We start from the raw sequence: 257,660 nt of genomic DNA on the forward strand, positions 1-257,660 counted from the left end.
TTTGTCGGCTAGTTCAGGCTTCAGTTCCTCAAATAGCCTGTCTAAAAATGTTCTCTGTAATGCATGCTCTTCCCACCCTGCCCCACCCAGCCAAAAACACAAATCTGGAAAAGATCTCTGAGTAGGAAAGATTCGGATGTGAATTTAACACAGCTTGTGCCCATCTTAGTGCGTGACCTTGCACCATGTTGAAAGCGATCTTTGCTCCATCCAAAGTATAGGTGCATCACTTTTGCCGAAACACAAGCAAGCACTGGGTCAGAAATTCTCCAACTGGCAGGGATCCTCACCAGGCTGTTCAGCCTCTCTCTGACTCATGCCACCGTTCCCACCTGTGTGAAGGCCTCCACCATCATTCCCATCCCTAAATAGACTGGAATAGACAGCCTCAATGTCTACAGACCTGTAGTCTGTAGACATGAAGTGTTTTAAGCAAATAGTGTCAGCTTAAAACACTTCTCCACCGATCTCTGCCAATCTCATCTGGACCCACATAACCAACGCCCTGGTAAAGAAGGCCCAGCAGTGGCTGCACTTCCTCCGTGTCCTGAGGAAGAATAACCTGGACCAGAAGCTGCCTCTGACCTTCTACCACTCTTCAGTGGAGAGCGTGCCCTCCTACTGCCAAGAAGGCAGTAGGGTAATTAACACTGCTCACTGGTTGTTCTATGTCACCTCTGGAGGCTATTGCCAGCTGTCTCAGGAAAACCAGGGCCATCACAGGTGACCCCTTGCACCCTACCCACTACCTGTTTGACCCCCTGCCCTCTGGTCAGTGCCTCAGGTGAATCAGGTCCCACACCTCCAGACTTACAAACAGCTTCTTCCTATTGGCCATTCTGACTGTTAACAAACACTATTCCTCCACAACCCACCCTTGCCCACTCACCTCACCAATTTGAGCCATGGTCTGAGTAACCTCAATTTCTCAGGCCACTCACACACAGACTCTATTCAGACCAAGTCTTTTTTCTTTGAACTACTTCCAAGCACTTTGCAACTTGTTCTCTATTGTGTGCCTTTCTCTTGCTTTTGTATACATTTCTCTTGATTTGTGTACATATCCCTCCGGTGGGAGAAGCTGAAGCAAGAGGGGCTGGGTTAGCAGATGGATTCACCGTACCTTTAACTGAAGCGAGTTGCTTCATCAACTCATCTTGTTGGGCGGACATGTGGAGCAGCATGGCCTCAAGTTTGTGAAAAGTTTGAGCCCTGACCTATTTGCAGTATTTGTAGCACTGAACTCCCTATAATGACGTCTGCAGACAGGTGGTAGGATGGAAAGAAAGAAAATGAAAAGGACCTACAGCTATCATCACTGACGTGTCCTTGGTTCCTGAGCAGGTTTCTGTCTCCCACAGTCCTCGGGGTGTATTTCTGAATAAGCACGCTGCCTGGGAGCTATGCCTTAATGAAGAAAAATACGGCATTTCCTCCACAGCCAGAGCTAATGGTAAATAATAACAGGACAGCATGTGGCTCATTAATTTCAAGCGTCAACGATGGGTCATCTATGCCTGTAGGGAGCCCAGGGGGCCAGAGCTAATTATAGCCACTGCCCAGGAGGGAGATGAAGAGGAGGTTGTTAAAGCAAGAGAGTGTTTCCATCATGTATCGGCTTTATTATTCCTGAATGTGCAGGTGTACATCAGTGAGTGTGATTGCATGTGTCGTGCGCATTTAGCAAATAAATACATTTTTAGTTTAGTTTGTCTTACTGTGAATAATCTACTGGGTATCATTAACAATACAGTAATTTATTTGGCTTGAAACGGATGACTCTTTGACACACACACACACACACACACACACACACACACACACAGTGAAACAAAAACACAAAAAAACAACTTTTTTTGGATTTAATTGGCACACTCTTGGTGTCAGAAATATTGTGCTGTTTAACAAAAATAGCTTAGAAATTGATTAAATCACTGTTTCATAAAAAATGTATTCGTTTGCAAGATAGTGAATATGTTCTGCCTTGTTTCAAATTTAGTCTTTGACTCAGCCATTACATAACACCCCCATTTTTAAGTCATTTGTTGTGGATATGCTTGTGTGATTATTATCATGTTGAAAGGTCAGCTTTCAATTAAACAGCATTTTAGTACAAATGATCTCACATTGTCTCTAATTTACTAATATGTGTGTGTAAATATTCTTATCCTAAAATAACAAGGACAGGCTAAAAGACTACAAAAAAACCCCAAAACAAACCCCCCCCGCAAAAAAAAAAAAAACAGGCAAAGGACGAGATCTGCCAGCTCAGATGAGATACTCAGTAATGGCAAAAAAAAGAAAAAAAAAAAGACCCAGATTCTTCAGCCTCTATGAGATAGTGTGTGACTGTGTGATCGTGAACAATGATTAGGCTTGGACGTTATAGTATTACTGTATACTAGGGTAATTAGAAAATCTGACAGTGAGATCAAAACCACCAAAAACAAACAAAACTGAAATGGAGATCACAGTTAGCTGACATCACTGAGCTAGGTGATGTCAAGTCCTAGTAAACAAAGGTCAGTAAACTAAAAGCATTTCAAGTTTAGTCCCAGGGATAAAGGTGAGCCAACAGCATGGCTCATCCTTTTTTGTAGTTTGTCACTTTCAGTGGCTCAAAAATAAGTGGTCAAACTAACATAGTTTTAAATATATAAGGATTGTTTTTATTAATAACATTATCAATTTGCACTGTCAAGTGCTGTGTGGTTTCCCAGCATTCGGCTGAATCTGACTATTGAGTACAAGAGTACACGTATACAATTCAAGAAACACTACTGGCTCAGTTCCATTGGCAGCAATATATGTGCCCATACCATAACATTGCTTCTGCCATGTTTGACAGATGATGTGATGTGCTTCCAATTATGAAACATTCCTCTCCTTCTTCATACTTTCTTTTCCAATCATTCTGGTTCAAGTTAATCTTGGTTTCTTTTCTCCAAAATTTTTGTTTTTCAGAACTGCTTTTTTAGTTGTTTTCTGGCTAAATCTAATCTGACCTTCCTGATCAGAAAAGTGTTTTTAAGTCAACTGTTCAATTTCTTTTGAGTGTCTGAAAAAGGGGAACTATGTTGTAAATATCTTTAATTCCAAAGCGTGCACAAAGTTTGGTAAATCCCTTGAATTAAAGTTGAATGTCTATACTTCAATAATATATTAATGTAGTGTGGTGTGCAGAGGCAAAACTGCAAAAATTGTGTCTCATACAAATTATGGAGCTAATTGCCACCGCAGTCATATGCAGTTGTGCATATGATTCTAAGCTGATCCATTTATCCAACACACACTTGAGGGATCACTATGGTCTTTTTCTGCTGTCTGTATGTAAAGAAATGAGTTGCTGTGTTTCTGCTTTCTGCACACTCATATATATGCATTAAAAAAAATTATTTCTTGAAGCAGTTTTCCATTCTGTGGTTTATAAATAGGCAACTCAGATGCCTGTGTGATGCCAGTGGCAGATTTCTCATGCTAATCATGAATTTGATTTACATGCTGATATGACGAGAATACCAGTGAATGATCTGTGACCAGCCTTATCTGAGTATGAATACGTCAGTTTATGTTTGCACTGGTATTATGTTCAGTTCTATTCTGTTCCAAGACTAATTTTCAAAGCCATTTCTATTAAAAAAAAAGTTGCTGATGGTGAGACTTAAAAAGATTATTTCTGTTACTTTAGACACTTCTGCTACTTCACTAAAGATGACATTTTGGGTTCAATTAAAACATATTTTATTCCATACAGGCTCAAGTCATAAATCAAGAATATTTCTGGGTTCCACCTTGAAAAATCCACAACTTAAAAGTTCTCTGTTCAGACTCATTTATTCAAAAATAAAAAAAAATACCTAGTCAAGGAAGACAATTTGAATTATTTATTGTGATGTACACTTTCACTTACATGCACTACCAGTTTGATAATATGATTTAGAGCATTTACCCAGCTGATGGCAGAAACTGGTAGAGAATTTTGCAGAAAATCTATAAGGCAAGATTTCAGGATGTGCTAAAAACTTCCTGAAAAGGCTGCATTGGTCCAAAATGCGGCAGCAAGTGTACTGAGTGACTATAAAGAGAGCGTATTTCTCCTATACTTTTTTTCCCCCATTAGTGTTAAATTAGGTTTAAACCTTTCCTTTTTGACAATGCTTATAGTTAGGGGTGGATCAGGTGACCCTGAAAGCTCTCTTAGTTACATTGCAATAGGTTTATTGAGTGTTTCTTCTTCAGTCACCTTTTTAACTTACTATATGTTGTTAGTACACAACTCTGCATGTAGTCAGTAGTTATTGTTAACGTCTGGCTTCCACAGTGTTTTGTCCTGTCATCCTCCCATCACCCCCAACTGGTCACAGCAGATGGCTTCCCCTGCCTGACTGGAGGTTCCTTTCTGTTAAAAGGGAGTATTTCAAAGTAGTATTTCTAAGGGGTCCAAATTATACCAAGAAAGTGTTCCACACATCTATACATTATCTGCACCAGTCTGAACTGTTAATACAATGCACGAGGCATCCATGTTGTTTATCCCAAGTTCGGACCATACCATCTGAATGTTGCAGCCATTGCCAAAACTCAACAGACCAGGCAATGTTTTATTTCCAGTGTTCTATTGTCCAATTTTTGTGACCCCATGCAAACTGTAGCCTCAGTTTCCTGTTCTTAGCTCACAGCAGTGGGACTCAATGTGGTCTTTTGCTGGTGTAGCCCTTTTGCTTTTTTTCTTTTCTTCTTTTGCAATTTATTTGACTGTTGATATAAAATTCCCACTAAAGCTACTGCCTACTGATATCGCCTTTCTCCCTCTCTCACTGTGCGTGGAGTTTCCTGCACTGTCTGCCAATGGAGAGTTTTCTAAAACTTATGTCCCCACCTCACACATTTACAATGGACTGTTTGTCTTTGTAAACAATAGCCTCTGTTAGAGTGTTCAAAGAGTCAACAAATGAATAGGTTGATGGTAGGTGTTTTATTCTCTGCAATACAGCTTTAATGATTATGTCTGATTGCAAGCTCAAAATAAAATGACTACTACTAGCCTCAAGACAGGCTATATTTATTACAAGCACCATTATTACTAAAGGAAGCCGAGAAGTAACTAAACATCTTAGACACTGAGCAGGAAGGTGCAGAAGGGACAGGTGAAGAGGCCATGCTGCTAGCAAGTTGGCTATGAATTAAGCTAAGCTAGCGAACCCTAAAGACAGTGAATGAATATTGTGAATATTGTATAATATTGTTGATGGTGACCCTAGATTTTGCATATTTGGCACTTGATTATTAACAGTCCACTGGCATAATGTAGCTTGAAATTACAATTGACCCCAGTGGATAGTTTGCCTGAGGCAAGCTAGAGTTTGCCTCAGATTATATTTGGAATGACCTAGTGCAATGGCAAATGTACTGATTCTTATATAATGCTCTTCTACTCTACCTGAGGTTAGTTCATAGACTGCAGACTGTTACACTTGATGGATAGCATTCACAACCCGCTAGCTGCAAATAATCATGTGCAGTTCTGAAAGCGGTCTATGAGCAAACCTCAGCGAACACCAGCTAACAATGTTAGCTCGGTGGCGAGTAGCCTTCAGTAATAGTAAGAAATCACAGGGCAATAGTACATTCATGTAGTTGTAAAAAGCATTACAATATATTAAGTAATCCAATGTATTCAGAATACGTTACTCACAGTGAGTAACTTAACGGAATACGTTACAAACTAAATTTTGGGGAATGTATTCTGTAATATGTAGTGGAATACATTTGAAAAGTAATCTTCCTAACACTGCCTGAGCACTCACCACCAACCCCCCGGTTAGTAGATGGCCTGCTAACCAGTGTTGCCAACTCCTCGGTAAGGAAAATCGCTATTGGCTGTCCTAAAAGTCGCTAGAAGTCGCTAAATGACGTCATCACCTAATTTGCATAATTGGTCATGCTAATATAATTGTAACCTATGTTGTTGGAGAGAGAAATAACATCGTGGAAGAGACATAAAGTGAGTAAAAAACGTCCTAAATGCATTTAGAGTTTATTTAGAACTACAAATTAAATTTCTTTTAGCAATTATTGGTTTTTTAATGTCACAATTCCAACCCTGCTCCTTTACCCGGGCTTGGACCGGCAAAAGTGATCTGAAATAGGCACTCTGGTGGAGTTACTTTGTGTGTGTGTGTTTATAAGTAGTTTTAAACCTTGTGATCCACAAAACAGCATAAGAGTAAAAGAGTAAAAGAAGAACTGACTGTGTTACAGCACCCGCTGCTTGTTGAGAGTAAAAGCGATACGCGCTTTCACGTCTTTTTTTAGCGACTTTTTTAAGAAAAAAAGTCGCTAGGGGGTCTGAAAACTCGCTAAATATAGCGACAAAGTCGCTAAGTTGGCAACACTGCTGCTAACCCTCCTGAGCTACAGCCACCTCAGATAGTTCCAAATAGAAAAGATGGTGAGAGCAGTAAGTTGCAGTTACCGGTTTCAAACCAGCCTCAACTTAACCATTACTGCATCTTGTTATGTTAAGTATGTGGTAGGTTAAAGACAAACTGTAGTTCTTTGTTAAATGAACTGAATGTGAATATCTCAAAGCAGGAAATACAATCTCTAAAGTATGTGTGAGCAGCCGAGCCTGGGAGCAAACGCCTGATCAAACAGGAAATACTAAAACAGAACCTGTATAGAAAATTAGCTGAGCTGTTTCATCTTTAGTATTATCTTCATTGTAGTTCTGTTCTTTCAGTTGGCTGCAAATGCAAGAAATGAGAGACATCCGGGGAAAGTAGAGTCTGGATGCTTCATCACTCAGACTCTGCTTGTTCTTTTTTCCTGCCAGTACATGCAGAAATATTCATTACATGCACGAGGAGTTCTCTCCAGCAGCATGTATTGATTCCCCCTCTCTGATTCCACAGAATGTATTGATCCCACTGACTGTCTTTTTTTGTATTGAGATGCACACTGTGCTGAATTTCCTGCCAGGTTTGTAAGATGTTAAAGGTCAAATCCAGTGTAGATAAAGTTACTGTTTCTTTCCTACTAAAAGATAATAGATTTTTTTTTTTTATCTTATGTGGATCTTGTGGTGTTGGCTGATTTCTCACATTTCCTCTATCGTATATCACATGGAAGTTATTCTCTCTTGTTAATGGAGAACTCTCCTTTACATGACCTTCTTAAATGCCCAGCAGGTGTTGCAGACAGGAACAATTTCAGTGATCTGCATGAGCAACTTCACTTAACTCATATTCAATAGAATGAATGATTTCATACGATCTCTGTGTAAATACTACCAACTGGTCTTTGTTACTAGAAGACAGCATAAATTGATTAAATGGAGATTAGTCAACTTTTTTCTAATGTCTTGTGGAAGCACTACTCTTTTTATCTTTGGGAGTACAACACTGAAACAACAACAAGGCTTCTGTGAGAGGCCCCAGTATCAGTATGGTATAAATATGGACCCAGCTTTAATGTCAGAAAATGTAAATCAGTGCAGTTTTTTAACCCTGACAAAATATCCACTATACTATTACTACCATTAGTAGAGCACTGCATTGCTGGAATATAAATTTAACTAACGAGATGCAGCATTTCCACTATGAAAGATTACGCTAAACCTTAGCAATTGAGCTTGCTAACTGGGGGAATTTTTATCGATTTTAAACACTAGAAAAATATCTGTAACAAATTTTTTGTACAAGACAAATAATGAGCGCATGCAGGCCCACCACCCGCAGGAGGCTTGCTGCCTGCACATTAAAGTTTTTGTCAACAGGGTTGTTTACTTGCGCCTTTGGGCCGCAAACAGGTTGTGACTGTGGTTTACGCTGTAGCCAGCCTTCTCGGAGTCCCTGGCTTTAATGGTCAGGTGGGCAATGGGGCAGTGAGACCTGGAGAGGTGTGATTGTATTTAATTTTGTAAATACAATTTTTTACTGGCTAGCTGCACTGAAAAAAGAGAATCCACCTGTTTGCTGTAATGCCCAGGTTTTTAGAGCACTTTATAAATGAGGTTTGTGTGGAGAAGAATCTGTTTAAGTTGAGAGTCTTGATTTTTCCTTGTTGGGTCAGGTGAACAGACTCAGTGGCACAATCAGCTGGCAGAGCAGATGTCCACAAGATATGGTGAGCACTATTTTATGCAATAAAAGTCTTTTTCCCAAGCACATACAAACACTTTATACATTCAGATTACCATATATGTCACAACACAAACATAACTAAATTTCTTACTGAACCATGTTAGGAATCCTAACATCCATCAGCAGGTCTTTAGGGACAATAGGTTGATGTGTGTGTGACAGACCAAAAAAAAAAAAGAAGCCTCCAGAGAAGAGATGACATACTTTTTGGAGGCCTTATTCACATGCTTGGTTAAGAATTTCTTATCTCACTCTGTCTTACTGAGTGGATTACTTCATAATTAAAGGGAGGAGAATTGAAGCCCAAATGTAAATAAAGGAGACTTTGTAGAGTAGTGTTCCATGTTTCAAATTAACCTTGCATGTCCACTTTAAAGACTTTCTTTTGCTAACAAGTTGCCCCTATTGGTCTTTAGAAAGAGATGTTTAGGACATTAATTGTATTTACTTTTGAATCTACAACCACCTTAATATACACTTATTTTATTCACTAGCATTTCCCTAACACCAGGTTGCATTTTGACATAAGAAATCAACCCGGCTTCTCTATCAAGAACATTAAGAAAATGCATCCCTGAAGCCTTGCACTTAGCCTAGCAGTGTTTCCATAACATAAACTTTTTGTCACTGCGATGACAACGGCAGTTTGAAATAAATGGGAAATCAAAAAGTTGCCACAGCCATTATGAAAGAAAGAGTTTTAATTTTGTTCATTTCTGTCTTTTTCAAACAATGTCTTTTTCAGACTTCCCCCTTCAAATAGAACAAACAATGGCTACGACTTGAGAAACATTCTTTTATTATAAATAGAGGCTTTGTATAAAAAGTGCATGCGTTAGTTAAACCATGGCATTTAAACATATCACAACCAAAACCTGCCAACCAGTTAGTCAAAAACAGTGACAGCATCATCTCAAAATGCACGTCAATGGACACACAACATCAGACAAAATCAGAATTTTCACAACCACTTTTAAGTTGTTTTTGTTGTCAACATACAATTAGCAACAAACACAGTTGGTCCCCACAATGTTTTTCAGAAGATTTTTTAAAAATTTATTTAAACAAAAATTTTGCTTGAGTCTCCAGTTACCATCTTCTCGTTTCCTTAATGGTTTTCGGATGGATTTTACTTCTGATTATCATAGGTTTTTTGCTCCGCTGAGGTCTGTTCCCTGCTGTCTGAAAACAGAAAAAACCAAACAAACAAAAAACCTCCACAGATTTCCTCTGATCTTGAAATTGTTCAGAGTACCTCGTTTCTGTCATAGCCTGTGGTGGTGTCCTTTCCTCAAAATCTGACAAAAAATGTGCATATTAAATGTCCCAAAAGGTCTTTGTGCCAAAGTTGTTATATCTTCACATGGCATGGTTGGTGTAGCTCACATAGGTCGTTTTTGGAGGTGGCACTAACAAAAGGATAGAAAACAGCAGGTTTATGAGTTGAGATATTAGAACAGCAACAGACAACTCTCACTCTTCTCTATTGGTATTTTTTTGTCTCTTATGGTTACATCAGTCTTGTTTAGCCACAGTTCCGCTGTATATACCTATATGGTAAGATTATGATTACAATAATTCTAACATAATTCTTGGATTCTGCTGAAGGAGACCATGAGTTGTGGCTGAAACAAGCAAAAAAATGACTGATTATTATATTCGGTATACCACCTTAATTCTTATTTCTCTTGGAAAAACTGCAAATTGAATGTTTATTACTTCTGCAGGATAAAAGACAACCTCTTTTATGTGTAAGAACATCAGCCTTCTATAAGGCAGAGAAATTAAAAGTGATGTGGAAGCTCCTGCTTGTTAAATAAAGAAGAGCAATTCAGTCAGTACATCTCGAATGAGTAAACAATCTGACGTCTCATGAATTTCTGCTGATGGACTAAGAAGTAGCTTTGAAGTGTAACTCTGAGCTATAAGCAGTTTTGACTTCAAATCCAGTCTCAGGTGACGTCTAAATAAACTCCAGCCACTTCATGTTAAATGCTTATTACTGAAGAGAAGAAAGAAACTCATTCTGCCTCTGACATCACCTCATTAACAAAATATATATTTTCTTGCACATCTGTCCTTTCCATCTGATTCTAACAATAATACTTTTACCATAATTTAAAGGATAATGTTTAGCTTTAACTAGATCATCTTGTTCCCCGTCTCTTCCTGATCTTTTAATGCCAGCTATCCAACATCTCCTGGTCGCACTCACCACTAGCTTCCATACCCTCGCAAAGCTCAGTCTTCACTTCGCCGTTGGGCCGCTCAGCTGCCAGGTGTGACAACTTGCTGGTCATAGTGGCAGCGGTGACAATGGCCTTGAAGCTGCGTTTACGTTTGGGGACGTTCCGCTCGGGGTGGAAGATGATGATGTACACCTTTGGCATATAGAGCATGCCCAGAGAGACAGAAGCACTGAGGCTCAGAGACACTGTCAGTGTGGCCGTCTGGATGTACATCTGTGGATAAGACAGAAGGAATGACTGGTTGAGAATAAGATTCAAAGAGGCAGTAAAATGACCAAGACATCGACCTCCTAATAAAGCTAAACTACGGTGCAAAGAAACTATGAAACATCTGGTGCTTTTAGTGACCTATAATAATTCCAAGGATTTAGCATACAGTCATATAAAATGAAGTTTTCTCTTTTGCAATTCATTTCACTAAAGTAGCTACGTTTAAACAAAGTTTATATTAAAAATGGATGTTTAATTTCAGTGATCTAGTAGCTCATCCAGCTCATAACCATTCAATTCAGAGATTAATGTCATGTGTTAAATACAGAAAGAATTTGATCTGATTTTTTGTTATTTATTGGCTGTATTGCACAAACCAATGAGAAGCCAAGAAGGCACGCAAAAAGTAACATCCAGGACAAATTAATCTAATTCAACACTAGATTAAAGTGTTTGTATTATGTATTATGAGTAAGTAAGTAGTTACTGTAGTAACTGTCATTATTGTCCCCTGTTTCTCTCTGTTCACTGACAAATCAAATTCTTCTGATCCTCACAGTTTTGGCTGTAGAGTCAGGATAGGAGGAAAAGGTGTTAATTGCGCTACCATCCCCTCAAGGACCATTTGAAGAATAAAAGACACCCCAGGAATAAGTTTTTTTAGAAGAGCTAATTGTTCTGGCTGTTATAATAGATATTTTTCCCAAGGCCTTTTCTATACAGCCTCACAGTGCGGCCTGTTATTAGAATAATTTCATAGACCATATTTTCTTATTTATTATATGGGTTAAACTTAAACATGATTTTAACATACCTGATTCTATTCTGATCAGTATTAAACAATATTTAACTATTAGCAAAATTACATATGAATTGTGATTCCGTGTAACCATTAGACTACCATTTCTTTTTTTCAAAATCATGTATAACAATGGATTGGCAACATTTCTTATCTTTTTCACATTTTTATTTTGATTTGTCTTTGATTGAGAATAAAGGGGATTTACTACTAGCAAATAAGGAATAGCACTATTTTAGCACTCTGATCATTTTAACAGATAAGGCTGGATGTTGAAACCTTTCACCACCTCTCAGATGTGATGACAGGGGAAAGTCAGGGGGACTTCAATCTCTCTCTTGCCCACTTCTCTCGACAGTACTTAGTTATTCTCAGGACTGCATTGACTCCTGTGAAAATGTTCTTTTTCACATAATGTATGTTTCATGCTCATATGCAAAAAATAGCCAAAGCGTCCAATGATGATGTCAGTGTATGTAGAAGTATTGCTGAATGACGATGAAGAAACTCACGCTTCAGAGTGGTGTAAATAGTTTTTCTACTTGTTGAACTGTATGATGTCAGTGAAAGGTGATATCTTTAATATAAGACCTCAGTCACACAGGCATAGAGATGGCTGCCAGGGAGACGTGTGTAATCCTTGACTAGTTGAAAAATGAGGTGAAGATGTTAGAGGGTGCTGGCTGTTGCTCTGTGAAATCAGTTGGAACAAGGGCACTCTTTGTGTTTACTTGGTTGCTCACTAGGTTGCTGCATTGACCTGTGTTCTGGCATTAGCTGCACTGAAGCAGTCAACTTTTCTCTAACTAAACACTAACTGGAAGAAACCAGAGGCTGTTCAGCTTCAAACTAAAAGCCTTATTGGTTTAAGTGATAAGGCATACATTTTACTTTGAATGGGAATTCTTCAGTTTCACAACTGCTTAATAATTAGTCGTTGAGTAGTTGCAGACATGTTGTCATCTCCTTGCAAACAACAAGTGACAGTGACCAAGTCAATAGTACGTTTTTTGATGTAGCATCCTTTTTGCAACCAATTCCACCCAGCAACAAACAACCTGAGAGTGGATAAACTGGTTGAAATACATAAGATAAATAAAAATTATTTTGAACTGCTAAGAAGCTTCTCTACTAGCGACAATAAAAACATGGAGCTGAAAATGAAAATTATGAGTGAAGTAAGTAGCATGCAAAGTTAAACATACACAATACTAACTTAAACAAGACTTGTGCTTCTAAAACTTTGGCCAGAAGGGGTGAAAGAAACAAAAACCTATCTGGTTTTATTGTGAAAATGTACAAAATGTACAGAAAATATACAAAAACCAAACAATGAATTATTTTGCACCAGAGAGTACTAATTTTGAGTCAGCTATTGAGAAAAACAGTAACTTCTGTACATTCAGGTGGATTTTATGCAGCAGAGACATGAGCTGTTGCATGAATAAAATAGGGATAGCTGAGCAGGAAAACCAGTGCAAGTGAAACAATGAAGTCACAGATCAGGTGGATATCACTGCAGCAAATATTCTCCAACTGCTTTAACTGAACCAAAATGAAACTTAGCATCATTTAGCATCGGGTTTAAATGGAGAGCATCTTTGTGGTCTCAACTGAAACAGGAAGTTTTAAAGTGTTTGTCTTCTCTGTCAGCTGACAGTTGTGCTGCAGTCTGTTTTGGGATGAAAACCAACTGCCTGATGCAGCAAGGAAATTGTCTACTCAGTTAAGAGAGTGAAAGAGAGAGAGAACAGTTTTCAACCTGACTCAAGCCCACGCACAACACACACACACACACACACACGCACACGTGCGCACACACACACCACACATGCACACACACACACACACACACACACACACACACACACACACACACACACGTGGGGAGCTCAACCAGGCACCAAAAAGCTCATACCTGCCTTGCAACATCTGTCACAGCACACCTTCGCTCATGCTCCCAAAACAGAACGCCACCTGCTGTTACGGACTGTTTTGACACCAACTTCATTACCATGACAACCGCCTCAAGGAAGCACAGCCAGGTTAATGGCCCTTTTAACCGACTGTTAAATTGACAGCTGGATTCCTCAGTGGTGCTCTGCTCAGCCACCAGGAAAGAGAGGAAGTAAAGGGGAGGAAGGAACATTGGCGACAGATGGTGAGTTCCGTATTTAAAAGCCCAAAACAAGTAGGTGGCAGGGATTCCAGTGATGCATTAAGGAATCGTTATGAAAATGCACGACACAATTAAAGTATAGGGAAAAACAAGTTCTTAAGTAATTTATGTGGCTTCTTAGATATAAACTGTTACTATAAAACCAGTGTTTGAAGGTCACAGTAGTCTAATAATAAGTGTTAGGAAACATAGAGAAGAAAGGTAAGCCAGCAGCGTACTCATAGTTACACACTGGTTTTTAAAGGAACATTTTAACGTGAAATGGTATGACAACTATACCCTCAAATATAGTCTTAGTCTACCAAACTTCAGATTTGTGCAAAAAGGATATAGGTTATCCTATAGGTTATCCTATATAACAGAAATAGCCAATTTTCAGGATCAAATGCTCAATGAGTTTTTCAAATCAAACTGAACTTGAGGTGCTGAACGGTAGAAAGGTCTCAAATTCTTTAAAAACTCCAAAAAAAGTGATGAGTGTAGTATTTCTTGTTGTTGATAAGATCAATTGTAGCATTTGGACAAAAGAGGTCTTACAAGTTGAGCAGATTTAGAAGTTAGCAGTAAGCTACATAGTTAACATCCTAAAGACCTTACTGTTTGCAGGTCATCTACTAATAGGAAGGTTAGTTGTTGACTGCTCCAGGCTGCATGCCAAAGTATTCTTAGATATGATACTCAACCCTGTTGTTCTCCAATATGTTCATTGGAAGATGTGTGAATGGGAGAATGAGGCATGTTACATAAGGGTCTTTGAGTTTTCAAACCAGAGTAGAAAAACTCTACATAAGAACCAGTCCATTCACCACTGCTATTACTTTGGATTTTGGAGTATCTGTGAAATCATGCTAGTTCACATGATCTGCCACTCCAATGGCAAACTACAGATACATTCCTAAGCTATTTCCACACTGGAAGTAATTTGCTTGTCGCACATTGCTTTGAAGCTGAAGGCCGGTCACATACAGACAGTCCTGACTCCAGCTACCTGGGTAGCATTGTAATGTACTATACCATACATGCCATACCAACTTCATTTTTAAAGCACTTTGGGCATTTTCTTTGGCCTTCAGACAATAACTCTGATTGCTACAGTGCCGGACAGGACAGGCAAAAAAAAAAGCACTTTAGCAAAAAGTAGAAATTAACACCAATTAAAAAAAACTATAATAAAAACAAAAACAAGCAACTATAAAACAACAAAACAAAATCGAAACAAGTAAGATCAATGTCTCATGCTGGGTTGAAAAGCCAGAGAGTTTTAAGATTAGTTTCAAAATGGACAATGTAGGTGATTGTCTAATGTGCAAAGACAATTTATTCTATAATCTGGGGTCAACAAAAGAAAATACCCTCCAAACCTCTGCTTTTTGTGCACGTATGAGCAGCTGGTCAGATTACTTGACCTTGGACATGTATGTGTGTATGTGTATGAGTAAAGCAGCTCAGAGAGGTACCACAGGGCAAAACTATTTAAGGATTTAAATAATTTAAGGATTTAAAAACAAAAGAACTTGAGGAGGGATTCTAAAGTGCACAGGCAGCCAATGGAGTGTGGCCATAATAGGCTTAAGGTTCACTTCTCTACACCCTGCAGTCAAAAGCGGCATTTTGAACCAACTGGAGATGTGAGAGGGAAAACTGTCTAACTCCAACATAACCTCCTGAGGCCCTGCCTATTCATGTCCTCTGTATGGACATTTGTCTTTGGTCAATATCTTGTGACTTATTTGAGGTATCTTACTAAGTCCTGATGTATTAAATAGAGGACATCTTGGGCTTTCCACTGATATCTCATGTGTTTGAGTAGCCTCTTTTAGCTCCAAAAAGGCAGCAAATCGTAAATAACGTTAAATGGGAATATTCTTTTTTCCTTGGTTTATATAGCACATTACAGTAATCCCACTGAGACATAATGCCACATTACGGGGTCTGGGACCCAGTGTTTTGTGTTTCTTGATTAACTGATATTCTTTGTTTTAGTGTTATTCATGGTTTTGGTTCTCTTTATTGAGCTCTGTGTGTTATAGGTTTTTTTTCTTAGTTTTTCTTTGGACATTGGCTCCTTTTTCACTCATTTTAAATCCAGTCCAGAGGTATGCCTTTTTGTTAGGCCACTTAACTCACTGTCTTTCCATGCTTCAATGAATCATTAAAGCATGAAAGGACAGTGAACAAGTATTGTATTTACACATAGCAGAAAAATTAGAAAACATTTTAATTCTATCTTTAGTTACAGCCTGGTGAATCTAAGAAAATAACAAAGATAACGAATTTATCTTGAAAGACATAAAATAGCATTCTTGCACCAACAAAGAACTATTAGCCAAAACTGGGCATATCTCACTATATTTCCCATTTTTCAACCAAAATATAATTAAATAAAAGGTGACTCATGGTAAAATGGCCTATAATTTCAGATGATGAGGTCAGTAGATATGCAAGCAGATCCTGTAAACCAACAGCAAAAGCTCTAAGCTCTCTGTTTCAAACTGTGTTTTTTTTATGGTGGATTGGAGATATCCTTATGATCATCTCAGGCACAGAACACAGAAGTCACACTTACCTGGTATTCTGTCATTTTGTTTTTAAGTTGAAATAAAGGCAGGTGGAAAAAGAGCTTGTTACATTCAGTGGATGAACTAACAAGTTTTTATCTAAGCTAAGATATATTATGATTTTCTATGAACTTGTCTTGTGTCATTTGTCATTTGCCTACACACAGTATGTGTGAGAGGATATTTAGATGTTGCTGATTTGTTTAGTTTCTATTTGGAAACGCTGTTAGATGGGTAAATATTACATAAATATGAAGGTGAATTATGCTGATGTGCACCCACCCGCTCTGCTGACTGTGCTGTGCCAAAGAAGATAGGGATGAAGGCAAGCCAGATAATACAGGTGGTGTACATTGTAAATCCAATGGGTTTGGCTTCATTGAAGGTCTCTGGCACACTTCGGGTCTTGATAGCATAAACAGTGCATGTGACCATCAAGAGAATGCTATATCCCAAGGAGCAGATAAGTGATAGGTCAGAAATGTCACACTTCAGGACACCCCGTGCATTCTCAGGATCCTGTGTGCGCTGCTCCCCGTAGTCCACAAAGGTATGTGGTGGGTCAGCGGCAAACCACAGGAGGACACCCAGAAGCTGAACTGAGATGAGTGAGAAAGTAATAACTAGCTGCGAGGCTGGCGAGATGAAGCGTGGTGCTGTCACTGCCTTCTTTCCCTGTTCGAAGATGCGGTGGATACGGTTAGTCTTGGTGAGCAGCGCGGCATAACTGAAGCACATTCCAAGGCCCAGGAAAATGCGGCGGAAGGAGCAGACGACAATATCAGGAGCAGCAATCATGGGGAAGGTGATGATATAACACAGGAAAATACCTGTCAGCAGGACATAGCTCACTTCCCGACCTGAGGCACGCACGATGGGTGTGTCATTGTAGCGAATAAAGGTGACGATGATGAAGGTTGTAGCGATAATGCCTAGGACAGAGATGAAGACAGGCACCACTGCCCAGGGTGAGTGCCACTCAAGCTTGATGATGGGGATTGGTTGGCAGCCAGTACGGTTTTGGTTGGGTCTCTTCTCGTAGGAACAGAGCTCGCAGGTGAACTCACTGGCCTGGAAGTGGTATCCCTCGCAGCGCTCACAATGCCAGCAACACGGCACACCCTTTACTACTTTCTTCCTCTCACCAGTGCGGCAGGGCAGGCTGCATACTGAAGCCGGAAGGGACAAGTCCCCAGTTGCCCACTGTAAGGCCTCCATCTAAAGAGAAGGAATAGGAAACTAAGCACTCTGTACCATCATAGTTGGGTCTAAATCAAAGTTGAAATATATTATAGAATTGCACACAGCAACAGGTTTTAGATAGAGCTAAACAGAGCAAAATCAAATAAAATACTGATTCTTCACACTGCCACAGTGTGAAGAATCAAATTGAGAAACACAAAACTGTTTCTTTTCGCTTGACTGGGGAGCATATTTGTTATTTTCATGTTTTATACCCCTTGCAAGTTAGCGGCCCTTACATTTAGATGCAACTGATTGGTCCAGTGCCCGATGACCTTGTACTCTGCCACCGACCTGTTGTTGATCTGATATTGGAAGATGTCATAGCGTCCGGGAGCATCCCCATTCTCATTAAAGATGACCGGAGTCCCTGCACTTCCTGAACAAAGCAACAAAGCAACAAAAAAGAGCAGAACAATCTGTTTTCAGAAATTGATGGAAAAGAAGAAGAAACACAAGATAACGAGTTATCCTAATATGTGGAAGGAGAGGTAAATGTGGAAAGAGAGAGATGTCAGATTAAATTTAAAAAAGGGGTATTGATAAAAAAGTGCTAGAAAATACTCAAGTTTAAAATTAAAACTGTATATTTATTTTATAACTTATATGCATGTTTTAAGGAATTTGGAGTTTAATGTTCTCCAGATGTCCTGATTGATGATTTGCTGATGCTCACAAAGTAATCTATTGTAACAGGAATTCGAATACCACTAATTATTAGCAAAAATTAAACTAAAATCTTAGTAGCCTATTTTTATGTCAAAAGATTTTGTTTAATCAAATGTAATTAATCTAATTCTTGAGTGCAAATCACTGGAGGTCACCGTCTGATGAAGCCAACAGAACAACATCATCAACAAAAAGAAAAAATGCAATCTTGAGAGGACTATACCATTTGGCTATGCCTAGATATTCTATCCATAAAAACTATGAACAGAATCAAAACAAAGAGCAGTCCCCTCTGCCAGACATTCCCAGCACGCCCTCACTATACGTTTGGGTACACCGGGTCTGTCCAGCATCTTGCCTGACCACCTAATCCAACTCACCACCAGGTGGTAATTAGTTGACGGCTCAGCACCTCTCTTCACCTGAGTGTCTAAGACATACAGCTGCAGATCTGCAGAGCTGCCGTCAGTCCTTCAGACAAATGATGTTCTCCGGGGGACCATCAAACTCAGACTTACATTGTACATAGTCCACCGGATTTCCAGACAAAGAAGCGTGATTTGTCACTCTCAAGAGTAAGTCCCCAGTGGTTTAGAGTCTAATGGCATTGTGCTTTACAACACTGCACCACTTTGCATTGTGCTTGGTCATGTAAGGTTTGGATGCAGCTGCTGGGCCATGAAAACCTTTTCCATGAACCTCTTTATACACTGTTTTGGAGCTAATCTGAAGGCTACGTGAAGTTTGGAGGTTTATAGCGACTGACTTTGGAGATTGTACCTCAGCATCCACTGACCCTATTCTGTTATTTTGCAGGCCAATTCATAGCTGAGTTGTTGCCATTCATAGTTGTTTGTAATATGAATATAAAAGTATAAAGAAAAAAAACTGTTTTGACTGGCATATTAAAGCACAATTTGTAAACCCAAATGCTAGATGCCAGTGTTTATACATAAGGAAGAGCATTCAGAGTCTTGGTTAATCTTGCTAAACTCCTAAATGGATTCATTCTATTTTTCTTTCAGCTGCTATATTTACTGTATTGTGGTGTTAGCATACAGTTGAGCTGGATTACTTGCTGTGGGGTAAATAATACCGGGGACTCGAGGCACATTAGTTTAGATGTGGAATAAGGATGGGCAGAAGATAGAAGCTAATTTGCAGAACATCAACAACAAAAGAATTCACATTCATAATAAAGTGAGTGGGTGGCAGTTTGATTCGATGCTGCCCTGATTTCTTTCTTCAGCATGAATAAAAGTAGTCCAAAACACATCACTATGGAGATGAATCAGCACAGCTTGCCTCAAGATGTACAAACTCCCCTCCACCACCTCCTATCTCCTACCCCACTTCACTTCACTTCACTTCACAGACTCTGCATTGATACAGAATTAACATCCTGACTTCACATCACTTCAAAACATGATAATCACAATAACTCACTGGGGACACATGCTGAATCTATGTCATTTAACACAATAAGAAGAAACACACAACAAATAAACATTCTGTGAACAAACAAAAACAACTTGTTCTATTGGTTACAAATCAAATAAGACCGTTTTAATACTAGAATGTTGGGTCCAGATTGGTTTTATATGAGTTTTGGTAAGTTTTTATCAAGTGACAACTAACTAAGGTTTTAGATCTCAGCATTTAGCTATTACTTTGAATCAGGTATACCTGTAATGGCGGAAAGTTCAAAATTGTTGATGTATCAGCTCTATTATACATTCAATAGAAATCAGTCCATCATATCAACACCAAAGTGTTGATGGGCATTGACACATGTAACAAGATTGTTTTTTAATAAATTCATCTCTGGAGAATTTGACCATAAATGTTCATTAAAGAGGTCAGACAGCAACAGACCTGATATTTTATTAACTCTCCTGTTCAACCTGGATCCAACAGGACCACATTTTTTAGTACGCTGCCAGGAAGCACAGTGCAGCAAGGTCTCTGGATTTTATGGAACCGCTACAGCTGAAGCTTGCCAGGTCGTCCATTCATCTGCGTGATAATGACTCTGAACCTACATATTCACTCTGCTCGTATTTCTACATCCTTGCTCTGACTCTAATGTGTACTCGTCTGCAGCTTTCACATTTGTTCTGCTACCTTCACGCGACATCCTGAACCACATCCACTTCAGGGATGCCCATGGCTCAGGTGGTAAAGCAGGATGACCACTAATCACTGATCAGCTTAACCTGTTTTTTCCTGTTAGTCTTTTCAGATGTCATGAGCAAAGCAGAGTATAACGCATTGTATTTTAGCTTATTAAAACTGAAGAGAAGCTGATGTCTGTCTCAACAACGTCTGTTGTTGAGATTAAAAGTCCACTAAAACAGCTGAATTATTTGTTTCCTCCTTATGCCTTGCTTTGCACTTTTTTGTGAAATCACAGCAGGAAATGCACTTGTCACATATTCATCAGTTCACTCACTTAAAACATCTCCTCATCCCTCCCCAATCCAATCTGATAGCTGCTCCACAGGGTCAGTCACACTGCTTTAAAACATCAGAAAGGTCTTACTGATTTTTAACAAGCATCCAATTTCCAAGTAAATCTGAGGGAATCTCCCTGACCTCTCCCTCTTTCTCCCTCACCCACTGCTCTACTTTGTTTAGCTAAGCGTGTTCAAACAGAACATTGGTACAAAGGCCTCATACAGATGGCTACATTGCACTGAGCGCTAACATTAGGACAAGTTTTCCGATTAGCCTTCTGACGCTCCTCTAAAAATAAGCACGATGAGCAGACGGCTGAATTGGCAATTAGCCCTCTGGCTTCTGCCTGGCCACAAAACACCACTTTGTCCTGGATTGTAGCATGGATAGGCAGCACTGCATACATGGAATTATGACTAACCACTCTCCAATATGTTAAGAGATGTGAAGCATGAAGAAAAACATAGAGGGAGATCAAATTTGATTCATGTCAGTTCAGCTGAGTATACTGCTAACAAAATCATACCTGAAAGCCTCAGACATGTGTGACATGAGTGTTTGTGTGTGTCTATACTGCAATAACAAGAAACTCAATGAGGCACAAAGCACACATGGGCCATATACTGGTGAGCCAGGATTAATTGGTGGTGCATAATTGATGCTGCAAAGCTAAGCTGAGTTGATGTTTTCAGAGGCTGCAGATTAATTCACAGTTAACTTATTCAGTTCAACACTTAGGATTGCCAATTTGGGGCTTGACCAACAGCTTAAAGATGCAAAAAGATTTAATTTAGATTTAAAGATTTAACAAATTTTAATTAGATGAAACAGAACAGTACCTTAACCAGATAAAAGTTGGAAATATTTGCTTCATCACTGAACTGACTGGTTTATGTTTAACAGGTTTAGTTAAACTGATATTACCCATGTAAACCTGTCTGAAATGACATCTACAAGTTTTCTGAAGTTTTCTGAGTCCCCTCCTCGATCACCGTCAAGCCATGGAGAAGGCGTGTTCTCGATAGTCTGGGGCACAACCTCAGAAGATCACCGGCACCAGTTCAAGGGGTGCTCGATCGAGGCAAAGGATCACCCCGTCGCCAATGCTCAGAGGGTCAGGGATGCAGCAGCCAGGCGGATGCAGCCAGGCCCTGGGGAGGAGGAAAGGTGGCTGTTGGAGCTTATTGTCTTGAAACAGCTCAGCAGGTAGGTACAGTTGCCAGTGGAAATGAACCAGTGCTGGCCGGAAAAGGCTCCTCAGTCCACCTCCGGTGTCACAGACTGCCACGGAGCCTTACTAACTCATTTTTATCTGTTTCCCCTCCTCAGGTGCTGGTGGCTACAGGCCCTTCGCGCAGTTCATGGGGAGTCACACAGATGCTGGGGCAGGAGTGCTGGAGGTGGGGGTGTCTGGGATATCTCTGCAGGGAGTGCTCACTGATAGAGGTGGGGCAGGTGTTTTACATCTTCAGCATCCCAGCATGTTCCCCCGGTCTGGGAGGGACATGCAATGTTGAACCCGAGAAATTTTTGGAGGTATAGCGTGTGGAGATTCTTTGTGTGCACGGGGATGTTGGGGGCAGTTGTTAAAAGCTGATGGGAACTAATATTCCAGGTGGCTCATAAAAACCCTATGGCTGGAAATACTCTGGAGGAAATAACGGCAACATTTTATGGGTGGGCATCCAGGGAGAGGCTCGCTGATAGTGCACATCCTGCCCAGAATGTCAGCTGGTGGGCCAGCAGCCATTGCGCCTTTGCACTCAACCTTTAGTAAATGTCCATTGTGCATTGGCACCTCAGTGCTGCATCACTGCAAAAGGTGTAGCACAGGTGCTGTTTCAGGTCATCTCTCCAAGTCCTGAAAGAGATACTAACTGACCAGGGCACCTTGTTCATGTGTCGCACATTAAAAGAGCCATATGAATTTCTGGGTGTTAAATCTGTTCGGACCAGCATCTATCACCCTCAGACTGATCATCTTACTAAGACATTAAAATCCATGATTTGTAAGTTCATTACGAATCATGAGGTGGCTGTAGCTCAGGATGTAGGTCAGGTCATCTACAAACTGGAAGGTTGGTGGTTTGATCTGCAAGCCAAATATCCTTCGGCAAGATAAGTTCCGGAAGTTGCTCTTATGAATGTATGTGATTGTTAGACAGAAAGCATTTAGGTAGAAAAAGAAGAGACAAAAGTGCTTGTGGGTGTGAATAGGTGAATGAGGTATTAGTATATTATAGGGCTATATGGTATAAAGAGCTTTGAGTACTCAGAGTAGAAAAGCACTGTTTAAGAACCAGTCCACCCATGAGGAAATGGGACCACTGGTTAGCCCCTATTTTGCTGGCTGTATGAGAGGTGCCCAAGGTGGTCCAGTTGGCCAGGTCTACTATTGGCCAGGTCTCTCTTGGAAATGAGATTTAAATCGCAATGAGACTTTTCACCTGGATAAATAAAGCATGAGTTGAAGCCACCATGTTGTCCTGCTGTTTTGAATACAGTGGCCATGATGGACACCACTGTTCTGGCTAATCAGACTTTATGTACATGGCTAGAGACCAGCCAAATATGTAATATGTAGTAGTATTGTCGCAGTTACTTATTATCAGCAGATTAGACCCTGCTGTGTCCAGACAGCTGACAATAAGTCAGCTAAACAAGTGGATGGATTTTTTGTCATTATTTTTATCACTCAATTAGATATTTCACAGTACTTTTTTGTAGGTCCTAGCACACACATGGATATGTTGTTTGATTGAAAAACATAAGATAGAAAGACAGTAAGCAATTTAAATATCACTTTCCGTTTGAAGAAAAACAGTTTTTCGCTTTAAGAGAACCTCTGTTCACCTAATGGACATAAATTACTTTACCATGAAATGACATAGTACTTAAAATAACTTAAGGTGTATGTAAAATTACTTAGGTCATACTTAAAACTTCTTAGGCTGTACTTAAAATAATGTATGCCACGCTTAAAATTACTTGCAGTACAATTTGTGTCTTCTTCCCTGTAAAATACTTAGATTTAAGAAAGATTAAGTCACCCCATAATACAGCCTCCACCCCAAAAAGTACAGGGTACCTATGATGTAAGATGGAAAAATATTTGTTTTTCTAGTAATTACCATGAATTTAAAATGTTGTTAAAATTACTTAGACAGCACTTAAAATTACTTAAGGCGTGTATCTCTTTTCCTGTAAAATACCTGAAATTTCAAATAAAGTGCCTTGAAATTACGTGAATTACAGGCTAACTATGCCCTTCGTCATGGATCGCATTATAAAGTGTTACCCTAAAATAACTTTAACATAATAATACTTGATGTTCAAAGTGATGAATTGCAAAACATAAGCAAAGGTTTTATGATAAATGTCCTTAAAAGGGAAACACCAAAACTGGTGCTCAAAAAGATATGTAGATGTACACATAAATGCATTATTTCCTGAATATGCTTTATTGTCCTGAATTTCTCCACTGCTAAATTTTTTCTCTGGGTTTTAATCTAAAAGATGATTGATTTATGTTCCTACCATTAACCTGTTTCTGCTTCTGTCCTTATTTGCCCTAATTTACTGAACATCGTAATGAACTGTTTAGCATTTAAAAATGACATGCAGCCTTCAGTTCAGCCTTCACTGAGCTCAGATTCACTGTTTTGGCCCTAAGGGTGAAATTCACGACTGTTTATTTATGTTTAATTTCTTTGCTTCTGCTGTGGAAATAACAGCAGCCTTGCACATTCATCAGACCCAGTACAGAAAAAATGAGTCCCAGTGAGCTTAGCACAGGGGTCCCCAATCTCAGTCCACGAGGGCCGGTGTCCCTGCAGGTTTTAGATGTGTCCTTGATCCATCACAGCTGATTTGAATGGATAAATTACCTTCTCAACATGTCTTGAAGTTCTCCAGAAGCCTGGTAATGAACTAATCATGTGATTCAGGTGTGTTGACCCAGGGTGAGATCTAAAACCTGCAGGGACACCGGCCCTCGTGGACTGAGATTGGGGACCCCTGGCTTAGCACATCAGCCACAGGATCTGCTATGGTTCCTCCTCTCGCTGTTTCAGATTTGCGTCTCAGCTTTGCAGAAAAGGCAGATAGGAAAATTATTCAACTTAAAACCCTCGTCTTCCAGGCGGGGGCTACCAAGAAGGGAAAAGAGCATTAAGAAGATAGGTGCTATGTAAATTTTGCATAAGAGATCAGCTTCTGTCTTAAAATTTAATTTAGAGGCGGATGTAGGGTAAGGAAGAGATACCAAAAAGAGAGAAAATATTTTTGTTTAAATCCATATAGAAATTTATTGAGCGATCTTATTCGGATTCAGTGTTGTAATATCAGAACACTTATCAGAACAATTATCAGCAAATAAAAATTTTAAACAAATATAAATAAACAGCCATGGTTCAATAGCTTGTGAACTGAAGCAATTGAAGTAAATATATTTTGTTTCAATTTCATATCTCTCTTTGTCAGTTGCTCACATTGTTCAGATACATTTTGGCACTCTCTTCTTTACAGTGTTGCTTTAGTTCACCAAGGTTTGTTTATGCACAGCTCTCTTAAGGTCCTACCACAGCATTTTATATGGGTTCAAGTATTGATTTTGCCTCAACGCTACATCATTGTGTCACTCTAATCATAATTTGGTGCAAATACCCTACAAGGATGAATGCTGCCCCTAGATAATCAGCAAATTATTTGATAAATTTAGGTCTTTGTTAAAAAACAAACACAAACACAAACCAACAAACAATTTAAATGAGCGCAGGCCTAGGTCATTTTACTAAATCTGACTGCAGTATTTGACACAGCTGACCACACTATTCTTCTCAACAGATGCTAGCCTAGGAGGAGGGTTACTCAAATTGTGCTCTTCCTAGTTATTTAACAGAATATTCATTCACTTCGGACAACTTTATCTTAACTGCCCCGACAGGGCTCCTTAGATCTATGTTGATTAATTTATATCACTTGCCACTTGACCATATAACCTAATTACAAACACGTCTTACAATTGATATGTTAGTGACTGCCAGTTGTATGTTTTGTTTAGACCAGGAAAACAGAAAAAGTCTAGACTCTCAGCCTCACTGCCATTAAGGATGAATTACTAATCATTTCTTCCAACTGAACTCCAAGTCCTTTTTATTGTTCCTGATCATATTATTGATTGCGTCACTCTCCACCTTGGACAACGATCGACATCTGAAATCTGCAACAATCTGGGGATTATTTTGGATTCATCAAGCATATGAAAGATTAAAAATAAGGTCAGACTGAGTAACATAAGTGAACACCTTCTCCATACCTTCATGTCCTCCCACCTAGATTATTAGAACTCATTGTACACATGCCTAAATGATGCGACTATGTCCCACTTAGGTACATCATTTAGACATGATGTAAAATTAGTATATCTTTGTACTCATTGTACTGCCATTATACTTCCCTTATTTTGTACAAAACCTAGTATAAAACATGGCAGCAAGATTACTGACAAACACTTTGTCAGGGGTGTCATGTGTGGATGCGAAGAAATGAGGACCCAAACGCTGGACTCACAGGTAGGTGAAGGCTGGTGTTTATTATAACGAGCAGATGAGCTGGACATAAGATGACTGGCTGAACTGAACACACGTACGGAGTAGACAACATTAACATTAACAATGACACGACAATGAACTGGATGAAACTGAAGACTTAAATACACCGGCTGAATAATGACTGATTGGAAACTGGTGACTGAACAGCTGAACACAACTGAACTAATACACAGGGAGTGGAAACAGAATAAACCGAACATGAAACAAACTGAAAATGCTGGGTCAATGACCCAGGAACCCTGACACACTTGGCACAATCAAAAACATTACTCCAGTTCTCACAGAATTACACTGGAGTCCATTCACTGCAGAATCCAATTTAAGATTTTACTGATTACTCTAAAATTAGTCCACAGGTTACAACGTCTTATACCACCCCCAAGCCCCTTACATGGGAGAATCGGTTACAGGTTCCTTACAGTTTCCACAGTCCAGAGAACCTTTGGATGTGGTGGAATGATAGATTTGAATTACAGATAGAATTGTTGGATAGTATCATTATAAAATGGACCAAAATATCTGAAAAATGTTTCCAGCACCCCATTGAATCTGTGTCACAAAAAATTAAAGCAAAAGTGGATCCGGCACAGTGCTAGCAAGGTGTGCCTACCATAGTTTCCAGTGTATTTGAGACTTTGTGTCAAGTTAAAGAATATGAAAAAAATCACATTTTTTAAGAAATTTGTGTGCAATTTAGAGAAAGTTTATCTTGTTATTAAGGTTAGGAAAATAAGTCTATATTATGCGCTTGTGTTTTGTATTCAACAGTTACTTTGGAAGATGAAAACTTCACCTTGAAAAAAGAAAATAACTTGTCACATTTAGCTCCAGCTTTCAGCAGGAGGAAGGAAAATAATAATAATAAAAAATATCTGTGTACTCGAATTTTTGTGCTTTTTAAATGAGAGAAATTCTCTTTATCAAATGATAAAAAGCAAGCCAGCCTTGGCAATAAATGTTGGTTTTAGAACTGAGAAAGGAAAAAAGCAGTTCTGTTAAAGTTTCTGTGAAGTGTGTATAAAAGTAATTCAACTAGAGAGAAAGTTTGTCAGGCTTCTCCACTCTCCAGTTATGTATTCTACTGACTTTAATAGAGCTCAAGTATAAAAATATAGAGCTGCAACTAAGCAGAATAGGTCTTTTTTAAAATTCAAAAATTAATATGTAATCACAATAGCAGAACACATTTAATACTGCAGTAAATAAACTGGTGACAGTAGCCTGCAGTTATGATTACAGTCTCACTTCTCAGTTAACAGTGATATTCTTCTCTTTCATTAATGATCTTTCAGTAATTACTACAATGAAACTTTTCCCACACAAGTAACACCAGTCTGACACCACACCTGTGAATATGCAATGGTACTTCTGGGTATCCTCAGCAGTGCTGAGTCATATCCTCAGCAGTGTTGCAAGTGTGGGATTAAACTCTCATTTTATAGGTCTGGGCAGGTTAACCCAGTCTCACCAAAATATAAACAGATCTTCTCCAAATTGTGTGGTGCCTTTCTGTGATTATGTTTATTGCTCCATATTAATGTGAAAATGTTACCAAATCTTGGATATATAATACAATTGATACATAATACAATCTCATTATTAATGTTTGAAACATTAATAATGAGCTGTCCAGGGAGTACCCCGCCTCCCCCCCTATGACAGCTGGGATAGGCTCCAGCGCCCCCCGCGACCCTGAAAAAGGATAAGTGGAAGCGAATGGATGGATGGATGTTTGAAACACTGAAAAAGTAAAAGTCAATCAGCACTTTTTCTAAAATGATTAAAAAACACAACAGTACAAAAATGCATCATTTTCTATATTTTCTGTGACATTGTCATGATCCTGGGTCTATGACCCAGCGTTTTGAGTTTATTGTTATTATTTTCCAGTTTCTGCTGTTTTGTATTTGTTCTTAGGGTTTGAGTTGTGTTTCTATCATCCCTACCTGTGTCTCTCCTCTGTGTTCTGTTCGTGTCCCCAGTTGGTTGTGTAAAACAGTCTGTGTGTTTCCTGTTTTACTTTGTAGGTTTGTGTCTCGTTATGTCCATTAGTTCCAGCTGTTTCCCCTCCTGTGTGCTATTTCCTGATTACCTGATGTGTGTATTTATACTGCGTCTCTGCTTGTGCTCCTCGTCGCGTCGTCTGTGTTTCTCTGTGAATCTCTGTGTACTCCGCATTATCCCGTGTTTCTCCATGTCTCTCTGCTCCTCGCTCCGTGTCCTCCTTTTTGTATTAGTTTTCCCAGTTTAGGTTTATGTTCGGTTCTGCTCCACACCTTGGTTTTGTGCACTGTAAATAAAACCCACTTGCACCTCCGCCACTGTCTGCTATTGGATCCTCCTTTCTCACCTTCATACGACTGCTGCCCCAGTCATGACAGTACGACGCGACCACAAGATGGATCCAGCGGACTCCCCTTTTGCCTCAGAAGGAAAGTACCTCGCACAGCTGTGGGATTATTGCCGGCGCATAATTCACGCCGTGGATAACTACAAGAGGCTTCCAGAGGTAGTGTTTTTTGACAACTTCTTGTCATCCCCTACCTTCACCGTAACCTTTCTGGACATTAAAGGATTAAAACAAGTGGTATCAGCTCTGAGAACCAGTTTGTGTTTTGAACTGTTTGGCATGGGCAGCCCAGAGCAGGAAGATTCAGCTGCCCTTCTGGAGGCACTCGCCGCTTGGTGTTCTCGGCGTCAGCAGCATTTTTCACCAAGGTTTGTGGCCAAATCACTCGACCCACCTTTAAAGATGAAAAGCTACCCTCGCCGTCATCACCCTGCCACACTTCCTCTCACTCCCGTGGTATTGACGGGAGCGGTTGTCTTTTCCACCCCGCAGCAGGAGCGGCCGCAACAGAGTTCTTCCTCCTTTCCATCAGACACCCCTGCTTCCTCTTCCACAAGGAAGCAACAATCGCGCCGTCGGCGCGCCATCCCGCCACCGGAGTTTGGGACTACAGCGCGCCCGGCTGTGGTGAGTGTAAAGGACACTGATCGGGTTGCTTCTGACTTTGTGACTTCGTACTCAGGGGCTGAGTGTTTTGTGATGGGGGACAGTTCTCCTTGTGATTTCCCTACTTCACCTGCTCCACTTCTGTCAGTGCAACCTGTTCAGCCACCAATTCAGTCAGCAACTCAGCTATCCTCACCACTGGAGTCACTACAACCCATATTTCAGTCTATGGCTCAGTCAGTAGCTCAGTTAATGGCTCAGTCACAGTCTTCACTCACCCCTCCGCAAGAGGCTGTGCCTACACCGCCCATTTTGAACTGTTTTCCGAGCGCTCACTCTAAGCAGAGAGACACACCTGTTCCTCAAACGCTAGCAATGTTAGGGACTCGCTCCAGGGCTTCCCCAGAGGCTAGGTTACAACCTGCAGCTAACTCTGGACCCCTGGAGGCCAAGTTGCCAGCTAAGGACTGCACCCGGCTGTCACTGCCTGAGCAGGGTCAGTGCTCTGTGCAGCTGCAGTTCTCCTCATGTGTGCCAGAGGCGCCCGTGCCTACTGGTTTTGGACCTGTTTTCGCTGGGGGGACCGAGGAGCCCGTCCAGCCCTCACTGTCATCAGCAGCTTCAACTGAGGGGTCTCAGGAACCGCTTCAGCCTGCTGCTTTCGCTGGGGGGACCGAGGAGCCCATCCAGCTACCAACACCGCCTGCAGCGGCTCCATCACCGCCTGCAGCAGCGGCTCCATCACCGTCTGCAGCAGCTTCATCACCGCCTGCAGCAGCAGCTGCAGCAGCTGCTGCAGCAGCTCCACCACCTGCGGCTCCCAAGCCGTCGCCTGCAGCGCCTTCGTCTCCGGCTTTCACGCCGCCGCCTGCAGTGCCTTCGTCTCCGGCTTTCACGCCGCCGTCTGCAGCGCCTTCGTCTCTGCCTTCCATGCCACCGTCTGCAGCGCCTTCGTCTCTGCCTTCTTCCATGCCTGCAGCGTCAGCATCAGCCTCACCCACGCCTGCAGCATCAGCTTTATCCTGGCCTGGGCTAGCTTCAGCTTCATTGGCTTCCGCAGCTGCCACGCTGCTACCCGGTCCTGCCTCGCCTGGCCCGGCCTCTGCATCAGCTTCAGCGTTGCCTGGTGCAGCTTCATCATCCTTGCCTGCGGCTGCAGCTTCATCATCCTTACCTGCAGCGGCAGCTTCACTCACGCCTGCAACAGCAGTCTCACCTTCATCGTCATCGTCGCCTGGTCCAGCTTCAGCTTCGTCTTCGCCTTCGTCTGGTCCAGCCTCCGTGTCTGCATCCTCGCCTGGTCCAGCCTCCGTGTCTGCATCCTCGCCTGGTCCAGCCTCCGTGTCTGCATCCTCGTCTGGTCCAGCCTCCGAGTCTTCTTCCTCGCCTGGTCCAGCTTCCGTGTCTTCTTCCTCGCCTGGTCCAGCCTCCGTGTCTTCTTCCTCGCCTGGTCCAGCCTCCGTGTCTTCTTCCTCGCCTGGTCCAGCCTCATCATCAGCTTCGCCCACGCCTGCAGCGTCCTCATCATCATCAGCAGCTTCGCCCACGCCTGGTCCAGCGTCCTCATCATCATCAGCAGCTTCGCCCACGCCTGGTCCAGCGTCCTCATCATCATCAGCAGCTTCGCCCACGCCTGGTCCAGCGTCCTCATCATCATCAGCAGCTTCGCCCACGCCTGGTCCAGCGTCCTCATCATCATCATCATCAGCTTCGCCCACGCCTGCAGTGTCCTCATCATCATCAGCTTCGCCCACGCCTGGTCCAGCGTCCTCATCATCATCAGCAGCTTCGCCCACGCCTGGTCCAGCGTCCTCATCATCATCAGCAGCTTCGCCCACGCCTGGTCCAGCGTCCTCATCATCATCAGCTTCGCCCACGCCTGCAGCGTCAGCATCAGCTTCGTTGGTTTCCGCAGCTGCCACGCTGCCGCCCGGTCCTGCCTCGCCTGGTCCGGCCTCATCATCCGCTTCGGCTCCGTCTGGTCCAGCCTCGGTGTTTGCATCCTCGTCTGCAGCAGCAGCTTCGGCCTCAGATGCGGCTTCAGCCTCATTCTCCTCCTCATCCTCACCTGGTACTGCTGCTGGCATGCCACCATCCGGTCCGCATTGGGCGCCTCAACATCGCTGGCCATTTTCTAGGCCGCTGGCTGGTTATCATCGCCATCGAGGACGCCCTCCTGAACAGGGTTGTTGCCGCCACTGCCTTCCTCGTGGCCGGCCTCCGGACTTCTGTTGCCGCCACTGGCTTCCGCGTGGCCGGCCTCCGGACTTCCGTTGCCGCCACTGCCTTCTTCAAGGCCTTCCACCTGAACTATGTTTTGGACTCTGCTCCCCTATGACTGTTTGGGATCTTTTGTTTGGGACTCTGGGGCCTCCGTGTTGGTCCTGGTTCGGTCCCTCCGTCCTGGGCCTCCCACCGCCCGCCCGGGCTTGGTGGTTCATTTGTGTTTTGGGGCTGTCGGGTGCCAACCCTTGAGGGGGGGGTACTGTCATGATCCTGGGTCTATGACCCAGCGTTTTGAGTTTATTGTTATTATTTTCCAGTTTCTGCTGTTTTGTATTTGTTCTTAGGGTTTGAGTTGTGTTTCTATCATCCCTACCTGTGTCTCTCCTCTGTGTTCTGTTCGTGTCCCCAGTTGGTTGTGTAAAACAGTCTGTGTGTTTCCTGTTTTACTTTGTAGGTTTGTGTCTCGTTATGTCCATTAGTTCCAGCTGTTTCCCCTCCTGTGTGCTATTTCCTGATTACCTGATGTGTGTATTTATACTGCGTCTCTGCTTGTGCTCCTCGTCGCGTCGTCTGTGTTTCTCTGTGAATCTCTGTGTACTCCGCATTATCCCGTGTTTCTCCATGTCTCTCTGCTCCTCGCTCCGTGTCCTCCTTTTTGTATTAGTTTTCCCAGTTTAGGTTTATGTTCGGTTCTGCTCCACACCTTGGTTTTGTGCACTGTAAATAAAACCCACTTGCACCTCCGCCACTGTCTGCTATTGGATCCTCCTTTCTCACCTTCATACGACTGCTGCCCCAGTCATGACAGACATGTAAAATGTATAAGATTAAAACTAAAGCACTCATGCAGAGAAGTGAGTAATTTAATAAGTTTTCTGTTTACTAAATTGTGTAAAAGCAGACAGCAACTCATCACACTGCAGTAACTCCCAGCGAGCTGAAAATAATGAGTCTGGAATCAGGGGGAAGTAAATGCTGTGACCATATTTTGTGTGTAATAATGAGCAAAGGATTCCCAGATGATGGCATCAGCATTCATATCTCCTGCTGTCAAAGGCCTGTAATGATGAGGAAGAGAGAAAATGAAAGATAAAATGAAGTAGAAGGGGAGAATGAATGAAGGGTCACTGAGGGAGTGATGAATTCTCCTGTTGGGTGCTGGGAGCTGGAGATGCCAGTGCATGCCAATATGACCAATGAGAGGTTTTATCACTTTCTCATTTATTAATATTGTCAATCTAACACAGCGTAAAATCATGGGGATACGAATCTCAGAAAGATACAGGAGGAATAATAGATGACAAATGGAGGTTATGGAGACCTCTTATCATGGTCCCTGTGTCTGCCCAGCCGGCTCGAATAGGCTACAGGTATTTGTTATTGTTTTTTCTCCCTTGCTCTGTCTCTCCTGTCTCCTCTTCACCTGCGTGGAGCTCATTGTGGGCCCTCGTTCTTGGCCAACACACATGCGGCTCATTATCCTGCCACTCCCGGCCACCATTTAAGACAGTGGCTCAGTGCTTCTGAACGCTGGAACATTAAACTACTCTCGTTAGTTTTGCCCGGCTCTAAAACCTTCTCTCGTGTTTTCCTTGTGATATTCCTAGTCCTGATCTCTCGTCTTTCTTTGTATATAGCTTCCCTGGTCCCGTCCTCGATTCCTGTTCTTGGCTTTCCTGAATGTGAGTGTGAATCGCAAGTGTGGAGTGGTGTGAAGAGGAGCATGTTGTGTGGCAGGAGCAGAGTGTGTGCGGCATGGCCGAAGAGAAGCATGAGTGAAATTCCCCTCACCAGTCCCCGTGGAGCCCTGGGACCCCTGTCCTTCCCTTACATTCTGTATATAGTCACTTGGTGTTTTGTAAATAAATCTTTTGCACTTTTTCCCAGAGTCTGAGCTTGAGTCCGTTCAGTCCTCCGTGACATCTCTCTTTCAAGAGGTCAAGTGCAATAAGAGAGAGAACTATTCTTTTTCCAGGCTTTCTTGTAAAATAACACTTTTTAACCTCATCAAGACTTTTATTGGTTTAAAAAGCCACAGCCATACCTCATATAAAAAAAGATGGACATATCCTCAAAATCTAAGAAAGGGAAGCCATTGTGGAAGTACTTTAAAGCTCGAACCTGCATTCTTCCCAAAACAATCAGATTGCAAATAAGTTTATGAAGAGCAGATGAACATCAAAGCCAGCAGAATTTAGCACAGGTTTTATATTGAGGACCTAAAGAAAGGGTAGTGGTTTTAATAAGGCATCATCATTTTGAGCCTCTTGCTGTAGCAGCTTCCCTGTGTGCTTGCTCATCATCAAGACAAAAAATATTGTCCCAATGAAGCACGGCTTGAAATTTTAGAGGCATTTTTGAGATCATCAGGTCTCAAGAATGAATTGTGTTTACCTTTGGCTATGGAAATTTGAATCACTTCAAAGTCTCACCATTGAAGTTGACGGCATGGATATGGGTCAGCAGCTCTTTGCCATCAATGTTGGTCATATGAGGGCACAGGCCAAGGTACCCTGGGCAGAGCTCACGATGCATGTGGTGCAGAGCATGGGCCATTGCGTAGACGGCGTCCATCACAAACTGCACCTTCCCCTCTTGTTCATAGATGGAGTCACGGCCAACTTTCTCCAATCCTGAAACAAATACAAACTTGATTGACTTAAAAGACCAAACATATAAAATATATTATAGGCTGAAAGTTCAGTGAACCCACTATGGTCAAATGGGAACTCAGCTGTGGTCTATTTTGGACCTTCTAATGGTTGCTTAAAGTAATATATACACGAATGACTTAATAATTATCATCCAATAATATAATATATAAAAAAGAGAACATTCTGCATAATTAATACTTTGACTTTAGGATACTTAAGGTTTATTTTAATACAAAACCATAAATATGATTAAGCAGAATTATGACTTTCTTAAGTAAGAAGTAAAAAAATAAATTCACCACTTGCAAAATAGTTACGATGTTAAAAAAATGTATAGTGTCACTTTTTCTTTTTTAGAGCACAGAGCTGCACATGAGCCTAAAAACTGTCCAGGGTTTCTCTACTGTGTGCCAGCTGTACATATTTGTGATTAAATGGTTTCCTTGGCAATGTTCTTGGTCTTTTTGGTACCACTCCATTGAAAAAAATCAAGCAAGTTAAAAGTGCCATGGAAAATGCCTTAAAAGGAGTTGTTTACTGAGGACCACAAAGATCACTGTGGGTTTCATTTAGCCAGCAACATTAAAATGACTAAGAAACTAAAGCACTGACATATTCATCTTTAGGCTCCACGGGGGGGGGGGAGACAAAACACTTTGCTAACATAGATCTGAGTCAATCTCTTCCCAGCTCTTTATTTTATCTCTTTTTTTAACCCAAAGGTTACGGCACTCATCCTTTCCGTTAGGCAAGAAGTTACTAACAAAGATCATGGGAATATGAAATGAGCAACATTTCCTCTAATAACCCATTGACATAAAAAGAAGCCGGATCTCATTAGTTGATTTAAAAATAAATTGGAGAAGACATTGTGCAAAGTTTTTTCCAAATTTTCTACAGAATTATTGGTGTTACTAGAGGCACGCTGCACCATGATGTTGGTGCATGCCAAAAAGGAAAAGCGAAAGACAGAAGGGGAAGACTAACTATTGGACTGGACCCTCCATAGACAAGAGACAAGGCTTTGTTGGATTAATAGGAGCTTCAAAAATCCAATTTAATTTTGATGGCAGACAAGAGAGGAGGGATCTGTCCAAATGGAGACATTTGCTCTGACTAATTACAGATAAAGAGTGATTACATATCTATATGGCTGAACCATGGTGAGCAGACAGCATAGGATGTCAAACAACCGAGACTGACAGAATGTAGTACCAATTGTACTCAAGTAGCACTGCATCAACATAGTTTTACTCAAGTAAAACTAAAAAGTAGCCGTCCAAGAAATTGCTCAAGACTAAGAAAGTATTTAGGAAAAAAGGCTATTTGAGTACTGAGTTACTGATCATAATGTCTGATTTAATGTTTAAAAACGAGATAACATGTGATTAACAAGTCAATGAAAATGGCAACAATGAGCATGCTCTTCTAAAGGCTTCATAAAGGCACCTCACAGACCAAAGGTCCATCTTTCAAAGAGTCTATGATTCAACAACAAAACAGTGAAGGCGAGAGTCCAGAACAAAATCTCATGGTTAACTTCTAAGTTGAGTTGATAGTCATAAATATGGTTTTTGACAATAAAGCTGACTATGACAGTAATGAGAAAATCAGCAAATGTCGGTCCAGGGTTGAGATGAGCTCCAGGGCCAGAGCAATAAACGGAGATGCATGAGTGCTAATTCAAGTGATGATTCCACACCAAAAAGTTAAGAATAAATGAAGTCTGCATGTTCTAGCAGTGTGAAGCCAGCACTTTCTTCAGGTGCTGGCTCCATAGCATAACAGACTACCATGTTAAAATAAAAAGAGATAAACATGTTAAAATGTTTAACAGCCTGCTAGAAAACCTCCATTGGCTGGTGTAAATAGTTTCCTCATTTAAACCAACTGCTGGGAGGTAAATTATTTCTTTCTTTGTATATTTCACCTGTTTAAGTTGTATTTAGCTAGAGGTCTGTTAGGCTCTGTTAGTGGATGCCTCACTCGTTTTATGTGTTCATACTTTATGCAGCACTAACAGTATAGCTTAACGTAGTTTATTCTATACTACTAACCTATCCACTTTTCTAATGTTTTATTTGTATGTTTGCACTAATTAGCAGCTCTCTGTGTCAGTTCAGTGTATTCATATAGTTCAGAGATGCACCTTGCTAACTAAGCTTGCTAAAACTACCTTATAACTAAGCACCCCATCCTGTTATCCAAATATTAGTAACATGGCCATAGCCAAGGCTATGAGGTGGCACTTTACAATAAAGTCAGTTTTCATCATCTTTATGCACTGTTGACACTGGCAACTTGTTCACAGTCTACCCACTGTTACATTGTTAAATTTTGACTGAATAGTCTGTTAAGAAAACAGACAGTTTAGTGTCAAGAAAGGTAAATTAAAATAGTTTACCAGTGTCAAAGGTAGCATCAGCAAATTACAAATAATGAATGGTTCAAATATTAAAGGACAAACAAAGACTGAACATAAACACTGGAGGGTTGAGATCACACAGGTCGGAGGAAACATATAGTTTTATTGTTAGATAAAAAATCTATATACGACATACACAAAAAACTAGTCAACAGTCTTTGCTTTGCAGTTCCACATCCCCTCATACCAATATTATCATTGAGAAGCAAGATGAAAGCTTCTCACAACGACATACAGAAGCTGAGACACCGTCACATACTAAGACAAACACACACACATTTTGAAAAGCATTTCTGAGTGGTGCTAAATACTAAACAGCTGCTTTACCCCTTCAGACATTGTTGCTGCTTTCAAACAGAGAAAGGAAAGAGGGAAAGACGCTGAGCCTGTGTCTAGGTACATCAGTTCATCTGGTTATGTCCCTAACCAAGCAAACTGCAGCACAAACAGAAACATGCACACAAGAAAACACAAGGCATTCAAATGCAATCTCTCATCTGTAATTAGCCACAGCTGTGCTTCTGTTCCCTTTCCCGTCGTTACACTGGGTGTATATATTGTTTCAGTCTTCCTTTTGCTCTTGGTCATGTTCTCCCTTCTAGCTGTGTCCTTCTTGTTGTGTATTTTCTAAGAAGAGTTTTTGGTTATATACTTTTGCTTCTGACCTGTTTTGCTTTTCATTGTGTTTTTATAAGGCCTTTGCAATAAAACAATTTTTGAGTTTTATGCCTTGTCCTCCGGGTCCTGTCTGGCTGCCACACAGAAAATCTTGACAGTTTGTCCACTAGGAGTTTTGAACTTTTGTTCGAAAAAACTTTTGTTACTTTAAAATTCAACACATTTTTTTTGGTTTGTTTGTTTTTTTTACCTATCCGATTAACTAGGAACAGTTACACATCTGTAAAGCTATAATTATCGAAAATGATGTTTTTAGTGCCCGAAGTTATCATTTAAGTCTATCAAAGTTGATGAACAGCACTTAATTTAATATTTGCAACTTCAATATAATATGTGTACACTAAGTAAAAGCACAGCAGCAGCTTTTTTATGTTACCCTACAAATGGCCAAAGTGTTGAGTTTGTCCTTAAAAGGTGCATTAGGATAACATTAGGATTCACTCTCTTACTCTGATGTGCATCTCACAACCTGAATGAGAAAACAACATGGTCATTCCCATCATCTAAACAAGCTTCTCTGTCAGCTGCTTCAGCTCGCACACAAAAACAAACAGAATGGTAATTCTAGACTGCAATCAATGACAGGCAGACAGAGAATCCATGCACTGGAGGCTACAGAGATCAGAGACAACTGTGGGGCAGCAAAGGTTCAGCTCTCAACCGTCAGAGAAGAAGACAAGCTCACCTGTGAAAAGCATCTGTCAGGTAATTTGGCTGAAAGCTGCTTTTATCTGAGCATGTGTGTGTGATGTGTTCCTGTTGCAGCACTACACTTCAAACAGAAGCCTTTCATTTTCATTAAACCCCCTAATTTATCCATTAACAAAAGATTATTGATGTATTTTTAATCATATTATAGTGGAGTGGAAAGATTAAAGGAGTTCAATATATGCACATTTTTACTGGATAGCATGCACAGTTTAAGGGCTGTTTAGAATTTTTAACAGAATGAAATTAATGAAATATCATTTCTTCATTTGGACTTTAAAAACTCCCTTCATATTCCTATGGAATTAGACAAATTAACAGATTCATTAATATATACAGGGTTGGTTTAGGTGGTTTAATGGTGTATTTGAAAAAACAAACAAACAAACAAACAAAAACAGTACCTCTGCTAAATCACTGACTATGGCAACTTTATTCAAAGAACAGAAATATTTCATATTTTAAGACACATTATGAATCCACGTAATTTTACAAATATGATTAAAGAACTGAAAAACATGTTCTCCTATTAAATTCCTACCTTACAATGACCCCGTTGTTATTTTTCCTTCAGCTGTAATTAAATTCCATAAAGAAGGTATTTCTTCTTTTTAAGTCATCGCAAAACAGCAATCAGCGCGATTTTCAAATAATTGTTTTATGATATTTTAAACACAATTGTTATCTTCTTAGAATTACATTTACAATTTAAGTATCATTTTTATGAGAAAATCCAGTCAGCAAACTTATCTTAGCTAATTACATACTGAATGGTAAAAAATAATAAAGTGTCATAAATTAGGTTTATTAAAGGTATTTCAAGGATAATTTTTTTTTCCAATATGTAAACTCAAGTAAAAGATGGGATAGAAAGAAGATTCGCCCATCCAATCAGGCTGGGGAAAAGATGCTTTGCTTTTGAATGAGTTTCTTTTTAAGAGCGACACACTTGACCACATGAGTTGAGCTCAGAGGAGGTGGTGACAGACATAACAGATTATTCCTAATTACCCCAGTTAATTACAGTTAATAAGCAAATCCTCTCACAGAACATATCACACGGACACTGAAGTTTTGAACAAACTTCAGGCATGAAAGACATTTCCCCTCAAGTGATCTCATTTAGGATTTCACAAAAATGAAGACCTGGCTAGAGATTACACAGAAATACACATTTACAAGTTGTTACATCAAAACAAAGAGCAAAGCTGTGAGTAAACTTCACTACATATTAGAAAAAGGAATAGAAGTTGAGTCTCCTTTAGTTTGTGCAGTTATTTTGCAGTTAGTCCGGTTGTGAGACAGAAACCAGTTAGTAGCTGTTAACAGAGAAGAATCAATGCATTGAAAGCAGCTGATGGTGAAGTCATTTTTTCTTTCAGTCTCCTGACACAGACGGATTCAACCACAAAGACCATAAAGCTCCTGATTTCAGCTGATTTGCATCCGCAGGATTAATGAGATCAATGTCCACTGAGTGACAACCCCCCAAAAAGGAGTGTTTCTTGGTTTGGATCAGAAACACAGCTTTGCGGAGGGTACGGGAGGATTCCCCCCCTCTGGTCTTCATGTCCCAGGCTCTGTTAACTAGTTTTTATCTTCTGACTTTTAGCAACACATTTGGAAACAGTCTACAGTGTGCACATGAAATCCAATCATAAACTGATTTCACTTTCAGCACAAGCAATCCTGTTACAGAAAAGATCACAGTTCAGGGGAAATTGGAGGCCAAGTCAACAACTCAAACTCATTGCTGTGCTACTAAAACCATTGCTGGAGCATTTTGCTGGAGCTGGTTCAGAAGAAAAATGCTGTGACTGCTATGATCAGGATTGTAAACGAGAATTCAGGAGAGTTATCTCTCTCGCCAGCTTGGCTCTCAGTGTGAGGATGGATTAAATTTTGTTCCGTATTCCAGAATCAAGCAAATGCAATGCCTCACTACCAAAATAGCTTAATACCTATCTATAATCACTAATTACACAAGGCTAAATCATTAAATCACTGCATGATTCAGTGTTGTCCCTCTGGTAAAGCTAAAGTTACTTTTTCCTCTCCTCAAAGTCGGAAATAAAGTCTCTGGTGTCTTTCTCATCAGCCTGTACAAGTGAGAACTGCACCTACGCAGTTCTGCTCTTTCATCTGTGCCACACAGCATGTGTTATAGTGGATAGATAGTGCCAAATTAATGAAGTGCAAAGATGACACCCATCCCCTTGGGCTTTACCACTGTAAGGTAGCAAGGCTTTTTGCATTTTTATTATACATCAATACAGTTCCATCAGTCTTTAGAATAACAAGGTTTGATACTCACATACCACTCAACACTCATGTTGGTACACACAGTCTTTACAGTTTAGTCTTTCAGCACTTTACAGCACTGACAAAGATACTACACACACACACACACACAAATAAGACTGCTGACCTGCCAACTCAGCTGTTTTGTCTGTGTGATGATGCAGCTCCAAAACTCAATCTGGAACTTCTAATAAAATCTTTTGAGATCTGCCCGACAGCAGCAGCCTGATCAAAGCTCAGGTAACATTATCAGGGAAGCAGTTGGAACACTGCAGCTTTTTCTAGAGTGCTGACATTGCCTTCTGCTCTTTTACTTCTATCTCCAGCTGGAGGTACTCTGTTTGTTTGTACTTAGCCAAACACCTCCACAAATGCTGTTTTGCGTATCAGACAAGTTTTTGAAGGATTTAGCCCATGGTGCACCTCTGCTGAGTGTCTCCCTGCTTAGTAAGTCCTGATTCAGGGCTTCTCATGTAACAGACAGCTGCACGAGACATGAAATGAGAACAAAAGCTCATTTCAGATCAGATTCACTGTCAGTTAATGAGTCCAAATTAATTTTATGCAATCATTTTGTTTGTCTTCAGAACCTAAAATAATTTCCCTTATTCTTAATTTTTGGGTGAGAGTTTAGCTCACTGGGTGAGCAGGTACAATATGCCTTAAGGCCAAAGTACAAGTGGCCCAGGCTGAGTCTGGAGCCTTTTGTTGTGTGTATTCCCCTGCTCTCTCTCTCCTCCTCTTTCCTGTCTGCACTCCTGGTTAGGAGTGTTGAGTGCTAATGGCAGTCACAAGCAGATTCCTTCTGTTTGTCTTCTGGGATAAAAAGCAAACTGTTGTCTTTTCCAATGTAAAGTTGTTTTTTTTACTAGTGTTTTCCCAAATCTGGGATTTTGCAGGATTGCAGTGACTTTATTTTTTCATAATTTCTCACATAGTTTTAACGTATGTGTCCCAGTTTGCTTTTTGGATTTTCTGATTCATTTGGATGGTAAGAAAGACCAGTGAAAATGTCATGGTTTTATCTGAGATATTCCTGTTTAGACACTGTCTCAGATTTCAGCTGGTCTGGGCCTTAAAAAGAAAAACGACAATAACAACAACGAGAAAAAAAAACAATCTAGAAAAGTATTTTATGGTGGTTGCTATGACATTTTAGCTTCATATATCAAACTTTTATTCATAATTTTTTAATGTAAATCAGAGAAAATGTCATAAAAAGAAGTGAAATATAAAAATATATTTTTCATAAACTGCCACTTGCTGTATTTTACAAGATTGAGATTTAATTAGTGTGTGCTCAAATATTGGACCTTGTATGGGTGCAAATGTCTGAACATATTTCCTAAAATCAGGGAATGTAACAAGTGGAAAGTACCTGTTCTTTATTTCTTGTTTTAGGCCTCTGAGTAGGCCAGAGTAAATGGACTGATTGTTATACAGCACTTTTCACTCTACCAGAGCTCAAAGCACTTTATACAACTTGTCTCAGTCACCTACGAGCACCTTTTTTCTGTGCTTTTTCTACATAAGTACTTTCTCTCTAACATTCACACTACAGTGGATATATTGGAAAGCAGCTTAGGGTTAGTATCATGGCCAAGGATATTTGGCAGACTGGAGCAGCCAGGGACTGAACCACTAACCTTCCAATTAGTAGTTGACCTGCACTACCTCATGGGCTACAGTCACCCAGAACAGCTTAGTCAAAAAAACAAAGAATTTACATTTAGTTTATTTATATTTACACATTTGTGGTTTATGAGGATTTGACTGCAAGATGAGAGCCGAGTGAGTGCAGGAAAAGATTTCCATGATGTGACTTTAGGCTGCCACTTCAGGGAGAAGATTAAAGTGACTGCATGTGTGCTGGTATGAAGAAACAAGCGTTTATAAGGCACAAATGTGTTTTCTTTAATTTGTGTATTGAGAACATCATAGAGGAAGTAAATTCTTAGTTTTTCTCAGTCAAATTAGCTTTGGCTAAAAATCATACATCAGCTTCAACCTACTTAAGTATTTAAAAAAAGGAAAAGATATGGCTTCAACCCATAGCTGGGTCACAGAGATAAATGAAAATATATGATTAAGAAGGAAAGGAAAGCAAGAAGTGGAGAAAGAAAAGAAAAGCAGCAGATAGAAATGTGTTGATGACTTTTGATTTGTGTATCCTATCTATTAATGTCACACATGTGATGGTGTTCTCATGTAATAGTGTTATGGGCTATTGCTGCACTGGTGTCTTGTGCAAATAACTGTCATCGTAAGGAAAGCACCTAATCTCGTTACATTTCATGCATTTATAATGACAATAAAGATTAAGATACCTGTACATTTCTTGGGGCTGCCAGGTCTCTTGCCATGCATGCCCAGCTTACAGCCAAAGTTTTCCTCCCAGAACTCAGCAAACCATATGTTCCTGCGGTTATTGGACAAAGAGCGACTCTTGAAGTAACGGTCAAATGCTACCAAAAGAAGGAAAACATCATTAAAATCAGAATTTCTTTCAAAACATCCTAAAAATCTGGTCAAGTCAAGGTTGTTTCTGGCCTCACCATCCACAGATGCCCTCTTAGGAAGGATGGTGATGGCGCCTTCAGCTACCCGCTCCTGCTGGACTACCGGAGAGATCTTGGACCCCCAGCTGTCGGAGCCCACCCACAGGAAGTGACCTGTCAGATTGTTGCGTTTTGCTGCATCCAGGATTCTCCTTTTAGCATCACAGGTGACAGATGAGACAGTCAAAGGGGAGAAGAGGGGGTCAATTCTCATTCAATATCTTGTAGCATTAATATGTAGCATAAAGACAACAAGAAAGTATACACATGAGATATACACAACACACGCAGCACAAAACAAGACACTGCAGATCTTTCATGCTTGATGCCTAAAAACTGTCTTCATCTAAACTAAAACTATTCCCTTTATTGGGAAATAAAAGAATTTCCTAGATGAAGCTGTTTGTTCAATAACCACTGTTATTAATGTAATTTACTGTTTTTTTAAATTGTCATTTTACAAAGAAATGAGGAAATAATGTTTGTAGTTGACGATTAACAGAATAATTTAAGTTTATTTATTTTAGTTCTTTGAGTAATAAAATAATTGCTTTATGAATTATTAAATATATGACAGCTGGTAAGTAACAACAATAGTGAGTATTTTTCTCACTCCAAACCCTTTTACCATACTAGATAGCATACATCCTCCATACATCCAATCACTGCTTATTTAGTTCAGATTTGTGCTGGAGTCCAGCCCCCACAGCATCTGGTGTCCCATCTTTCTTAGACTGGTAACTGGTCCATGGTGTACTTTTCATTCCACACTATCACAAGGTAGACAAGCATGGTTATCTACTGTGCAAACTGCAAACCAGCAGCAGCCAATTATGCCCTACAAGGATTTGTGAAGCCTGGCAGCACAACCCAATCTCCTCTGAAAAAGACCAGCATACTCACGCCAGGTAAAAAGGATGCAAATGCTGGCAGGCCTCAGGAAAGACCTGGTCTTTATGAGAAAGGTCTTCACAACCACTCTCTGATCTGATTTCGCCATGTGGTACATAGTGGAGAAGAGGGTCCTGCTCATTGAGCTGACCATCACTTGGGAGGGGGGAGTGACAGCAGCCCATGAAAGGAAACATCTGAAGTACTCCGAGCTGGAAGCGGAGTGCCAAGAGGCTGGCTGTGAAGCCAGCATTTACCCTGTGCAAACTGGGTGCCGGGGCTTCGTGGGCAAGACAGTCTGGATGCTGCAATGTGCAGGAGTAACAGCTCAAGTCTGAGGACGACCACAAAGGCACTGGGAGGAGAATCAGAGAAAGGAAGCTTCTCGATCTGGCTTAAGTTCCAAAAGTGTTTTTCTCTATTCTGTATTCCCAGGTCAGTTATTTCATTAGAGGTTTTAATGCTGCTGAATAGCAACATAGGATTCCTGTTCCATCCATCAGTTTTTGGCGGTATGCCTCTTTCATGCATCATTTCGATAGAGGATACACACGTGCATCCTCAATGATAGCTCTTCCATTAAGCTTTTGTCTCTTTTTATAAGTTTTAGACTCTTCCAGTACTTTTGTTTTTCATGTTTGTCCTGAATCAACTTAAAATTAAACCTGACTTTTTGTTAGTTATTCCTGCTTATCAAAAAGACGAGCTTCAGGCTCTTATTAAGATTTAGATCTGCAATTAGTAAATGGGTTGGACATTTTCATGTCCTACTCATGTTAGTGGAAATGTAAAAATAGTTTATTTTATACTAGTGGCTGCCAGTTATGTGAACACATTCCTACAGTCATATTCAAGTCTTTCATCGTGTATAAGTAAAGAAATTCTTTGAACATTCACAGTATAGTTTTTTCCACTTTGTTGTACTAGTAGTACTTTTTTCTACTTACTCATAATCGACTAGTAAATCATATAATCATAATAAATTACAAATTAAATAGGATCTTGCAATACATGTTAGATGCACAAGAAATAACTTTTTTTTTACCGAATGTCGTCTTCATTGGCGAACATGATGACAGCGCGGGCATTGGGAGTCTCCACTAAACGGAGGATTATCTTATCAAACTCTCCAGGTCTCGGCTCACGAGGAATTTTCAGAGATTGAGCAATGCACACCCCACCTGACAGTGACAGAGGGAGAAAAAATTAATATTTAATAAACAAGACTGAGACTGCTAGGGCTAGCCTCAAGTTCATTTTAACCTTCTGAGGTGGTAATTATTACAAAACAATTCTATTCCAGTCTTAAACTCTACTCATGTATACTCATGTAAGGAAATGATGTTTTTTTTTTCAACTCTGTCCTGTCTGGCAGCTTTTGCAATTAGAATTATGATCTGAATACACTATTGTGTACACTTTGCTTTTCCAGGATGAGCTCAACAAATTCTATAACTCCTCTTGTTCATGTGTTACTTTTATCTGTTTAGTTAATCATTTCTTTTTAGTGTTATTTCATTTATTACATTATATTTGTTGTATCACATTGTGAACAAAATGAAAAAGAAAAGAATAATAATAGGAAGGGGAGAGAAAATAGGGGAAAATATAATAAAACAAAGGAGCACAAACAGAAAAGAATGATGATTCACCAACTATCAAACCTATACAATCCAAATTTATCTTGGTCAAATTTTTACTCTGATACTCACACATAACAGCACATGAATCATCACACTTTTATCTGCTGTCAGTGAAACAAAGGTCAGCTGTGCTCATCGAGCCATTAAGGCATTAAGATAAGATTATTAATAACATCTAATTCACGATAATGCACCAGTGTGATTCTGCATTTCCTTTTATTAATATATCTTTGCTTATTTGTGAATCATTTACAGCCAAAAATATCCCTTGAATCATCCTTAAAATTTGATTAAAGATTTCTTACATTTATTTTCCCTGCATGATTTTTAATTTGTTTTTTAAATCTTCCAGTCTGGATACTGCAGGCGGGAAGACCTGGGTCATGAATAGGTCTTCCCGCATGACAGTGACCCCAAACCCACTGCCAAGGCAACAAAGGAATGGCTATAGAAGAAGCACATTAAGGCCACTGAGTGGCCTAGTCAGTCTCCAGGCCTTAGTCCTATAATAATCTGTGGAGCGAACTGGAGCTTGGAGTTGCTAAGTGGCAGCCAAGAAAACGAAACGATATTTTTGCTAGATTACTCAGTGATTAATTCCAGCTCAGTCGGGGTGCAATGATCAGCTGCATATGTGATACTGTGAGGTTTATCTACAGCCAAGCAAACAAATATGGAGAATAAATAATAAACTCACTTGAATGTATCAGTTCTTTCAAATCAATACTATCTGTACTTTATATTAAATTAAATAGTTGTTTCCCATACCCTCTTAGACAAAGACTTGTTAATCAGTCTCTCTGAAGAGAGAAGAACAGTGTCACCTGTTAAAGCTAAGCTCAGAGGCTGCAGAGAGAAAGGTGGAGATAAAACATTTAAGGCCCTGCTGCCATTATCGTTACCAACAGGTTGAAAAGGATTTACTCTTACTCCCAAGACACTGCTTCAATCAGACTAAAACCTCCATTCTTAACTCAGTTCTGCACTACACAGACCCATCAGCACACCAGATTGGAGCTGCTGCCTCTAATTTAAGGAATTATGTTTTCGAGGGTTTAAAGGTCATGGTACTGAGAGTGTGATTGCAGATGCTCCATCTCACATTTTAGTGAGAGCACATCTTGTCATTCAACTAAAATCTGCTTTTCTTCACACTTGAAGAAAATTGAGGATTTGTCAACAACAGTTGTTTTTGTTTCCAATTTTTCCTTTACATGTAATCTGCTTTCTTCTGCCATGATAACTACAGAAATGACATTTTAAGTTCAAAGAACTATTCAGCATGCTGTTCAGTAAAGTTAACTAGTGCTCATTTGAATGCAAAAAACAAGAGCTGGTATGAGCATGTAATAATGTTCATTACATTGTAAGCTACTAATATTTCAATGTGAAAATTTAGATAAGACACCGATTCTGTTCATAATTTTTATGGACAGGATATCTAGGCGTAGCCAAGTGGCGGAAGGCTTTCGCTTGGGTGGTCTCAGGATCTCATCTCTGCTTTTCGCAGATGATGTGGTTCTGTTGGCTTCATCGGGTGATGGCCTCCAGCTCGCACCGGAATGGTTCGCAGGGGATGAGAATCAACACCTCCAAATCTGAGGATCATGGTCCTCAGCCGGAAAAGGGTGGAGTGCCCACTCCGGGTTGGGGATGAGTTCCTGCCCCAAGTGGAGGAGTTTAAGTATCTAGGGGTTTTGTTCATGAGTGACGGGAGAAGGGAGCGGGAGATCGACAGATTGTTGCTGCGGCCGCAGTGATGCGGACGCTGTACCAGTCTGGTGTGGTGAAGAGAGAGCTGAGCGTAAAAGCGAAGGTCTCAATCTACCAGTCGATCTACGTCTCTACAATCACCTATGGCCACAAGCTTTGAGTAGTTGCCAAAAGAACGAGTTTGCAGATACAAGCAGCAGAAATGAGCTTCCTCCGATGGGTGACTGACTCTCCCTTAGAGATAGGGTGAGAAGTTCGACCATCCGGGAGGGGCTCAGAGTAGAGCCGCTGCTCCTTCACATCGAAAGGAGCCAGTTGAGGTGGTTCGGGGATCTGACAAGGATGCCTCCTGGGTGAGGTGTTCCGACATGCCCCACCGGGAGGAGGCCCCGGGGCAGACCCAAAACACGCTGGAGAGATTATATCTCTCGGCTGGCCTGAGAACGCCTTGGTGTTCCCCCAGACAAGCTGTAGGAGGTGGCTGGGGAGAGGGAGGTCTGGGCCTCTCTGCTTAGGCTGCTGCCCCCACAACCCGGCCACGGATAAGCGGAAGAAGATGGATGGATGGATGGATGGATGGAAAATTGAAGTAGGGCTCCATGCTGTAAATTTACCTTTACACGTTTCATGTCTACTTGAAGTCTCTCAAAAACTCAGTTTTTATTGTCTGTTCTTTACACTTAAGTATTAATATTCTACTTTATGACAGAATAAAAAGGGGCTCTTTAGATTACACAACACTGAGATCATTGCATCATGTATCGTTGTAAACTTTATTGGGGGTGTTAAATGCAACTGAGCTCCCGTTAAAACCCATCAATCATCTGACTGTAAAACAATAATGATCCCCTTTAAAATGTTTATAATAACATATCCAAGCCAACAATGCGTTGCGCTCAGTACTTAACACTCAGGACTTGATGTCTTTACATAGTTTAGATATCTCTACTGAGCTGCACATAAGGCTTTAACACTATATTTTGCCATTTTAGAGCATAATTAGTGTGGTAAATTCAGTTGACTGGATATGATTTGGAAAGTCACACACCAGTTTATATATGTCAGACAGTATGTCAGACCATAAAACAAGCCATGAAATCCAAGAAATTGTCTCTACACCTCTGAGACAGAATTATATCAAGACACAGATCAGGGGAACCGTACAGAAACATTTCTGCAGCACTGAAAGTCTGAAAAGCACAGTTGTCACTATCACCTGTGAATCTGGAAGAAGTTTGGAACCACCAGGACTCTTTCTAATGAATCTGAGCAATTGGGGTAGATTGGGGCATTAGCCAGGGAGATGGCCAAGAACCTGGTGGTCACTCTGACAGAGCTACACTGTTGCTTTGTGGAGAGAAGAGAACCTTCCAGAAGGACAAGCCTTTCTGCAGCACTCTACCAATCAGGCTTGTATGGTTGAGTGGCCAGACAGATGTCACTTGTAAAGGGGACATGACTCCAGCCCACCTGGAGTTTGTCAAAAGGCAACCGAAGGACTCTAAGGCGATGAAAAGGTCTGATGAAACAAAGGCTGAACTTTTTGGCCTGAAAACCAAGTGTCATGTCTGGAGGAAACCAGGCAGTGCTCATCATCTGGCCAATGCCATCCCTACAGTGAAGCATAATGGTGGTGACAGCATCATGCTGTGGGGATGTTTTTGGCAGCAAGAACTGGTCAGTGTCATGGGAATGATGAATGCAGTAATGTACAGAGACATCCTTGACGATAACCTGCTCCAGACTGCTCTGGACCTTGGACTGGGGTGACGGTTCATCTTCCAGCAGGACAATGACCCTGAGCACACAGCTAAGATAATAAACGAGTGGCTTCAGGACCACTCTGGAACATCAGCCTGATGGAGCTTCTGCAAAGAAAATGGGAGCTTCGAGGCTGTAATTGCTGCCAAAGGTGCTTCAACAAAGTAATGAGCAAAGGCTGTGTTTACTTATCTACATGTTATATTTTTATTTTTAATTTTTATTAAATTTGCTAGAATATTAATTTTCATTTCCTGCATAACATGAAGAACTAGTACATTAATTGGGACTACTTTCATTAATCTACAGTTGACGCTGTGAACATTCTTATCAACAATAGCTGCATGGGAGTAAAAAAAACAACAACAGCATGTGTGTTCATGATGAGAAAAAGAGAATTATTTTATTCATGTCTGAGTTTTGAAAATTATAACTTCAGATATCACTTAAATCTTTTTCATTTTTTGCTGCTCCTTGCATTCTAGATACTGAAATATTAATTGTGATATGTGAAAAACAACATGCTAATTGCATCTAATATAAGTAGTCACTTGCAAAGAAAAGCGTCTGGACTTCTTTAAGTTGCTTGAAGACGTTTCACCTCTCATCCGAGAAGCTTCTTCAGTTCTAAGGTCAAATGGTCGAGAGTCCCAGATTTAAACCCAGTGGGAGTATCCCCCCAAGGAGGGAACAAACTCCTTTGACTACGATGACCTGGATGAATGAGAACCTTCACAGACATAAGTAGTCACTGTAAACAGTAATCGCTATTGCCATAGTTTGTCTTTACATTACAGCTACTGTGTGTAATGTAATATGACGTTGTAAGATGCTCATCAGTGTTGGATTTATAAGAATGTGAAGGCATTTCACATTATTCTCTACAGACATCAGTAATGAACAGAGGTGACCTTCACTCTCCTGAATCTTTCAATAAACCTCTGAGCTGATTTTATCTCTCAACACAAGAGAAACCCAAACTCTAACATGAACAGAATATATGTGGCCAGGGCCTTTCATTGCTTCCAGTCTTTTTTATCCGCCTCTTTTCTTTATGAAATGGTGAACGAGCTGCATTCATGTAACACTTCTAGTCTAATTAATTGCTGAAAGTTCTTCATACTACAAAGACAATTCACCCATTTATGTGCGCAATTGCTTTTTCTTTAGGGTCATGCTCTGATGGTGAATTAGGAGCAAGTTTTGGGTTCAGTACCTTTCACAGAATGTGATGCAGCCCTGAATAGTTTAATAATAACAGAAGTTTACAATAGCAGCAAAAACAAAGATGAAATATAACTGACTGTCAACACTTATGCAAAACGCATGTTTTGGATTTATTAGTTATAGTCACACTATCTAACTCTATTACTTAGGATCTTATCACTACTGATAAGAGCACCAGAAATATGTTAATTAGCACTATATTTCTTTTTTAGTATTGTATAGATACAGTAACTACAGCACTATTGAGCTCTTCGTGGTTTACTTAAATGTAAAAAGTTTTCATTTTTAGAAGTGTATATGTGAATACACATATATTGGAAAAAGCTTTTAACCTTTTTCCAATATATCATTCAGGTTATTCGAGGGAGTATGATATTTCAGATTATTTCACAGTCATTAATCATTAGTTAAACTCTGGTTCTCTTCCACAGTGTGTCTTTTGTTGTGGCTTACTCCCGTCAACCCCAACCAGTCATAGCAGATGGCAGCCCGTCCTTGAGCCTGGTTCTACTGGAGTTAATTATTCTGTTAAAAGGAGGTTTTTCCTTCCCACTGTCACCAAGTGCTTACTCGTAGGGCTCATCTGACTGTTGACATTTTCTCTCTATTATTGTATTGTTACAATATAAAGCACTTTGAAGTGACATCTAGATAGAATTAAACTGAATTGTATTGCATGAGTCACAGTGATGTAGAGTTGCTATGTAAGTAGCAGCTGTCTAGTGCAAACTGAGATTTCATGTAGCTGTACACACTTTGAAGCTGTGCTGAGTCCAACAGGCATTCACCGTTACATGAACTCCACTGGGGAGTTAGCTTTCAAAATGAGCATGGTACATTAAAAGCTATGTGACCTGTCATGCTGCAATGAGATGCTAAATTATCTGTTGTGTTGTGTTTAACCCTAACCCTGGCAATTGCCCTAATGTGGTAGCAGATTCAAAGGCAGTTACAGAGTTAATGTGGTTATGCCTCTTTACAGCAGTTGTGTTTTCTGAACAGGCTTGTTCATATGAAAATATAAACAGGCCTTTTACTTTGTGATGTTTGTTATGCGCTAGACGAGTTATTGAGCCAGTGACACTGGAAGTTCTAATTAAGCTTTGGTTAGTTCGCCTGCACACTTGTGTGTATTTTTTTCTTCTTTTTCCCCATTATTGTCTCAGCGAGCAGACAAGATGGTCTGCTCGTTGGATGCTATGATTCACCAGATGCTACACTGTTCCAGGCGAGCTATAGGAACAAATTTAAGGACCCTAATGTTGCATATTATTGAACTGCTAAACATACATACATGAGAGAACCAAAGAACCAATCTGAAATAATGAAACAGGTGGAAGTATTGTACTGGTGCAATGTATGACATTCTTTTGTATAATAATTCGTTGTCTTTCTAAAAACATGTTTTTTTATTCTTAAATCAGTGTTTGTGGTGTTCATTGTGAGCTGAAGGGCTTGATGCTCTTATGATGGAGCAGCTACCACCACACGACTTTTTAAATCTAAGTTATGATGGGACACAGATATTTGGGCCAAATTAAAATTCTTTGTAATCTTTTGTCAATGAAACTGTATGATTCTGGGACTGAATACTGGATAATTTATTATTGGATAATAAAAATATTAAGCGAACTGCCAAAGAGCACAAGTGTTCTTCTTACTGAATAAGAAGAACAGAGTTGTTAGGCAACTGTAGCAGCCTCCTGAGGGGCTGACATACAAACATGATCCTAATCTCAAGAAACAAGCCAAATGATAGAAACACACTTTCACATTATAATCTGCCATGAGAATGTCTGAGTAAAATCTGATGGGTTTACATGCCTGAAGAAGCATGTTGCAGTCTTATCAAATGAGATGTAGCTTCTGTAGAGAATTAATTTCATTGTCTCATCAACTACAGTATACTGAGTCCTCTTACTGTGTGTAACTTAACACCTATCTGTATGAAGGAAAAGGATTCTGGAAAAACTGGGAAGGATTCTGGAGTTCCAGAGGGACCGAGGGACCCACTCAACACAGATGTGAGAATGTGTTGCCCCCCCCCCTTTTTTCTTTGTTGCTTCTAACGGGCAGAGGAGATACCTTAAATTGTGCAGTGAACATTTCTGATGTAAGCTACAATGGGCTAAATGAGCTAATTCCCTGAAAAATAGGGACACACATTTGTATCCACAAAAATAAAATATATAATTTACACCTGGAGATTGTCACTATCTTGATTTAAATTGCCTCATCTTGTTCCTTTATGTACACTTACTGCTGCTTAGATTCAAGTCAATAAATCTGTTGTTGAATTTGTTGAATTATTGCTTCTGAAACAGTGTAGAATGTCTGACTGACTCATTGTTCAACATTCAAAATCCCTGCAAATCTGAATCTGACGACAAACATAACTTTGGAAGCTCAGTTTTCACTCTTCTGTGTCTCGCCATTTTTTATAATTAAGAAAGTGCATTATCTTCAGATGTTATTCAACAGGAACACACTGGTCAAAAAAATAACAATATTGTAGGTAGAAGACTCAGTCCCCCCGGCTGCCCCTTGTCATCACAGCTGAGAGGGGGTCAAAGGTCTTAACATCCAGCTTTATGTGACTGCTAAAAAAGAGCTTTTCTCTATTTACTACTAATAAAGCATTTTTATTCTTAATCAAAGATAAATTACATAATCATATTATAATAACATTATTTTTGATCAATATATAAATGAGAAATGTAGTTTGAGTAAGTAAAATGACTATTCTAATGGCCCTGTTGTGCGTGCGTGCGTGTGTGTGTGTGTGTGTATGTGTGCGTGCGTGCATGCGTGCGTGCGTGCGTGCGTACGTGTGTGTGTGTGTGTGTTTGTGGTGAATGCATAAATGGTGGTTGACAAACACAGAGTTTAAGTATTCCCCTGGATCTGAATTAAAAAGTGAATGTTATGTGCTAAAGATAAAAAGATAAATAAAGATAAATAAATAAATTAAAGTGGAATTACATAAACTGAAACATTAAGTGAATTATATCCATATGTGATTCAGTGCTTAAATGTGATAGAATTTCTGTGTCAACCTCCTAGGACCTGCTGTCCACATATGTGGACATCACATTTTGGGTTATTTAGACCAAAATACTCAATTTTGCTCTACATGGGCCTGATATCCACTTACGAGGACATTATACTGCTACTGTTCTATCAAAATTTTAAATGAATATCCTCATTTGTGGCTCTCATTTTTCTTAAAAACAAAAATAAGGTAAAAAAAAAAAAATCTGGTAATTCTTTGTTTTTACATTCATCAGGCCCCAATATGCCCAAATATCAAAGAGAAATTAAAAATGCATGCTGTGGAAGAGTTCGGGTCTTAGGAGGTTAAGAATGAAAAAAGGAACTTTTAATTAATGGATTAAAGTAGTTTAAAGTTGAAATTTTGTTTTAAATCATGTAAGTCAGATCGATAGAGAGAGCATAATAAAGTGTGAGTGGACATCAGATAATTAGATGTTAATAATGTGATTGGATGTCCCCATGGGTGAAGTTAAAAAGATGTGACAACCAGTGGGAGAGGGAGGAGAACAGGTGAGCAATATAAAAGTGAGGTGACAAAGAGTTTTGCGTTTCTTCTCTTTTGTCGTCTGTGAGACGAGCAGTTCAGAAGATGAGATTTAAGAGGTTCACAGTTTAAAATGACAGAAGAGACGCTAAAGGGATCGACCCAGGCCGACCTGTGAACCTGCAAATTGGTTGTATATCTTTTTAAGAAGAATAAACTTGTTGCTTCGAAAGGAATGTATAGGAAAGTCTCACATATCTTTTCTCAGATTTAGTGTGTGACTAGAAAAATGTATAAAAAGGATCAACAGGATCGCCTAGATGAGCACGTGCATAGACTTTCACTGTGTATGATGTTGCTCCCCTGCAAGTAAATAAACACATTAAACTTGCTGCTCATTAAAGTATCTGCTCTGTGTGTCTCACTCTATAAGAACATTTTTGTGACAGCTATCCTCAACGCTCATTTTTACTATGTTAGATGGTCAATTCAGAAGGATTTTGATTTACTTCCACTGAATGCCCAGGGGATGCTGCTTTCCTGTTGAGTGATTATCATGGACTTGGAACAAGAGGATGAGTGCATCTTTGGATCCAGTCGTGCTCCCACCTCTCCTCATGAAAGATAAGGAAAATGCTCAGCATTAGCTAGATAAGTATAGTTTAAGTGATTTAATTATTGTTTAGTGACTTTTTACTATTTTATTTTCCTTTTGCATTGCTCCTGCTAAATTGCTTTGATAAAATTTCCTGTTCCTTAAAGTCTACATTGCTGACATTCACTTTTTTACTCTTCGAGGAGCAGTTAAGGTAACAGTCTCTTGGGTCTACGGTATGGGCCTCTAAAACCAGTCCAGATTAACAAGTGCCACGACTGAGAGGGAGCTGCCATAACAACTGTGACTGATGCAATGTGACCTGCAAGGCTACACAGGTTTTCTCATATCAGGGCAGGCAGGGAAGACACCTGGACATCAGGCAGTCAGGCTGGGCGAGTCCCTTCACCCACATTGGCTCTGCATTACCTGAGAGGGGGTGGCTGTAGCTCAGGTGGTAGAGCAGAGCCCCATCTGCTCCAATCTGCATGGCAAGATGCTCTGATTCATCACAGTGTGAATGTTAGGTAGAAAGAGAATAGAAAAAAAGTGCTTGTGTTATTTAATCAGCACTGAAAACTGACTTAGTACTGGAAGGTTTCATTTCTGGTGTCATTAGGATTCTTTTGCTTTTTTCAAGTCAAGTGCACCAAAAATAAATATATTCCTCATAAAGGTTTTTTACTGCTGTAATTTTCCAAAATGCTTGCATAAAAAGGCAAATTACACATAATTTTACTGATTGTGAGGAAGTGTTAGTGTGAAAGGAGGACTGCATTTCTCTGATGTACATAAGTATGTATGTCAGGGACTGTGACACTTATGATTAGTCCTCAAGTCTCATGTGCCAGGCTTTTGGGTTTTCATGAATTTATGATTCCTTTTGGGTTCAAAAGTCATTTATAATGGAGTTTTGTTCCTTATTTCTTTTGTAATAAAGGTAAAATAGGTTGTATCATATTTATATATATTGTTTACTATTTCCCCAGTGACCGTTGTATATGCTTAGCCCATTATCTGAGTCTTCTGGATGGAGTTATATGTAAGTCTGGATTCTATATTTTTTCTTAGTTTTTTTTAAAGTTGTTGTTCATTCTTAAGGGTTTATTTATAATCTTGTTATCTGAATCTTCTGGTCTTAGTTTTAGTTGCTCTGTCTTTCAGGTTGTATTTGGCTAGTTTTGCTTCCATTCGGTTCTCGAGTCACATCTGTTTTGCCTTTCAGTGATCGCTTGTGTCAAGTTAATCTTGTTCCCCCATTTAGATGTTTAATTTCCAATTTACTTTATTAGTGGTTTGATATTCTGTATCTTCTCTAGCTTAAGTTCATGTCCCTCCCATTATTGATTCCCTGATTGTCTTTAGCTGTGAATTAATCTCCCTGCACTTCTTCCCTCATTACCACGTGTATATATTGTCTCAGTCTTCCTCTGTCATGTTGTCAAGGGAAGACTTAGCTCTGTTTTCCTAGTTTTATGTTTCTAGCGTTCTCTATATATTCTGGGGCTTCGCTCTCAGTTATTATCTATCTCATGTTCACGATAATCAGCTCATAAGTTAGGTTTTCATGTAACAGAACTAATTAGAAATTCCTTTTAGCCATTTGTTAATATTCAATTCAATTTGATTTATATAGAGCCAATTCACAACAACAGTCACCTCAAGGTGCTTTGTACTCGAAGGTAAAGACCCTGCAATTATAAGCTTACAACGCAGTCTCCCATCCAAGTACCAACCCTCCCCCCCAGTGGGATTAATACAATTTTTAACTGAGGAAGCATACATTTAGCAACAACAACAACAACAACAACAACCACAAGTTACGACTAAACTGAAGTGTCTTAGATGGAAAAATTATTTTGGTATTTTTTAAAAATAAACTGTAAAAAAAAGTTTTTAAAAAGAATATTAAACAGCAACACCAGCAGACTGTAAAATCCAAAACAGTATAGCTCTGTAGTAGAAACTGAATTACTGCTAATAAAGAGAACATAATCAAGATAAGTCAAGAAACGGTACATAATCACATACATACATCACAAGCAAGTAACGTAAAATGTATTTTAAAATACAACACCAACTTGGTTTTTTGATATTTACTTTAAAATGTGTATATAACACATTTCACCATTCAGAAATTCACATCCTGTTTTCTATAAAAACAAGTACGGTTTATATTTGTCAAAGTGTTTTAAGTTCAAGTTAAAACACGAGCAAAACTAAGTCAATCACATAAAAGCAAGCATGCTAGAAAACAGTAACACCAGAGCCAAATGACAGAGAGAGAGAGAGAGCGCGCGAATGGGCGAGAGACAGAGAGTGACACCAAACTTGACATTCATAAACAGACACAACAGACTACACACTGGGGACACAGGGGAGGACACAGCAAGGACAGACTAAGACAGACTGGACACATAAGGAAAGAAAATAAACCAGAACTAAGAACTGCAATCATAACAAAACTCAGCGACTCTCCAAAGTGAACATTAGCATCTCATTAACCCTCAAGAACTGAACAACAGACTAACAAACTCAAAAACCTGGGACAAAGACCCAGGCCCATGAAACTAAACTAATACACCAAGGAGCTAATCATCCCCAGTTCTTAACTTTCAGGGCTGGCAGGTGGACTGCCAGAGCTAAAAATGTTTCTTCAGCCATCTAAAATTTCACTGGTACATGTTTGGCAACAGACTCAGATGTTAAAAAACATATTGGAGATGGGATTTCACAATGGGGCATCCCACTTTATTACTCAGCATGGATCAGATGCAGTCAAACCCAGAAAGTTTGGACCAGAACTTCACATATTTATAAAAGAGAAGACAAAAATGAATTGGTCAAAATTGGGACACTTTCATTTGCAGTATGAAAGGTTTTTTTTAGCCTCACTTTGGGCTTGTTGTTCAGAGAAGCAGAAATTTTGGCACAAGCTTTGGCTCTGTCTCATGTACCCGCATAAACAAAAAAAACAGCTTACAGTGCTATGTATAGCCTCTGAATAAAGTCTAAAGTGGCCTCATCTGCCAAAATTTCATAAAGTGGGCACCATGTCTTTAAAATGCAAAAGAGGATAAAAGAAGAGTGTCTCAGTTGCAGGAATCATTCAAACAGAGCTTGTCTTGCAATGGTTAAGTTTGTGGGGTGTTTCCAGTCACTGCAGTATGTGTAGGAGACAGACAGGGCATCATCAGAAGCCTTTTAGACACCATGTCTTTAGGTTTTGATGCTATTGTTAGGTGCTCAAAAGACCAACAGCATATTTTGCTGATGTGATCAAAATGTTTTGACATGTCAGAAATATCACAGAGAAATCTGTTCTAAGCATTGGTTGGTGAAAATAGAGCATAACTAGGTGGCTTTCAGCGTTCTTTGCATTCAGTTGGCAAATATCAGCAAGCAGCTTGACTCCATCTGCAGATGGTCCTGACTGAAATTAAGTTAACCTTTTCACACCAAATATTCTTGTTGTACAGATATTGACAAAACGTGCTTTGGAATTAATCTGTAATCATTATTATACCAAGACAAATCTAGGAATAGTTCTCACATGACATCATGCAAATTTTGGATTTGTCAAACTGTGTTCATCCCTCAGTTTAACTTTTCTATAGGTTTCAGTTTCACCGAAAAACTTCATCATACTATAACTAGTTTAGCAAATGACGAATATGCTGATAGACCATATGGCTGCCAACTCTGGTTGTGCTTTGCAGTTTGCCTCCATATCTGTCTGCCAACAAAATGAAGGAAATGAATTAATAGGAAAAACCCATTAGACTCTCAGCCTTTTCCTAAAATGAGTATGTGTACCAGGATACTAAAGAAAGTCAGTGAAAAATAACTAAAAAACCACAGTGAGGTGGCTTGCAGAGGTGGCGAGATCCTTTCTTGTGAGGGCAATATGTTCAAAATATGTTTACTGAGGTTTCTGTCTGCTTCAACCAGCTCTGATGATAAGCACAAGAAGCAGCCGTTACTGAATCAAATGGAAACAGACATAGAAAATAAAGGCCGTGGTAATAATAATTTAAAAAAATACCTTGTACCTAGGCTCCTGTAGAGGTAAGGTGAGTAACATAGTCCTGATGACATTAGAGGGATAGAATAAGGTGGGTAATATGCCTGTGAATATGTTAATGTGACTTGTAGCAAAACACTATGAGTGCTCAGTAAGAGGACAAAAATAAAGTCCATAAAGAACACTGTATGAGATCTTTTGCCCAGTTTAAAATTCTTTACATCCACCAGATCACCAGTGAACCTGGGTATGGTTAGGTTGCATTGTAACTACATGCTAAACAACTGTGGTTTCAGAAATTAGGAACTGTTACCTATGAAGTTTCTTATTTGGATTATGGCCTTCACATCATTCTGATTTCTATTTAATTATGCTACAATACTGTGCAAAAGTTTTGAGCCACCCATTAGTTATTTATATTCTGCTACCACAAAGATGCAGCAGTTTCTTGAAACTAGACTATAAAGAGACAGATTCGACATATTTCTCCTATATTGGCTTCCCTTCACTGGCTCTCTGATAAATCCTGAATCAAATTTAAATACTTCTCATCACATACAAGGTCTTGAATCAGGTCCCATCTTGTCTTAAAGACCTTAAAGTACTGTATGGTCTGATGGTTGGGGTTACCAACCATCCTTGTAAGTTCCTTGAGGGGAATCTTGTTGTGATTTGGTGCAATATAAACAAAACTGAACAGCATTGAAACAACAATAAATGGAAAAACAGTAAATACAAAAAGGCAAAAACAGGGTTTGTACAGTTCTAACAAGTTTGAAAGTCAGTATTTGCTGACCACAGTTATTCTTCATCATCATCAGCCTGAATTTTCTTGTGCAGGCTTTCTGGTCATTTCTTTACTTTAGTCTATTCACTTGTTCCATTGTGTGTGTTTTTCTATCCAGGTATGCTTTTTCTGCAATTGTGGTTGGCATCACTGTCATGCTCAAAAATGAAGCTGGCTTTTGTCTATTGGATGTTTTCCAGATGGTATTTCATGGTCAAAATCTATTCGAATTAGAAACGCAGAAAAGTACCATCAGTCTGGGCAATTATCAACACCACTGGCTGAAATGCAGCCCCGAACCACAACAGAGCCTTTATTATGTTACAGGTAGCCGTAGACACCCACTGCTGCTCTCATCGGCCTCTTTTGTACATACTGAAAACAATTTGAACCAAAAACCTCAAGTTTGCATTTGTCACTCCAGAAGACCTACTGCCGCTACTTTTCACTCCAGAAAAATTTAATTTGACATAACTATGCCTTATCTCACTGTGTCCCTTCCTGAAGAATGGCTTTTTTACAACCCGCTTCCACTGAGGCCTTTTCTGATGAGGTTTTGGTAAACAGCAGATGTGTCTTGGTTCAAGCTGGATCTTCTAGGCCGGCCACTGCCAGAAAGCTAGTAATAATAAAGTGACAAAAGTTACAGTTTAAAATTGGTTCTTTGCTAAATTGTCTGTCATGTATAGATGTGATATAGATGTTCACCACTTGAGTTCAGTACATTTTTATGCTTGAGTAATTCATAGATCAGTGGTGAGTGGCTTAAGCAAAACAACAAACAAAAAGAAAATTTTCTCCTTTGAAAATGACTATGGACAAGGGCAAGACTCAAAACCAGCAAAGCCGGCAAGGTGTGCATTTAGTATATTACTTTAGTTCAGTATATAACCCTATACAGTGATAAGGTTTGAGGATTAGTTAGCAGTAGTCTATAAAATGTTGCCAGTTAATGTTACAGATTGCTGCTAGAGCTAACCTATGCTCCGTTGGGTGACATCATTTTATTTTATTTTGTTATGTTTATGCATTCTTCAGTATTGGTGAATAAATTGGCTGCTCTACACCTCACCTCTGTCGCATGTCGTCTACTTTTATCCATTTGCTATTGTTCATCAACATCCTAACAAGAAATAAGCAAAACTCAGTCTTTATCTCAAACAAGTCACTGGTGACCTGCTGTTTGTTGTGACTTTAAAAATGCTTTGATGGTCTTAACCCTGTAAAGCCTGCACCAGTGTCTATTGAAAAACATAATATTTTATTGCTTGTGCAAGTTATTTGGCCTTTTCAAATGAAAAAATTACACTGCTTATGTAGAAGTCTCAATACAAATACTCATGTATCAAATTTGATGCACAAGGCTTTAAGAGGTTGACTGAAACAGAGTCAAAGCCTGAAAGAAAAATCTTTACACAAGGTTTGTACAAAGACTGACAAACAACAGACACTAATAAGCAACTCTAGCTTAAAGCCTAAACCCAGCATTAGCAAAGCCCTTATTTTAAGGCCTACTAGACATGTGCTCAGTCTGCTCATTGGTACTAGATAACATATTTGGAGACATTTTCAAGCTGTCCCTTTCCCAGGCCACTGTGCCCACTTCAATCCCACCACTGTTGTGTCCTTTCTAACACTTTTCACTGTTTGCATTTGTTACTTGTACTTTAGCTGTATTTTTATTATATATTTTTTTTTATTTTATCTCATTTATTTTAATATTGTTAGAAGTTTTATTTCATGTTATTTATTATATTAGTTTGTTTTTATGTGTGCTGTGTGAAGGAACTCCAGTAAAATAAGAATTTCATTATACAGTATAAACTCAAACTCTGCATGTGCATATGACAATAAAACTACCCTTTTTTACTTCTACCAACAAAAGCTTTTTGTACTTCCAGAAAAAAAAGCAACTTGTTATTTCTAACATAGCTCTCCTGGAGATTATCAATGGGCTGGAGGTTTCCAGATGTTAACCAAGGACAGTCAAAAGGCAGCACGTGAACAAGACATTCCATCGCTAAGGACAGATAAACTATTCATAAGATTACTCTAACATCTGATTGTGAAGTCAGTTATATTCAACCAATATAGGCAAACTTAACATTGTAGGAACAGTGGTTACAAACTTGGAAATCATTTTGTGAACACAACTTTAGTGTTTTGTGGTATTCCAGAAACCTGCAGTATGTTTCTGTTGGTGTGATCCTTTGATGGTAGAACTAGAGTCAGGTGATAGTCATGTTTAATTCCTACATAGCTGAGCTCTCATTTTACTTCTAGTGTCTTCCTTTTTCCTTTCAAACACTGCAGCTGCTGACTCAAGCATCACGATGACATTGGTTTGGTCCTTTCAGTGCAAGCATAAGCTGTGATGAAATCTATAGCAACAGTTCATCACTGTGACTCAGTCAGGACCTGTGTGATACCTCTCATGGTTGTTCTATATGTCTGAAAAAGAAGAAAAAACGCTGCTTTATTGAAATGCGAGGACGCTACAAGTTTCTTCTAATCCAATGTCCTTTTTTAAGAAGCACATTCTGGGATTCTTATCTGAGCTGCATCTATGTCCGATATTATACCTCAATATGATAAATGGATTGGTTCTTACATAGTACCTTTCTACACCTGAGCTCGCAAAGCACTTTACACAACTTGTCTCATTCACACAAGCACATTTTTTTCTACTTGGGATTTCCTGAAAATGATGGTGTATTTAGTGAAATTTCTAACATCCTGGACTTGGATGCACAAAGAAAAATGCCTCTGTGGCATTGTGGTTTGTGGCTCAGCTGCAGGGGAGCAGTGGGTTCAGGGTGTGTTGTCTGGAGGCGTGGTGTGGAGTCATGCCTTCCCTACTTCAGTAGGATGCAGGGACCTGACAGGGGTTGTTGTAAGTGGGGTGGTGCAGGGAAGGCCGCTGGAAAGCTGCTCTCATAAAAGCAAAAAAAAAAAAACCCTTAGACTAAAGACCACTCTGCTTGCTGTGTTCTTCAGGTCCTTTGGTTACAGCCACACAATGGGATTCTTGTTTGACTTTCATTGCTTTAAGTTTGTACCACAAGCGGCTGTAATTATTCCAGAAATAGAATTTACTCTTATCAAAACAAAAAACAGACATCACTTTCCCACTTATTTGTTTAATATGCACATTGAAGGACAAAGATTTCCAGTTCACATCACTAAATTTGCTGTTCCTGTTTTTGTTCTTAATTTTTTTTTTCCTTTGGCGTCCTGAAAAATTCTGCTGTAAACAGTCCTGTTATTTCAGCAGCAGCCTCTTACTGAAATCCTGGGACTTAGCTCCCAAATGACACACCCTTCCTTCTTAGTGCAAATGACTTTCACCTCCCCCTCACCTCACTGTGTTCGACTGGTTGCCACTAATGGACTGTTTTATGTGTTGGAGGAAAGGTTAGTTACTAACTGCAGATGCTCTCCTCTCAAGGGAGGAAAGGTGGAGGAATCCCTGCCCATGAAATATTCATCCACTCCTTTGACTGCATGCAGAGCATAAGGATGAATAAAATCTCCTCGTCAGGAAAAAGGGAAAATAAATAAATGAGTGATAACAAGAAAATAGGGAAAAAGTCAGAAACCACATTTCTTCCATGATTGTTCAACAGCAAATGTGAAAACCACATATTTAACAGGGGGACAGTTAACAGAAAGCATGTATGCTGTACAGTAGAATGGGGGAAAAAGAAAAAGTTTAAGGGATAAAGAAATACAGATGAGAAGACAGAAGAAAATGAGGAACTGAGAGAAACATTATCTTCTACAGGATTTTACACTTCAGAAGAAGAAAAACGACAGCAGAGTTTTTCCACAGCTGATCCAACAGAAAGCCAGTGGAAATACAAACAATCAGTTTCTCCAGTTAATCTGCTGCAAACACACAAATACACAGAGGACTGTACTATATCTGACTGAAAACTGAAGGAGGGGGAACTTCTGCAGCTATTCAAAAAACAATATTTTCTTGTAACAGTTTTTCATTATTAAAATGCTAAACTTTCACCCCGAGTCAAGGAACAAACAGCAGATAAATCTGCATCTTTGCTTCCTCGATAGATGACTGAAGCTGCTGGATATTTAGTCATTACATTTACATCATTACACCTAGTGAAAAATTTAGAATACATTACAGAACTCTTGTAAAGGTGTACTCATTTTATAGCGAGATCACCCTGAAGCAAAACCTTTGTCAGTTGTTCAATAAAAATTTGACATCCAAGTGTCAAGATCTGGATCGATTTAGATCTGGTCAATTTGTGGAGAAATTTTTAAGTCTTGAAGGTTTAACAACCACTGATTTTTCTGATTCCAGGTCACAAAAAGCTCAGTTATCATGAAAGGCCCAACTTCAAGATGACAATAAACTGTGAGAGACAAACAATGATGCAAATGAGACATGTTACAACAGACACACACAGCAGAATCTTTTTAAGCCAACATCTGTTTGCAGGTTTTGAACATGAACACATAATTAACAGCTTTTGAGCTGGATGTCATTTTGGAGGCAGTTGGTGTCATCTCAGTCTGATATAAGTTCAAATAGGACTCAGCCTGCTGACAGCTATGATTTCCCACTGAAAGAAAGCAGGAAGATCACACTTCTCCTGGTGGGGAGGCTCCAGGATTAACTGAACGGTGGTGAGACAGTGACAGACTGACAGTGAAAAGCTGTTGTGCTTTCTTCAGTGATCAAAACAGTTCTGTTGTTCTCTCAATATCTTTACTAAATGATGTGGTAATATCCTCAGCAAAATACTGAAATACTGAAAATTACAGCCTTAGCAGAGCATTTATTCTACCATTACACTCAACTGGCTTTTTATAAAATGCAAAAGAACCCACTGATCACTTTCATCACTCTCTAAATCTGGTTCTGACATATGGTATAGAAACTGCACATTTAACGGTATTCCTTAAAAACCCTGTTTTGTCTGATCATTTCCTAATAACATTTAAATTCACAGTAATGGATTACACAGCAATGGGGAATACATTTTATCACAGCAGATGTCTTTTTGAAAGTGCTTTAAATAAGTTTAAGGATTGCTCCACTGTTATCTTCTTCCATGCTATGTGCCAACACAGTGCAGAGCAGCTACCTGAATGCTACTCCCACAGAGGTCGATTATCTTATTAATAGTTTTGCATGTTCACTACGTATAACTCTGGATATTGTGGCTTCTCCGACAAAGAAAGTATTTGACTCCCTGGTATAATTCTCAAATGTGCATCTTAAAGCACAGATAGCAAAGATGGAAGCAAAGATAACTAGTAAGCTGCAGAGGAAATCTCACTAATTTAGTGACCACCTCTAGTCATAGTCATAGGTTATTTGTATTCTGTTTCTTTTAGTTTCCATGTCTGATGTTTAGATACTTCCTGTCTTATTTTTGTCAGTCTCTCATCTTGTGTGCGCTTTGTTTCATTTGCTCCCCTTGTTTTGTCCGCCATGATTAGTTTCAGGTTCAGTGTTCCCCACTTGTTTCCAATATCCGTGTTATCTCTGTGTATTTAAGCCTTTTCCCTGGTTCCTTGTTATGTCATACTGTTTATTCTCTATGCGTTACCAGTGTGTTTTCCCATGCTTTGATTTATGAACTCTGTTTACTGCCACTTCCCATTTGGATTTTTGGACTTTGTTTTCCCCTGTCGCCTTGATTTTGTGTTGCTTCTTTATGCTACTCTATCTTAGAGTCTCTATTTGGGTCCGCATTTGACACATCGTGTGACATCTGTGGGTAGCTTGCTCTGGTGGTGACAATGAGCAGTCAGGCTGCAGCAGCAACAGACAGCTGTCAGGATGCAGAGGTGAAAATTCAGCATTGGGTTGCAGGACGGAGGAAGAAGCACATTCTCAGCTGCCTGTTAGGTTTAGTTCATATTGCAAATTTTTCCTTTGCTGAGAGTTTGTCATTGAAGCTGAGAGAAGTAGAGCCAGACGCCAAGACCTTGATTAAAATGTAATGATCTATAAAAACTAGTTGCTTCAGCCTCTTATATGAATTACAGGATTCCATTACAGAAACATGACAAAGGACAAGGGTCGGCTGTAAACATCTGAACCTTTCCTAGCAAAGCTCCAAAGCAACAATGACTTTTTAGCGAGCTTTACACATCCAGGGATGGAGTATCCAAGACCAGCTTTGTGATTTCCAACCAAACTCCAAAAAAAGAGTAAGCCATTTCTTGGTGGGGAGTTTAACAGTGTTGGGTCGACCTGTTTACACTAAGATGCTCTGAGAAAGAAGAAACATTTGAGAATTTGCCCAACTCCACCGATCAAGGATATTGCGAGACATCAGGAACTTCACTTGAAAAACAAAGCGGACAATAAAATTAAAACTGAGTTCATCTTATTGCTCTGGCCTTCTACAACAGTTCCAGTTTCTCATGTGGCCCCTTGGGAAAATTAGCTGCTTACGCCTGTCTTAGAGTCATGTAATATCATTCATTGAAGTGGAAGCACCTCTCAGCAGCCCAGGAGAGCAGCTGGTGGCCTTACAGAATGGAAGAGTCTCTCTCCATCTGCCAGCTGTCCCACTTTTACAAAGATGAAGAAGATAGAAGGAAATGTTTTAATTTAAAGATTTTCTGTATTTTGAAGGTTTTCATTTTTTTCTAACCATACAATGAAATATGTATTCATTTATTATCTGTGTAAAATTTGCAATATTATCATCAGCTTGCTTTTTTGTTAATTACTTCATGATAAAATTCAAACCAGACACTTGTGATTTTCTTAACATATATTCTGTTGCATTGTCCAACATTCATATCTTCAATTTAGCATACTGAACTAGTGTTAAATAACAGCATAACTGAGTAACTTCCCAGAGGCCTGATCTCAATATCAAGTGCCAAAAACTGCAGTTCTTCTTCAAATGATCACTTTGGGATGGTCCCAAAAGTGAGTAAATCTGAACAGACTGCCACTTTAAAATGCCCAACTTTACAGCAGAAAAGCACGTTTACAGCTTGCTACAAAAAGTATTTTTCTCTCTAACGTTCCCCAAGCTTAAAGTTTACATTTTAAGATCGTTTTATACTGGCTGGCTGGATGCTGACACCGGCAGCTGTAACTGCTAACTGTCTGCTAGGTTTCACTACAAACTTGAGTCACTACTATGGAGCCTATAAGTCCATATAACTTAGCACTTCACCCTCTGATCTAAATATAGTCACTACTGTTGTGTCATAGCAAGAAGGTCCAAGTTTTTAAATGTGGCAAGACCCTTCTGTTTGAAAGTTGCATGTTTTTCCCAAGGCTGTGCAGATTTTCTCTTTCAATAAAGAATTTGGGAGTTTTCTGGTTAGAAGGAAAGTTAAATAATCGAGGCTTGAAAATAGTTCATTGTGGCTAGATTAATCTTTTATAGGTACTGTAGAAAAGACAAAAGACACTGAGATAGCCTAAACCCATATCATTTTTTAATTTTCTGTTTTTGTTAAATAACAATTATTCAAGTATCCTCACTTGATGAGTGTTTGGTAAAGGGATCGACTCAAGGGGGAGATGGGGGTTACATAAATCTGACCCTGAACTGCTCACCACGCTACAGTCAGAGCTGCAGTTGTTGTCATGGAGACAAACTACATAAGGTGGTCGTGGCAGCAATCCTGTGTTATGTTGTAGTTGAGCAGGTCTCTATGGGCCTCAAGTTACCCATATTAGTAACATCTGGCAATATCTCAGAAGTTGGATCATCAAATCACAGAGAAAACCACATTATAGGGTGCAGGGAGTTACCTCGGCGATAAACCTCTTTCCACTTTTATATAACCACTTTTACCACCTTCATTGTCTTTTCTCTTTTTCCTTTCAACAGACACTTCTTTCCTCTCCTCTTTCATAGTGGCTAAGGTGAAAAGGCACGTCGCTCAATACATGAGCAGGGCCCAGAAAGGAATTGGCATAGAAACCAGGGGGCAAAACACCAGCTACTGGTAGATAGAGGAGTCAGTCAACCCTGTAGGACCAGACTGGTCCAAGTTAGCATTGCTTGGATTGACTACAAGAAAGGCTGTGAAATAATGCCTCACACATGGATCTTGGAAAACCTATAACTATACAAGATCAACAAGATAAGAGCCTTCACTAGAGAAATGAACATTTTTATGGTAGTTTAATTTTAATGGACAGACAAAAAATATCAATTAAAAATCCAAAAACCAAACATTTTCATAAAAGTTATAAATTGATCTGCAAGTTATTGAGTAAAATGAGTATAATAATGAGCTATTTTGATTAAGATTAACATTGCTCCCATTAATATCTCAATAACAAGCTGTGTTGTTAAAGCAGCTGGGACCACAGTCACCAAGAACACCATTATTAACACAATACACTGAATGGGTTTAAATCTTGCACTGTCCATCTCCTTTCTCATGAAAGCACACGTACAGACCCATCTTAGGTTTGTAAGTGAACCCCTAAATAATTCAGAGAAAGCTTGGGAGAAACTCCTGAGTTCAAAATTGAGATAAAATCAAAATTGAGCTCTTTGGCACCAACTTGATCCCCCATGATTGGAGGAAACTTTATGCTTTAGCAGAGAAACTTTAGCTGTTTCTCTGCTAAAGGTACAGAACGACTTCACCACATTGACGGGCCGAGGGATGTGACCATGTACTGTAACAATTTGGAAGAGAACCTCCCTCCCTCATCCAGAACACTAAAGATAGGTTGTGTGGGTCTTCCAGCATGACAACAACCCAAAACAGACAACCATGCCAACAAAGGAGTGGAACCACGTTAAGGTCATGGAGTGTCCAACCAAGTCTCCAGACAGTCTTATTGAAAGTCTGTTGAAGGAAGTGAAGCTTCAAGGTGCCAAGTTCCCGCCAAAATACTTAAAGGATTTAGAGAGTTTCTGCTAAGAGCAGTGGGTTCAATTTCCTCCTGAGATGTGTGCAAACCTCATGACAAGAATCGTTTTACCACTGTACTTGCCACCGAGGGTTATTCCACCAATTCATGTTTTGCTTGGGGATCAAATACTTATTTCACTCAATGGCATGCAAATTCATTTCTAAATTTTACTTTCTGGATCTGTGGTTGATATTCTCTCTTCGTTAAAATGAAACTACCATAAAAATTAGAGATTGTTCATTTCTTTGCAAGTGATCAGACTTACAAATTCAGTAGGGGATCAAATAATTGTTTCACCCACGATATAAAACAATTTCCCTCAAAAAGTCCTGTGACTGTTGAAAAGTAGGCTCCTAACAAATACCGTCCCTATTATAATAATTATGCAACAAGATGTAGCAAACATGCAAAGAACTGCATGTTGAGCATTATTCTAGAAGCCTGGAGAACTATTCTAGAACTAAGACTAGTCAAAGAAATTACGAGCAAGCTTTCTTGAAATTTCAGGTTGACCTTAAAACATAAAGGTGGTCATACCAGTTACTGAGATTCAGGCTTGTTACAAACTGTTCTTGTCCTTCTAGTCCTGTATTTCTACTCATGTCTGCACATTTCAATAAACAGCTGCATCCATTTTCTTTTTTCCAAACAAAAAATAAAGAAATCAGGGGAAGCAAGAGACTTTTGCACAGTATTGTAAATACATATTCACTCTGTTAATAAAGCCATTTCCATGTGCAGCATCATGTGTTTGCACAGTGACAACAGCAGCATAGATGACACCTCACTGAGCCCACACAGGAGCCACAGCTGCTCTCTGCACAGTTATTAATCAGATGCTTTTAAAAGCCTCCATCGCAGCCATTTTTCATCATTACTACTGCTGCCGTCATTTGCGCAGAGATTACAGCAGTGTTGCAAAGCCAGGTAAATGTGTCAGCAATAAAGCAACAAGGTGATAAAGCAGAATACATGACAGATGGGAAATGAAAAATGTAATTACACTTAAATTAACTTTTTCTAGTCATAGTTCTTTTTTTTACTGTAAGTCATGCACAGAGAAATAGCCTTTTCTCTTATAATCTGAACTAATTCTGCACTTGTTAGAATATCATATCATCAATATCAGCAAAGTATGTTTGTGACAGTTTGGATATATAATAAATAGAATGGCCTTTCTTACGAGTCTAGGTTTTGCACCCAGTGTTTTCAGTTTTGGACTCTCAGTTTCTGTTTCTGTCAAACAGAAAATGTCAATATTCCCCATGCCCAATCTGTTAGGTCTTCCATATTCATAGTCACTTTTGTCTTTGTTTACTTTGGTCTGTCAAGTTTATGTGTTTTAGTCTCCGTCTCAGTGTTTAGGCTTCCTGTGTTATTTTAATAGCCTCTCATCTCATGTGCATTATGTTCAGTTTTGCTTCCCTTCTTGCTTGTTAATTGATTCTATTCACCTACGCCTTGTTTTCCCCAGCTGTGTCTCTTCCCCTGATTACCTTGTGTGTATATTTAACCCTTAGTTTTCCTTAGTTCTTTGTCATGTTGTACTGTTTGTCTGCCTGCATGATTTCCCACGTTTTACCTGCTTCAGATTACTTTTGAATCCTGTTTGCTTCAGCCACCTGGATCTGCTGCCTGACCTGAATAAAGGTGACTTCTTTTGTTTGTTCAAACCTGTCTTGGAGTCTGCATTTTGGGTGCAAATTCTACATAAACGATGACACCCCTTCCTTCTCAAAATAAGATACAAATAGAACAAAGAAGAACAATATAAGTTCACTGAAGACCCTACAGCTTTGGGTTGAAAACCCTTCAATAAAACAGAGTTGTTACTTTACTGCCAAATAAAAAAGAATATAGTAAAAAAAAAAGTTCTTTTGTTGGTTTTTACCATGTAGATACACTTGAATTAACTATGTGTGTCGTCGCTTTAATCCTCCAGATTTATCATATATGATGAAAAACCCAAGAGTTTTCAACTTAAATTCACTTACACTGCATCTGGAAAATGTTTACAGTGCTTCACGTCTTTCTCATTTTGTCATGTTATAGCCTTATTCCAAAATGCATTAAATTCATTTTTCACTTCGTTTTGCACACAAAAAAATATTACAGAGTGAAAAATGTTTGCTTGAATTTCTTGCAAGACAAAAACAAAAAACAACAACAACAAAAAAAAACGGTTACATAGTTACATAAGTATTCACAGTCTTTGCCATTTCTCTCCTGTGGGCCCACCACCTGCATGATCCACCATAGTGTATATATGAACACATGTACAGTGTGGGTGGGGTATTCTGTGGGAGGTTTTTAGGGAGTATGGAGTGTCTAGTCCATTGGTATTAGCTGTTCAGTCCCTGTATAAACATTGTAGGAGCTCGTTCTGCACTGCCGGCAATAAGTCGGGAACAATTTGTTGTTCCAAGTTGTTCCCAGTACATGCTGAACTCCGGCAGGGCTGCCCTGATTCTGTTCATAGTTGCTATGGACAGAATATCTTGGCGTAGCCATGTGGTGTAAGGCTTCCACTTTGGTGGCTTCAGAATCTCTCTGCTTTTTGAAGATGATATGGTTCTATATGCTTCATCAGATGGTAGCATCCAGCTCAGATTTGAGTGGTGCACAGCCGAATGTGAAGCGGTGGAAATGAGAATCAGTACCTCCAAGTCTGAGTCCTCAACCATGAAGGGGTTGAGTGCCTAATCCAAGTCAAGGATGAGTTGCTGCCAACAGTGGAGGAGTTTAAGTAACTCAGGGTTTTGTTCATGAGTAAGTGGAGAAGGGAGTGGGAGATCGACAGATGGATTCAGGTCATGGCTGCAGAGAAGTGGTTGTTGCATTATTCCATTGTGATAAAAAGAGCATGAAAGCAAAGATTTCAGTTTACTGGTTGATGTATCTCTCTGCTCTCACCTATTATCACAAGCTCTGGGTAGTTGCTAATAGAATCAGACTGTGGATACAAAGTGGCAAGGCCATCCACCCTTTTCTGAAGGGTGGATGGAGATACGGTGAGGAGTTCATCCATCCGGAGGGGCTCAAAGCAGAGCAGCAACTCCCCTACATTGAAAGGAGCAGATTGAGGTGGTTGGGGCATCTGAAAGGATACCTTCTGGGTGCCTCCTGGGTGAGATGTTACAGGAATGTCCCACCAGAAGGAGGCCCCCGTGTAGACTCAGAACATGCTGGAGAGATTACATCTCTCGGCTGGCCTAGGAACACCTCTGTGTTTCCCCGGACAAGCAGGAAGAGGTGGCTAGGAAGAGGAAAGTGCATCCTATTTCCACTAATCATCTGTCATATGTTTCTAGAACTTGATCGGAATCTACCTGTGGTAAATTATGTTTTTCAGTAAATACAGATACAGTTTGAAAAGGCCGACAGTATGTCAGAGCACAAACCAAGCCATGAGGTGCAGGGAATTCTCTCTGTATTTTTGAGACAGGATTGTATCAAGGCACAGATCTGGGAAAGGATACCGAAAAATTTCGTCATTTTCCAATGAGCATAGTGGCCCCATCATTTATCATCCATAAATGGAAGAAGTTTGGAAACACCAAGACCTCCTAAAGCTGGCTGCCCAGCATTGCAAGCTCATCTGTTTAAATCATATCATAACCCATCATCCTTTAAAGTGTGATAGAGCCAGTCCCAGCCTCTGATTAATTTAAGAAACAAAACAGAACAGAATCAATGAAATTGAACTGAACAACTACATACAAACAAAATGCTAATCTCTATCAAACCTGTGGTCACTGATTAATTTCAAACGTCTCTATTAGTTAAGGGCTTAACTCCATGTGATAACATTTTAATCAGTAAGCGACAAACCTGATTACCTCACAGTGACCAGTCAAGGAGAAATGTGTCAACTTCTGGCATAATAAGATCAATAATCAGTTATAAGACATCTTCTGTTCATTCATCAATAGAGTGCAGCACATTTATCAGATCAATAGCTTTTGGTCCCATTTCACTCAATTAGTTTTAAAAGTTCAATATTTAATTAATCTCTCTCAAGTTCCAAAGTATAACAAACTTTTAAATCTCACTTTGACTTGAATTAACTGTATATCTGTTTACAGTTTCCTACCCAACTCTCTGGAGATCTGGACAAAAGCATCAACGCCGCTCTCGCCGTAGTTTCCCTCTGAGGCAAGGGTGGACACGTAGTTCCAGCCCATCGCTGTCACAATGTCTAGCATGGCCTGAGCCTGATAGGAGTCGGGAGGAACCACACGGGAGAAGAAGTCATAGCGTGTGTTGTCACTGAGCTCTGGAGCTGTCGAGGCATAGCTGATCTGAGGAATCTGTGGAGAAACAGCAAGGTTAAAACCACTAGACCAATATAAGTACAGATAATGCAGGCATGTCAGATCACACTGTAAATCAGTCATATTCTGAGTAACTACCACTGATTTAACTGCTGATTGATACTTTTGCAAAGATGTTTCTCTAGTCAACAGCACTGCAACAACATTTAAGCTACAGCAAGGCTGATGTATAAGCCAGTTTTAGGTTATTGCAACTTTCCATCATATCAATAATAATGTCTACTTTATCAATCCCGTAGGAAATTGCTTAGTCCTCTGCATTTAACCCATTCACTCAGTGAAGCAGTGGGCAGCTACCAATCCAGAGCCCAGGGAGCAGTGTGTAGAGATGGTACCTTGCTCAAGGGTACCTCAGGGTAGCCATTCAGTGGAATTGAACCCCTGACATTCTGATCATAGGGCGAACGCTCTACCTACTGACCTATCCAACCATCATGAGACGCTCAAAATTCCACAGCAAAAAGCCAACTAATAAAACAGACAATAACATATCTTATAATTTTAGGATGATGTACAAATCTAATAAATGCAAAACAGTTAAACTTTAACCATAAAATGTGATGCTTAAGCACCTTGATCAAATGAAACAAACAACAATTAGTGGGGTTTTTTTATACATTTTTTTAACCATTTTTCTAATGTGCTTCTCCCAGCTGAAACTATAACAGATCTGATAGAAAAAGATATGCAACATGTTAATTCATTTGCATGTAAAATAAATAAATAAATACACATATATAAATAAAGAATAATAATTAAGATATATAGAAAATATTTTCAGTGCAAAGTCTAAAAAAAGATTTCAGGAAAAGAAGATCCAAACTGACAAACAATCTCAAAACATGCAAAAATTAACCTATCAAAATGATCAAAAGAGTAGTGGTGAAAATATATATATGTATATGAGAGAGTCATATAGATAAATGTATATGACTCTCTCAATCAGGAAAAAAACAGCTCACATGCATTTCCCCTCCTCTTCTTATTATGACTTTGAATAGTGACCAGAAACATTTTTCTAAATTGAATGACTTCTTCATTTTATCATAGCCAAAGAACCAACTGATCTTTTATAAAATGAATTTACAAGCAAAGAAGAGACACCACAATATCTATGAAAAAACAGGTGAAAGTGGTACTGGCAATTTATTTTACTGCTCAAGAATGTAACTTATAGGACTGATTGTAAAAACAGAAGATTGGGTATTCAGGCCAGAGAAATAGTTTGGATGTGTGTTTTTGTTTATTTACTTATTTTTATTGAAGTCATCTGAAGTCATACAAACCAAACTATGAACTAAAAAGATATGGAGGATTAAAGTAGTGATTTTACTCACACTGTTAAATATTGTCCACATTCATTTTCAAACATTTAACAGTTGATTTGTTAAGATTTAAACAAACTTCCAACTCCTGTCAGATTCAAATTAGTGAGCTTTGCGGTGTGAAAAAGAGAAGTGGATCAAGTCATAGATCCTGCTGTAGGCAGGCCAACAGGCCTGCCGGGGCTGGATAATGGTCCTTTAGAGAAAGATTGAAGAGCTGATTGATTTCAACTTCAGTGTGTTGAACAGAGCACCACTGGACACCTCATCAGGATTCACAGAGGGAAAGGAAGAGGGAGGAAGATAGACAGCTGGGGGCCTAACAGCAATACAAATGTCACTCAGCCTGACTTGCTCAGTGACAGTCGACAAATTAAACACTGTACTGTAAATGCAACCCTGTCTGAGAGCTGACACTATCAGAGCACTGCAGGTTTAACACATCAGAGAGAAGCTGAAGTTTATTTCCTACAGAAATACAGATCCTACATTTCCTGCAGAAATGAAGAACATGCCTGAGGTTCTGCTCATATGGAAAAGAAACTGAAAAAAGGAAGGGAGAATCTAAAAAAGAAATGCAGTTACTTTTATTTAAGTTACAACTCTGATAGAAGCCATCCAATATAGTTTATCAGAAATTATAATAGGCATGTTTTAATTGCTGATATGAATCATAAAAAGTACAACACATAAAAAATAAAAAATAAAAAACTTTTTTTGTATTTTCCATATCAGTGATCCTACAGCTGGATTTACATTTTCTCCTCTGGAGTTACTTGTGGAGATCCACATTTTCCATTCAACAAGGAATTAATTAATTTCGGGGGAAATGTCAGCAATTCAGAAACTCAGAAAAACAACCTGTCACGTTAAGGACACAGCGACTCCAAGACATTATTTAAAACATAAATCGTTCCGCATCATGTTTTCCTTCAGACTTTGGGAAATGAAATATTTTCTATGTCGGTACTGCACAAAAATCATACATTTTAAATCAAGACTGACAAATACCAATGCATAAAATAAAACTAATATGCATAAATGTTTCACAGGCCCTACAGTATGTTGCAAAATTCTTAACCAAGTTTTCATTTTGAGGCTCAAACAATGCAGGATTTAAAAGATTCAAGAAAATAGATGTCAAAGAAAGAAACCATTATTAGCTAAAAACAATAACACGCTCCAGAGAGAAGTAAAACATCTTGTAATTGGGGACCAAGAAACAAAGCTGCATAGGAGCCCCTAGTATGTCTAGTCTTTTATGTTTGATTCTACTATTATTAACATCAGCACTAGTTACACTAATACCTGCTTTAAAGGGCCTTTTCACTTTGATTTAAAGTTTCTCTCCTGGTATTGCTTAAATTCCTTAAACTTTCTTGTTTTTATTAAAATGACACAGCACAGAGGCACTAATCATGGCACCATATTAATGAGCTCTAAGCACAAAATCCATAAAGACTGGGGTCTACCACACCAGGCTGTGCCCCTGAGACAATCCAGCACATAACTGCAGTGTCACGATCCTGGGTTCTTTTGACCCAGCGTTTTGAGTTTTCGTTTATTTTGATGTTTATGTTTAAGTTCATTAGGTTATCTAAGTTCATTTGCTTATTAGTTTCCCCTTGTGTTTTCAACCCCTGTTAAGTCTCCCTTGCCCTTCATGTGTTTCATGTCTGTGTGTCTTATGCTGTCAAGTTCATGTTCTCATGTCTGCGTCTCGTTGTGTTTCCTGTTTTGAAGAGGTCTTGTGTTCTGTGTTTTGTTTTACTCTTCCCCTGTGACATCGTTATGTTCATGTGTGTCAGCTGTTTTCCCATGTGTTTCCACTTGACTCATTATCCTCCTGTGTGTATTTAGTCCATGTGTTTTCAGTCATTCTTTGTCAGGTCGTCTGTTATTTCATGTCATGTTTTCAGGTATCCATGCCAGTTCTCCATGTGTGAGGTTTTTCATGTTTTAATTTTAGTTCACCCAGTTTAGGTTATTGTTTAGTTTCACCTACGCCCTTTCTGTATTTATTTTGCCAGCCTTAATAAACGGCTCGCTTTCTCTTAACAGTCAAGTTTTGTCCACGTTCCTTGGTGTCTCCATTTTGGGTCCTCGTTGCAAATTCACACAGTGTGCTGCGGCATACTGTGACATGCAGGGTTCAAGATGTTAGCAGGGAGGGCATACATTGAACGCCAAAATCAAGAGGCTGGCATAGTATACCCAGTAACATCCCAGTATAGTTTGGAAGTCCCAAGATCAAAACAGGATACACCCCCTATAAGTGGGTGGTTGAGAATGACCCTGCTAAGGTCCTGTGGGACTTTCAGATACATACGGAAAAATTGGTCAACCAGACATAGTAGTGGTGGACAAGCAGAGGAAGACAGCCGCAGTGATAGATGTAGCTATACCAAAGGAACTTTAGAAGCTTGCAGCAAAAGATATTGTGCATTGTACCCTCAAGTTCCCAGGCCTCCGGTAGAGGACCTGGGCTTGATAGAAAAAATATACAGTCCCGATCAAAAGTTTAAGACCACTTGAAAAATAGAAAAAAATCATATATGACATGATTGGATCTTAACAAGGTTCCAAGTAGAGTTTCAACATGCAACAAGAAGAAATGGGAGTGAGACAAAACATTTTGTTGAGCATGAAATTCTCACTCCCATTTCTTCTTGTTGCATGTTGAAACTCTACTTGGAACCTTGTTAAGATCCAATCATGTCATATATGATTTTTTTCTATTTTTCAAGTGGTCTTAAACTTTTGATCGGGACTGTATGTACAGAATTAGTCAAAAGTTTTAGAACGCCCCCAAATTTCCAGTTTTGCATTGAAAATTATGCAGTTTAATGTCTCATTGTGCTGTTTAACTGATGCTCATGAAGGTATGGTATCACAGCACTGCTTTTATGCAAATTGAGGGAGTTTTGTAAGTAATGACGAAAAGTTGGAACACCTGTAGGAATTAGTAACACCAGCTCTCAAGGCTTGATCAGCCTCCAATGCTGCAGAACAGCTTTAAACTGTTAACACATTTTGCGTTCCCTGAAAAAGACTTTTTTTTTATAATTCTGAAATGTACAATATTTTTCAGTTTTGGGTAACCTTTTTTTTTAACCTCTGGCCATTCACCACTTACCTTTGTACCATTTCAAGCTATTCATAAGACTTGAACGACTTGAATTGCAATAAATAACTGGAAAAATTGGGGTGTTCTAAATCTTTTGACCGGTAGTGTATATATATTGTGTGTGTGTGTGTGTGTGTGTGTGTGTGTGTGTGTGTGTGTGTGTGTGTGTGTGTGTTTGTTTGTTTGGGGGGTTTTGTGCAGATTGATGAATATAGAATATTAAAGAATATACAAATTGCTCTCTACCAGCAGCTCCTCCTGCTACATTCCCTCTGCACCTGTGTACCCCAATTACTCAAATTTACCTTGTTAGGTGCAGGGTGAGTAGAGCAGTTTCAAAGGAAAACAGGTGGTCCATGAGAGTGTTCTTTCTTGAATGTTTCATGAAAGCATCAAGAAATTCAACTGGCATTGCACATGTAAGCACAGCGTTTTTGCTTTTACAAAAACATAATAACAAGATCTCTACAGGGTGAAAAAAATTGATCAAAATTTGTGGGGAATAAAACTGACTTATAAGAATAATTACAATGATAATAACAATAATAGTAGTAATGATTACTGTGTTATAGTTAGTGAAATAAGAGGCCCCTTCCAAATGTGTATTAAATAATGTGCAGTGACTCACAGAGAAAAAACTCTCTTGTCCTTTTGGTGGCTTTTGGAGGACTCCTTGCTTTGCTGAAGGGCTGTAATTTTAGTTAGTAGCTTATTTGGAAACCCTGCTGGTCAGTTCCAAGCACTCACTGCTCCTTCCACACAGAACTGTAATCATCAGTTTTAACAAAGCATCACAATACTACAGCTGACTTTATTGCATTGGCCCTGGATTGACTTGAAGTCATTAATATCTGATACAACTTCCTGACCTTACTGATATCCAATCCAAATATCTTATCGCTCCATCTATCTATATGATCTTATTTTAAGTTCATGACTTTGATTTTATATAATATTTTAGAATCGTGGTGAATTCTCCCACTAGTTTGATTGATGGCAACAATCATTACCCTCCACACCAGAATATTACTATGGCTGAACAGGAACAGATCCATCTGACACTGAGCTCATATGTTCTTTTTAGGATATCTCTACACATTTTAACCGTATGTGGACATGTTTGCTGTTTTCTGTCATTTCGGGCTGCTTTCTGTCACAGAGACTGATGCTTGTCATTCTGTGACAGCTAAAAGCGTTCTGCTTGACTGAACAATAAAAGAAGGTATCCATCAGTGGTGACAGCTCTCATCCATCATCTTGCATTCTGTGCTCTGATTTTTATGATTTAAGCTGTTTAGTATCAACTGCCTCTGCCCTGGACAAGAAACAGCTTTCCCCTAGAGGTGAAATTCTGCATGGTTCCTGCTGTTGCATGTTTTTCATGTTTAATGTTTCTTTCTAGCAGTGATCAAAATAAATTCAGGGTAGATTCAGAACGACTGACTGTCTCAGAAAATTCTCCCTTCTGGAAAGGCACAAAAAAGTCAATAACTAGAATATTAACTACTGGGTCCTTTCATTTCCAAAGAATTCTCAGAGCTTACTGTCTAAATATACCCAGATCAACCAGTTTGTAGGCTTTGACACTAAGTCAGCCCATCTTCACATGACATTTGGCGTCCTGTTATTTAAAAGTGAGCTTAAATCTATAATCAAACAATCAAAAGAACAGTTTGAGGTTGAACTGAAACAAAGTTAGTAGAAGATAATATTTTGGCATGAAATTCCCTCTGCTCTCACAATGCTGCAGTACACCACATCATAAAATATGAAATTATTAAAAAGGTGTGCTAATTTACTCATTCATTAATTTTTATATTTAAGTGCCTGACCTAATAGTATTTGGGATATTGTGACAATCTTTCTGTCAAACAGAAGTGACATGAGAGAGATTCCCAATCACATGAAAACACTTTGCATTTGTAATCCTTTCAAAAATCTACACAATTTTTGCACAAAAGTCTTTTTCCTAGATTTTGCAGTATAACTAATTTGCAACTTTTTTAAAATATCTATGTTTCATATTCATCTCACAACTGATGGATTTAGACCTGTGTTATTCTCCCAGCTCAGAGGCCACGGTGATGAGAGCATTAGCAGTTTTACTTATATCAGCAGGTGGTGGTAAAGGTGAACTAAATAGTGGAAGAAAAGATTCAAGGATAACTTCTTTGCTGGATTTACAATACTGTACACAAAACGATGTCAAATATATTCCATAATTTGTTCCCTTTGATGAACAATTTTTAGTGGGTCCAAAGTGTAGTTGTTTATACATTCAGCCAAAGATTACTGGTTTGTTTCAAGCTGGAGATACAAACACTCTCAGGGGTCATCAAGGTCATCTGGCATAAAATTCTGCTAAATCAAACTAAAGCTACCTGCTGCGGTGACCCCTTCTAACGAGTGAGCAGCCAAAAGTAGCTTTCATAAGCCCTAAAAAACGCAAGTTGGTTGATCCTTAATTAGTACGGTATAAATATAATTTGTACGGGAGAAGCAGGACCACAAGCTGATCAGAATTTTAATCACAGTAATAAGAATAAACATTTTTCTTCCACTGAATGAAATATTCATATTCCAAGACTTTTAAATGCAAATGTACTGTTTCAGACACATCTTTCCTGAATTGAGCCTGACAGTTTTGGCATCTTTGAAATGCTGAAATTTCCACTAGTATTTCTGTGGGGTTTCTTTCAGTTTGAATAAACAACATAAGTTTGTAAAAATTCAAAACATGTCACATATTTGCTTTTATTGATTATTCTCCAAATTATAAAAATCCCATCTTCTTTATTTGTCTGACACTAACACCAGAACTAATATTCAAATATTGTTTTCTTTTGGGGGTTTTTTTGTTTGTTTTTTGCTCACTGGCATGTTATTCATCTAAGGAACAGAAAACAGCTGACAGCAAGAAATTGATCTGACTGTAAGCTCTATCCAGTCCTACATTTGCTCGTTGTGAAATCCAGCTGTTAAAGGTGGGCAGGCAAGCAGGCAAACGCACGATTACCTCACTTTATGGCCTTACTTGATGTCATTGAAGAGATCTGGAGCCATCACAAAAAAATGTGGTAACTAATATCTCAGCCAGCCAATCACATCAATTTTCCCAACAAGGTAAACAAACAAAAACAAAAGGTTGATGCTGAGAAGTCCTCTTAACTTGATCGCCTTAGCTATCACTTATATTCTCTCAATGTCTCTGTGGAAGATGCGTGTTTATCTCATCTCCACCCTGAGAGTATTTTGTAACATATTCAACTTTAAGGATGGTCCTTCAGCTCAGTTACATACTTGTGTTCAACACACCAGTTCAGTGGAGTGTGACGAGAAGCTGTTACATTATGGACATATAGTCAGATATTTCAGGTATGTATGTAGGTGTTTCTAACCCTCAGACAGTGGAGAGAGGACACGGTCTGAACAAACAGTGTTTAAGTAAAACAGACAGTGAAATACACAATACACAAGAAACTGTTTGCATTTCATGACTTAACAGCTTTTTTGTAGGATTTCACTGTGTTTACATTTTAATTCTGTGTAGATTTTACAAAGGAGATTTTTAGTTCTTCAATGATATAAAAACTATGAGGACAAATTCACCCAGTCCAAAGAGGATCATTTCAGTAGTAGTGTCACAGGGAGGGCCTGGGTCTAGGTCGCAAGGGCAGGAGTCTAATCAGAGGAGCCCAGACCTCCCTCTCCCTATCCACCTCTTCTAGCTCTTCCAAGGAAACACCAAGGAGTTCCCAAGCCAGCTGAGAGATATAATCTCTCCAGCATGTCCTGGGTCTCCCCAGGGCCTCCTCCCAGTTGGACATGTCTGGAAGACCTCACTCAGGAGGCGCCCAAGAGGCATCCTTGTCAGATGCCCGAACCACCTCAACTGGCTCCTTTCATTGTGGAAGAGTAGTGACTCTACTCAGAGCCGCTCCCAGATGGATGAACTCCTCACCCTATCTCTAAGGGAGAGACCAGACACCCTTCAAAGAAAGCTCATTTCTGCCACTTGTATCCGTGATCTCATTCTTTCGTTCACTACCCAGAGGTAGTGATCATAGGTGAGGGTAGGGATGAAGATCGACCAGTAAATTGAGAGATTAACTTTTACATTCAGCTCCAATCCGTCTGTTGAGCTCCTGCTTCCCTCTACCCTAACTCTTAAAGAAGACCCTGAGATACTTAAACTCCTAAACTACTTCCACCATTTGGCTATGCCTAGAAATTCCTACCATAAAAATCATGAACAGAATTGGTGACAAAGGGCAGCCATGGCAGAGTTCAACACCCACTGGGAATGAGTCCAACTTATTTTACACCACTCTGGTCAAGATATGTATGACATTCAAAATATGAAGTATTCAAAGTATGAAGAGTCAATTTACTTCACCCAACAAGCTTTTAGTTGTTTGGACATAGTTTTCATAATCAACCATAAAATGTCTTCTGTTTGGCTTTTCATGTTCAATTATAAACCATGCATTATCGATATTCTCACTGCCAGCATCACAGCCAACATGATACAGGAGTCCAAAGACAATGGATATGGATATGGAATAGTTGCATAACAACTGATGCTCTGTTGTATGTGCAACACCTGAGGTAGGAAATACAGTAACTATAGCCATCGACTGTTCCATGAAACACAAGTCTCTATGAAATTAACTTGTGTCAGTATGTTAAAAAAGAAATGCATTATGAAGATGACACTGAATGTACATAAAAACTTACATAAAAAATTATTATATTAATGAAAAGACATAAATGAAGACAGGAAAGTAAACAGCAGTTGTGTTTTGTAGGGTTACTGAAGTTGGGCTAGCTGGTATATAATGATGTGCTACATGGTGGCTAACAACACGCCTATGGTTGGCATAATATAAACACACTGAAGCTGGAGGATGAACGCTAACTTTTTTCCACTCGATAAAAGTTAACGTGAGGTTCCCGATGGTTAGGGACAAATGCAATTGCATGGCGGGATGCTGTAAATGGACCAAACTTCAGTCAGGAGAACAACTGAGATACAACACAATACGAGGTCATTAATTTACTGCTGCATGGGCTGGGCTGTAGTTACATCGTAAGGTTTTAAAATCTGAAGTTTAAAATGAACAGTTGTAATAAAAACCGAGAGGGCCGACATCTTCTATTCATAATCCTATTTGTTGCCTTTTGATTGCGGCATCAAAAAAGTTATGTGTACATTTGTTTCCATTTGTATCACCTACCGTGGCCTTCCTCTTTGAGATATACAATAATATGGTGTCCCATACAATGTGGTTCATCTTATACTTTTGTAATCTCAGTTGACATTTCCATCAGTGATTCATCCATTAGTCAAGTCCAAAAGTTGTACAAAATCTTCTCTTGTACGTGAACTTTTAAAGTAAAACATGATAATTGTGACAATACAAATAAAATTGTAGCGTTTGCACGTTCTCCCTGTGGCTGCATGGATTCTCTTCAGGTGGTCTGGCTTCATTCTGCAGTCCAAAGACATGCATAACAGGTTAACTGGGAAATTGGAAGTGGCCATAGGTGTGAATGTGAAGGGTTGTCCATTTCTCTGTGTTAGCCCAGTGACAGACTGGCGACCTGTCTGCCTTTTACCCTTTGACAGCTGGGATAGATAGATGGAGTCCTGGGAAAACTCTGCAAGTCTAAGCTATATCTTATTTTAATAATTAACTGAAATATGATTTAAAAGCATTTTGGAAAAGAGAAGGGAACTCTTCTTCTGTAAATTTTTGCCCAATTCTTTACAAATTTGTTTTAAATCATTGAGGGTTGGTGGTTTTGTTTTGTTGCTTTTAAACTCCTCCTGTCCGGCAGTTGTAGCTAGCATAATCATGGTCTAAAGCTTTGTTGTGACAAACACATTGGCTTTCCCAAGAGGAGCACCTTGAGCAACTATAGGCTCATCTTGTTGATGTGTTTGTTGTATTTATTTATTTTATTTTATTATTCGTTTTATTATCTGTGTGGATATTATGCTGGAGTGGGCATGGGTTGAAGGCCAGATTGGCAAAAGATAGAAGAAAGCAAAGGAACAGATAAAGAAAAGGGACAGACATAAAGAGAGAAAAGAATGGGGGGGTAGGATGAGGCTAACAGACATGCTGGGTCTCCAGCTGCTGCATCTGTAACACAGCACACTCAAACAATACAAAGCACCACACAGACAAAACAGAGGGAAGTACACAAACAACTATACAGTTTCGCTGTGTGTGTTTGTGTGCATGTGTCTGTGTGTGTGAAAGACAGAGTCTGTGTATTAGCATTTATCATGAAACATACTTGAAAAATGAGGTTGAGCGACTGCAACAATACCCCCCAGGCCCCAGAACCACTTGACACCTGGCATCTCCATCATGCGACAAAGACGCCCAAGCCACCCTGGACCACAACCCTCAAGGAAGCAGGCCAGCAACCATGCCAAAACCCCCAGTTAAGTACTCCAGAGGCCCTAACCGCCCAAGTTCCAAGGCCGGGGGGAGGCGGCACCGACGACCAGTGGGCAACAAGCCAAGGAGGGCAATCCCCCACCCTTAAAAACAGTTTCCCACAGGGACCAAGGCTTAGCGACCCACAGACCCAGGTCTAGCCACACAGACACAGGTGCCCCCCATAGCAAGCAGCATTCCGACACTACTTCATATTTAAAGAAGATAGGGATGGGTGAAATATGACCGTTCAATGCAAACTCTATTTGCCAGCAACCAAGCTGCTCTCAGCATCAAAAGACAACAACCTAAAGAAACATCTGGAAGTCAGTGCTTTTTAAAAAAGCTAACGTTAGCCTACTGCAACTACCTTGTTTTAGTTGTGGTAGCTACCTGGGTCATGTGCCACTTCAGTATCTTCGATGTACTATTGCTGTGTTATTTATTACTATTACTGAAGGCTACTCGCCACCGAGATAACACTGTTAGCTGGCATTAGCTGAGGTTAGTTCATAGACTGCAGACTGTTACACTTGATGGATAGCATTCACAACCTGCTAGCTCCAAATAATCATGTGCAGTTCTGAAAGCAGTCAATGAACTAACCTTAGCTAACACCAGCAAACAAAGTTAGCTCGGTGGCGAGTAGCCTTCAGTAATAGTAATAAATCACAGGGCAATAGTACATTCATGTAGTTCTAAAAAGCATGATAATATATTAAGTAGCAACTGTGGCCTATGTACCTCATGTTCCCCCCAAGACCCTCCATGTGTGAGTGATGTGTTGTTGGAGGACGTGGGGGGAGAAGAAGGCTAGAGATCATCAAGAACGGGAGATAGAGGACCACCCCCAGAAGGAGAGTCCCAGCAAAGCTTGTTTAGTAAGCACCCAAATTTCCTACATCCCACTGCAGAGTGAGGAAAAGTGGACCTGGGCCCCTTGTCAAACCCAACCCAGGGCAATGCCGCACCAAAGGCCAGCACCCATCATCCCCACTGCAAAGGGTAGACCGGCTGGTCCACTCAGAGGCCCAGCACCAACACCTCACTCACCCAACAATGAAGATGAAAAAGAACAAGACAGATTAGCTAAGATGATAAGATTATCTGATAAGTATGAGACAAGGCAGAGCTCTAGGCGACCCAAACAATCTCAGCTGCTCCCTCTCCTGAAGGTCCCCGCTCTCACCCCCCATAAGGGGCCAACGGGCACTGTAGACTCCCAGTTCCTTTGGCTTACTGCTGTACTGAACCTGTCAATTTCTGGATTAATATGGCGACGCCTCTTTGTTTTGAGTTGTAACAGGCTGAGTACGTGTGAGAGAACTGTGGAGAAGTGAGTGTGTGTGCAGATGTTTTGGACACATGAGTTTCCTGTAGAAAGAATATATGTGTATGTAAGTCATTTAACTAATTAGTCATTTTAAATCTCTTTTACCTGAAACCAACTCCACATACATTTCATGTGACAAACTTTAGTGTGATCATGTTTAAACTAACCAGTCGACTGTTCAATGTTCACTAAAGTGTGTGTGTGTGTGTGTGTGTGTGTGTGCACGAGCGGCTGCCTGTCTGTCTTGTATGTAACTGTATTGTATGTTAGTGTGTGCAGTATGAATATGTGTATGTTTCTGTGCTGTATGTCATAAATTATAAATTGCAGCAGACGCAATGAGTACCGAAAGAGAAAAGAAGAGACGTGAAAAGTGGCAAACCTTCTTAAGACCCCACCACAACATTTGAGTTGGGATCAGTGTGTGTTACATTGGCTCCCCGTTGAATATCGTATCAATTTAAAAATTCTCTTCCTTACCTTTAAAATTTTAAACAATTTGGCTCCCAACAATCTGTGCGAACTCCTCCATTTGTATATCCCTAATAAGGCACTTAGATCTTCCAATCAAATGTTCCTGACGCAACCGAGGTCTCGCCTGAAGTCCAGAGGTGATCAGGCATTTGCTGTCGTAGCTCCCAGCCTCTGGAATAACCTCCCTCCTTATATTTGTTCCTCCGAGTCCATCCAGTCTTTTAAATTGCGTCTTAAAACTTATTATTTTAGTCTGGCTTTTGATTCAAACTAGCATGTTATTTCGTGGCTAGTTATGTTTTTTTTACCCATATTGTTCATATTGTTTCCTGCCCTCCTTTTAACTGTTTCTTTTTTATTCTGTCTTATGCTATTGCTCTGACCGATTGTGAAGCACTTTGGTCAACTTTGTTGTATTATTATGTGCTATAGAAATAAATTTTGATTTGATTTTGATTTGATGAGGTCAGCATTTTTACTTGCCTATTGTGACACCTTGATTCTTTTCATCTTCTATTTTTAGCCCTACTGTTGTACATTTGCTGCTCTGCTTTAGTATTTTTGTTTGACACAGTAACAGCCAAGCTTTAGAAGTAGGAAAAATTGCCTCACATTTGACCCTCGAATAGTCTGATATGCAGTGGAGTTCGTGGCTGACTCAATGACTCAATGTGAGGTGCTCGGGTCTTGAGGTTGCAAAACATGCCGAAATCATCACCCCTCCTCCAACATGTTTAACACTTGGTGTGAGGTGTTTGATATGATGGGTGTGGTTTTCACCAAACATGGCATCATATATCATGTCCAAAAATCTCCATTTTGATCTCATCTCTCCACAGGAGATTGTTTCAGGCTTATAATTTTTGTTCAGACGCAATTTTTTTTGCTTGAAAGTTCTGAACACCACTAGAGTTAAATCTGAAAGAAGCATGGAAGTTGGGGGTTGAGAGAGACAAAGCATCTATCCTGCAGAGTGTAATGACTACAGAGTCAGCATGTAGGAAAAAGCAGCATTCAGATCAATGTGTTGAATTAAAGTTCTAGGAACACGGAACTTCTTACACTGTAAGACAGCTCATCAGAATATAGACTATTGACAGATGAGGACAAAGAAGGCCTCTGACTTTTTGTTTCTTTGTCAGATAAATGTGCCAACTTTCCAAGATCTAATTGAAAAAAAAAGAACAGAGCATAAAACCATATGAAAGGATGAGCTGTCAGTGCTGAGGTAAAACATCAAAACAGTTTAACTGTTTGCAGCAGTGTTCAAGGTTTCCATTCACAGCAAACAGATGTGATTGTGGCACAGCCTAAATGAGATGTTCGCTTTTCTATCAGTTCAGTCTGACATAAGCAGGAATGTTTACAACATTTATCTTTATTGTTGCGATTCATTAGCTCCTATGTTAGTATCCATTAGTATCCACCTTTAATTTATGACTCTGTGAAGCAATAATTATGCTTGTCATTCTCTCACTGTTTTTCTTGAAAACCATCCGTCATTCCCGCTGTGTGAAACCTCACTCTTTCATGTTGGATCATCACTCTATTTTAATGATAACATAATACTGCTTCAGCTCCTATAAGCATGACAGCAGTGGGCAATTTTTAAATCCTTCTTCTTTTGATAAATGTGAGCTGTGCAGAAAAAGTCCTTCGCGATGTGTCTTGCTACTAAAAGGATCATTACAGGCTTTGATTCTGCATATGCACTTTTAATGTTCAATCCCTGAAAAATAGGAATTTTTTCACAGACTACCATTACAGCTAAAGACTGGCACTGCTGCTAGGTCTACCAGTGATTATCATGAATGAATATTTAGACTTTAGGACTAAAAGTAATGCAATCAGATCACTTGCATCCCTTGATAAATGGCACACCCTAATTTTGCATCATCACTGTTAGTTGTTGAGTCTATGATTTTCCTTCCATTGCTTATTTATTAAAGTGTGTGCATTTAAAAGATGTGAAAGAGAGTTTATAGTATTTGGACATTTTTAGTGAGTCTCCCGTTCAACACTGAAATCTGATCCAGAATCATTTCATCTCATTTCTAAAATAAGTAGCCTAGCTACTTCTCAAATACACTTGGCCTGAATAACCATTCACATTCAGTGCTAATTTAAATGTCTTCATTTCAGTCTGTTAGACAGGTCAAGCTGTGATGATTGTCTCTGAGTAAAGCTTTCAATGAAAGCACACATTAGGCCAATAGCTCACCAACTTATTAACAAGGAAGCACTTCAAGTTCAAAACAGTTTCAACAAACTCTCAAACAACTTTTAAAATGAATTTGATGCAAAATTGCAAAATATAAATAAAATAGACAATTATCTTGTCTACCACATAGCTCTACGATAAAGCAGCTGGTATTCTTGACTGTTCTAAATGTTGTTGCAAACGATGATGCTACAACCTCCTCCTCCGATGTACCTTCGCATTCATACCTGTATGCGTGTGTGTGTGTGTGTGTGTGTGTGTGTGTGTGTGCGTGCGTGTGTGTGTGTGCGTGCGTGTTAGGACCATTTTATAACTTTTGTTTGTGTTAAATATCAAGGCGGGGTACAACTGTTATTCTCAAACAATCATAAGGCTACTTTTTGAAGTACCCCACACACAGCTGGACACAGATAGGATTTTGGTTTCTACTGTGTTCAGCGTTATCTTTAGCAATGAGGTAAGTCTCTTTTGGCAGAGGAAACATGCAGTTCCTCTGAGAGCTTGGCTCAACACAGCTAATTACTAACCATTCTTGAAATAACAATAGGCAGACAGATTTAATTGCTGGGTTTTTTAGGGGTGACTGTGGAGGCGAGAGCTGCAGCTCATTACGTATGGGTAAGTGCAGAATTTCAGCAGGTTTGGAGGATTTATAGATGGGGGTGAAGAAGAAAATTACCACCTTTTAGAATGAAGCAAAGAAATGTTAAGTGTAGCTGTTAGGCTTTTTATTTCTTAAAGTGAAGAGGATATACTGAGAAACTTTTACTAAAACACCTATTTACTTTTTTTAAAATTTAAATTAGAGTGTGCTTTTTTTCTCCCAACACACAAAAAAAATTTGTTGTATTGTTTTTCCTACATTTCTAAATCCTCTGATGATACTTCCACCAAGCGAAAAACTATGAGAGGGACATTATGTTCTCACACAACAGATTTAAATTCCAAGTTAGCTTCTAGTCTCACCAGTTTCACACTTTACAAAGTCTCCATGTTTCTGCAGCCAGTCTCCATCTGATCTAAAACACCCCAGTTTAACAGGATTTCTGACATACCTTCTGTCCTGCCAATTGTTATTGGCCAACTTGATATCTTTCTGAAACTGGAGTTTCTGCTCCACAGGGGTCCTTTGAGGTTGGTTCTCTATCTCCCATTACTTTATAAAAATCAGGGAGGATTCAGGGGAAAAAAAAATCAACTGATGCTGTCCTACAGTATATCCAACTAGATGATCAGGTGAAGAAACTTTACCAAGACAAGAATTACAGTTTCTGTGTGTTTAATTATTATTCGCTGTCACTATAGGATTATAACGTATTCATGAATACTCGTGGCCAATTAAATTCTGATGAATAATCAATGAATTTTGAGTTTAATTGAAGGTTATTTTTAGTGAGAAGCATGCTAACACCAGTCAAAACACAAACTAGTACTGTGGTGTGTAGGTAAACTTATGCAGAGGAAAAAAAGAAGAGATACATACATAGATATTAAATCTACATGGCACTTTCTTCTCAAACCCTATATTATGTCGAATCACTTTATTTCTTTAGGAATAATGTTTCACATACCCACTAAGCTGACTCGAGTGACTGCACAATGTTTTAGCTATGAAAAAGGTTTGAATTGAACACGACACAGTGCTTCACACTACTGAAGTCGAATAATTTACAGCTTCCAAATCGCTACAAATACAATGAGTCATAAAAGGTAATTCTTATCAAAGTTCAGAGGTTATATTTAAATACCAGCAAACAGCACATCAACAAAACATTCAACAGCACAATTTTTGAAATATATTTTGGGAGTTTTTAGCCTTTTGGGTTTGTTTTTGTTAGGACAGTGGAGAGAAGACATGAAAGCTGGGGGGAAAGACAGAGCGAGTGGCCTCAGGGCAGATTTAAACACAGGACTCTGTATGAGCCTTGCAGCATAAGATTCATCTGCTCAACCCTGTGAGCTAAACTGGCATGTGAAAGGCACAGGGTGGGTTTTAAACTAGTGTACCAATTTGCTTCATCAACTGAATTCAATATTTGCATTGTTTTTCTGCTTTTTTAAAGAACTGGCTGTGTTTACTAGAAAAAAAAATAGCAGATCATCACAAAGTGCGCATTGTTGTTTTTTGTATTATGCCCAAATCTATCATGATCTATGTAGTATCTTTTTGTTTTTAGTTGTCTTTAGTATTTGGTTTTTGTCTTTGTGTGTTTATCCTTATTTATGGAAGCCCGTTTCCACCACTTTAAAAAAAAAGTAAGAAAGATAACTCAAAATTTAGAGTTATCTTTCTCAAAATTAGTTACTTTGCCAGAGAGAGTTATCTCTGCCAAGTAATCTACATGGAATGCGCACTCAAAACCGGATCGCAACAAATTGGCGCTTTCGAGAGTACGTTTGCTGATAGTAACGCCATGTGATTCAGCTAATAACACAAAGATTTCATCATTTGTGAAGCAACGTGGAAAATAATCAGCAATTTGTGCATTCATGACTGGCTATAACACTGGTAGCTTAGCTGTAGCATTTGTAGGTGAGGGCTTCAGCTTCCGGGTCGAAATTTTGATTACTTTTCTTGAAATTTCAAGTTAATAATTCTAAATTTTGAGAAAATAACTCGAAATGTCGAGAAAGATAACTCAAAATTTCGAGTTATGGATACTTTCTTTTTTCTTTTTTTTTTAGTGGTGGAAACGGGCTTCCATACTTATTAGTGCAGTACAATTAGCCCTGTTTGTTGTTATGTGTCTCCCCTGTCAGTTGTGAGTTTATCTTAGACCCCAGGAAGACAGGGCTAGAAGTCTGTCAATAACCCCCTAACATTGTCAGGGTCAAATGGAAGACGTCAACTTGTCAGCAAACACTTGGCAAATGCTGGCTAAACAGAAATGAAACTGTGAAATGTGTGACAGAAACCCAAAATGATATGAACTATAAAATGGAAACTAAGTAGCTGCCAAGTGGAGTGTTAATCAGTTTCAGCTGCTTTGATGTTAATGAAATTAACAACAGGTGCTCTTGACGAGCAACAATGACACAAACAACAAAACAGGAATAGTTTCAAACGTAGAGGCCAGAGACATTTTTCCCTCCTCATCTTTTCTCTTTTTTCACTAGTTTTGCGTTTGGCTACAGGTCAGAGTCCCTGCTGGTAGCTTGAGGCATACCTAGACCCTACAGAATGGCACATCAACACATGCCATTGCCAGTAGGTTTGCTTTGTATCTCAGCACGATCTTAAATGCATGGAGAAGATTCTAGGAGACAGGCAGTTACTCTAGGAGAGCTGGTCAGGGCCATCTGCTCCTTTGTGCAAGGAGGAACAGGATATGTGCTGTGAGAGCACTACAAAATGACATCCAGGAGGCCACTGAATTTCAGATTGCACATTAATTTAAATATATACACATTACTAAAGATTCCAACTTATCATTAAAGAGTGATGTTAAAAGCACAATTTTAGAGTCTTTCTCTACTCCATGAATCAGAAACAGACTTCTAGAGGGTGGCCTCAGAGGCCAATGCCCTCTAGTGCCATTGAATACCATAACTGGCATCCTTTGGTTTTAAGAGCAGGGTCAGGGAGGCAAGTAGGTTTCACCTGAATAAATGGGAGAGAAGGGAAGGGGTCTGGAAAAGCCACGGAGGATGTTAAGCTGCTTAAAATATTGTTTAACATGACCGGTTTGGTTGTGGGCCATTCATGGGCTAGGGATGCATATCCATGGAAGGATGCACATACCTCTACAGGCAAGGCAACAGCACCCTGAATGCCATTAGGGGTCAGGATGAAATCCTGGACCTATTGTCAGACTCTAAGCTTGTGCAGTGGATCTTCAGTTGCTCCTGGTGTGCAACAATGCCCAACCTCATCCAGTAAGCAGTTTTTGAAGGATAAGGAAATTGTTACCACTGACTGGCCCACATGCTTGCCTGACCTAAATCCAACAGAGCACCTCTAGCACATTATGTTTTGGGCCATCCAACACCACCAGCTAACACGCCAGATTGTCCAGAAGTTCCGATCTGGGAGGAGACTCCTTGTACATAATACAAACTACTGAATACTATTTTGAGTTACTGCTATGAAATTTTGGGAAAATAGACTATTCTGCCCTCATTTTTTCACTTTGATTTTTGAGGTGTTTTTCATTTCAGCCCCGTGTAAGTTGATCACAAGGGCCACTACTGAGAACAGGAAGGCTGCGCAGAGAGTCATTAACACCGACCAAAAAATCATTCGCTGCCCTCTGCCACCCCTGAAGGCTATTACCAGCTCCTCCTGTCTCAGGAAAACCAGGGCCATCACAGGTGACTCCTTGCACCCCGCCTACCACCTGTTTGATCTGCTGCCCTCTGCTCAACACCTCAGGTCAATCAGGTCCCACACCTCCAGACTCACAAACAGCTTCTTTCCCTAGACCATTCGGACTGTTACCAATCATTATCCCCCCACACCCCACCCCTGCCCACTCACCTCACCAATCTGAGCCATGGTCTAAGTAACTGTCGTCACTCAGACCACTCACACATGGACTCAGACAAAATCCTTTTGCACTGCTTCCAAGCACTTGGCGCTCCAATGTGTGCCTTTCTCTTGTTTTATATATATTCCTCTTAACTGTATATATTTCTCCTGTTTGTTATTTATTCCTGCTGTCTTACTAGTTATATTTTATTCCTGCAAAGTTAGTGTGGAGCACCCAAGATTTTGTTGTAAATGTACAATGACAATAAAGGGCTATTCTATTCTATTCTATTCTATTGGGTCTGAAACAAGGTATTTCTGTTTTAGTCATTTATTCAGCAAACTTTTCAATAAATTTATAGAAATCATGTGTTTTGACATATTTCCATGTATTTAAGAATCATCTTATTAACTTATCAAAAATTAATCATTTCAACTGACTCAATTTCAGAGTGTTTCTCTACTCTATGATTTCTTATATACAATACTGTTTTACTTGAGGGAGCTGATGTTGTAATTTGATCTATTTGCTGTCTGGATTAAATTGTTCTACATTGTCTCATGATGTGTATTTTCTTATTCATTGTTTTTTTTCTGACCTGCCAGGGACATTTACATATTCTCATTAATATGCACTGTCCCTTTAAAGTGAATAAGTAAATATCAAGATTTAAGCCAGCTACAGCAATATTTACCTGCTCCATTTGACATTTGACAGGAGCATTGTTTTCTTTTTATCATACCAGCATAATAAAAAAAAACAACAACGCCATGAATGTGAGCTGTTTGTACTTTCAGCTTCTTTCTCCCCTGACAATAACAGTGTGATGACAGGAAGCAGGTTTTCTGCCTATCTGGAGTGAGGCAGGAGGATTTGCCCTGAGGATGGAAAAGGACAGGGTGAGCTGGGGAGTTAGGGTTGGTATACTAATCAGTACTAAGAAGCTGTCAGGACCAATAAGTACTGTATCAGTGCTAAGGGAAAGGCTGCAGAAGATGATGTGACAAATAACAGATCAGGAGTTAATTCTCATCACCAGTGTTTTCATAAAAAGAAGAGATAACAGCTAGCTTGATTGCTACAAGTTCTCACTCCTCACTCTTCACATTCTCGAAAGAAACTTGACAAAGTTTTTTTTGTAAAGACAAATTGACAAGTAAGAAAAGAAAAGCATGTCAGGAAAACTGGGTCTGATTAGTAGAGGAACCCTTTATTATTAGTTATACAGGACATAAGATTTTCATCACTTGCGGGGACCAGTTTCAAGGAGGATTTCAAGGTTATGTAAAGCATGGTCAGTGATTTTTCTTGGCCAACATGACATCAAATTGTTTGTTTTTACCTCCAAACAAAAAATTACTGAGTTTTCTATCCCAGAGAACAAAAAAATAAACTTGAAGATTTTCTGTGTATTTGATTTGGATAAAGGACTTCACAGTTTTTGTTTACTTTACTGCTGACTATTGGTTTCATTTCAAATATGTCTGTCTGACTCCTGAAATTTGATGTTTTGAGATACAAAAAAGCTGCAAACTGTTGTCAAGTGAAAGCAGTAAGCAGTTTTGTCCAGTCATATACTGTAGCTCAGTTTGATGGTTGAACATTGGCTGTGTGTCACCACACACGTGTCAGTAGAGATCACATCCTTTGGCAGGCAGTGAGCACCGCCCTCCCACAGCTTAACCCAAAAACGTCATGGTTACGCTGGGCTGCTGTGGCGAGAGGTGAGGAGATGAATCTGAAGAAACATTTGATGATAATCTGAAACAACAATGTTAGCAACGACATGCTGTGACATCATTATCCTAAGGCTTTGAGAGAACTAATGCAACACATCTTTGTGTTGACCCAGCATCCCATCTGAGGCCTGCAGCTGGAAACATCAGGATGCATGTGTGGAGTAACTTAGTCCATTACACACATAGCTGTGTGACCAGTGACACATTCAGCATTAAACGTAAGCCAGCTTTTTAATTCTACTTCTATAAAAGGAGGTCTAGAAAAATAGAAGAATTGATTGAAAATGTCTTTGTGTTCACATTCAATTATATTTTATTTCAATAACAGTCTGACTGACTGTGCTGCCAACTCACGTCACGCACACATATATATAAAAATTACAAGTTTACACAAATCTGAAAGGAAGATTTAGAGGTACAACAGGAACACAACAAAACTGAGCTTGACAACTAGCTTGAGGAAATCTACTGTTATATATTGTAGCAGTTTTCTTACAGCACCTTCAACTTCAATGCTTTAGACAAATCTCTCTACCCTCTGACCTGTAGGCTCAACAAAAGCACACAAATAAAATAAAAATAAAAGGTCAATAAAAGACCACATATTATTATTACCTTTTCGCTTTCTTGTTTTGTTTTAACTAATGTGATCTCTTTTATAATACTGATGGAACAGCAGAGCTGGTAGGTGCAGATCTGATTAGTCCTTCTGCACAGTCACTGTTGCTGATAAAAAGAGGGAGAGACACAGGATTTTATCCCACATAAAGCATGAAGCAAAAGTAGCACAGTTTTTGCTGGTGGGACAGGACGGATCAATGATAAAAGATTTAGCTTACTATAAATGGTGAACACAAACATATAGATCTAAGTTGAACAACACAATATAAATTGTATTATTAAGGCATGATTTTTCACGATTCTTTTCCTGAATGCAGAACTGTTCAAAAACTGTGTCTTTCATGACTCTTTGAAAATAGATATCAAATAATTTCATTACCCTGAAGAACCATGTTCTTCAAGAACTATCTTTATTATTATAGCATATTATCTTTATGCTCCAAGTATTCCAGCAAAAATGATATTAATGTTTCACATCAATGTAAACATTGAGACATTGTCCAGTTAATCGTCTCGGTGCGAATTATGACTTCTGACATTAAAAACTGGGAGAGATATAGAGAGAGCAATATTAACACGAGGAATGTGAAAATACAATCTGGGGCAAAAAGGGTGAATAAACATAGTGATTAAACCATCACTGATGGATCTGGCTTGGTAATAGCCTTTTCTACACACACAGAGCAAGAGAGAGAGCGAGTGAAAGAGAGAGAGAGCTTTAGCTGAAAGCTAGAAGCACAGTGGGGTGTGTAGTGAATTGTTTGGTTGCTTGAAAAAAATACTGTTAAAGGTTTTGTCTCTGTTGTCAAAGCACATTGTATTTCCTCTCCACAGGCATTTGAAATAAGTCAGAAACTCAGAAAGTGAAATGGCGGGTTGGGGGGGCTTGGGTGGAGGGGGAGGGTGGAGGGGTATCAGTTCAGATTTGGAATTTAACAAACGTGGAATATTTAGTAAAGGCACATAAGTCCTGACGTCCTGTAGCGCAGTTCAAACTTGCAGCTGTTCACTTCAGTTTTAGGTGTTAACACATGCTCACTATTTCTTGAAGCTCCCACACAGGAAGAAGCTCATTTCATCTGAAAGAAAACAGCAGGGACTTGTGCCTCAAATCTGCCACCAGCTAACATCAAGATATGATGGAATGACGAAGAAGGTCAGAATGAATGACCATAAACTGTATTTATGTAGTCAGCATTTTTGTCATAAAAACAGACTGAAGTGATCTGCTACCTGTGGTGCTAAAAAAATGAGCAAATTAATACAACTGAATGTCTACATAGGAGATGAATATGGGAGTAAGCTTGATCACGGGTATACCTTGCAAGTTATCTCAATAACTATTGACACCCTTTTTTATTTTGACTGTTGTGCTGCTGAGAGGATGCAATTGATTTCATTTTCAGTTTTATTTGTACAGCGCCAAATCAAAACAACAGTTGCCTCAACAATAATACAATAATACAAAGAAAACAGAGAAAACCCCAACAATCACATAAACCCCCTATAAGCAAGTGCTTTGGTGACAATGGGAAGGAAAAAAAAACCCTTTTAACAGGGAGAAACCTCCAGCAGAACCAGGCTCAGGGAGGGGGGCATCTGCCACGACTAGGGATGGGTATCGTTTAGGTTTTATCCGATACCGGTGCCAAATCGGTACTTTTGAAACGGTGCCGGTGCTTAAACGGTGCTCGAACGGGTGCTTAAAGAATGGAGAACACAAACTTTGTCCAAAAACCTCTTATGTTTTTATTTTTAGCAGTCTCTTTTTTTCTGCAAAATGATAAGAACCGTACCAACATAAAAACATCATCTGTGCAAAGATTTATGTTTTTAAAGTGAAACAGTGAAAAATTACAGTGCTGTCAATACATGAATATCCAGATGTTGTACAAAAATGTCCAATTTTGGCACACAATTGGACACCACGCCAGTTGAATTTTTTAGGCATTTAAGAGCAGAAATTAATTAATTTTATTAACATGCCTAAAAATGTTTTTTTTTAAATACATTTTTGAAGAATTAACCACACATTTACATGGTAATGGGCCTTTTCTGCGCATGGAGCGCTTAATTGGCCTCTGGCCCTTTAAACTCTGAGGGGCTGTCAATTTGCATGATTGAAACCTCTTTTTAATTGTTTGAGCCAACAGAGTCACAGTAACGATGCCACGTTCACGTTACTTCAACCAATCAGACGTTCCAAGGCCAAACCCCACGTGGGCCCAAAATTACTGCATGTGACGTCTGTCCAGTCACGTGTCTATAGGTGGGTCTAAAATGGAGGTTGTTGACGGAAAACGGCTCTGATGCGGCTAGGTAGGCATGGTAACTGCTGATAATCACGTGGCTACCGGCGAAAATAACGGAGGAAATCTGGACGGTAACCCAATTTCTGTCTTAGCGCATTTGCGGCGCTGTGTTTTTGTGGTCTTCTTTTGCGGCTCATTCAGTGAATTTTGGTCAGAGTGTGGTGAAACTTGGTGTTTGGAATTAGGGATAGCTCTGGAAGATAACCAGCTTTTCTTTAGAGGGTTACATGAAGTCTGGAGAATTTCTTGTTCGGTTTTGTTTGTTTAGCGGACTTGTGCGCATTTACATAACTGCTCGTTTAATCATGGCTTGTTTTCGTTGAGTTTGGTGGTTGTAGAAATGGTTTATATGACATTTTAGCTGAGATTCAGAGGTTTCTGTGGATACCACACATGTCTGGACTTATATTTCTCACCCCTTGTTATAACTGATTAAACGTGATCTTCTCCTTTTTGCTCGCGGTACCGGGGGCGTGGGGCTTAAAGCGCTTGTTGCAGGCTGCTGAGTTTGCATCTTTTGCTTCGCCTTGGGCATTTTTAATCTGTAGCTCTGCTCTAAAAGAATGTACGTACCTGGGCCCGCCTACTACGCTTGCAAAGGTAAAATGACTGGCTAGAATCCAAAGTGTATGACATCTCAGTAAAAAAAAAAACAGCACCGAAATAAAGCACCGAAATGTGCGCTGCTTTTTGATCTGGTTACTACCGTTTATGTCATGGCACCGGATACCGGTACCCATCCCTAGCCACGACCAGTTGGGGTTAGGGAAGGAAGACGGGACAGAGACATAGTGTGGAAAAGAGCCAGAGAGTAATAATAACTAAAATTAAATTCAGAGAGGTGTATAAGCACATAGTGAGTGAAAAAGGTGAGTCGAAACACTCATGGGAATCCCCGAGCAGCCTAGGCCCATTGCAGCATTACTAAGGGAGGATTCAGGGTCACCCAATCCAGCCCTAACTATATGCTTTAGCAAAAAGGAAAGTTTCTAATCATAAAAGTAGAGAGGGTGTCTGTCTCCTGAATCCAAACTGGAAGCTGTTTCCACAGAAACCAGAAAGCTGAAGGCTCTGTCTCCCATTCTACTTTTAAATATTAAATATTTTAAATAAACCACAAGTAAACCCGCAATCTGCAAGCGAAGTTCTCTAATGGGTGATATGGTACTATGTCCATCATTAAGATAAGATGGGGCCTGATTATTCAAGATCTTGTATGTGACGAGCAGGATTTTAAATTCAATTCTGGATTTAACAGGGAGCCAATGAAGAGAAGCCAATATAGGAGAAATATGCTCTCTCTTTCTAGTCCGTGTCAGTACTCTTGCTGCAACAATTTGGCTCAACTATATATATATATATATATATATATATATATATATATATATATATATATATATGTATAATTTAAGATATTCCGCAAATGGAAGAAAGCAGTCCTACATATTTGTTTAATATGTGCATTAATAATAATGGATTGCATTTATATAGCGCTTTTCAAGACCCTCAAAGCACTTTACAATTTCATTGAAGGACATATCCTGGTCAAAAATGACTCCAAGGTTCCTCACAGTGTTACTAGAAACCAAAGTAATGCCATCCATAGTAAGATTACTGGTGTGTGTTACCTGGCTTCATGGACAGTTAAAGCTGGGTGTCATCGGCATAGCAGCAAAAATGTATGCTATGCCTTCTGATGATCATTGATGATCATGATCCGATCATTTAGTTTTACTAGATGATGGCTGTGCTAGTCACCCTCTCCTGACACTGCCCCAAAAGTCAAAAACCACCCTACCACAGTTTATTTTGTCGTCTACCTTTATGTGGTCAGCTAATCAATGTTTGTTCATATCCTTGCAGAGGACATACATATCTCCATGAAAAATACTTCTGATGCTTTAAATACATTATAAAGGGATGTGGGGTACTTCTTTAACCATGTCTCCATACCTGATTTACAAAATTACAGAATTACAGTCATGTTTTATCTTACACTATATTTAAAGTAAATTGTAATTAGGACATTATACCTTAGTGGCTTATTATCTTAGTGGCCCTCTTTAGTGCCTGTGTGGTGCCACATTTGCCTAATTTATGAAAGATCCATTCTTTGGCTTGATTCTAGAAGGAGGCAAAAACTCAAACTCAAGGCGTAACGAGCTAGTGTACTTCTCAAGCACTGGTCCAAAGCTTGGATAAGTGGGATGTTTTTTCCAAGGAGGAGTATCTAACAAAACACCTCTTGAGGTTGTGAAGGCCCAGCAGTGTCTACACCAGGGGTCCCCAATCTCAGTCCACGAGGGCCGGTGTCCCTGCAGGTTTTAGATGTGTCCTTGATCCATCACAGCTGATTTAAATGGATAAATTACCTTCTCAACATGTCTTGAAGTTCTCCAGAGGCCTGGTAATGAGCTAATCATGTGATTCAGGTGTGTTGACCCAGGGTGAGATCTAAAACCTGCAGGGACACCGGCCCTCGTGGACTGAGATTGGGGACCCCTGTTCTAGACAGTCTGAAGTGTTAACCTGGCAGAATTGGACCGACACATAATGAGGTGTTTAACTGGATTAAGGTCAAGTGACCATGGAGTCCAGTCAATGGTATCAAATCATTCATCCTTCAAGAAATGCCTGCATACTCTCATCACGTGAAGTCATGCACTAGGAGAAACCCAGGCTGGTCATGCTGAATGGTGTTACAGGGAGCATCTCATTCTTCAGGGCGTCTCCAGATTAATTCACACCTGTCACATGTGCTCAGGGAAAATTTGTTCTCATCTGTGAAAAGGACAGTGCGCCAGTGTTGTTCTGTTAGTCTATGGCAAATGCAAATCGAGCTTCACTGTCCCAGGCAGTGAGCACAGAGCCTACTAAAGGATGTCAGGCCCTCAGGCAAATTCAACTCAATTCTGTTTTGTTTATATACCGCCAAATCACAACAACATTTGCCTCGAGGCATTTTTTTTATTGCAGTGTAAAGATGCTAAAATAATCCAATCCAAGATTCCTAACAGTGTTACTAAAGGCCAAGTTAATGCCATTCAGATCAAGTATCTGGTTAGACACTGTTTCCAAGATTTTTAGGGCCAAGTACATACCCTCAGTTTAATTTGAGGATAGATAAAACTAAATTCAAGATTAGAGATTAGAGATCATCCAGGTTTTTATGTCTTTAAGACATTCCTGCACTTTAACTAAATGGCGTTTGTTATCTGGCTTCTGCATAGCAAGGAAAATGTAGGCTATGCATTCGAATGATACTGCCCAGGTGAAGCATCTATAATGTAAATTGATCTGGTCCTAGCACAGAAACCTTTCGAACTCCATTATTAATTTTTGTGTGTGAAGCAGACTATTACCTGGATCAGTCATCCAGGTAAGTAAATCCCAAAAGGGTGATTCTGTTCATCTGGATGTAGCATTTTCAGTGGGAGAAACGTTTTGTCACTCATCCACTGATTTACTTGGATAAGTGATGAAACGTTTCTCCCACTAAAAATGCTACATCTAGATGAACAGAATCAACCTTTTGGGGTATGATTTTTGTCATAATGAAAAATGACACAGGGAAAAAGTAATTGAAGACATGAAGAAAAGGAAGTACAAAAAGGCACGGGACATCATGACACAAGCTGAAATCTATCAGTAATTAGAAAGCAATCCTGCCACTTGGTGCAAATTAAAAGAAAACAATAAGTAATGCACTCAAACGCCATGGCCTGTATGCATGCTGACCATATAAGACTCCACAGCTGAAGAGAAAGTATTTTGCATCATGTTTAAAGTTTACAGAACAACATTTAGACAAGCCTTTGAAATACTGGGAGAATATAGTCTGGTCAAATGAGACCAAATTTGAACTCTTTGGATGCCATAAAACACACAATATTTGGAGGTCAAAAGGCACTGCATATCACCCCAAAAACCAATACCAATAGTGAAGTTTGGAGGTAGGAACATCATGATGTGGGGCTGTTTTTCAGCATATGATACTGGCACGTTTCATATAATTGAAGGAAGGATGAATGGAAAATAGATAAATAGAAAAGAGAAATTCTTGACAAAAAATCTGCTAACATCTACTAGGTTGATGAAGATGAATGAGTGCAGTTGTTGACATCTGGTGAGAATTTGATTGTAATACCACCTTTAGAAATACATTTACTTAGAAAACTGGTGACATGTTCAATACTTATTTTAATCCCTGTATGACTGAAACTTGTGTTATGCAGTACCTTTAATACCCAACTGATACTACTTAAAAGGACATTGCTCTGCAAATGATCAGTTAGCTGTTTTACAACCTTCAGAGGCCACCCTCATGAAGTTCGTTTCTGATTGTTTGGTCAGACACATTCACACCAGTAACCTGCTGGAGGTTATTTTGTAGGTTACTTTGTCACACAAAGCTGCAGATACTGGTTCTGCTGAAGAATTAAAGACTTTCTAGAGGTTTCCAGGTCTCCTACAGTAACTCTGTCTGAATCCTGGAATGTCCTCTTGACAGTGGGAGACACAGCAAACCATTTCAATGTGCAAAAAATGTGTGGGTTGACAGACCATTTTTCAAAAAATTATATCTTGAAAAGTTTTCATTTCTTTGATATATGAAGCTCTCATTGAAACACTAATTTTATATGTTCAAAATTTGGACCACATAATTGTAATTCAAATCAGATGGTCAAGCTTATGGGTCATTCCATTTAAGATTGAATGACCCATGAGTCAAAACTTCAAATGACATCACACTTCACTTACACTGGGTTAGATTGTCTCTAAGCAGTAATAAAGTGTTGAGAGAATGATAAAGAGTGGGTCAGTGGTCAACAAACCAGTTGCAGTTGTGACTCACCGTAGGGGGTTTCTCTTCCTTGAGCATGTCTTGATCCAAATCTAAAATAACAATTTGAGGAGACAGAAGAGGAGTCACACTTATTCCTGTTGCGTAAGCAGTTGCCTGTAGGGCTCCCATCCACCAATCAAGAGCTGAGAACTTCCTCTCCATCTTTTAGTAATGCTTCAGTTCACACAGCCAGCTAGGCAGTGATGCAATATTATCACATGATAGGTTCCCAGTTTTTCCCAGTCCTTTCTGAAGCATCCTGTCACATCCTGCCTTTTACCAAAACTGGTTTCTAGCTACAGCATAGACTGATGGTAGGAAACAGGTCTGCATAGAATGACTATTTTATTATGCTGATTTTTCTCCATTATTATTTTTTTCCCCATTAAGAAAAAAATAAAATAAAATAAAATAAAATGTGACTCAGTTATCTGGGACTAGCTGATCATTGTTATTATTATTATTATTATCATTAGTATTATTATTATTATTATTATTATTATTATTAATTGGCTAAATAAAAACAAGAAACCTCTGTCATGAAAAAGAAAGCTCACCCTCTTTTAATTCTAAGATTTTATGTTTGAAGCCATAAGAATAGGGCAGGACGGTGGCACGGTGGTTAGCACTGTTGCCGCACAGCAAGAAGGTCCTGAGTTCAATTCCACCATCAGGCCGGGGTCTTTCTGTGTGGAGTTTGCATGTTCTCCCCGTGTTTGCGTGGGTTCCCTCCGGGTACTCCGGCTTCCTCCCACCGTCCAAAGACTTTTGTGGGGATATTGGATAATCGAAATTGTCACTAGGTGTGAATGGTTGTCTGTCCCTGTGTGTTGGCCCTGCGACAGACTGGCGACCTGTCTAGGGTGTACCCTGCCTCTCGCCCTATGACAGCTGGGATAGGCTCCAGCGCCCCCTGCGACCCTGAAAAGGATAAGCGGAAGCGGATGGATGGATGGATGGACATAAAAATATCTGGTCCTTACTAGGTTCTAAGAGTATATAAATAAAACTGCATATGTACAGTATCACATGATGTAATACACTGGCTTGTAGAGCCACTTTTATCAGCAATAACCAAGTAACTTGAAGCAGTCGTCTTCTGTATGACTTGCGCAGCCTCTCACATCATTGTGGAGGAATTTTGACCCACTTTTCTTTACAATGTTGTTTCATTTCACTAAAGTGTGCTGACATTTATGCACAGCTCTTTTAAGGTCCTGCCACAGCATTTCACTTGGCTTGAGGTCTGGACTTTGACTGTACCACTGAAACACCTTGGCTATTTTCTTATTCAGCCATTCTGTTGTATTATCTTTGGACAGGGGATTTTTGTTTTTATTTTGTCCTGATGAGTACAACTTAAGAAAAAAAAACAGAGGGTGCACGTTGGGTGTGTATACTGTAAATTTTAGTATTTTCTACATCAGTTAGTTTCATTCAAAGCCACAAATGAACAGTGTTGGTCAAGTTACTTGAAAAAAGTAATCAGTTACTAATTACTGATTACTTCCCCCAAAAAGTAATCCCGTTACTTTACTGATTACTTATTTTCAAAAGTAATCAATTACTTAGTTACTTAGTTACTTTTTAAAAACACGATTTACAACCTGAATAGGTGATAAAGCGATAGATCTTTCAGCCCAATTCTACTTTTCCTGCATAATTCATCATACAAAATGTAATCAAATGGAAAAGTCTCTTTTTAAAACTTGTTTTATTAGTTTTAATCTTTTAACTTTATGCATCAAGCAAAAATTAAATTATATGCAACATTCTCTGACTGGAAGAAATTTGTTTAACATTTAAACCTATTTTCTGCACATTCCAGCACATAAAATAAAATATTTTTTTGTGTTTACACTCACTCTTTCAAATAGATGAAAGTAAAACACAGCAGAAAATAAATAAAATCAAAGACTAGCGGTCCTGTTGCTCTATTTTCACCTGTAAAGCAGGACTGGGGTAGGCGGAGGAGGTTTACCCTGGTGCAGGTGTGCCGCAGCGGTCAGTGGAAGAATCCGCGAGTTTCTCTGTGAATTTCACATTACGTCGTAGTACACTCGGTGCTTGCTTGGAAGTTTAGGGGTTTTTTCGCTGTAAAAAGAAGTTTTCTTCCCACGCACAACGGACACTAATGTTTTTGTCACTTTTTATGGAATCAAACTCAAAATAAGGTCAGTACTTCCACGCTTTAAACGCTGCATGCTACACTCTGTCCCGCACTCGATATATTATGATCTGCAGACAGCTGTTGTCACGAACGTCGCACTCGCTTACGTCACTGTCATGAGACGTTCTCGCAAAAAATCACGGTTTTAGTAACGCAGTAACGCAGCGTTCCTACGTGAAAGTAACGGTAATCTAATTACCGTTTTTGCAATAGTAATCCCTTACATTACTCGTTACTTGAAAAAAGTAATCAGATTACAGTAACGCGCCCATCTCTGCAAATGAGTCAATTCAAGTGTACAGCCAGAAAGCATTGCACTTTTCATTAAAGACAATTTCACCATTTTATTTAAATTAAAAAGCTTAACCATAATTTTACTGAACAGGAAGAAACGACTATAAGAAAGAAGTGGCTTACGTGATGCAATGTCCAACTACAAACAGTAGTTTATCTTATTCTGCATCTGTGTTGAAGTTATGTCAATTTACCAAAGAGCCCTCTAAATTGGAGTTTAAGTTTCACACCTACAGGTTGTAATTGTGTGAAGTCAACATGACTTACTAATCTAATTGTTGTGCAACTAAGAGGCCACACTGTTAGATATTCAACGATGTCATTAACAAACAAACCTGCAGTGCCACCTACTCTTGGTTATCAGCCAGTATTCAGTTCAGGTCAAGATGGTTGTGTCACTCCATAAGAATGTTTACCATATAAATGCTCTCACTGGTACTGTATTTGGTACAACTTGCCGAAAAGATTTGGATTCCCTTTGCCTTCAAAGGTGCTTTAATTCTTCATGGTAGGGGCGATCGTGGCTCAAGAGTTGGGAGTTCGCCTTGTAATCGAAAGGTTGCCGGTTCGATCCCCGGCTTGGACAGTCTCGTTCGTTGTGTCCTTGGGCAAGACACTTCACCTGTTGCCTACTGGTGGTGGTCAGAGGGCCTGGTGGCGCCAGTGTCCGGCAGCCTTGCCTCTGTCAGTGCGCCCCAGGGTGGCTGTGGCTACAATGTAGCTTGCCATCACCAGTGTGTGAATGTGTGGATGACAGGTTGTGTAAAGCGCTTTGGGGTCCTTAGGGACTAGAAAGCGCTATACAAATACAGGCCATTTACCATGGTACATATTTCCAATAAAGTCCTGAAAAAATTCCTCATAGATTTTGGTCCATATTGACATGATAGCATCGTGCATCTGCACATCAATGATGCGAATCTCCCATTCTACCATATCACAAAGGTGCTCTATGCAGAGGCCGTGTGAGTACAGTAAACTCATTGTCATATTCAAGAAAACATTTTGAGATGTTTCAAACTCCTTGACATGCCACAATGCCCTTCTCAAAGCAACCAACAGACGATAAAGGGACATACCAGCCCAAAGTCCCAGCAAAACCTGTAGGAGACGTGCCGGCCCACAATGTTCACTTCACATTTTGAAGAGGCAGAGTGTGAAATGAACCCGGAAATGGTCGTTTGGTAAGGGTAGGATAATACCATTTTTTGCGCATCTGTCACACTTTCATATTTTAGCTCATCAAACAAATTAGGTAGTTAAGCTATCAAAACCTACGTCACCTTATGTGAAAACGCAATGTCCTTCCGATTGACAGAGGTGTCAATCTGTAAAGTTACAAGAGCAAGGTCACCAAGTGACTAAGTGACTTCTCTTAACTACTAAAAGAAATCTACTGCTTTTGCTATAAATTCTTCTCTTGTTTGATACAATGTCCTCAACTGGCTTTTAGGTGAACCCTTCTTAAATGCTTTAGTATGCATGCTATTGACCAACAATAGAAAGCAGCAGTAGAAAGTGCCCCATTATTTAAAACGACCTGCATATTGAGTAAATGTATTTTATCTTTGCTAAAGTCACAAGTAAACTGAAGATTGTTCATAAACACATTTAGGACATGTTCAAAAAATGATGTCATGTATATCAGTGAAACTATCAAATTTAACATAACAGGAACCATGACAAAAATCTTGTAGCTCAGGATAAATATCCATACTGTTAAAGCCCAACAATGTATTTCCTATAGTAGTTAGCTTCTGAACCCCACTGGATCCAGATGCGATGAATCTCCTGATAATTACTTTTAGCAGCACTGGAATGGATTTGGTGGTTTGTTTACATTTGATATTACCATGCTGTCGTAGTGCTGGGAGACTGATGGCCACTGAATATCCAGTCATGACACTGGAGGCTCAGATCTTCTTCTTCGTCGGACTGTATAAATAGAAGGACATAAGAAGGTTCCTTCTGTTTTCATTGCTCTTTCTGGTATTTTCTCACCTGAGTCCTTTTTTATTTTGTGTTTTTGGCTAAACCTGCAGCAGATTCAAAACACAGACACCATGGTTGAGTTCCTCCCACGCAGACAGTAGAGATGGAAATATAACGCAGCAGCATGAAGGAATGTAGCAGCAGAGTGTCCTGAACACAAGACTGTGCTCACGCTGTGTGTTACAGTGTGAAAAGGATGTGCAAATATTATGCAAATGGACTTAGAGGATATCACAGTTTCAGATGGAATATCTCACCCCTTATATCCTCAGTGAAGTGTCTGAAGAGGAAGAAAAATGCTTTTATTAAAAGCAAATCTCTTTGCAATCAAGACTGGAAATATTAATATTTTTTACTGATGTCATCAAAAGGTTCATCCTCTGGAGAGAAGGAATGAGATCAGAACATTTCATGACAATCCCATTAACAGCAATTAAGACACTATGGATGACTGATTATTGACATTACTGATTATCACTTACTGCTGTGTATTTTAGTAATATCATATCTTGGAAAATTAAGCCCCAAATTCTTTACCATATAAACACATTATGACCATGACCTGTACAAAGAGGACCACTAATTTTACATAAAAAATAAAGTCACAATAAAGTGTTTCATAGTAGTGTTTCTGTTTGTCCCCAAGTAATCTGTAAAATGATATTACTGATAACAAGACCTTTCTTACACCTGCATTTTTTTCTAATTGCCAAAAAGGTGTGGTTTGAAAAGAATGATGGTTGTACAGGGTCACGTGATGTTTGACTTCAGTAAACAATTTCCATGAGTTTAAGCTGGTGGTTCTGAAGCCATACTGAATACAATTTCAATAAGTTGTATCCCTTTTATAAAGTTGCCACTGTGGATGTATAGTGCATTTTATTATCAAGACTGGTTTCAAAACATCAAGTGGTTGATGGGGAAAAACCCCCACTAAACACAGGGTTTCACAACAGTCATGGAAATTAATTTATATACAGTCCATGATTGTATGGAGAATGTTCATTTTGTGAAATAGCACACTCATTAAAAATATGAGTCAAGTGCTTAAAAACAATTCAACTCTATCTGGATCCAGAATCTGGATATGTGGTTACACTATTTTTAGTTAGTTATTACCAAAAGGGGTATAAGTGGGATGCCTATCATAGTATCTTTACTCAGAGTATCCTCAACTAAAAAGAGCCTTTTCAATAAGCCTTGTTATCTGTCAGTGTTGTGACTATAGCTGAAGGCTGTGACAGCACTGGTGAGGAAACCTCTGCGTCAGCATTATCTGGCTATTCCCATCACCACCACCACCCCCTCTCCCACTGCCCCCGGAGGCATCTCTGGCTAATTTTAGATAAGCGATGTTGTTGGGCCTTTCCGTCCTCATTAAGCTGTTAGGGTTCTAATACACACACACACACACACACACACACACACACACACACATTAAAATCATACAGTTCATGACTAATTTAACGCAGTGGAGTATGTCTGCTGCTGTGCACAGCAACTCGCTGCCTTCAGACACAGTTTGTCTGTGCAGAGAATGAGGCAACAGCTGAGATCAACATTTTGTCAGTGGTAAACACGCCATCTGTATCCAGCTGAGAGAAGAATAAAACTAAAACTACATCCTCAATGGAAGCCATTAGCATTGGAGATCATAGAAAGTCAAGAACATTCAGGAACTTTGAGTGATTATGGGAAAAACAACCAGTGGTGACATGAAGTGGGTGGTATATGGAGTAAAGGTTTTTGAAATTTCAGACCAGCAACTCCAGTGGCTGCCAAAGAGAGAGCAGGATATTATTGACTGGCATATGGTTATGGTTGTAAGGTTACCAATGCAACTACAGTATCCATGAGCAACCAGCTGTCAGCTTTAGAGCAAGGCAATAAGTGCTTGCCGTGTCAAATCTAAAAACAAACAAATTAAAACGTGTTCCTTCATATCAGAACATGCTGTTATAAGCTCCTCGCCTTTTGGAATCAATCCTGTACATTACTGACATCTGGTGGCCGCAGTCAGCTATTGTTGCTGAAAGCGCTGTTTGTTTCATAGTCATAGGAAAACAGGCTAGCTTAGATTAGTCTCCATTTTAAGGGTGTTAACAATGACGGAAACAGGGCAAGCTGGAAAACCCAGAGTTTTTTTTCTGGTGGTTTATGCATGCACACTGTTGATAAACCTCTGATCTTTCATGGCAAACCGATGCAAGACTAGCATACAAGTCAAGCTGTCTCCGACTCCCTTCCACATGATGTATGGAAAACTAATTTGCATTAGCAAGTAAACAATCGTGATTTATCATGGGGACAGACGAGTTTCATCTTGCTAACCACCTTAGCTAACATGTGTAATTTAGAGAAGATGGAATGTAAAAATTTTGTTAATTAGTACAATTAGCAATAACTTATCATTAATGATTTGAGTCCCCCTGTAGATATTGACAGTTAAACATATCATACCACATCACACACAGCTCAGTGTTTTTGATTCAGCTAATTTTTCTTTTGTTATTAATATATTTAATATATTACACTTTAAAACAAACAAACAAAAAAAAAAAAATCAAGATGTAGGCCTGTGTCTCATTAACTTTTTTTATGGGGGTTTTTTGATAGAGATATGTGGTCCAGAATATGTTGCTGGACAGTCAACAGAATGTTAAGTATTTAAAACAAGCTCAAACTTAAACATATGCAGCAGTATTATTAATCCATTTAACAGCGCTTGGGAACATTTTTCTGTAGAATAATTATTCTTTAATACTTTATGTACAATTTTCCAATAATACGGGTATATGTTTAATGAGGGTTTTTTTATGTCGTGATGCATGCTCAATAATCCAGGGAAGGAAATCCCAAAAGGTTGATTCTGTTCATCTAGACGTAATGTTTTCAGTAGGAGAAATGTTTCATCACTCATCCAAGTGACTTCTTCTGTCTCAGCTGACTGCAGGTTTCCCAAACCTTATAAACAGTACATTTGCACAATGACTAAAACTAGCCCCACTGAATGAACAATGGGCTGTGAGGTCAGTTCCCTGATCATTAATATGCAAATTCTCATGACCATTGATCAACAACTACTGATCAAAGACCACTCATCAATGGCCATGAGTACCATTCACAGATAGTTGGGGAATGGAATCACAGCATTGTAAGATGGTGAAAGCATTTGACAGGCATGTCAAATAAAATGTATCTTTGTAAATTGCCAAACAGTAGAGGAAAATGTCTCCTACTTCATTGTCAAGTTAATTTACAAACTTGACTTTCCACCACATACATGTTACACAATGGATCATGACTGAATAGAAGATGATTGCAATATCACAGAATTAAACTGTACTTTGATGTCTTAAATTGAGATTTTTGCAAAGAGAAATCTTTAGTAGATACAGAAGTGTGCAAAAGTTATGACTCCTTTCTTTGCCTTGTTTCTTAATATTTTGGCCCCAAGGAGTCAGATTTTCTTGTGCTTTTCAAACATGATTGGTTGAACAACTCAAAGATGCTTTCTGCATTTACTACACATCACTATGGTTTAGATCCAAGTACAGGCACATCACTAATGTTTATTCATATACTCAGCGCATCGTCTCAAATGAAAATATGTTCACCTTACTTGACTCAAGCAGCTTGGAGATTTTTTGAATCCACAGCTGCTGACAAGTCGATTTTTCTTCACACTGTGAATCTTTTCACACTGCGGAGGTCAACAGAAGATTTAGCCAGGCTGTGAAAACACCCAGTAATCTGCTTCTCACACCGAGTTTAGACCTGTCCCTCTGTTTTGGGTTAAAGATGCTTTTGTCAGCATATTCTAATGTTTTGCAGGATAAACTCCCAGAAGTTTTCCCAAAGATGAAGATGTTGTGATATTATAATATCTGGTTAACAAAAAAAAAAAATAAAAAAGGTGTCTGACAGATAATTTATATACACTGTAAGACCAAAGGCTGTACATAAAAGATCCCATGCTACGTATCTTGTTTTTTCATAGTGGACATGATAAGCAAGTGCTGAATCTTATTATATTAGGAACCATGACACTACAAATGGCAGCAACTCATCAGTCACAGGGCAGCCATCCCCAGTAGCATACCCTGATTAACTGTGGATTTAACTTTAGATGGATTCACAATTTATGAAAATAAATGTCATTATTTGTTAGATAAGACCTGAAGCTAGTGATGGAGGCCATAAACCTATCAAAGTATTTACTGAGATCATAGTGTACAGTGTGTACAACCTGACTTTTGTGTTTTGCAATGTTTACATCTTAAAATACACTTCAAATCGATTGAGACAATAAATCTCGCTACATGTAAATATTTACATACTTTCAACAAGTACATTTAGCATTAAACTGACATACAGAAGATTCTGTATCTCGCTTGTATATACAGATTATTTACTTTATCAACTTAATGGGTATAAATGTTCTTTCAGTTAAAAAGTCATTAGTAAAAATAACGATTCTAAACATTATTTTGAGTTAACAATATTAGCTTTCTAACTATTGGAGTTAGTGACAGTGTATGAAGCTGTTAAATATTAATTAACTGACAGCTGATTATTCATATAAGTATTTATCGACATATATATTTAGAATTTATGGCTTTGGAGACTGGTCCTTACAAGTACTAGGACTACCAAGCATATAGTGAGGTGAGATAAAGTACTCCAACAACCACAAACTTCTGTTGACTGACCCAACCTAACACCAACAACCGATACACAAACCTAACCACTCCTCGAATCACTGCTATAATCAAGCATTATTCTTAAAAACAAACAAAAAAAACTTCTAGGAATCACACAGCATTCTTATACCTTGAACAGTCGCAGGATGTTCGCCACCATGATCGATACAGAGCTGGCCGATGCGCCGATGACTCCCACAACTTTATCTGGCTTCGCAAAGATGGGAGGATCACCATTAGCGCAGCGAACATCAGAGCCATCCCTCTCAATTAGTGCCTGGACAAAAGTAAGGGACTGCTCCAGGGCATAGGTGTCACGTGAACATGTGTCCAAGATTCGTGCCCCAAGTGTCACATTGGGCAGCAGGTCTGGGTCTTTGTTGATGAGGTCGATGGCAAATAGCATGGCCTCCAGTCGATGGATGCCTTTCTCCTTCTTCAGTTCACCACATGGCAACCCCCTCTCACCACGGGCATGCACGGGGAACAACCCACCCAGAATGATGTCGCCATCCAGGCGGATTGAATGGGTATACTCCTGTGAGCCCTGCTGGGAGTCTGCTAACACAGCAGGCTTCTGGGAGGTGGAACCTTGCAGCCAGCAGCTCTTTAGCATCAGCACAGAGAGAAAGCAGTGACTGTAAAGAGTCAGGGGCTTTGACCCCCTCACCATTTTTGCAGTGAGAAGAGGTGTAGAAAAAGTAAGTGTTGATATTATCACACAATCAACAGTCAAAAGACAGTGCAGGCTGTGTGATAACGGAAGTCTGGGCCAGAACATGGAAAATCCCTTCACTTGGGGCAGGGTTGACCATTGCAGGCAGGTCCACTTTGGAGCAGCGAACTTGAAGATTTCCTGTAGTACAGGTTCCTCTGGCAAGAACACCTTTCTTGTCTCTACAGCTCCAGCTTCACATTCTTTCAGAGACCTGCTTGAGAGAAAAATAAATCCAGATAAATTAAAAAAAAACAACCTTTAAACAAGAGATTGCACAAGTTGTTCTGAGCAAAGGCATGCCATGGTGTTTCTTTCTTATTCTGCTTTACAACCTTTACATATTTGTGCTGCCAAATACCAGAACAACTTTTCTGTAACAACAAAGAGTCCTACGGGAGTGGAATTTCTGTCTCAGTGTTTAAAAAGCAAAGATGTGATTACATCCCCATAGCTCTACTCTCAGGGTTTAGAAAATACATATGGGAAACACTGGCCAATTAAAGGTCTTATGAGAGTAAAATGGCATTCCTACTATCTGATTTGTGACTCCAGATGTGAGCACATCTTCCTTCAGAAAACCCTGCTTCAACTCACAAAAGTTGAAGCAGGGCATTGAAAGCATCTGTCTAAGCTGCAACGATGAGCTGAGCGTTATGATATAAATTGTAATTCCACAAAATGTTTGCTCTGAATGCTAGATACCGCATTTGATTATTTTTGTGGATCATGTCAGTCCATTTCTGCGCACCAAAGCTGGTCACAAGTTTTTACTGATGATGATGTCTGCATCAATTATGTTTGCTGAGGCAGTTCTAACAAGAAAAACTACGGTTTCTGTAGTGGTAAAGGCTTTAGTAAAGTTTTTTTTTTTTTTTTTTTTACATTTTTGGCCTTCTAACAGTTGTACAAACAGATCAAGGCACCAACTTACAATACCGGATCTCTGCACAGGTGATTAATCAGCTCAGCATCTCTCAGCATTAATGCAGCACATACCACCCTGAAAGCCAGCGCACGCTCAGGAGGTTTCATCAAACACGTTCCAAGGATACAGTCTTGAGTTTGATAAAGACTGGAAACAGGAGGTTCATTTTATTGCTGAACGGGAGGTCGTTCAACTCATTTGGCTTTAGCTCAGCTAAGTGTGTTTGCTCATGATGTGCATTGCCTTTGAAACCCCTTCAAGAAAAATGGCTTAACAATGATAAACTACAAAATATCCTGGGTAGTGTCAGTGCTTTCCATTTTAAACACCACTGGGCCTGCAAGATTGCAAAACAAAATCTGGCTGCAGTCCCAAAAAGGATGAAAAATTGGTTTAACAAAAAAAAGGCAAAGCCAGGTCGTTCCCATTTCCAGTACTAGTCTGTTGGCACATTACAGCAGCATTTTTGCTTGACGTCTGCTTTCACGTTATTTTCTCGCCACCAACCTGCATGTGATGTGCTGGCATAGCAGCAGATAACAAAATCTGTGATGCTGATGGACCATCTATGGCAATGGTATAGGGCAACTGAAACAATTCTCAGATTCTGACAAAGCTTGACTCAAGTTTTAAACATTTGAGTGGGTCACAGCAAACTGACATGATTAGTCTACATGGGTCTCTGTTCTCTGACATGTAATCCCAAACTCATGTGTTAACATCTGAAGTTGATTTGGCGGTTTCTTACCCCATAAAACAACATCCCTATACAGTGAACTAAGAGAAGCGACTACATTTACAAAAGGAAGACAACTATATGTTGGCACATGGTATTGCAGAATTTAGCTGTAGCTCATGGAGTTCCTCCTGCCTACTAGCCAATTAGTCTTATAGCTTTGGCCATTTTTGTACAGACTATAGGAACAGGAACAGTGTCTCAAAGTCACCCTCTTCCACAATTGGAGGATTGTGTGAACAGTGTTGGCTTGCAGCTTTTGTGATTAAGCTGGACCTCTTAAAAGGCTCTTGGCAGGTGGCACTGACTCCCCAGGCCACAGAAAGATCTCCATTTGTGATGCCAGAAGGTTCTCTACAATACACAGTTATACCCTTTGGAGTCCACAAAGCACCTGCCACATCCTGGTTTTGACTATGGTGCCAGGCTGTGAAACATGTATAGATGATATGGTGATTTATTCGGGTTTGTGGGTTTGAGTATGTTGAACAGCTGAGTAGTGTTTGGGAGGGTGACAGATGCTAACTTGACCATAAACTTGTGCAGTTCGAGTTTTGGTGGTGTACATGGGTAAAATAGTGGGTAGTGGTGAGTGGACAAGGAAACCCATCAAGCTATTGTTATTTTCCCATCGCCTTCATCCAGGTTTGAGTTGCAGCACTTCTTGGGGATGGTGGGTTATTATAGATATTTCCGCAAAAACTTTTCCCCTGTTGCTCCACTCATTTAACGGTTAAGTCCCCCCAAAAAGTTCACCTAGATTGTCATCATGCATTAGAAAATATTAAAACTAGTGGCATTCCGTCAGATTCAGTAAAGGACTAGATGTTACAATCCCGAACAATGCATTGCTTTTAATGGAGAAAATCTTGAAGGATGGCTGTTATGAGAAAAAGCACAAAAACTTTACCAGCAGCACACATCGTTGTGTGCCTCAACTTTCGTTCTTTTACCCAAGCTAACCTGCCATTTTCCCTGGTTAGGTTTAGGGATTAGAGATCTGATCTAAAGGACAAGCAAGGCCAGCAGTGCTTTCCCTGTCATATCTAAAACTATAGATACACTAAAATTTACCAAAGTAAAGCAGTCTCTCTTCTTTCATCACAGACAACACTGGCATAAAGCTACTTGCCTGTTTGTATCTATCCTGTACATTACTGCCATCTTGTGGCCAAAGTTGCAATTGCCACTAAAATTTCTGCTCGTTTTTCTTACTTGTAGCTAACTCTGTTTTATCCACCCATCTCTGGTTAACAATAACTAGACCTGGGCAAGCTGAGAGGCCAGCACATTTCTTTCTGGGGGATAAACCTATAAATAAGACAATAGTGCGTATACAAAGATAAGCACCGGTTTGAGTAGTCTTCATCTTCATTTAGGAGCCCTTGTGACAGTGATGGACACTGTTGTTGTTCTAAGGCCAATAAAGTACACCACCTTCTGAGTATAGAGAAAAGAACAACACCAGTTTGGAAAATCTGACAAATCTGTATTTGAAGAACAACAGATTAAACAATCGTCATATTAGGATTGTCAAAAAATGATTCTCAGATACTAACCACTACTAAAATGTAACAGATATCAGATTAAGTAGATACTTTTAGGTATATACTTTTTCATAACACAATCGATACCAATAGTGCTGTCTTTTCTTACTCCAGGTGAGACAAATGCAACACTGGTGTAGACAGCCAGGAACACAGCACCTCTCGCTAACAGTAGTTGGCATTCACAATCAGAGCTGGACTGGCCATCGGGCATACCGGGCATTTGCCCGGTGGGCCGCTGGCGATTTTTTGTTTTTATGGGCCGATGGATTTTTTTTTATTATTATTTTTTTTTAGGAAGGGTATATATAATGAAAGGTATTGGATTGGCCAATTGGTCATGATCGACTCTGGGCTGGACCAATTACGGCCGAGGAGGCCGGATGCACCCTCCCCCTTGTTTAGCAATCTTATAGACGAACTAAAGAAAATGGAGAACAAAAAAAGGAAAGGAGGTGTTTATGAAAATATCACTAAATCTGTCATTTATTAATTTTAATATTAATTAATGATCATGTCTCACCTCTAGTGTTCTTGGTCTTAATTTAAGGTTTTTCCTATAGCGATTGACAGATCACGTGACTTTCGCGCATTGCATGCCGGGAACTCGAGGCAAAACAATCCAAGTACCGCATCAAATGCAAGCATTTGCAGCACCGCAAAACGTTCATTCTCCGGTTCCAATACCTTCTTGGTTTTTCTTTGCTGCACAAAAAAGGAATGTACAAAACTAAGGAGAACAATGCCGGACCGTACAAAGACAGACTCGACGAAAAGGCAAAGAAAAGATACGAGGAAAAAATCAAAGGAGTGAAAGGGTCAGACCCTTAGAGCACACAGAGTGGACAAAAGACGTTAGCGTGCTGCCCAACTTTCACCACGCTCAGATTTATAATTATACGGTTCTTGGAGTGAGTGCATACACTCATGAAGTTTAGTAACTTCAGGTCACTGCAACAAGCCCGGGTACAGTTTACCGACGGATGGGTACAGGACCTTGAAATACACCGTGTAGAATGAAAGACCATCGTACAAACAAAGGTAAGTTTATCAGTCTCACAAATCGTCGTCATAAATACACATTCGTTAACCGTTTATTAATATAACCTTTGAGCTCAACGGTAATTAATTAGTAGTGGAAATAATTTCTGGTATGCATTACAGAAATGTAGCAGTGACAATAATATTGTATGCTGTAATCGCACTGGACAATTAGTGATACAAAACAACTGTTTTATCCTGTGAATAAAAGTATATGTTTTTGTCAATGTACCGTGGTAATAACAGAAGCGAAACGCAATATTGTGTCGGGACAATTCACTATTTATGCACAATAAATAAAGGAGCATAGCGCGACAATTTCTGTTCAGTGCCAGACTTGCTTGTAACCTATATCACCAATTATGTTAAGAAAAGTGACGTATTAACTACTACAAAACACTGACTTTTGTGGGAATGCTTGGAGCAGACTAACATGTGAGCTGGAGTATTCTGAGACGTTATATTTGGTATATCCAGACCATCCATCGGCTCTTACTTCGGAAACATGGCTTAAAAAATTTCTCTTCAACGAGGTAATCCGATAAAAAAAAACGATCTCTTTACCCGTCGGCTTCCCGTGGCTGTCATGCGACCGGCTATTGCAGTTAATAATACAACAGCTTCTTGCCATTTTTTGGGTTTCTTTTTATCGCTGTGTAACTGAGTTCAATTGAAAGCCTGCGTGCGCTAGTACCTCTTGCCTCAAGTTCCCAGAATCCTTTGCGGTTTTACCCCTGAATGACGTCACATTTTCAATCTCTATCCTGGTGGGCCGGTCTCTAGTCAAAATGCCCGGGCCGATTTTTTGTCCCAGTCCAGCCCTGTTCACAATTATGAACAACACTTTAGAAGGAATTTTGAGAGGTCAGTAAAGCTCCTGTTTCAACAATAAGTGCTTAACACCTTACCTGGCCAGCATACAAATTAATGGTAGCCACTTAACTATTAGAGGTTACCATGTAGCCACAAACTCAGCCCCAGGGATCACAAGCTAATGTACTCCTAATGCCAGTGCCAAGCCCAAATAATTGGGAGGACTGTGTCAGGAAGCCTATCCAGCATAAAATCTTTGCCAAATCAAGCAGTCATGTGCTGTGGCAACCACTATGAAAAAAAATAAATAAAAATAAGATAGCCTTTATTAGTCCAAAAGTGGTTTTTATTTACTTTGTTTTGGTTTGTTTTTTGTTTTGTTTATTGGCACTATAATAAATGAATTTAATATTACATATATATATATATATATATATATATATCTGATATACACACTTTACTGGTATCTTAACATATTTTTGCTCTACACCAGTCACCTTTAAAATAGTGTTGTGACAGATTTATTATTATTATTATTTGTATTGTTCTGAGCTTTATTTTTAAATATGCTTCTTTGCTGTTTTCCCCAGGGATCAACACTGAGCTGGAAATCCTAATATTGCAACAACCCTTCCTCATATACCAAAGTCTGTTCAAGTTCATACATACACATGGCTATAAGTGTATTTAAACAGTGGTTGAAATGTGAGTTTCTACCTGCCTTATGAACTTTGCTGATGATGGCTAATGATGATGATTCAAGGTAAATAGATAAAGTCAGCAATTGGATGCTGCACAATGGAAAAAATATATACACGCATTGTCTCTGTGAGCTGCACTTTGTTTCTGTGCAGCTCCCCGACTTCTTTTTATCCTTTCCTTCAGTTAATTCTTTTCTTGTTTGTTTTGCCCCTTTTTCTACGCCTCTTTGCCATGAAGACACACACTTAGTGAACCTTGCACACGCAAACTCATCATCATCATCCTAAGCAAACTTGGATACGCACACACTGGCCAAAGAGCGTGAACGTACAGTATAGATTCTTAAACTGAGCGCACTCACACGTGCCTGAACATTTTCCCAGTGGGAACATGCAGAACACGCAAGCATTTTTCAGGTATAGGCACGAAGTCACCAGGACGGGTACATAAAAGGGGGGGGGCGTAAAAGCGTGCCAGCACGGTACACTGTGGGCTCATGTGCACGATTGAGTCAATTGTAGAACTAGCTACAGTCACAAAATCTATAAATAAATATAAATAAATAATAAATAAATAAATAAATAAAATAAATAATCTAAAAATTTTGTCAATTACATGCGACGTACTTTGTAGCTACATTTACAGAAAATGTAAATGTAATGTAATTAAAATGTACCTGTTAAATATCACCGGTAAATCTTCAGGAATCTTTTTTTTCCTAGTAAGAAGAGTTTTTCTCGTCAGCTTCGCAAGTCAGCCGGTTGTCTTGTGTCTCCAGCAGTTAGTAACATCACATTAAACATGTTCTGTCAAATTCCTCCACTGTGATTCGATCCAGAATCCACAAACAAAAAAAGTGATGTGAAAATCCACCTTTTCCTCGGTGTCTTTGGTTAGAGATCAGCGCTGGTCATAGTTCTGTCAGAGAAATTGTGATTTCCGTTTAACAGACAGGTTAATGTCAACCCTTATCGCCTGCAGGTGTAGGTTCGACTCACACGGGAAAATCCCAGGACCCTCCCCCTCCAGCCCTGATTGGTCTCATATCAAAGTGTCCGACAATTCAGAGAAAATACCTTATAAGAGCAGCCGGTTGCATCCACAAGAGAGAAGCGCACGCTTTTCTTCGCCTTTCGCAGCTCCCTAAAGTGCAGTGCGATGCGGCTGGCCTACGTCACAGGAAACACCGGCGGCTCTCGTGCGACTCGGGCTCACACGAAGCTGATGAGAGTTTTATATCAAGCTCCCCCGTAACAGAACCAGTGACAGACTTGTGCGGGGACTGCACGATCCTGGACCAAACTTAAATGATGTCAGTCACATCATAGAAGACAAGAAAAGAAGCCCGACTGGTGCTGTCACACATAAGGTTAATAAGCTAAGAGAATACTGCACAGGGAGAGGGATTTCCGAAGTTAAAGCAGCAGAGATGGAGAAAAGACGCCACCTAGCGGATATAAGCCGTAGTTACAACTAGATGCTGGTTCTCCAATATTATAGAATTGATGAGACACATTCCTTTACTGACCTTGCTTTTTTTGTTCTCCAGATTCTTTTAAATGTATGCATCTATGGCTTGATTTTGAATATTAAATCTGTAATTGTATAGTCTTACATTTTTTACATCTTTATTCGGGTATAAAACCCCTTTTATACACAAAGACAGATTTATTTAGTTAAATTACATTCAATTCATTATATGTCTATAATAAATAAAATCACAATAGTCACTTTAAGGTACGTTATACTATAAGGTAAAGAGACGATTAGATCCTATTATTGTGGCAGAACCAGGCTCAGAGAGAGGGAGCCCCGACTGGCTGGGATTGAGTGGAAAGAGAAGAGAAAATGAGTTCATAGGCAGAGAGGACAAAACACAAAATATGGAAATGAAGACAAAGTATACATACAACTTCAAAATAGAAAATGAGTTTTGTTTTTTTTAGTATTGCTATTTCAAAAAACGAAAAAACATTTCATCCATCAGAAACACTTATAAACTTGGCACCTAAAACCTCGTTTTAAAAATGTGTGTCTGCAGGCATAGAAATGCAAAATGCATGCAGACAAAAACATACAAAATCCAATTTTTAATTATTCCATGCAGGACAACATGTGTGTTTATATTTTCTTGTTTGTTTGTTTGTTTTTTGTTTTTTGCTTTTTGTTGTGGGGGAGAGGTGTTTATTTGCTACAAGAATACATACATAATGTCAGCTGTTTGCAAACAAACACACAGATCTCTTGATTTCTTAATGAAATGAAATGCAGTGAGTAAAAAGTAACACTATAACTAAATAACTAAAAAGCCTCTTAGGAAGGTTTTTGTTATGATCACCTGCATCTTGGTTTTTGCGATCATAATGATGTATAGGATTCGGTTGTAATCTACCTGCAACAAAACTAGCTGGACATAAAATATAACTCTGTGTGCCACAATTCATTTTGCCTGTGTTACGGGTCCGAAATTGAGGACGAGAGTAAAACAATGATGGTCCAGAAGAGGTCGGTCAAACAATTGATTTTAATGAATACACGCAGTGTGGGGAGACGTACACTGGAAAACATCAGTTGTAAGTCCCCCTCCAAAAATACACTTCAGATTGCTTTTATAACATCAGGGTATTATAACGCCCCCTCTTGCGTTTACAAGCACATAATTTGCATCTTAAGAACATTATTTGCCTCTTCTACAGATAATGATCAATTTTAAGAGATAAATGCAGAGACAGGAGTTCCCCTTTCTGGCATCCTCTTCCAAACATGATCTCAGGCCTTTGAGGTCCCCATGGACTTGTCCTCCTTCCGTCACCTGTTGCTAGGCAAACTCAAATGCAACAAGAAGCTGAATACATTCAGGCCTTTGCTCAGCTACTATTTTACTGTAACAATATACTCAGCATATAAGCTTTTAAGATTATAGATTTAACTCAACGATTTAAAGTGGTTATAACTGCACCTGTAATACACATGTTAATATGTGATTATGATAACCCCTGTAATACAAATTATAACATAATGCCAGCAACTTCAATAAATGCTTGGATGAAATGATAATTAATGCAATGATAAAGATGATGGTTATGTGAAATAATCCCTGTAATTCTACACCTGCCAGGACAAAAAGCAAGACGTGATGATGCCAATCACTTGTTGAAAACAAGACCAATAGTTTTTGCTCTTGTTTTGCTCCTACAGTGTTGTGAAAAAGTTTTTGCCCCCTTCCTGATTTCCTATTGCTTTGTATGTTTGTCACACTTCAATGTTTCCAATCATGAAACAAATTTAAATATTAGACAAAGATAACACAAGTAAACACAAAATGCAGTTTCTAAATGAAGGTGTTTATCATTATTTGGGAAAAAATCCAAACCTACATGGCCCTGTGTGAAAAAGAGATTGGCCTATAAACATATTAACTGGTTGAGCGAAGCTTACCAGAAATGCAACCAAGCATTTGCAATAACTGCCCATGAGTCTTCTACACCTCTGTGGAGGATTTTTTTGGCCCACTCATCTTTGTAGAATTGTAATTCAGCACAAACCTACATGGCCCTGTGTGAAAAAGTGCTTGTCTCAGTTTTGCCAGAAAACATCTGACTTTTAGGAAAATACTCTGTGGACTGACTAGAAAAAAGTTGAACTTTTTGGAAGGTATGTGTCCTATTACATCTGGTGTAAAAGTAACACAGAATTTCAGAAAAGGAACATCATACCAACTATTTCAGGTCCTCAGTTTGTTCTTTCAGCTCTTCATTGTGTCACTGAAGGCCTGAATTTTTTTGGTGTGCCAATACAGCCAGTTGGTTTTATTGACAGACTTTCTGGCTGTGTCTATATATAGTCACACTCTGGGTGCAGAAGGGCTTGTATTGTTACTGAACAGCCAAGAAGTTATTTCTCACTTCTTCTAGATAGTCAGTGTCTGATTTCTCATTTTCTGACTGTTAAAATGCCCTTTCTGCTTTGCTACATTTCTAAAGTGGAAATTATAACAATACAACAGCTGTTTTAGAATTCTGGTGATTCCGTGTTGTGATATCACCAAAAGATGTTATCCCTGTTCTAGTGATATAATGTCATAACAGGAATTCCATGTCTTAATGCTGGTTTTGTAATGAAGGATAAACAATTTCTCCAACACTGGGAACATGTCCTGGGAATACTTGTACTGCCCAGCAGTCTAGTGTCCTGCAGCTTTTCTTTAATGTGATGGAGCAACGCACCTTCTGATTGGTAGATAACCTACTCTACCACCTGAGCCAAAGCTGCCACAAACATATTGTGGCGAGCTCAGACAAGGAGGAGACAGAGGTGTCGTTTGGTCTTGCTTCCCCCGAGTTAGCCAGGGAGCACAGCCGTTTATTAGCATTCAGCAGCAACAACAACAAAAAAACGGCGCTCTCTCACCCCACACAGAAAAAACACACAGACACAGAGAGAGCGTCACATGGTAACCATGGCAACATAACGCTGCCTCCTGAAACAACAGAACACAGCTGTCAAACAAAACCCAAACAGCCCTGACCCGCTACATAGCCCCCACCTAAGGGGTCAGTCGTCCCCGACAACCCCATTATCCAACACAAAGTCCTGCAAATGTCCAGGTGTGTTCTTTCGGCGCACAGGCAGATCTCGACCGGCTGGGGAAGACTCACTCGGATCAGAACATGGGGTGCCACCAGCATCCCCTGCCCCGGCGACTGCTAGAGCGAGCGGTCGGTACGGTGAGAGTCTGTCCTGATGCAACACCACCATGTGTCCCGGGCCCGGCATGCGGATCCGGTACACCACTTCTGTCAGCCGCTCCACGACCTCCGCTGACCCCTGCCAGTGACTGCACAGCTTGGGGGACACTCCTCTCTTATGAACAGGGCAGTACACCCAAACCTTGTTGCCAGGCACGAAAGCTCGAAAGCTAACCCTCGGCACCTGATGTCGTAGGCTCTTTTCTGTCGTACTCCGGCACTGGCCTGGGCCTGGCGGGTGTAGTCATGAACCACCTGCAGCTGCTCCCTCAGCCTCCTGTAGTAGTCCATCTCTGGCCCACCATCAATCTCCGGCTCAGGGGGGGACCCGACCACCAAATCCACGGGCATCCGGAGCTCCTGCCCTAACATCAATGCGGCAGGCATGCACTGGCTGGACTGGCTCGACCAGAGGACCAGGGGCAGATGTCGGTCCCATTCCCGCTGGTGGCGGCTGGTGAGAATGGCGAGCTTGGTGGCCAACGTGCAGTTAAAGCACTCGACCAAGCTGTTGCTCTGCGGGTGGAGCGGTGTGGTTCTTGTCTTCTCCACCCCCAGCCACCGACAGATCTTCCCGAAGACCTTGGATTTGAAGTTACGCCCCTGGTCACTGTGGAGCTCAGCCGGGACCCCAAAACGGGTGAACATCTCCACCAGTTTCTCCGCCGTCGTGGTCGCACTCTGTTCTGGCACCACGTAGGCCTCCGGCCACTTCGTGAAATAGTCCATGGCCACCAACACATATTGGTTCCCTGACTCGGTGACGGGGAAAGGCCCTAGGACGTCCACTCCCACTCGCTCCATCGGGCCCCCACCAAGTACTGCTGCAGGAGGGCAGTGGAGAGCTGAGTTGGGCCCTTCTGTGCCGTGCAGGTGTCACAGCAGTGCACATGAAGTTCCACATCTTGTCGACAACCAGGCCAGTAGAACCGTCCCCTGAGACGACGGAGAGTTTTGGCATTCCCGTAGTGGCCGGCCCCCACCTAGCCGTGGACAAGCTCGAGCACCTGCAACCAGGGCACCAACAGCTGCAGGTCTTTGCCCTGACCGGGGCCCGCCATCTCCGGTATAGGAGGCCGTCGTGGGTCTCCAGATTGTTGTACTGGGAGTGGCAGGCCTTCACTTCGGGCCCCTGTCCTGACACCCCCGTCCAGTCCGGGCGTGGCGCCGCCTCCAGCCAGGCCCCACCTGAACCAACGTCGCGTCAGCCTCCTGCTCCTGCTTCAGCTGCTGCGTGGTCAACAGGAGCCATCCCCCTCTGCTGGCTGTGACCTGAGCAGTAGCCACGCCCAGTGCCACCTGGGCCCGCTGCTCCTTCCGCCAACAGTAGCGGCACTCGACGGCCATGCAGGGCCGGCTGGAGAGGGCATCAGCGTTGCCATGCTGCCGACCTGCCTGATGCTGGGTCTCGAAGTCGTAGCCCTGAAGAACCTCCAGCCAGCGGGCCACCTGACCTTCTGGGTGTTTGAAGTTCAGGAGCCAAGTGAGAGACGCATGGTCAGTGCGCATGAGGAAATGGCAGCCATGTAGGTATGGCCGGAAGTGCCGCACCGCCAATACTACGGCGAGCAGCTCGCGCCGAGTCACGCAGTAGTTCCTCTCAGCTAAAGTATGCCACCACTCATTCTCCGGCCTCATCCTGCTGAAAAAGGACCGCCCCGACTCCTACATTGCTAGCGTCAGTGTCCACAATTAAAGGTCGCCGAGCATTGGGGTAGGCCAGGACTGGAGCTCTGGTGAGGGCCTCCTTCAGCTGTGCGAAAGCTGCAGCGCAGGCATCACCCCAGCCAAACGGCTGGCCCTTATCAGTCAGGCGGTGGAGAGGGCTGGCTATCGTCGTGAACCCCTTGATGAACCGGCGGTAGTAGGAGGCTAGGCCCAGGAATCTCCGCAGTTCTTTGACATTCGAGGGAGTCGGCCAGTCCCGGACCGCAGCCACCTTCACTGGGTCAGTGGCGATGCCTTGAGCGCTGAGCACATGGCCCAGGAATGTGGTCTCTCTCGCCAACAGCCGGCACTTCGCCGCAGCCCAGCTTCTCGGATGGCACCGAAGACCTCGCTCAGGTGGGACAGTATACTGTCAAAGGCGCTTCCGTGCACCAACAGGTCATCCAGGTACACAACACAGCGGCTGCGAGGGATGTTCACGAGCACTCTCTCCATCAGCCTCTCGAACGTCGCTGGCGCATTACAGAGCCCAAATGGCATGACTCTAGAGCTGGGCGATAAAACGATAACGATATGTATTGCGAAATAACTTTTTCTCGATAGAAAAATTAAACTATTGCGATAGACCTCATCTCTCTTGTCCTCTTAAAAAAAAAAAAAAAAGAACAGAAGTCATGCATCAGCCCCAGATCCTTCACTCGGATCCGCAACGGTTTCTTCCCCCGCATGTCAGTCCTCTCCCCCGTCACCGTCATCAGCTGGGTGTCGATGGGTGACCAACTCATCACAAACGGCCCGGACATTCCGGGAAGTACACCAGGTCATATTAGGGAAATGGTAGACCCCATATCCAACAGGGCAGGGCTGGTCCTCAACACCGCAGCTCAGGGGCAGTTGCGCGCCACGTGGCCAGGCTCATCGCACCGGTAGCAGCGGTCAGTCAGTCGACGAGGATGCCTTCGGAGCACCGAGGGCTGCAGCTGGCATATCTCCGCGACCTCCCCGTCGCAGTCTGCAGCTCTGATTTGGGGGTAGTTTGGGGGGGTCACCTGGTTAGGTTGCGAGGCCAGCACCAGCTCGGCCCTTTCAGCCTCAAGGAGCGCCTCACGGAGAGTTCAAGGCATGGCCAGGCGGACGTGTTGGCGCAGAAGCTCTGGAGAAAGTCCACACAGAAAAGCATGCAGGCTAAGCTCCTCACGGGCTGCTGCTGCTGGGAACTTCGGGTAGCCACGACGAGCATACAGCAACACATCTGCTGCAAAAGTGCCCAAGCTCTCCCCCGCCTGACGGCTCCGGTTGGTCAGCTGCTCCCTGCTCTGATCAGTGGAGTGCCGCTGCCCAAATCGCCTCTCAAGTGCCATAGTGAGGGCCTGGAGCTCATGCTGCTCTGCCAGGGCTAGGTCAAGGAGTACCTGCAGTGCATCTCCTTCCAATGCTAGCGCTAGGTGCGTAGCAGCCTCTTTGTCGCTCCAGCCACTATGCACCACTGCCAGCCGGACTTGTGAGAGGCAGGGCTCTAGCGGGGTTAGCCCGTTGTATTTCGGTATCTTAGCTGCCGTTGTAGGCATTACTGCACCCTGTCGGGGGCTCGGCGTATCTGTCAACAGAGGCAGCCCACGAAGCATTGTCCTAGCGTCTGTCGCTGCTCCCCCCGCTCTCCCGGCTGCGGCGGGCTGATGTCGCCGCAGTGCGCTCGCGCTGTCAGGACCCGTCGGGGGACTTACATGCACTATTAGCACTGGTGAACCAATGTCTGTGTCACTATTTCACTTGAGTAAGAACAGTTGCTTGGTTCCTGTATTTTCAGAGACAGATATTGAGACATACTTTGAGCATGTAGCTATTGTGCTACATTGGCCACGCAATGCACTGAGTATAATGTTACAGTTAAAGTTGACAGGTAAGGCTCAGGAGATTTATTCCGCCCTGTCTGTCTGTTAAATAAAAACTCTCTTATGAATTGCTTATCTTACAAATATATGAATTTGTACCAGAACACTACAGGTAGCATTTCAGGGGTCTTAGAAAAACATCTTGCTAAACTTACTGACTTTGCTAGAGAGATGAGAAATTTTTATTTGGTGATATTAAGCGTCCAAGGTGACTAATTTAGCCACAAACCGAGTGTTTTAGTTTTTATTTAAATGGACTAATGGTATCTACTTTGCAGCAGGCTGACACATTAGGACATGAGTATGTCTTGGCTCACAACACGAATGCTGCAGAGTACATCATGAGCCACACAGGAGATCTGGTGATGCACAGTCACACAACTCTGTCATACCATACCAGCTCAAACATCGCCCGGAATAACAAGGTGGGTGTCAGGTGTTGAGGACCTAAGGCACCCTGATAAGAAGTGAGCTACTGGAACAAGACAGCATCGGTGGGCAAGAGACAAAAATAGGACACTGTTGGAATGCCCCAGCCAAAGGGGTTACATGAATAGGATGAGGGACCTATGGTATCTTCGATACCCAGCATCAACATTGACAGCGAAACAACTAGTAGCTCAGTGTTCCAATATTCAGAAGAAGAGGTTGCTCTCACGGCTAGAGATTGATGAGGTACAAAACATATGCTACGGCAAGGGGGAGCCAGGATGATAGGTCAGAGGGGATATATCATCATCCCAACTCAAAATTGGGTATCAAGCTGCAAGTGCGATGCAAGAAGGAACGTTGAATGCAAGAGGAACTGACCCGAAAGGTAGGATCATGGTGAAGCTTGAAACCTGGATCCTCTGTAGCCGGTTACCAAGATTACATGAAGTACCCTCAGAAGATCTATTAGATGATGTGAATGCAGCACTACGGACAATACCTACCGCCACCATTACTGAGACTAACCAGCTGATCTACACCACTGTTGCAGTGATCAGTGAGATGCTTGGCTATAAGTTGAACAGCCACAAGGACCAATACCCTCCATGGAGAAGTAGACCAGAGGCCAAGATCAAGGTAGCATGGAGGGAGGTTAGCCAACTATTGGAGCTGCAGAAAGGTGAAATGAAGAAGGTGCCTAAGAAGTACAGCAAGCTGTCCATACCTGAGGCCTTGGAAACTGCCAAGAAAAGACTCACAGTCTTGGCCAGCCACTTGAAGACATGGACAAGAGAGATAGAAGGCAGGAGAATAAATTAGCTGTTCTCCACGAAACCAACCAAAGTGTACTCTCAGTGGCAGGGAAACAATATGAGAACAGCACCACCAAGGCTGGAGACTGAGCAATACTGGAAGTCCATCTGGGAGAGGGACGCAACCCATAACGGCAATGCTTAATGGCTAGTGGATCTGAGGGCAGACCACAGCAACCTCCCTGAACAGGGTCCAGTAACCATCACGTGGCAGAGATCCAAGAAAGGGTCTCCAGTATGAAGAGCTGGACAGCATCAGGCCCCGACATGGTTCATGCATGGTTCTGAAAAGGCTGACTGCACTCCACAAGCGTCTGGCAGCACAAATGAACCAGCTGCTAGACGATGAGAGACACTTAGAATGGCTAACCAAAAGTCAAAAAGTTCTGATCCCCAAGGACCCCCAGAAGGGACCGGTCCCTTCCAAATACCGACCAATAACCTGCCTCAGTACCACATGGAAGCTCCTGTCAGGCATCGTAGCATCTAAGATGAATAGAAACATGTGTCAAAGAGCCTTCATCAGGAACTCAATGGAAATGTGGCATACAAAACTAGAGGCCACCTTCAGGACCATAGTACAAGTCACCATCAAGTGCGGGATCTGCTCTGTCCCCACTGCTGTTCTGCATAGGTCTGAACCCCCTCAGTGAGATCATCAACAAGACTGGCTATGGATACCGACTACAGAAATGAGCCACTTCCTGTACACAGATGACATCAAGTTGTATGGCAAGAGGGAACGAGACATCGATTCACTGATCCACACCACCAGGATATACAGCAATGACACTGGAATGTTGTTCAGACTGGAGAAGTGTAGTCGAATGATAACAAAGAGAGGGAAGGTTGGATGATAAAAAAGAGAGGGAAGGTAGTCGGAACTCAGGGAATCAAACTACCAGAAGGCAACATTGGAGATATAGAGGACAGCTACAATTACCTGGGGATCCCACAGGCATCCCACTGGGAACCATGAAGAGGTCGCTAGGAAAGGTGCAACCACCAAGTACCTGCAGAGGGTCAGGCAAGTCCTGAGGAATCAGCTTAATGGTTAAAACAAGATCCGGGCTATCACCACCTATGCCCTGACCGTGATCAGGTACCCTGCTGGGATAATAAGCTGGCCAAAGGAGGAGATAGAAGCTACTGACATTGAGACGAGGAAGCTCCTTGCCATGCATGGAGGGTTTCACCCCAAGTCCAGTACCCTGAGGCTGTATGCTATACGGAAGGAAGGAGGCCGGGGACAGGTGAGTGTCAGTATCACAGTCCAGGATTAGACAACAAATGAATACATCAGGACGACAGCAACAACCAACCACATGCTCAGTGAATACCTCAGATAGCAGAAACTCAAGAAAGAGGAGAAACCATCATGGAAGGATAGGGCCCTGCACGGTATGAACCACCGGCAGATAGAGGAAGTGGCTGACATCCAGAAGTCCCACCAGTGGCTGGACAAAGCTGGACTGAAAGACAGAAGCACTAATCATGGCAGCACAGGAGCAAGCTCTGAGCATAAGATCCATAGAGGCTGGGGTCTATCACACCAGGCAAGACCCCAGGTGCAGGCTGTGTAAAGATGCCCCTGACACAATCCAGCAGATAACGGCAGGATGCAAAATGCTAGCAGGCAGGGCATACATGGAACTCCACAACCAACTGGCAGCATAGCATACAGAAACATCTGTGCTGAGTATGTACCAGAAGTCCCGAGCTCAAAATGGCAGACGCCCCCTAGGGTGGTAGAGAATGACCAAGCTAAGATCCTGTGGGACTTCCAGATGTTTCTTCCACCATACTACTTCCACCACTTTCTAAATGGTTGTGGCTAACCAACCAGACATATCTGTGGTAGAAAAGCAAAAGAACATGGCTGTAGTGATAGACGTAGCGATACTGAACAACAGAAACATCAGGAAGAAGGAACACAAGAAGCTCGAGAAGTACCAAGGGCTCAGACAAAAGCTCGAGAAGATGCTGAGGGTGAAGGCGACAGTGGTCCCAGTGGTAATCAGAGCATAGGTGAAATGACTCCCAAGCTAGGTGAGTGGCTTCAGAAGATCCCAGGAAAAACATTCGAGATCTCTGTTAAGAAGAGTGCAGTCCTAGGAACAGCTAAGATACTGCACAGGACCCCTAAGCTCCCAGGCCTCTGGTAGAGGACCTGAGCTTAAAGGATAGACTGCCCGCAGGGGTGAGAGGGAAATTTTTTTTATGGGCCTTTGGTATTTTACTTTGAACAATGCTGTTTTTATTTTAATTTTTGGTCTTGGTGTTGTAACACAGTAGCACCTCCCTTAAATAACCAGATTTGACAGAAATACAGATATTAGCGTTGAAAGATACTCTTAGTACTCCTAAGTACTGATTTAACTTCTTTACCCAAGTAAAAGTGAAAAAACACTGGCTGTGTGTGTCAAAGTAAAAAGTAGTTTTTTGTGGGACGCTTCTACCAGCTATTTTTGTACAAAGCTAACTGAACCTTGCGCTCTATTAATGTAATAATAAAATAGTATTAATACATGAGATTACAAACTTTTCTTCAGTTTAAATTTTAATTCTAATAAATGCACTTAGCTTGAATCAGGTAAGTAGAATATGAGCAAAGAAAAATAAGGATTTTTTTTTTTTTAAAGCTCTATTTTATGTTGCCTATATTGTAAAGGGTGACTATGCCTTGAAACAGAAAACGAGTACAGACACAGGTTAAAATGGGATACAGAAGGTGGCGGAACTGTAAAATCAGTTGTAGTGGCTCAGTGTGGGGAATAGAATCACAATTCCTCCTGTAGGCTCAGTAGATTTTATTAGTGTAGAGGCTGTGATCAGCTGATTGGCTACTAAGTTTCACTGCTCTTTGTGGATTTACACAACTGAGCAAGATGTAAGCAGGCATTTTATGAGTTGTTCTGTTCCATCCTCTACACGGACAGTACACTGTTTATGCTGTCTTTATACCACACAGTATGAAGGTGGAATTCAGTGAACTAATCTAAGCATCATCAGCTTGACTTCAAATTCATCTTTTTATTGAATTTAGCATAAATCTGACCATGATCACCAAATCCACTGTGCAGCAGTCCCACACAATGCTTTATATTAAATATGTCACATTACTGCAAGCTAACCTGTTTATCTTGCACTAAACTGCAGCGTATTTTCTTGCAACTTTTAAATAACAGTGTACCTCAGTTTGTTTTGCAGCATGTTTTACAATATTAAAAAATATGATGTCACATGTACAGCCGAATATGTGAGTTAAAAACATGATGCCATGGTACTGGGTCTGCGACCCACCAGTTATCGATTATTGTTATTCATGTGTTTTGGTTCCACTTCTTATATATTTAGTCCTTGGATTTTGGTTTCTGGGGGTTTTTTGCCTTTCTCATCTTCCTCATCGTGTCATGTCTTGTCTGCTTGTTCCCTCTGTCTCCCCTGTCAGCCAGGTATATGTTCAGTGTCTAGTCTGTCTTTTTGTGACTGTTGTGTGCTTCCTGTTTTATTTTGATAGTCCTTGTCCTGTGTGCAGTGTGTCAGGTTTTCCTTCCCCTTGTGTCGTTAGCTCTGATTTCTCCCAGCTGTATTTCCCTCCTGTCTCCCATTCCCTGATTGCTCCAGTGTTTATTTAAGCCCTGTGTTTTCCTTGCTCTGTGATGTGTTACCGCCTCATGTCTGTAGGTCTCTCTGTGTTCCACGTTTCTAGTTTCCTTGAGTTTTAGTCCAAGTTTCCCAGTGTTCTTTTACTAGTTTTCAAGTTGAGGATTTTAGTTTGGTTTTTTTGTGGTTATATTTTGGACATTTTCCCCAGCAATAAAGCTGCTGCCTTAAGTTCATCTTTTTGTCTGAGTCCTGCATTTGGGTCTACCTCCTGCCTGCCACAGCCTCACATGACACATGAGGACTTGCTTTAATTCTCCAGTTTATGAAATCCCACTGAGCAGTCCTTACCTTTAAAACTAACCTCTCTTCTTCCTCTACTTTCCTTTCTTTCTTATCTTTCTCCATCTCTAAATAAAGTTAGCTCTCTTTCTTTTCTCTACCTGTTAAAAACAGCAGCTGTATCTTTAGCTAGCAGATGCAGTGCAACAAATTGCACGCAGTTTGCATGATAGAAACACCACATTTGAAAATACCTGCTACTTAAAAAACATTACTTTTTTATGCTTCTCTCACTTCTCTTTTGTAGTGCTATCTAGATGCTGAAGTACAGCAACCGCAAATGGTAAACATCTCCACTCATTCTGGTGTTGTGCCAAAACATAAAACAAAAAAAGACACCAGCCTACTTTGACCCTTAACTATGGCACACTGTTTCACTTCTTTCTCTTTTTTTGCTACATCCTCTGGTGATTAATACATGAATAGGATTGTCTTTCATGTGTTACTGTTTAGACTGAAATTGGTTGGATGTTTGAAGCCTCGAAGGGACATGGAAACAAAAAAAACTTTTACACTCCACATTGATTCATTCGTATTTTAATTCTCTCTGTAGATATTGACAGTTAAACATGTCACACGCTGATCATGCCTTTTAATTCAGCTGGGTTTTTTTTTATTAATAATGTAAAAATTTTAATACACTTTCTAAAAACTAAAGATGTAGGTCTGTGTTTCTAAATTTGATGCTGGACATTAAACTTAAACATCTAAAACACATGCAGCAATAATATTAATCCATTTAACACTGATGCGGAATAGTTATTTATAGTTTTGATACTTTATGCACAATTTTCCAATAATAAAGTTTTATGTGTGTTGATGTGTTTTCAGTATTTTATTGCTTCTTTTCCTAAAGGAATGGTTTAAAAAAATTCCTTCACCACTTGCCATTTTCAGTTAACAGTAACTAATGTTTGGTAATATAATAGATATTTATTTAATTATAGTAGTAAAGACATTTTACAGTTCTTCAGTCAGGAAGGAGTACAGATGGGCAGCACAAATGGTATGGTTTAACCTGATCCAATTTATCCTGTTAAATGGGTATAGTGCAAGAAGATGGGTTTTTTGTGAGTATTTGGTTGGGAAACAATTGTCTCTGCTTGTCTTTCTGTAAAAGTGGTTTCTGATTGAATGACCACATTAAGTGGCAGAAAGCTTCCTACTGCAAAAGCCATTACACCTGTTGGCTATTTCTATTAAAAAGATAACAATTTTTCATTAGTAATCCAACATAATCCAAAGGCCATAATCAATATCTTTATAGCAATGCATTGCATAGTGATTGCCAGAGAGAGCTTCCATTGTCGCCTCACCTAACTATGTCTTAGACAAATATTTTCACCTTGGATTCACTTTGGAACTCACTCATGTTGTCATTTTGATTACAGGTGAGAAAATAAGGTAGGGTTTCTGTCACCATACAGATTCTCCCGGAGAAAAAACAGGATCTTTTTCCAGGCATCCTCCTGAGCTCGAGAATGTTCCACTGTTTGTCCACCCCACAGACACATCACTGCAAAAACAAAACAGACATCAGGACTCGCCACAAAACCGCTGTTCCCAAAACGGGTACCAAAAGAAATTCACTGATAATTTGCATGTGTAGTCCAGTTTTTTTCAGAATCATTTTCTTGCCACAAAATTACTTGAACATCAACTACATATAACAATCAGTTATCAAACCTGCCAAAATGTGGACTGGTCCTCAAAGAACAACTGAGATAGTCTACAACCTTTCAGTGTGAACGTGGACTTGCCTTTTTCAGGCATTCCAGCTGGCCTGAAATTGCTAGATCTGGTATGTGGTGTGTAAGGAGGCTCGATCAGGTGACCTGCGTTTGGGTACGACAGGACAGTGAGCAGATGACTGTTCCCCGCTTGTGCCATCATTTCCTTAATCTGGAAAATATTAATTAAAAATGTTCTTTTTATTTTTGAAATAGTTTCATTGTGTATTTTTTATCTGAAATGCTTTAATTGTCGCATAACTTCCTCTTTATGGAGACAAACGTGAAAATATTTTATTTCAAATAAAATATGCTCATTCTTACTAGCTGGAGAATCAAAAGAAAATTATGGAAATGATAATCTAATGATCTTCAGTAATTCAGTAACTCATTATCTCAAATTGGTTCAGAATCAGAATACTTTATTAATCCTTAAGGAAATTATGTACACTCAGTCTTAAACTGGCCACCCAGGTCAGTGTCCTGGGGGACTCTTGGAGCTGCCCCAGGGTCCCCTGAGGCATCAGCTGTCCTGGGAGGCCCTTGCGGCAGACCCTTGGGTGGTTTCTAATATGATGCAGGGTTATCGTTCATAGTTCCTGTGTTGGCCATCAATGATGGTGTCATCAACTTTTTCAATGGTGACAGTTCCTCAGAACAGGAAATTTCAGGCATTGGAAAGCTCCACTTTTCTGACAAGGAAGGCTGTCAGGGAGATGCCAATCACCAGGCTGGGTCCTACTCATTATTTCCTCATTCACAAGAAGGACTGGAATCTCAGATCACTTTTGGACCTAAGGGGGAACAGCAACTGGTTTGGCACAATTAGCCTGGAGGAGATGCAAACTGTTAGGTGACTCAGGAGAGAAAAGTGGTGTTCTACTCACACGGTGTACATTGGAGGTAGGGTGCTGCTGACTACAACTGAGGATATAGCTGGGCAGTGGAAAGAATACTCCTTAATCCCACTGGCATACCTTCTGTAAAAGAAGCAGACTTTGGGGATGAGGGGGATGACTTGCCCATCACTAGAAAGATGATTGAGTTAGTAAAACAACTCCAACTCCTGGCATGGACCAGGTTCACCCTGACTTGCTAAAGGCTCTGGATGTTGTAGGACTGTCTTGGTTTACATCTCTGCAACATCGCTTGGAAATCTGGGGCAGTGCCTAGAACACCTAGGCCTGCACCTCAACTGGAGGTTGACAGATTACCCCATTCTGTGGTTACTACTCTGTTAGAAGTCCATAATCCATCAACAAGGGCAGAATTCTGCAGAATGTTCCAAGCAATACAGGTAGATTTTCACTTTATCACTCCTTAACAATGATGACTTGTTGTCCCTCCATGGGATTTGATGTGAGGCTGACTGACTTAGGGTTCTTTACCCCAATCTTGCATTCCAGATTACTGTATTTTTCGTAACATAAAGCACACCGAATTATAAGGCGCACTGTCAATGAACAGGTCTGTTTTCATACATAAGGCGCACCAGATTATAAGACGCACTAAGCATAACAAAACAATCAGACAAAACTTTACTCAACTCATTCTTCTTGCTTCCTCCACTTCTGTACCATTGATTCACTAATGTTAAATTCTCTCCCCACTGCTCTATTCCCATGTTGCTGCAGTATATTAATGACTAACCTTGTATTGTGGATAGATTATCTCACTTGTTCTCCTGATTGAAGTTTGGTCCTTTTACAGCAGGGGTGTCCAAAGTCCATTTTTAATTGGCCCTCAAGTAATTTTATAAATAGAATAGAATATGGCCCGCACTTCAACTTTTGCTTGAGTGTATTGCACTTCTTAGTTTTAACACCAGGGGGAGTTACTGTTGATCAAGGCAGTTGGTCTACCAAAAAGGACAATCACAGAAGAAATTTACCCCAAGTTACTAAACATGGCAGAACCAAAGAAGCAAAAGGTAGAAAGTGAGTGCAGAAAATTTCAGACACGGTGGGAGAGTGAATATTTCTTCAAAGAATTCAAGGGGACATGTGTCTGTTTGATCTGCACTGAAACTGTGGCAGTTATGAAAGAGTATAATGTACGACGTCATTATGAAACCAAACATCAGGCCTATGCATCCTACACTGGTGCTGAGCGAGAGCAGAAATTAAAGCAAATGGTAGCTGTCAGCAACAGTATTTTTTCGTGCTCAAATTGTCCAGGAAAAGGCTCCAATCCGGTTGTTCAGTCTGACGTCATGGCCGTGTCTGGGCCTAAACTCCGCTGCAGGTCCATATATCAAACGATCACTGTGGCATTACTGAGAGTTGAAAAACTGTCTAAAGTCTTTCATCTTTAATAAAATGATCAGTGTTCTGCTCTACCAGGTGTAACAATTAAGTTTAACATCCAGGCATCCATGAAAATGGAATTTATGACATTTAACGGCGTGAGAAGTTAGCAGGAAGTTAGCTCGCTAGCTTCTATCTAAATACAATATAGCATGTCCTGACTGCGGGGTTTTGGAAAAAATTCAAACGTACAGCTCTGCTATAACTTCCAACATAAATGAAGACAGAAAACTAAACAGCAGTGACGTTTGTAGGGTTACTGAAGTTTGGCTAGCTGGTATATAATGATGTGCTACGTGACCGCTAGCGACACAGCTATGTTAGCATAACATAAACAAGCTAACTTTTTTTCCACTCGATAAAAGTTAACGTGAGTGTTCTCGGTGGTCAGGAACAAATGTAATCGCATGGCAGGATGCTGTAAAAGGACTAAACTTCAGCCAGGAGAACAAGTGAGATAATGCATCCACAATACGAGGTTAGTCATTCATATACTGCTGCATGGGCTGTGCTGTAGTTACATCGTAAGGTTTTAAAAACTGAGCTTAAATAAATGATTAGCAGTAATAAAAGCCGAGGGAGGTCAACAGTGATCACTGACTGTTTTAGGAGCTTTTTGAGATTAAATAGAAGAAAATACAAAACATTAAACATGTTAACAACACAAAAGCCATATTAAACGCAGACTACTTTAGGCCCGGAAGTAGGATTCGTCACGTCATGACTGAACAACCGGATAGCCAGCTCTGAGGTCGCCCAACTCATCGCAAGACATGGCAAGCCTTTTTCAGATGGAGACCTCGTAAAACACGGCCTCGTTAAAGTCACCGAAATAATGTGCCCGAAAAAAGTGCAGGACTTCAACAACGTCAGCATGTCCAGAAATCCAGTTGTGCGACGCATTGAAGACTCGCCAGCCAACATTAAACTGCAACTGTCTGATAAAGCTGTGCTTTTGATTTTTACTCCATCGCATGCGATGAGAGCACCGATGCCACAGACACCGCACAGCTGCTAATTTTTTTTGCGGGGAGTGGACGAGAGCACGAGTGCTTTAGGTGAGTAAAAATATATTCCACAGTACCCGTGTGTTAATAAGCATGCATGTGCAGGTACACATGCTTCAAATATCAATAATGCGCATCAATTCTGTCACTACCCTGCTTTTGCGCACCACTTTCTTATATGCGTTTTTCTTGTTAACACACAGAGTACACACCGCTGTGCACAGCGCACGCACACGCAAAGTCAGCTGATGAGATGAGAGATGAGATGAGATAGCCTTTATTTGTCAGTTGCAGGTCTTTTGCCCGCAACCGAGATGACAGACCTTGCCGACCATACATACATTACACAACATCACATTGGGGAGACAGGTCAGGCTAGGTAGCGAGGAAAAAAACAACGAAATGTGTAACACAAAAGGATAATACAGGAATGCACAGATATCAACACACCATAGCACAATAAAACACAGACGAGCAACATGGGAAAGAGTTCCAGTGTGTACATATGATCTGGGACCGCTGCAATCTTACGACTGCGCCTCCAGCTGACCCGATGTCCACATCAGAGGGGAGGTAAGCGTTGGAGGTGGCGTTGGATCCGGGGTAGGGAGGGTGATGCGTCGGTGAGTGCTTATCAGTATCAGTATATGTATGTGTGTGCGTGTTCAGAGTTCAGCTGAGACAGTGTCCTTCGCCCTGCCAGGCTAAGTAAACAGTCTTCCAGCCAACCCAGGTGGCCTTGCATGGGATGGGAAGGAACAGTCTCAACATAGTCGTTATCAGGGATTGTTTTGATCGGCTCCAGCCTTGAGCCCGCAGCTGGCGCCGGAGGGGTAGCCACATTATGATAGCAATTGTCTTCCAACCAACTCATGAGAATTTCGAGCTGTTTCTTTTAGCACTCCGACACTGGTCCCTCCATCATCCGTTGGATAGCTGCGAGTTTTTCCATGATGTTATTTACCTTCGAATCCGAGATCTTGTCACTCTTTTGCTCACAGAGCAGATTCTGAGACCTCGCGACCGCAGCCAACTGATCCGTGATGTATTCCAACTTCCGCCCATAGTTGTTGATTTTAGCGGATTCTTCCCTGATGTGTCCCAATATCCGCTCAGAGATGTTATTCTGAGTATTCACTGCAGCCGCAATTGCCTCCAAGCTCTTGACCATGTCCCTGTCTGTGAGCCCTTTCTCAAAACCCGCACCTCGTCCCGTCAATTCAATCTCAGCGGGCAGCTTTGTGGCGGTTTGGACAGCCGGTTCCGCTTTCTTAATTCTCTGATAAGCCAGGGCCAGGCCAGCTCCGATCAGCAAGAACCCTGTTATCATGGTTCCGAATAGGTAGATATCTTCAGCGTCCTCGATCGACAGTCCCGCCAGGCACACGATCCTCCATGTCTGCCACCCGTCCATCGTGTATCCGGCAGGGAAGGTCCCTCCAGGGCACTCGGGCTCTCCCGAGCCCAGACTTCTCGTGGAGAAGAGGGTGTCAATAGCATTCAGAGACCAGTTGATCAAATCCATAGTTCTCTTTAGGTTTTTAGATACAGACTGTGAGAGAGTGTTCCAGGGAGTGAAAGACAAAAAACACAAGACTAGACAAGGACATAAGCAGGGAAGCAGGGAAGATAAGGGAGAGGAGAAAAAGTGCGTCCGCCTCCTCCGAGAGCCAAAGAGCAGAGCTCTGATCTCATCTGATGCAGATTTGCTCCTTGATCAAGTGACATTTGTCCGGATTTTTGGCATGAGTGGCGTACGATCAGCACCGCAGCTGGATGGCCCGATTTACATACCCAGCGCAGCTGATACTCACCAGAATAATTCACTAAATAACAGGAGTGCATATGTTACACCGCTGAAATGATGGGCCAACTCATCTCCCGTGCAACATATTTATTTTTACAGAAAAACTGTAAAAACAGAAAAATGTCTGATTTATCAGTTCTTTCGGTGCGCGGGCCGTACGCTGCCTCTTCACCGCTGACACTTCTTCTAGTGTAGTGTCAGCTACCGATGCGTACAGGACTGAGCGCCCTCTGCTGGTGGAACTTGTACAACAGTAAAACTGACATTGCAGTGGCCTTAACTAAAAGAAAGTGTCTCTGAGCATAAAATAAAATGGGGAGGTACTATTTTCATGTCTCTACCTTTAACATAGTGCCACACTCTCCCCCACAAAATTAAATGTCTCCTGACATTTCTGTCTGCATCATCTATTGAACTATCGCTTTAACACACTCCTACAGCCCATGGTCTCCAGAAGCCATTACAGTCAATCACCTGAGCCGTAGTCACTGAACAGTTCCTCTGAACCAAAGTCGGCTGACCTAAAGTGTCATAGCTCAGTACAGTTGGTTGCTGTCTTTGTCTTTGAGGTCGCTGCCTCACAGAGTCAGTCTCACCACCAGTTGCAGCTAAAATGTCAGTCATAGCATCACCAATCAGTGGCCTGTCATTGTCAGGGTCAGGGCCTTGGATCTGCCCAGACACAGTCTCTTCACTTTGTAGTGGCAAATCCTCTTCGCTCTGTAGTGGCAAATCCTCTTCTTGACAGTGGAGACTCAGATGAGGCTGGAAGGACTCTGCCAAAGGGTTAAGCGGAGTCTGCCTCTGTCGTCTCCCTGGAACTGGCCTGAGGTACCACTGGAAGGTGCCACTGTCGTCATCATCCGATGTGTCGCCATTCCCTGGCTGCTGCTGTCTACGCGGAGGTCTGAACTTCTTCCTTGTCACCGTTGGAGAGTCTTTTTGGGGCTGAACAGTCTGTGTTGATGGCTTCTCAAGTGGTAGGAAGTCACAGGGCAGTAGGAGATTTCTGTGCACCACTTTATCTCTGCCTTGGCCATTTTCAGGGCTGATCACGTACACTGGACTGTCATCTGCTTTCCTCTCCCTCACTTTGTAGACTTGGTTCTCCCAAAAGGACTGGATCTTTGCGGGACCACCTCGAGGAGTGAGATTTCGGAGGAGCACTCTATCCCCAGGCTGAAGATCTCTCCCTTTAACTTTCTTGTCGTAGTACGCTTTGCCTCGAGCAGCTTCCTTGGTAGCAGTTTGAGAAGCCACTGTGTACGCCTCCTGCATTCTCTTTTTCCAGCAGCTAACATAGTCATCATACTCCACATGAGCTTCATCCCTTTTCAGGTCGAAGAGCAAGTCGATGGGCAGGCGTGGGGAATGTCCGAAGATGAGGTAATATGGGGCGTAGCCTGTTGCCTCATTCTTCGTACAGTTGTACGCATGGACGACTTTAGCTAGCGACTCTTTCCAATCATCCTTCTCCTTGTCCTCCAGGGTCCGCAACATGGACAGCAGGGTGCGGTTGAATCTCTCCACCTGTCCATTACCCTGTGGGTGGTAGGGTGTCGTGTGGGAGCCCTGGATACCAGAGTTCTTTCAATCTTGCCATGAGTTTGTTTTCAAACTCCTTGCCCATGTCGTGGTGTAGTCTGGTCGGGAAGCCAAACTTGAGTGCAAAGTCATTGAAGAGCTTGTCAGCGACTGTTTTAGCTGCTTTGTTCTTCGTTGCATAGGCTTGGGCAAACCTCGTGAAGTGATCCATGACAACAAGTATATACTCGTAGCCCTGGTTACACTTTTCCAGGTGAAGGAAGTCTATGGACACCAGCTGGAATGGGTAAGTGGACTGGATCGGGGACAAAGGTGCACGAGTCTGCTTACTCGGTTTCTTCTTCTTAAGACACTCACATTCTTCTGTAACAAAGTGTTCAACCTCTTTCGCCATCTGCGGCCAGTAGAACCTGTCTCGAATCAGGTCGAGCGTCCTTTCCACCCCTAAGTGGCCCATGTCTTGGTGGAGTTCTTTAAAAACCAGGGGACGATAGGCTTTAGGGACCAGTAGCTGCTCTCCACGTGATGTTTGGCGACGCAGGACACCATTCTGGTCGACGTGAAGCTTCAACCACTGCTTGAGTAGTGCAGCTACTGCAGGATGCTCTGACTTCACCTCAGTTCTACTCAGTCTTCTACCCAGCGACTTATACCAGAGCACTCTTGCCAGAACTTCATCTGCTTCCTGGCCTCTGCGTATCTGGTCTGGTGTAAAAGACTGGGTAGTGTCAGAATCTTTGATTAATTTCAGAGCACTAACCTGGATAACTCCAACACCTTGGCAAGGGTCTCTCTCCTCCACTGTTACAGACTCCATTGATGCGCTTATGGCTTCCTGTCCAACTTCAGCTGTACAGCTCTTCATGTAGCTGTCAATGTCCAGCGGCATTCGCGACAGCCCATCAGCATCTGCGTTGGTCTTGCCTGGACGGTAGCGGATGATGAAGTTGTAGCTGGCCAGCTCCGCGACCCATCTGTGACCTGTGGCGTTAAGCTTTGCAGTAGTGAGCACATATGTTAGTGGGTTATTATCAGTGTACACCACGAACGATGGGGCATGGTACAAATAATCCCGGAAACGTTCACAAATCGCCCACTTCATAGCCAAAAACTCTAATTTGCCAGAGTGCAGGTGGTACTTTTTCTCTGCTGGACTCAGAGTGCGGGAGCCATATGCTATGACTCTCATCTTGCCTTGCTGCCGCTGGTACAAAACAGCACCTAGCCCAACCTGTGATGCATCACAATGTAACACAAAAGGCTCTGTGAAGTCGGGGTACCCGAGAATGGGGGGTCTTGTAAGTGCATCTACAAGCTGGTTCAATGTCTCTAGGTGGGAGGTCGTCCACTGAATGGGCGCCCATGATGGTAAGTGGCCTTTACTTTTCTTCACCTCCTTTTTGGACTTGTCGGCTGAGACTGGAGCAGAGTTCTCAGAAGATGGAGGGCTGAGCAGGCTGTAGAGTGGATGGGCTACACGGGAGAAGTTGGGGATGAAAGGCCTGTAATAAGAGAGGAAACCAAGCATCTGACGTACCTCTCCGACGGTTGCAGATGTCTTTTCCTTTAACGCCATCACCGGGGCCAACTCTGCCGGGTCCATTGTGTAGCCTTCACCTGTTACCAGCTTTCCCAGAAACTTGACACTTCGCCTGAACAGTTCACATTTCTTTGGGGTCAGCTTAACACCATGCTCTCTGTAACGATGGAGGACAAGGCGGATATGTTCCAAATGTTCATCAAAGCTGCTGCTGTGCACCAGGTTGTCGTCCAGGTATAGGAGGCAGATAGTGTCTCTGAGGCCTGCCATACAGTGCTCCATGCTTCTCTGGAACTCAGCGGGTGCGGAGCTCAGGCCAAAGGGAATGCGTACCCACTGATAGAGCCCCCAGGGTGTGATGAAGGCGGTTAAGGGGCGGCTTTCTTCATCCAAGAAACCCTGGTGGTACGCCTTACCCTGGTCTAACACGGAAAACCAGGAGCTCCCACCCAGAGCATCAAACATGTCTTGGATCCTTGGGATTGGATGGCGGTCTGGGACTGACTTGCGGTTGAGCTCCCTAAAGTCACAACAAAGGCGGAGGGTGCCGTCTTTCTTGCGGACACACACCACAGGTGATGAGTAGGGGGACCGCGATGGTGTGATCCAGCCTTTGTTAAGCAGGTCTTGCAAATACTCTTTGACTTCGTTGTGCAGGGGTTTTGGAATGGACATGTAAGTCTTTTTCACAGGAGTTGTGTCATGGAGGCTTATATCCCTGCATCCTCAGGGATGGTATGCAGCCAACATCGTCACTGTCATATGCAAACGCCTCACATTCCTCTCGCAACATCTTCCTCGCAGCCACTCGCTGATTTTCATCCAGATGCTGGAGATCCACCGGTGGGTCCCATGACTTTGGTCTCTGTTGGTTCTCTCGTGTCTCTGTGTTACTCGGGTTGTGTGACTTTAACTCTGTACCACTTTTGTTCTCTTGTGTCAGCTCGTTTACTTTAGTCTGGATGCCAGCTGCGTATACAGTCTTTACTGGTTCAAGGTATCCAATCACTTTACGGCTGTCCAGATAAATGGTGTGGTCTGTAGTGTTAGTCACAGGGATGGGCACATATGGTACTTTTCTGTCTGGGATTTTCACCAGTACATCATTGACTATTACGCCCTCTGGTGGTGGGTCAGCCCCATCAGGTAGAAAGAGCATGTCTTGGCCCCGGGCATGTGAACTAACGTGTGCCCGTACATAAACTGTGGTGACTTGGTTTGCTGACAAAGGCACTCTTCTTACACCAGTTCTTACCACACCTGTCTCTGGGCCTTCACTGCTGTTCTGCACAAGCTTGACAACATTATGTGCAGTGCGTACAGTTATTTCAAATGCTTTACTCACATAGTGTGCTAGTTGTTTTCTTCCTCCTTTGATTTTTACTTCTTCCTGGTTCACGATAGCTTCAATGACATTGTAGCCGATGATGGGATCACTGGCCACAGCCGGGTCACTGGATACCAATATTGGAACTTGCAGCTCACTGGTTGGAGACAAATCACTGCCTAGTCTGAAGCTGACTTCTATCCAGCCAATGTAGGGAATGGGTGTGTCATTTGCAGCAAACACTGTGAGCGTCTCATTGTCTAACAGTTCTGAAACGGGTCTGACGACCGTGTGGGGGAGGTGGTTTTGCCGCCAGTTTTCATTTACTATGCTGGACTGTGCCCCTGAATCCCACAACACCTTAGCTGGGCGATTGTCCATAAAACAGTTCACAGTACATCTGTTCCCCACTAGGCTTACTAACCGTGACTTTCGTTGAGGGGGTAGATAGTGAACCTCAGTTACCGCTGATGGGACACTAGCTGCAATTTCTTTGGAGGATATTGGTGGGCTTGGCTGTTCGTTATGGGACCGTGGGCTTTGGACTACTGTTGGTCCCATCTCAGTAGTCCCTCCCCGTTTCCCGATGACAGTCTCGGTGCTCGGCATCCACGGGAGTAGTGGGCCTCTCGCCCACATTTGAAACAGTGCAGGCAGTTCTCTCCTTTCCCCTCTTCTTTGCACTTTTTACAGCCTTTTTCTTGTTGCTTTGGTGCCATGGTGCGGGGACTGGTTTCCATAGCAGCCATAAACATTTGTTTCATCTCTTTACGTAGTTCTTCTATAATCTGCTGCGTGTCTGACTTAGTCTCTTTATTTTTCACTGTTGTCATGGCCACCGTAGCGGGGGATTCTCTGGGTTTGGAGGGGCTCTGAGCAGATGTCAGGGCTGTTTGGCATTCTGTTTGGAGCTCTTGGACCTTGGGAATCTTGGCTGCAGTGGACCTTTTCCATTTCTCAAATCTTTCATTTTCTAGCTTTGAAGCTTCATTGACTTTCTCAATCAGTTCTTCATCTGTTATGGTTATGTCGTTTAGGAGGGACAGTAGCTGATACTTGATAGAGTCACTGAGCAGCCCAGTTTCAATGGAGCGGAGGAATTTGCGCTGGATGGTGGCTCTGCTATACAGTTCATCTGTCTCCTCATTTGCCGCTTTCCATAACAACTTCTCTTTAAGTTCAATGGCACGAAATACAAAGTTTAAGGCAGTTTCTTTGGGCTCTTGGGAGATATTGAGGAGCTGATGGTAGAGCTCAGTGGGGCTGTCTACCCTATAGTGTCCCTTTAATATGGTGAGCAGTTTGCTAAGTGTTAACCCACGTTTAATCTCCAACATGTCTCTTAGGGGCGTTCCTGGACTAATGGCCCTAATTACTGCTTCCACTATTTCAGTCTCCAAGTGCCCTTTTTCACTCCCATTCTCAATCTGGCGAATCAGGCTGAGATAGGATAGCTTATCCTTCTGCCCATGCTCTCCAATCTGCCCACAGATTTTAAACTCCCTCCTCAATGTTACCTCTTGAAGAGTTCGCATCGCCTCTGGTCGGGCTCTGGGTGGAAAATCTGCAATCTGTGTTGGAGTAGCACATGTGGTGTCCTCAAGATCTTTCTTTTGCCCAGACTCTGTGCCATGGAGTTCCCTTTCTAACTGACACTCTCCTTTGCTTAGTCTCTGGATGTATACAGCAATGTCTTTATAAAACTGTTTCACTTGATCCTCTTCCTCATTTTTCTCCACATCATCAAACATGCCCTCTGCCAACCTGATGAGTGTCCTCTTGGTCTTGCTGTGAGACTCTGCGCTGTCCAGGCCGGAACATTTCAGTCGCCTGCAGACGTCCACAAGATGCTCTCTCTCCAACTGCCACAAGGCTGCACTCACTTCGTCACGCAGAGGTTGCAGGGATTCCATTTCTTTTGATTGAAGGTTCGTCTCCTGGGAAAGAAGGTGGGTGGTGATGGTGTTGACTCACTAGCGCCACCTCCTGCCTGGCTCGCCAAAATATGTTACACCGCTGAAATGATGGGCCAACTCATCTCCCATGCAACATATTTATTTTTACAGAAAAACTGTAAAAACAGAAAAATGTCTGATTAATCAGTTCTTTCGGTGCGCGGGCCGTACGCTGCCTCTTCACCGCTGACACTACTTCTTCTAGTGTAGCAAACATTACTTTATACAAGTAACTTATACAGTTCCATATTCATATGCACTACTTGATAAACTGCTTAAATCACAAAAATACATTTCACTGTATGCACAAGCACCATAGTGAACTCTCCTTACAGTCTTATCTTGTTTTTAATTCTGTTTTAATCTATTTATGAACCGGTCTTCTTAACTGTCCCAGATAGCAAGACGACATTGAATCTATGTTGATTTTTCATCCGAACCGTCGTATATGGTCGGGGTTGAAATGCCAATGTTGTAACAACATTGAAATACTGTGGTAAACCGACGGTCTTACTATAGAGATGTTGTAACGATGTTGATTCACCGTTGTTTTTTTGTCATTGATATTTGATCTATTTATAGTCGACCAGGTGACAACAACAACGTCGAGAAAACGTCTATTTATAGTTGACAATCATTCGGCTCCGGTCACCATCAAAAACCATCGATTTGTAGTTGAGCATTAAATTGCATTGCAACTGATCGGGTATAAAGTACCAGAGAAAGTAGATTTATTGTTCATTTGTTATCAATGACTTGGTCTTGTTCACCAGCTTTAAAAAATCGTGTCTACATGCAATTTATGTATAGTTGACCGGGAAATTAAAGCAGCGATCACTTGGACTATTCCGCAGCACCCCTCTCACATTGGTACATCCCCCCAGGTATTCATTGTCTTCTACAGTAGAGCGGGACATTTGATTTACTCTCAGCGGAATTGACCGGAGAAGGCATCAGTTCATGCACTGCACTGGCCTGCACCACGATTAGTATAAGGTAAGAATGAATGATTTTTTTTTCCTACTCGTTATTTCCATGTTTGCATTTGAATAACAGTAAAAAACTCGTTAATGTTGTACATTAACGAGTTTTTTTTACTGTTATTTACGTTGCTCCCACAAAATGTGGGAGCCCGAAATTGTGTCTACTTCTTACAATCCGGCAACAAATAAATTGCACTGCGAACAAAGTATATCAACAAAGAAAACATTTTTGTTTCATAATTTTTTCGTTATATTCCCTTACAAAGCTAGCTTTAACGCTTCGAGGTTTCCTTTGTTCTTGCCGTCGCCTCGGCGCTTGACCCAGACTTTCGCTCTGTAGTTGCTTAGTACTACAAAAAATTCTAAATCTGTGATATATGATTGATAAACATAAAGTTTACTGTATAAACATGTTCAATGACTTTGTTACTTTTGATGATTGGAGAGCACTCGCTTCAATTCGCACACGAAAACTTTAGACTCAGTTTGAATGCTCACGCAGCATGCCCACGTGACTGTACGTTGCACGCTCACCTAACTTTCCGTTGCACGCGTACATGACTTTCCGTTTGTGCCTTGAATAATGAATAAGGCTACATCCACACGTACGTACGCAGCGTATTTTTGAAACCGCTGATTTTTCTATGCGTTTGCACCTTTTGTCCACACGTAATGTATGTCTGGCCGTACATGTCTGTGTTTGTATTTCCAGGCACATTTCACGAAGCAGAACGCAGTCTTCAGAGATATCCACGTGAACGCTGTGATACGTCTGACCTTCAGTCCGAAGAAGAAACCCAGACCAGTCTTAAAAGAAAGCACAAGTAAAACCTTTTTATTCACAAACATATCTTTGATTGTTAAGAATTTATGATCTTGTCTTTTATACATATCTGTGGTGCATGCATAATGCAATATCACCACATAATATAGTCCAAAAAGTGGAAGTTTGTAAACTTTTTAAAAATGCAAAGCCGTGTACACTTGTGCACTTCAAAAATTCATTGTATACTGTACCTTCTTGCACGTCTCTGTTTCCTGTGTGTGTTGTTAGAAATCAAACTAACTTTAGGAAACAATATGCCAAAAGCATATTTACAATTACTTAAGACCGTTTTTAATTTCTTTTCTTTAGACCAAATCCCCTGTACACATATACGGACTCAGAGGATGAGCAGCCTACAAAAAAACGGTTTCCCCAGGCCCCTCGAGTGAAAATACCAGGTAATAAAATACTGTCTAGTGTCTGTGTACATATCTGTGTCTGACACGAGGAAACTTTTTTGACAAGTTGTCTGTATTCTTAAATATTTAAAAAATTATCTTTTTCTAAACAGCCCTCATCACTCCGCAGTCTGCCCCCCGGCCCACTGATAGCAACCATCATAATGCCCCACCCAGCTTCCGGCACCTTTCGCCACTCCGGCACAAACCGACACAGCTTTGCGATCTCGCCAGCATGCAGAGTCTGATGTCTTCCCTATAGATGGTATGCTTTTAAAAAAGCTTTAAAGCTGCATCACAATGTCATTGTACTCTTATCTAAAAAAAAAACCCAATTTATACTCCTGAATGTCATCTTGTTGTGATTTTTTTTTTCTGTAGATTCCAGAGACTCTGTGAGGCCACTATTACAAGGCAAGTTTGAAAATCTTGGAATTTCACAGTTTACATGGTATAACAAATATATGTGACAGGCAAAAACTAGTAAACACTTTTAGCAGTTACAAGAACTAACAAATGAATATCCAACAAAAGGGAATAGAAATACATTGTACTGCCAATACTTTGGTTTATTCTTTGTATGACTTGAAAATCAGGCTTTAAGGAAAACTAAATGACATGTTTCTATCATCAATTACATGAAGTAAACACACAAGCACTTGCATACACATTTAAGACATGAGACACGCTAATTCCATTTCATAAAATGTGTCTATAGGTGAGACGCTTTGCGTTGATTGGTGCTGCTGGACCACACTGGAGGTGCGAGTCCGCCGTGTAATGGTTTATGCCATTACAAAGGAGCTGGCCTCTGTACTCAACTGGGCAGGGGAAAAAAAACCAAGGACCAGACAAAGCAAAAAAGGGCATTTAAAGAGACAGCGCTGTGCAGATGCATATTTGGTAAGTTTTAACATTTATTGTAGTTTTATGAGCCTAAAGTGAACAATAAAGGGATCAATTGATGTGCTGGGTGCGTTTCACATTTCCTATGTCTGTTTTTTGCTATATTACTTTGTCTTTCTTAATAACAAGACTTTCATGTCCGGTTAATCTGGAGATGGAGTCTTTGGTCTTCGGCTTGTTTTGTCCTCGGGTTGTACACTTTGTACAGCCCGAGGACCCCATGTTTTCTTTTTCTTTTTTTTAAAGGATACACGGCACACCACGCTAAGACATATCACATTTTCAGCTTATAGCTCTTTGGGAATCAAATGCGGCAGTTTGCTGATTTCCGCCTGGTGACTTTCATGTTTATCAGCCTAGGAGTTTACATACTTTCTCCCTGCTGAAGACAATTAACAAGAGCTTATTCATGTGCTCTAATTACCTTTTTTTTGTCTTTGTTTTTTTGTGTGTGTGTATATTTTTGTCCTAGATGGCCTGGCACAGCAGGTAGGGGCGAACTCTATGTCTGAGTTGGTCTTTGCTCAAGCAGTCCAGAAATGGCTCAGATATGCTCCAGATCGTACGGGTGGCGCGCAGGACGCACATCATCCATCCCCATCCCGGAGTAAATAATAAAAAGTGACGTGAAACATAGAAATGTAAATAGGAAACTTTGTCTTTTAATACAGTATTTTGCAAATGATACATGTCTATTGACCTTTTTTGTTTTTTTGTTTTTTTCAATAAAAAGCAACTGTGCGAAAGAGGTGGAAAATCAATACCATAGCCCAACAGTGTTTCAATATCAGAATCTGACATTGTTTCAATGTCAACAGTGTTAGAAAATATAACGTCGAATCAATGTCAGGTTTCAACATTGATTCAACATCAAAACCTGACGTTGTTTCAACGTTAAAAATGGGTGCAAGAGTGATGTTGGGTCAACGTCACACTTCAACGTTGCTTCAATGACGTCGCCTGATATTGACTCAACATTGTTTCAATGTTTCCTTGCTATCTGGGGTATTTATTAAACTAGATCTCTTTCAAATAAATGTTTTTCTTAACAATTTTTTTTTTACAACATTCACTCTTCATGAACTAAACATAAATAAATTCACATTTTCTCTTATTGTGCAAAACATATATATTGTGACTTTAACCCAAAAATACCTGCACCGAGCTCACAGAGTTTCGGTACAGTCTAACACTTGGATCGGCACAGGCTAATAACTGGACCAACTTGGAAATTAGCTCTTTAGCTTAACATTCGCCATACACAAGACATTTATCATTAATCACCACTGCTGTCTGTCACTTTTATAACCTCTGTTTCCTATTCTCAACCACCCAGCTTACCTGTAAAAACAGAAAAATGTCTGATTAATCAGTTCTTTCGGTGCGCGGGCCGTACGCTGCCTCTTCACTGCTGACACTACTTCTTCTAGTGTAGCGTCAGCTACCGATGCGTACAGGACTGAGCGCCCTCTGCTGGTGGAACTTGTACAACAGTAAAACTGACATTGCAGTGGCCTTAACTAAAAGAAAGTGTCTCTGAGCATAAAATAAAATGGGGGGTACTATATGTCTCTATCTTTAACATAGTGCCACACATATAATTTAAGTCCAGTTCAGTCTGTTAATGTTGATAATCGTTTCAAACGAACGTTAACAGGTGTGTTGCTAAGCCTAAGAACTTAAATAACAAACTTGAAATGTACCCGTCCCATTTTCCCCTTTATTGTTTTTTCTCTGTGCTGTAAATCTTCTGTCCAAGAGGAAATCTGCTGCTGTTCTGAGAATGAGCTACCAAAGCTTTTTCTGAATAAATTAATAAAGATCCATTTATGGAAAGCTGTCATGAAGGCAGTTTTGTCTTTAATTATATTCAACAATATAACACATTTGACCACTTTTAAATGATTTTTCTAACTTTAATACGCTACAGTTAAGGTTATATACCTAATTTCTAGTAAGTGGCCCAGCCCCTCCTATATTTTTATGTATGTGGCCCTCAGTGAAAAAAGTTTGGACACCCCTGTTTTACAGCATCCTGCCATGCGATTGCATTTGTCCCTAACATTCGGGAACTCTCATGTTAACTTTTATCAAGTGGAAAAAAGTTAGCATTCATCCTCCAGCTTCACTGTGTTTATGTTATGCTAACATAGCTGTGTCGCTAGCGATCACGTAGCACATCATTATATACCAGCTAGTCCAACTTCAGTAACCCTACAAAAGTCACTACTGTTTAGTTTTCTGTCTGCATTTATGTTGGAAGTGATAGCAGAGCTGTACATTTGAATTTTTTCAGAAATCTCTCAGTCAGAACATGGTATATCATGTTTAGGTGGAAACTATCGACCTAACTTCCTGCTAATTTCTAACTCCGTTAAATGTAATAAATTCTGTTTTCATGGATGCCTGGATGTTAAACTTAATTGTTATACCTGGAAAAGCAGAAACGCTGATCATTTTATTAAAGATGAAAGAATTTAGAGAGTTTTTAAACTCTCAGTGATGGTGACTTTGGGACCTTAAACGGAGGGAGTTTTGGACCCAGATTACTCCGCGAGGCTCCTGACTACAGTAGCCGTAATGCTCCGACAATCCATTAAGCGGTGCGGCTTCGTAGCTTACCAAAGTCATACTAAAACATTTTTTTGAACGCTGTGTACCACATAAAATCAGTTTGAGGTCAGTAAGCACAACCAGAATTCATACATAAGGCGCACCGGATTATAAGGCGCACTGTCGATTTTTGTGAAAATGAAAGCATTTTAGGTACAGAAAATACAATGTGTCAGAATTCCATGCCAGCCAGTCTGTCAAGCTGTGTCCCTTTTGCACTCCTCAGAAATTGCAAATGAAGGCTGGTGGGTCAGTATTGTGCCCTGCCAGGTCCTTGAGGGTATATCTTCTTGAGACACAGCCCCACAGAGGAACAGACGAGCTGTTTGTCTTTGTCTATTGCAGAGCTAATTGACTTGTCACTAAGACAAGGCTCTCTTATTGCATAATGAAGACATATGAAAAGGCAGGTAGGCTAGCCTCTGCAGGGGTGCATGCACATTCCACAGAGAATCTTGCAACCTCATGAGCTTTATGCAAGGCGCATCTCCGTCAGAGATCTGTGCAGTGGCCCTTTTGGATTAATCAATCTACTTTTATCAGTTCTACTTCATGAATTGCAGTTCATTTAGTAAACACGTTCTGAGGACAGTTCAGCTGGACATGGTCTGACCATATATGCCTCAGATGGCTTAGAGTGATGCTAGCTTGGCATAATGGTTTGCTAGTTAGGTAGCTTTCAACTCATTAGCAGCTAGCCTTAGTATTTTGCAGGGTCAGCTAGGACTTGGTAGCATATTGTGCCATCTTAGGCCTTGTATTTGTATATAATTATATATAGTTCTTACAATGATGGGCACATTAGTGACCACACATTAGTGACCAATGAACACACTCTGTGTCATGATCTGGAGGTATGACGTGAAAATTCCAACAGGCACCTCCATCCTTGAGCGGAGCCATCATCCCTCCTGCAGTCCTGCACAACTGAAGCCGATTCTGGGTAATCAGGTTGAGGATTTAAGCTCCACAGAGACTCTCTTTCATCACCAGTTACACAGATTCTGCACAAAGATGTAAACACAAAGCGCGGACCTGACGCTTTCGCACCCGACGGCATATACACGGACACGCCGTTGGGGCTGAAAGCCGACAGCTCACTCATTTTGATGCGTCGGCGTGTCCGCACTTTGTGTTTACGTCTTTTTTTACGCTAGATTCTGAAGCTGCAGATTCCATCTTTCTCCAGCCAAAATCGACTGAACCAGCAGCAAAAGTAGGGCCAAACTACGCTTCACATAAACATTGTCGTGAATTCCCTCTTATTTGCTGTTTTGCCTCCACCACGATAAAATCACACTTCATGGACAGCTCTCTCTCTCTCAGTGTACTTCAAGAACAGTTTCCCATTCGCTTGCTTATTACCTACCAGTCTACCGTTGTTTACAGTGCTGTCGGCCACTGTGGGTTTTTTTTTTTTTACTTAAATGACTTCCGACAAGAAAGCCGCATTTCTGGTGTTCAATACTGAAGAAATGTAAACTTTTTAAAATTATGCAAAATTGCACAACGCTTAGCTGTATCCCTAATAAAAACCTCTGTAACTTAGCTCTGCTTCACTTCAGCAGCATCGAGTAATGTTCATATGTTGATTCATGGTTTTCTTCAGTTTTTGTTCTATTGCAGAATATTTTTAAAGTTATCTGCTATAAAAAGCAAGGCCAGGATTATCGCCTTCATGTTTTTCTGTTTTATTCTCAGTTACTTTGACACAAAGACATCTGCTGTGATGCTTACACCTTTGATAAAGTCTCACAAGTGTCAGCTTTCTTTTTATAGATATAAAAATATGGATATGTACTCATAAATGATAAGAAATTTTTGAAATAGAAATTAGAAAATAGAAAATTTTCTAATTAAATTAGAAATTTCTGACTGTCTGAGGCTAAAACAATTGAATCGAATCATCGATCGAATCGATTCGGGACCTTGTGAATCGGAATCGAATTGATTCTAGAAATCAGTGACGATACCCAGCCCTAAAGGGAACACCAAGGCATTCCCAGGCCAGCCTGGGTCTGCCCCAGGGCATCCTCCCGGTGGGACATGCCCAGAACACCTCCCCCAGGAGGCATCCTTGTCAGATGCCCGAAACACCTCAACTGGCTCCTTTCAATGTGGAGGAGCAGCAGCTCTACTCTGAGCCCCTCCCGGATGGCTGAACTTCTCACCCTATCTCTAAGGGAGAGTCCAGCCACCCTTCGGGGGAAGCTCATTTCCGCCTCTTGTATCTTGTTCTTTCAGTCACTACCCACAGGGATCGACAGGGATGTGGATCAACCGATAAATTGAGAGCTTCGCTTTGATGCTCACTTCTCTGTCTTCACCATGACCGCCCGGTGCAGCGTCTGCATCACTGCAGCAGCAGCACCAATCTGTCTGTCAATCTCCTGCTCCCTTCTCCTGTCACTTGTGAACAAGACCCTGAGATACTTAAACTCCTCCACTTGGGGCAGGAACTCGTCCCCGACCCAGAGTGGACATTCCACCCCTTTCCGGCTGAGAAGCATGGCCTCAGATTTGGAAGTGCTGATCCTCATTCCCGCCGCTTCACACTTGGCTGCGAACCGTTCCAGTGCGAGCTGGAGGCCACCATCCGATGAAGCCAACAGAACCACACCATCTGCGAAAAGCAGAGATGAGATTCTAAGACCACCCAAGTGAAAGCCTTCTGCCACTTGGCTACGCCTAGAAATTCTGTCCATAAAAATTATGAACAGAATCGGTGACAAAGGGCAGCCCTGGCAGAGCCCATGACCCACCGGGAACAAGTCCGACTTATTGCCAGCAATGCGGACCAAGCTCTTGCAACAGTTGTATAGGGATCGAATGGTCCGTAGCAATGAGCCAGACACCCCATACTCCCACAACACCTCCCACAGGACGCCGCGAGGGACACGGTCGAGTGCCTTCTCCAAGTCCACAAAACACATGTAGACTGGTTGGGCAAACTCCCACGCGCCCTCAAGTATCCTCGAGAGGATAAAGAGCTGGTCCAGTGTTCTGTGACCAGGATGAAAACCACAGTGTTCCTCCAATATCCCTAACCCAGGTTCGACTAACGGACGGACCCTCCTTTCCAGCACCCTGGCATAGACTTTCCCAGGGAGGCTGAGGAGTGTGATCCCCCTGTAGTTGGAACACACCCTCCGGTCCTCCTTAAAAATGGGGACCACCACCCCAGTCTGTCAGTCCAGGGGTACCGCCCCTGATCTCCAACATTGCAGAGGCCTGTCAAACAGGACAGCCCTACAACATCCAGAGCCTTCAGGAGTATTCCTTCCACCGCCCGACAATTTTCTCAGTTGAAGTCAGCAGCGCTCCATCTGCACTATACACAGTGCAGGTCGAGCAGCGCTTTCCCCTCCCGAGTTGCCTGATGTTTTGCCAGAATCTCTTTGAGGTAGTCCGAAAGTCTTTTGTCATGGCCTCTCCATACTCCTCCCACACCCGAGTTTTTGCTTCAGCCACTGCCCGAGCCGCGTTCCACTTGGCCTGTCGGTATCTATCAGCTGCCTCCGGAGTCCCACAGCCTAACCAAGCCCGATAGGACTCCTTTATCAGCCTGGTGGCTCCCTTCACCTCTGGCGTCCACTGTTTGGTTTGGAGGTTACCACCACAACGGGAACAAACCACCTTGCGGCCGCAGCTCAGTACAGCAGCTTTGGTAATGGAGGAGCTGAACATGGTCCATTCGGACTCAATGTTTGACATGAGGGTGGCTGTGGCTCAGGTGGTAGAGCAGATCAGTTACTGATCGGAAGGTTGGTGGTTCGATCCTAGGCTTCCCCAGTCTGCATGTCAAGTGTCCTTGGGCAAGATACTAACCCCAAATTGCCCTCCGATGCATTCATCGGAGTGTGAATGTGTGTGAATGTAGTTATAGTTTGCACTTGCGTTTAGAAGTGCTTGCATGAGTGGGTGTGAATGGGTGAATGAGGCATGTTGTATGCAGCGCTTTGAGTACTCCGGGAGAGTAGAAAAGCGCTATATAAGAATCAGTCCATTTACCATTTACATGCAGCTCAAAATTGACATGCAGTTGTTCGCACTAAAGGAAACCACCATCATTTCATGCGGCTACCATATCGGCACCAGCTGTGGTCTCAAGGCTGGAGCTGAACTACAAAAAACTCACAGGCGTAATCACAGGCCAAGCCAAGTCTTTTTAATCTCATTTCTAATCTTACTTCAACCACCTTGTTCACATAGGAAGTCATGTCAGGAAACTTACATTGAGTGCTGACTCTTGGGTTGGCCAGTTCTGATCATCCTCACCTACAAGCAGCAACAGAGGACACTGTAGTCGTCCCACCTGAACAGACAAAAACAGTAAAAGTTTTGTTTTTTCACCTTTTTCAGTGATGGCAGTTTCATTAAATTATGCATAGCTTTCTATCATCTCTTGCTGGCATGGTCCTACAGGTTTCTGTTGTTCATTTCTGTTCTCTTGTTATGAGTTTTGAATTCTTGGTTAAAGATTTTAGCTGTGTCATAAGAGACCTTGATCTGTAGGTGAAAGGCAGCGGTCATCACCGCCTTAACTTGGCAGAGCTGGAGTTGGAGTCCCACACTTGAGTCCAACTAAGTAAGGTGCAAGACAGGACACTTTGGTCTTTTGGTCTTTAACACTTTTGCCTCACAGCATGAAGGTCCTGAGTTCAACTGAGGATGTAGTTGGGCAGTGGAAAGAATACTCCTTAATCCCACTGACATGCCTTGTCTAAAGTAAGCAGACTTGGGGATGAGGGGGATGACTTGCCCATCACTGGGAGAAAAATGGTTGAATTAGTTCAACAACTCTTAGTGGCTAAAGGCTCTGGATGTTGTAGGTCCGTCTTAGTTGACACAACTCTGCAACATCGCTTGGAAATCTGGGGCAGTGCCTTGGGATTGGCAGACTGGTGTGATGATTCCCATTTTTAACCCCAAGGTGTGCTCCAACAATAGGGGAATCACACTTCTCAGCCTCCGTGGGAAGGTCTATGCTAGGGTGCTGGAACGGAGAGTTTGTCCCTAGTCAAACTTTGAATACATGAGGAACAATACAGTTTTCATCCTGGTCATGTAACACTGTATCAGCTCTTTATCTGTTCAAGGATATTTGAGGGAATATGGAAGTTTGCTCAACCAGTCTACATGTGCTTTGTGGACTTTCAAGACATACAACTGCACCCTTCGGCATGTCCTGTGGTCCTGGTGTGTGTTGGACTCCACTAGGGGTGCCTTTGTCACCAATTTCTAGGTATAGCCACATGGTAGGTTTCCACTTTGGTCACCTCAATGTTCTACTCTTTGCAGATAGTGTGTGTGGTCCCATTAGCTTCATCGGGTGGTGGCTTCCAGGTCACACTGGAGTGGTTCGCAGCTGAGTGTGTGACGAAAATGAAAATTAGCACCTCCAAATCTGAGACCATGGTCCTCAGTTGGAAAAAGGTGAAGTGCTTACACTTGGTCAAGGACAAGTTGCTGCCCTTAGTGGACAAGTTAAAGTAACTTGGAATCTTGTTCACGAGTAGGGCTGGGTATCGTCACTGGTTTCTAGAATTGATTCGATTCCAATTCACAAGGTTGCGTTCGATTCGATCCATGATGCGATTTGATTTGATTCAATTTTGACAGTCAGAAATATTATTTATCTGATCATTTATTAACAGTGTTGGGCAAATTACTTAAAAAATAATTAATTATAGTTTTAATTACTTCTTCAAAAAGTAACTGAGTTAGTAACTGAGTTACAAGATTCTAAAAGTAATTAATTACTAGGAAAAGTAACTATTGCGTTACATTAAAAAAAAATGTTTAAAGCTCTGGGGTCCAGGGTATAATTGGCCATTTTTGACTACTTCTACATTTCACCTTTAAAAACTATTTACTTTGCCTAGTTTGTAGTGATGTGTCGGTCGCAAACGAAACGGCTCTGTTTTTTTTTCCTTTCTCTCACCCTCTCTCTCGCACTTTTTTTTGCTTCACTCTGCATGTGAGCGTTGTGCTTGCGCTGAGCAGTGGGGGGAGGGGCAGTAGTTACACCAGCAGCAGCACAGGAACAGAGCGGGAGGGAAAGAGAGAGAAAGAGAGCCAGAGACAACAACAAGAAACAACATCGTCACATTAGAAAGGTATAGTAATTATCCACAATTATTTTCAGTTGCGGATAATAAAGGATTCAGAAAGTTTATTCATGCAGTGAATCCTATGTATGCAATTCCAAGCAGGAAAACACTCTCCCAAAAAATCATCCCAGGCCTATATGACAGAGAAAGTGGATCTTCTTTTTGTTTTGCATATTATAATTTATATTTTATTGTGTTGTGGTTTGCAGTGTTTTGTGTTGTTTCAGAGTTTGTACGTGTTTTGGAGTTTGTACGTGCTTTGGAGTTTGCACATGCTTTGGAGTTTGTACGTGTTTTGGAGTTTGTACATGCTTTGTCTCTAGGGGCCACCGTAAATATACTTTTATTTATTCACTCCACATAAAATCTAATAAATAAATTATAAGTTCAAAAACCAACTATTTAAATTTCAACTTTTAACTATTAAAAATTTTCAGCTTATTCCTTTTAAACAAATTTAAAGTGAAAAAATGATAGGGTGGGGCCAGGTTTCACAATGAGCTCACCCGAAACCCTGGCTGATTAGGTCCCACACCCACTTTCACACCTTGGCGCATGTGATTAGAGGATCACCAGGGGGTCCTTTGTCCCTCCTTGGGGGGGATACTCCCACTGGGTTTAAATCTGGGACTCTCGGCCATTTGACCTTAGAACTGAAGAAGCTTCTCGGATGAGAGGTGAAACGTCTTCAAGCAACTCACAGAAGTCCAGACGCTTTTCTTTGCAAACTCCTTTGACTACGATGACCTGGATGACTGAGAACCTTCACAGACATATCTCACAGCTTCTTCTTCTTCTTGGATGGCAACCAATGTTAAGGCGCATTACCGCCCCCTGGCTCACAGCTCAGTGGACATTTAGATGAGAAAACATATTTGACACATTTAAGGAAAATACTAATAAAATAAAAATAAACAAAATAAATGTTCCCTTTAGAAATTTTTTTGCTCTTTTTTGCTCTATAAAATAGTTGTTTTCTTTTAGAATCACTCATCTTAGCAGTAGGATATACATGAAAAGAGAAAAGAAATTAAATTTGATTGAAAATGTACATTTTTTGCGCTCTCTGGTCAACTGACTCAGTGAATCAAATGACTCAAAAAACCCGATTCACTTTGGTGAGTGACTCATTAAAACTCGATTCAGTAAAAAGAATCAAATTTACCATCACTATAACAGAGTAAATTTGCCGTCACCTCAAAATAACTCAACATACAGCCATTACTGTCTAAACCTCAGGCAACAAAAGCAAGTACACCTCTAAGTGAAAATGTCCCCACACTGTCAATATTTTGTGTGGCCACCATTATTTTCCAACACTGCCTTAACTCTGTTGGTCGTGGAGTTCACTAGAGCTTCACAGGGTGCCATTGCAATCCTCTTCCACTCCTCAATGATGACATCATGGAGGTGGTGGATGTTAGAGACCTTGTGCTCCCCCACCTTCCATTTGACGATGCCCCACAGATGCTCAATAAGGTTTAAGTCTGGAGACATGCTTGGCCATTCAAGTAACTTTACCCTCAGTTTATTTGGCAAGTCACTGGTCTTTTTGGAGGTGTTTGGGGTTGTTATCATGTTGGAATACTGTCCTGTTTCCCAGTTCCTGAAGGGATGGGATCATGGTCTGCTTGAGTGTGTCACAATACAAGTTGGCATTCATGGTTCCCTCAATTAACTGTAGCTCCTCAGTGCCAGCAGCACTCATGCAGCCCCAAACAATGACATCCCACCAACATGCTTGACTGTAGGTAAGACACACTTGTCTTTGTACTCCTCACCTGGTTGCCACCACACATCCCTGACACCATCTGAACCAAATAAGCTTATCTTGGTCTCATCAGACCACAGGTAATCCATGCCCTTAGTCTGCTTGTCTTCAACAGACTGTTTGCAGACTTTTGTGTGCACTATGTTTAGAAGAACCTTCCTTCTGGGATGACAGCCATTTGATGCAGTGTGTGGCCTATAGTGTGAGCACTGACAGACTGACCCTCCACGCCTTCAACCTCTGCAGCAATGCTGGCAGCCCTCATACATCTATGTTTAAAAGACAACCTCTGGATATGACGCTGAGCATATGTACTCAACTTCTTTGGTCAACCATGGCGAGGTTTGTTCTGAGTGGAACCTGTCCTGTTAAACTGCTGTTTGGTCTTGGACACCGTGCTGCAGCTCAGTTTCAGGGTGTTGGCAATATTCTTGTAGCCTAGGCCATCTTTATGTAGAGTAACAATTTTTTTTTTCAGATCCTCAGAGAATTCTTTGCTATGATGTGCCATGTTAGACGTTGAGTGACCAGTATGAGAGAGTGTGAGAGCAACAACACCAAATTCAACACACTTGTTCCCAATTTGCACCTAAGACCTTGTAACACTAACGAGTCACATAACACCAGTGAGGGAAAATGGCTAATTGGGCACAATTTGGACATTTTCACTTAGGGGTATACTCAGTTTTGTTGCCAGGGATTTAGGCAATAATGGCTGTGTGTTGAGTTATTTAGAGGTGACAGGCAACTTTACACTGTTATACAAGCAGTACACTACTTAACATTGTATCAAAGTGCCATATCTTCAATGTTGTCCCATGAAACGATATAATAAAATATTAACAAAAGTGGTGTACTCACTTTTGTGAGATACTGTATATCCATCGCATGCACTGCATTTTTGTGGAAAATTCATTCTCCAAATTGGGTGTTGTGAAAGAAATAAAGTCAAGTGATGATGAGTTTTTCTTGATGTTTTTAAAGAACAAAGGGAAGAAACAGAGCTTCTGGCTTCATCCAATTCTCAAGAGAAGGCAGCAGCAGTGAGAATTACGTGGTCGGTGTGAATGGCTAAATTAGGTGTCCAAAAGTGATTTTTAATGCACAAAACATAAGCATGGATTTAAAGGGCCTTAAGACTGAATGTATAAGGGCCTTAAGACTGAGATATGCTTTAGCTGGTGGTACCCACATCGGCTTTGAGTGAAGGGTCGGTGGGGATGGGCAACATCAGATCTCGGCAGATCACCTCGTCTTTTTCACTGAAGCGAGTCTTGCCAGCATTTCTGATGTGACAAAAAATTAAAAGGAATAATTAAGGATTATTCTGACATACTGTATTTCTATATATTAGCTTTCCAATTTGGCTTTAAATAAAAAGTAACTGAAAACGGCTCAACTTACTTGTAAGGGAACCTCAGTATTTCCTCCACGGATCCATCAACTGGCTGCACATGAGTCCCACTGATGCACACTACAGCACTGAGCTGGAAAAAAACAATACACAGATTTTATTAACTGACAAAAAGACCAGATTACACAGCCAGTTACACAGCCAAAACACAGCAGGTGGTGAACCTATGTCTTTATCCAGAGCATGCGTTATAACTGAAAACAGACTGATGCTGATTTTCCAGCTCCAGTGTCACTTTAAAAATGTCATGTCTTACTTTTATAATTTCAGAGTAAATAGCCATCTTGAGGGTGATACTGGTGCCAAAGGAAAGACCTATCATGGCTATCCTGCTCTTGCAGACCTGAGGATGTTGCTGCAGGACTCTGTAGGCTGTCTGTAGGTGGAAAGATATGTCGTACAACAGGTAAAATGCCAAAACCAGGACTCAAACAATTTCTCATGGTTGAACTAACTAACTTTTTTTTGGTCACATTTCTACAAAATACCTGTCATGATATCTTGGCACACCGAACATTAGAAGTGATGTAAAACATAACCTTTATGTTTTACTGTGAGCGCTGAGTACCAAAGTGGTAGCTACCGAAGTGCTGTACATTCATTTAGCTTGAAACACATCTCTCATTTTGTCTACAAAAACATGAAGGTCAAAAAAAGAACTCACAGACAAAAAACAAGTTAGCAGTACCCTCCATGGAGAAGGAGACCAAGATCAAGGTAGCACAGAGGGAGCTTGAAGAGATACACAAGAGAGATAGAAGGCACTATAATAAACCAGCTGTTCTCCACGGAACCAGCCAAAGTGTCCTCTCAGTGGCAGGGGAACAATATGAGAACAGCACCTCCAAGGCTAGAAACAAAGCAATACTGGGAGAGCAGATGGACGCAAGCCACAACAGCAATGCTCAGTGGCTAGTGGATCTGAGACCAGACCACAGCAATCTCCCTGAACAGGGTCCAGTAACCATTACAGTGGCAGACATCCAAGAAAGGGTCTTCAGTATGAAGAATTACACAACACCAGGCCTTGACATGGTTCACGCCTACTGGCTAAAGAAGCTGACTGCACTCCACGGGCATCTGGCAGCACAGATGAACCAGCTGCTAGTCGATGAGAGACACTTAGAATGGCTAACTGAAGGCTGGACAGTTCTGATCCTCAAGGACCCCCTGAAGGGACCAGTCCCATCCAAATACCTACCAATAACCTGCCTGGTTATCAAGTTCAATAGACCCTAAGAACCTTCATCAGGAACTCAATGGGGATGTGGTGTACAACACTAGAGGCCAACTTCAGGCCCATAGTACAAGTCACCATCAAGTGTAAGATCTACCAAGAAGATGCTCTGTCCCTACTGCTGTTCTGCATATGCCTGAACCCCCTCAGTGAGATCATCAACAAGACTGGCTATGGATACCGACTACGGAATGGAGCAATCGTCAGCCACCTCTTGTAAATAGATGACATCAAGTCTTATGCCAAGAGTGAACGAGACATCGATTCATTGATCCACACAGCAGGATATAATCAGAATGTTGAGTCAGCTAAAGGAGGAGGAGGAGTCAGCTAAACGGAAATAACAAGATCCAGGCTACCAACAACTAGGCCCTGCCCATGATCAGGTACACTGCTGGGATAATAAGCTAGCCAAAGGAGGAGATAAAAGCCACTGACATTGAGGCATGGAAGCTCTTTGCCATGCATGGAGGGTTTCACCCCAAGTCCAGTACCCTGAGGCTGTATGCTGTATGGCAGGAAGGAGGCCGGGGACTGGTGAGTGTCAGTATCGTAGTCCAGGATGAGACAACAAATATCCACGAATACATCAGGAAGATGGCCTCAATCTGAAAACCTCAGACAGCAGAAACCCAGAAAGTGGGTGCAGTGACTTGGCCTAGCTTGGGAGTCACTGCACCTTGTGTTCCGGTTATCACTGGGACCACTGTTACCTTCACCCTCTACATTTTCTCCAGCTCTTCTCTGAGCCTTTGATACTTCCCAAGCTTCTTGGGTTCCTTCTTCCTGATGTTTCTGTCATTCGGAACCGCTACATCAATTAGAACAGCCGTCTTCTTCTGTTTGTCTACCACCACTGTGTCGGGTTGGTTAGACACCACCATTTTGCCATTTTGTCCATCTGTATCTGGAAGTCCCACAGGATCTTAGCTCGGTCATATATATATATATATATATATATAGATAGATAGATAGATAGATATAGATATAGATATAAAAATCCCCACTCGCCCCTGCGGGCGGTCTATCCTTCAAGCTCAGGTCCTCTACCAGACCAGAGGCCCGGGAGCTTGGGGATCCTGCGCAGTATCTTTGCTGTTCCTAGGACTGCGCTCTTCTGGACAGAGATCTCCAATGTTGTTCCTGGGATCTGCTGGAGCCACTCGCCTAGTTTGGGAGTCACCACACCTAGTGCTCCAATTACCGCTGGGACCACTGATTACCTTCACCTTTCACATTTTCTTGAGCTCTTCTCTGAGCCCTTGGTATTTCTCTTATTCAGCTGAGTAGCATAGAGGACTGTATGCCTTTGGAGCGGAGGAATCGCAAGTTTGATTCCCGCCTGGGGTGTCTGTATCCAGTAAGGGTTCCAAGGCTAGACCCCCCCATGCTAAGCGAGCCTACTGCAGACATGAGCGAGACAAATAAATATGAAGGCATGCCGGCTCAGACGTCGCTCAGATCCGCGTCAGGTGTTGAGGAACCAGGGCACCCTGACGAGAAGTGGACTACTGGAACAAGAAGGCATAGTTGGGCTATATATGTGTGTATATATATATCTACATATATATACATATATATATATATATATTCTTCAAATCTTTATTCAGCAAAGCATATGCATATGGAGATCACCCACGTCAAACTCTAGGCCGCACAGAGTATGCTCTAAGGATGATCTGAAACATTTACTTTTATACTTTTTTCACTACCCCCCTCCTGCCATTGGGTACCCTTTCATCCTTTTGTTCTTTCTTTTCATCTTCCACTTATGATGCATACTTTCTGACCGTATCCCATAACTTCTCAAGCACCCCTCTTTCATCCATCATTAAATTGGTTCCTTTAGTCATTTAAGAGTTAACTGACAAAGACGGCAGTAAAGAGTTAATCAGTTTGCCAATTTTGTCGGGTGAGCATGCCAGACGTGAACTGCTATCTATGCTAAGTAAGGCTTTTTCTTGCCTTCAGGCGACTGAGGCGAGAACCACAATCTCAGGTGCATGCCCAGCAGGGCCGGGTTTGTTTACCGTATAGGCATTGAAGGGGCTGGACACAATGTGGGACAGTACAGATAAACACAGATGAATGCCGAGAAAGGATCCTATGTGCATACTTCAGCAGTGCCAAGCTGAATTAACCCTATGTTGGACTAGTCACTGTTGGCCATAACACAATTAAAGGTTACTTATTGATCCTAATTATTATGTTTTCAAACAGTATTGATCAGCATGTGTTCATACAACAAGTAGCACAAACGTTTTCATTAATATAATGGTAGATATATTTGACCTAAATATATGGGTCATGTGATTTGAACATGCAGGTTAAAAGCTTAACACAGCGACTCCACAATATAAGACACTTCATTGTAAGTGTGCATAGTATAGATGAGTACATATGGTTACACAGAATTTATGTGAGTAATTATGATTACATATCTAGTGTATACAGGTACATATGTCATAATAAAATCCACTTGTCTCCCTAACCTTTGAGCAACAACACCTAGCTTGCATACAGAATATTTCCCCACTGAACCACCTCCTTTTTTTTTCGTGTTGTTTCCTTGTAACCAAAACATTAAATTCGTTAGATATACCTCAAAATACTGGTTGTCCACCATCTTTCCAGTTTCTATGGTGAATTTAGAAGTCAGGTAGTCGATGGCCATACTAGCGAAGCCATGGGAGGCCAAGAGTGCTGCACGGTACTCCACCAACTGCCCTCCAAGCCCATATCGATCCAGGAGGCCAGGAAAAGGTCCAGGTCCTTAAGACAAGTTAACAAACCCAAAGAAGGTGTGCATTACATTAGTATGATAACATTTTGTGTCTGTGAGCTGTCTGCAACTTTTTAATGTTTCCTCTCTATGGCATTTGTTTGGTTATTTAAACCGTACTAACTAGTTGCAAAAGCATTCACAAGATTTCCTCCTCCCTGCTCACTACCCTGGCTCTCTTCAGCAGCTTATCTCCAGTTCAACACACATGCTGATCTAATTTACACCCACGGGATATCTCACTGTGGACTCTTCAGGTCTTACCCAAGGGCAAAAAAAGGGCTGCGGTGAGTCCACCTTCTGTAACTGGAATCCTGCGCACACCAGGTGCCATATACCAGCGCTCCACCACCACACCAGAGAGTGGCACCAGATCTGCGAAGCCCTCTGTCTGGTGACCCTGGTAAACCGAAATTGTGACCTCCATGGGAGTCTGGATGTTTTTCTTTCGCATCCTGAGGAGTGATGGGAGAATTATCTATGGTGCCAATAATGGATTCTGTATTGGTGTCATCTACACAAAAAGCCTACCTCAGCCCAGGTTTGCTGCCTGGAATTGGTCTGAGGCTCCACAGTAGACCCATCTGTTCGACTCCGGAATATGTCCCACGTATACTGGGATCCTCTGAAACTACAAAAAAATAAAACACAATCTGTTAGATACTTGCGCATATTTCTACATTTTCTTCTCTTATTTTTCTAGGTCTCAGTACTGAACAACATACCATTGATGGTCCCTGTGGTATCGGCAGTGTAGTGACCAAACGCTTCCCAGCTGTGTCCATCTTCACACTGGTGCAAGGCACGGATGGTTAGTTGGGAACCAGGCAGGGCATTCTGGACGAGGACAATGAATTTCTCATCCATGAGCCCTCTGGATGGCTGAACCGACAGCTTCACACAACATTGCTTCCTGTCCATCCTGAATTCACTGTACAAGCATATTATTTGATTTGGATTTAGAAAATCTTGAATTTGGAATTGATTTATTCAAGCATTGTGCGCATTTGTATTTGTAATTAAAGGTCAGAAAATAGAGCAAGTGCAATCATATAAATATCTTCGGACCATAATGAAAAATTGAACTTTGATGTGAACTGTAAATCTGTCTGCAAAAGGGGTCACCAGTGCGTTTACTGCCTTAGGAAACTTGCTCATTTCCACATTGACTGAACTATTTTTACTTTGTTTTATCTTTTTGTTTGGTGGCATGGTTCGGTCAAACCTCTGTCACAGGGAAAAACTTACTGAATTAGATAGTGAGATGGTCCAGTCATCTGATAGGTGGGTCATAGCCCTGTCTAGGTTCCCTGTACTCTAAACAGGTACAGAGGATGGCTTTATCAATTCTTAATAATGGCTTCTCTACAGGCTGAATTTCAGCTTTTTCCCTCTGGATGGAGGTTTCTAGTCCCAAGGTATAGGACAAGGCGTCATAAAAACAGCTTTGTCCCTGCTGCCATCACTGAAGTCAGTACTTGTTGTTGTTGTTACTTGTTTCATCTTGATTTATTTATATATAATATATTATATTATTTAAATTGTATCACTTGTCTAATTATCAAATATGTGTTTGTCAAGTTTAATGGGTGTGTGTGTGTTTTGTGAGGGAATGCCAAATGCTATCATTTATTCTGTAAAGCAAAATTACCTACAGATATAAATAAAGTAACCTTAAACCAGAGGTTCCCAAAGTGTGGGGCCCGCCCCTAGGGGGAGCGCAGAGCCATTGCCGGGGGGGGGGGCGGTATGAAAAGAAAAAAAAAAAGAGCGCTTGGACACTGTGGACAGGTTTTTGACGGGGCTCCCACATAAACGCAAAGCAGGAGATGAAGCATCGCCAAATATGTTTCCAAACCAACTTCCTTCCAAGCCAAAGACAGGAAAATATTGTGAAGCATGTCTTCCCTTTGGCTTCACCTGCACAAGTGCATAGGTAGGTCTCCCCTGCAAAATTAGTTTTCCCTGCGTCGGGAGCACGCGCTGGGCTCTCCAAATCACGGACAAACAGGATCCCACATTCTTGATTTTTAGTTCACAAACACTTCTTGTAATAACTACTCCTGACATTTTGGACATGTTAGCTCTTTATGCAGTAAAGTTACAGTGGGATACAAATAATATCAGGCTGATCCTGCAGTAATTTGTTCCCCCGGTTCAAATCACGGACAAACAGTATCCCACAGCTGTTTTTGTGTTTAAACCCATTTTGCACAGAGAGGCATTTTTCTTTTCTTGTGAAAAAGGGGGGCCTGGCAAAAAAAGTTTGGGAACCACTGCCTTAAACCATTTAATAGTTTGAAATAACATGAAAATGCATTTTTCTACCAAATAAGATAATAGAAATGCATTGTGTTAAATGAAAGCAGGCTGGTACTGTACTAGTTATATGTAGTTAAATATTTTTTTTTAGTATAGTAAAAACATGATGACAGTACAGATATATAAACTTGTGAAGTAGCGAGTCAAATTTGCATATGCATTACACTAGTGATTTTTAATCTGGATAAGAGATCAGCGTTAAGATGCGGTTCGGGGTAGGAATATCTATATGTATCTTTGGCATCAATGTGTATATGTGTAACATCCACTCAGTAACATTAACGGGGGGGGGGTGAAAGTGCAGTGCTGTAGCCCAGTGATGTCAGAGTGACTTTAATAATTAGCCACAGATAGCACAACTTGTACTGTAAAGTTGACAGAATGAGAACTGGCTAATGTCCAGGTAACTTAGCGATTGCTAGAACAGTTTGTTCCTGCAGTGCATATTTAAAAGAAGTGTTGACCAGTGTTTGTCAAACTAGCACACATGAACGTCATGTCTGGCAAAACACTGGTCTTGTGAAGGACCTCACTGTTTGACTGTAGAGGTGAGACAGTGATGACAACAGCATTCGTCCTCCAGAACGTGTGTGCGTATGTGTGTGGTCGTACTTGTTTTCATGACGTTTGGACATTTTTATGATAAGACATCAACAACATGCTCCCAGACCGAAAATCTCGAATGTCCTGACCAGTGTCGGTCAAGTTACTTGAAAAAAGTAATCAGTTACTAATTACTGATTACTTCCCCCAAAAAGTAATCCCGTTACTTTACTGATTACTTATTTTCAAAAGTAATCAATTACTTAGTTACTTAGTTAGTTACTTTTTAAAAACACAATTTACAACCTGAATAGGTAATAAAGCGATAGATCTTTCAGCCCAATTCTACTTTTTCTGCATAATTCATCATACAAAATGTAATCAAATGGAAAAGTCTCTTTTTAAAACTTGTTTTATTAGTTTTAATCTTTTAACTTTATGCATCAAGCAAAAATTAAATTATATGCAACATTCTCTGACTGGAAGAAATTTGTTTAACATTTAAACCTATTTTCTGCACATTCCAGCACATAAAATAAAATATTTTTTTGTGTTTACACTCACTCTTTCAAATAGATGCAAGTAAAACACAGCAGAAAATAAATAAAATCAAAGACTAGCGGTCCTGTTGCTCTATTTTCACCTGTAAAGCAGGAGTGGGTTAGGCGGAGGTTTACCCTGGTGCAGGTGTGCCGCAGCGGTCAGTGGAAGAATCCGCGAGTTTCTCTGTGAATTTCACATTACGTCGTAGTACACTCGGTGCTTGCTTGGAAGTTTAGGGGTTTTTTCGCTGTAAAAAGAAGTTTTCTTCCCACGCACAACGGACACTAATGTTTTTGTCACTTTTTATGGAATCAAACTCAAAATAAGGTCAGTACTTCCACGCTTTAAACGCTGCATGCTATACTCTGTCCCGCACTCGATATATTATGATCTGCAGACAGCTGTTGTCACGAACGTCGCACTCGCTTACGTCACTGTCATGAGACGTTCTCGCAAAAAATCACGGTTTTAGTAACGCAGTAACGCAGCGTTCCTACGTGAAAGTAACGGTAATCTAATTACCGTTTTTGCAATAGTAATCCCTTACATTACTCGTTACTTGAAAAAAGTAATCAGATTACAGTAACGCGTTACTGCCCATCTCTGGTCCTGACACATAACAATTTTAGGAAAAAAAAAAAAAGTGTGCAAGTGTGCTTAGCGTTTTTGCTCACTTTCGGTTTCGCCGCCTAGTGGCCGGTTTTGGAACTTAACACACTGTTAACACACTTTCAGTGACATCACTCTTGTTGGTGTGTCAGACACAATAACATAAATAAACCCCTCAGACCTGAGTTATTGACCTTCAAAAGCATAATCCTGTAGTCTAGAGATTGTGTAACTAAACACGTTTTTGGAATGATACAGAGTAAAATTCAAACAGTTAAGTCTTCACATCAGTGCAATAATGCTGACATCACCTTTAATGAAACAGAAGAAAATTTTATTTATTCACAGACATCATCTGCAATTGAACGGACTGGACCTTTAGCATGTTTGACACCTCTACTGTAGAATGTGGTCGTTAACAAGAACAACTGTTACATTTTTTTTTCTTTTTGCAATTATTCAGTGACCACTCATTACTGTGCTCCACTGATCTACACTGTATACCTTAAAATGCAAAAACTTTGAAATTTTCTCACAAATCATTAAAATACTAGTTTTTGCTGGCTTGAAGCTATATTAATCTTTATTACACATCTATGGGAAGAAATATAATACTGAATGAAGTATAGTGACCTGAATTTAAGTGATATAACAGACTGTGATAGTAGTCTAGCACATCAGTGGAAAAACACATTTGAGTCTCAATGACAGCTGCATAAACACTGTAGCGAATGTGGAAGACTTCTTACCTTTATTTGTTAAATTACGTGAACCACTTTCTGTTAGCAGGAAACCTCTGAGCTGGGGAGTCTGGCAAAGAGTCTGGCTTTAAAAGTTGGGTCACCACAACAGTTAACTCCACAGAGCTTTCACGTAAACTGCTTTAAAACGCTACACGGAACTGCAGTCCTCCCATAGAGATGTGCTCACCACCATGTATACCACCTCTGCTTAGACACAAGATGGCGTCATCAAACAGGGAAACACCATGGTGAGCAGTCATAATCTGGGGCACTCAAGGGAAATCTTAAAAATATTCATCATTCAGAACTTCAAGCTTTATAAACAGTTATACTAAACCATTAATAGTCAGTCTTTATAAAGTGGAAAAATTGCTGTAGTCATTTACTCAAACATCTAAAAACATAAAGGTAAATACAGTATAAGGCAAAAACAGAACTTGTACAAATCTAAGTAGCTTAAAAGTCAATATTTGGTATGGACACACACAGACTATATGTGTATATGTATATAGATATGTGTGTATATATGGTCTAATTACCTGCGCAAAAGCTATCTCAGTATGCCTGCAGGTCCTTAACCCAACAGCAGGACCAATATCAGTTCCTTTATGCAAGGACCTCCAGGAGGCCACTTGTGTGAATGTCTCTGACCAATTATAAATGGACTTTATGAGGCTGGCCTGAGGGCATCGTTGTCCTCTTGTGGGTTCTGTGCTCACTACACTCTCTTGGATACTATTGAATTAATCATGGTAACAACTCAGTGAGGGAAAACAAGCATATTGAGATGAGTTAAGAGGTCAAAGGTCAGCAGAGACTGACATGGTGAAAAATGTCTTCAGCCACACCTCTTTTGTGTCCACAGAAACATGCACACAATGCCTGACAACACAGACTAGTTAAAGAGAGTCAGACAGAAAAGCTCAGCAACTCATACATTTTATATTCACCAGAGTCACAGATTACTTTGCTGACAGGATTGGGTTGGGTTGGGTTGGGTTGGGGAGTCTGAAAACCAAAACCAAATGACACAAAGCAAAAAGGGAATATCTGTGATCATAGGGACTGATTGTTTTCTCTGAAAAGCGAGACAAGACTGAAATTTAAGTGAAGTGCTTTGGAAAAACATATTTATTTTAGATGACTCCTTTTTATATCTTCCATTTCATCAGACTGATTCCCCTTCCTCCTCACAGCCACTGATTTAGTTTCACTTCTACCAGCTTACATAAGCGTTAACTGTTATTATTTTTAACATGTTACCAAATAACTGGCTAGAACTGCCATATATCAAAAGTACAGGCTAGTTGTATAATGACTGTGGAGAGTGTTTCCTTGGTGTTCCATGGGCTCTTTATGACCAGTTCATGATGATCTGAACTCTAAGGTATATCATGATATAGGTATAGTTTTTGATCTAATAGATACTTTTAACATGACAATGCATCATTTTACCAAAGTGAAATCTTCTCAGTCTGGCTTCCAAAACATGACAAATAGTGTCAATGGATTTTAGGTGCTTCCCCAGTCACCAGATCTTATGGAATGGAACATCTTTGGGTTTTAATAGATGTCGTCATATCATGGTGAAATCACAAAGGAAAATTGAGAGCAGAGAGTACTTGCTCATGTCATGTGTCCTTTGAGGGTTTTACAAAGGTTCCTGCTCAAAAATGAGTATTTCTCTGTAATTACAAACTCTGTATAAACAATCTAATAACTAAAGCTAACACTTGTGAAACTTCATCAGAAAATCTTACAGCAGATGCTACTTTGTCAAAGTAACTGAGAAGGGAACACAGAAAAAAAAGACAAACTTTTTCCTCATCTAATTTTTTTTTCTTTTTTGGGGGGTGGGGTATTTTATAGCATATAACCCCTTTCAAAATATGTTGCAGTGGACAGTAAACTCTACAAAACCATGAATCAACATATGGACATTGTCTTTGCAAAGACTGATGCTGCTAAAGTAAAACAGAGCAAGTTACAGAGGTTTTAGTGACGACATAGCCAGGTGTTGTGCAATTTGGCACATTTTGGTACAATCTGTGAGAGTTTATATTTCTTAGGTATTGAACAGCAGAAATGATTTAACTTTATTTACATGCCTAAAAATGCATGTTTTTGAATAAGGCCCATTCTATACACATGCTTAATGGGCCTTGCATGAATATAATTTGCACAGCGAAAATAGTCTTTGGAACTTTAAATTCTGACGGGCAGTAACTTCTGTTAGCCAATTTACATGATTTAACCCTTTTAATTATTTGAGGCCCTCGCACCCCGGCACATCGAGCCACCCGTTCAATGATGATTATAGTCGTCCCACTAGGTGGCGCTCTAACCATTACTGACATATGGCATATCAAATATTTCCGAGCTTGACTCTTGACTCATACCTGCAACGTTTGGGAGAGATTGGACATTGTGTTTCTGAGTGACAGCAGATTACTGCTTTTTGGCGAGTGATTGAAACTCCACGTGCTGGCTGCCGGCAGAGCCCGCGGGCACGTCACTGCAACCCCCTCTGGCCTCTGCTCTGTGGCTGCTGGGTGACCTCTCGTTTGGGGCTCTCCTCAGCTCTTCCCAGGAGGGTGGCACGGTTGCCCCCCGGTGGTCCTCTTTGGGTCCTCGTATTCTGGGGCCTCTGGATGTCTGGGGCCTGGATCTCCTCCATACCTGCTTCATGCCCTGGGGGACGGGGCTATGGCTCCCCACACACCCTAGCAGATCATTACATTGTGAAACCTTTTGAATACAAGCGTGCTGATCCACACAGGTGTGCACACAGGTGTACACATGGGTTTTCACAGACACAAGCTACACCTTTCTTGGCTGCTACCTCAAAGCACATTGTGCGCTGTCGATCTTGCGTACTGCACAATAACATGTAATATTTAGTATCTACTGTTATCTTCTGTTAGCTAGTTTATTGTGATGGTGTTGTATTTATTATGTTGCTCTGTTTTGTTTGTTTTCTCGTCTGTTTTTTCTTATCCCCATACAGGTGATCCAGGTGTTTTGTTTGTTTTTCTTTCTTTTTTTTTCTCTCTTCCCCCCTTTCTCACCATCTCTTCTCCCCTCTATTTTTCTTTCTCTCCCTCTCTTTCTTTCATTTTTTCTCCCTGTCCTATCCCCCAGTCATGTCTGTCCCATCTGTAACAACCGAAAAATCAAATCAAATAAATACATAATTATAATAAAGGTCAATCAAATGGACCAATATGGCAAGGCCATGGTGATCCAATTGGTAAAGTAAATCCGCTTGGCATCTTTCTTGGCCTTCAGACAACAATTCTGATGGCTTAAAGTCCAAACGGGACAGGACAAAAAAAAAAAAAAAGAAACTCCACGTGCTGCCATGACCACCCTGTTTCCCTGAACGTAAAAAGCTTCGTAATTTAACATCACAAAGGTCTTTAGATTCCCTGCACTGGAGATCGAGTCAATCTGTTGAAATCCCTGGGAGGAGTTTGTCAAAGTACGAGATGTGAAAAGAGGGAAAAATGTCACCAAAGCTTTCCAAGCCCCTCAAAAGCCACTTCATCTTTCATGGTGAAACGCCTTGCCACCAGGGTGCGCCGTTCAGTTTAAACTCACAATTTTCTCACAGAAGCATCATGAGGGACTGATGTTAATCTTAACCGCTTTTGAGGTGGATCTGATGAACCTGTAAAATTAAGTATATCAAAGTATAAGACATGACATTTCCTGTTCCCACTAGGTGGCGCGCTGCGTATTCCTGACAATGGGCATATCAATCTGTTCAGGGCGGGTCTGTCATCATGGCTGTAAAGTCTGGTACTGATCAGACTGGATTTCTTTAAGTTATACTAATTTGTTTCTTCATGGCGAGACATCGATGTTTGCCATGCTGCTGGGGTCACACTGTTTTCCAGAAACTCACACTTTTCACTGTAACCCAAGACCAACTCCTTAAGGCTTTCCTGGAGAAGTTTGAGGCTGCACAGGTCACCCACCGCTATACTGTACCCCAAAGTGTAAAACATGACATTTCCTGTTCCCACTAGGTGGCGCTGTCACTGGTGTCAAATATGGCAGTTGAAATGTGTTCAGGGCTGGAGCCTTATCATATGTGTGCTCTTTGGTCCAGATCGGATAATGTATGACAGAATGAGAGCAAATAAGATTTTCATGGCAAATGATCAAAATTTGCCGTGGCTCCAGGGCCACACTGTATCCCAAAAACTCAAAAGCTCCACAATTTAACATGGCCCAGGTGTGTAGTTGACACTGACCAAATATGAAGCTTATACGATCAAATCTCAAGGAGGAGTTCGAAAAAGTACAAGGCCTGGAAATGGAAAAATCAGAGCCAAAATGTCACCTTCAATCCAAAATGGTGGACTTCCTGTTGGGTTTGTGTCAATGGTCCCACTGACTTTTTTGTTTGTCTCAGCATGATACACGTGTGGGCCAAATTTCATTAATGTAGCTCAAACTATGTGTTCGTAGAGTTGCATTTAACAACGCACTCCAGAGCCATTTTCCAATGCTCATATGTAAAACCATTAAAATACGAAATTTTTCACCATACCTGACACGTGCAAAATTTCATGAGTTTTTGAGCATGTTAAAGCCCTCAAAAAGGCACTTGTTTTGCCTGAATAATAATAAGAAGAAACGGAGCAGATACAACAGGGCCTTCACACTCTCAGTGCTCGGGCCCTAATTTCATGGAGAGAAATACACATGATGGAAAATGCACAACACTTGCGTCGTCCAATCAAATCTCTGTAACTGGGAGGAAAATGGCGATTTTTTTTTTTTGACAGGAAATGGGTATGAGGCAATGTAGGAGATGGAGTTTTTCAGTAAAATAAACCACAACCACAATTTTCTAAGTTTTGGGAGAAATAAAGCAAGGTAAAACTCAATTCATGTCACTGTTTTTCAAATATGAATCATAATTTTGGTCTTCTCTTGTGGCTCGTTTATTGAATTTTGGTAGAGTGTGACGAAGTTGCAGTTTTGGAATCTGTGAGATGTCAGCCTCTGTAAACCTTTAATTTATTTTACCAGTCATGTCAGTCAACCTTCCTTCAGCACTAGTGACAGTTGCATCAATTACTACTGTCAAAGTGAAAATCAGGTTCACCCTATTTTGCATCACTAATGGTTATTTTGACTGTCAGAATTTCACTGACCATAGTCTCCTCCTATCACTATGTTATTATGTCTTCCTGCAGTGGTGCTTGTAGGTGGATTTTGTCCTTTTTTAATGTGCAATCATTTTGCCAGTCTAGCTACGACTGTGGGGCAACAAACTAAAATTATTCTTAGATTAACATATGTTTGTTTGTTTTACTCAGACTGTAAATATGGGCGACCGTGGCTCAGGGGGTTGGGAAGCGCACCTGTAACAGATTCGATCCCCGGCCTTTCTGTCCTGGTCGTTGTGTCCTTGGGCAAGACACTTTACCCTACCGCCTACTGGTGTTGGCCAGAGGGCCGATGGCGCGATATGGCAGCCTCGCCTCTGTCAGTCTGCCCCAGGGCAGCTGTGGCTACAACTGTAGCTTGCCTCCACCAGTGTATGAATGTGAGCGTGAATGAATAATGGCATTGTAAAGCGCTTTGGGTGCCTTGAAAAGCGCTATATAAATGCAATCCATTATTATTATTATAAATAGGTTCTTTTGCCAATCATGTATAGACTGAAATCATGAATGCTGTATGCAGACTTGCATATGATGTGAAGACAACACTCACCCTTGGGTGGAAGATAAGTGTATAAATGAATGTTTTTACTTTCAAGACCTTCATCATCTCCAAAGAGACCAACTTCTCTGCAAATATCAAAAATTATTAAATTTGTGTGAAATCTATGATGTCACATTATTATTGCAATATTAAGACACTTATTAAAACATCCATTAAATAAAATACTTATTAATCTTAATTACATAATAAAACAACTTTATTTATCAAAAAATGCATGAACTGTAAATTTGAATATGGATTTCACAAATGACAGAGACCAGGTCAGCAAATGCAAGTAAAATATTTCCAAGCACGACCCCATCATCAAAACATTTCAGAAAAACCACCTATTTTAATCAAAGTATTGTGACTGAGGAAAATATTTGCAGCAAAAATTCAATTTTAAGGTAAATATGTACTGTCGACATAAAATTGGGCTTTTTCTTCACAAGGCAGAATAGTTAAGCATACAGAGGCTTTGTTAATCTTTCTTTCTTAAACACATTGACCACATAATGCAAGTAATGCTGAAAAGCCCATTTGATAGTTACTTCTACCATATGTGGTGCGTGTTACTGCAAAGGTTGCTAACACTCCAATACCAAGTCATTATAAAGCCAGTATCAGACATACAAAGTACGAATACTTAACCTATACACATTTTAATGACCACTAAATGTCTGTGAATTTTAACTTACAACAAAATCCACCTTTCAGAGTTTTGCGTGTTTTTAAATTAATTTTTTTCCCGATTCTTTTTCTGTAAACATGCTTGCCTAAAAAGTAGATGGTAGTGGATTTTGCAAAAAAAGATGGAAATGGCTTTGGTGAACACATAATCTAATTCAGTTCACTTCAGTTTTGTTTATATAATCACAACAGCAGTTGCCTCAAGGTGCTTTATATTGTAAGGTACTGTAACCCCACACAATACAGGAAACCCCAACAATCATATAACCCCCTTTGAACAATCACTTGGTGTCAGTGGGAAGGAAAAACAACCTTTTAACAGTAAGAAACCTTGTGTTTTGAAATTGCATCAAGACGTTCCTTCCCTCAGGCTCAGGGAAGGGCACGCATTTTATTCCTCTGTATTATTTTAGGGTCCTTTACAATATAAAGTGCCTTGAGTCAAGTGTTGTTGTTATTTTGTGCTATATAAATAAAATTTAACTGAATTGAATATGCTGTGACCGGTTGGAGGTTATGCAAGAGTGAAAGGACAAAAATCAAACTGTGAAAGAGAACCAGAGATTTATAATGACTAATGATTAAATGTAGAGTCTTGTGTAAGAATACAGAGAGTGAAGAAGATGAGCTAACAAGAAACTTTAGGAAGAGGAAAGAACATAAGGTAACATAAGAGGAAGGTCAATTGGTGATTCTAAATTGCCCATAGGTGTCCTGGTTTTCGGCACCAACTGTTGGATCTCGACCAGCCACTCTCAATACAGGAAGGTCTGAAAACGGCACTCTGTTTAAAAAGTCAGAATCTCTGATCCTATAAGCATTACCCAGTTGGCAATGCTGGAGAGGAGACCTGCCCAGCTGTCAATCCTGCTTCCTCTGAAGACATGCTTGCCAGGGTGTGTCATGGTCCCCGTGTCTTGCCGACTGGCTCTGTGTTAGGCAACATGTTTTGTTTTTGTTCTCACTCTCTCTCTCTCTGCTCTGCCTGGGCGGAGCTCATCATGGGCTCCTGCCTCTGGCCCACACCTAATCATCACACCTGCCACTGATCTCCTGCTATCCTGAGCACTATTTAAGATGGTGCTTCTGCGCTGTGATTGTTGAGTAATCTACATTAGTCTGCCCAGCAATTTCTGATCTGAATCTGTGTATTTATCTTAGTCTGTCTCTGAGTTCTTTGTGTGAATAGATATTCCTGGACCTGTCCCTATAAACCCAAGTGACCTGTGAGGAAGCGTGAGTGCCTGCAGAAGAGAGTGGAGTGGAATTCTGAAGAGTGTGGCGTGTGGGAGGACCTCTCTCAGCTCAGTAGGTAGAGTGGTTGCCCCATGATTGGAAGGTCGGGGGTTCGACTCTGCTGAACGGCTACCCTGAGCAAGGTACCGTCCCTACACACTGCTCCCCAGGCGCCGCATTGGTGGCTGCCCACTGCTTCACTGGGTGAATGGGTTAAATGCAGAGAAGTAATTTCCCTACAGGGACTAACACACAGTTATTCTATCATCTGGACAGTTGGTTTTTCAGTTGATTGGCTTTTCTCTAGCAGGGCTGATTTTATTTAAAATGTGTCCACATCCAGTCTTGCCTTCCCGTTTATTTCATTTCCAGTGTGCTTGACAGGGAATACCTGCAGTCAACCTCATCTGTTTGTCAGGGTATAAAATGCACAGTCAGTGCAACTATTGTGTTTTGCATTTTGAAAACATGCATTTTTGTTATATGTATATGCTTCTTTTGTATGCATTTATTCTGTATTTTGTAAGTTATCTTCATTATCATTTTTTAAAATCTGTTATTTGATGACACTTTGAAATGTAGAATCCTGGAAGGAAAAGTTTTTTTTTTTTTTTCATGGACATTTTTCCAATTAAACTTTTTTTTTTTTTTTTTTTCATATAGAAGCAGACAATATCTGTCTCAATTCTTTTCACTCAAACCTTTCTCTGTGTGAAGTGTGTGCATATCATCTGCGTGGGTTCCCTCTGGGTACTCGGGCTTCCTCCTACCTTCCAAAGACATGAACTTAGTGGGGTTAGGTTCACTGGTGATTATAAATTGCCCATAGGTGTGCATGTGAATAGTTGTCTGTAGCTTTTTGTTAGCCCTGTGACAGACTGGTGATGTATCCAGAGTGTACCCTGCATCTCATCCTACAGTAGCTGGGGTAGGCTCCAGCGCCTCCCTGCAACGCTCAATTGGATACGTGGAGGAGAATGTGTGGATTATTTGTAGAGCTATTTATTACATCTTTTTATCATTTCTCACTCGAGTTTAAATAGGAATAATATTTATACATCTTGCATGACATATTAAATGTAGAATTTTTTTTTTTTTTAAAGAAACACAAAAATATAAAAATACTCTGAAGTAGAGTCAAAGTCAAATAAAATAAGATCGAAACTAAGGCATAAAAAAATGTATCTTCACTCTTTCTTCCTCAAAGGCTTTGAGTTTTTGTACATGTGCTTCTGCGGGTTTAAGTGTGCAAGTAACGAGTGAGGTTTTTGTCTGTAGGCCTTTAAAGCAGAATGTGGTGGCTGCAATGATGACAAGCGAGCACTCAGAGGATTACCCTGTGCTTTGATACAAAGTTTCTGTGTTACGGTTATGGTGGCGTAGATGTTAATCAATATTAACAATAATTGACTGTCCAACCTAAAATCCCTAAAGTCAGTGGCTCGGTTTTACTGGCCCACGTACATTTTTATTCGCTTGTGGAAAAAGCTTTAATTTTTATATATTTTTTTAATATTAGCGCAATTCAGTTGAGACAGTATTTTATATTATTTCACTTTCGATCTGAAAAATGTTATGAAAACCTTGAAATAAATATGATCTAGTACATACCATGCCCCCCTTTTTGATTCTATGTATAATGGGACAGCTTCCGCCAGCCTTCAGCGAGATGTATAATTTAATAAATGAGAATACGAACTTTACTTCAGTTTAAATTTTAATTCTAATAAATGCATTCAGCTTGAATCAGGTAAGTAAAACATGAGCAGAGAAAAAAGGGGAAAATAACTCGTTTTCTGTTGCCTACATTATAGAAGGTGACTTTGTATCTAAACAGAAAATGAGCACAGACACAGGTTTAAATTGTGATTCAGCAGGTTGGGGAACTCTAAACTCAGTGTCGTGAACAGAATCACAATTCCTCTTGTGGGCTCAGTAGATTGTCTTAATGTACAGGCTTTGTTTATTTGATCTGGACTACTGCTGCTCTGAGTTTTAACTAACTATGTCTTTAGGCAAATATTTTCACTTTGGAACTCATGTCGTCATTTTGATTACAGGTGAGAAAATGAGGTAGGGTTCCTGCCACCATACAGATTCTCCCTGAGAAACACTAGGATCTTCTTCCAGGCATCCTCCTGAGCTCGAGAATGTTCTACCGTTTGTCCACCCCACAGACACATCACTGCAAAAACAAAACAGACATCAGGACTCACCACAAAACTGCTGTTCCCAAAACTGGTACCACAATTATTAGTAGTCCACAGTTTTTTTTTCACAATCATTTTCTTGCCACAAAATTACCTGAACATCAACTACATAACATTCAGTTATCAAACCTGCCAAAATGTGGACTGGTCCTCAAAGAACAACTGAGACTGTCTACAACCTTGCAGTCTGAAAGTGAACCTACCCTTCTCTTGTATTTCAACGGTCTTGAAGGTGCTAGATCTGGCATGCGGTGTGTAGGGGGGTTCGATCAAGTGACCTGCATTTGGGTACGACAGGACAGTGAGCAGATGACTGTTCCCCGCTCGTGCCATCATTTCCTTAATCTGGAAAACATTAAAGTAAAACTTTATCTTATAGTTTTGAAATAGTTTCATTGTGTATTTTTTATGTGAAGCCCTTTAGTTGTCGCATCATTTTTCTTCACAGAGACAAACTTGAAAACATTTTATTTTAAAAAAAATCATGCTGATACTTAATAGTCAGAGAACTCACAAAATTATGCCGAATGATATTCAATAATTTATTACCCATCCCAAATGTAATGCACCAAAAACCTGAGAAATTCTATTAAGATTTGAATTTTATAGTTTTGAGCCCCTGTTTCTCCCTATGGGCTCTATTTTCTGTTTTATTTAGTACAATTTTTAAATATATTGTTTCACTTTTGAGATTTTTGCAAAGTGAAATATTACTCCAATTGGCTGTGGCAGGCCACAACTGACAATCCAGGAACGGGAGGATAACACAGGTGATGTACCAGTGCCGAGTGGCTAAACTGCTGGGGGATGGATCTGAGATGCCATAGAGATGCAGCAGGTCTCCACCTCTCTACTTTTGGTAAAGGTAATGAAGGAGCAGGCAGTGGCAACAAGCAGGCCTATGACCTCCTTCTGGATAGCAAAACACCACCATTATTCTTGTTTCCCATCATGTCAGGGATAACTGCATGCCATTTCAGTACACAAGGAATACTGGCACTGGCAGGTGTGGTACTTGGCCCAAATCTTGCATTTCAGATTATGTAGGAATTTCATGCCAGCCAGTCTCTCAAACTGTGTCCCTTTTGCCTTCCTCAAAATAACAAATGAAAGGCTGGTGGGCCATTATTGTGCCCTGTTAGGTCCTTGAGGGTATATCTTCTTGAGGCCCAGCCGCACAGGGGAACATATCAGCTGTTTGTCTGTTACCGAGCTAATTGACTAGGGATTCCGGCCACTAAGACAAGGCTCTCTTATTAGATAATGAAGGCAATACAAGGGGCACATGAAAAGGTAGGCAGGCTATACTCCACAGGGGTTTATCCACATTCCACCAAGAATCTTGCAAATTCATGAGCTTTATGCAAGTCACTTCTCTGTCAGAGGTCTGTGCAGTGGCCTCTTGGATTACTGACCATACATTTATATCAATAACTTAACAAACACTTAAGTCCAAAAAGCCATTTTGAACACCCACAACTTATTCATTTTTATAAGTAATCACAGGTCAAGCCAACTCTTTTCAATCCCATTTCTTTTTTTTTTTTTTTTTTTTTTTTTTTTTTTTTTTTTAACCTGTCCCGTTTGGTTCTTTTGCCATCAGAATTATTGTCTAAAGGCGAAGAAAGATGCCCAACGGATTTACTTTACCAAATGGACCATCCCAGCCTTGCCGTAATGGTCCATTTGATTCACCTTTTATTGTTTATTTTATTTTCACTTGCTGAATACGGGACAGACTTGACTGGTGGAAAGAAAGGGGAGAAAGAAAGAGGGAAAGAAAAACAGCTGAGAAGAGGGACGGGGGAGAAGGGCAAAAACCAAAAACCAACAGAATAAGCAGACAAAAAATACATATATCGATCACCTGGATCACCTGTTGAGAAAGAAAAAAAGAAAGCAAGCAGAAGAAAACGAGAGTAATAAACAACATCACAATGATATATGGGAATATGACAGTAAATACTAAATATTAAACATTATTGTGCAGCACGTGAGATCGACAGCGCACAGTGTGCTTTGAGGTAGGAGCCAAAAAGGGTGTAGTTTGTGTGTGTGATCACCCGTGTGTGCACCTGTGAGCATGAACGCGCTTGTTTTTAAAAGGTTCCTTCATGTAATGATCTGCTAGAGGGTGTGGGGGGCCACTGCCCCGTCCTCCAGGGCATGAAGCAGGTATGGAGGAGATCAAAACTCCAGACATCCAGAGGCCCCCAGAACACAAGAGACCAAGGAAGACCAACAGAGGGGCAGCCGCGCCACTATCCAGAAAGAGCTGAGGAGAGTCCCAGATGAGGGGTCACTCAGCAGCCGCGGAGCAGAAGCCGGGGGGGTTGCAGTGACGTGCCCGTGAGCTCCGCCGGCAGCCAGCTGTGCCTGAGTGACCGAGCCCCGGGCCGAGAGGCCGAGGGCACCCATCCCCGAAGTGGCCCGAGCGAGCCCCAGGCTCCAGGCCCCGATAAGCAGCCGCCAAGGAGTGAGCCGGTGGGTACCTGGGCGCCCACCCCGGACACAAAGAACCACCAACGCACCGATGTCTGAGGGCGTCTGCCACCGGCAGGGGAAGTGGTGGGGGAGATGGGCCTCCAAACCTTGGAGGGCCTGAGATGTCCCCAGAGAGGTGGCGTCTGATACCCAACCTGACATATAGACACAGACATACAGGCACACACAGATACAAACATCTATTCCCACCCTCATGCTCTCATATACAATTACTCAACACTCACCCAACGTGGAGACGGACATAAAGAGACGCTGTACACACAATCACACTCCCCAAGCGTACTCTAAGCCCCGGGTCTAGGTACCCTTGCCCCTGGAGGGGGAAACTGCGCCCAGACCCAGGTGATGTTACCCTTTTCCCTGCGGTGGGGAGAAGCAGACTGCCCCGACTCCGCAGCAGCAGGGAGGCCCCACATTCCAGACCCCAGTCGGACGGCCAACTCCTCCTCCTAGCCCCCCCCGCTCCAGCAGGCCGCAGAGAACGGGGGTGTAGGAAGACTCCAAACCTCCCTCCACCCGCTCATATGTAGTGTTGATGTATGTGTGTTCTAAGGTGCATTTAAAACCCAGGAGGGCATGGAGCTACCTGCCAGAGCAGCAGGTAGGCGTATAGCCCCTCCTGCTAGCCCTCAATGTCTACGTGTATTTAAAATTGAGAGGTGGGCAACGACGCCAGGGGTGAGGTGTACACCCTGATGGTAATTTGGAATCCGTGTAGCGTGCCCACCCCCAAGATCCTATATGTATGTGTAATGAGAGTGTGAGTAATGTGAATGTCTAAGTTGTGGGATAAAATTGAGGCAGAGGCAGCCAGAAGGGGACAGAGGGGGGGGATGTCTCCTCTGCACCCTGGTGACACACCCCTACCCCAAGGCCCTGCATGTGTGGGTGATTGTGGTGGAGCGGGAAGAGGGAGGCAGCTGGAGATGGGGAGGGAAGGAAGGGAGGGGCAAGTGACCCCCCCTGGGGCCAGCTCCCCGCTGACCCCAGTAGGCACCCCCATACTCTGCAACCCGCCAGGGAAAGGGGGCCCAGGCCCATCCGGACCGGGGCCCAGTGCAGCAGCGCCGCCCGCCCCCACAGAGCCCGGGACAGTCCACCCGACCCCACCACAGAGAAAACTGCACCCACCCCATCATCCACTCATCTTCCAGACTACACAAGACAATAGACGCCCAGGCTGAGATCTTCCTCCACCTCTCCTGTATCTCCCCCTCCTGCAGAGAGAGTTCCTGAAGAGAGGAAATCTCCTTCAATCCCATTTCTAACCTTATTTCAACCACCTTGTTCACATAAGAAGTCGTCCCAGGAAACTTACATCCAGTGCTGACTCTTGGGCTGGCCAGTTCTGATCATCCTCGCCTACAACCAGCAACAGAGGACACTGTAGCCTTCCCACCTGAACAGACAGAAACAGCAGAAGTTTTGTTTTTTTCACCCATGAAATTATGCATAGCTTTCTATCACCTCTTGCTGGTATGATCCAAAGGGTTTCTGTTGTTAGTTTCTGTTCTGTTGTTATGAGTTTTGAATTCTTAGTTATAGATTTCAGCTTTGGATTTTTAGTGAATATTTGTAAGTTTTGCTTTTTTATTGTTGGACAGTGGTAACCACCAGTGGCATGGTTGTTAGCTCTGTTGCCTCACAGCAAGAAGGTCCTTAGTTTGATTCCACCATCTAGCCTGGGCCCTTCTATGAGGAGTTTTCTCTGGGTACTTCAGCTTCCTCCCACGGTCCAAATACATGCAATTAGTTGGGTTAGATTAACTGGTTCAAAATTGCCCATAGGCCTGACGGTGAGTGGAAATGGTTGTCTGTCTGTGTTATCCCTGTGACAGACTGGCGATCTATCTAGAATGTACCCTGCCTCTCATCCTGTAGTAGCTGGGTTAGGCTCCAGCACCCTTGCAACACTTAATTGGATAAGTGGAGGAGAATGGATGGATGGTTTTACTGTTTAGTGTTTGAAGGTAAAGTAGTGAGACTGGGGACTGCCTGTCCCTCCATGGGATCTGAAAGTAGGGCTGATGACCTTGCAGCATAAGCTATTAGAAAGCAATTTTCTTCCATCTATTTTGTACTGCTTGCCTGGATTTGAGTAACAGGGGCAACAGTCTGAGGTGAGTCGGTCAGTCCTGAACTCACCCAGCCACCTCTTCCAGGTCATCTGGAAGACACAATGAGTCATGCCTAAGCCAGCTAAAGGAGATGTGATATTCTGGGTCTGCCTGAAGGCTTCCTCCTTTTAGGACATGCCTGAAATATCTCACCTGCGAGGAGGAGGAGGCATCCTATTTAGATGCCCAAAACACCTCAACTGGTTCCTTTTGATGTGGAGGAGCAGTGGCTCTACTCAGAGTCCCTCTGGAATGACTGAGATCCTCACACTATTTCTAAAGGGAGAGCCCAGCCACCCTTCGAATGAAACTCATTTCTCCTGGACACTCAGATGAAGAGAGGAGCCAAACTGTCAACTGATCACCACCCGGTGGTGAGTTGGATGAGGTGGCAGAAGAGGACGCTGGACAGATCTGGCACACCTACAGGTATAGTGAGGGTATGCTGGGAATGCCTGTCGTGCTGAGTTGCTAAAGGGTATGGATGTTGTAGGGTTATCTTGGTTGACATGCCACAGTAACAATGCTTGGAGATCTGGGGCAGTGCCTCTGGATTGGCAGACTGGGGTGATGGTTTCCACCTATATGTACTTTGTAGACTTTGTAGGCATTCATCTGCACCCCTCGGCATGTCCTGTGGAGAATGCTTCGGGAGTATGGGGTGTCTGGTCTGTTGCAACAAGCCATTCGGTCCCTGTACAACTGTTGCAAAAGCTTGGTCCGCATTGCTGGAAATGGTCGGTCTCATTCCCGGTGGGTGCTGGACTCTGCCAGGGCTGCCCTTTGTCACCGATTTCTAGACCTAGAGACATGGCGGAAGGTTTCCACTCAGAAGCTCATTTCTGCTGTTTGCAAATGATGTGGTCCTAGTGTCTTCATCAGGTGGTGGCTTCCAGGTCACACTGGAGCAGTTCGCAGCTGAGTGTGAAGCGACAACAATGAAAATTAGCACCTCCAAATCAGACGTTGCACCTTTTTCCTCACCTCGAAAAAGGTGGAGTGCTTACGCTGGACAAGTTGCTGCCCCAAGTGGAACGGTTAAAGTAACTTGAGTGAGGAGAGAGGTGAAGGAGAGACTGACAGATGGATTGGGGTGCCCCGGTCCATCATGATGAAGAGCGAGCCAAAAGCGAAGCTGTCCATTTACTGGGCAATCTACCTTCACCTATGATGATCATGAGCTCTGTGATATGTCCAAAAAGTGTCTGACTCCCTCCTTAGAAACATGGTGAAAAGTTTAGTTATTCGAGAGGGGCTCAGAGTAGAGCCGCTACTCTTCCACTTCGAAAGGAACCAGTTGAGGTGGTTTCGGCACCTGATTAAGATGCCTCCAAGGCACCTCCTGGATGACATTTTCCAGGCATGTCCCACCAAAAGAAGGCTCCGGGGCAGACCCAGGACTTGCTAGAGAGATTACATTTCTCAGCTGGCCTGGGAACACGTTGGTGTTCCATTGAATAAGTTATGACCAGGTGGCTGGAGGCCTAGCCATGGGATAACTGGAAGAAAATGGATGGATGGACAGAGGCTATGGGAGAGATTTACTAAGTGGGATAAACTATTGTAATGCTGCAATTGCAGGGTGATCTACTAACAGAAATGATATACAAAGACCCAGCTAGTTTACTTCAGTAATTAACCTGCGCAGTCGTTTCAAAATAACATGACCAATTTAAGCCGACACAGCAACAAGATGCAGTGACCCAGAGTCTCCATTTCAACTTGGGTCGAAAGTACAGACTTCAAACTATATACAAGTTTTTAATTGTGTTGACAGGCCACGTAAAACCAGAGTTATGATAAAAAATTCACGCAATGTTTTTTTTTCTGAGCAAAACAGTGGTGTTAACAGTGGGAAGAAACGGTAAAAACAGTGTTTTCTGTGGACAGTACTAGCAAACACTATCCACTTGTGAGTGAAAAAAAGAAGAAAAAAAAAAAAACACCCCTTCCCCAGTAGTGGAAAAACGTACCATGTTAACCAATCAAAAAATGATATGGCAACATGTGGCATTTGGTTATTTGGGAAAGAGGGAAGTTTTAAGAGTGAGAGAGAGAGAGCGAGAGAGAGTGGAAAAAAGAGAGAGAGCGAGTTTTGATATGTGAGAGATTTGCGAAGTTTGGCATGTTTGGAGTGTGTAGTTAGTGTGTAGTGTAGTCGTTGTTTTTTTTGCGTGTCAGTTATACTGATGAATGTCATAGTTGCTCCAGAAAGCCACCAAAGTCAGACTGCAGTGTAAATGCTGTCTCCAGCTAGAAAACGGGAGGAGTGATACACCTCTTGCTGTCAGACCTGCAGAGTTTAGGCCTGTGGTGTTCTCCTCTGTCATACTGGACAAACTATTTTTTTGAAATGGCGGAAATAATTTGTGTGGCATCTTATTTGATGCAGAACACCTGATTGTTCTGCAGATAGTTTTAAATGGTTATATATAAAAAACGCCTGAGGCCCTGGCTGCATTTTTAGGTAAATAGAAATGTACATTTTCTATTTGCGTTTCAAGTTATGAAAATGATTTGTTAAACATGTTTGTAGTTTTTAGAGTAAAAAATTTAACTTTTCTACTCGGATATTAAGTTATTTATTTATTTATTTACTTATTTAGATCAATTGTGCTAATACAATATGTCAAAATGAAAAAATAACTCCGATTTAAGATATTTGAGGTTGTGCTGAAAAGAATGATACCAAACAAGGCAAGATAAAGCATTATACCCTGGACCCCAGAGGGTTAATAACTAACATTCTACAAAGAGAAATGCAAATTAGCAGGTCAAAATCCAAACAAACCCAATAACGGAGCGTGAGTGAGCAAGTTATCTGGGCTACTATAAAAAATAATACAGTGAATGCTCAGAGTTATGTATGTGTTTCTCTTTTATGTTCTGAATTACAGCAAGGAAATTCAGAACATGTTGTGGTGAAGTTTTATTGACCATCTCCTGTAGTTTTAACATGGCAGACATTCAGAGTCACATTGTTAAGCCCGCAAGGTTGTTCAGATTCAATGTTCAGTTTTCATCAAGGTCAAGGAAAAAGAAAAAGAGATGGGGTATGGTACACTACTAGAGATATCAGTTGGAGAACTCTAGAGTCAGGAGTATTTGCTTCTAAAAAGAAGCAAGATAATAGTATTAGAAGAGAAAAACATGGCTGCTGCAAGTGAGGAGGATAAAGCAAAACTGTAAGGTTACATCTGTTCACAGAGTAAGAAAAACAAATGAAATGTTAGGGAAACACATACATACACACGGAGTTTATTAAGACAACATTGTATGTAATATTTATTTCTGCATAGCACTTGGAAGAGATGACACTAGCAATGAGATTCTTAATAGACTAAGTGATCCATTTTTGAAAGAAATATTCGCTCTTTTGAAAAATATATAGAATGAGGAAACTATCCCTAGTTCATGGCATAGAAGGAAGTAGCGCTGCACGATTATGGCCAAAATTATTTACTTTATTCATGTTGGATTCATGTTTATTCAATTGGAATTTTAGTTGCAAATATTTACCCAATAATCTTATACTACATTGATTAAAACTAGGTACTTTTTCTGAAAAATGTTGATGGCGGGCATTTAGGAAATATATTACTTATACTTACTATCTAGAACCTATTTAAATTATTTCTTGATTCATTAACTCTGGCAGTCATCAGGCCTGGGTATGGCTAGTTAATTCATGATTTACCAAGGTGTGCAATTACCTTTTCACATAGGGCCAGGTAGGTTTGGATAGCCCTTTTGCCTTAATAAATGAAATAACCTTTTAAAAACTACATTTCATATTTTTTCAGGTTATCCATGCTAACATAAAAATTTATTTGATGATCTGAAAAATTAGTGTGACAAATTTACAACATAAATAAAAAATTAAAAAAATAAATACAAGAAACTGGGAAAGGGATAAATAAATACTATTTCACAGCACTGTAGCTTTGTGTCACCCTCGTCTCTTGTGCTGTTTGACTAATGTTGACTTTGGACTTTTGGCTCACTGTTGGTTATTTATTTACACAAATCCAACCTTCCTTTTATCTTCCAACCTCCCTTTTATCTAAAATAAATCTTGAAACAATAGCTGTAAAACAGCTACATGATTATCTGTAACGGAATGGTTTATTGCAGAATCTGAGTCAGGATTTCTCAAAGTACAGAAATAGCATTAGTGAAGGTTATAAATAATTTTGTATGGCCTCTAACAGTGGACTCATCTCTGCAGAATTTGATAATGTTGACCATAAGATTACATGACACAGATCAGTGCATAGTGTAGGTATTAAAACTACTATGCAGCACTGGGTTGAATCACATCTAAGAGACTAAAAGTTGTTCATGTAAATGGGGAGTCTTCCTGACACACTACGGTCACTGCTGGCTCTAGAGGACATGTGTTCATCTGCACTTCAGAGGTTAAGGTGGATATGGAAAGATGTATCTTTGTGCAGTGTGTGTGTTTAGGCCTGGGTCTGAGGCGCTCAGCCCTGCCTACGAGTCGCCTGGCTGGGCGTTTTGGTGTGGTTGCTGGCCTGCTCCCTTGAGGGTTGTGGTCCAGGATGGCTTGTCTTAGCCATGTCTTTCGCCAACCTGGTGTCACCCCTTGTCTGCTCTGGCATAACATCCACTCTGATAATAATATGAATAACAAAATAAAACAAAAAGATTAACAAAAGGAACCTACAGAGAGTCTACAGTGCTCCTCTTTGGAAAGCAAATGTGTTTGGCAAAGCCTTCAGACCACGATTCTGCCAGACAGAACAAGTTAAAAAAAAAACATTCCACAAGGTTCTGCGTTACTTCTGTTTACATTACACATACTTCCCTTAGGCAGTAAGGCATAGCATTCATTTTCAGTTCTATGCAGATGATGTCCAGGTTTATCCATCCATGCATCCAGATGAGATACACCAATTAAGACTTAATTAACCAATAGAGACTAGGAAAAATAAATCACTCCTCGAGATCAAAACAATAATGAGTAACAAGAATCAACAGTTCATAAACACAAAACACTGGGTCAGCGACCCAGAACCATGACAATCTGACTTTAAATGCAGGAAATTAGACTTAATCTAGGTTTTTATGTATTTAAGACATTTCTGCAGTTTACTTAATAATTAATTATAATTAAGAAGACTGGCAAAGTACAAACTTTATACTTTAAACTTTATATACTACTTATAACGCATAATTCCCCCCTATTGGCTTCTCCTTCATTGGCTCCCTGTGAAATCCAGAATCATATTCAAAATTCCTCCCCTCATATACAGCGTCTTTGATATAGTAAGGTCTACAGGTCTTGAAAACCTTATAATAACATATCACCCCAACTGTTGTGATTTGCTGCCATTTGAATTGAATTGAACAAATGTGATTTGTATCAATAAATAATATAATCCATACCACTTGTTAACTCAGGACAGTGGATGCTTTTCATCTTTTAACACTAACAGCTGAGCTGAATTGTGTGCATAGCAAGTCTGGCTTGTGCAGAGTGTGTTGCTATATAGGAAATGTAAATTACAAAAGTAGAATAAAGCAAGCACAACTATACAACATGAAAGTCACTCATAGTCTAGGAGCTCACAACACATCCTATCACAACCACAACCAAAAAGGCACAATATAAATCTGAACACAAACTCCTTTCAAAGATATTAATTGCATGAAACAAAGCATAAACTTTTCTTTTGAATGACATTTAGAAAACTTTTAAAAACTCAAAACTGTAGTAACAAGTACTAAGAGTTAAGGCCTTTACATACCAAGTGCAAAAAAACAACTCCAAATTCTTCTGATCTGAACTTGTCGTGTAGCATAAATACCTACCTACTGAATGCACTGCATTTTTGTGGAAAATTGGGTGTTTAAAGAAATAAGGTCAAGTGATGATGAGTTTATCTTGATGTTTTTAAAGAAGAAAAGAAGGAAACTGGTTTCATCCAATTCTCAAGAGAAGGCAGCAGCAGGAAGACTTATGTGCTTGGTGTGAATGGCTACATTAGGTGAGTCCAAAAATAATTTTTAATGCACAAAATATAAGCATGGATTTATCATCTCTGGTATGTAAGGGCCTTAACGGTGTGTTCACACCGAACGCGATAGACGCGACCAAAAAGCACCAGATGCCCCTAGCCGGTCGCGTGCACATTCGCACCTCGAAGCGCATCCAAAGCGAACTGGTCGCGCTTTAAAATATGCAATTTTCACACACGTGAAGCGGAAATGTGAGAGGAAGTCCTGCCAGATGGTATGTTAAGATGGCAGCTGTCGATCTAGCGTTTGAAGAGAGAGTCTCCCTTCTCTATTCACTGTGGAGAGCAGAGCAGCGGTGAAAAAGACACTTTACACATTAGTCATTACAAAAATTTATTTGAAACAATATTAAGATGCTCAAACAGAAAAACATTAAACATAAATATATAAAATGTAACTATTTACAGAGAGACAGGAATAAAAAGGACCATTAAAGTGGAAGAGCCTCAGGGAGAAGGAGGAGAAAAATAAGAACATTGTTTCTGCCCTGGAGAGCCTACGACTGAACTACTGATTGCTAGAATGAATGGCTTTGGCTGGACCTGCCCCTTTGAACTAGGTCAGAGCATCACGTCACCAGGCTCCTGATTGGTTGTCACAGCGCGACTTGACGCTGGAGTTCAGATTTTTCCAACTCGAGCAGTAGACGCAATAAGCGCGAATGCACAAAATGCACCACACAAACTACAGCGCGTATTTTACTTCACGCTTCAAACGCATCAGTCGCGCTACTTGGTTGCACGAATCAGGTAGAAAAGCGTTTTCGCCACTCAAAACTGCTTCTGAAGTTTCACGCTTCATCGCGCTCCTCCATTGACTTTACATGTAAACCTGAAGCTCTGGTCACGTCTATCGCATTCGGTGTGAACGCATCGTAAGACAGAGAGATGCTTTAGCTGGTGGTACCCACATCGGCTTTGAGTGAAGGGTCGGTGGGGATGGGCAACAGCAGATCTCGCCAGATCGCCTCGTTCTTTTCATTGAAGCGAGTCTTCCCAGCATTTCTGATGTGACAAAAAATTTAAAGCGAAAATTAAAAAGGATTATTCTGACATCTTTCTATATATTAGCTTTCCAATTTGGCTTTAACTAAAAAGTAAATGACAACATGTAAACTTACTTCTGAAAGAATCCCATTATTTCTTCCACAGATCCCTCAACTGGCTGCACATGACTCCCACTGATACAGACTGCAGCACTGAGCTGGAGAAAAACACAAAGTACACAGATGTTATCAACTGACAAAAAGACCTGATTAGGACTAAGATGGGTAGACAAGAATATTCTAAGAAATGATGAAGTAGCAATTTGCCAAAACCAATAACTATAAAAACACAGCCAGTGGTCAACCTATTTCTTCATCTTGAGCATCATTGTTACTGAAAACAGACTGATGCTGATTTTCCAGCTGCAGTTTCACGATAAAAAAATATCATGTCTTACTTTTATAACTTCAGAGTAAATGGCCATCTTGAGGGTCATACTGGTGCCAAAGGAAAGACCTATCATGGCAATCTTGCTGCCGCAGACCTGAGGATGTTGCTGCAGGACTCTGTAGGCTGTCTGCAGGTGGAAAAATATATTGGACAACAGGTAAAACACCAAAACCAGGACTTTCATTTTTGATCTTTAAGGTCAGATAAAAGAATTCTTCAAGAGGATTTTTAGGGCCAGTGTCAAACCCAATTCCTCAAAACATAAAGGTACCAACATAATTACTAAACAAAACACAAAATCTTGTACAAAAGCCAAAAGGTATAAACTCAAACTCAGAAGCACAGAAACCATTGTCCATGGTTTAACATCATCTATATTTTAAAAATCATGCAGGGATCATGCATGCCATAACACCTGAATAACAAATGTAAATTGATTTAAAGGTTTTAAACTAAAACAACTTCAGCATTTCTCAATCTCATTCCTGCTGTCTGATTAAAGACATGAGTGAAGGTGAATGACACTTTGGGCCGATTTTTCATGGGGCTTTGACCTATAAACACACACACACACAGCACAGTGACAGCAGTTTCAAGGGCAGTTTGTATTTCATTATTTGAAATTAAAGAAACTGAAGATCTTTTAAGGCATACATGATCTGAGATGAGAAAACTTTATGTTCCATTTCTTTGTAGCATCTCGTGACATCACCCAAATGTTTTATTCAGGGCGCAAATGCTGTCTTTATCAACCTGACATGAAACATAGTGCATCTAAAAGTCAAGTCATGTGGCTTTTATTGTCATTTCAACCATGTACAGTGGTACAGCACAGAGTGAAATGAGACAGCATTCCTCTGAGACCCTGGTGCTACATATGACATATAACGGATGAACACAGGACTACGTAAAGTGCAAGGTGCAAAAACTTGCAAAAATAAACAACACTAGACAGAACAGGACGATACAGACCCAAGACAGTGCAATGGAAAAGCCCAGAGCTTCGTAGCATTCAAAGTATTGTAAGGAAGGCTGTAAACTGTCTCACTGTCGTTCTAACTTCATCTGGTTTACATTGTACAGAGATTTCTGAGCTGTTTTCACACATCAAAAGGGTTAAGAAAATGAAGCTGGGACATATCCTGAAGTTGCTCTTATTTAAGTAAACATGAAATGTGTTCTTATTAGTGGAAATGCTCAGTTTAGTTTCAGCAAGGATAGTGCTTGGGTAGGAAATGCTGGAGGCAGGAGATTCTATGTTGCTCCATGCATGTAATCAGACTTTGCAGAGACTTTGTTTGAGGAAGGTGGCATTGAAGATCATTTAATATCAGATCCAAAAGCGTATAACTATTTCATTTTCAACATAGACTCTATGAAAACCAATTTTATTCACTGGTGTAAGCAACAATGCCAAGAAGTCTAAGTGCATTAAAACATACCTTGTTTTCCATGATCCATATAGTGATTCCTCTGGTTGCAAAAAGATATGTATGGAAGTCTATGGAATGGACCTGAACTCCTTGAATCTATGACATCAGTAAACATTCTCGTTTGGCTTTTATGGGCTTAATTGCTTGTTTCAAGTCTTTTTGAAGACAATATGATCTTCATTTTGTAAACCACGGTCTTCATTAGAGTCAAAAAGAAGGATAACTCAGGTGGAAGCCCACAGTGGTCAACATTGCTCTAGAGGTGAAAGAGACTAACTGAACTATCTCTTTTTTTCGTGTTGTTTCCTTGTAACCAAAACATTAAATTCGTTAGATCTACCTCAAAATACTGGTTGTCCACCATCTTTCCAGTTTCCATGGTGAATTTAGAGGTCAGGTAGTCGATGGCCATACTAGCGAAGCCATGGGAGGCCAAGAGCGCTGCACGGTACTCCACCAACTGCCCTCCACCCCCCCATAGATCCAGGAGGCCAGGAAAAGGTCCAGGACCTTAAGACAAGTTAACAAACACATGCTGATCTAATTTACACCCACAGGACATCTCACTGTGGACTCTTCAGGTCTTACCCGAGGGCAGAAAAAGGGTTGCGGTGAGTCCACCTTCTGTAACTGGAATCCTGCGCACACCAGGTGCCATATACCAGCGCTCCACCACCACACCAGAGAGTGGCACCAGATCTGCAAAGCCCTCTGTCTGGTGACCCTGGTAAACAGAAATTGTGACCTCCATGGGAGTCTGGATGTTTTTCTTTCGCATCCTGAGGAGTGATGGGAGAATTATCTATGGTGCCAATAATGGATTCTGTATTGGTGTCATCTACACAAAAAGCCTACCTCAGCCCAGGTTTGCTGCCTGGAATTGGTCTGAGGCTCCACAGTAGACCCATCTGTTCGACACCGGAATATGTCCCACGTATACTGGGATCCTCTGAAACTACAAAAAAAATAAAACACAATCTGTTAGATACTTGCGCATCTTTCTACATTTTCTTCTCTGAATTTTCCAGGTCTCAGTACTGAACAACGTACCATCGATGGTCCCTGTGGTATCGGCAGTGTAGTGACCAAACGCTTCCCAGCTGTGTCCATCTTCACACTGATGCAGGGCACGGATGGTTAGTTGGGAACCAGGCAGGGCATTCTGGACGAGGACAATGAATTTCTCATCCATGAGCCCTCTGGATGGCTGAACCGACAGCTTCACACAACACTGCTTCCTGTCCATCCTGAACTCGATATAAAAACATATTACTTGATTTGGATTTGGAACTGAATCACTCAAACATTATATGCATTTCTATTAAATACAGTTCCGATCAAAAGTTTAAGACCACTTGAAAAATGGCAAAAAAAATCATATTTTGAATGGTTGGATCTTAACAAGGTTCCAAGTACAGTTTCAACATACAACAAGAAGAAATGGGAGTGAGACAAAACCTTTTTTGAGCATGCAATTTATTGAAAAGAACGCTTAAACTGAAACAGGCTGTTAAGGGTTTTTTATGGAGGTGTGGTCCTAAACTTTTGATCAGCTACAGCTGATCAAAAGTTTAGGACCACACCTCCATAAAAAACCCTTAACCCCCCCACAAAACAAAAATCTAAATTCCAAACATGAACACAGTAATGAGTAGCTACACCATTATTGTGGATCACTTCAAAAATTTGTTGCAGCATGCTTGATGCAAGAGTTTCTTTGAGATGAGTGGGAACATTTCTCCAAGTGGTGAAGACAGCAGCACGAAGGGCATCTACTGTCTGGAACTGTTGTCCATTTTTTAAACTTCCCTTGCCATCCATCCCCAAAGGTTCTCAGTGGGATTTAGATCAGGGGACCATGCAGGATGGTCCAAAAGAGTGATGTTATTCTCCTGGAAAAAGTCCATTGTCCTGCAGGCATTGTGTACCGTAGCGTTGTCCTGTTGAAAAACCCAGTCGTTACCACACAGACGAGGGCCCTCAGTCATGAGGGATGTTCTCTGCAACATCTGGACATAGCCAGCGGCCATTTAACACCCCTGCATCTACTGAAGGAAAAAGGACCCCAGACCATTATGGTGCCCCCTCTGCTGTGGCGCGTAGAAAACATCTCGGGTGATATCTGCTTGTCATGCTAGTAACATTGGAAACCATCAAGACCAACATCAAGGTTACATTTTTTTTCTCATCAGAGAATAAAACTTTATTCCATCTTTCAATGTCCCATGTTTGGTGCTCTCTTGCAAAGTCCAAATGGTAAATTCTGTGGCGTTCAAGGAGAGGAGGCCTTTGAATACGTTTTTTGTTTTTGAAGCCCTTCAGTCAGATGCCATCTGATAGTTATGGGGCTGCAGCTGGCACCAGTAACAGCCTTAATTTGGGTCGAGGATCGTCCAGTGTCTTGACTAACAGCCAATGGGATCCTCCGGCTCAGTGCTGGTGAAATTTTTGGGGGGTCTTCCACTTGACTTTTTTGTTCCATAACCCTCAGGATCATGTAAGAAATTCCAAATGACTGTCTTCCTGTGTCCCTCAGCAGCAATGGCACGCTGCGAGAGACCCTGCTTATGCAGTTCAACAACCCGACCACGTTCAAAAACTGAACATCTTTTGCCTTTGCCATCAGAACATCATGACAGTGTGACTACCTGACAGAAAATTATGATGAATCCACATTTTGCAAAGATTTGGCCTTTTAAAGGCATGTGGTCCTAAACTTTAGATCAGCTGGAATTTCATTGGCTGTAAATAAATCCATTGAACTTGGATTACGAATGTGCATTTTGAGTCCTTAAAAAAAAAAACCCTCAGACCTGAGTTATTGACCTTCAAAAGCATAAAACTGTAGTCTAGAGATTTTGTAACTAAAAACATTTTTGGAAAGATACAGAGTAAAATTCAAACAGTTAAGTCTCCACATCAGTACAGTAATGCTGACATCACATTTCAAGAAACTGAAGTCCAGCTATCTTCATGCAATTGAACGGACTGGACCTTTAGCATGTTTGACACCTCTACTGTAGAATGTGGTCATTAACAAGAACAACTGTTACATTTTTTTTTTTCTTTTTGCAATTATTCAGTGACCACTCATTACTGTGCTCCACTGATCTACACTGTATACCTTAAAATGCAAAAACATTTGAAACTTTCTGACACGTCATTAAAATACTAGTTTTTGCTGGCGACAACCTGGCTTGAAGCTATATTAATCTTTATTTCACATGTATGGTAAGAAATATAATACTGAATGAAGTATAGTGACCTGAATTTACGTGATATAACAAACCCTGATGGTAGTCTAACACATCAGTGGAAAAACACATTTGAATCTCAATGAAAGCTGCATAAACATTGTAGCGAATGTGGAAGATTTCTTACCTTTATTTGTTAAATCACGTAAACAACTTCCTGTTAGCAGCAGACCTCTGAGCTGGTGTCTTCGGGTTTGTTGCTTCTCCGTCGATTTTTGGTCTGCAAGTTCCCTATAAGGGTCTTAAACTTACCGAAGAATCTAGCTTTAAAAGTTGGGTCAACAAAACTGCAAACTCAAAGCTTCAACACACACTGCGTGAAAGGGAACTACAGTCTCCTCCCACAGGGACGTGCTCACCACCGTGTATACACCGCTGCCTGGACACAAGGTGGCGTCATCAGACAGCGATAAACGGTCATAATCTGGGGCATCCAAGGGAAAACTTAAAAATAGTCATCATTCAGGGTTTCATGTGATCAATAGAGAATTATACTAAAATATTAATAGTCAACCTTTATAAAGTGGAAACACTTCTTTACTGAAACATCTAAAAACAAAGGTTAATGCAGTATAGGGCAAATACACAACTTGTACAATTTAATTGTCTTAAAAGTCACGCACACACAAAATCATCTTGGGCAAGCTTGCTTGAAATTTAAGTTTTTCATCAATAGTTCTCAAGGCTTCTTGAAGGGATTTGCAAAGCTCTTCTTTAGGTGTTTTCACTATTTTACTGCCAAGATGATCCCATGCTGCTTTAAAAACAGTGAAGCCACTGTCATGCTGAAAAATGAAGCCAATGATGTACATTCAAGATGCTGTTGCATAGTGGATAAAAAGCTGACTGCTTTGAAAGATCCCAAAACCACTTCCTTTAATGTAGTTGGCTGTAGATATACTGTTGTACCTCTCCCCTGACTTCCAGTCTACATATTGATCCTTATTTGAAGGCCTGCCATTTCTTCATTTGTCCTCCCCTTGTTGATTTTTTATTTTTATTTTTTTCAAAGAGCACACTACACACCATTGCAAGGTATCCCAAGTTTTCAGCCACTTGCTCTCTGGAAATCACCTTGCTGGTCCAAAAATACTTGTTTGGCTTAAGAACTATGTTATCTTTGGTATTTTTAATTTTGAAACAAAAGAAATGGAAACAAGTGCCTAACGATTCAATCTAAAACAGGTTCTTTTCGCTCACATTGGTCACCTTTTAAAGAGGAGATAGAAATGTTTGTATGTGTACCCTATCTATATGTGTATATGTATATAGATATGTGTGTGCATATATGGTCTAACTACCTGCCCAAAAGCTATCTCAATATGCCTGCAGGTCCTTAACCCAACAGCAGGACCAATATCAGTTGCTTTATGCAAGGACCTCCAGGAGGCCACTGGTGTGAATGTCTCTGAACAATTATAAACTGACTTCATGAGTGTTGCCTGAGGGCATGGCGTCCTCTTGTGGGCCCTGTGCTCATTGCCTGGCACAGTGTAAATCATGATTTACCACAGAATACAAGAATTGGCAGATCCACAACTGGTGTCCTCTGCTTTTCATAGGACACCATTAGGAGTCACCATCATCTCATTAGAAGTATGCCCTGGTCTTATCTTCCTTTATTTTTAGCTGTTTATCAACCTACACTCTCTTGGATGCTATCAAGCTAATCATGGTAACAACTATGTGAGAAAACAAGCATATTGAGACGAGTTAAGAGGTCAAAGGTCAGCAGAGACTGACATGGTGAAAAGTGTCTTCAGCCACGCCTCTTTTCTGTCCACAGAAACATGCACACAATGCCTGACAACACAGACTAGTTAAAGAGAGTCAGACAGAAAAGCTCAGCAACTCATACATTTTATATTCACCAGAGTCACAGATTATTCTGCTGACATGGGTGGGTTGGGTGGGGAGTCTGAAAACCAAAACCAAATGACACAAAGGAGGGAACATCTGTGACCATAGGGACTGATTGTTTTCTCTGAAAAGCGAGATAAGACTGAAATGTAAGTGAAGTGCTTTGGGAAAACATATCATTTATTTTAGATCACAACCACTGATTTTATTTCATTTCTACCAGCTTACATAAGCTTTAACTGCCATTAATATTTGTCATGTTACCAAATAACTGGCTCCAACTGACTTATGTTGAAAATACAGGCTAGTTGTGTAATGATTGTGGAGAGTGTTTTCTTGGTGTTCATTGAGCCCTATATGGCCAGTTCATGATGATCTGAACTCTAAACTATGTCTGAGTCATAATGCTAATGTGTATCCTGATATGGGTATAGTTTTTGATCTAATAGCTACTTTTAGCATGACAATGCATCATTTTACCAAAGTGAAATCATCTGAGTCTGGCTTCCAAAGCATGACAATTAGTGTCAATGGATTTTCGGTGCTTCCCCAGTCACCAGATCTTAATGGAATTGAGCATCCTTGGGTTTTAGGAGATGTTGTTATATCATGGTGAAACCACAAAGGAACATAGAGTCCAGAGAGTAATTGCCCACGTCACGTGTTCCTCATGTCAAAACCTCGTTTTCAGCAAATGTTGGATCTCGACCAGGCACTCTCAATCCATTGCACTGAGTCAATCCATGGAAGGAATCATGGGCAGCATGATGGTGTGGTCCTGGGTTCAACTCCACCATCTGGCCAGGGCTTTTCTGTGGTGTGGAGTTTGCATGTTCTGTCTGTATTTACATGGGTACTCTAGCTTTCTCCCATAGTCCAAAGACATGTTGGGTAACCACCAGTTACCATAGACATGAATCGTTGTTTGTCTTTTTGTGTTAGCCCTGCAACAGCAACCTGTCCAGGCTTTACCATGCCTCTTCCCCTATGTTAGCTGGGAAACGCGGCTTGTTTTCAGTAGCCTTTTATTACCTAAACAAAACAGTTTGTTTTGTTTGTTTAGGTTTGTTGATGTTGTCCTTCACTTAAGTGTGTGTGTCCAAAAACTTGAGATCTGCAGCTTGTATATTAAAGGGTTATTCCCACCTATAAGTAAGTGATATAAGAAGGCGTATTAGGTCAGATCTACTGTGATCTATCATTATTTATTTTATTCTTGGCTTCCACTCATCCACCACGACCCAAGGAATAGTAAGATTTAGTTTTAACATGGTAGGTATATTCTTAAGATTAGGTTTAGTTAATATTCTCTGAGCACTGTGGTTCTCTTTTCATCAAATGAATCAGTTCATAAGTTGGTTAAAAACTGCTGTTACCTGCATAAAAAACTAAATAAGCCGTTATATTTGACCTCAAAGATCAGCTGGAGTATAAAATAGAAATACTAAAGTAAAGAAGACTATCAGTCTTTTTTATTTTGGTCGTTTAGGTTTTGTTTTTCTTGTTTTGTTTTTTTGTTCAAAGTGTCTAGTAGGATTTGTTCATATGTGCTTTTTGAAACTGTGCAGAGAAGCAGAGCAGACAGAGCATGCCCCCAACACTCATAACAAGATTAATGTCTATAGACAGACGTTCATCCATCACCTAGGCTGGGTCCTGGCTTCTGTCCCAGACTAAAGCTGACGGGGGTCACATAGGGCGTCCTCCCTTGTGTGCAGACCAAACATTGGCCTTCCCCTTATTCTTGGTCACATTTACCATTACAGAAGATCTATAAGAAGATGCATCTTATAAGAAGATATAGTATTAGGAACAGTCCCAGGGTTGTATTTGACACAATTAACACTGTTGTTTCTCTCCCACCTCAGCATGCTCTGTTACTCTTTCACATTATTGTTCTCAGTCTTTCTCAAAATAAGGCTGTGTACCTGAGATCCAAAATCAGAATCAGAATACTTTATTAATCCCTAAGGAAATTATGTGGGTTACAGTTGCTCAAAGACAGTAACAGTAACAGACTAAACTACTTAAATAATACAATATGTTACAGAGTTAACAAATTTAAGAAATAGCACTAATATATACAAATCGCTCATTTATACATATCAAGAATATTACAGAGGTGAAATATATATGATTGACATTTACCTCTAACCTGTGAACTTTGTCATTTGCTATTTTACTGTACAAAGGTACTGTGCAAAGGGTGTAACTATTGCAGAGTGTACTGTGCAGTAGATGGAGGAGTTGTACAGGGAGATGGCCACGGGCAGGAATGATTTCCTCTGTCGTTCAGTAGTGCTTTTTGGTCATCTCAGTCTCTCACTGAACGTGCTCCTGTGACTAGCCAGCACGTCATGGTATTATCCAGCATTGAATTTATCTTGGACAACATCTGCCTCCCAGACACTATCCTAAGAGAATCCAGCTCCATCCCCACAACATTACTGGCCTTGCGGATAAGTTAATTTAGTCTGTTGGTATCTGCAATCCTCAACCTGCTGCCCCAGCATGCAGCAGTATAGAGGATGTCACTGGCCACAACAGACTCATAGAAAATCCTGAGCATTGTCAAACAGATGTTGAAGGCCCTCAGCCGCATCAGAAAATAGAGTGGACTCTGGCCCTAGCTGTAGAGTGCAGTGGTGTTTTTAACCCAGTCCAGTTTATTGTCTATGTGTACTCCAAGGTATTTATAGTCCTCCACAATGTCCACATTGACCCCCCGGATTGAAACAAGGGTCAAGGTTTTCCTTCAGTCTCCCCCCTCATTTTTCATCAGACTGGATTCCCTCATATATATTTGATGGGACTTTCTCTGTTAAATCATTGCATTTGTTCCAAGACTCTTGTGCACTGGTAGAAGGCAACGTGCCTTCTACCAGTGCACAAGAGTCTTTTGGACAGGTGTCCATCCTAGTTCAGTGTCAGGCCTGGATAAGTGACTGGTTTTACTCCATGTTTATATTCTGTTTTTCTAAACATATGCATTGATAATAAATAATAAACTAGGAAAATAAATAGCATGTCAGGTATTCTGTGTCCTTTCCCAGTTTGTTATACTTTTATACAGTCTGCTGCTGAGCTGCCCGGGGATGCTGCACTCACTTGGAAATAAGAGTTTACATGTACCATTATCCCATTAACATGAAGAGGAGAAAAATGTTTGGCTGAATTAAGAAAGAAGAAAAAAATAGAAACAATAATCTTAGCTATGGATTAAAAACCAACAACAAATGCATATATATCATATTCAAGCACCACATTTTCATTTTTTTCTTACAAACAAAAGCCACATGAAAATTATACCAGAACCCTAAATACTAAACTGAGAGTATAACCAAGCAATCTGTTACAAGAGAAATGACGTAAAGCTCAAAACACCATACAAAGGAGATGCAACTCAACTAAGGATAAGGTAATCTGAAGCAGTAACAAGAAAGAGCCACAAAAGAATACATGATAGAGAAAACCTAAACAGCAGACAAACTAAGAATTAAACTAAACAAAATAATAATAAATAGAACTAAAAAGGCCAAAAAACACAAAATGCTGGGTTAAAGAGCAAGGACCGTGACATCAGCAGCAAATGCAGATCTTCTGTTTGCTGCTGATGTGTGCGCCCTTCACATTTTAACTTTAGACACTGAACCTAAATTTAATGCATTTGTTCAAAGCCAAAATAGACTAGATTTCTCTCACTGAACAAGAAAAAGCTGAAAAGCTGCACATGAAGTAATTAAACTCAGAATAGCAAGAGCACCTTGTATAAAATTCAAAGTGTTTCAAATTTTGCAAAAACATACACATTTTGTTCAGTTGTTTTGGGTAATACTGATAAAATGTTATAGTTTTTACTATGCTTGTTTCACATTTCCATTTTCTAAACATGTACTCTTACTTTTTTTCTCATAAAGAGAAAAAAAATCACTACTGAGCAAAACTGAATTCAGTTTATTGGTCCACAGTCCCAGTTTCTCTCTCATGTGACCCTTTGGGAAAATTAATTGGCAACCCGTGCCAGTGGCCACTCTTTCAATGATGAGGATGTACACATCCTGGACAGGGAGGAACGCTGGTTTCATTTCTGAAATGAGGAGGGGGCCTAAGGGTACATCTTTCACCATCTTACAGTCCTGTGTTAGCAGCCATTCCCCAACTCTCTGGGAATGATAGTCAACTCCCATCGAACATGGATCATGACAATTTGCGTCTTAACAATGATGAAACTGACCTCAGGGTCTGTTGTTAGTCAGTGGTGCTAGTTTCAGTCATTATGCAAATGTTCTGTTTATAAGGCTGGGGAAAGCTATGGTCAGCTGAGACTGAAAAAGTCACAGATGAAAAGTTTCTCCCAATGAAAACACTACGTCCAGATGAACAGAATCAACTTCCTGGGATTCACTTACCTGGATGATTGAGCATGCATCAAGATATGAATAGTAATATTGCTGTAATAAAAAATATCAAAAAACAACCAAAAACCCATCTCAGTTTAATTTAAATAATACTGATGATCCAAAAAGACAGTGTCACTACTGCAGGCTGAGAGCTTTTGGCAGCTGAAGCAGAAATGTCCACACAGATCCACTTCTTGGGAAACCCTTCATCTGCCGCCTAGGCTTCCAGGTTTTACCTTCCACTATGTATTCTAGAGTCATGCTTCTGTTCAGTGTAAACACAGAGTCCCCTCTTACAACAGCAGTGAATAGTGAACCTCTACTATTGGCGAAGTGTCCAGGCAAGCTTGACCACTGGCCCAAACTCAGATTATAACAGTCTATGAGGCATCTTAGGAAGTCATCAGATGGGCCATTTCTCATGATGAAGAGGTTGTCCCTATGGCCCACCATGCAGTGACCATAGCTTTGGTGCCTGATCAGTGTGGTAACTAGCTGCCACTCATTTTTCCCAGATGCATACTCGTAGATCTCAGTGGTCTCCATTGGCCTCCATAAACACACAAATATCCTGCTCATGGTTTTGGTGCAAGCTGCTCCTGCTGCTGGCCGAGGTAGGTTAGCAGCAAATGACCACTTTCTGTTTTTTACATTGTATATTTCCACAGATGACATTACTGTTCGCTCATACTCCCCTCCTATGGCATATAAATGACCATTGAGACCCATAAGACTAAGATTGTAACGCAGCTGTGCTGGGCTGGGAATCCTGCTCCAGCTGTTGCTTTCAATACTGTAGCAGAAACAAGATTCCACAACTTGTTTATGGATGCCATGAATGCCACCAATTATGAACAGTTTGTTGTCTAAAACAGTCACTCCAGCCATTGAGGTGCTGGCCTCTAGTGGAAGATCTGTTAACACTTTCCAAGTATTGCCAGTTTCATTGAGGTAGCAGATGGTCCTTGAGGCAGCATGTACAGTTTCATCCAAACCACAGGTCACATGGGCTCCTACAGCCATGAAAACATGGGGGGTCAAAGACTCCACATAAGAGATAAGCTCTAATGGTAAGGTTTTCTTGACCTCTACCTCAAGGTCAGTGTACATGTCTCGAATGAACAGTGCTGCTGCATGGTAAAGATCCATAAGTCCAAAGACTGCAGAGGTGTGATACATCAGCAGACAGTTTTCTGCATCAAGAAGGTCAATAAGATGCCTAGTAAGTGTGGATACCTGCAAGAAAGCTGCACATTCGATGGCTTCCACAATGTCGTCCTCATCCAGAATTGGCTTCTCTCCACGTAAAACTGCTAAAGCTAAAAGGAACCCTTGAGCTCGCAGAGACTTGAGGTGGATTTCTTCCTGCTGACATTCCTTCATACCGGAGCGATACAGAGCTTGAAAATAGTCACAGCTCTGCACCAGTAACATTTTCTCCTCAGAGAACTGTCTGTCTCCAACCACGATAGTTAGTTTAGCTGAGACGAGACCAGAGCCAGCACATGGTAGATACCTTTCACAGTCTGCACCACTGAAGCTGCCATTGTCCTCTGATTCTCCATTGTACACTGACATTATAACTTGCTGGCAGTAACAAATATCCTCTGTAAAAATTACACAAGAGGTAAAAGCATTTCCAAAACTCTTGGAGTAGAGCACAAGAGCAGTGACTCACTCTTTAGAGAGGATCAGTTATTGCACAGCCTTTAAAATAGAAGCAGCTAAATATAGCAGAGAACAAATGATCGGGGTCACATTCATGTAGTGGACAGGACTGAAAGGGGTGAATACAGGGTTAGTGGTTGTTGCTGATACAAAATCAAAAGATCAGTTTGCCCCAAAATTACATTTGCTTTTTAATATAAAACAAATACGCCTTGAAAAATCTTTTTTTTAGTACAATACTTTTATAACTTAAAATTGCTAGTTTATGGTCTTCAACAACAACGATCTTGGTGGTCTATACATAACATGGACAATCAATGGTACAAGAAAATAAAATCTTCACATTGACCCAAAAAGTAACATATGGGTAACTGGAGCTTCCAATACCATATCATCTCTTGTACCAGTCTTTAGCGAATGATGTGGGGAAAAAAATGACATCACGTTAACTTTTTCTCATAATGTCCAACCAACCTTATTACCATAAACAATAATATAATTAATTAATTCAAATATTAAAATTATTGCATTTTTACATTATTTATTTATTGTTGGGGGAAGCGCTTTTTCGTCTTTGGTGTGCTGCAGCACTGCACTGGTCACGTAAATAATAAACTAGTCCGTGGGTTTCTCATTGAAACACGACTACATTTTCAAGCAAATTACTTAAAATTTACCGAAAAACTGTACAGTTTGGGGCACCTTTTTTAATTTCAGTGTGTTCGTGTTGTTGTAGTAATGCAGCAGGCTTTGTAGTACAATTTGATGTGTCAGCGGGGGTCAGGCGGAAGGATTCTCTTGTAAATACTGGCAGCGGTGTAGCGAAGAAACCTCGGACTTCTGGGGTTTCGCTCGGTGGAGCACATCCGGAATGGATTTTAGGTTATTATGTTTACCTCTCCCGCGAGAAGAGCCGAGGACTTTGTTTTTTTTTCCTGAGGATATATAGCGCCAATAATTTTCTCGGTGCGGTTGAATTATTCGGGAGAAGTCAGGAGCAGCATGCTGCTCTCTAAACTGGGCACCCTCTCACACATGTCGTTCAGCATGGACCTGCCGGCGAAGCTTCAGCAAGGTAACAGCCTCGACTTTGCAGCTGGGTCCATTTCACGTCACTTTATTTTACCCGCCACGGTCCAAGTCTTAATCAGAAATGGATTTTTCGAAGCCGGAATTTCGAATCGGGTTGGAAAATCTGGGTCATCTGATACAGTGTTACCTACAAAATACTTATTTTTCTGGACTTACTTATTCATTTAACTAACATGTGACTAAATTAAATAAATAAACAATTAAAAAAAAGGAAAGTATTGAAATCAACTCAGGCGGAATGGAGCTAGGAAACCTTGACCCCAATCCGAGGGACTTAAACCAATTAAAGTTTCATATATTCGCTGAATAAATAGCGATCATTGTTAAATTAAGACATTTTCAGGCCAGGGATGGGACCATTTTGACATCTAGGTGTCTTGTATAACGTAAAGTGAGTTTTTGTCTTTACTTTAAACGTTGCAAGTGTATTCAGTGATGTGTACGTTTGTATCGACGATTACACGCAGTTCTAATCGCAGGACGTACTATGTTGGAGTTTATTTGCAAAGTTGTCATGACTTTGATTAGCCTTGACTTTTTTCCCTGTGCTCTGTAGCCAACGCGGAGAAGCAGTCGCTTGAGAAGCAGTACCGGCTGGGTCCGGTTCTCGGCAGTGGGGGATTCGGTACCGTTTACTCGGCTGTTCGCCTCACTGATGGTTTGCCGGTAAGAGCCGAGTAGCGGCTTTGTTTTGGTCGCAGCACATGGCCAACTCTCATTGTCAAGATGCCTTGTAGCAGACAGCTGCGTTCCTCGTTTCCTGTTTGACCATTCAAAATAAAGCCGTACTTGAATGTTCGAGTTTAAAAACAATAACTCACAATTGCACTTAAATACTTTGTATTAGGCTTCAAGGTTGTTGCATTAAAAAGGAAGAGTTAATTATTGTCTAAATGAAAACAATGATCTCAAATAAGATAATTAATATACAGTCAGTCATTTTTCAGTCTTTGTTAGTTTGCTCCAGTCTTTCAACAGCCAGCGTTGTTTTATTTAAGACCAGTGTCTACATGACTTGTAGTCTGCTCTGAACTTAAATCTTTTTGTTTTCTCCAGTAAATGTGTCACATTCATATGAATTCACTTAATTATTTTGGTTTGTTTTTTAATGTTGTTTTCAATTACAGTATCTCCTTAGTCTGTTAAAGTATTGGCTATTGGCTACATTATCATTACAATTTTCCGTAGTACAATTTTCCGGTTCCAGGCTCAGAGAGAGGGAGCCATCTGCCCCGACTGGCTGGGATTGAGTGGAAAGAGAAGAGAAAATGAGTTCATAGGCAGAGAGGACAAAACACAAAATATGGAAATGAAGACAAAGTATGCATACAACTTCAAAATAGAAAATGAGTTTTTTTTTTTTTAGTATTGCTATTTCAAAAAACGAAAAAACATTTCATCCATCAGAAACACTTATAAACTTGGCACCTAAAACCTCGTTTTAAAAATGTGTGTCTGCAGGCATAGAAATGCAAAATGCATGCAGAGAAAAACATACAAAATCCAATTTTTAATTATTCCATGCAGGACAATATGTGTCTTTATATTTTCTTGTTTGTTTGTTTTTTGCTTTTTGTTGTGGGGGAGAGGTGTTTATTTGCTACAAGAATACATACATAATGTCAGCTGTTTGCAAACAAACACACAGATCTCTTGATTTCTTAATGAAATGAAATGCAGTGAGTAAAAAGTAACACTATAACTAAATAACTAAAAAGCCTCTTAGGAAGGTTTTTGTTATGATCACCTGCACCTTGGTTTTTGCGATCATAATGATGTATAGGATTCGGTTGTAATCTACCTGCAACAAAACTAGCTGGACATAAAATATAACTCTGTGTGCCACAATTCATTTTGCCTGCCAGGACAAAAAGCAAGACGTGATGATGCCAATCACTTGTTGAAAACAAGACCAATAGTTTTTGCTCTTGTTTTGCTCCTACAGTGTTGTGAAAAAGTTTTTGCCCCCTTCCTGATTTCCTATTGCTTTGTATGTTTGTCACACTTCAATGTTTCCAATCATGAAACAAATTTAAATATTAGACAAAGATAACACAAGTAAACACAAAATGCAGTTTCTAAATGAAGGTGTTTATCATTATTTGGGAAAAAATCCAAACCTACATGGCCCTGTGTGAAAAAGAGATTGGCCTATAAACATATTAACTGGTTGAGCGAAGCTTACCAGAAATGCAACCAAGCATTTGCAATAACTGCCCATGAGTCTTCTACACCTCTGTGGAGGATTTTTTTGGCCCACTCATCTTTGTAGAATTGTAATTCAGCACAAACCTACATGGCCCTGTGTGAAAAAGTGCTTGTCTCAGTTTTGCCAGAAAACATCTGACTTTTAGGAAAATACTCTGTGGACTGACTAGAAAAAAGTTGAACTTTTTGGAAGGTATGTGTCCTATTACATCTGGTGTAAAAGTAACACAGAATTTCAGAAAAGGAACATCATACCAACTATTTCAGGTCCTCAGTTTGTTCTTTCAGCTCTTCATTGTGTCACTGAAGGCCTGAATTTTTTTGGTGTGCCAATACAGCCAGTTGGTTTTATTGACAGACTTTCTGGCTGTGTCTATATATAGTCACACTCTGGGTGCAGAAGGGCTTGTATTGTTACTGAACAGCCAAGAAGTTATTTCTCACTTCTTCTAGATAGTCAGTGTCTGATTTCTCATTTTCTGACTGTTAAAATGCCCTTTCTGCTTTGCTACATTTCTAAAGTGGAAATTATAACAATACAACAGCTGTTTTAGAATTCTGGTGATTCCGTGTTGTGATATCACCAAAAGATGTTATCCCTGTTCTAGTGATATAATGTCATAACAGGAATTCCATGTCTTAATGCTGGTTTTGTAATGAAGGATAAACAATTTCTCCAACACTGGGAACATGTCCTGGGAATACTTGTACTGCCCAGCAGTCTAGTGTCCTGCAGCTTTTCTTTAATGTGATGGAGCAACGCACCTTCTGATTGGTAGATAACCTACTCTACCACCTGAGCCAAAGCTGCCACAAACATATTGTGGCGAGCTCAGACAAGGAGGAGACAGAGGTGTCGTTTGGTCTTGCTTCCCCCGAGTTAGCCAGGGAGCACAGCCGTTTATTAGCATTCAGCAGCAACAACAACAAAAAAACGGCGCTCTCTCACCCCACACAGAAAAAACACACAGACGCAGAGAGAGCGTCACATGGTAACCATGGCAACATAACGCTGCCTCCTGAAACAACAGAACACAGCTGTCAAACAAAACCCAAACAACCCTGACCCGCTACATAGCCCCCACCTAAGGGGTCAGTCGTCCCCGACAACCCCATTACCCAACACAAAGTCCTGCAAATGTCCAGGTGTCTTCTTTCAGCGCACAGGCAGATCTCGACCGGCTGGGGAAGAGTCACTTGGATCAGAACATGGGGTGCCACCAGCATCCCCTGCCCCGGCGACTGCTAGAGCGAGCGGTCGGTACGGTGAGAGTCTGTCCTGATGCAACACCACCATGTGTCCCGGGCCCGGCATGCGGATCCGGTACACCACTTCTGTCAGCCGCTCCACGACCTCCGCCGACCCCTGCCAGTGACTGCACAGCTTGGGGGACACTCATCTCTTATGAACAGGGCAGTACACCCAAACCTTGTCGCCAGGCACGAAAGCTCGAAAGCTAACCCTCGGCACCTGGTGTCGTAGGCTCTTTTTTGTCGTACTCCGGCGCTGGCCTGGGCCTGGCGGGTGTAGTCATGAACCACCTGCAGCTGCTCCCTCAGCCTCCTGTAGTAGTCCATCTCTGGCCCACCATCAATCTCCGGCTCAGGGGGGGACCCGACCACCAAATCCACGGGCATCCGGAGTAGAGGTCTGCATTCCCGCGGCTGTCCCGCGGGAGCCGCGGGACCCGACCAGATTTCTTGCGGCGCGGGAATAAATTTCCAAATAAAATGCGGTAGCGGTCGGTAACTCTGGTGTAATTTGAACGGGAGCGGGCGGTCTGAAAATATAGCGTGCCCGACATTTTTTCGGAACAGCATATCTGTGATTTCCTCATTCTAATTGAGCACTGGTACAGCCAGTGCTCACGCCTGTTACACGCACTGAGCGCATGGATCAGTGCTTTTTGCACGTGCATTTTACTTGCACAGTCTGTGACTCTGTGCGCGCATCACCTGCATCAGAGCGCGCTTTACCAACATGGCAGAGCAAACTGAAGATGCAATTTCCTTGAAGGACGTTCAGCTGGGATTAGACAACGGTCAGTTTACTTTAAGGAAACCCACATCAGGCAAGTCTGATGTATGGGAGTCTTTTTCATGCGTCATAGACACAAATGGAAAAAAATTACCCTTTGTACAATGCGATAAATGCCTCAAAGTTTTACCCTTTTGCAGTCACAAGACTGGAACCTCAGGTTTAAGGCGGCACTCATGTCCCATCACAAAGGGGCAAACAAAACTGGCATTTACTAAATCTTTGCTGGTGCCAGAGAAGTTTAAAAAAGAAACCAGAGACAAATGTGTTCAGTTTGTTTGCCAAGACATTCGACCGTATGATACCATCTCTGGAAAAGGCTTCACACAGCTGGCCCAACATTTGGTCGACACAGCAGCAAGAATAGGAAAATTCGATGTCTGTGAGATACTACCACACCCCACAACGGTGTCAAGAAATGTTGAAATGAGGGCTCAGAGTCTACGTAAACATGTTGTGGAGGAAATCACTGCAACAATATCGAAGTTTGGATGCGCTGTTACAGCAGACATATGGACAGAAACATATCGAAAAACGTCCTTTTTGTCTGCAACCATCCATTACGTTAATGAGCAATCTGAGCTACATTCAAGAGTGCTTTTTGCTGCCCCTTTTGACCCAAGCACCTCAAAGACAGGTGAAAACATTCGAAGGCACCTGCTGCAGAATCTCAGAGTGTTTGGCATTGATGCGACAGACATGGGCAAAAAGATTATTTTTGTCACAGATCGTGGAGCCAACATGATCAGTGCCTTACGAGAATACACGAGGCTAAACTGCACAGCGCACATACTAAACGTGACTCTCTCCAGTGCGTTTGGTCCTGCCATAATCGAAAAGTCTCCAGAGATCGCTAGCCTTCTGACTGATGTTAAAAAGTTGGTTACATATTTCAAACACTCAGGACAGCAGGGCAAGCTTAAAAAGTCACTGAAACAATCCATAGAGACACGATGGAACTCTAACTTTGACATGTTAAATTCTGTCTTGGAACAGTACGAAGACATTGCATCTGTGCTGACTGAGAGCAATAATTATGACAAGATCGGACGCATTAGCATCAGTACTCTTAAGTTACTAGTATCATTCCTAAAACCCTTCAAAGAGGCAACTGACGACTTGGAAACTGATAACACAGCTCCCAGTGCCTCACTTGTTCTTCCGTGGTCTGTGCGATTAATTGAGCACTGTACATCAGCCACAAAAGACCCTCTGCTCTCTGAAATTGCAACCGTCTGTGTAACACGGCTGAAAGAATTACTGTCAGCAGACAGCACTTCATCCCATTCTGTTCACATGCTTTATAAAATAGCAACCTTTCTGACACCAAATCTGCGAGGTCTGAGAACGTTAGATGAAAGAGGGCGACAGAATGTGATACAGGGAGTCGAGATGATCGAAGATTTAAAGTTTGATCATGCACATGATGAGGATGTTGAACCAACACCTGCCAAAAGGCCTACTGTTCTTCATAAATTTTCAGATTGGGAGGAAGAGGAAGAATCATGTGGATCAAAATCACTAATGTTCAGATTCAGGAGTACAGGACCATGAAACTTGAATTATCAAGTCAACAAAACATTTTGCAGTGGTGGAATTCCAACAGTTCCCAGTTCCCTGCCCTGAGCAACCTTGCAAGATTTGTCCTCTGCATCCCGGCAACGAGTGCACCTTCCGAGAGAGCATTCAGCCTTTGTGGTCGGATTTTGGAGGAGAGACGTTCAGTACTGAAACCCTCATCAGTCAGTGACATTCTTTTCCTGCATGGAAATTTAAAATAATTTGGATTTTTTAAGTAAGTTTCGTTCATTTGATTAATAGTTTATAATTTTGAGATGTCGTTTATTGTTGTATTTATATATGCATATTTTCTTTTATAGGAGAGACCTTGAATTCGACATTGGGACATTTTTTCGTTAAACTGATAGTTTAAACAATCATTTAATTTCGCAGTGGCCAACTATTTTGTTCTTTTGTTTACAATTTTAAGTGACTTTTTTTTTTTCGCGACACTTTCCCTACTGTGTTGACAGAAAAATGTTACGTTTGTATTTTACATAAAAATAACAAATAGGCCACAATGCTGTATTCGTTTTTATTTATTTTATTTTTGCAACACGTTTTCCATGTTAAAAGATAAATGTTGCATCTTGACAGATAAATGCATCTTGTTTAAGAAAATAAATACAATCATTGCACAACCTGCAGTTTTATCTGTTATCTCTATTTTTGGTGGTACCCCATTTAAATGTGAGATTTTGGAAACCAGATCTAAATTTAGCGGGAACGGTCGGGTCAGGTAGAAAATTATTCTAAGCGGGCAGCGGGTGAACAAAGACTGAATATACAGCGGGAGCGGTCGGGTGCGGTACAAAACCTTGCGGGAGCGGGACTAAAAAAACATTCCTGCGCAGACCTCTAATCCGGAGCTCCTGCCCTAACATCAATGCGGCAGGCATGCACTGGCTGGACTGGCTCGACCAGAGGACCAGGGGCAGATGTCGGTCCCATTCCCGCTGGTGGCGGCTGGCGAGAATGGCGAGCTTGGTGGCCAGCGTCCGGTTAAAGCACTCGACCAAGCTGTTGCTCTGCGGGTGGAGCGGTGTGGTTCTCGTCTTCTCCACCCCCAGCCACCGACAGATCTCCCCGAAGACCTTCGATTTGAAGTTACGCCCCTGGTCACTGTGGAGCTCAGCCGGGACCCCAAAACGGGTGAACATCTCCTCCACCAGTTTCTCCGCCGTCGTGGTCGCACTCTGTTCTGGCACCACGTAAGCCTCCGGCCACTTCGTGAAATAGTCCATGGCCACCAACACATATTGGTTCCCTGACTCGGTGACGGGGAAAGGCCCTAGGACGTCCACTCCCACTCGCTCCATCGGGCCCCCACCAAGTACTGCTGCAGGGGGGCAGTGGAGAGCTGAGTTGGGCCCTTCTGTGCCGTGCAGGTGTCACAGCAGTGCACATGAAGTTCCACATCTCGTCGACAACCAGGCCAGTAGAACCGTCCCCTGAGACGACGGAGAGTTTTGGCATTCCCGTAGTGGCCGGCCCCCACCTAGCCGTGGACAAGTTCAAGCACCTGCAACCAGGGCACCAACAGCTGCAGGAGGTCTTTCCCCTGACCAGGGGCCCGCCATCTCCGGTATAGGAGGCCGTCGTGGGTCTCCAGATTGTTGTACTGGGAGTGGCAGGCCTTCACTTCGGGCCCCTGTCCTGACACCCCCGACCAGTCCGGGCGTGGCGCCGCCTCCAGCCAGGCCCCACCTGAACCAACGTCGCGTCAGCCTCCTGCTCCTGCTTCAGCTGCTGCGTGGTCAACAGGAGCCATCCCCCTCTGCTGGCTATGACCTGAGCAGTAGCCACGCCCAGTGCCACCTGGGCCCGCTGCTCCTTCCGCCAACAGTAGCGGCACTCGACGGCCATGCAGGGCCGGCTGGAGAGGGCATCAGCGTTGCCATGCTGCCGACCTGCCTGATGCTGGGTCTCGAAGTCGTAGCCCTGAAGAACCTCCAGCCAGCGGGCCACCTGACCTTCTGGGTGTTTGAAGTTCAGGAGCCAAGTGAGAGACGCATGGTCAGTGCGCATGAGGAAATGGCAGCCATGTAGGTATGGCCGGAAGTGCCGCACCGCCAATACTATGGCGAGCAGCTCGCGCCGAGTCACGCAGTAGTTCCTCTCAGCTAAAGTATGCCACCACTCATTCTCCGGCCTCATCCTGCTGAAAAAGGACCGCCCCGACTCCTACATTGCTAGCGTCAGTGTCCACAATTAAAGGTCGCCGAGCATTGGGGTAGGCCAGGACTGGAGCTCTGGTGAGGGCCTCCTTCAGCTGTGCGAAAGCTGCAGCGCAGGCATCACCCCAGCCAAACGGCTGGCCCTTGTCAGTCAGGCGGTGGAGAGGGCTGGCTATCGTTGTGAACCCCTTGATGAACCGGCGGTAGTAGGAGGCTAGGCCCAGGAATCTCCGCAGTTCTTTGACATTCGAGGGAGTCGGCCAGTCCCGGACCGCAGCCACCTTCACTGGGTCAGTGGCGATGCCTTGAGCGCTGAGCACGTGGCCCAGGAATCTGGTCTCTCTCGCCAACAGCCGGCACTTCGCCGCAGCCCAGCTTCTCGGATGGCACCGAAGACCTCGCTCAGGTGGGACAGTATACTGTCAAAGTCGCCTCCGTGCACCAACAGGTCATCCAGGTACACAACACAGCGGCTGCAAGGGATGTTCACGAGCACTCTCTCCATCAGCCTCTCGAACGTCGCTGGCGCATTGCAGAGCCCAAATGGCATGACTCTGAACTGCCACAACCCCTGTCCGATGGTGAATGCAGTCTTAGGCCGTGCGCCGGGGGCTAGCTCCACCTGCCAGTAACCGCTGTGTAGGTTGAGGGAGCTGAACCAGCTGGAGCCGGCAATGTAATCCAGGGCCTTGTCTATCTGTGGAAGCGGGTACGAGTCCTTCTTGGTGACCACATTGAGACGGCGAAAATCCACGCAGAATCTCAGGCTGCCATCCTTTTTTCCCACCAGGACCACAGGCGCCGCCCGTGGGCTGTCCGATGGCTCGATCACCCCAGCCGCAGCCATCTCGTGGATCTTTTCCTCCGCCACCTGCCGTTTCGAGATGGGCAGCCGGTGTGGGCGCAGATGGATGCGTTGAGCAGAGCCGGTGTCGATGGTGTGCTGAACCAGCCCCGTCTGCCTGCAGTCTTTGTCGCCAGCGGCAAAGATGTCCACGTTCTCGTCCAGGAGGCACCTCAACCGCTGGCGCTGGTCAACGGTGAGACCTACGCTGCTGCGAAGCCACAGGTCATCAACAGCTTGGGTTGTCTCGGTTGAGGGGGATTTATCAGGCCTAGAGGCTGGGGCTGAGGCGAGTAGAGATGATCCAGAGCCACTGGCGCCCGAAGTCTGTTGAGGGGCATCTGCCTGAAGCCCGGCTTGTCTGTCTCTGGTCCCCTCCATTCCCTACTTTTGACTGCACTGGAGGGCCAGAGTCTCTGTACCAAGAGTGATGGCCAGCTTCACGGTGTCAACGCAGGCCCCCTAGCGGGTCAGCAGATCAAGGTCGATGATGCACTGTCTTGGATGTCAGCAAGCCAGAAGTCATGCATCAGCCCCAGACCCTTCACTTGGATCCGCAACGGTTTCTTCCCCCGCATGTCAGTCCTCTCCCCCGTCACCGTCATCAGCTGGGTGTCGGTGGGTGACCAACTCATCACAAGCGGCCCGGACATTCCGGGAAGTACACCAGGTCATATTAGGGAAATGGTAGACCCCATATCCAACAGGGCAGGGCTGGTCCTCAACACAGCAGCTCAGGGGCAGTTGCGCGCCACGTGGCCAGGCTCATCGCACCGGTAGCAGCGGTCAGTCAGTCGACGAGGATGCCTTCGGGGCACTGAGGGCTGCAGCTGGCATATCTCCGCGACCTCCCCGTCGCAGTCTGCAGCTCTGATTTGGGGTAGTTTGGGGGGGGGGGTCACCTGGTTAGGTCGCGAGGCCAGCACCAGCTCGGCCCTTTCAGCCTCAACGAGCGCCTCACGGAGAGTTCAAGGCATGGCCAGGCGGACGTGTTGGCGCAGAAGCTCTGGAGAAAGTCCACACAGAAAAGGATGCAGGCTAAGCTCCTCATGGGCTGCTGCTGCTGGGAACTTCGGGTAGCCACGATGAGCATACAGCAACACATCCGCTGCAAAAGTGCCCAAGCGCTCCCCCGCCTGACGGCTCCGGCTGGTCAGCTGCTCCCTGCTCTGATCAGTGGAGTGCCGCTGCCCAAATCGCCTCTCAAGTGCCATAGTGAGGGCCTGGAGCTCATGCTGCTCTGCCAGGGCTAGGTCAAGGAGTACCTGCAGTGCATCTCCTTCCAATGCTAGCGCTAGGTGCGTAGCAGCCTCTTTGTCGCTCCAGCCACTGTGCACCACTGCCAGCCGGACTTGTGAGAGGTAGGGCTCTAGCGGGGTTAGCCCGTTGTATTTCGGTACCTTAGCTGCTGTTGTAGGCATTACTGCATGCTGTCGGGGGCTCGGCGTATCTGTCAACAGAGGCAGCCCACGAAGCATTGTCCTAGCGTCTGTCGCTGCTCCCCCGCTCTCCCGGCTGCGGCGGGCTGATGTCGCCGCGGTGCGCTCGCGCTGTCAGGACCCGTCGGGGGACTTACATGCACTATTAGCACTGGTGAACCAATGTGTGTGTCACTATTTCACTTGAGTAAGAACAGTTGCTTGGTTTCTGTATTTTCAGAGACAGATATTGAGACATACTTTGAGCATGTAGCTATTGTGCTACATTGGCCACGGAATGCACTGAGTATAATGTTACAGTTAAAGTTGACAGGTAAGGCTCAGGAGATTTATTCCGCCCTGTCTGTCTGTTAAATAAAAACTCTCTTATGAATTGCTTATCTTACAAATATATGAATTTGTACCAGAACACTACAGGTAGCATTTCAGGGGTCTTAGAAAAACATCTTGCTAAACTTACTGACTTTGCTAGAGAGATGAGAAATTTTTATTTGGTGATATTAAGCGTCTAAGGTGACTGATTTAGCCACAAACCGAGTGTTTTAGTTTTTATTTAAATGGACTAATGGTATCTACTTTGCAGCAGGCTGACACATTAGGACATGAGTATGTCTTGGCTCACAACACGAATGCTGCAGAGTACATCATGAGCCACACAGGAGATCTGGTGATGCACAGTCACACAACTCTGTCATACCATACCAGCTCAAACATTGCCCGGAATAACAAGGTGGGTGTCAGGTGTTGAGGACCTAAGGCACCCTGATAAGAAGTGGCCTACTGGAACAAGACAGCATCGGTGGGCAAGAGACAAAAATAGGACACTGTTGGAATGCCCCAGCCAAAGGGGTTACATGAATAGGATGAGGGACCTATGGTATCTTCGATACCCAGCATCAACATTGACAGCGAAACAACTAGTAGCTCAGTGTTCCAATATTCAGAAGAAGAGGTTGCTCTCACGGCTAGAGATTGATGAGGTACAAAACATATGCTACGGCAAGGGGGAGCCAGGATGACAGGTCAGAGGGGATATATCATCATCCCAACTCAAAATTGGGTATCAAGCTGCAAGTGCGATGGAAGAAGGAATGTTGAATGCAAGAGGAACTGACCCGAAAGGTAGGATCATGGTGAAGCTTGAAACCTGGATCCTCTGTAGCCGGTTACCAAGATTACATGAAGTACCCTCAGAAGATCTATTAGATGATGTGAATGCAGCACTACGGACAATACCTACCGCCACCATTACTGAGACTAACCAGCTGATCTACACCACTGTTGCAGTGATCAGTGAGATGCTTGGCTATAAGTTGAACAGCCACAAGGACCAATACCCTCCATGGAGAAGTAGACCAGAGGCCAAGATCAAGGTAGCATGGAGGGAGGTTAGCCAACTATTGGAGCTGCAGAAAGGTGCAATGAAGAAGGTGCCTAAGAAGTACAGCAAGCTGTCCATACCTGAGGCCTTGGAAACTGCCAAGAAAAGACTCACAGTCTTGGCCAGCCACTTGAAGAGATGCACAAGAGAGATAGAAGGCAGGAGAATAAATTAGCTGTTCTCCATGAAACCAACCAAAGTGTACTCTCAGTGGCAGGGAAAGAATATGAGAACGGCACCACCAAGGCTGGAGACTGAGCAATACTGGAAGTGCATCTGGGAGAGGGACGCAACCCATAACGGCAATGCTTAATGGCTAGTGGATCTGAGAGCAGACCACAGCAACCTCCCTGAACAGGGTCCAGTAACCATCACGTGGCAGAGATCCAAGAAAGGGTCTCCAGTATGAAGAGCTGGACAGCATCAGGCCCCGACATGGTTCATGCATGGTTCTGAAAAGGCTGACTGCACTCCACAAGCGTCTGGCAGCACAAATGAACCAGCTGCTAGACGATGAGAGACACTTAGAATGGCTAACCAAAAGTCAAAAAGTTCTGATCCCCAAGGACCCCCAGAAAGGACCGGTCCCTTCCAAATACCAACCAATAACCTGCCTCAGTACCACATGGAAGCTCCTGTCAGGCATCGTAGCATCTAAGATGAATAGAAACATATGTCAAAGAGCCTTCATTAGGAACTCAATGGAGATGTGGCATACAAAACTAGAGGCCACCTTCAGGCCCATAGTACAAGTCACCATCAAGCGCGGGATCTGCTCTGTCCCCACTGCTGTTCTGCATAGGTCTGAACCCCCTCAGTGACATCATCAACAAGACTGGCTATGGATACCGACTACAGAAATGAGCCACTTCCTGTACACAGATGACATCAAGTTGTATGGCAAGAGGGAACGAGACATCGATTCACTGATCCACACCCCCAGGATATACAGCAATGACACTGGAATGTTGTTCAGACTGGAGAAGTGTAGTCGAATGATAACAAAGAGAGGGAAGGTTGGATGATAAAAAAGAGAGGGAAGGTAGTCGGAACTCAGGGAATCAAACTACCAGAAGGCAACATTGGAGATATAGAGGACAGCTACAATTACCTGGGGATCCCACAGGCAAATGGGAACCATGAAGAGGTCGCTAGGAAAGGTGCAACCACCAAGTACCTGCAGAGGGTCAGGCAAGTCCTGAGGAATCAGCTTAATGGTTAAAACAAGATCCGGGCTATCACCACCTATGCCCTGACCGTGATCAGGTACCCTGCTGGGATAATAAGCTGGCCAAAGGAGGAGATAGAAGCTACTGACATTGAGACGAGGAAGCTCCTTGCCATGCATGGAGGGTTTCACCCCAAGTCCAGTACCCTGAGGCTGTATGCTATACGGAAGGAAGGAGGCCGGGGACAGGTGAGTGTCAGTATCACAGTCCAGGATTAGACAACAAACGAATACATCAGGACGATAGCAACAACCAATCACATGCTCAGTGAATACCTCAGATAGCAGAAACTCAAGAAAGAGGAGAAACCATCATGGAAGGATAGGGCCCTGCACGGTATGAACCACCGGCAGATAGAGGAAGTGGCTGACATCCAGAAGTCCCGCCAGTGGCTGGACTGAAAGACAGAAGCACTAATCATGGCAGCACAGGAGCAAGCTCTGAGCACAAGATCCATAGAGGCTGGGGTCTATCACACCAGGCAAGACCCCAGGTGCAGGCGGTGTAAAGATGCCCCTGACACAATCCAGCAGATAACGGCAGGATGCAAAATGCTAGCAGGCAGGGCATACATGGAACTCCACAACCAACTGGCAGCATAGCATACAGAAACATCTGTGCTGAGTATGTACCAGAAGTCCCGAGCTCAAAATGGCAGATGCCCCCTAGGGTGGTAGAGAATGACCAAGCTAAGATCCTGTGGGACTTCCAGATGTTTCTTCCACCATACTACTTCCACCACTTTCTAAATGGTTGTGGCTAACCAACCAGACATATCTGTGGTAGAAAAGCAAAAGAACATGGCTGTAGTGATAGACGTAGCGATACTGAACAACAGAAACATCAGGAAGAAGGAACACAAGAAGCTCGAGAAGTACCAAGGGCTCAGACAAAAGCTCGAGAAGATGCTGAGGGTGAAGGTGACAGTGGTCCCAGTGGTAATCAGAGCATAGGTGAAATGACTCCCAAGCTAGGTGAGTGGCTTCAGAAGATCCCAGGAAAAACATTCGAGATCTCTGTTAAGAAGAGTGCAGTCCTAGGAACAGTTAAGATACTGCACAGGACCCCTAAGCTCCCAGGCCTCTGGTAGAGGACCTGAGCTTAAAGGATAGACTGCCCGCAGGGGTGAGAGGGAAATTTTGTTTATGGGCCTTTGGTATTTTACTTTGAACAATGCTGTTTTTATTTTAATTTTTGGTCTTGGTGTTGTAACACAGTAGCACCTCCCTTAAATAACCAGATTTGACAGAAATACAGATATTAGTGTTGAAAGATACTCTTAGTACTCCTAAGTACTGATTTAACTTCTTTACCCAAGTAAAAGTGAAAAAACACTGGCTGTGTGTGTCAAAGTAAAAAGTAGTTTTTTGTGGGACGCTTCTACCAGCTATTTTTGTACAAAGCTAACTGAACCTTGCGCTCTATTAATGTAATAATAAAATAGTATTAATACATGAGATTACAAACTTTTCTTCAGTTTAAATTTTAATTCTAATAAATGCACTTAGCTTGAATCAGGTAAATAGAATATGAGCAAAGAAAAATAAGGATTTTTTTTTAAAGCTCTATTTTATGTTGCCTATATTGTAAAGGGTGACTATGCCTTGAAACAGAAAACGAGTACAGACACAGGTTAAAATGGGATACAGAAGGTGGCGGAACTGTAAAATCAGTTGTAGTGGCTCAGTGTGGGGAATAGAATCACAATTCCTCCTGTAGGCTCAGTAGATTTTATTAGTGTAGAGGCTGTGATCAGCTGATTGGCTACTAAGTTTCACTGTTCTTTGTGGATTTACACAACTGAGCAAGATGTAAGCAGGCATTTTATGAGTTGTTCTGTTCCATCCTCTACACGGACAGTACACTGTTTATGCTGTCTTTATACCACACAGTATGAAGGTGGAATTCAGTGAACTAATCTAAGCATCATCAGCTTGACTTCAAATTCATCTTTTTATTGAATTTAGCATAAATCTGACCATGATCACCAAATCCACTGTGCAGCAGTCCCACACAATGCTTTATATTAAATATGTCACATTACTGCAAGCTAACCTGTTTATCTTGCACTAAACTGCAGCGTATTTTCTTGCAACTTTTAAATAACAGTGTACCTCAGTTTGTTTTGCAGCATGTTTTACAATATTAAAAAATATGATGTCACATGTACAGCCGAATATGTGAGTTAAAAACATGATGCCATGGTACTGGGTCTGCGACCCACCAGTCATCGATTATTGTTATTCATGTGTTTTGGTTCCACTTCTTATATATTTAGTCCTTGGATTTTGGTTTCTGGGGGGTTTTTGCCTTTCTCATCTTCCTCATCGTGTCATGTCTTGTCTGCTTGTTCCCTCTGTCTCCCCTGTCAGCCAGGTCTCTATGTTCAGTGTCTAGTCTGTGTTTTTGTGACTGTTGTGTGCTTCCTGTTTTATTTTGATAGTCCTTGTCCTGTGTGCAGTGTGTCAGGTTTTCCTTCCCCTTGTGTCGTTAGCTCTGATTTCTCCCAGCTGTGTTTCCCTCCTGTCTCCCATTCCCTGATTGCTCCAGTGTTTATTTAAGCCCTGTGTTTTCCTTGCTCTGTGACGTGTTACCGCCTCATGTGTGTAGGTCTCTCTGTGTTCCACGTTTCTAGTTTCCTTGAGTTTTAGTCCAAGTTTCCCAGTGTTCTTTTACTAGTTTTCAAGTTGAGGATTTTAGTTTGTTTTTTTGTGGTTATATTTTGGACATTTTCCCCAGCAATAAAGCTGCCGCCTTAAGTTCATCTTTTTGTCTGAGTCCTGCATTTGGGTCCACCTCCTGCCTGCCACAGCCTCACATGACACATGAGGACTTGCGTGTAAGCTTTAATTCTCCAGTTTATGAAATCCCACTGAGCAGTCCTTACCTTTAAAACTAACCTCTCTTCTTCCTCTACTTTCCTTTCTTTCTTATCTTTCTCCATCTCTAAGTAAAGTTAGCTCTCTTTCTTTTCTCTACCTGTTAAAAACAGCAGCTGTATCTTTAGCTAGCAGATGCAGTGCAACAAATTGCACGCAGTTTGCATGATAGAAACACCACATTTGAAAATACCTGCTACTTAAAAAACATTACTTTTTTATGCTTCTCTCACTTCTCTTTTGTAGTGCTATCTAGATGCTGAAGTACAGCAACCACAAATGGTAAACATCTCCACTTATTCTGGTGTTGTGCCAAAACATAAAACAAAAAAAACAAAAAAAGACACCAGCCTACTTTGACCCTTAACTATGGCACACTGTTTCACTTCTTTCTCTTTTTTTGCTACATCCTCTGGTGATTAATACATGAATAGGATTGTCTTTCATGTGTTACTGTTTAGACTGAAATTGGTTGGATGTTTGAAGCCTCGAAGGGACATGGAAACAAAAAAAACTTTTACACTCCACATTGATTCATTCATATTTTAATTCTCTCTGTAGATATTGACAGTTAAACATATCACACGCTGATCATGCCTTTTAATTCAGCTGGGTTTTTTTTATTAATAATGTAAAAATTTTAATACACTTTCTAAAAACTAAAGATGTAGGTCTGTGTTTCTAAATTTGATGCTGGACATTAAACTTAAACATCTAAAACACATGCAGCAATAATATTAATCAATTTAACACTGATGCGAAATAGTTATTTATAGTTTTGATACTTTATGCACAATTTTCCAATAATAAAGTTTTATGTGTATTGATGTGTTTTCAGTATTTTATTGCTTCTTTTCCTAAAGGAATGGTTTAAAAAAAATTCCTTCACCACTTGCCATTTTCAGTTAACAGTAAATAATTTTTGGTAATATAATAGATATTTATTTAATTATAGTAGTAAAGACATTTTACAGTTCTTCAGTCAGGAAGGAGTACAGATGGGCAGCACAAATGGTATGGTTTAACCTGATCCAATTTATCCTGTTAAATGGGTATAGTGCAAGAAGATGGGGTTTTTTGTGAGTATTTGGTTGGGAAACAATTGTCTCTGCTTGTCTTTCTGTAAAAGTGGTTTCTGATTGAATGACCACATTAAGTGGCAGAAAGCTTCCTACTGCAAAAGCCATTACACCTGTTGGCTATTTCTATTAAAAAGATAACAATTTTTCATTAGTAATCCAAAGGCCATAATCAATATCTTTATAGCAATGCATTGCATAGTGATTGCCAGAGAGAGCTTCCATTGTCGCCTCACCTAACTATGTCTTAGACAAATATTTTCACCTTGGATTCACTTTGGAACTCAATCATGTTGTCATTTTGATTACAGGTGAGAAAATGAGGTAGGGTTTCTGCCACCATACAGATTCTCCCTGAGAAAAACCAGGATCTTTTTCCAGGCGTCCTCCTGAGCTCGAGAATGTTCCACCGTTTGTCCACCCCACAGACACATCACTGCAAAAACAAAACAGACATCAGGACTCACCACAAAACCGCTGTTCCCAAAACGGGTACCAAAAGAAATTCACTGATAATTTGCATATGTAGTCCAGTTTTTTTCAGAATCATTTTCTTGCCACAAAATTACTTGAACATCAACTACATATAACAATCAGTTATCAAACCTGCCAAAATGTGGACTGGTCCTCAAAGAACAACTGAGATAGTCTACAACCTTCCAGTGTGAACTTGCCTTTTTCAGGCATTCCAGTTGTCCTGAAATTGCTAGATCTGGTATGTGGTGTGTAAGGAGGCTCGATCAGGTGACCTGCGTTTGGGTACGACAGGACAGTGAGCAGATGACTGTTCCCCGCTTGTGCCATCATTTCCTTAATCTGGAAAATATTAATTAAAAATGTTCTTTTTATTTTTGAAATAGTTTCATTGTGTATTTTTTTTATCTGAAACGCTTTAATTGTCGCATAACTTCCTCTTTATGGAGACAAACATGAAAATATTTTATTTCAAATAAAATATGCTCATTCTTACTAGCTGGAGAATCAAAAAATTATGGAAATGATAATCTAATGATCTTCAGTAATTCAGTAACTCATTATCTCAAATTGGTTCAGAATCAGAATACTTTATTAATCCTTAAGGAAATTATGTACACTCAGTCTTAAACTGGCCACCCAGGTCAGTGTCCTGGGGGACTCTTGGAGCTGCCCCAGGGTCCCCTGGGGCATCAGCTGTCCTGGGAGGCCCTTGCGGCAGACCCTTGGATGGTTTCTAATATGATGCAGGGTTATCGTTCATAGTTCCTGCGTTGGCCATCAATGATGGTGTCATCAACTTTTTCAATGGTGACAGATCCTCAGAACAGGAAATTTCAGGCATTGGAAAGCTCCACTTTTCTGACAAGGAAGGCTGTCAGGGAGATGCCAATCACCAGGCTGGGTCCTACTCATTATTTCCTCATTCACAAGAAGGACTGGAATCTCAGATCACTTTTGGACCTAAGGGGGAACAGCAACTGGTTTGGCACAATTAGCCTGGAGGAGATGCAAACCGTTAGGTGACTCAGGAGAGGAAAGTGGTGTTCTACTCACACGGTGTACATTGGAGGTAGGGTGCTGCTGACTACAACTGAGGATATAGCTGGGCAGTGGAAAGAATACTCCTTAATCCCACTGGCATACCTTCTGTAAAAGAAGCAGACTTTGGGGATGAGGGGGATGACTTGCCCATCACTGGAAAGATGATTGAGTTAGTAAAACAACTCCAAATCCTGGCATGGACCAGGTTCACCCTGACTTGCTAAAGGCTCTGGATGTTGTAGGACTGTCTTGGTTTACATTTCTGCAACATCGCTTGGAAATCTGGGGCAGTGCCTAGAACACCTAGGCCTGCACCTCAACTGGAGGTTGACAGATTACCCCATTCTGTGGTTACTACTCTGTTAGAAGTCCATAATCCATCAACAAGGGCAGAATTCTGCAGAATGTTTCAAGCAATACAGGTAGATTTTCATTTTATCACTCCTTAACAATGATGACTTGTTGTCCCTCCATGGGATTTGATGTGAGGCTGACTGACTTAGGGTTCTTTACCCCAATCTTGCATTCCAGATTACTGTATTTTTCGTAACATAAAGCACACCGGATTATAAGGCACACTGTCAATGAACGGGTCTATTTTCATACATAAGGCGCACCAGATTATAAGACGCACTAAGCATAACAAAACAATCAGACAAAACTTAACTCAACTCATTCTTCTTGCTTCCTCCACTTCTGTACCATTGATTCACTAATGTTAAATTCTCTCCCCACTGCTCTATTCCCATGTTGCTGCAGTATATTAATGACTAACCTTGTATTGTGGATAGATTATCTCACTTGTTCTCCTGACTGAAGTTTGGTCCTTTTACAGCATCCTGCCATGCGATTGCATTTGTCCCTAACATTCGGGAACTCTCATGTTAACTTTTATCAAGTGGAAAAAAGTTAGCATTCATCCTCCAGCTTCACTGTGTTTATGTTATGCTAACATAGCTGTGTCGCTAGCGATCACGTAGCACATCATTATATACCAGCTAGTCCAACTTCAATAACCCTACAAAAGTCACTACTGTTTAGTTTTCTGTCTGCATTTATGTTGGAAGTGATAGCAGAGCTGTACATTTGAATTTTTTCAGAAATCTCTCAGTCAGAACATGGTATATCATGTTTAGGTGGAAACTAGCGACCTAACTTCCTGCTAACTTCTAACTCCGTTAAATGTAATAAATTCTGTTTTCATGGATACCTGGATGTTATTTTTTTTTTTTTTTTTTTTTGCCTGTCCCATTTGGTTCTTAAGCCGTCAGAATTGTTGTCTGAAGACCAACAAGGATACCAAATGGATTTATTTTGCCAAATGGATCATCATGGCATTGCCGTATTGGTCCATTTGATCAAACTTTGTTATTTTTATTTATTTTATTTTCAGTTGTTACAGATGGGACAGACATGACTGGGGGATAGGAAAGGGAGAAAGAAAGAGAGGAAGGAAAAGAAAAACAGAAGGGAAAAGGGACAGTGAGAAAGGGCACTTACAAAGACAAAGAGAAAGAAAAAAAAAAAATCTCCTGGATCACCTGTTGAGAGAAAAAGGAGAAGACAAGCAAAAAAAAACAAAAAAAAAAACAAAGCAACATACTAAACACAACACCATCACGTTAATCTAGCTAAGTGTGAACAGCAGTAAATACTAAATATTGAAAGTTGTTGTGCAGCACACAGGACAGACAGCGCACAATGTGCTTTGAAGTAGCAGCTAAGAAAGGTGTAGTTTGTCTACGAACAGTGAACACCCGTGTGTACACCTGTGTGGATCAACGCGCTTGTATACAAAAGGTTTCCCCATGTAACGGTCTGCTAGAGGGTGTGGAGGCCCATAGCCCCGTCCCCCAGGGCATGAAGCAGGCATGGAGGAGATCCAGGCTCCAGACATCCAGAGGCCCCAGAGTGCGAGAGCCCAAGGAGGACCACCGGAGGGGCATCCGTGCCAGCTTCCTGGGAAGGGCTGAGGAGATCCCCAGACGAGGGGGTCACCCAGTAGCCACGGAGCAGAAGCCAGAGGGGGCTGCACCGACGTGCCCGCCGGCCCTGCCGGCAGCCAGCTGTGCCAGAGTGAACCAAGTTGCAGGCCCCGAGGCCGGAGGCCCGAGGGCCCCCTTTGCTCCGGAAGAGGCCTGACCGAGCGACAGGCACCAGGCCCCGCCAATTAGCCGCCGGGAGTGAGCTGGTGCATACCTGAGCGCCCAGCCCCGGACACCAAGAACCACCAATGCACCAACCCCTGAGGGCATCAGTTACCAGCAGGGAGTGTGGTGAGGGGAGATAGGCCTCCACACTTGGAGGGCCTGGGAGTACCTAGGGAGGTGGAGTCTAAGACCCGACCTGACATATAGACACAGACAAACAGGCACACACAGACATAAACATGCTTTCCCACCCTCATGCACACATATACAAACACTCAGCACTCACCCAACGTAGGGACAGACATACATAGACATGTACACACAATCATACTCCCCAAACATACTCTATGCCCCGGGTCCAGGTACCCTCGCCCCCAGAGGGGGAAACGGCACCCAGACCCAAGATATGTGACCCTTTCCCCCGGGGTGGAGGCAAGCAGACCGCCCCAGGCTCCACAGCAGCAGGGAGGCCAATCGGACGGCCAACACCTCCTCCCAGCCCCCTCGCCCCGATGGCTAGTAGAGAACGGATGTTAAACTTAATTGTTATACCTGGAAAAGCAGCAACGCTGATCATTTTATTAAAGATGAAAGAATTTAGAGAGTTTTTAACTCTCAGTGATGGTGACTTTGGGACCTTAAACGGAGGGAGTTTTGGACCCAGATTACTCCACGAGGCTCCTGACTACAGTAGCCGTAATGCTCCGACAATCCATTAAGCGGTGCGGCTTCGTAGCTTACCAAAGTCATACTAAAACATTTTTTTGAACGCTGTGTACCACATAAAATCAGTTCGAGGTCAGTAAGCACAACCAGAATTCATACATAAGGCGCACCGGATTATAAGGCGCACTGTCGATTTTTGTGAAAATGAAAGCATTTTAGGTATAGAAAATACAGTGTGTCTGAATTCCATGCCAGCCAGTCTGTCAAGCTGTGTCCCTTTTGCTCTCCTCAGAAATTGCAAATGAAGGCTGGTGGGTCAGTATTGTGCCCTGCCAGGTCCTTGAGGGTATATCTTCTTGAGACACAGCCCCACAGAGGAACAGACGAGCTGTTTGTCTTTGTCTATTGCAGAGCTAATTGACTTGTCACTAAGACAAGGCTCTCTTATTGCATAATGAAGACATATGAAAAGGCAGGTAGGCTAGCCTCTGCAGGGGTGCATGCACATTCCACAGAGAATCTTGCAACCTCATGAGCTTTATGCAAGGCGCATCTCTGTCAGAGATCTGCGCAGTGGCCCTTTTGGATTAATCGATCCACTTTTATCAGTTCTACTTCATGAATTGCAGTTCATTTAGTAAACACGTTCTGAGGACAGTTCAGCTGGACATGGTCTGACCATATATGCCTCAGATGGCTTAGAGTGATGCTAGCTTGGCATAATGGTTTGCTAGTTAGGTAGCTTTCAACTCATTAGCAGCTAGCCTTAGTATTTTGCAGGGTCAGCTAGGACTTGGCAGTGTTGGGGAGTAACAGAATACATGTACCGCCGTTACGTATTCAGAATACAAAATATGAGTAACTGTATTCCGTTACAGTTACCGTTTAAAAAGGTGGTATTCAGAATACAGTTACTTTGTTGAAATAAATGGATTACACGGCGGTACTTCCCTGTTTCATATTGTCGCGGGTCAGGACTGTTTGGGTTTGTTTGACAGCTACGTTCTGTTGTTCCAGGCGGCAGCGTTACGGTTGCCATGGTTACAGGGTGACGCGCTCTCTCTCTGCGTGTTTCCTGGGTGAGAGAGCGCTTTTTTGTTGTTGTTGTTGTGCTAAGCTAAAAGGCAGAATGCTACAGGCATAGCTCTAAAGCATGTAGCCTGATGGGCAGTGTAGTCCGTGCTGCAGGGAGAATGGACTACCATACCCGTTATGTGTCTGTGAGCGAGGGAGGGAGAGAAAGGAAAAGTCCGAGCTGTCACGGAGCAAAAACGGGAGCTGGAAGCATGTAAATATAATAATAACCACAGCAGCCAAGAAGAGTGCCTGACGAGCCCATTTGTAAGTAAGCTATTAAGACTCAACTGTACACTGTGTTCGTGTTTTCCTCCGGAAAAAATAAGTTCCGTTGGAGAAGCCTTTCAACGCCTCTCTCTGTCTCCCGCAAGCAAAGTTGACCCAGACAACAAAGTAAAGCTAGTTTTCGGCTACCAGCCCGACAGGGAACCGGACGTATTAGCCAGAGGTCCCTTTACTATGTTTCGGAGCCGCGGACCTTCAGTAACAGTAATAAATCACAGCAATAGGACATTCATGTAGTTGTAAACAGCATGATAATATATTAAGTATTCCAAAGTATTCAGAATACGTTACTCTCATTGAGTAACGTAACGGAATACGTTACAGAATACATTTTGGGGCATGTATTCAGTATTCTGTAGTGGAATACATTTTAAAAGTAACCTTCCCAACACTGGGACTTGGTAGCATATTGTGCCATCTTAGGCCTTGTATTTGTATATAACTATATATAGTTCTTACAATGATGGGCACATTAGTGACCACACATTAGTGACCAATGAACACACTCTGTGTCATGGTCTGGAGGTATGACGTGAAAATTCCAACAGGCACCTCCATCCTTGAGCGGAGCCATCATCCCTCCTGCAGTCCTGCACACCTGAAGCCGATTCTGGGTAATCAGGTTGAGGATTTAAGCTCCACAGAGACTCTCTTTCATCACCAGTTACACAGATTCTGCACAAAGACGTAAACACAAAGTGCGGACCTGACGCTTTCGCACCCGACGGCATATACACGGACACGCCATTGGGGCTGAAAGCCGACAGCTCACTCATTTTGATGCGTCGGCGTGTCCACACTTTGTGTTTACGTCTTTTTTTACGCTAGATTCTGAAGCTGCAGATTCCATCTTTCTCCAGCCAAAATCGACTGAACCAGCAGCAAAAGTAGGGCCAAACTACGCTTCACATAAACATCGTCACGAATTCCCTCTTATTTGCTGTTTTGCCTCCACCACGATAAAATCACACTTCATGCACAGCTCTCTCTCTCTCAGTGTACTTCAAGAACAGTTTCCCATTCGCTTGCTTATTACCTACCAGTCTACCGTTGTTTACAGTGCTGTCGGCCACTGTGTTTTTTTTTTCTTTTTTACTTAAATGACTTCCGACAAGAAAGCCGCATTTCTGGTGTTCAATACTGAAGAAATGTAAACTTTTTAAAATTATGCAAAATTGCACAACGCTTAGCTGTATCCCTAATAAAACCTCTGTAACTTAGCTCTGCTTCACTTCAGCAGCATCGAGTAATGTTCATATGTTGATTCATGGTTTTCTTCAGTTTTTGTTCTATTGCAGAATATTTTTAAAGTTATCTGCTATAAAAAGCAAGGCCAGGAATATCGCCTTCATGTTTTTCTGTTTTATTTTCAGTTACTTTGACACAAAGACATCTGCTGTGATGCTTACACCTTTGATAAAGTCTCACAAGTGTCAGCTTTCTTTTTATAGATATAAAAATATGGATATGTACTCATAAATGATAAGAAATATAATATTTCTGACTGTCTGAGGCTAAAACAATTGAATCGAATCGTCGATCGAATCGATTCGGGACCTTGTGAATCGGAATCGAATTGATTCTAGAAATCAGTGACGATACCCAGCCCTAGAGGGAACACCAAGGCATTCCCAGGCCAGCCTGGGTCTGCCCCAGGGCATCCTCCCGGTGGGACATGCCCAGAACACCTCCCCCAGGAGGCATCCTTGTCAGATGCCCAAAACACCTCAACTGGCTCCTTTCAATGTGGAGGAGCAGCAGCTCTACTCTGAGACCCTCCCGGATGGCTGAACTTCTCACCCTATCTCTAAGGGAGAGTCCAGCCACCCTTCGGCGGAAGCTCATTTCCGCCTCTTGTATCTTGTTCTTTCGGTCACTACCCACAGGGATCGACAGGGATGTGGATCAACCGATAAATTGAGAGCTTCGCTTTGATGCTCACTTCTCTGTCTTCACCATGACCGCCCGGTGCAGCGTCCGCATCACCGCAGCAGCAGCACCAATCTGTCTGTCGATCTCCTGCTCCCTTCTCCTGTCACTTGTGAACAAGACCCTGAGATACTTAAACTCCTCCACTTGGGGCAGGAACTCGTCCCCGACCCAGAGTGGACATTCCACCCTTTTCCGGCTGAGAAGCATGGCCTCAGATTTGGAGGTGCTGATCCTCATTCCTGCCGCTGCGAACTGTTTCAGTGCAAGCTGGAGGCCACCACCCGATGAAGCCAACAGAACCACACCATCTGCGAAAAGCAGAGATGAGATTCTAAGACCACCCAAGTGAAAGCCTTCTGCCACTTGGCTACGCCTAGAAATTCTGTCCATAAAAATTATGAACAGAATCAGTGACAAAGGGCAGCCCTGGCAAAGCCCATGACCCACCGGGAACAAGTCCAACTTATTGCCAGCTATGCGGACCAAGCTCTTGCAACAGTTGTATAGGGATCAAATGGTCCGTAGCAATGAGCCAGACACCCCATACTCCCACAACACCTCCCACAGGACGCCGCGAGGGACACGGTCGAGTGCCTTCTCCAAGTCCACAAAACACATGTAGACTGATTGGGCAAACTCCCACGCGCCCTCAAGTATCCTCAAGAGGATAAAGAGCTGGTCCAGTGTTCTGTGACCAGGACGAAAACCACAGTGTTCCTCCAATATCCCTAACCCAGGTTCGACTAACGGACGGACCCTCCTTTCCAGCACCCTGGCATAGACTTTCCCAGGGAGGCTGAGGAGTGTGATCCCCCTGTAGTTGGAACACACCCTCCGGTCCTCCTTAAAAATGGGGACCACCACCCCAGTCTGTCAGTCCAGGGGTACCGCCCCTGATCTCCAACATTGCAGAGGCCTGTCAAACAGGACAGCCCTACAACATCCAGAGCCTTCAGGAGTATTCCTTCCACCGCCCGACAATTTTCTCAGTTGAAGTCAGCAGCGCTCCATGTCCACTATACACAGTGCAGGTCGAGCAGCGCTTTCCCCTCCTGAGTTGCCTGATGTTTTGCCAGAATCTCTTTGAGGTAGTCCGAAAGTCTTTTTCCATGGCCTCTCCAAACTCCTCCCACACCCGAGTTTTTGCTTCAGCCACTTCCCGAGCCGCGTTCCACTTGGCCTGTCGGTATCTATCAGCTGCCTCCAGAGTCCCACAGCCTAACCAAGCCCGATAGGACTCCTTTATCAGCCTGGTGGCTCCCTTCACCTCTAGCGTCCACTGTTTGGTTTGGAGGTTACCACCACAACGGGCACAAACCACCTTGCAGCCGCAGCTCAGTACAGCAGCTTTGGTAATGGAGGAGCTGAACATGGTCCATTCGGACTCAATGTTTGACATGCAGCTCAAAATTGACATGCAGTTGTTCGCACTAAAGGAAACCACCATCATTTCATGCGGCTACCATATTGGCACCAGCTGTGGTCTCAAGGCTAGAGCTGAACTACAAAAAACTCACAGGCGTAATCACAGGCCAAGCCAAGTCTTTTTAATCTCATTTCTAATCTTACTTTAACCACCTTGTTCACATAGGAAGTCATGTCAGGAAACTTACATCGAGTGCTGACTCTTGGGCTGGACAGCTCTGATCATCCTCACCTACAAGCAGCAACAGAGGACACTGTAGTCGTCCCACCTGAACAGACAAAAACAGTAAAAGTTTTGTTTTTTCACCTTTTTCAGTGATGGCAGTTTCATTAAATTATGCATAGCTTTCTATCATCTCTTGCTGGCATGGTCCTACAGGTTTCTGTTGTTCATTTCTGTTCTCTTGTTATGAGTTTTGAATTCTTGGTTAAAGATTTTAGCTGTGTCATAAGAGGCCTTGATCTGTAGGTGAAAGGCAGCGGTCATCACCGCCTTAACTTGGCAGAGCTGGAGTTGGAGTCCCACACTTGAGTCCAACTAAGTAAGTTGCAAGACAGGACACTTTGGTCTTTTGGTCGTTAACACTTTTGCCTCACAGCACGAAGGTCCTGAGTTCAACTGAGGATGTAGTTGGGCAGTGGAAAGAATACTCCTTAATCCCACTGACATGCCTTGTCTAAAGTAAGCAGACTTGGGGATGAGGGGGATGACTTGCCCATCACTGGGAGAAAAATGGTTGAATTAGTTCAACAACTCTTAGTGGCTAAAGGCTCTGGATGTTGTAGGTCCGTCTTAGTTGACACATCTCTGCAACATCGCTTGGAAATCTGGGGCAGTGCCTTGGGATTGGCAGACTGGTGTGATGATTCCCATTTTTAACCCCAAGGTGTGCTCCAACAATAGGGGAATCACACTTCTCAGCCTCCGTGGGAAGGTCTATGCTAGGGTGCTGGAACGGAGAGTTTGTCCCTAGTCAAACTTTGAATACATGAGGAACAATACAGTTTTCATCCTGGTCATGTAACACTGTACCAGCTCTTTATCTGTTCAAGGATATTCGAGGGAATATGGAAGTTTGCTCAACCAGTCTACATGTGCTTTGTGGACTTTCAAGACATACAACTGCACCCTTCAGCATGTCCTGTGGTCCTGGTGTGTGTTGGACTCCACTAGGGGTGCCTTTGTCACCAATTTCTAGGTATAGCCACATGGTAGGTTTGTGTGGTCCCATTAGCTTCATCGGGTGGTGGCTTCCAGGTCACACTGGAGTGGTTCGCAGCTGAGTGTGAAGTGACGAAAATGAAAATTAGCACCTCCAAATCTGAGACCATGGTCCTCAGTTGGAAAAAGGTGAAGTGCTTACACCTGGTCAAGGACAAGTTGCTGCCCTTAGTGGACAAGTTAAAGTAACTTGGAATCTTGTTCACGAGTAGGGCTGGGTATCGTCACTAGTTTCTAGAATTGATTCGATTCCAATTCACAAGGTTGCGTTCGATTCGATCCATGATGCGATTTGATTTGATTCAATTTTGACAGTCAGAAATATTATTTATCTGATCATTTATTAACAGTGTTGGGCAAGTTACTTAAAAAATAATTAATTATAGTTTTAATTACTTCTTCAAAAAATAACTGAGTTAGTAACTGAGTTACAAGATTCTAAAAGTAATTAATTACTAGGAAAAGTAACTATTGCGTTACATTAAAAAAATGTTTAAAGCTCTGGGGTCCAGGCAGTGTTGTCAACTTAGCGACTTTGTCGCTATATTTAGCGAGTTTTCAGACCCCCTAGCGACTTTTTTTCTTAAAAAAGTCGCTAAAAAAAGACGTGAAAGCGCATATCGCTTTTACTCTCAACAAGCAGCGGGTGCTGTAACACAGTCAGTTCTTCTTTTACTCTTTTACTCTTATGCTGTTTTGTGGATCACAAGGTTTAAAACTACTTATAAACACACACACACAAAGTAACTCCACCAGAGTGCCTATTTCGGATCACTTTTGCCGGTCCAAGCCCGGGTAAAGGAGCAGGGTTGGAATTGTGACATTAAAAAAAACAATAATTGCTAAAAGAAATTTAATTTGTAGTTCTAAATAAACTCTAAATGCATTTAGGACGTTTTTTACTCACTTTATGTCTCTTCCACGATGTTATTTCTGTCTTCAACAACATAGGTTACAATTATATTAGCATGACCAATTATGCAAATTAGGTGATGACGTCATTTAGCGACTTTTAGGACAACCAATAGCGATTTTCCTTACTGAGGAGTTGGCAACACTGGGTCCAGGGTATAATTGGCCATTTTTGACTACTTCTACATTTCACCTTTAAAAACTATTTACTTTGCCTAGCTTGTAGTGATGTGTCGGTCGCAAACGAAACGGCTCTGTTTTTGTTTGTTTTTTTACTTTCTCTCACCCTCTCTCTCGCACTTTTTTTTGCTTCCCTCTGCATGTGAGCGTTGTGCTTGCGCTGAGCAGAGGGGGGAGGGGCAGTAGTTACGTTACACTAGCAGTAGCACAGGAACAGAGCGGGAGGGAAAGAGAGAGAAAGAGAGCCAGAGACAACAACAAGAAACAACATCATCACATTAGAAAGGTATAGTAATTATCCACAATTATTTTCAGTTGCGGATGATAAAGGATTCAGAAAGTTTATTCATGCAGTGAATCCTATGTATGCAATTCCAAGCAGGAAAACACTCTCCCAAAAAATCATCCCAGACCTATATGACAGAGAAAGTGGATCTTCTTTTTCTTTTGCATATTATAATTTATATTTTATTGTGTTGTGGTTTGCAGTGTTTTGTGTTGTTTCAGAGTTTGTATGTGTTTTGGAGTTTGTATGTGCTTTGGAGTTTGCACGTGCTTTGGAGTTTGTACGTGTTTTGGAGTTTGTACATGCTTTGTCTCTAGGGGCCACCGTAAATATACTTTTATTTATTCACTCCACATAAAATCTAATAAATAAATTATAAGTTCAAAAACCAACTATTTAAATTTCAACTTTTAACTATTAAAAATTTTCAGCTTTTTCCTTTTAAACAAATTTAAAGTGAAACAACACAAAACACTGCAAACCACAACACAATAAAATATAAATTAAAATATGCAAAATAAAAAGAAGCTGCACGTTCTCTGTCAAATAAGCCTGGGATGATTTACTGCTTGGAATTGCATACATAGGATTCACTGCATAGATAAACTTTCTGAATCTTTTATAACCCGCAACTGAAAATAATTGTGGATGATTACTATACCTTTCTAATGTGACGATGTTGTCTCTTGTTGTTGTCCCTGGCTCTCTTTCTCTCTCTGCTTTGTCTCTAGGGGCCACCGTATATATTTATATATAAACATATATAAATAAAACCACGTCTTTTTTACATTAGTAATTCCTTTTGTGCATAATTTTATATTGTTGTTGATAATAAATTAATTAAAGCAACAAAACAACCTGAAGAGCCGTTTGGGAGCCGAAAGAGCCGGCTCTTTTTAGTGAGCCGAGCCGAGCCGAAAGAGCCGGTTCTCTAAAAAGAGCCAGAATTCCCATCACTACTAGCTTGGTATCATTCTTTTCAGCTCAACTTCTGATGTCTGAATTTACAGTTATGTTTTCATTTTGACATACTGTATTAACACAAGTGATCTAAAATCAGACAAAAAAACATAAACAACACAAAATGCAAATTCTTCTGCTCCAAACTGTTGTATTTAGAGCTGTGTATATGTGTATAATTTATACAGTGTCTTACAAAAGTGAGTACACACCTCACATTTTTGTTAATATTTTAATCTATCTTTTCATGGGACGACATTGAAGATATGACACTTTGACACAATGTAAATTAGTCAATGTACAGCTTTTATAACAGAGTAAATTTGCCGTCACCTCAAAATAACTCAACATACAGCCATTACTGTCTAAACCTCAGGCAACAAAAGCGAGTACACCTCTAAGTGAAAATGTCCCCACACTGTCAATATTTTGTGTGGCCACCATTATTTTCCAACACTGCCTTAACTCTGTTGGTCGTGGAGTTCACTAGAGCTTCACAGGGTGCCATTGCAATCCTCTTCCACTCCTCAATGATGACATCATGGAGGTGGTGGATGTTAGAGACCTTGTGCTCCCCCACCTTCCATTTGACGATGCCCCACAGATGCTCAATAAGGTTTAAGTCTGGAGACATGCTTGGCCATTCAAGTAACTTTACCCTCAGTTTATTTGGCAAGTCACTGGTCTTTTTGGAGGTGTTTGGGGTTGTTATCATGTTGGAATACTGTCCTATTTCCCAGTTCCTGAAGGGATGGGATCATGGTCTGCTTGAGTGTGTCACAATACAAGTTGGCATTCATGGTTCCCTCAATTAACTGTAGCTCCTCAGTGCCAGCAGCACTCATGCAGCCCCAAACAATGACATCCCACCAACATGCTTGACTGTAGGTAAGACACACTTGTCTTTGTACTCCTCACCTGGTTGCCACCACACATCCCTGACACCATCTGAACCAAATAAGCTTATCTTGGTCTCATCAGACCACAGGTAATCCATGCCCTTAGTCTGCTTGTCTTCAACAGACTGTTTGCAGACTTTTGTGTGCACTATGTTTAGAAGAACCTTCCTTCTGGGATGACAGCCATTTGATGCAGTGTGTGGCCTATAGTGTGAGCACTGACAGACTGACCCTCCACGCCTTCAACCTCTGCAGCAATGCTGGCAGCCCTCATACATCTATGTTTAAAAGACAACCTCTGGATATGACGCTGAGCATATGTACTCAACTTCTTTGGTCAACCATGGCGAGGTTTGTTCTGAGTGGAACCTGTCCTGTTAAACTGCTGTTTGGTCTTGGACACCGTGCTGCAGCTCAGTTTCAGGGTGTTGGCAATATTCTTGTAGCCTAGGCCATCTTTATGTAGAGTAACAATTTTTTTTTTTTCAGATCCTCAGAGAATTCTTTGCTATGATGTGCCATGTTAGACTTTGAGTGACCAGTATGAGAGAGTGTGAGAGCAACAACACCAAATTCAACACACTTGTTCCCAATTTGCACCTAAGACCTTGTAACACTAACGAGTCACATAACACCAGTGAGGGAAAATGGCTAATTGGGCACAATTTGGACATTTTCACTTAGGGGTATACTCAGTTTTGTTGCCAGGGATTTAGGCAATAATGACTGTGTGTTGAGTTATTTGGAGGTGACAGGCAACTTTACACTGTTATACAAGCAGTACACTACTTGACATTGTATCAAAGTGCCATATCTTCAATGTTGTCCCATGAAACGATATAATAAAATATTAACAAAAGTGGTGTACTCACTTTTGTGAGATACTGTATATCCATCGCATGCACTGCGTTTTTGTGGAAAATTCATTCTCCAAATTGGGTGTTGTGAAAGAAATAAAGTCAAGTGATGATGAGTTTTTCTTGATGTTTTTAAAGAACAAAGGGAAGAAACAGAGCTTCTGGCTTCATCCAATTCTCAAGAGAAGGCAGCAGCAGTGAGAATTACGTGGTCGGTGTGAATGGCTAAATTAGGTGTCCAAAAGTGATTTTTAATGCACAAAACATAAGCATGGATTTAAAGGGCCTTAAGACTGAATGTGTAAGGGCCTTAAGACTGAGATATGCTTTAGCTGGTGGTACCCACATCGGCTTTGAGTGAAGGGTCGGTGGGGATGGGCAACAACTGATCTCGCCAGATCTTCTCGTCTTTTTCACTGAAGCGAGTCTTCCCAGCATTTCTGATGTGACAAAAAATTAAAAGGAATAATTAAGGATTATTCTGACATACTGTATTTCTATATATTAGCTTTCCAATTTGGCTTTAAATAAAAAGTAACTGAAAACGGCTCAACTTACTTGTAAGGGAACCTCAGTATTTCCTCCACGGATCCATCAACTGGCTGCACATGAGTCCCACTGATGCACACTACAGCACTGAGCTGGAAAAAAACAATACACAGATTTTATTAACTGACAAAAAGACCAGATTACACAGCCAGTTACACAGCCAAAACACAGCCAGTGGTGAACCTATGTCTTCATCCAGAGCATGCGTTATAACTGAAAACAGACTGATGCTGATTTTCCAGCTCCAGTGTCACTTTAAAAATGTCATGTCTTACTTTTATAATTTCAGAGTAAATAGCCATCTTGAGGGTGATACTGGTGCCAAAGGAAAAACCTATCATGGCTATCCTGCTCTTGCAGACCTGAGGATGTTGCTGCAGGACTCTGTAGGCTGTCTGTAGGTGGAAAGATATGTCGTACAACAGGTAAAATGCCAAAACCAGGACTCAAACAATTTCTCATGGTTGAACTAACTAACTTTTTTTTTGTCACATTTCTACAAAATACCTGTCATGATGTCTTGGCACACCGAACATTAGAAGTGATGTAAAACATAACCTTTATGTTTTACTGTGAGCGCTGAGTACCGAAGTGGTAGCTACCGAAGTGCTGTACATTCATTTAGCTTGAAACACATCTCTCATTTTGTCTACAAAAACATGAAGGTCAAAAAAAGAACTCGCAGACAAAAAACAAGTTAGCAGTACCCTCCATGGAGAAGGAGACCAAGATCAAGGTAGCACAGAGGGAGCTTGAAGAGATACACAAGAGAGATAGAAGGCAGGATAATAAACCAGCTGTTCTCCATGGAACCAGCCAAAGTGTCCTCTCAGTGGCAGGGGAACAATATGAGAACAGCACCTCCAAGGCTAGAAACGGAGCAATACTGGGAGAGCATCTGGGAGATGGACGCAAGCCACAATAGCAATGCTCAGTGGCTAGTGGATCTGAGACCAGACCACAGCAATCTCCCTGAACAGGGTCCAGTAACCATTACAGTGGCAGACATCCAAGAAAGGGTCTTCAGTATAAAGAATTACACAACACCAGGCCTTGACATGGTTCACGCCTACTGGCTAAAGAAGCTGACTGCACTCCACGGGCATCTGGCAGCACAGATGAACCAGCTGCTAGTCGATGAGAGACACTTAGAATGGCTAACTGAAGGCTGGACAGTTCTGATCCTCAAGGACCCCCTGAAGGGACCAGTCCATCCAAATACCTACCAATAACCTGCCTGGTTATCAAGTTCAATAGACCCTAAGAACCTTCATCAGGAACTCAATGGGGATGTGGTGTACAACACTAGAGGCCAACTTCAGGCCCATAGTACAAGTCACCATCAAGTGTAAGATCTACCAAGAAGATGCTCTGTCCCTACTGCTGTTCTGCATATGCCTGAACCCCCTCAGTGAGATCATCAACAAGACTGGCTATGGATACCGACTACGGAATGGAGCAATCGTCAGCCACCTCTTGTAAATAGATGACATCAAGTCTTATGCCAAGAGTGAACGAGACATCGATTCATTGATCCACACAGCAGGATATAATCAGAATGTTGAGTCAGCTAAAGGAGGAGGAGGAGTCAGCTAAACGGAAATAACAAGATCCAGGCTACCAACAACTAGGCCCTGCCCATGATCAGGTACACTGCTGGGATAATAAGCTAGCCAAAGGAGGAGATAAAAGCCACTGACATTGAGGCATGGAAGCTCTTTGCCATGCATGGAGGGTTTCACCCCAAGTCCAGTACCCTGAGGCTGTATGCTGTATGGCAGGAAGGAGGCCGGGGACTGGTGAGTGTCAGTATCGTAGTCCAGGATGAGACAACAAATATCCACAAATACATCAGGAAGATGGCCTCAATCTGAAAACCTCAGACAGCAGAAACCCAGAAAGTGGGTGCAGTGACTTGGCCTAGCTTGGGAGTCACTGCACCTTTTGTTCCGGTTATCACTGGGACCACTGTTACCTTCACCCTCTACATCTTCTCCAGCTCTTCTCTGAGTCTTTGATGCTTCCCAAGCTTCTTGGGTTCCTTCTTCCTGATGTTTCTGTCATTCGGAACCGCTACATCAATTAGAACAGCCGTCTTCTTCTGTTTGTCTACCACCACTGTGTCGGGTTGGTTAGACACCACCATTTTGCCATTTTGTCCATCTGTATCTGGAAGTCCCACAGGATCTTAGCTCGGTCATATATATATATCTATATCTATATCTATATAGATATAGATATAGATATAAAAATCCCCACTCGCCCCTGCGGGCGGTCTATCCTTCAAGCTCAGGTCCTCTACCAGACCAGAGGCCTGGGAGCTTGGGGATCCTGCGCAGTATCTTTGCTGTTCCTAGGACTGCGCTCTTCTGGACAGAGATCTCCAATGTTGTTCCTGGGATCTGCTGGAGCCACTCGCCTAGTTTGGGAGTCACCACACCTAGTGCTCCAATTACCACTGGGACCACTGATTACCTTCACCTTCCACATTTTCTTGAGCTCTTCTCTGAGCCCTTGGTATTTCTCTTATTCAGCTGAGTAGCATAGAGGACTGTATGCCTTTGGAGCGGAGGAATCGCAAGTTTGATTCCCGCCTGGGGTGTCTGTATCCAGTAAGGGTTCCAAGGCTAGACCCCCCCCATGCTAAGCGAGCCTACTGCAGACATGAGCGAGACAGATAAATATGAAGGAATGCCGGCTCAGACGTCGCTCAGATCCGCGTCAGGTGTTGAGGAACCAGGGCACCCTGACGAGAAGTGGACTACTGGAACAAGAAGGCATAGTTGGGCTATATATGTGTGTATATATATATCTACATATATATATATATATATATATATATATATATATATTCTTCAAATCTTTATTCAGCAAAGCATATGCATATGGAGATCACCCACGTCAAACTCTAGGCCGCACAGAGTATGCTCTAAGGATGATCTGAAACATTTACTTTTATACTTTTTTCACTACCCCCCTCCTGCCATTGGGTACTCTTTCATCCTTTTGTTCTTTCTTTTCATCTTCCACTTATGATGCATACTTTCTGACCGTATCCCATAACTTCTCAAGCACCCCTCTTTCATCCATCATTAAATTGGTTCCTTTAGTCATTTAAGAGTTAACTGACAAAGACGGCAGTAAAGAGTTAATCAGTTTGCCAATTTTGTCGGGTGAGCATGCCAGACGTGAACTGCTATCTATGCTAAGTAAGGCTTTTTCTTGCCTTCAGGCGACTGAGGCGAGAACCACAATCTCAGGTGCATGCCCAGCAGGGCCGGGTTTGTTTACCGTATAGGCATTGAAGGGGCTGGACACAATGTGGGACAGTACAGATAAACACAGATGAATGCCGAGAAAGGATCCTATGTGCATACTTCAGCAGTGCCAAGCTGAATTAACCCTATGTTGGACTAGTCACTGTTGGCCATAACACAATTAAAGGTTACTTATTGATCCTAATTATTACGTTTTCAAACAGTATTGATCAGCATGTGTTCATACAACAAGTAGCACAAACGTTTTCATTAATATAATGGTAGATATATTTGACCTAAATATATGGGTCATGTGATTTGAACATGCAGGTTAAAAGCTTAACACAGCGACTCCACAATATAAGACACTTCATTGTAAGTGTGCATAGTATAGATGAGTACATATGGTTACACAGAATTTATGTGAGTAATTATGATTACATATCTAGTGTATACAGGTACATATGTCATAATAAAATCCACTTGTCTCCCTAACCTTTGAGCAACAACACCTAGCTTGCATACAGAATATTTCCCCACTGAACCACCTCCTTTTTTTTTTCGTGTTGTTTCCTTGTAACCAAAACATTAAATTCGTTAGATATACCTCAAAATACTGGTTGTCCACCATCTTTCCAGTTTCTATGGTGAATTTAGAATTCACGTAGTCGATGGCCATACTAGCGAAGCCATGGGAGGCCAAGAGTGCTGCACGGTACTCCACCAACTGCCCTCCAAGCCCATATCGATCCAGGAGGCCAGGAAAAGGTCCAGGTCCTTAAGACAAGTTAACAAACCCAAAGAAGGTGTGCATTACATTAGTATGATAACATTTTGTGTCTGTGAGCTGTCTGCAACTTTTTAATGTTTCCTCTCTATGGCATTTGTTTGGTTATTTAAACCGTACTAACTAGTTGCAAAAGCATTCACAAGATTTCCTCCTCCCTGCTCACTACCCTGGCTCTCTTCAGCAGCTTATCTCCAGTTCAACACACATGCTGATCTAATTTACACCCACGGGATATCTCACTGTGGACTCTTCAGGTCTTACCCAAGGGCAAAAAAAGGGCTGCGGTGAGTCCACCTTCTGTAACTGGAATCCTGCGCACACCAGGTGCCATATACCAGCGCTCCACCACCACACCAGAGAGTGGCACCAGATCTGCGAAGCCCTCTGTCTGGTGACCCTGGTAAACCGAAATTGTGACCTCCATGGGAGTCTGGATGTTTTTCTTTCGCATCCTGAGGAGTGATGGGAGAATTATCTATGGTGCCAATAATGGATTCTGTATTGGTGTCATCTACACAAAAAGCCTACCTCAGCCCAGGTTTGCTGCCTGGAATTGGTCTGAGGCTCCACAGTAGACCCATCTGTTCGACTCCGGAATATGTCCCACGTATACTGGGATCCTCTGAAACTACAAAAAAATAAAACACAATCTGTTAGATACTTGCGCATATTTCTACATTTTCTTCTCTTATTTTTCTAGGTCTCAGTACTGAACAACATACCATTGATGGTCCCTGTGGTATCGGCAGTGTAGTGACCAAACGCTTCCCAGCTGTGTCCATCTTCACACTGGTGCAAGGCACGGATGGTTAGTTGGGAACCAGGCAGGGCATTCTGGACGAGGACAATGAATTTCTCATCCATGAGCCCTCTGGATGGCTGAACCGACAGCTTCACACAACATTGCTTCCTGTCCATCCTGAATTCAATGTACAAGCATATTATTTGATTTGGATTTAGAAAATCTTGAATTTGGAATTGATTTATTCAAGCATTGTGCGCATTTGTATTTGTAATTAAAGGTCAGAAAATAGAGCAAGTGCAATCATATAAATATCTTCGGACCATAATGAAAAATTGAACTTTGATGTGAACTGTAAATCTGTCTGCAAAAGGGGTCACCAGTGCGTTTACTGCCTTAGGAAACTTGCTCATTTCCACATTGACTGAACTATTTTTACTTTGTTTTATCTTTTTGTTTGGTGGCATGGTTCGGTCAAACCTCTGTCACAGGGAAAAACTTACTGAATTAGATAGTGAGATGGTCCAGTCATCTGATAGGTGGGTCATAGCCCTGTCTAGGTTCCCTGTACTCTAAACAGGTACAGAGGATGGCTTTATCAATTCTTAATAATGGCTTCTCTACAGGCTGAATTTCAGCTTTTTCCCTCTGGATGGAGGTTTCTAGTCCCAAGGTATAGGACAAGGCGTCATAAAAACAGCTTTGTCCCTGCTGCCATCACTGAAGTCAGTACTTGTTGTTGTTGTTACTTGTTTCATCTTGATTTATTTATATATAATATATTATATTATTTAAATTGTATCACTTGTCTAATTATCAAATATGTGTTTGTCAAGTTTAATGGGTGTGTGTGTGTTTTGTGAGGGAATGCCAAATGCTATCATTTATTCTGTAAAGCAAAATTACCTACAGATATAAATAAAGTAACCTTAAACCAGAGGTTCCCAAAGTGTGGGGCCCGCCCCCTAGGGGGAGCGCAGAGCCATTGCCGGGGGGGGGCGGTATGAAAAGAAAAAAAAAAAGAGCGCTTGGACACTGTGGACAGGTTTTTGACGGGGCTCCCACATAAACGCAAAGCAGGAGATGAAGCATCGCCAAATATGTTTCCAAACCAACTTCCTTCCAAGCCAAAGACAGGAAAATATCGTGAAGCATGTCTTCCCTTTGGCTTCACCTGCACAAGTGCATAGGTAGGTCTCCCCTGCAAAATTAGTTTTCCCTGCGTCGGGAGCACGCGCTGGGCTCTCCAAATCACGGACAAACAGGATCCCACATTCTTGATTTTTAGTTCACAAACACTTCTTGTAATAACTACTCCTGACATTTTGGACATGTTAGCTCTTTATGCAGTAAAGTTACAGTGGGATACAAATAATATCAGGCTGATCCTGCAGTAATTTGTTCCCCCGGTTCAAATCACGGACAAACAGTATCCCACAGCTGTTTTTGTGTTTAAACCCATTTTGCACAGAGAGGCATTTTTCTTTTCTTGTGAAAAAGGGGGGCCTGGCAAAAAAAGTTTGGGAACCACTGCCTTAAACCATTTAATAGTTTGAAATAACATGAAAATGCATTTTTCTACCAAATAAGATAATAGAAATGCATTGTGTTAAATGAAAGCAGGCTGGTACTGTACTAGTTATATGTAGTTAAATATTTTTTTTTTAGTATAGTAAAAACATGATGACAGTACAGATATATAAACTTGTGAAGTAGCGAGGCAAATTTGCATATGCATTACACTAGTGATTTTTAATCTGGATAAGAGATCAGCGTTAAGATGCGGTTCGGGGTAGGAATATCTATATGTATCTTTGGCATCAATGTGTATATGTGTAACATCCACTCAGTAACATTAACGGGGGGGGGGGGGGTGAAAGTGCAGTGCTGTAGCCCAGTGATGTCAGAGTGACTTTAATAATTAGCCACAGATAGCACAACTTGTACTGTAAAGTTGACAGAATAAGAACTGGCTAATGTCCAGGTAGGTCCAGTTTGTTCCTGCAGTGCATATTTAAGAGAAGTGTTGACCAGTGTTTGTCAAACTAGCACACATGAACGTCATGTCTGGCAAAACACTGGTCTTGTGGAGGACCTCACTGTTTGACTGCAGAGGTGAGACAGTGATGACAACAGCATTCGTCCTCCAGAACGTGTGTGCGTATGTGTGTGGTCGTACTTGTTTTCATGACATGTTTGGACATTTTTATGATAACACATCAACAACATGCTCCCAGACCGAAAATCTCGAATGTCCTGACACATAACAATTTTAGGAAAAAAAAGTGTGCAAGTGTGCTTAGCCTTTTTGCTCACTTTCGGTTTCGCCGCCTAGTGGCCGGTTTTGGAACTTAACACACTGTTAACACACTTTCAGTGACATCACTCTTGTTAGTGTGTCAGACACAATAACATAAATAAACCCCTCAGACCTGAGTTATTGACCTTCAAAAGCATAATCCTGTAGTCTAGAGATTGTGTAACTAAACACGTTTTTGGAATGATACAGAGTAAAATTCAAACAGTTAAGTCTTCACATCAGTGCAATACTGCTGACATCACCTTTAATGAAACAGAAGAAAATTTTATTTATTCACAGACATCATCTGCAATTGAACGGACTGGACCTTTAGCATGTTTGACACCTCTACTGTAGAATGTGGTCATTAACAAGAACAACTGTTACATTTTTTTTTCTTTTTGCAATTATTCAGTGACCACTCATTACTGTGCTCCACTGATCTACACTGTATACCTTAAAATGCAAAACCTTTGAAATTTTCTCACAAATCATTAAAATACTAGTTTTTGCTGGCTTGAAGCTATATTAATCTTTATTACACATCTATGGGAAGAAATATAATACTGAATGAAGTATAGTGACCTGAATTTAAGTGATATAACAGACTGTGATAGTAGTCTAACACATCAGTGGAAAAACACATTTGAGTCTCAATGACAGCTGTATAAACACTGTAGCGAATGTGGAAGACTTCTTACCTTTATTTGTTAAATTACGTGAACCACTTTCTGTTAGCAGGAAACCTCTGAGCTGGGGAGTCTGGCAAAGAGTCTGGCTTTAAAAGTTGGGTCACCACAACAGTTAACTCCACAGAGCTTTCACGTAAACTGCTTTAAAACGCTACACGGAACTGCAGTCCTCCCACAGAGATGTGCTTACCACCATGTATACCACCTCTGCTTAGACACAAGATGGCGTCATCAAACAGGGAAACACCATGGTGAGCAGTCATAATCTGGGGCACTCAAGGGAAATCTTAAAAATATTCATCATTCAGAACTTCAAGCTTTATAAACAGTTATACTAAACCATTAATAGTCAGTCTTTATAAAGTGGAAAAATTGCTGTAGTCATTTACTCAAACATCTAAAAACATAAAGGTAAATACAGTATAAGGCAAAAACAGAACTTGTACAAATCTAAGTAGCTTAAAAGTCAATATTTGGTATGAACACACACAGACTATATGTGTATATGTATATAGATATGTGTGTATATATGGTCTAATTACCTGCGCAAAAGCTATCTCAGTATGCCTGCAGGTCCTTAACCCAACAGCAGGACCGATATCAGTTCCTTTATGCAAGGACCTCCAGGAGGCCACTTGTGTGAATGTCTCTGACCAATTATAAATGGACTTTATGAGGCTGGCCTGAGGGCATCGTTGTCCTCTTGTGGGTTCTGTGCTCACTACACTCTCTTGGATACTATTGAATTAATCATGGTAACAATTTTATAGCATATAACCCCTTTCAAAATATGTTGCAGTGGACAGTAAACTCTACAAAACCATGAATCAACATATGGACATTGTCTTTGCAAAGATTGATGCTGCTAAAGTAAAACAGAGCAAGTTACAGAGGTTTTAGTGAAGACATAGCCAGGTGTTGTGCAATTTGGCACATTTTGGTACAATCTGTGAGAGTTTATATTTCTTAGGTATTGAACAGCAGAAATGATTTAACTTTATTTACATGCCTAAAAATGCATGTTTTTGAATAAGGCCCATTGTATACACATGCTTAATGGGCCTTGCATAAATATAATTTGCACAGCGAAAATAGTCTTTGGAACTTTAAATGCTGACGGGCAGTAACTTCTATTAGCCAATTTACATGATTTAACCCTTTTAATTATTTGAGCCAATAGAATATCAATAACATCAAGTTTATCACAAATTAAAGCTCCAAGCAGTGTTAAGAGGGCCCTCGCACCCCGGCACATCGAGCCACCCCCAACACCTACACCCAGCATGTCCGATCTGATGTCACATTGATGGAATTCATGTGTAGAACCACGAGCTACAATTCCGTCCCGTTCAATGATGATTATAGTCGTCCCACTAGGTGGCGCTCTAACCATTACTGACATATGGCATATCAAATATTTCCGAGCTTTTCTTGGCTGCTACCTCAAAGCACATTGTGCGCTGTCGATCTTGCGTACTGCACAATAACATGTAATATTTAGTATCTACTGTTATCTTCTGTTAGCTAGTTTATTGTGATGGTGTTGTATTTATTATGTTGCTCTGTTTTGTTTGTTTTCTCGTCTGTTTTTTCTTATCCCCATACAGGTGATCCAGGTGTTTTGTTTGTTTTTCTTTCTTTTTTTTTCTCTCTTCCCCCCTTTCTCACCATCTCTTCTCCCCTCTATTTTTCTTTCTCTCCCTCTCTTTCTTTCATTTTTTCTCCCTGTCCTATCCCCCAGTCATGTCTGTCCCGTCTGTAACCAGTGTTGGTCAAGTTACTTGAAAAAAGTAATCAGTAACTAATTACTGATTACTTCCCCAAAAAAGTAATCCCATTACTTTACTGATTACTTATTTTCAAAAGTAATTAATTACTTAGTTACTTGGTTACTTAGTTACTTTTTAAAAACACAATTTACAACCTGAATAGGTAATAAAGCGATAGATCTTTCAGCCCAATTCTACTTTTTCTGCATAATCCATCATACACAATGTAATCAAATGGAAATGTCTCTTTTTAAAACTTGTTTTATTAGTTTTAATCTTTTAACTTTATGCATCAAGCAAATTATATGCAACATTCTCTGACTGGAAGAAATTTGTTTAACATTTAAACCTATTTTCTGCACATTCCAGCACATAAAATAAAATATCTTTTTGTGTTTACACTCACTCAAATACATGCAAGTAAAACACAGCAGAAAATAAATAAAGTCAAAGGCTAGTTGCTCTATTTTCACCTGTAAAGCAGGACTGGGGTAGGCGGAGGTTTACCCTGGTGCAGGTGTGCCACAGCGGTCAGTTGAAGACTCCGCGAGTTTCTCTGTGAATTTCCCATTACAGTCGTAGCGCACTCGGCGCTTGCTTGGAAGTTAAGGGGGTTTTTTTCGCTGTAAAAAGAAGTTTTCTTCCCACGCACAACGGACGCTAATGTTTTTGTCACTTTTTATGGAATCAAACTCAAAATAAGGTCAGTACTTCCACGCTTTAAACGCTGCACGCTCATACTCTCTCCCGTACTTGATATATTATCCATTGTTGATCTGCAGACAGCTGTTGTCATGAACGTCGCACTCGCTTACGTCACTATCAAGAGACATTCTCGCAAAAAACTCACGGTTTTAGTAACGCAGTAACGCAGCGTTCCTACGGGAAAGTAACGGTAATCTAATTACCGTTACTGCAATGGTAATCCCTTACATTACTCGTTACTTGAAAAAAGTAATCGGATTACAGTAACGCGTTACAAGTAACGCGTTACTGCCCATCTCTGTCTGTAACAACCGAAAAATCAAATCAAATAAATACATAATTATAATAAAGGTCAATCAAATGGACCAATATGGCAAGGCCATGGTGATCCAATTGGTAAAGTAAATCCGCTTGGCATCTTTCTTGGCCTTCAGACAACAATTCTGATGGCTAAAGATCCAAATGGGGCAGGACAAAAAAAAAAAAAAAAGGAACTCCACGTGCCGCCATGACCACCCTGTTTCCCTGAACGTAAAAAGCTTCGTAATTTAACATCACAAAGGTCTTTAGATTCCCTGCACTGGAGATCGAGTCAATCTGATGAAATCCCTGGGAGGAGTTCGTCAAAGTACGAGACGTGAAAAGAGGGAAAAATGTCACCAAAGCTTTCCAAGCCCCTCAAAAGCCACTTCATCTTTCATGGTGAAACGCCTTGCCACCAGGGTGCGCCGTTCAGTTTAAACTCACAATTTTCTCACAGAAGCATCACGAGGGACTGATGTTAATCTTAACCGCTTTTGAGGTGGATCTGATGAACCTGTAAAATTAAGTATATCAAAGTATAAGACATGACATTTCCTGTTCCCACTAGGTGGCACGCTGCGTATTCCTGACAATGGGCATATCAATCTGTTCAGGGCGGGTCTGTCATCATGGCTGTAACGTCTGGTAAGATAAAGATAAAGATAAGATAAGATGGCCTTTATTAGTCCCACAGGTGGGAAATTTGTTTTGTTACAGCAAAAGTGCAAAGTTATGTAGCAGAAATTAGAAAACACTGGAATGCAATAAAATACAATAAAATAAAATAAAATACTATATACAATAGAATAAAATAGAATAGAATAATATATACAATAGAATAAAATAGAAATACAAATACTATATACAACTGAGTAGGAAAATACAAACACAACTTCGTCAGAAGAAGAATTGCACATATAGCAGTCTTATTGCACATGTGTGGGTTTGTGTGTTTGATCAGCTGCAAAAGTCTTTATTGTAGAGTCTGACAGCAGTGGGGAGGAAAGACCTGCGAAATCTCTCCGTCCCACACCGTGGGTGCCGCAGCCTGCCACTGAAGGAGCTGCTCAGTGCTGTCACAGTCTCATGCATGGGGTGGGAGATGTTGTCCAACAGGGATGACAGCTTAGCCACCATTCTCCTGTCACTCACCACCTCCACTGGGTCCAGAGGGCATCCTAGAACAGAGCTGGCCCTTCGGATCAGTCTGTTCAGTCTCTTCCTGTCCCCAGCAGAGATGCTGCCCCCCCAGCAGACCACACCATAAAAGATGGCTGAGGCCACCACAGAGTCATAGAAGGTCTTCAGGAGTGGGCCCTCCACTCCAAACGACCTGAGTCTCCGAAGCAGGTACAGCCTGCTCTGCCCTTTCCTGTAGAGGGCGTCTGAGTTATGAGTCCAGTCCAGTTTGTTGTTCAGATGAACACCAAGGTACCTGTAGCTGTCCACAGCCTCAATGTCCATACCTTGGATGTTCAGTGGTTGCAGTGGAGGATGTTTGTGCCTGCGGAAGTCTACCACCAGCTCCTTGGTTTTACTGGCGTTGATCTGGAGGTAGTTCAGCTGGCACCAGTCCACAAAGTCTTGAGTCAGTCCTCTGTACTCCTTGTCGTCCCCATCAGTGATGAGGCCGACTATTGCAGAGTCATCAGAGAACTTCTGCAGGAAGCACTGGGTGGAGTTGTGGGAGAAGTCTGCAGTGTAGATGGTGAAGAGGAACGGAGCCAGAACCGTTCCCTGTGGGGCCCCCGTACTGCAGACGACCCTGTCCCTGTACTGATCAGACTGGATTTCTTTAAGTTATACTAATTTGTTTCTTCATGGCGAGACATCGATGTTTGCCATGCTGCTGGGGTCACACTGTTTCCCAAAAACTCACACTTTTCACTGTAACCCAAGACCAACTCCTTAAGGCTTTCCTGGAGAAGTTTGAGGCTGCACAGGTCACCCACCGCTATACTGTACCCCAAAGTGTAAAACATGACATTTCCTGTTCCCACTAGGTGGTGCTGTCACTGGTGTCAAATATGGCAGTTGAAATGTGTTCAGGGCTGGAGCCTTATCATATGTGTGCTCTTTGGTCCAGATCGGATAATGTATGACAGAATGAGAGCAAATAAGATTTTCATGGCAAATGATCAAAATTTGCCGTGGCTCCAGGGCCACACTGTATCCCAAAAACTCAAAAGCTCCACAATTTAACATGGCCCAGGTGTGTAGTTGACACTGACCAAATATGAAGCTTATACGATCAAATCTCAAGGAGGAGTTCGAAAAAGTACAAGGCCTGGAAATGGAAAAATCAGAGCCAAAATGTCACCTTCAATCCAAAATGGTGGACTTCCTGTTGGGTTTGTGTCAATGGTCCCACTGACTTTTTTGTTTGTCTCAGCATGATACACGTGTGGGCCAAATTTCATTAATGTAGCTCAAACTATGTGTTCGTAGAGTTGCATTTAACAACGCGCTCCAGAGCCATTTTCCAATGCTCATATGTAAAACCATTAAAATACGAAATTTTTCACCATACCTGACACGTGCAAAATTTCATGAGTTTTTGAGCATGTTAAAGCCCTCAAAAAGGCACTTGTTTTGCCTGAATAATAATAAGAAGAAACGGAGCAGATACAACAGGGCCTTCACACTCTCAGTGCTCGGGCCCTAATTTCATGGAGAGAAATACACATGATGGAAAATGCACAACACTTGCGTCGTCCAATCAAATCTCTGTAACTGGGAGGAAAATGGCGATTTTTTTTTTTTTGACAGGAAATGGGTATGAGGCAATGTAGGAGATGGAGTTTTTCAGTAAAATAAACCACAACCACAATTTTCTAAGTTTTGGGAGAAATAAAGCAAGGTAAAACTCAATTCATGTCACTGTTTTTCAAATATGAATCATAATTTTGGTCTTCTCTTGTGGCTCGTTTATTGAATTTTGGTAGAGTGTGACGAAGTTGCAGTTTTGGAATCTGTGAGATGTCAGCCTCTGTAAACCTTTAATTTATTTTACCAGTCATGTCAGTCAACCTTCCTTCAGCACTAGTGACAGTTGCATCAATTACTACTGTCAAAGTGAAAATCAGGTTCACCCTATTTTGCATCACTAATGGTTATTTTGACTGTCAGAATTTCACTGACCATAGTCTCCTCCTATCACTATGTTATTATGTCTTCCTGCAGTGGTGCTTGTAGGTGGATTTTGTCCTTTTTTAATGTGCAATCATTTTGCCAGTCTAGCTACGACTGTGGGGCAACAAACTAAAATTATTCTTAGATTAACATATGTTTGTTTGTTTTACTCAGACTGTAAATATGGGCGACCGTGGCTCAGGGGGTTGGGAAGCGCACCTGTAACCGATTCGATCCCCGGCCTTTCTGTCCTGGTCGTTGTGTCCTTGGGCAAGACACTTTACCCTACCGCCTACTGGTGTTGGCCAGAGGGGCCGATGGCGCGATATGGCAGCCTCGCCTCTGTCAGTCTGCCCCAGGGCAGCTGTGGCTACAACTGTAGCTTGCCTCCACCAGTGTATGAATGTGAGCGTGAATGAATAATGGCATTGTAAAGCGCTTTGGGTGCCTTGAAAAGCGCTATATAAATGCAATCCATTATTATTATTATAAATAGGTTCTTTTGCCAATCATGTATAGACTGAAATCATGAATGCTGTATGCAGACTTGCATATGATGTGAAGACAACACTCACCCTTGGGTGGAAGATAAGTGTATAAATGAATGTTTTTACTTTCAAGACCTTCATCATCTCCAAAGAGACCAACTTCTCTGCAAATATCAAAAATTATTAAATTTGTGTGAAATCTATGATGTCACATTATTATTGCAATATTAAGACACTTATTAAAACATCCATTAAATAAAATACTTATTAATCTTAATTACATAATAAAACAACTTTATTTATCAAAAAATGCATGAACTGTAAATTTGAATATGGATTTCACAAATGACAGAGACCAGGTCAGCAAATGCAAGTAAAATATTTCCAAGCACGACCCCATCATCAAAACATTTCAGAAAAACCACCTATTTTAATCAAAGTATTGTGACTGAGGAAAATATTTGCAGCAAAAATTCAATTTTAAGGTAAATATGTACTGTCGACATAAAATTGGGCTTTTTCTTCACAAGGCAGAATAGTTAAGCATACAGAGGCTTTGTTAATCTTTCTTTCTTAAACACATTGACCACATAATGCAAGTAATGCTGAAAAGCCCATTTGATAGTTACTTCTACCATATGTGGTGCGTGTTACTGCAAAGGTTGCTAACACTCCAATACCAAGTCATTATAAAGCCAGTATCAGACATACAAAGTACGAATACTTAACCTATACACATTTTAATGACCACTAAATGTCTGTGAATTTTAACTTACAACAAAATCCACCTTTCAGAGTTTTGCGTGTTTTTAAATTAATTTTTTTCCCGATTCTTTTTCTGTAAACATGCTTGCCTAAAAAGTAGATGGTAGTGGATTTTGCAAAAAAAGATGGAAATGGCTTTGGTGAACACATAATCTAATTCAGTTCACTTCAGTTTTGTTTATATAATCACAACAGCAGTTGCCTCAAGGTGCTTTATATTGTAAGGTACTGTAACCCCACACAATACAGGAAACCCCAACAATCATATAACCCCCTTTGAACAATCACTTGGTGTCAGTGGGAAGGAAAAACAACCTTTTAACAGTAAGAAACCTTGTGTTTTGAAATTGCATCAAGACGTTCCTTCCCTCAGGCTCAGGGAAGGGCACGCATTTTATTCCTCTGTATTATTTTAGGGTCCTTTACAATATAAAGTGCCTTGAGTCAAGTGTTGTTGTTATTTTGTGCTATATAAATAAAATTTAACTGAATTGAATATGCTGTGACCGGTTGGAGGTTATGCAAGAGTGAAAGGACAAAAATCAAACTGTGAAAGAGAACCAGAGATTTATAATGACTAATGATTAAATGTAGAGTCTTGTGTAAGCATACAGAGAGTGAAGAAGATGAGCTAACAAGAAACTTTAGGAAGAGGAAAGAACATAAGGTAACATAAGAGGAAGGTCAATTGGTGATTCTAAATTGCCCATAGGTGTCCTGGTTTTCGGCACCAACTGTTGGATCTCGACCAGCCACTCTCAATACAGGAAGGTCTGAAAACGGCACTCTGTTTAAAAAGTCAGAATCTCTGATCCTATAAGCATTACCCAGTTGGCAATGCTGGAGAGGAGACCTGCCCAGCTGTCAATCCTGCTTCCTCTGAAGACATGCTTGCCAGGGTGTGTCATGGTCCCCGTGTCTTGCCGACTGGCTCTGTGTTAGGCAACATGTTTTGTTTTTGTTCTCACTCTCTCTCTCTCTGCTCTGCCTGGGCGGAGCTCATCATGGGCTCCTGCCTCTGGCCCACACCTAATCATCACACCTGCCACTGATCTCCTGCTATCCTGAGCACTATTTAAGATGGTGCTTCTGCGCTGTGATTGTTGAGTAATCTACATTAGTCTGCCCAGCAATTTCTGATCTGAATCTGTGTATTTATCTTAGTCTGTCTCTGAGTTCTTTGTGTGAATAGATATTCCTGGACCTGTCCCTATAAACCCAAGTGACCTGTGAGGAAGCGTGAGTGCCTGCAGAAGAGAGTGGAGTGGAATTCTGAAGAGTGTGGCGTGTGGGAGGACCTCTCTCAGCTCAGTAGGTAGAGTGGTTGCCCCATGATTGGAAGGTCGGGGGTTCGACTCTGCTGAACGGCTACCCTGAGCAAGGTACCGTCCCTACACACTGCTCCCCAGGCGCCGCATTGGTGGCTGCCCACTGCTTCACTGGGTGAATGGGTTAAATGCAGAGAAGTAATTTCCCTACAGGGACTAACACACAGTTATTCTATCATCTGGACAGTTGGTTTTTCAGTTGATTGGCTTTTCTCTAGCAGGGCTGATTTTATTTAAAATGTGTCCACATCCAGTCTTGCCTTCCCGTTTATTTCATTTCCAGTGTGCTTGACAGGGAATACCTGCAGTCAACCTCATCTGTTTGTCAGGGTATAAAATGCACAGTCAGTGCAACTATTGTGTTTTGCATTTTGAAAACATGCATTTTTGTTATATGTATATGCTTCTTTTGTATGCATTTATTCTGTATTTTGTAAGTTATCTTCATTATCATTTTTTAAAATCTGTTATTTGATGACACTTTGAAATGTAGAATCCTGGAAGGAAAAGTTTTTTTTTTTTTTCCATGGACATTTTTCCAATTAAACTTTTTTTTTTTTTTTTTTTTCATATAGAAGCAGACAATATCTGTCTCAATTCTTTTCACTCAAACCTTTCTCTGTGTGAAGTGTGTGCATATCATCTGCGTGGGTTCCCTCTGGGTACTCGGGCTTCCTCCTACCTTCCAAAGACATGAACTTAGTGGGGTTAGGTTCACTGGTGATTATAAATTGCCCATAGGTGTGCGTGTGAATAGTTGTCTGTAGCTTTTTGTTAGCCCTGTGACAGACTGGTGATGTATCCAGAGTGTACCCTGCATCTCATCCTACAGTAGCTGGGGTAGGCTCCAGCGCCTCCCTGCAACGCTCAATTGGATACGTGGAGGAGAATGTGTGGATTATTTGTAGAGCTATTTATTACATCTTTTTATCATTTCTCACTCGAGTTTAAATAGGAATAATATTTATACATCTTGCATGACATATTAAATGTAGAATTTAAAGAAACACAAAAATATAAAAATACTCTGAAGTAGAGTCAAAGTCAAATAAAATAAGATCGAAACTAAGGCATAAAAAAATGTATCTTCACTCTTTCTTCCTCAAAGGCTTTGAGTTTTTGTACATGTGTTTCTGCGGGTTTAAGTGTGCAAGTAAAGAGTGAGTTTTTGTCTGTAGGCCTTTAAAGCAGAATGTGGTGGCTGCAATGATGACAAGCGAGCACTCAGAGGATTACCCTGTGCTTTGATACAAAGTTTCTGTGTTACGGTTATGGTGGCGTAGATGTTAATCAATATTAACAATAATTGACTGTCCAACCTCAAATCCCTAAAGTCAGTGGCTCGGTTTTACTGGCCCACGTACATTTTTATTCGCTTGTGGAAAAAGCTTTAATTTTTATATATTTTTTTAATATTAGCGCAATTCAGTTGAGACAGTATTTTATATTATTTCACTTTCGATCTGAAAAATGTTATGAAAACCTTGAAATAAATATGATCTAGTACATACCATGCCCCCCTTTTTGATTCTATGTATAATGGGACAGCTCCCGCCAGCCTTCAACGAGATGTATAATTTAATAAATGAGAATACGAACTTCACTTCAGTTTAAATTTTAATTCTAATAAATGCATTCAGCTTGAATCAGGTAAGTAAAACATGAGCAGAGAAAAAAGGGGAAAATAACTCTCGTTTTCTGTTGCCTACATTATAGAAGGTGACTTTGTATCTAAACAGAAAATGAGCACAGAAACAGGTTTAAATTGTGATTCAGCAGGTTGGGGAACCCTAAACTCAGTGTGGTGAACAGAATCACAATTCCTCTTGTGAGAAAAGAAAAAAGAAATATACTATACATCAAACGGATTTTTTTGCATTTTTACAGGCTCGCCACCTAATTACTTCATGTCATGATGCTTTGCATAATACAATGCAACTAGGACCCATGGAAAATTTCTTCCTACATTTAAGTGCAGATAATAGTACTATAAGACAGTTTTATAATGCACTACAAGGTTATAATAAACACAATATTGGAAAACTGATTAGGAGCTGGGAGGGTGACCTCCAGTGTCAGTGTGATGATCATGCCTGGAGTGAGTCCATACAATCTGTGCATTCTTTATTTCTTAGTAACAGATTTAAAGAAATACAATATAAAATTTTACATAGACAGCATAGAACACCTATTTTTCTGAATAAAATTGATCCGAGCAGGTCTGCACAATGTATTAAATGTAAATCTGCGCCGGGGTCCTACGTGCACTATCTTTGGACTTGCTCAAAAATCTCAAAATTCTGGTTCTGTGTAACTAAAGAACTAAAAGGGATATTTAAAAGCAGAATACAAAGAGATCCAGCTCAGTATCTATTGGGGCTGCCAATTTCGAACAAATTTCCAGATAAAAACAAGCATATACTTCTATGCAAACTACTGTTTTTGGCAAGAAAATGTATTCTTTTTAATTAGTGTGAATGCTTGTAAAAGCATTCACAGTATTGTTCTTCTAATCTTTATTATTAGTGTGAATGCTTGTAAAAGCATTCACAGTATTGTTCTTCTAATCTTTATTAGTGTGAATGCTTGTAAAAGCATTCACAGTATTGTTCTTCTAATCTTTATTAGTGTGAATGCTTGTAAAAGCATTCACAGTATTGTTCTTCTAATCTTTATTCTATTTTATTATAGATTCCGTACGTTTTTTGTACTCTATCTCCTTCAAAACCGTTCAACTTAGAAAAACCATTCAAACACCGTTAGATTCCTCTTCTTTTGGACACGACTGCTTCTATTTTTCTCATTCATAACATTTATATTTTTAAAATTATTCAACTTTTTTCAACAAAAATTTCCCATGTATTTCAATGGGGAGACCCTTCAAATCCTCATTCAACTTACTCATTTTCAAACTGTATCTACTTCAACATACGTTGACATAGAGCTACCATTCAAACTTTAAAACGAAGACAAGACATTCAACTATTCAACTTGTATTTATCTTTTCAATATCTGTTATACTTTTTCTTCAGTTCCAGTTTAAGTTTCATGATGTTTTTTCAGCCGTTTCAGCGTTTATAATGGGTGTGTATGGGACGGAATGTTGGGGCTAGAGTGAGACAGCTCAACTGCTAGAGTGAGAGGAGCGAAAAAATTAATCTTAAAATATTTTTTAAAACTGCTGCTGTGTCCGCAGCGTTTGCTCTACAGGTATGATTTTACCCTCAAAACGTAGCCATCGCTGTCCTCTTTCATCCAATGTGTTTACTATTGTGCTAGGTGTTATGGTTCTTTCATAAATGTCACCAAAGCACAGACTCCTCCCTCCAACTCCTCCATAGACTCCAATGTTAAAGTGGCTCAGAAAGTTCCTTTGAAAATCAGAAGAGCATGGTGTCTTTACACTGTCACCACGTCCATATAATAAACTCCACAGGCATGAAAACTGAGAATTAGGTAGACTGGACATTGCTGTCGCTCACGGTGAAAGAATTTTGTCAATAGGACCTGTACTTTTCATTTGGGAGCAATTTGTTTCGGCCTGACTTTTCTGTTCATTTTAAGCAGCAAAAGTGAGGTGCATGTCTGCGTGTGTATGGGGCCATTGGGTGCAGTCACTATAGCAACCAGGCTCACACCTGCCTGCCTAACGAGCTCTGTCCCTCACTCTGCCAAGATTCATCTTAAACACTTCTCTTTCAACTGCTGCTGTGTCCACAGTGTTTGCCCTACAGCCATCATTTTACCCTCAAAACGTCGCCATCGATGTTCTCTTTCCAACAGCATGTCTTTCAAAGCTCAGAAATATAAACTTTTTAAACTGTGTGGATCCAAGTGGAGGGATCACATTTCAGTCATTCAGTGATTCAAAGAATATGAACTTTTAATATTCATTCAGATGTTTTCTGACTCTAAATAGTCTTTTCTCATTTTTTAGGTTTTTCTAATTTACATTTAAAACATTTTCAGCTGTTTTCTAACTACTTCTCTGTGGATGTCAGCTTTTAGCAGTTCAGCTTTTTTGTTTTCAGGTGCAAATTTCTGTATTTTTCATCTCATTCAACATTTTTAACTTAAAATTCAGCAATTAATTCATTTCAGCGCATATATTCAGATTCAAGCATTCACACTGCAGTTTCTTCAGAAAATGCACTTTCTAGTTATTAGTGTGAATGCTTGTAAAAGCATTCACAGTATTGTTCTTCTAATCTTTATTAGTGTGAATGCTTGTAAAAGCATTCACAGTATTGTTCTTCTAATCTTTATTAGTGTGAATGCTTGTAAAAGCATTCACAGTATTGTTCTTCTAATCTTTATTATTATTAGTGTGAATGCTTGTAAAAGCATTCACAGTATTGTTCTTCTAATCTTTATTATTCTATTTTATTCTTCCGTACGTTTTTTGTACTCTATCTCCTTCAAAACCGTTTAACTTAGAAAAACCATTCAAACACCGTTAGATTCCTCTTCTTTTGGACATGACTGCTTCTATTTTTCTCATTTCTAACATTTATATTTTTAATTTTATTCAACTTTTTTCAACAAAAATTTCCCATGTATTTCAATGGGGACACCCTTCAAATTCTCCTTCAAATTACTCCTCTTTAAACTGTATCTAATTTTACATACATTGACGTAGAACCACCATTCAAACTTTAAAACGAAGACAAGACATTCAACTATTCAACTTGTATTTATCTTTTCAATATCTGTTATACTTTTTCTTCAGTTCCAGTTTAAGTTTCATGATGTTTTTTCACCCGTTTCAGAGTTTATAATGGGTGTGTATGGGACGGAATGTTGGGGCTAGAGTGAGACAGCTCAACTGCTAGAGTGAGAGGAGCAAAAAAATTAATCTTAAAATATTTTTTAAAACTGCTGCTGTGTCCGCAGCGTTTGCTCTACAAGTATGATTTTACCCTCAAAACGTAGCCATCGCTGTCCTCTTTCATCCAATGTGTTTACTATTGTACTAGGTGTTATGGTTCTTTCAGAAATGTCACCAATGCACAGCCTCCTCCCTCCAACTCCTCCATAGACTCTAATGTTAAAATGGCTCAGAAGGTTCGTTTGAAAATCAGAAGAGCATGGTGTCTTTCCACTGTCACCACGTCCATATAATAAACTCCACAAGCATGAAAATTGAGAATTCAGTAGACTGGACCTTGCTGCCGCTCACGGTGAAAGAATTTTGTCAGTGCGACTTGTACTTTTTATTTGGGAAGGATTTGTTTCGGCCTGACTTTTCTGTTCATTTTAAGCAGCAAAAGTGAGGTGCATGTCTGTGTGTGTGTATGGAGCCATTGGGTGCAGTCACTATAGCAACCAGGCTCACACCTGCCTGCTTAACGAGCTCTGTCTCACTCTGCCAAGGTTAATTGTAAAAATGTCTGTTGATTCATCTTAAAAATTTCTGTTACAACAAAGCGGTTGGAGTTAGATTAAGTCAACAGGTTCAACAAGTCAGATTTGACAGGGTTTTGCCACAGATTAAAAGTATGTCAGCAGTTAGTATAAGCCGACTGAATAGAGCATTCTCCTTGGCCTTTTAAATTCAAGCTTATTGTGTATTGGTGGACTTGTCTTCTGCACACAGGTTTTTCAGATCTGGGCAGTTGGAGTCAGTTGATGACTTTTAAATACTCCTTTCTGTCTGGATAATTAAGCTCACAGCATCTACCTGTCTGTAGTGGATTTTCCCACATTTTAAATGATGTAATCTCATTTAATGTCTCTGTTTTTAGTCTGTATAGTTTTTCTCCCTACGAATACACTCAAAGTAGTCTTAAAATAAAACCCACAAAACAATTCAAGATGAAATACTTTTTATTTTCTCGTTTAATGCCCGTTGCCCTCTTTCTCTGTATGTCACTCATTTGCTAATACTCAGGCAAAAAGTACCAATTTGTATGCTGATGTGTCTTGTGTATTTTTTTTTACCTCTGTCTCTCTATGACAGAGAAATGTATATGCTCAATATTGCTGTTCAAACTGATGCTCAAATTACCAAGCACTACCTGAACGCCTCATCGGTCTTTAACGAATCACTGCACCAACTGTCGTCATTCCGCTTTGCTCTCTGCTGTGGTAAGTACAATACGGTACTGCACTGTTTTATTTTTATGATGGTAAAAATACATGTTTGACATTTAAACTCACATATCAAGTCTTTTTAAAGTTCAATAGAGTTCAAAGAATAAAGAAAGCAAAAAAAGAATAACCTTCGCTATCATTTATATCGGTTTATGACGTTTTGCTGTTAGCAGCAGTGCTAATGCTAGCTTCAATGCTAATGCTAGCAACAATGCTAACGCTAGCGATAGTGCTAACACTAGCCTTAGCAGTTGTTAACTGACAAAAAGAATATTCCTGTGATATTTATTGGTGATCAGTGAGACAAAAGTAACGAATGAGCTTTATTATTACCATTGTGGCTCAGTTTTAACAGTAAGAGTACTAGCACTACCAGCAGTTCTAACACTAGCTGCAATGCTGACGCTAGCTGCAATGCTAACGCTAGCTGCAATGCTAACGCTAGCTGCAGTGCTAACACTAACTGAAGTGTTTATGCTAGCAGGAATGCTAGCGCTAGCAGCAATGCTAATGCTAGTAACAGTCTAACAGTAGCCTTACATAAGTGGAAATACTTCAGTTAATTAGTTTGAATTACAAAATGGTTGCTGTGTCAGCTGGTGTGCTATATTACTCTATAATTACCCTGCTGACTATAAGTTCAGTATATCATGTCGTGTGGGCTTTGTATTTCTGTAAGTCTGATAACACTGTACAGACAACTAACATATTATTTCTCGTCTTACACTTTCAGGAACTTGACTGACATCTGTGCTTTGCCTGGTAGGTGTGCA

The 257,660-nt window shown here is 41.3% G+C and overlaps 6 protein-coding genes across 17 annotated transcripts; 1 reads left to right on the forward strand and 5 right to left on the reverse strand.

Moving 5' to 3' along the window:
* Positions 1-8,847: 8,847 nt before the first annotated feature.
* Positions 8,848-118,026, reverse strand: grm8b (glutamate receptor, metabotropic 8b). Of its 5 annotated transcripts, none has more exons than XM_019361186.2 (11): positions 117,662-118,026; positions 110,234-111,032; positions 71,785-72,001; positions 44,562-44,697; positions 42,623-42,777; positions 42,395-42,532; positions 33,734-33,934; positions 17,621-17,760; positions 16,422-17,357; positions 10,360-10,606; positions 8,848-9,553 (listed from the first exon to the last, which is right to left on the reverse strand). In XM_019361186.2, the coding sequence occupies exons 1-11, from the start codon at positions 117,682-117,684 to the stop codon at positions 9,504-9,506; spliced, it is 3,042 nt and encodes a 1,013-aa protein (XP_019216731.1). In that variant the 5' UTR covers positions 117,685-118,026; the 3' UTR covers positions 8,848-9,503. The 5 variants fall into 5 exon arrangements, with proteins under 5 accessions (XP_019216731.1, XP_005454268.1, XP_003449270.2 ...); XM_005454211.4 differs by having other exon boundaries at positions 110,234-111,035; XM_003449222.5 differs by having other exon boundaries at positions 117,262-118,026.
* Positions 118,027-129,518: 11,492 nt separating this feature from the next.
* Positions 129,519-167,509, reverse strand: LOC100701293 (acyl-coenzyme A thioesterase 4). Of its 3 annotated transcripts, none has more exons than XM_025909121.1 (11): positions 167,112-167,507; positions 163,071-163,267; positions 162,877-162,976; positions 162,610-162,800; positions 162,166-162,335; positions 158,583-158,702; positions 158,317-158,399; positions 158,105-158,198; positions 153,263-153,343; positions 131,846-131,987; positions 129,519-131,601 (listed from the first exon to the last, which is right to left on the reverse strand). In XM_025909121.1, exons 2-11 carry the CDS (start codon positions 163,264-163,266, stop codon positions 131,471-131,473), a joined length of 1,308 nt encoding a protein of 435 aa, XP_025764906.1. In that variant the 5' UTR covers position 163,267; positions 167,112-167,507; the 3' UTR covers positions 129,519-131,470. The 3 variants fall into 3 exon arrangements, with proteins under 3 accessions (XP_025764906.1, XP_019216729.1, XP_019216730.1); XM_019361184.2 differs by having other exon boundaries at positions 163,071-163,276; XM_019361185.2 differs by lacking the exon at positions 153,263-153,343 and having other exon boundaries at positions 163,071-163,276; positions 167,112-167,509.
* A 9,054-nt stretch (positions 167,510-176,563) lies between these two features.
* On the reverse strand, positions 176,564-194,089 carry LOC100701020 (acyl-coenzyme A thioesterase 4). Its single transcript, XM_019361183.2, has 11 exons — positions 193,880-194,089; positions 191,549-191,745; positions 191,354-191,453; positions 191,087-191,277; positions 190,839-191,008; positions 189,073-189,192; positions 188,750-188,832; positions 188,540-188,633; positions 180,789-180,869; positions 177,169-177,310; positions 176,564-176,940 (listed from the first exon to the last, which is right to left on the reverse strand). The coding sequence occupies exons 2-11, from the start codon at positions 191,742-191,744 to the stop codon at positions 176,810-176,812; spliced, it is 1,308 nt and encodes a 435-aa protein (XP_019216728.1). The 5' UTR covers position 191,745; positions 193,880-194,089; the 3' UTR covers positions 176,564-176,809.
* A 3,601-nt stretch (positions 194,090-197,690) lies between these two features.
* On the reverse strand, positions 197,691-201,877 carry LOC109202847 (kelch repeat and BTB domain-containing protein 13-like). Its single transcript, XM_019361336.2, has one exon. The coding sequence runs from the start codon at positions 201,588-201,590 to the stop codon at positions 200,148-200,150; it is 1,443 nt and encodes a 480-aa protein (XP_019216881.1). The 5' UTR covers positions 201,591-201,877; the 3' UTR covers positions 197,691-200,147.
* A 124-nt stretch (positions 201,878-202,001) lies between these two features.
* Positions 202,002-239,405, forward strand: LOC100700483 (serine/threonine-protein kinase pim-3). 4 transcript variants are annotated; one of them, XR_002062772.2, is made up of 4 exons: positions 202,003-202,755; positions 203,329-203,438; positions 234,814-234,949; positions 239,272-239,405. XR_002062772.2 is itself a non-coding variant. In XM_019361180.2 (3 exons), exons 1-3 carry the CDS (start codon positions 202,683-202,685, stop codon positions 213,784-213,786), a joined length of 348 nt encoding a protein of 115 aa, XP_019216725.1. In that variant the 5' UTR covers positions 202,002-202,682; the 3' UTR covers positions 213,787-214,752. The 4 variants fall into 4 exon arrangements, 3 of the variants coding, with proteins under 3 accessions (XP_019216725.1, XP_025765053.1, XP_019216727.1); XM_019361180.2 differs by lacking the exons at positions 234,814-234,949; positions 239,272-239,405 and adding an exon at positions 213,622-214,752 and having other exon boundaries at positions 202,002-202,755; XM_025909268.1 differs by lacking the exon at positions 234,814-234,949 and having other exon boundaries at positions 202,111-202,755; positions 239,272-239,371.
* On the reverse strand, positions 217,952-243,279 carry LOC109202818 (acyl-coenzyme A thioesterase 4). Of its 3 annotated transcripts, none has more exons than XM_025909266.1 (11): positions 242,314-243,279; positions 239,294-239,490; positions 239,100-239,199; positions 238,833-239,023; positions 238,389-238,558; positions 234,800-234,919; positions 234,534-234,616; positions 234,322-234,415; positions 228,848-228,928; positions 220,281-220,422; positions 217,952-220,042 (listed from the first exon to the last, which is right to left on the reverse strand). In XM_025909266.1, the coding sequence occupies exons 2-11, from the start codon at positions 239,487-239,489 to the stop codon at positions 219,912-219,914; spliced, it is 1,308 nt and encodes a 435-aa protein (XP_025765051.1). In that variant the 5' UTR covers position 239,490; positions 242,314-243,279; the 3' UTR covers positions 217,952-219,911. The 3 variants fall into 3 exon arrangements, with proteins under 3 accessions (XP_025765051.1, XP_019216724.2, XP_025765052.1); XM_019361179.2 differs by having other exon boundaries at positions 239,294-239,499; XM_025909267.1 differs by lacking the exon at positions 228,848-228,928 and having other exon boundaries at positions 242,314-243,277.
* Positions 243,280-257,660: the final 14,381 nt, after the last annotated feature.

The sequence above is a fragment of the Oreochromis niloticus genome, linkage group LG7, assembly GCF_001858045.2.
Source record: "Oreochromis niloticus isolate F11D_XX linkage group LG7, O_niloticus_UMD_NMBU, whole genome shotgun sequence".
NCBI classification, from domain to species: Eukaryota; Metazoa; Chordata; class Actinopteri; order Cichliformes; family Cichlidae; genus Oreochromis; species Oreochromis niloticus.

Coding starts and splice junctions, on each gene's coding strand:
- LOC109202847 (XM_019361336.2), bottom strand. CDS start 201,590: ATGTCAGTGTACAATGGAGAATCAGAGGACAATGGCAGCTTCAGTGGT.
- LOC100700483 (XM_019361180.2), top strand. CDS start 202,683: ATGCTGCTCTCTAAACTGGGCACCCTCTCACACATGTCGTTCAGCATG. Junction 202,756..203,328: donor GCCGGCGAAGCTTCAGCAAG/GTAACAGCCTCG, acceptor TGTGCTCTGTAG/CCAACGCGGAGAAGCAGTCG. Junction 203,439..213,621: donor GCCTCACTGATGGTTTGCCG/GTAAGAGCCGAG, acceptor TCTACTTTGCAG/CAGGCTGACACATTAGGACA.
- LOC100701020 (XM_019361183.2), bottom strand. CDS start 191,744: ATGGACAGGAAGCAGTGTTGTGTGAAGCTGTCGGTTCAGCCATCCAGA. Junction 188,833..189,072: donor TTTACTCTGAAGTTATAAAA/GTAAGACATGAT, acceptor GTTTTTCTCCAG/CTCAGTGCTGCAGTCTGTAT. Junction 176,941..177,168: donor CGTTGAAATACAAGAGAAGG/GTAGGTTCACTT, acceptor TTGTTTTTGCAG/TGATGTGTCTGTGGGGTGGA.
- LOC100701293 (XM_025909121.1), bottom strand. CDS start 163,266: ATGGACAGGAAGCAATGTTGTGTGAAGCTGTCGGTTCAGCCATCCAGA. Junction 131,988..153,262: donor CCCAAGAGTCAGCACTCAAT/GTAAGTTTCCTG, acceptor AATATTTTCCAG/ATTAAGGAAATGATGGCACA. Junction 131,602..131,845: donor AGCTGGAATGCCTGAAAAAG/GCAAGTCCACGT, acceptor TTGTTTTTGCAG/TGATGTGTCTGTGGGGTGGA.
- grm8b (XM_005454211.4), bottom strand. CDS start 117,684: ATGCAACCGGCTGCTCTTATAAG. Junction 42,533..42,622: donor TAAGAGGGCATCTGTGGATG/GTGAGGCCAGAA, acceptor TTCTTTTGGTAG/CATTTGACCGTTACTTCAAG. Junction 17,761..33,733: donor CCATGCCGTCAACTTCAATG/GTGAGACTTTGA, acceptor TGCTTTGTTCAG/GAAGTGCAGGGACTCCGGTC.
- LOC109202818 (XM_025909266.1), bottom strand. CDS start 239,489: ATGGACAGGAAGCAATGTTGTGTGAAGCTGTCGGTTCAGCCATCCAGA. Junction 239,200..239,293: donor TACCACAGGGACCATCAATG/GTATGTTGTTCA, acceptor ATTTTTTTGTAG/TTTCAGAGGATCCCAGTATA. Junction 234,617..234,799: donor TTTACTCTGAAATTATAAAA/GTAAGACATGAC, acceptor GTTTTTTTCCAG/CTCAGTGCTGTAGTGTGCAT.